The following is a 288,358-nucleotide window of genomic DNA, read 5'->3' on the forward strand; positions in this document are numbered from 1 at the left end:
TACTGAGTAGAAATCGTTTATTTGAAATCTAGAAAACTCATAATCTGCCTGTTTATGTCCACTCCATTCTTTCACAGGTTGAAGGCTCCCTCTTACTGTCAACCCAATTTCAGATTTGGATACTCAACTCCTTAGTATTAGTTAAAGAAGGCATTTCGATAGAGGAATATTTAAGGTTTACCTATACTTAAGTTCTTCTGAGTCTTCTATAAAGAAGGTAAAAATCTTCCCGATTTCCACAGTCCTTCCTTATCCAATACTTTTAAAGTCTCTGAGTTCCTGGTGCTCTGCATCTGTGCTCTTGAGCACAGTCTTTCATGCATACGGACATGTTTTCTTGGTCACCGATTATCTCCTGTATTGGTTTATAAGCTCTGCTAGACAGCATTGTGTCTGTGCTATGCACACCCGAACCTATTGCCCAGCAATGAGAAGGGCATTAACACATCATTGTTGAACAAATGAATATCTGAAGGAAAGAGTTCCTCAAGCACGTTAAACGTTGTCTCTATGTGTCGGGGGTGGTGGCCGGTGTGGAAGGTGGGAAGATGCCAGACTTAGACTCAAATGTAATTTCCCCAAGAGTCACCTGAATGCTGTGTCTTCCTTTCTGGCCAGTACAGAGTTGCTGTCTCCCACACCTTCCCTGTGGGCGAAGTGAAGCCAAACCTGAAATTCTCTTTTATGTTTAAAATTTCTCAAAATTAGCTTACCCTTGTTCTTCGCTCTCAAAGCGCTTTAGTCTCTAGAATTAAGCAGCTGTTTCTGTGTTGCTTACTTCTTCCTGTGTTGCATAATGTTCTTAAATATCTTTGCCCCCGTTCTTTCCAGCAGATAATCAAATATTTGTGTTCAGTTCTTTACTTGCTCTGGTCAAGTTTGTGACCCATAACAGCACATGTCCCCATACAGGGTTGGCCTGAGAGATGTGTTTTTGCAGAGGCATGCCTGAGGGAATTTCCCCAAGGGGATGAAGGCCTACAGGTGAAGGGGGAGGAAACACTGCAGGAAACTCTAAGCAGCAGAAACACAGTCCTTAGACTAGATAAGGCAGCCAGCCATTCTCAACCTGTGGCTCTCAACCCCTTTGTGAATAGAATGACCTTTTCACAAGGGTCACATTTCAAATATCCTGCAAATCAGATATCTACATTACAATTAATAACAGTAGTAAAACTGCAGTTATGAGTAGCAGTGAAAGTAATTTTATGGTTGGGGGGAACCTTATTAAAGGGTCACAGCATTAGGAAGGTTGAGAACCTCGGGGGTAGGGTTGGGTGTGGCCATATTGCTGTGACTGGTGTGAACTCTCCCACCTGGAAGGTGACAAGAGGATAAGGGTGCCAGGTCTGGGTGAGTCTGGAATCATGGAAAAGCTCCCAACAGCAGCACTCAGGCCCCAGCCTTACAAGTCACAGGACTGCTTAGCTGTGAAGCTTGAAATGCTGGGACTCAGCACTCAGCCTGGTGTCCTGAGGGGAGAGGGCCAGCTCCTGAGTTCAGTTGAAGCTTTCTGATTCTTATGTGGCCCCAGAGAAAAAAGAAGAGGATTCCATTCTCACAGTGACAAAAAATGAGATGTCTTGCTCTGTGAGAGAGATGAAGGCACAGGGATGAATTTGAGAACTAGTACACTTGATATAAGAACAAAAAAAAATGGAGAACAAGGAAAATAATCCACATATCACAGGAATGAGAAAGGAAAAGAAGGGAGCAGGCAATAAACGCAAAAGTGAGGAGAAATAAAGATGTATGCCTGCATTAATATAAATGGCTACAAAATCAGCACAAGCTAAGCAGCCCTATACAACAAACTTTCAGGCCTCTTCCTAACACAAACAAATGTTTTCTGAATGATAAAATTAGAAACTGTGCCCAGTGCTCTAGTTTTGCTTGACTGGTACCCAGCTAACTCCCCATAACGACCCAGTTTAATTACATTGTACATGTCTGCTTGTCTCCTTGATGGGCCAATGACGCTTGAAAGCTATAAAATAATTCCTATTAATTCACCAATACAGCCCACAAAATTTAATTTTCTTGCCTTTGTTTCAGCAACAGTAATTATGTTGTAATCAACATATTTGCATATTTTACATTCAATTGATAGCAATGTCAAAATAGGCATTTGTCCTCAGAGATCATTGTTGTGGAGGGTTTTTGTGTTATCATTATTTTGAGAGCACTTGCTCTGCTGATGCCATAACGAGTAGACCTGTCAATAAAATGATCTCACGTGCCACGTTCACACACTGTTTGTGGATTGTACATGGTCGACAACTTGATCATAGATAAAATTACACAGTTTCCACCCCGATGTAAATAGAGAGAGGTGCTTTTACCATCTCATAAAGAGCCGTGTATCGAGAGGTACAGCTTCTTACATCAGGTCCAGAGCTACAGACGCAGGAGAATTTATATTATTCAATAATGGAGACTGTTCCTCCGATTCCGTGCAGTTGTGCTCCAAATGGAAGGCGCTTTGTAAATTCCCATGCAGCCATAAACATACATAAGAAGATGGCGGCTTAACACAACTGGGGATAACCGTGGATCTCACAAGTCACCCTTGCATGCATGCTGCTCTCAGAGCAAAAACAGTTTTCTCTTACCTAAGCACTTCTGCCATTCAAGTCTTCACGTACTACAAAGTGCGTACACCTCTGATGTAATAGCCTGAGTACAGTTCCCAAGTCTTCAAGGCATTTGAGTGAAGAGTGAGGACTAAGAAGTACTCATCGGAACAGCGAAGTTGGTTATGAGGGTTGTGGCTTAAAGGTTCCTGGCCCCAGCTCTGAACACGGAGTCTCGAGTCACAGGAGGCCACATGTTCTTCAGTCAGTCCCTCTTGGTTTCCGTGGTAAGTAGAGCTCCCTAACGTATGAGGCCAGAAAAGTCAGCCGCGCCTAGTCTTGGCTTAGTGCTGAGAAGAAGCAGGCAAAGCAAAGGAAGGAGAATAGGTGCAAGAGAATAGGTGAGAAATAACTGAAACTACTTTCCATATGCCAAAATTAAAACTTCTGACTTTTGATATTGACCATCTACCCAGAGATCTCCAAGCACTAAAAGAATCATGAAAAACTATAGCTGGCCTGCATGCAAATAATTTCCATAATAGTTAATATCCATTTTATAAGACATCCTCATATGTATAGTCATGTTACACACATAGAGACACAGACACACACACACACACACACAGACACACACACACACACACACCACATACACACACTGGCTCCCTTCTGCTTGTTTGTTTGTTTGTTTGTTTGTTCTGCACCAAGTCATCATTTTCTTCTTTCTAGTCCCTTCTGGTTTTAAAATCCTGTAACCTCTTCACTAAGGAGTTAGGCAATACAGGTATAGGATGGTGAGATAGCAAACATTACACTTACAGTTGATCATTTGCACAGGAGGAGGGGAAATAGATCATTAAAACCAAACATTAACCATCTGCTGATATTTCTAACAGATATAGATATCATCTGATACACTAAAGATGCCTTCTTTGAATTAATTAGTTCAAAAACCTTATTGCCTTTTTGTAGTCTTTTGCTTGTTCATTTGTTGGTAACCACAACCTGGTGAAAACCTCCTCAGGCCATGCCCCTGTCCTTGATCTAACTTTAGGGATGGGGAGTTTGGGTGTGTTCAGCCACGTGGAACGAAGATTCTGAAAGACCATATATAACAATCTTATGACACAACACCCCCTCCCCATCTTTTAAGGCAAGTTATTGGGAGAGAAACAAAAATTGGCAGAAGACTAGAAATCACTGACTATTATTTCATCAGCTTCAAAACATCTCTCTGGCGATGGTCTTGAAACACTAAGCCATCAGGAAGTTTTTGGTTTATCTAGACATCAAGCATAAGATAAAACTCTGGTATGTCCCTCTAAGTTGAACCAGAGACTAGGAAGAAGAGAGGGGGAACACATTCCATTGCAGGGCTAGAGGAAAGGTATATGCTCTTGACCTTCAAGGGCCCAGGTGAAAGCTGTACAGCAAGCCCTGGAGGAATGTGAAAGGATGTTTTTGCTCCTGGAGACTAAAGGCTGACAAATGGGCTAGTAATTAATTCCTCTGTGATATGTAGCTACTTTATATGGTATCCAGAAAACTGCCAGAGGGTGGCAAGCCACTGTGGCTCCCTCTACCCAAGCCACCTGCAAAGGCTCACTAGTCTTCCCCCACAATAAGGATTCTGGTGTATAACTCAAAGTGGACTTTTCCTTATAGAAGGTGAAGGGAAAGCCATAGCCCTTAGCAGTGAAGTTGGGGAGATACACAACACAACGAGATTTATGCTGACTGCTTTGCTGTCCTAAACCTTGGTTTTCCCTAGTAACACTAACCACCCACCCAAAGTCAAATGTGGCTTCATGGTCACTGCATGTTTTAAGAGCCATCTGGTTTGGTGACTCTACCACTTAGTGAAGATCACAGAGTAGACCTGCAAAAGCCAAGGAGATACATTGTGTATGGTAGTACCTGTGTCAAGGTAGGAATTCAGTGAAAGGTTGTAGATACAGTAGCCTACTCAGCAAATGCTTGGGCTGACCTGGAACTCGCCTTGTAGACCAGACTGCCCTTGAACTCACTAACATCCACCTACCTCTGCTTTCCAAGTGCTAGGATTAAAGGTGTGCACCACTCTGGCACAATTTCATTTTATTCTTAAAAATTTTTATTCCATCATTTTGGTGTGTATGTGTATACGTGTGCACAGGTGCCATGTGTGAGAGCATATGAATGCATATTTGTGAATTTGTGGAAGCCAGAGGACAACATCAATTGTCCCTTGGGTGCCATTCACCCCTTTTTAAAAATAGCAGTCCTCCTTGGTCTAGAACTCACTGGTCAGCCACACTGGCTGGTCACTGAGCTCCAGGAATCTCCTTGTCTGCTCCTTATTCTTGAGGTGACAGTGCCTGCTCCCGGACATGGCCCTTTTCTGTTTGTTTTAGAGGTTAAACTTGGGTTTCCGTGCTTGTAATACGAGCACTTGACCAAGTGGGATGTCTTCTAACATCTTAAAAATTATTTTTATTTATGAATTAAAATGGCGATTTCTGGTGTACAACATGTTTTGATGCTAGTATACACTGTAGAATGGCTAAAAGAAACTCTAGCAACCTATGACTTACTTCACAGATTATTGGGGTTTGTGCTCAGAATACCTAATGGATGCTTTCTTACCATCTTTTTAAATCATGTGTCATTATAAAATAGATACCCTAAACTACTCTTTCTCCTTTTTGTTGACTTAGATTTCACCCACATCAGATCATATATTGAAACAAACAAACGAAAACAACAACAACAGCAGCGACAATAATCAAGGTCTTATATAGCCTGGGCTGGCCTCAAACTAGCTATGTAGCTGGTCTTGAACAACTGACCTTTCAGTCTCCACCTCCCACGTGCTCTGCCATGCCTGGCTCAGTTCATGCAATATTTGTCTTATTTCACCGTTGGTTCATCCTTGTTGTCACAAATGACAACAATTTCTTGTCTTTTTAGAGTTAACTAGTTTTCTATCGTTATTGTGAATATTATCACGTTTCTTCTATCAACACATCCACTGGCTGACACTTAGGTCAATTCCATGTCCAAATATTTCTTTGGAACAGACTTCATTTCCTCTGAGTACGGACACAGTTGTGGCATGACCTGGTCATGAGGCCCTGCTACTTTTCATATTGGGAAGAATGCATGTACTGTTTTCCATAATGACTGTATTATTTTCTCTTCTGTAAAGTTATTTTCCTACCTGAATATGATCATCCCCTCACATTTTATATCTGTAATACAAACCTCTCAAACTTCCTACCAGCCTGTCTCTTGTAAAATCACTACTACCTCTGCAAGATAGCTACAGGGCGCTTGCATAAGGCAGCCATGAGCATTTTTGCCTCTGTAAACATCCCAACTTCTCCATAGAGAATGCCAGAGCACGGCTATCCACTGGGCCCTTTCTTCCTTCTGTCACTACTTGTTGGCTCACAGAAGCCAAGCTGTCCCATAAAATACACGCTAGCTGCCCTCACACACATGCAAAACAATCAAACAGACACACACATCCCCATGGCATGAACCAAACTTCTTCTATTTATAAGCAGCAGCCCAACAGGCCCCCTCCATTCTGTAACTTGCAGCTCTCTGCAAGCTGTACCAGAATAGAGCTGTGTTCGTACTTTCCAGTCACCAAGATTGCCACTTCAGAGAGAGAGAGAGAGAAAGTGATAGACAAATAAGCTGCAATCCGTTTAGAACATTTCCCCATGTTTAACTTCCAAATTTGAGAGTCTAAGGCATGGTTGCCAGAGCAAGTTTTTCTAAATGCAGTTTTTTCTTTCTTTCTTTCTTGGTCTCTTTGTAAATGGTAACTGAATATTTTCCCCCTACTGTTTCTTTTCAGAGGCCAAGAGTTTTTCACTCCTAGTCTGCAATACCCTGTCTGGGCTGTCGCCCAAGTGGCTTTCACACCTAAAGTGAGAAAGAATTAAGTGCTTCTGCAATTCAGAAATGGTTCTGTCTGCCTAGGAGCTGCAAAGCTCTCTTGACTGAACTATTCCTTTTAGACTCCAAAGCTAAGTGTACGAAGGAGTCCACAACGGTGCCAAGAAAGAAGCTAGGGAAAGAAGCCCCATCCATTATCTTTCTCTCCGGAGCCTTTCAGTGAGCGCTCACAGCAGCCCACTGGTTTTCAGGCAGTATATCTTGTGCAACCTCTGTGCTTGTCATCTTTCCGTATAATCCACAGAATGAATGTCTAAGCTGTTTGCTGACACTATTTTCATATTAATTAGTTAGAAGATGTCATTCTGCCCCTAATTCAGTGTTGTGCTTGTATGATGGGAAGGGAAATGAGTTAGCACTTGCCTTTAATATTTTCATCGGGAGGTGTCTCTTTACCTCTCAGATGTGTATATTACCTTATAATCTGTGAAAATAGATCTCAGACAAAGCAAGCATGCCAAAGGTCAGAAATGGTGAATAAATATCCTTAAGACATCTAAACATCTTGCTATTTTTATAGGTAAGCTCTGCTATGTGGAGTGCCCATTGCACACACTGTAAACATTGTTTAAGGCCTGCTCTTCAGCTGTGAGTGACAGGCTGTACTGCTGGCCCAGGACTCTGCAGGCCTCAAAGACACCATAAATCACAATTTCTGTTATCATGTTTCCCTTTTTTTAAAAATTAAGTGTAAGTTTCCAACCATTCTTTCCTTTTAGTGTTTGTCCTTAGGTAACTTCAAAGCAAGGCTAACAATTTCTTTTACAGGCAATTTGAAAGATTGGACAAGGGAACAGTGGGTATACCAAAAACTGGGTAAAAAAAAAAAAAAAAAAAAAAAAAGTAGGGCAATCTATATTAAGCTGAGAAAGAGACTGCCCTGAAAATCACAGGGCAGTCAGTCCATTTTCATATCTGGAGAATACTAGAACAAATCATCAAAAAAAAAAAAAAAATCAATTTGTAAACACCCATAGGATCACAGAGTACCAGGTAATAATCAGTATTGCTTTGTAAAGAACAGTCTTGTCAGAACATCTAATTTCTTTCTAAAACAGAGTGGCAGGCCTGGTAGATCAGAGGGATGAAATAGATGCAACAGAGCTTGAATTTTACAAAGCTCTCGGTTTTCCCTTCCATGCCGTGCACATCAGCAGATGCCTTGAGAGCAGATGAACTCTTTTCAGAGATGGGTTTCTGAAAGGCACTGTTCTCATGTTTCTGTGCTGACTTGACAGGTGAGGAAGGGACTTAGTGTAGGTTTAGTATGCAAATGAATGGGTTCTAGGCCTCTTAGAGGCCTCCTGGCATCAAGCAGAGCCCTAGACCACACTCTGTGCTCAGCAGACAATGAACAGGGCAGTGGTGGCTGGACAAACTGTCACAACTTTATAATGAATGGCTGAGCAGAGACCCCACATTGGAAGAGAAACTTACCCCTCCTTTATAAAGAGCCAATTCTCCAGGGAGCTGAAACTGTATTAGGTAAAGGCTCCACATTGTCTGCTGTAGATTTAGTTACAGATTATATTGAGTGGTTTTATACATATGCAAATATAATGGTACACCATTTATGTGGGATTAGAAAGAAGCTACACAAGTTCAAGTTGTACAAATGCAAAAAGAATGTTCTATGAAGCAGTGGTTAAGTCAAAGACAGGCCATACCCTCAATACATCTTGGAACGAAACTTTTATGAAGGGCTCAGTGATACAAAGAAAGCCATGTTTTGAAGGCAAGCTGGCTTTGCTACTCATCAATATGATATTTTGTTGTGAAATATTTAACTGTTTAGCCTTCCATTCTGCAATATGTGTGCACTAGCTCTGCTAAATCTTATGGAGTTGAAACCAGAAATATGCCAGAACAGACATGCATACACAGACACACTCTCTCACACACACCACGAATATGTGTGATTATTAGGTGACCATGTATTAATAGGCACCTTCCCCAGTATCAGGTATGTTACAGGAAAATGAAAAACAATAGCTCCTGCTTTCATCCACACTCAGATACGTCTACTCAGGAAAGCACCTTATCATAGCTTCAGTGACACGTCTACAAAGTCCTTTTCTTATGGCACTACCTGTCAATCTCTATTGTCTATCCCACTTTTTGTTTGTCTGTGGTTTTTGTTTTTTCAAGAAAAGGTTTCTCTGTGTAGCCTTGGCTGTCCTGGACTTGCTTTGCAGACAAGGAGGCTGGCCTCGAACTCACAGAGATCCACCTGCCTCTGCTTCCATGAGTACTGGGATCAAAGGCATGCACCACTGCACCAGGCTTATAAGATTTTTTTTTTTTTAAATCTATTATTTCCACATTTTAGATACAAGCTTCATTTAGTAATTGGCTAACGACGAACAGGATATTCTCCACCGTTGAGTGGAGAGTGAGATCTGACTCTCACACGAACTCTGGTGCTCCTTTTCTGACCATGTCCCCTGGATGGGGAGGCCTGGCAGCACTCAGAGGAAGGATAGCAAGTTAACAAGAAGAGACTCGATATTCTAAGAGCATATATAGGGGGAGGAGGTCTCCCTCAATCACAGACATAGGAAAGGGGAGAAGGGGGGAAGTGGGAGGGAGGGAAGAATGGGAGGAAACAGGGGAAGGGCTAACTATCGAGATGTAATATGTAGTAATTGGCTAATCATGTGGTGGGGAGAATCAAATGTTTTGCTACAATCTTCTCTTCCTGTTTGTCTGCATGACTCCTGTTTTCCTCACCACACAGGCCACTCACTCACCTCTGAAGTGGGCACATGAGCCAAGACTGGACCATCACCATCATAGTGTACTTACTGTTCCTCATTGACTGCCTGACTCCATTTTATCTTGGCATAACAAAATATCTGAGATCAAGCAATTTATAAAGAATCCAAGTTTACTTTTCTTATGGTTCTACAGCTTGGAAATCCAAAAGCATGATCCAGGGATTTGGATGGTATTTGGGAGGGCAGCCTTCTGTAGCATAACACGGGAGAGGGCATTACATGAGAAGGCAAAGCCAGGTCCTCTTAGCAAGCCACTGAAGCCATCATGGGGAGCTTACCTTTATGACTTCAGCTAATGCTAAGTTCTTCTCAAAGGCCCCACTTTCAGAGGCCTTTGTATTATTTATTTGTTCATTGCTGGTTTTGAGGATTGTACCTAGGGCTCCACACATGCTAGCCAAGTGTTCTGCCACTGAGATATATTGCTAACCTTTTTTTACTTTTTATTTTTAGACAGAATTTCACTAAGTTGTTCATTCACTCTCTAGCCCAGGTAGGCCTTGGACTTGTGATCGGATCTTCCTGATTTCATTGTTTAGCATAGCTGGGATTTAAGGCATCTGGGAGGAAGCACGGTTCCCCAAATGTCATATACATCTGTATCAAGGTTTAGGCATTTGACTCAAGAGCTGTTTGGAGTGTATGTTCAACCTAAACAGTAGCCATCTGATCCAAACTTCCACCTTCAGACTCTTTTTAGCAAGTTGTTTTTTAACTAGACCTGAGAGGATTTGTGAGCCCACCTCTCTTTTGCTGATACTATCCACTAGAACAGTATTTCCCACCCTAAGAATAAACCAGTCTGTCTTAATGAAAGAGTTCTGAGAGAGCAGGGGAGAAGAAAAATGAGATAAGATTGATAATATTCAAATTCATATCTCAATTGTCCTGGAGACTCAACTTACATTCTTGCACTTTTTTAGCTTAGTTCTCCAAACTCTACAAACCCCAACCAGCTAACTGTGATCACTTATAACCAGGTTTCAATTTTTTAAGTCAAAACCTTTTTTCCTCCCCCTGAAAAAAATCATTAGTGGATGTGGTGGCATACACCCTTGATTCCAAAATTCTAGAAGAAGAGGTAAGAGGAACTGAGTGAGTTCAAGGCAATCCTGGTCTACGTAGGGATTTTTTTTTGGGGGGGGGGGTTGTTTAAGACAGGGTTTCTCTGTGTGTAGACTTGCCTGTCCTGGACTGGCTTTGTAGATCAGGGTGGCCTGGAAGTCACAGAGATTCACCTGCCTCTGCCTCCCGAGTGCTTGGATTAAAGGTGTGCGCCACCATTGCCTGGCTATGTAGAATTTTTTTAGGCCAGCTAGGGCTGCATAAATCTGTCTCTCAAAGCTCATGTATATTCTTGGGATTGAAATGCCTTCCCCCCACAAAAGCTCATGTAAACTCTTGGGATTGAAAATGCCTTTACAGGTTTACCCATTTAACTCTCAAACACAGTACTTGAGAATGTCTAATACTCGTTCCTTTGACAGTGCAAACATATTCCCGTGGTTTGTAGATGAAATGAATACATTCTTGAATTTGTGTTTGGTTACAAATTTTGAAAGAATTCTCCTCTCAATTCCCTTTGAATCCTTTTCCCAGTTCTCCATTGGAGCATTTTCCAACTGTTTTGCAAAAACTATTTAGGTATAAATTTATTTTAATCTTTTATCATATATTGCAAATAGTTCACACAAATTTGTTATTTGCTTGGCTGCTATGCCATTCTACAAAAACAAATTAGAGGTTGAATTAATAATTATATCTAACTCTGATTTTTAAAATGTATTTAGGTTGCCTTTAGGGAATTCTTCAAAGCTGTAATAGCCAGTAATTCTTAATTATCATTAAGTAATTTGATGGGTACACAATCGACATTTTAAAGCTTTTTTAACCATTGAAAACATCCAGAAATCATCTCTTTCCCACCCTTTGGAGGAAAAGTGATGTAGTCACCCACTGTGATGCTTCCTTTGTCACGGATGGAGGATGCAGAGCAAGCAACTTTGCTGTCTAGTCTTGAGGTCTTTCTTTGCTTTTGACAACTTTTCTTTCTTCTTTCTAGAAGGTCAGTTTTCTTGGCCCTTTCTTTTCTCCACTGTGAGTACAGTGTGCAGTATCCTCTGTGGGTGATACAAGCAATAGACTCCCAAGAAGTTAAAGTTATATGGCTACTAAGGAAATAGGTAAGAGTAAACATATGGCTAAAACTGACAAGTGACCCTGGTTTAACAAGTTGATGGAGCCGGGTGTGGTGGCACATGCCTCTAATCCCAGAACTAGGGAGGCAGAGGCAAAAGGATCACTGTGAGTTCAAGGCCAGCCTGGTCTATAAAATGAGTCCAGGACAGCCAAGGCTAACACGGAGAAACCCTGTCTCAAAAAACAAAACCAACCAACCAACCAAACAACAAACCAAAAACAACTTGATGGAAAACCAAAAATATGTAGACTACACATTGCTGTGTTACTGTTGGAGCAAGACACTGACGAGTCCCGAGTTTCAGGGAAGCTATATAACACCACTTCCAGGTGTAGTTGTTTCAGACAGCAATAATCCTAGTTCCTATGCAATCAGAGATCCACTGTCCACACTGCTCTACTGTAAGCTGTGCTCCAATCAGAAAAAGTGGTGAAGCATTTCTTATAGTATTCAATGGTTTTCCCAGACCCAAGTTCCAAAATCTTGCATATTCCTCAAAAATGAAAAAAAAAAATAAAATAAAATAAAATAAAAAAACAAACCAAAAATAACCCACTAAAATGGTGGGGATCATCCAGCATTTGACTGTTCCTCTCCAGCTGTGCTGTCCCGTATCATTCTACTTGCTTTGGTACCAAACTTTTCTGTTGTGATAAAATAGCATGACCAAAAGCCTTATCTATCATTCAAGAGGCAGAAAAAGCGTATCAGCATGCAGCATAGTATGGTGGCTGCACTCATCTGCTGGTACATGCACTTCATCAGACATGATGGTGTGGCCTTTCTTAATAAGCAGCAGACTGAAAATCAAATTTTCTCTTTAAACTTAAAAAAGTGCACTTTTAGCATAGTTGTCAACCTATGCCATCCCTACCATATTTACACATACATTTTTATTCACACCAAGCCAAATAGTTCTCAGAACAAATATCTGCTGAAGATGCTGTCTTATCTTACAGCTGGAGAGGAGTCCTTGGAACAGGGAAAGCAGGAACAGTCACTACTGGTTGGCATTTCAGCCGTTAGCACAGTTATCGCCAATGCAAAAATAAGGCTAGCCGTGGACCAGCACTCAGTTCTAGATACGACACCTTCCTAGATTTGGCAGAATTTATTTCAGAAAAGATATCCCAGGGACCACTGAGGAATAGGATTGTGGGCCTGCAACAGTCCTAAAAGATGGTGCCCAATTATCCTTTTGGGAGCCAGTTCTACATTTGTCTAAATAGCTGACTTCTTGCACCAGCCTCACTGTTCCTCACAGAAAAGCAACTCAGAGAGTAATTGAGTTGGTTCAGGCCAGTGATGACATCATAACTAAAACTGCAAAGTCATCTGCATTGCTGAAGGGTTCCTTTCGCGGTGGCATAGAATGTGCTGGCTTTATTTTATACATGTGTGGTGCTAAGCCCTAACTGAGTGTAAACTTGAACCACAGGTGAAAACTTTTGGGCACCCAGAATAGTGGCTCTCAGGTCTGCAAATAACTGTGTCATTTAACTTGAAGCTCATGAATCCTGAGAGTGCGGCCTCTGTTATCTCAGCAACATTTTAACATGACTACAAACAATTCTGTCTTAAGTGCAATGGTAGCTTATGAATCAAAAACCAACAGTCATCAATGAAAAGATTTGCTACGTAACCCATCTGTCAAATATGAGTATTGTACATGTGATAAAGTGCAAAATAAAATACCCACAGAAACAAAAACAACCAAAACATTAACAACAAAACAAAGCAGAATAGACATTTATCAAGACTAATAAAGTTTTAAAAGAAAATCTACCTCATTTTGAAATCTGAATGAGAAAAATATAAGGCACATTTACTACTAGAAAATTTGCAAGATATTTTTGATGTCATGTATTTTTAAATATCTTCATTAATATGAAAAGTATATGGCTTTTTAACAATACTACCTGCCTAGCTATAGGCTGTCACATACTTTGGTTTTAGTTGCAGGCTTCCAAACCTCTCAAGTGAAGTCTGTGTCCGTGGTAAAACTCAGACTTCACTTTTTTTTTTTTTAAAAAGAATTATTCTAGCATACCCGGTCACTGAGGCCTAAGACAGTGCACAGGGACTATAGCAGAGAGGCTAATAGGTCTTACACAAGCAAGATCAATGCACTTAACCCCTGTACATTTATTTGGTACCTTGTCAGCAAAATAATCTAAAATCCCTTCTCTTCAATTCCAACTCTGTAGCTGTAAGTTTCTACAGTCAGTGCACAACCTGCTGTGCAGGAACGGTTGGATGTCCTGTCTAGAACAGGAATGTGCTTGCCTGTAGAAGGCTGCTGGCTAGGAGGCAGCACATGATGATGCCCACTGTACTCCTATTCTAGTTTTGTTTGAGACAGGGTATCTCATTTAGCCCAGCCTGGCCTCGAACTCAGCTGACATGTGAGTGCACTCCTGGGTGTCCCACCTCAACCTCCCAGGGCCTACTACAGGTGTGTGGTTCTATCTTTTAAAAGACTTAATGTGTTCTGTACCTCTCACAGGATTAGACCAGAGACAGAAATGGGAGGGATTAAAATATCCTCAGTCGATGGGCACGTTGGTAAGTTAGTGCCTCTCGCTAAAACTGAAAATAGCAACAATAGCACAGCACAGGCACACAGCACAAAATCAGTTCATGACTCTTTGCTAAGGGGACATTTTGAATGTCTTTAAAAGGGAATTAGAGGCAGAAGACAGTTCAGTACAATTGGATTTTTTGGGGGGAGGGTCAAAGTTTAAGCTTTGGTTCTTCACGAAGTAAATGTTAATTATATGGAAGTTTTAATGCCATGTAGTTTTCTCACTCCTGCAAAAGCTAGGTAAAAGATAATAAAACACTCTTACCTAAAACAAGACTTAAAAAACCAAAGAACCCTCCAGAAGCTGAATTAAGGCACTTGCCTTACCTCATTTTCCTCTGCAGGCCTGTGATCAGGTTACACGTCTAATAGGATTTAATAAGGTACAAAAATTAGGTGTCTGCTAAGCTCGGGACACCCCAGACTCCTCAAACTTCATGTGAAAGTAAAGGTGATCCAACATGGTAGTCTGGCCTTTGGGGGCAGCAGCAAAGTCTGTTCACTCCTGCTCACCCAGCCCCCCACTAACACTCACTGTGGAACTATAGACACGCTATCAAAGAGCATTGCTCAGAACAGAGCCAGTGAAGCAAGACCCTGTTCAGCAAGCACTTCTCAACTTTGCTGCACTCACAACAATGTTGTGCACACAAACCATGGTGCCCAAAAATTGGCACGGAGAGGCACTATCACTGTGGAAACCATAACTAATTTTCCAGATTCAGCCATAAAGTTGGAAATCAGATTTCATTAAAATGATTGCCTAGAGGAAGCATGAAAAACTAGGAAAGCATGTTGGTTGTTTAACAAGAAGCTTGAACAGCTGATTGCTTCAACGAACCCACAGAGCTCTGTTTTTTTGAGAAGAGCAGGTGCCAAGGCTTCTCAGGAATGTGGTTTACTCACCGCTGTACCTGGCTTCTATGTATTAAGTTTAGGATTTTGCAGTTCTTTAGGTAATGTGAAGTAATAACCTATGGGACAATTTTCTGCTTGCAGGACTCCAGTTCTGCCATCTCTCTGTGTTCCTCATTTCCTGATGGAATCTCTCCTGGTCCCTGTTCTCGTAGCCTATGATGGAACAGCTCCAAACATCACAGGTCTCTCATGATGACTTCCTACCACTAACTTAGTTGAAGTACTAACTTCAAGATTTCCCAGGAGGACAAATATCAATCAATCAATCCTAGCTCAACTCATGGCTAAGTGTTCCCTTGGAGATACCAAAACATTTAACCTATGGAAGGGCAGCAGCAGAGGAACTGTAAAGGAATCTGCTTTTGATAGGACAAATTACATGACTTGGGAGAAACATCAACGTGCCATTAGGTGAAGGCATCACACATGTGACCTTCCATTTCTGTTGTACACGGGATGATTATAGACTGGACTGCAAAATAGGAAACCAGGGTTCTTTGTCAGCCAGTCCCCCAACTTCCCCCCTGGAGTTTGATAAATAGTTTCTCACTTCTGATCCTTTATTTTCTACGTAAACATGCTTGTAGTAGCCTTCCTCCCCACTCCTTTCTGGGCGCCTTTGCTCACAGTCTTCCAGGCTAACGTCAGTCCTGTGGGAATTAATTCTCTGCAGGCAAACTATGAAGGTCTCAGCTGAGAACTCTGTGCTTTAGAAGGACCAGTCAGCTGTCCTGCAAACTCCCAACAGGGATGTACAAAATCACATTGCCCACTATACCTATTGTTAAACACCCAATCAAAACACAACAGAAGTTGTAGTGTAACAGGGAAGTGTTCTTCCTGACCTTGGTTCAATACTGTTTCAAGACTCTCATAAGACCCTTTTCTGCTGTGTGCGGCCATTTCTATTGCCAATCTGTAATATACTAGAACCCCAAAGTAAATAAATGCAATTAGTTCAAAGAACGGAGGCAGCTGTTAGCTGCTGCTCTACGAAATGCCTCCAGAAGAACTTGAGAAGTGGCAGGATCCAGGTCACCACTGAAACTCAAGTTGCTCTGTAAAGTATCTGAATAATTAACTTTTTATTTTGCACTGATTTTTGTAATTGCATACTCAAAAGTTGGACAATGAATCTCAGGACTAATTTTCTCTTACTACTGCTAGAAATCAAATCAACAAATAGTCTAGTCAGAGTTTTTAGGGCAGCACCAGTCCATGAATGTCCACTGAGGCACCCCAAAAGCAACCAACCCACTGGCTGATGGTCAGGCTGCACATGAGGTTGGCATGTGCATCTCATCTGGCCAGAATGCCATCCTTTGACTGAGGACCTCAATTTCCCTTGTCCTTGGTTGCCAAGAAATTTGTGATTGTGGAATATAGTTTAAAGCTAGAGTTTAATTCCCAGCATGTCTAAAGCAACATTGCAGGTCTATCGCTCCATGAAGCCATTTTGCTAAGTATCAACTCAAAATGAGGTGTGCAGCTTTCCCATTTTGAAGTCTGTAACTCTACACTGGATCCACCAGTCTTAGAAGGTTTTTATGGCTGCTTTGATCTGGCTTTCCTTTTACTACTTTCATGGTTCCTTCACTATTATCCTTCCATTGTAATTAAGTCTTCATTGCCTTGGGGAGATGCATCTTCACTGTTCTTCAGACTATGCAAGAACTACAAATAAAGCAAACTCTAAGGTAAAAGCAACAACTCAGTTTAAGTAATTATCTCTCTTATTTTCTTTCTTTTCAGTGATAAGAGAACAGACCACCACCACTTGCCATACCATGAACCCACAGTCCTAGCACCTTAAAATTCTCTTTATAGTTCAATAGTTATGGCACAACTTCTATACACATTAAGGCAGGCCTCCAGTTTGTATAGAAATGCCCTCTATACCCAATTAGCAAATGACTTATGGCTTTACTCTGGAACGTCACCCACATGCTCTTGCTTTAGGAACGTATTGCCCTGATGGCATTATATTTAAGGAGACAGTGGAACATTGAAGAGTGAGGCCTAGCAGTCAGAAGTCACTAGGGCGGTCTTTTGATCTTATACAGTCCCTGGTTCCACCTATGTTCTGTGCTTCTCAGTCAGCAGCATGTGAGTACGTCTCTGCCTGCTGTGCCTACTGTCTATAACAGAGCCAATACTGACAGTCACAATGCCTTTTCTGCTGGGCTGAAACATCTCTGAGACAGTGAGAAGAAGGAAAAAAAAAAACAACCAAAAAACCTACCCTCTCTTAAACTGATTCCACCAGGAATTGTGTCACAGAGACAAGAAAAGTAAATTTATTCATATGTGCCTAGCATCAGACTGGGGAAGAGGTAAGCTCTCGGCTTTCTCTGGTGATATCAACTGCTACAAAAAGTCTGTTGACAAAGCCAGTTCTCTTTCTGGCTGACCCCACCAGACTTAAGAAGTGTGTTTTATGATATGCACAGACATGGTTTTTTGTTTGTTTTTCCTTTTGACTTTCTACATTCTCAGAGCCAAACTGGCAAGTAACTAACACAATAAAGGAGAAGTTCAAGGCCCTGAACAATCCAACATCCTTCCTTCTAACAAGTGTGACCCTGTCTAGAGTTACACCTCTGTAGACAGTCACCATTTTCTCAGCAACTTCAATGTATTTGCATACCATGCTACAACACAGTCAGATCATGGCACCTCACTGGACTCACTCAGTACCTAGCTGGGTCTCCTATGGCTGATCACTGCAGACTACCTTGGTGTTCCCAAATCCTGAACTGTAAATTGGGACTCTTTTAAGTTCTTCCTTTCCCAAGTCTTCACAAAACCATCTAGCTCAATATGCTTCCAGAATCTTCTGTGTTTTGGAGATTCCTCAAACCCCAACAGTTGGCAATGGCCCAATTTGCCAAATTCTGAATGCTGTGTTAGCTCCAGAGCATTCATTACAGAAGTTGTGAGGTCCAGTATAATAGTTGCTAGCCCTCATGGGGCTAATGAGCATTTGAATGTAGTCAATGTTACAATGTTTACAACAGCAAAGAAGATTTTCTAACATTTGTTCTAAGAATTAAGTTTAAATAGACACAAGTGGCTAGAATGGCAGCACAAATGTGAATAGTTCAAGTCTGAAAGGCTCAGTAAACATTTGGTAACCACCTGTCTTCTATAACTTTCATGCTTTCTGGGTTACCTCAAAGGAAGAGGAGGAAAAATTAGCAACAGTTCAAAACCTATACTACTTAACAATCTCACTTGAATTTAACTAATGATTTTAATATAGGGACTGGCACAGACAAAGAAATTAGTGAAATAATTAGAAAAATAAGCATTCTAGAAGTTATTTGTTTAATGCTTAAAAGTCTGAATGCACAAACAATCTACCATCATAGAAGTACTGGTGGCCAATACAATGCGTTAGAACTATGTACAATGCACAGTTTAGTATCAAAATCTTTCTACACTGTAGAGTTTTATGAAACTGTTAATGACATCAAACACTAAGCACTTAAGACACCATTTTTTTTGCTACCACACGAAAAACGTCAATGACAGTCCATTTCAACTTGCAGCATCCATCCATTTCTAGTATGAAATTAAGTGATTTTTCTACTTATACAATAAAGTTTATCTACACAGTTCTTTTGATTTTGATCCATAGCAGCAAAGGCACTGTACATCAGCAGATCCACAGACTTAAAAGATCTTTTTAAAGCATTCAAACAAAAATAATAATAAAAAAAGGAGTCACATGTTATAGTTTAGCAACAACAACAACAAAAAAGATAACACAATGTTTCTGGCACAATGGCACAGCCTGTGTCCATTTCAGGGACATCCAACTAAGACACGGAAAGAACCAGAGGTAAAGAAAGCAAGCCATCATCCCGGGAGAGTCTCTTCTTTGTGGCTTTCAGAGGGTGGGCTCTGTAAACCCTCCTCTGTTGTGTGCGTGTGCGTGTGTGTGCACGCGTGCATGTGTGTGTAAGACTTGCCTTGCATGGCGGGAGGCAGGCAGCACTCCTGTACCTGCAGCTCCTAAAGAGCATGACACAAAACAGCCACATGTCTCACAGCAACACAACTGCCCAGAGACACATGGCTTCCCCTTGCCAGTAAATTTGGCAAACATATTTAGAGGAAATTAAGTTCTCTCTTTGAGGCCCAATTTAATGTGTTTATCTGTCTATATTACAATAAAAAAGGGAATTAAAAACATATTACAAAGATACTTGTTAACAACTAAAAAAGAAAAAACACCCAATTGTTTTTGTTGAATGTAATCTAAAGTGATAGACATATTGGTTAAAGTTTCCAAACAGACTCAAAGGAATAGTAGTTGGCCTGTCATTTTCTACTTGTTCAGCCAAATTTCCAAATGGTTTTTAATATAAGTAGAAAACAAAACAATCTCATAATAACACAGCAACATATTGCTTCCATGTGTAATTATACATTTCATGTCTCTATACAGTCAATAGTCTACATTTAGTGACAGTTTTAATCAGTGACATTTTTAAACCTTCCTTCCCCCCCCCCTTACCAAAAGGGAGGGGGTAGAGCATCAAATACAATGCACCTTCATTATCAATGCAGGAGCGGACAGCTTTATTTAGTCAGTCATTGTTAGAAAGCCTTCTTTAAACAAAATAAATATATTACAGCTATAATACATAATTAAAGGTTCCATTCACTGTTGGGTATGCCATGTTCTTCCAAGTCAATAGCTGAGGATTTGGTATCACAGGTTCTTAATGAGTATTCACAATTCAACAGCAAGGAGAAGTGGGGCTATGTAAAGGGTCAGACTCCACAACTGCAATGAGTACTGGAAATCCTTGGTTTTAGATGTGAGAGGGGGTGAACAAAAAGTACAACAGCGCAAAGTGCTACAAGGAGGAGTCCGGTTTTCACGAAGATTTGTCCTTAATAAATAACTTCATAAACCGTAGCCTTCTTGTCCCCAGAGCCAGTGACAATGTACTTGTCATCCACAGAGATGTCACAGCTAAGCACCGATGAGGATTCTTTGGACTATGGAAGAAACATATCACGAATGTCACACACAGGTACTAAGAAGCAGGAGGAGTGGTAGGAGCAAGTGCACAGCCAAAATGCACCATGGAGGACCCAGAAGCCTTGCAGATATAGGGCAGTCCTAGCATTCCTAGACATGGCAGTGCTCACCACTAGCTTAGGGCAGTGGTTCTTGCCCTTGAGGCATCAAAGAGAGCTAACTAAATGGTCAGAGTACTCTTACCAATGAAGCAAGGTCCCGTTTTAAATTTTATTTCTGGGGTTGGAGAGACAGCTCAGTGGGTAAGAGAATTGGATGCTGTTCTAGAAAACACGAGTTCAATTCTCAGACTCCATATGGCAGTTTACAACCATAACTCCAGTTCTGGAGGGAGGCGGGGGAGGAGGAGGGGTGCCAACATTCTCTTCTGCTTCCCATGGGCACCAGGTACGTAACATGGCAAGCACACAAAACACACTTAAATAAAGGGGAAAAAAACCCTCTATTCTCTAGAAAGTACTAAGTAGGATACACAAGCCATGAAAGAACCCCAACTGCCCCGGGCAGAGGGCCTGGAGCTAGGTGGTGTCACAGAACAGCAGGCACAGCACAGGTCCTAACAAGTGATGGCAGATGCTAGTAAACATACCCGATATTACTAGCATAAAACATAAAAACATCATGATGAGTTCAACAGCTGTAAACTGAAACATGCTGCACTAAAGGGGGTGGAGGTGATGAAGAAACGAGGGCAGACCACACACAGGGTTTAAACGAGTACCCTTAATAATACTTGGAACATCTGGAACTAGAAATGTAAGACAAATATCTAGTACACTGCATGTCTCTCCATTTTTTTTTTTTTATAACAGTTAATTAAAATTCCCAAGCCAGCATATACTTAAGATGTAATATTTGTGTTTAATATAAAAGATGCAGTCTACTTATTTTTTCTTTCAGTTTGTGTACCTAAGATGTCATAAACCCATAGAATTAAGGCATAAGCTTCAGTGGGGCATGGAGTGTGTCTTTAATCCCAACATTTGGAGGAGAGGCAAGTAGATCTCTGTGAATTCTAGGACAGCCTGGTCTAGGACAGCTAGGGCTACACAGAGAAACCCTGTCTCAAAAAACAAGAAAGAAAAAAAGAAAGAAAGAAAGAAAGAAAGAAAGAAAGGAAGGAAGGAAGGAAGGAAGAAAGGGAAAGAGGGAGATATAGCCATCCTAACAATAACATCAGCTGGTTTGTCACACCAAAAACCTTGAATGACAGTCTAATTTTGGATTCAGGTAATTCATCAACTCTATGGCGACTTATTGCTCTTTTGCTAAGGGACTTGCAAGCTTGTTCTATTAGTCCCAAACATGAAACAAAGAACATTCTAACTACAAATTAAAAACAGAAGTCATTAAGGCCCCTATGAAATTCAACACATCTATAAGAAAACAAGAGAGATTTCATGTGCATGTCTAAATCTAGTGTTTTTACAAATAATTTCCCAAACAACTACACCAAATCCTACTTTGCTACTAAGAAAAATAAGTCTATACAATCAATCCAGTTTGACTGGACTTTTCTGAACATTCTTGGGAAAAAGAATTGACAAAAGAAAGTGAATAAAATAACTGGAAAAGAAAAGAGCCGATAGTACTCATGAGGGTATTTCAAAAATTTGTTAAAGATCTAAATAGAAAATGTGTACATAAACACAAAAATGTCAAAGACCTAAATTCCCCAATTGAAAGAGGACTGAGTCATGGGTAATTCAGGATTTACAGTGATGCAAGGATCAGAAATCATAGCAAAAGATCTTCGTGTGATTAATCCCCCTCCCTGCTTCAGCAGTATCTTGTTCCACTGGATAGACATGATATCAGATGCACCAACGTAATCTCTTAAGTAGGTACAGTACTCATAGGATGCTGCACAGATAGAGATGGCATAGTCAGCCACTACAGGTAGGACACCACTGGGTCACAGAGCAAGCTAGGTATTACCTGGAATATGCTGGCCCCATAAGGTGTCCTCCACGCATTCAGAAGGTTGTCCTTTCCAGTGCTTACAAACCATTTGCCTATAGGAAAAGGGATTTGTGTTACTTTGTCATTTGCTTCATAGAATGGTATTATACCAAGAAAGATATATTTGATCTTATATTATATATATTATATCAAAAGTAAAGCCCATAGTCTTCTGGATTTCATGAGTCACTGACTGTGAAGGAAAAAGTGGTTTAAGGCCAGCAATTTACATAGCTTATTAGGAAAGCATGCATGTTTAAGTACACTATATAGTTGTGAAGAGAGACACATTAACAAAATAAAAGTCTCAACGTTACTGAGTCAAGAGAAGAACCAATCCTTCTGATTGATAGCAACTGAACAAAAGGGGCTTGCTTACCACAGTGGGCAAACTTGAGTGACAGCACACAGCTCTCATGAAGATGCAACTGGTATTTATCTGGCTTGGTGACATGTAACACTTCCACATTGCTATTCTCCATCCCCACTGCAAGCCACTCTCCAGTTGGGCAATAGCCCAAAGAAAAGATCTGGAATTAAAACAAATGATGGTGGCTGCAGCAGACAAGGTCTTATTAACCAGGAGGTATGCTCCTAAGTATAGAGGAAATAACAAAATCCAAAGTGTACAGAAAGAATCAAGCCTAAAAGATGATCTCCAAGAGATCTACATTCAAGTGCACCACTTGTTCTTTTAGTAGGTCACATTACTCAACACAGTTCACACCTGCGAGGTGAAGTCATGCTGTTGAAGCTGCCGCCCTTCACGCAGGTCCCAGGACCTCACAGTGTTGTCCAAACCGCCTGTCCAGAGCTTGGTGCCATCATTAGAAATGTCAATACAACTGGCTCCATCTGTGTGACCCTGGAATTGCCTAAAAATATAAAATGTAGGGAAGGCCATTGAAAAGTTAGTTTTTGTTTGAATTCAATTGGGACCTCCTTGCTGATCAAATTCAATGCAGGGTTTATCTTCAGATCTCATTTGGTTTATGCTTTCTACTTATTGAAATCATTAGAAAAAAAATCAAAAAATAATAACAAAATATAACATATATCTGTTTTGGCTGCACAGGAGGGAAAGGCCCATCTCACAAGAACCATGTAATAGAAGCACACTCAGGGCGATCCACTGCCCAGGGACACTTCTAGTAAAATGTACACAGGTCATGAAGGAGAGAATTCAAAGTGGGTCCTCACTTTATAGTCGAGGATGATCTTGACTATCTGAACCTTACTTTAAAAGCCACAAAAACAAAACCCATTTGCTTTTGGAATTGCAGCCCTTCAAAATAGGAGTGTAGTGGGCTCTTCTCTTCCCACACAAGCCCCCTATATTACAGGTAATGTTCCTAATCTCCTCCCACCCTTTTCTTGAGCATACTGTTTGTTGTCATTTCTATAACCCTGTTGTCCACATGTCCTTAAATATGAGAACACAGCCGGTGTGGTGGCGCATGCCTTTAATTCCAGCACTCGGGAGGCAGAGGCAGGTAGATCACTGTGAGTTCAAGGCCAGCCTGGTCTAAAAAGCAAGTCCAGGCCAGCCAAGGCTAATACAGAAAGACCCTGTCCTAAAAACCAAAAAAGGCGGAAGGACACAGACAACTTAGGCCATGTGAGTAGAAACAGCAGCCCAGCAGCAACGGGCCCTTGGCAAGAGCCATATAACTGCTGCTGAAGCTGTGCCCCATGCAGCACCTAAACTGGAATCAAATACTACAGCTTCTCATCCAGGAGCTAGGGGCGATGACTGGGGTCAGCAAGCACAGACAACAAGCTATCAGACATCTAAGGAACCTACAAGGTGTAACAATATTCTTTGTATAAAAATGACCTTTACTTCTGAAAATCTGCATCAGTAACACTGTGTGTGTGTGTGTGTGTGTGTGTGTGTGTGTGTGTGTGTGTGTGTGTAATGAAACATTCATTTCATAAAATACAGTGTGGAAGCAAGATTTTACATATAAAATCTCTAAAATGCATCTGGTTCACAACACTTTTTAGAAAGTAGTTGCATTCCACCAAGACAGATACAGACAAATATGCAAACATATACATACAGGCAGACAGACAGACACACACAGAGCTTTGGGCACCATGTGGTAAATTAGCTTTCCATTACAACGTAGAAGTGTATTCAGCTGACGTACCTCACCAGGGTCTGGTTGTGCAGGTCCCACACTGCAATGTTGCCATCGCTGCAGCATGAGAAGCAGACCTTGGAGTCAGGGCTGATGGCCAGAGCATAGCAGGCGGGAGCTGAGGACGTCAGCTCTGCCTTGATGCGTGGGGTTGGAGCTGCCAGGTCCCAGATGGACAGTGTACTGGCTTCCCCTCCAACAATTAAGGTGCGACCGTCAGGGAGCAATCTGCAGGAGCGGATGTAGTTATCCCTGTTCTATGGAGACAAAAGCCATCACAGAATTACTCATGAGGAAAGGAAAACAGCATTAACGTGAGAGCAGAAATCCATAAAAGTATTGTCTTCCCTTCTGGTGTAATGAGCCATCTTTGCTTATGACAATGATAAAGTAGATTAATGCTACAAAATTACATAAAATTAAGGAAGTACTTAAACTTGATCTACAAAATTTAGTACCAAGATATTTAATCTTAATTAGCACCCAAATACAAAGATCTAGTCCTACTCCCACCACCAAATTAGGCAACAGATTCATCTGCCCTGTGTACACACCACTGCAGTTCTGTAAGCTCGGAAACCCTGGCATATTTTGCTGAGGACGAAGGATCCTGGTATTAAAACCACATCACATTTAAAGCTAACTGGCAGTTGGTTCTTTTGGATTAGCTTTGCTATGTATGACTAACAGGCATTGTGGATTCCATGAAGTACCATCAATAGGAAGCAGAACAGGAAAAGACAATGTCTCCCATGTTCATGAATTTATGAAAATTGTTTTTTGTGTGTACCTTAATTATGTTAGATTAAATAATGTACCAAGATTCTTCTGATACAAGAGAAGAAAACTAAGCTTCAATTTCTATGTAACTCAAAGACAAATGGTAACAGACCAGCTAAGGGCTTGGTAACCACATGAATAGTTGACTGGAGATCTCAAGTTCTCATGTATGCTCTGTAGAAGCAATGTGTGAACTCTTAGTATTCTTGAACCAAGTGATTTTCCTTTGACTCTGAGGACAGAGTGGATGCAGATTGTACAGGTGCACATACCACACAGGAAGAACAGGATCACACTGACAGAAATCCCTATTTATCCTCTTCGGACTGCTATGATTTTTCACCATCAGAGTCACTTACCAGGCAGTCTAGCTGGGAGACGGGGCTCTTGTTGCCAGGGTGGCTGATGTCCCAGACCTTTACACAGCCCTTGCCACCTGTGTACACGTGTCTTGTGGGGTTGCTGATCGTCACTGCACACACCACCTCCCCATGGTTGAGGGTATTGATCTGTCGGGCATGTCGGGGGATCCCAGGTCCAATGAGGGCATCAGGGGGAAAGGGTACAGGCTGCATCTGGCCATCAGCACTAACGTGAAAGGAGTATGCTCTAGGGTACAGGAAGGAAAAACAGTACAACAATTTAGAAAGCACTAATTTCTGCATGTTTCCTTGTAGGACAGGGTTTCATGTATTCATGGCTAGCCTCAAACTCATTATACAGTGGCGGATGACTCTGGTATCTGACCTACTGTCTCTCTGCCCCTGTGCTGTGATTACAGTTTGCCCTGTCACGCCTGGTTTAAACAGTGAAGAACGCAAGACCGAGGTTTCATACACACTAGACACATACTCCAGCAACTAAGCCATTTTCCTGAAAATGTTATTAAACCATCCAACATAGCAAAAGAGAGAAAATCCTTTATTTCAGTGTCACTTGAGATGTTCTTGAACAAACAAACAAGAAACAAATTCAAATGGATCTGGTATAGCACAGTAACATAAACTTCAAAGCCATGGGGAGGCATGCCCATAACAAAACACCAACTGGCTATTTAATAGTTGCTGTGTGATATTAGTAGTTACCTAGCCTTTCTGAATATAATTCTAACTTCAAAGCGAGAGGATGAGTCTACAGCTTACAGAGAACTAAGTAGGACAGCTAATGTCAAATATATATAGTACCTATTTTTTTCACTCTAAACGTTCATTGCTTTGTACTTTTCAGTGGTTCTATGTCCTGTAACAGATTTTTACCTATAGATGGATTCACTCCAACCAAATGAGTTAGTTATTAATGGAGATAAGTAAGCTAAAATTATGAAGCTCTAAAGAGTTCAGATTCTGTAGGTAAACACTGAAATGGCAGATGTGCACCCTGCCCCCTCCCCCCACCAGACAAAAAACAAAACAAAACAAAACAAAGGAATGAATGAGAACTTGAAAAAGTGTTCTGTTCTGTCTGAGAATCCCAAGACCTACCTTACTTGTGTATAGCACTTCCATTTTTTCAGTTCACACCCTTAAAGCCTTGTGGCGTGAAAATATTTGAAACTGGACCCTAAGTCTACTTTTAGTATGCAACTGTTAGCAAGAGGATAGGGAAACTACAGTGATGCAGATCAGCACAGGGAGAAGCAGATGCCAAGAGCCGCTGGAAAGGGGTTGAGCTTATCTTGGTAGCTCTAGGGACCGTAGCCCTTTTTGAGAACTGTGTACCATACCAAGAGAAAGCAGGAGCTTGGACTAAACCACACACAGGAACAGAACCAAAGCTGAGCGTGGAGTGGTGTGAATGACAAGTACTCATAGGCTGTCAGGCATTTGAACATGCTTGTTACCCAGTTGGTGGCACTATTTATGGTGGTGTGTCCTGTTTGGAAGGAGTACGGATGGCTTTGAGATAAAAAGCCTCCTGTCACTAGGTGTGCTCTCTTTTCCTGTTTGTATTTGAAGACATGTGCTCTTAGTTACCTGCTACACCCATCATTCCAGCCTCTTGCTGCTTCCCTGCTACCATGGACTCTTAGCTCTTTAGAATCATATGCCAAAATAAACACCTTCTTCCATAAGTTGCTTTTAGTCACCGTTTTATCACAACAATAGAAAAATACCAGAAATTGATAGTTTCCAGTTCTTACTGCAAAAGTCTAGGCTGGTTATGTTTACAAAAAGCCCAGCATTGAGGGCATGCCACAGCTCCTGAGGAAAGGGTTGGGAAACTTGGAAGTGAATAAACAGAGGATATTTTCCAAGTCAAACAAAGAACACGTGGAGCCACACTAATGTGTGACCTCAGACTAGCAAGCTTATGACGACTGCAAACATAGATGATGGAAATACTGGGAGCAGGGGCTGCAATTCACAGGACCTGGCTTGTGAAGCAGGTAAGGTCATCCTGGATAGGACACTTGGATTCTGGACACAGTATTTGGGGTGATGATGAGAACTTTTAATACAGGTAGAACAAAGTGAGTAAGGCAGATCTTTGCCATAGATAATCCTGGAAACAGACAAAGCCACCAGGGGCTTTATTTATAGTCGACATTAGGCACACTCTAAGCTTTCTGTCAGGTCTTTAGAGGAAACTCCAGCAAGGTAGGAGATGAGGTGGATTCAAACAGCAGACATCTAAAAGAAGCAGGATTTTCACAGAAGTCAGAAATTTAATTCATCAATAAACTGCACAGGGGGGCACTCAAGTAACACCATTGGAATGACGGCTACAGGTTTTGAGGAAAAGGAAAGGGCATCTTCCCTAGGGGGATGTAGAAGAAAGGGTGACATAAGGAGAGCCAGCTTCTAGTTCAGGCTTGTAAAGAAAGGCTGGTCCTCAGAGGGAGGACAATTAAAAAATGGCTAATCGACGTAGCAATTAAGAGGTCACAAAGATTAAATCTTACAAAAAGGAAGTTTTGAAGTTCAGATAGTGTTATACTTTTTTTTTGTACTTTTTGGTTTTTCAAGACAGGATTTTGCTTTGTAGCCCTGATTGTCTTGGAACTCATGCTGTAGACCAGACTGGCCTTGGACTCAAGAGATCTACCTGCATCTCCCTCCTGAGTGCTATGATTAAAGATATGTGCCACGATTGGCCAGCTAGTACTAAAAAAAAAAAAAAAACCCCAACAACAACAACAACAAAACAAACAAAAAACCTATCCAAGGCTCACTAAATGGCTTTTAATGAACCGTGAGACTTTAAATCTTTTTTTTTTTTTTAAAGCCAAATACTTTTCCTTCAAGGTTTTTAGTAAAATTTCCATCAAGGACCTACTACCATATGACCATGCCCAACTACATAAAGGATTGGAAAAAACAAAACAAAACAAAACCTCTCTTGCATATTTATGAATAGGAAAACTAGGTTTAGTTCAGGCTTCTGGGGAAAGCATGGCAGCTGCCCATTTGTGGTGGTAGTGGGAGCTTGTGGTGCTTAATGTCATTAAGACTGAAGAGAATCGAGGACAAGGCTCAGAAGCACGGTGAGCCAAACAGGCTGTAATTCTACAGTGGGCTAACAGACATGACCCTTAGACCAAGGTGGCCACTGCTTCTTTAAATATTCCAAACACACTTACACTCCTGCAGTTTCAAGGCTGTCCTGCGCTAAGAACCCTCAACATGTCCATTCTACTACTTTTGCTGGTTACCTACTTGGTAACTGTTAACAGCATCTGAAAAAAAGGACTGTATCTCTTTCTTAAAGGAGCCCTTCCATCTCCTCTCAGTCCATATGGAACTCAGAGCCATTTGAGTTATTATTTGATTAATCCCACGACCTTGCTATTTAGTCACTGCTTGAAATAGACCAATCTTTCTTTCACCTTCAGAGTTCTTGGTCAACAAAACTTATTAGGCAGTCAACCACTATTTGCAGAGCATACATAGATACACAGAAAATTTATGGAAATTGATATTTATATCTTCAACTCTCAGGGAACTCAAAGTCTAATTTGCCTTGTTTCCCTTATTAATAAACCAAATATTTATTGAACAACTTGGCTATAGAGGCAGCACTGTTTGGTGCAACTGGGTTAGAGCCTATGGTAAAATCAGTTATAGAAGGAAGAACCCTGAGTTTTACTCAGCAGATAGAAAATAAAGGCAAGTCAGGCAAGCTTGTCACTGGCGGGCAGATGAAACCGGGGGACGGACACACACACACACACACACACACACGCAGGGAGGGAGAATACAAGGAGACTCTATGGTGACAAGCAAGTACCTATGTACTACTGAAGTAACAAGCAAAGGAGGCCAGAGAAGAAAAACATTGACATATACTTATTTACTCTATGAACAAACGTGCATTGTGAGCATCAACTTTGTTTTTGTTGTTGTTGTTTTTGAGACAGGGTTTTTCTGTGTAGCCGGAGCTGTCCCGGAGCTTCTTCTATGGATTAGGTTGGCTTTGAACTCAGAGATCTGCCTGCCTCTGCCTCCTGAGTGCTGAACATGTGCCCCCACCACACGTGCCTCTGCCACACAGTTTTGGAAGTTACTTCTATAACTGAATATTCATTTTTGGAGAGAGCTCTAACTGGTACAACTGGTATGGAAATTAATGGGGGTAGGGAAGGGTGTTCCTCAAAAAGCTGATCTATACCACACTGAGGGGCTCTACTACATCTTACTACAGAGATACTTGCTCATCCATGTCCATTTCTGCTCTATTCCTAACAACCAGAAAATGGAAACAGCCTGGGTATCCAACAATGAGTGAATGGATAATGAAAATGTGATACATTTACATAATAGAATATTCATTCAGCTGTTGAGAAACTAGTATGAAATTTGCAGGTAAACAGATGGAATTAGAAACAATCATCCTGAATGAGGTAACTCGGAACTAAAAACACAAATATTGCAGGTTTTCTCTTATATATAAATATCAGATTTCAGCTTTAAATGTATGTGTTCCATTATGAATATATTGAGGCTAGGTAACTAGTAAGTGACTAAGGGTCTTCCGAGGAAGGAGAAACAGGGATGTAGTGTTACAAACGGATAACGGGGAAGCTAGGATAGGAGGATTAAATGGGAAGGGGAACAGGAAGGAACAGTGGAAAAGGCATACGGGAGGAATAAATAACATTAAAGTCCTTTGGAGAAACCATATGGAAACTTATTACTGTAGAAGCTTCCTAAAATATATGCATATACAAAAGAAATTTAAGCAGAATTAACCATATAATAGCTGAGACAATGTTCCAACTAGATATTATATACTGCCAAACAAAATCCTCAGGATCAGGAATGACTACAACTTCTTGACTAAAAGCGTCGACCAGCCAGCCCTGGTCACCATTATATGTTACTGTCCTTGCTATTAGCTAACCCTCCACAACCTGATGGTTAGACCCTATTGCTCAAGACACCATATACTTCTCATCCAAAATAGAAAAAAATGGAAAACTTGAGCTGCTACATAACTAGAGGTTTCACTTCCTACTGAATACATAGTGCTGGGTGGGAGGCACTCTAAGTGCAACTAGAGGAGACAAGTAATCATCAGTCTCATCCAGCTATGACCCCTGTGAGCCACAATAGTGACCTGCCTGGAAAATATATCCACTGATACAATGGAGGCACAGGTCTTATGAGAGTAACCAATTAATGTTTGGTTAAAGTTAAGGTCCACACCATGAAACGGAACTCATACCTAACACTTTTGATGAAGTCAAGAACCTAAGACTAGGTAGGTAATGGGCCTTAGAGGAAAACCTACCAGTTATCCCACTAAATGAACACAGCAACCAAACTCCTAATGACATACTGTTATACCCACAGATCAGTGCATTCCTGAGCCCTTATCAGAGAAGCTGTTTCTTGCAGCAGATGGTAATTAACATGAAGATCCACCTACTGAACAATGTACAGAAAGTGAAACTTTGGAGTACTCAATCCTAAATAGGATGTCAGTATTATACGCTTTCCCTTAAGATTCATATGGAAGAGAAAATGAAAAGTTTCTAAGAGCCAGAGGTAGTGGATGATTCCAAGGGAACAGCATTTTCCAACCCAACAGAGCTGATGAATATATGAACTTACAGCAACTGTGACAGCATGCACAAGATCCGCAAAAGTTCAAGCCAGATAAAATTCCAGAGTGGAAAAGGTGAAGTGGGCATAGAGTCCCACAACTAAACAAGAAACTACTTATAACTGATAGCTGGTGAGAGAGGGAAAATCTTCAATGGAGTGATACTGACTATATCAACCACTCTGCAGGGCAGGCGTCATGCTCAGGAGTAGTTGGCCAATACAATATAGAATCCATATATATTTATCTGTGTGTGTGTGTGTGTGGTTTTTGTTTGTTTGTTTGTTTGTTTGTCTGTTTTGTTAAGAGAGAAAGAACATAAAAGTTGGGTGGGTAAGGAGGCTCTGGGAGTGGGAGCAAAAATACGATCAAATTATCTTGTGTAAAAGGGAGGAGAGGGAGCACCAGATACCTCATCTTATTCCACCTGGACTTTTCAATTCCACAACTCTAAATCACATTTCTGAATGTTATATGTATGTGTGTAATATATATATATTGTGTGACACACACACACACACACACACACACACCAGCCCAGCACTTAGTAGGTAGAGACAGGAAGATCAGAAAATACACACACACACACACACACACACACACACACACACACACACACACACACACACCAGCCCAGCACTTAAGAGGTAGAGGCAGGAGGATCAGAATTGGGGTACACAGTGAAGTCTATCTCAGGAAAAGAACCATAGGAAAGAAGCCAGAGTGGGGCGTTATTTAAAGACAGAGTTATCAGGGCAGAATGCTTTGTTAAGAGGGTGCCTAACAGAGACCGGAAGTGACACAGTAAGTCACAGAAAACATTAATAGAGAAGAATCAGTAAGACTAAATGCCCAACAGGCAAGTGGACAGGAGAGCCTCTGGAGAGGGAGAGCTCTGTGGCTTCTCAATCAAGTCTGGATAGTGCAGGGGACTAAGGATGTAGCATATACATGGTAGGTTCAATCTCAGGAGAGATGCCAATCAAGACTAATGGGTGTGCGTGCGTGCGTGTGTGCGTGCGTGTCTCCCTGCACATCTGTGCATATGTGTAAAGACAAGAATGTTTCTTTCAGAGAAAGAAAAGTATTTTTTAAGAGCCAAAGCTACTTCAAAAGTTTTCTTTTTCAGTTTTTCTAATCCTATTAGAACTGTGTTTAGGTAGTGAGGGGGGAAAAAAAAAAAGAGTGTAAATATACCAAAAGCAAGGCTGTGGAATGGATGTGGTGAGACTAGAATATACAAAAGAGGCTGGAAGAGGTGTGTTGTACTTGGTCTGTTATCACTCCAGGGGAGTGTGAATAGACATTCCAAATGCTCAGCTCACAGTAAAGAAACCAAATGAGCAAAATACCTTTTCTAAAAATAGAACTGAGCAGAAGACTGTTCTGGTTTTTTTTTTTTTTTTTGAAATTTAGTGTGTCTGTTCTCTACATCTTCAAATTCTAATCATCTAAGTTTGCATATAAACATCACACTTTCTGAAGAACAGCTGCCTTAAAATCAGCAACAGACAGGGAGAAGCCGTGACTGCCAGAGCTACCTTCACAACTTCCACACAACTCTACACAACACACAATGGCTTGATTTTTAAACTGAACACACAAAACTTGACCTTATTATGTCTTGTCTTTTGCTAAGAGAAAATGATACTTCAAAGCCATGTTACTAATTAGCAATGCCCAAATTCTAAAATGCAAGCAAGGACTAGAGCTTGGTAGACAGTGAACGCAAAGAAACAAAAGGTACTCACGGTTTTCCTCCTGGAATGCCTGTCAAGTTTGGAGGTATTGCTGGCACACGCATGTGATGGTGTGGATCAAATCCCACCTAAAATTGTCCCGGTGCAAAACAAACCGTTAGGCTCATTTGCTATACCTTCCTAAAGCCTAGGAAAGCAGGTAACATAAAAGTAAGACTTAAAAGGCATTTTCACCAACTCTCTATTGATAAAATGAGAGGATGCTTAGTATTTAAAAGTTATTTATGTAGGAGTGGAATATATAGAAAATTATAGTGCTGATTATTGAGGCTTATGACAGAAACAAAGGCTTTATTCTATTTATTCTCCTCTGTAGTCTAATTTAGTAGTTTAAAATGTGAAAATAACTGCTAAATTTTAAGAAGTCATAAACTTTCTCACTTTCCCAAAGAAGAGATCAAGATATAATCACATATCTTAATTTATAAATATGCAGATCCTTTGTATTATATAAACTACATTAAAAAGAATGCTGCGTGTTCTGAAACTCTAATCTAGAAAAGCATGTAAACATACCACAGGTGATCTTCCATAGGCTGCTGCTGCTGCAGCTGCTGCAGCAGCAGCACTCATCTGGGGGGAGATGTTGTGTAGCCCAGCATAGGCGGCTCCAGGGCTGGTCAGCTCCCCATTCATCCCAGCATGGGGCACAATCCCAAAGGGGGTTGGATATGGACATGGTACAGCCATCGGGGTCCTCAGGCTGGATGCTGAAGAGAAAACCAAGGACTTAGAAAACAGTAGCAGTACATTCTTCAAGGTGGTTAACAATACTACCCATAGTTCAAATGAACTGATTTTAGATTGAAGTGCTTCAATGATTCATCCCATTTTTTTTTTTTTTTTAAAACACTATGTGTTAGATATGGGTGGGGACACATGCTTGATTGGGAAGACTTACCTTGTCTAACAGTCAGTCAATGCTGATCATTGCTATTTTTAACAGATTTCATTACTTAAGTTACTTATTTAAAAAAAACATAAGCACAAACAAACAACGTTTTATTTTCTCCTCACTAACCTAAGGGGTCCACACCTGGTGGCTTTCCAGGTACAGGCCTCAGTCCTGGAGTAGAGTTACTGCCAGGGGTCGGTGCGTCAGTTCGTGGAGTAGGGGTGCTGGACTTTGAAACAGGAGTAGTAGATTTTTCATTCTAACAAGAGAAGGAGAATATCAACCATGAGAACATAATTTTAAGAGTTACTTTAATATTAAAACACCAAACAAAACAATAAAAAAGAAATTCGAGAATTTATTTTGCTTGTCTTTTACCTCACATCAATTAAAAGTAGCTGGCAAAGAGCCAGGAAGGCACAGTTCAGGAAAATCTCAACAAAAGCTGACCTGTGGAAGTCATTTCTAGGAATCTGGTCTCAGTCGAAGGTCAAAGAAATTCATCAATCATGCATCCTTAACGTGGGCCACATGATGGTGGTCATGGTTAAATCAGGCTCCCAACTCAATGTTCACTTCCTAAGAAGTTCTTTATCTGAATCATTCCTCTCAGAAAAGACCCACACATCAATCACCTGGTACCCATAGTTGAATGGAGAGGCCATAAAAAGACAAACAGGCGTCCAGAAGAAAGGACAAGGACGTTGAACCCAATCCTTAATCTAGCCTTCTGTCCATCCTACACATGTATACTCTTTATCTGCACACAAACTGAAGAATCCTCCAATCCTTTAGCCATGAATTCAAAAGGTCACTAAAAACTACATATGGAAAGAAAAAAAGAAAGAAAGAAAGAAAGAAAAGAAAAGAAAAGAAGTGGTGAAGAGAAAGGGGATTTACTACGCACAAATGCAATCAACTCCACAGCCATGAGAGGAAGTGCAGGGAGTGTCTTGCTTGCTGGGCAGTTTAGTCTGGCATTTGTATTGAGTCAAAACAGACTGTTATTAGTGAGAGGACACTAGGCAGACCTAAAGTCATTGCAGCTGTGTACAGCCCAACAATTCAAATGAAGCTAGTAAGAAAATGACAGAGAAATCTCCAAACCAAGTTCATCAGAAACCACAGGCAATAAGCCCACTGCCCTCACTACAGTATGTATTTTTCAATTTTACTAAGATATTTTTCTTTCATTTTCATTCATTATCTCTCTCTTAAGCTTACAGAAAGACTCAGGAAGCAAACACCATCAGGTTAGCAAACCTTTCTGCTTCAAAAAAATTTTCTAACTAAACTTATATCTGAACCACCACACACAAACACACTCCAACAACTAGAATCCAAGCCCTAAGAAAAATATAAAATACACAAAAATTGAAAAGTCAAAATCCAAGAACTATTTTAGAAGTGAGAGCTCTGGACAGGGAGTGGCTTACAAGGCTAAGCTCTTTGGATTTGGAAGAAGGAGTACTGCTGGAAGATGCAACAGAAGCGGGGCTGATGGGGGCATCTTTCTTGAGGAGGCGTGTCTTGTCCAGGCCATTCTCCCTTGGGGAATGTGCTGGGCTTCCTCGAGGGGAAGATGGATCCTACAAATAAACAAAGGTAAGACTCACAAATGACTCACAGCACCGAGGGCCTTGACTGGGTACCATTCTAACTGAAAGCACTTAATAGCTTGCTCCGAAGTATAAAATGTCTAGAAAAGATAAAAATTAACTGAAATTGCTAAACTGATACTGGGTTGAAATCTCAAAATAAAAACGAAAATCAAAAAGTCTATTAATCTGCAAGGACCATCAATTAAATCAGAATGTGACACTGACATCTGTCATTTCTTATGGTGGAAAAGGACAGCGGTGTTTGAAAGGAAGAAGCGCACTTTTGAAAGGCCCAGCAGTGTATAAAGTTGGTAACAGTCTCTCAATAAGTACTGTGGACATTCACCTTTGTCACAGCTGCAGAGCAGCAGGAAGTGAAGCTAGCTGCAAACGTACCTCATTGGACACATCGACTACCAAGTTGTCATCACTTTTCTCACCATCACTGTCCTGCACAGAGAATTAAGAAGCATTATCTCTACTGCCCAGGAAAAAACAAGCAACATCAGTTTCAGCTACATTTATGTGCCCAAACAAGGTCCTTATGTACTCAACAGTTAAACACTTTATATAAAACACTCTTTTCTTTATTCTTCATGTTGATGTTAGGAGCTAGGTAATGATTACATTTCCCATCTTTGAAAAAAATGTAGTAAAATGGGCTCCTTACCACTCTAGAACACACCTAAACACAGCCTACAAGTGTGGAGTAGTTTGGTCTGGCAGCATTTGAAAGATCTGAATAAGTCACTGTATGGCTAAACTAAAGGGTAAAAATCCAAAGTTTGAGCTTCTTATCAAGCCTGCCATCCTGCAGGAAACCAGCTGGTGGGGAGCAGAACAACAAATAATTGCCTCCACACCTCCTACCCAGCATGCTCCTTCACTTGTGACCTACCCAGGCACAAGAGGAAAATGAGTTTTAATCATTAAAGACACCTTCTACAAAATTTTGTACTTGGGTCCATCCAAATTTCTTGGACTTTATGTTATTTCTGTATCTCTAAGCTAACCACATAAAGTTCTACCCACCCTAACAGAATAACCTAGTATACCCACAGGCTTACATTAGTTGCTCTAGGAAAGCACTGTGGTCTAACATATGTATATACAGACAGACAGACAGACAGACAGACAGACACACACACACACACACACACACACACACACACACACACACACAGCAAAGGTGACTGAACTTACATAGCGAGCGGCAATTTCTTTTTCTTCTGTTTTCTGCTTTTTGCTCTCTGAGGAATAGTCTGTAGAGTTCCTGTGTTTCTCAGAGCCTCGGAAACTGGCTGATGGAGATACAGAAGAGCTCTGGGATTAAAAATAGAAGCAGGATTGAAAAAGATCAATTCACTTAACAGAGCAATTAAACAAATCTATTTGTTCTATAAACTATGCCTGGGAGCTGAGAGGAGAACGACAGGCAGAGAGGGAAAGAAACACAGAAAGATGAGCAGAAGGAATAAAAGGACAGAGGGATGAGAACAAACTCCAAAGAGTAGATCTGGTCTCAAGCATGTTCACACTGCTTAATGCTTTCACAGAGTTGGGGAAGGGAGGAGACACAAGAACAGTAAAGACAGTAAGGTAAAGACAGGCTGGCTTTGTTGGTTTTGTTTTGTAAAGTTTACTGGCTGACAAAAAGTTGAATATTTGAAACTGCCACAGAGAAACTGAATACAGGTGAGGTTGAAAGATAACCAATAATTTTTCAATTAATAGCTAAAGCAAGAGGAAAACTGATCATTAAGGATTTGAACAACCAAACGCAGTGGCCGTGAGGTATATACAGATCATATGCTCAGTCGGCATCTACAGTTCAGGACATGCAGCAGTAGGGGCGGGGGAATGCCTGCAAACATGCTGTGGTCCTGCATATTCTTCATAACCCTACTCACTTTGCTTCCAGAAACCCCAAACTACCTGTGGCCAGAAGAGAGGAAGAGGGTTCATATACTTTGGAAGGCCATGGTAAGGGGCTATGAATGAAGCCGGGCCACAGACTTCATGCCTGTTCTTTCAACAGGTACTTAATCTGTCTGTGAGTGGCATGGGCCAGGGCCAGGGAGTGAGTACAGCACTAGGGATCTCTAGAACCGCATGTGAATCTGGAAGGAACATGCGCCTACAATCAAGCCCAGCCCCTCCACAAGAAGATGGGAGGTAGAGGTCAGAGAATCCCAGAAGCATATAAGCCAGCTGGCCTGGTGTACACAGCTGCAGACAGGAAGAGATCTTGTTTGAAAATGGTGAAAGGCAGGGCAAGGACCTCAAGTTGTTCACTAACCTCCATGTACACCCCACCACATTCACCACACACACTCACCAACACCAAACAACAGACCAACCAAACCAGCCAGTGTCGGTTACAGACTGACCAAAGAGAAAGTTCAAATGAATGTGAGGTCTGAAAGGGAGCATGCCCAGACTTGAACTGTCTTATTGAAGAGGATTTGTCCAAAGTAGCCATTTCCTTTAGAAGGACAAGACAGATTTCTAAGGGTGAAGTAAATGCAGCAGCTAGGTAAGAGCAGGCTTATTTTGGGAAGCAGGGGAAAAAAACAACCTGGAAATGAAATATCCAAGGAAAAAGTTCTGAGAAGAACAAAGAATCACCATAAAAATATTATTTTGCCTAAAATGTAAAATTCAATTCAGAAAACTATTCAGCAAAGCTCTCCTTATTTAGAACTTTACTTATCTCACAGAAACTAATTCAGTCAATCCTTTCTCCTTATCAAAGTCTGGTGATTAATAATTAGCCTTTACAGATATAGAAACTTGGCCAGTACCTTCAAACTACTAGAGGCCATATAATAGCCAGAACTTCTGGCTCTACATTTCATTTTGTTTCTGATGAGTCATGGTGTATGGCACACCTAAATTTCTAAGGATGCTCTGTGGGGTTGTGTTTAGTGGAAGAGTAATAAGGACTAGTGAGTGACACAGTTCCGATCGCTAAGCCCACCCTTGCTCTGGGCAGCCCAATGTAGGTTTCAGATGAATATTCATAAACCATATGTATGCACTAGTTCCTACTCAAACATTCAACAAAATATATAAAATTGCCAAAGAACAAATTATTTTAAAAACCACATGAGACACATTATAGAAGGTCACTGGATAAATTTCACAGGAAATCATTTGAGTAAAATAAAATGTGCTGGGGGTGCCTTGCAACTATAAAAGCAACGTTTCTCTTAATCTTGTTCCTTTACCAATAAGATGCTTTCTCCTACTAATGTGGTAATAGCTGTGTATGTGTGTGTGTGTATGTGTGTGTGTGTATGTGTATGTGTGTTGTGTGTATGTGTGTGTGTGTGGTGTGTGTGTATGTGTGTGTGTTTAATGTTGAGCCTTCTGACACTCCCAGTCATTTCCACTTTTTTCAAAAGAGGAAACAAAACAATTTCTAAACAATAGAACGTATTTTCAAAAATTAATGCTAAAAGTTAATACTGCCTTTTTATTTCCTGGGATACAGGGTAAAATCAAATGGTTTCTTTTTTCTTAAGGTGCTGTCTCTCACTGTATGGGCAGCTTTCTTTCTTCCTTCCTTCCTTCCTTCCTTTTGTGTGTATGTGTGTGGTATGCTTGCGTATTTGTATGTAAGTTTGCATGTGTGTGCGCACACAGCACACTGTTTAATGCTAGGTGTTTCCCTTGCTATCTTCCCAGTTTATTGAGGCAGTGTCTTTTACTGAATTCAGAGCCTACTATCTGTGCTAGTCTAGCTAGGCAGCTTGCTCTATAAACAGGGTGTCTTCCTCCTTAGTGCTGAGATTACAGAGGGGCCACCCATCATGCCCATCTTCATTTATATGTGGGTTTGGGGGAGCTGAACTCCACTGAGCAATCCATCTCTTCAGGCCCTTGCCATTTTATTGTAGATTTTGCTAGTAAAATGACAAAGTAGTAAATTGTCACTAACATTTAAAGGTTAAACCGCACAATGAGTACTGAGGTGACCAGTGATATCCTAGTAATGTAACAGCTCTGAGGTCAAACTGACTTGGCATAAGTTCTCATCGCACAACCTAGCATGCTGGCACTCTGCTATTGGATGGGCACTTGGTCTCCAGAGAATGGGAGTGGGAAGAATTAAATGACGATAAAGACACTAGAAAAGTTTATTTTCATATCTCTTTGATTACTTTAAGAGCATAGTTAGGTTGGTTATTTTTCACAGCTCATTACCTAAAGCACTTACTGGAACTCAATCATACCAGTGTATAAATGCAAACATTTAGACTCATCCAGAAAAATATTTTCGTTACAGTTTTGTCATACATATAAGCAAATATATATGGGTAATCATAGAAGCAGTGATCAATTTAGAAGTAAAAAAATACCCTGAATGTTAATGTTTTATAAAGCTTTGCATTTAAAAATAAAACATCCATTTTGACCAGGAAGGGGGAGTTGGCACAAAGAAAATCCAAGAGAAGAATGTACAAGCTTAAGTTTCTTATGAAAACCCCAAATGAACTGGCGACATAAACATACAGATAGCCCTAGTATTATAAAACAGGCATTTCCTAAAAGGAAATCTTCCAGATCTTATTTTGAAATCCATCTTAGATCTTACTGAGGCTGTTGGCCAAGTCAGCTATAGAACTAACACCTCCAGCAACTTGAAATGAGTGGCCCACACCTGTCTACCTCCAGATCAAAGATGGCCACCCATGGGAAAAAGTTCTATAAAGTACTCTCCAAAGTAGGCCATATTAAGATAATTAGCTAATTTTAATAACAGGGATACTGTGATAGCAGGCAAGAGCACTTTTCTGGAATCAGACAGTATGGAGTCTTCCATTTAACAGCTTTGTAGCCCCAGGTATGATGTTTACCAAAACACACCTTTCGACAACTAGAAAGTTTTGATTCTACATTGCACTGAAAGGATGATAAATACCATATTCACATGGGATTTTCTATTTTGATTTTAAATGTCTACCAAACTAATTCTCCTTCCCATTCATAAATGTGCTACTCTTAGACATCCCTGCCCACTTACAGATTACAAGCAGAAAGAATACGCTAAAATTTGAATGTTCATCCAAGATAAAGAAATAAAAATTTTTGCTGGCAAGATAGTTCAGTAGGTAAAGGTGCTTGCCTCGAAACCTGATAACCTGAGTTTGATGTCTGGTATCCACTTAGTAGACGATGAGCCGGGACTCCTCCAAGTTGTCCTCTGACCTTCATGTATTTTTCATGGCAACTTTGCAAACCCCACCGTCAAACAGACAGACAGATAATGAACAAACGAATGAATGAATGAATGTGGAAAAAAATTCCTAAAACTCACTGGCCATTGGTATTGCCTTCATATCTACTAGGTATAAAATATTAAGTCAGTTTTTAGACAGGTAAACAGGGATAATGAAGTGGCAAGGGCACCATGAAAATCTGATTAGAGTTTGCTTTGTTTCTCAGGCTTCTTTTATTCTTAACAATAATCATTTGGACGACAAATTACACACTGTTACTCTAATTGAAGTGTACTTCCAGAACTCTCAACCTTAGTATGAGTGGATCATGCTAAGATTATGTTAGAGAAGCCAGAGGACGAAGGTCAAGACAGACACCCACAGATCCTTTACTGATGCTACAACAAAAGCCTGAATCAGCATTTCTTCTGCAATCTCTTAGACAAGCTGAAGATTGATACCCACACCAAAACAAACAATGGTGATATACTTTTTAAAAAAGGATTCATTTTTATTTTACAAACATGAATGTTTTGCTGGAGGGTATGTATGCAAGCTCTAGAACTAGACTTAGGAATGATGGAAAGCTATCACAGGGGTGCTGGGGGCTGTCCTAAGTTTTTTGCAAGAGCAGTAAGTGCTCTTAACTACTGAGCCATCTCCTCCAGCCCCTGCATTCAAAAAAGCCATGGTTTGCTGTATCTCAACAATGAAGCACTGCACATTCTACAAATACTTCCAGGAAGTTTTGAGATAAAGGCAACAGCCCTAATAAATTTATGTACACCAAAATAACATGGTACCATATCCCAGGAGCATCTGCTTGAAATTTTTATTGAATACTAGCAAAATACTCATATTCTCATTCACAGAATAAATGAAGAAAATCTTCAGTTGTGAAAAACATAATACCTTAAAAATGAAAATCATTTGGTCAAAATACACCAAGTCTCACACACCAACTCATATCACATGCAGATTTATGTAAATTATCTAAAAATCAGAGCACACTGCTGTTAACTGCGGCAAAGCTCTGAATGAGTCACTGGTGTTGGTTTATTGCTTATTACACCAAGACTTTTATTTAAACAACCTGCTTGATTAAGGATGTCATAAAATACGCACTGCAGACAATCTCACAGAATTTGCTTTTACAAATTCACATAAATCAAAATTCACTTCCAAAATGACTGTAACTTTCTGAGTAGCTGCCATAGTTAAAAGAATGCATAACATAATCTCCATATAATAAAGCCCACTGTTACTACAATGTTTTATCTCTGAAATACTTCATGAAGGACATACTCTTAAAAACCATTTTTTAAAAAATTGTTGTCTTTCTACTTCTCTTCTGGTAAGAAAAAACGTGGGTCAAGACAAACTGTTGCATATAATTAAAATAACACCAAACCAGAGAGACTACCAGTAAGATATGTTTTTGAGTCAGAATCTCCAGTTTTCAGTGTAAACAAAGTCAGATAGACTTGGATTCAAGATCAGCCTGTATAATTTCTGTTATTACCTGGGAAAAGTTACTAACATTCTTGAAGTTTTCATTTTAGAGCGCATAGGACTGGGGTGGGGGCATTACTCTAAGACCTCTGTAAGAACTGAAGAGTTCATATTGTAAACACAGTACTTAGCCTGTATGAAGATCCAATCCTCTTTGGCAGTGGTGGAAACTACAGTACAATCTTCACTCACCTTTGGACTCACTCAACAAGGATTTACTGAGTATACTCTTAAATGAACAAATAAAAAGATAAATGAATTCCACAGCTTGTCCTTCCATTAGAAGTCAAAGAATTTATAATACAAAAGGCATATGTTTATTTTTTCCTTCATGGAATAGAAAAACGGTGCTTTGATATGGAGTCACTCATGCCTTGTTTCTGTGGTCTTGGTACTATGCATTACTTGGTCAGGATAAAATGCCTAATAATTTATAAGGTATCAATACAATTGATTTTAAATTAGAACATTATCTTAACATCCTCTTGAGGTTTCTTGACTGTTATTTCCTCTTCCTGGAATAAAGCTGTTGTCTTTGCACCAGAAACTTCATTAAATACATTCACTTTTTCTGGCAAGTTCATCTGCAAGAGCATGATATTCTGATGCCAAAGATATGGGCTTGATTCTTATACAAGTGACTTAGCTTCCCTTACTTGACTACTCTGCATGTGGTCTAATGGGTCACATGAGGAAGCAATGGTGCAGGCGTGTGCGTGTGTGTGTGTGTGTGTGTGTGTGTGTGTGTGAGAGAGAGAGAGAGAGAGAGAGAGAGAGAGAGAGAGAGAGAGAGAGAGAGAGAGAGCGCGAGTGAGTCTGAGTACTTCACCCTGGCTATCACAATTTTAACAGAAACTGTACTAAATATTTGTCAAGGGCATAGAACTTCTTATTATATTTCATACAACTGTTTAATCATACAGTCCATTAGGTGCCCTTCAATTCAATGGCTATCAGGTTTGCAAAGTTTAAGATCCCAGCACTCAGGAGGCAGAGGCGGGAGGATAGATGTGAGTTTGAGGCCAGCTGGGTCTACAAAGTGAGTCCAGGACAGGCGAGGCTACACAGAGAAATCTTGTCTTAGGAAAAAAATTCCCTGACTTCATCAACAAGCAACTAAAAATGTTTGTATGTGGACTCTTAGAATTACACATATTGGCCATTTTTTTCTGGAAGAAAAAATACATAAGATACAGGCTACATAATGTTCTGACCTAACTGTCGTGTTATGCTGCTAATTCCCTTCCAATGGGGTATGTAAATTTGAGTGTTCTAATAACCAAAGTCACAGAATTTCTTCTCTGAATTTTCTGGTAAGGTGAATTGGTTTAAGTCTTGTGCTGTATTCGTGTGTGTGTGTGTGTGTGTGTGTGTGTGTGTGTGTAAATATCAATATAATTCCAACAGCTGCCTTGAAAAAAATTAAAGTAGGGTAATGAGTGACCACTAAGCTTTGGCAAGCCATACCTTAATGTATTGGATCCTTACCTTGTCTTTCCATGTTACCACTTCTGCAGTTAACTACTTTAATCCATTAGAATGGTCAAACATACTTTTCTTCCAAGAGTGTTAACTCCACAGAACCTCATATATATTCTTCTGTGTTATGCATGAAAATGTCCTATACTATATCTGGTAGCATTTTTGCAAGAACACAGTAGGAAATAAGTCAACCAATAATAAAGAGAAATTGCCTACTAATGGTTGTTAATCTGAACCTCTCGTCTTCATGTTGGGACAGAACGGCTAGTTTTCAATAATTGCAGCTGACTAAATTTTCAACAAAAAGTGAGCTGCTTTTCACAATAAAATTTGTCAATATAAATATAAAATAGCCACATATATATTTTTATAGTAGCCACAGTATTACATGTAAAAGAAAACATAAAACTAATTTCAATTAACACATAATCCCAGACATAAAAATACCGTATCAATATATAAGCAATATAAAATGTTTTGAGATTTTACAATCTCTCTTTTTTAATACTAAATTTTCAACGGGTGGTTGGCAGTTTATATTTACAATTCATCTTATTTTGGATCAGCCATATTTATGTTGCTTGAAAGATATGTGTGGCTATCGTATTTGGTAATGTAAATCCAAGTTCTCAAAGCCACAGAGAATCAAACACCCACTAACACCTCATGTCCCCAGCACATGATAGTACAGATGAACAGACCCTGCCCACTTTCCCTGATTTCACATGGAAGTTTCTTCCTTAGAGCACACACCCAGTTCTTTTCACTCTAGTGTAGCAGTTCTCAACCCTTTTTGGGGTAGGGGTGGCTAGGAGTGAGGGTTTGAATGACTCTTTCAGAAATTGAATAACACCTTCCTGGGGGTTGTCCTCAATCTAGGTTGTAAAGTCTGGGCAAGGCTTGCCTCTGGCTGCATATGTGATGAGTGCTGCTCATTATTACTAAAAGAGAAACTCCTGGCAGAAAAGGGGCCATTTTCAACCAGTTATCTTCATCCCTGTTGATAATTCTGTGTTTAGCAGCTGTCTGTGACTAGGAAGAACCACCTTTTTACTCAAGACTGACTAGTGAAAGGTGAGATCTCAAGGAATCAGGTCTGAGACACACTACAGGAAAAATACAGCCACCAGTAGTTTTACTGTGGCAGTCATTTAGAAAATAACAATCCCTAGGGATTTGTTCCTAATGCTCACACCTGAAAGAAAAAAAAAAAAAAAAAATCCTCTGTATTTTTCCCCGGGCAGCTAAGTCATCACATACAAAAGAAAGAAAAGGCTATCTGTAAGACAGAAAGATGTAATACTTATGAGAAAAACCTTTCTATTGGTTGATTTTTAAGTTATAGACTACCCACTGTTCTATATAAAATTTTAGTATGTAAAACAGTAAAATGCATTAATATTAGCTGCGATTGCTGGTGGCTCCAATATGGAGGGAAGAAAGCAATTGAGATACAAATATTTATCTGTGTGTGTGTACATGCTTGCGCAAAGGTTTGAAGAGAAATTATTTGAAGCAATACCTTTCTATAACAGCTAGATCTGTTGTGCAGGGTTTGACCGAGAAAAAGGCAGATTCACCAAGCCTGAATCACTACTCTGGTAACCATTTTCACACAAATAACAGAAACCGTCTCGGGTGGCTGTATTTATAGCTGTGCATGTATACATATATGTAACAACAACAAACAGGGAAGAGGAGGCTGTTTTTTAAGAACTGGGGTATGGGTGCTCAGAAGGAACTGGAAGAAAGTGATTTGGGAGGAGAAAGAAAAGGGAAGAAAGAAAGTGATGTAATTATATATTTTAATTTTATTTCTAAAACAATCACTGTGGTTAAATGAAGAAAGAGCTTGGCACCAACCAGTGGTAAAAAGCTGTCAGGCCAAGTCAAACTTCAGCTTACTGTCTCACCCTCTTCCCAAACCTCAAGTAGAGAGCTAAATTACAATCTGATGAGAAAAATCTTAGTACCCCATTTTCTTGCCACAGCAGACAGGTGAGATACTGCCCTAGCCTCTTCCTCTCCATTTTTTCACCCCCCCCCCCCACCCCCCCCCCCCCGCCCTTCTCCAGCTCTACCAGAAACACCTCTGTCAATACTTAGTCTTGCTGTTGGCACTATGGGTTAAAGAGGCTGTTGACCTTTATCCTAGCATGTCCTTTCCGGGTTAATTACTTTTGTATACTTGGTGTACCCTATGACATTTAATCACTACAGGTCTATTCAGTAAACAAAACTGAATGGAACTAACTGCAATTTAGCATCAAGCTAAATGGTGCAGTGGTACCAGCATGCTGAGAATGGACTAGAAGAAAATACTCTTGCAATATGTAGAAATAAAATGAATACTATTTGATAAATCACCATTTTACTAAATAGAAAGAACACTAGGCCAGGGACACACTTTTGATATTAAAGACTAAAATGGCTCAATGGACACCTTTCACTTTGTAATGCAAGGACAATGCTGTGTTTGCTAAGCAAATGAATGAATATAAGTATTCTTCTGTGCTCTAGTTTCTCTTTGCATGTATGCACATGTGTATAAGCATCCCATCACAAGGCAGCCTTCTGCTAATAGGGCCAATGGCCTTTGATCTGGCATGTGGCTTTTAGTACTTCAGGAGCAGTGATCTGTTTCAGAAAATTCCAGTCTAGGGCATTTAAGAATGTCTCCAAGAACAAAAAACTAATCAAATGTTCCATCACATACATTTGTCCAAAACAGGTACTCCCTGACTTCTGTCCACTGGAACAAGACAGTGGCGTGGCGAGACCATTAGTTGTTAGAGCATGGGGACAAAGGGATTCAGTGCAGAGCTTCAGTCCTAGCTGGTAATGGGAAAAGATTGGATCAAGCAAGCACGTACTGAAATGTTGGCTACACCTTGAGCTGAATGTTGGCAACATGCAGATACTTGGGAAGTGAAGGTGAGCAAGGCACCGCCTTTGTATGGCACATAATCTTAAGGGATAAAAAGCAAAGAATGGAATAAGCATATGCTGTATTGTTTGACTTCTTGTTTCAGTCTTTAGCATGTGACTCAGGGTCAGGCAACCCTTCTAGGCTCCCACTTTCAAAGCTGCCCAAAAGAGATAGATAGGGTCTGCTCCGTACAAAGATTGCTTAGTTAGTCTACATGTCTATATTCCAATATGATTCCTGTGTTTGACACCTAAACTACAATGTGTTTGTACTTGGAAGTAGGGCCTGTGAAAGGGGATTAAGTCAAGAGCGGAGCCTGAAGAGTTGAATGAGTGATAACAGACAGCTAGAGGAAGCCTTTGCTCTCCTCGTATGAGTAACACAGCCAGGTGCTGTTTATGACTCAGGAAAATGGCCCTTAGTATATAGATAGACTCTTAATGAAGGTACCTTGGCCATGACTTCTGAGTCTGTGAGCGATACAGTTCTATCTTCTATTGTTTACTGTCCAGTTTACACATGAACTAAGGCAGCCAACGGCAATTACTTGAGATAACTACATGAAGAGGCAGGTATGCTGTCCTTCCTTCTCTGCTTACCTCCGGATCTTGCCCTAAAAGGCACACCCTAAGCCCTGGCCAAGAGACCAGCTGGAAACCAAGAGACCTGCTGTGAAATATAAAATGACAGTAAAGCACCTCTTTACTTCCTTTCCCAGATGTAATCAGAGGCATGCTCTCTGTACCTCTAGCTGCACACTTAGCTTAGTGCTTCCTACAGAAGTTCTGCCTTTTCCCTGTCTGGAGAATTTAAGTTAAATGTGCCTCTAGAACAACCCTGGCTCACAGCAACAGGCATGTGTCCTAACCCCCTGCACCTCCAGCTTCCTGCAACTTGACAAATGACTCCGACAAGAAATCAAGTACAATGGTAGGTGAGAGGCAGCTGTGCTACCGTTGCTAATTATGACTAGTGAAGCCTATGGGTTGCTATGGAGCCCTGTTCTGTGCCAGGCACTCTGCTGGGCCCAGGCCAACAACAACAACAACAACAACAACACAACAACAGGCAAAAGACCTTAATTATGGGACATAACCTAAGTTATTAATAAAATAAATTAAAAACTCAGACATTCTGTGCTATAAAAGGAGGTTCATCTGAGGACAGAACTGGAACACATGGACGGCAGAATGCGGAATGCCTTAGAGGACAGTATGAAAAGGAGAGTGGTGGGGCCTGTGTGTTACTCTACATGTGACTGATAGGCAGTGAAGATACTCATGTTTTAAAAATGAGTTTAAAATCTTGGAAAATATTTAAATTCGTAATCATTTTCATCTGTCCCTTTCTCAGTTAAACTAGAGTAAGAATATAGAAAGCTCAATAAACATCCAATTATAAATGCGTGTTAAGTATGGTAAATTAAAATAGCAAAGTTCTGAATGAGATCATAAAAGATGATCTTGGTGGCTTGAAGCAGGAACCTGTCAGCAACTACCAGTTAGTTATCCAGAGCTGAATCACAGGGCAAGCATGATGAGAAGAGGATGGATCAGAGAAAGTTGTCAGAGTTGTAGCTATATGGCTCCCTTTAGAAAAGGATGTATGTATTCACAGAATGGGAAACAGGTTGGTCAATAATGCCAGCTTCATACACCTTAACTAGAGAAAGAGTCTTTATATACTTCACGAGAATACTCCTAGCCTCACAGGGCTATGGGATCAAATAAGGCATGTGACAAATAGTGTCTTTACATTTATCAGAGAAGTATGAAAAAAAAAAAAATCAGCCAAATGGTTGACGACTACACTGATAAAGAAGATAAAGATAAAGAAGCTAAAATATAAATACTGATCTTGCATGTACACATGTACACTAACACACATACACACACCACCACCATTAAAAAACAGAATAGAAGGATGTATTTATTTAGTTAATAGAAAAATGATGCTAAGAGCACAGTACAACAGTAAGAAACAGAGTTCTCATGTTTCTGAAGGAATAAGGTTAGACTTTCTATGGGTAAGGCATATCTAGTCATGGGAGTAATCCTAGTACTCAGCCCTGGAATAAAGCTCTCTAGGCATACAAATCAGCTGGGCCAAGACTTAGAGGACTAGAACGAGAGGGGAAAGGTGTTCTTTTGTTTAGGATCAATAAGGCACACCAGTAAGGAATAGGCAACCTGAGGTCTCTGTAGTGGCTCTTAGCTACTGCTACACATAAGGAAGGCGGGAGGGACGGAGGGAGGGAGACGAAAGAGAGGTGGGAAGGAGCACCTGGCCCTATACCAGAGCAATTATATTTATAAAGCTCCTGGGTGATTCCACAGTTGACAACCTCTGACCTAAGGCAGAGTCGGCTAATGGCAGCCACTGCTGATTGCTATCAATTAGAATGCCTAATCAACTGGAACTGCATAACCATTGGCACGAGATCATCTTTGGGACCTCTGCAAGAACACAATTAGCTCAGGGAGATCCTAGACTTTCTCACCCTGCAGCCACTTGTGCCATAATGAACAACAGATAAGAAATTGCAAATTCCAAAATCATAGTTCAGAGCTGTAAGGAAGAAAAGCTTCAACCACAACCCTGTCCTGGGATACAGTGAGTTATTCTTAACCCATTTCTGATCGCCTGAATGTAATGTTTCTATTACATTGTGTGACTCTACAATGCTGGCAAAGAGATATATTTTGAATGTGATAATTAAAACAATAATCTCAACAAAGTGGGCATTATGAGATAATTGGTCATCTTCAGAATTTAAGCAAACTGTAATAAAAGCCAACTCATCATCAAAGTCAATTACAATAATTGCTCCAAATTACATTACTGCTATTGTAAACTCTTGTTGGGGGTGGGGGAGGAAGGAAGAAAGGAAGGAAGGAAGGAAAGAAGGAAGGAAGGAAGGAAGGAAGGAAGGAAGGAAGGAAGGAAGACAGCCATACTGGACTGGAATGACCTAGGAGGAGGAGTTGCTTGTTGCTTAAATACTGGTCACTCAGGAACTCTGACAATCAATTTTGCTGATCTCTTACTCACACTCAAGGTAAATGCAGGATTCCCTAGCTGAAAGGCTAAAAGACATGCTTACACAGAAAAATGAAGTGCCTCTAACTTGACAATACTGGAGAGTTCAGAAGAACAGAAGTTCACAGTGATCCAGAGATGAACTGACTCTATCCTTGTTCTTTGGCCACGAGTTATGTTGAAAGGTGGTGGGAACATCAGGAGATGAGGCTTAGCATAAGGTAAGAAGGCGACAGAGAGAGGGCTACCCTTAAAAGAGATTACTATATTTTGTGCAGCCCTTAAATCCTTCTAGTTTTCCATATGTTCATACAACTATCCTGTCATACAAGGCTCTCACCAGAGGATAACAAACGGACCCACTCCATTTCAGACAGTCACCTTCTAAAACTGTGAGCTAATGAAATTTTTTCTTTTTAAAAACATAGCCTCAGGTATTTTGTGACAAGAACAGAAAACAAAGAACTATAGCCCATTATGATATCTTAGCCTCTAAAACTGTGAGTCAAGCAAATTCTCTTCTCTTTAAAATAAAAAGGCCTGGTGAACCCTGGTGGTGCATGTCTTTTAATCCCAGCACTCAGGAGGCAGAGGCAGGCAGATCTCTGTGAGTTCAAGGCCAGTCTGCTTTACAGAGTGAGTTGCAGGACAGCCAGGGCTGTTACATAGAGAAACTGTGTCTCAAAAACAAAAACAAAACACCTAGCCTTGAGTATTTTAAGACAACAGAAAACAAGGCAATAAAACCCATTATTGTATGAGTTACACTTCTTTCCCTTTATTAATCAAAAGAATTCACAACTGCCTTTTGTCAAAACTGAGGCTCTCAATGATTATAGCTTGTAGGAAGATTATTTTTGTCTTCCACATGCCACTTTAGCTTGTATAGATTAACATTTAGACTCAAGTACCAACTGCTAACCAGAAAATAATCTGGAAATGTTTTGAAGATCAGAGAGGGGAAATAGAAGCCCTGACCTTCCCTCAACTAAGTGGAATGTGTTTGGCAATCAAAGAGTGTTAAGACTATAAAACTGTGACTAAACATCAAAACTTTGATGTTTTATATGGTATTCTTCTCCACTATACTAATGAAATTAATTAGTGGGGAAGAATGCCGTATAAAAGATCAAAGTCCTGGTGTTCAGTGTTGACATCAGTCCAACTAAACAGTAATAAAAACTTAACTCTGTAAAATGCATTATCTTAGAAGGGCTAATAACTTCTGCTTACAAGATCAAACTATAGAGGACATCTTTTTCAAAATAATCAAAGATACTATCCACACTACAGTTCAACTGTTCTTCAGCATAGAACATCATTTAATGTAATTTAATTAAGTTCCTCAAATGTCACATTGAGCAAAAGGACTGAAACATCCCATAACAGTTACATGGATGGCTGTAAGTCACCACTGCTGTGGGATAAAAGAACGTGGAAAATATACACCTAACTGCCATGAGAAGGATGCACTGGAAGGTGGAGTCTAATTATGCATTATTTTAAGTAGCAAGTTTAGTTTTAGCTTCAAAATATCAACACCAGAAGGGGGTAAACAATCAGACAAGTTATAAAACAAGAACGGTAAGCAAAAGATCCCAAGCCCAAATGCACATTGTTCTTGACCCTTCCTTTGATAGTCAATGGAAAGTGAGGGAGATACTAGAATATAAGGAGAACTGATTAGGCTCATTAGTCCCAATGTGCTCCACTAACTGGGATAAGGCAGGTCCCATCTTTATCTGAGAAACCGTCTAGTTTGTGGCTTAGAGTGTGGTCCAGGCCAGACATCAAGTTTAAGGCCAGCTTGAGCAACTTACTGAGACGCCCCCATTCCCCAGCTCACTTACACACACACACACACACACACACACACCTCATTTTATATAGAAGGAAACCCAAATTCCAGAAATAATACAAGTCATGTATTACTAAAAGTAGTTGATAACAGAAAACAATTCTTTAATTTTTAAGGATTTGATTATATTATTAAAGTGAAAGGAAAAGATGCTTAGCTACTATGTAAAAAACAAAACAAAAACAAACAAACAAAACAAGTATTTAGCAGCAAAGTATCAAGAAAAGGGGACAGAGATGAGATTGGGGGCAGGGGTGGAAGGCTGAGGGAATGTGATGGAAGCAAAAATATTTTTTAGGAAAAGTAGTTTTATAGCCAAGTCTACACAAGGAAACTCTGTCTCAAAGAACCAATAAATAAATAAAATAGGTAGGTAAATAAGCAAATAAATTTAAAAAGGAAAACATTTTAATTAGCATATACTAGTTGTAACAGATTAGTTTTGCTGGGCCACTCTGATATATGTGTAAAACTTTTGATCATATTGATCCTCCTTTATCCCATTCTATCCATTCTTCTGCTAATCCGTTTCTTCCTCTCAATTGCACCCCATCCCCAACCCCCAATAAGTCATACCTTTTTGGGTTTTGTAATCCAAACATTTCACTATGGTGACTTACAGGAGCGTGAATAAAGATTTGTTTATAAGACTATCTTAAGCCAAGACCTCTTAATAAACATGAAATGGAAGCTTGTACTTTCTGTAAGTACTGAAGATGCAAAAGATATGACAATGCTAACAAAAGAGAGGGAGCAGAGAAGGAGAAAGAATGACAGTAAAGCTCTGAGAATTTCCTCTTCCAAGATTTATTCGTTTATTTTATTTTTTTAAGTGACAGGAGGGAAGGGAGAAGCACTGGCATTCACAAGCCAGCCACAGATAACTGTCCAGGATGCACACTGCACAACTCAGTAAGTACCAATGGCATTGACAACTGTCTGTGGCAACAGTACCCAGTCCATGGAGACAGAAAGACCACAGGGAAGCTCACTTCATCACCTACAGCAGGAACCAACTGCTTCAGGAGAAATAATGAATGCAGTCTAAACAGCAAGCTGAGCTGACGCTGAATTCCTCATTGGACCGCTCACACTCTTTAGTGAAATGTGAGCGACTTGAGGCCTGACACTTCTTCACCTTTTTACCACTATATCTACGTTCAGTGCAGTTCCTGAACCTAGCTCAAAACTAAGCCACAACCTTAGAAGCTTCCAACATGTTATCATTTATGGTTTATTATTGAAAGCTAGCACCATATAGAAATTGCTATATTAATGCAGCAAAACTAACAGATACACATCACTCTTCCAGTGTGACCACCAAGAGCCTACATCCAAGTCACATTCACAGGTATCAGGGATCAGAACTGTATGCCATCTTTTTGATGGATGCAACTTAAGCCTTGACAGGAGTCAACATTGTATTTGTAATAAGCTCAAGGCTTTGGTAATCAGATATAAAGCATGTGTTCTTGACAACAAAGAAATACAACTGGAAAATGTTTTCATTTATATATGTATCTTTCCTAAGAGTGACATATGTCACATGTCTCAGCAACTACCTTTCTAGACTGTTAAACACACACATACACACATGTACCAGTTTCAGTGTCATGGCAGAAGCTAGGTCAAGGTTGATGGAGAAGTCCCGCCCTTCTCATTCCTATTTGCAGTCCTGCTGTTATGTCTTTCTGCTTTGGGGGAACTGACAGAATTTAATTTGTATTAGTTCTTCAAAAAATAAAATTTATATTGCAAAGTTAGAAATTAAAGTATCTAAAATATTCTGACTCCTGGATGAAGAAAGATAGCAGCAGACAGGATGTAACAGACCTGCTACAACAAAGTTTATCAATGTAAACAAACATAACAGGCTCCTTGAGAGATAAGCTATTAGGTCAATGATAAAGCACGCCTAAACGAGCATTTTCTTTTAAAAAAAAAAAAAATTAACAATATATCTAAATGGTATGATTGGTATTTACGTTCTTAATTAGTCAATTTCTGAATTCAATAATGTTTCAATCATAAGATTACCTTTGATTTGACAGAATTTTTAGGTCATAAGCAAACAAAACATATTTAATTCAAATAAAGCAGCTAAAAAAAATGCTCTCATAATCCCAATATGCTAGTAAGCAGTTAAGTACAATACCTGACATTCAGACATATGCCCTTCTATGTAATTTAAATGAGTTATCTTTAGATATTCTGTGATGACTATTCTTATGATTTAAGTACTGCATAATAAAATCCATTTTTCATTTTGCTTTGGTTCAGTAAAGGCTTAAAAAATCCCTCTTGAACAGTATTCTGGCAAACACTCTTAAATTACGTAATTCACCAGGTTCAGCTGTGCTGCTGCAATCACTTTCAAGGAAGATAGGTATAACACATTATCATTATAGCTATACAATCCATGCCGAATGCTCCTTGGCTGAATTCCTAACATTTTAATGCTGAAATTGATCTGTTTTAAAAACATCATGTGAAGGGTTTTTAAATACCATACAGGCCCAAGCTCTTTATTTTAAATGCCTTAGAAATAAGCTGGTATCAACAGGCGGGTGAGGGGAATGGAAACCCTTTTCTCTAATCTAGCATTAAGCATGCTTTAAAGAACAACAGGCATGTTTCCAAACAAACTGCCGTGGTATACAAATTGCTCAGCATGAATGAGTGTAACAATGCTTCTTGTATGAGTTTAACACCAGAGAAAGCTGACAATTCATCAAAGCTGTCTTGGAAACAATATTCTTTGTGTTATCTCAAACACGGGAGGTGCATATTTGGGCTCAAGCTATGTCTGTGAAGCAGCCAAGTGCTGATGCTGTCAATGTTCCCACACGACTATATGGGAAATGGGAGGCCATGGATGCTGCAACTGGATAAGGTGTCCACACAGATATAGGACTCACAAACACTGGGCTCCAAGTTGGTCCACTTAGGCAGATATCCCCTGCCTCCAAGATCACTGTAGCAGATGGGTTGCTGTGGCATCCCTGACTTCTGACATTTACTTAGAGTCCATAGCTGGTAGTGCCTTGTTACACTGATGCTTTGGTCAATGGTCCAGTAACAAAGTCTGAGGCCAATAGAGGCTCATCCAGACAACTGACAAAAAGAATAAGCCTCGGCTGGCTGGCTGCTAGGGCATGTAACAAAAGATACATCTAGGACATTCACGTTTTCAATGAAGACATTCTACTCCACCCAAAGGTGACTGGAGTTATATGGGCAAAGTCAATGGAGTTAAGCCTAATCTGGATAAAATCTATCACTCTCAGATAAAAGGAAGACTGTTGAGATTTTCCAGTACTAAGTTTTAGAAAGAATCTTTTCTTCAGAATTCAAACTGGCACACCCATTTAAGTTGCTGCATGCATTACAGGAATGTATGCTCCCTTTCTCTTTGTCAAAGATCCATATTAGGACCAGACAAAAAGATAAAACTATCATACACTCATTACTGTTTTGCGAACATCTTTTCTCCATGTTATCACCATACACGGCCTACACAAAGGTTAATTATTTGACTACTAGTGTAAGTATGTTAGTGGTTAAGCAAGTAAAACTAGTGAGATTAAGTGGCTGATAAGATGATAAAAGCTATCCAAGGATAGAGTGAGCTTTAGAAAACAGTGTTTGTGATTCTAGATCCCAAATGATTTTCACTAATACCTAGACAAAAAAAGATGGTAGCATGTTAAGGTCAGTGAGATTATCTACAAGTTTTACCTATTTATGGCCCATAAGATGAATTTTTTTAAAAGCTATGTCATGGAATAACTGACATAATTTAGAAAAATTACCTCCTTGTCTGATTTCTAGATTATTCCAGAATTATAATAATGTAGGCACATATCCCTGTTGTAAAAAAAACACCATTTCCTTAAAGAGTAATGAATTACTTGATATTTTAAAAATAATTCTTGGTATTTAAAATGCATACAATTTTGTGATTTAAAAGAACTCAGGAGGTAGCGTCACCAGAACAATGAGGGCTGGAAGTCATTGGGTCAGACATCACAGCAACCTCATCACTGGCTCTCTCTAGATCTGATAGTAAAATAACTCCTTGTTTATGTTCAATTGAATTCTGTATCTCACTTTCATTTAAGTTTCCCTTTGAGCACATTCTATATAAAGTTACCTTATGATAGGGTTATTATTTCATTAAAAAAAAAAAAAAGTAGGTCCTATCAGAATGACAAACCAATCCAAAGACTTGAAGAAAAAAAGAAGAAGCATGGAAAAAGAAAAAATTGCTTTGAAGGCAGAGGATTATATATAGATGGATATAAGTCAATAATCTACATCACAGGCTGACAGTTTTTCTGTAAGGGCCTGACAGCGCTAAATTTAAGGATTTGCAATGTGTAACATACTTGATGCATTTTCTTCCTGAACATGTATAAGAGTTTCAGGAGTGTAAATCCACTATGCCTTCATAGGCCATATGAAAAGCAGCAGCAGTAGATATGGTCCGAGGCCACCATTTGCCTGTCCCTTGTCTATACAACTGAAAGAGAATATCATGAATCGTTTAAAGAATCTGGAGTCAATCACTACAGCACTGATATCAAGAGTTATCAAGTTTGATGACCGGGAAACTCTTACACAACCCACTTCTAATGATGAAATGCATATTGTATGGGAAATGATGGTTAAACCTATGAAATTCTCAAGAGAAATGGACAGCTGTAATGATACCACATCTTAATAGTATTAGATCGTACAAGGCACCTTACATACACATTGTCTCAATGTTGACAGAACCCAACAAAATAGATATTCTACTGTCATTATAATTATTTTTTATTAATTTATTCTTGTTACATCTCAATGTTTATCCCATCCCTTGTATCCTCCCATTCCCCCCGCCCCATTTTCCCCTTATTCCCCTCCCCTATGACTGTTCCTGAGAGGGATTACCTCTCCCTGTATATGCTCATAGGGTATCAAGTCTCCTCTTGGAAACCTGCTGTTCTTCCTCTGAGTGCCACCAGGTCTCCCCCTCCAGGGGACATGGTCAAATGTGAGGCACCAGAGTACGTGTGAAAGTCATATCCCACTCTCCACTCAACTGTGGAGAATGTTCTGACCATTGGCTAGATCTGGGTAGGGGCTTAAAGTTTACCGCCTGTATTGTCCTTGGCTGGTGCCTTAGTTTGAGCGGGACCCCTGGGCCCAAATCTGCCTATCATAATGTTCTACTTGTAGGTTTCTAGGACCCTCTGGATCCTTCTTCTTTGCTATTAAAGCAACAGAATTGCAAGATTTTTAGTAATTTGCTAAGTACCCACTTATAGTTTATAAAAGATGTCAAATAGCCCCTTTCTACTCTGTATAATATTTTCTACTACATTGTGGGTAATTTATGGCTATAACTTGTTACTCTCACATGGATTTGGAGGAAGATGAGATGCATCTTCAAACACAGGAGGCAAACTGAAGTAAGCTTGTATGTCTGTAGTTCTCATTCATTCTAAACAGCCACATGAACAAGAGTAGTTTTTAGCTTAAGCCAAAACAACAGGGCTTTCGTATGTTTTACTACTGACTAAATGGATAAATGTGCAATAGGCTTCATCACCTAATCCACTCCAGAGTTCACAAAGTCAACTCCTCACCTATGGATAAGAACACTGACCTCAGAGAACTATGAACATGTGCAAGCTTAGACAGTGGTAGCAGACACTCTCCATCCCAGTCTAGTGATCTTCTCATTCTACCTGTGGCTCGCTTCTTTCATCATGTATTTCATTAAAGAATAATGTGTGTACTCAATCAAGGTATAAACAGTCAGTGGTAACAAAGGCAATAATCTATTTACTTTATTTTGGCCTCTGTCAAAAAGCCCTTATTAGGTAGCAAAATAGTGAAAAATTCTACTAAGTAAAGCTGTGTCTAAAATGAGTATCAGGGGGAATTAACAGACCATCAAATATAGGAGTTACAAAAGGACATAAAATAGCAATCCCTTTATATATGCTCAACTACGACATTCTAGCTTCAAGAGTCTTGCACTATGACTGCTATCCAGAAAGATCTAAGTGGTTGGTGTAGGATTCTATCATCTCTCACCTCATTTAGGGTACTATGTAATATAGCTGAAATTTTTTGTTAAAAGAGATGCAAATCCAATAATAAAAGTGGCCCAAACAGTGCTTAATGAATGAAAAAGAATCTTAAAGGAGATTAAGGCTCCAGTTACAAAGGATTGTTAATATTGTTAATGTATATTATTACATTCTTTCTTTTTTTTTTTTTTTGAGACAGGGTCTCTGTGTAGCCTTGGCTATCCTGGACTCACTTTATAGACCAGGCTGGCCTCAAACTCACAGCAATCCACCTGCCTCTGCCTCCCGAGTGCTGGGATTAAAGGCGTGTGCCAGCACATTCTTGCTTTTTTAAAAAAAGGCCAGGCCTGGAGAGATAGCTTAGTGTACACTGCTATGGCAGAGAGCCAGAACCAGAATTTGGTTCCCAGCATCCACATGGGCAACTCACTATCCTTTGTAACTCCAGCTCCAAGGGATCTGATGTCTCTGGCCTCCAGTTACCTGGACTTCTATGTACACAACACAACACAACACACACACACAACACACACACACACACACACACACACACAGAAACACACAGACACACAAAATTAAGCATAACGTTAAAGGGTTTGGAGAAATGGGTCAATGGTTAAGAATACTAGATGCTCTATCAGAGGACGCAGGTTCAGTTCTCAGAATCTACAAGGTGGCTCACAACCATCTATAACTGCAGTTGCAGATGCTCTGATGCCCACCAAGGACACCAGGCATACATGTGGTGCTTAGATATGTACGCAAGCAAAATATCTATACACAAGGTAAAATTAGAAAGAAAAAACTTTAAAAATATTTTTAAATGTCTTTTCTTATTATGTCCTTTGGGGGGGGGGAGGGGAGGAAGTCTGAAGGAAATTTTATTAATTAAATGGAAAATAAATGAGGGCCTCACATATCCTCGGCAGGCATTCTATAACTAAGTAGACCCAGAAATTTTTCATTTTGCTTTTAGACAGGGTCTTGCTAATTTGCCCAGGTGCTCTTGAATTGAATCTGTAGTCCAGGCAGTGCTTGAACTTGGAATTCTCTCTTTAGTCTTTTAAGCATCTAGGATTACAGCCTGGTGAAAGATTTAATTTCTGTCTTAATTCTTTGGGAATGGATGCAGAAACCCACCCAAAGGTGTTTCTCCAAGTTATGGGTCTCAAATTGGTATTTTCAAAACGTAACTCATCATAACATGGATCCTTTAACTTAATTCATCAAGGAATCCTCCATAAAATGATACAGCACTGGATCAAGCATTTCTCTGTGACTACCACTCAACTATGTATGAAGATTTTTTTTTTTTTTTGAGAGACAAGGAGGTAGCAGCAAGACAGACAGGAAGGGCTCTAAAGGAAAACTAGCAATAGTATTTTTCACAAGTGTTTGCTATTTCATCTGTGCCCTAAATCTCCACAAGTCAGATAGCAGAGAACTGGAGCCAAAATGCTGGTAGCGTAGTTATGTGCTCAGGATTTAAATAAGAGCTGAAAAGATGAACAGATTTTTAAATTATGAATTAGTATAGACACTTAAGCTATAAAGTATCACTGCTAAGTTCAGCTTGTGGCTATACTTAAGAAACAAAACAGCCAGCCATCTTTGCTTGTCCGTGAAATAAAAATGATACCAAACTATAAAACCCAAATCAGGTAATTCTGTTATACAAGCATTGCTTTTTAACCTCCAACAAATTGATAAAGCTACAAGTTAAATGCGGTCAGATTTTTTTTTTAGTCAGCATACATTTTAATTAATCAGATAACAGATTCTAAGATGTATCTGATGGAAATGAAAAATATAGCAAAACACACAAGGCTATGTGACGACATTCTAAAATGCTGTGAGGCAAAAATGGGTCTTCATTCACCAGTTTGAAAGGTTCTCAAACTGAACCACCCACAAGATGAGTTCACAGATCAGTCACATGGAAGGAACATAACTCAAGAGTACAACATAAATATACAAAAGCAGCATCCATTTAGTTTGCATTTTTGTTGGTTTGACAAGCAGCAACTGGAAGCAGCTCACATAGTAGTAAGTACTTTTCTAAATGGTAGCGCCCCCCCCCCACCCCGTATTTCTAACTTACACAAGCTAAGGCTATGGTTCATGCCAGATGAGAATTCAAACTAGGCAGAAGTAATGAGGACAGATGCTGGAGTCAGCAGATCAGTGACATCTTCCTGGGAAATGGTGAGCCAGTTACTTTAACTCACCGTACATCACTCTTATTTGCCATGTGTGCATCATGAAAGGAGATCGGCAATATAATTCATGCTATTTTGCCTAATAGAACAGAATTGTATTCAGTATTGTTTTACACTGACTATGGGTTGGGGTCTAGAAATTACTTACAATAGTATTTGTTATCATCAGATTTTATTCGCCTACCTCCCAAAATAAACATGACCACCATTTAAGATTTTCTAGATTTAAAGCCAAACAAAATGGATTTTTTAAAATTTTCATTCCTTAGAGGATCAATATACCAGACAATTCTGTTTGGTATTTATCCTGCCTATTTCAGGGATATAGCCTCCAGGTTCCTGAAGGTCAAAGTTTTCTATCGGCGGTGTCCTTTTCACTGGCTGCTGACATTTAAAGCATGCTTTCACACATGCTTGCAATGTTCTAAGACTATCTAAATTAGTTGGAGTTACATTTTTAAAACATTATGATATTTTTATTACATTATTTATTGTTTGTTGAAATGCACGCTTGTAATGGTCAGAGGCAACTTACAGGACTCATTCGTTCCTTCCGTCATGTGACTCCTAGGGATTGAACTCAGAGTGTCAAGTTTGGTAGCAGGTGACTGATTCTGCTGAGCCATTCCACCAACTTTGTGTTTTGTTTTGTTTTTACTGAGTCCCTGGGCTGAACATTTTCTCTAGCTACTCTCACTTGCACCTTGTTTGTATTTCAAACTATAAGGTTATATAAGACTTCCACTTCATCCAGTCCTTCCTCTTAGTGCTTTCTGAGCTAGCAAAGTTATCTTTTTACATAAAGCAAATCTCACAGAGACACAATGAATCCCCGAGGCCAGCCTGGTCTACAAAGCAAGTCCAGGACAGCCAAAGATACACAGAGAAACTCTGCCTCAAAAGACCAAATAAATAAACAAATAAAATTCTAAACTTGAGCTAAGCAGTAAACTAGCATGCCAGGTAGAGAGAAAGCTGAGCCACGACCAAACTCAAAAGATGTATTTTCCTCCGTGTTTTAATGGATCCATTTTTACCAAAAACAAAGGTCTAGTGGTTGGTAAAAATAGGCTACCCCAAATATGACCTGATGATTCCCAGAACCTTACACAGATTATCCAGGAAAATGGCTTTCCATGTCTAGATGAGGCAATTCTCCAGAAAACAGGTCTTTGGCAGAACAGTCCTGGCTGGTCCATGTGAGAAGCTGAAACCATCACAATTCAGAAGCCTCCGAGAACTTGACCTTAGCGGAAAATTCAGTTACACCAACCTGCTGTTCTACTTTTTCTATCTGCGAAAGGCAAGCATCACCCCACGCCCAAAATGTATTTTCCTTTCAAGAGTTTTAGCACATTTGGCACATCTATTAAGACACGTGGAATCAGCTGGACCCCTGTTGGTCTGATCAATATAATTTCACATTCTGATTCTCCTGTATGTGGTAGAAGGTCTCCCTCATCGTGCAGCTATGGTAACAACTGTATAGCACAACAGTGGTAACTAAAGGTATCACATGCCAAAATGAACCAACAAAACACTGACCCTCTCAAAACACACGAAACTCCCTCCCTAAACTCACATGCTCCTTTTTTCACATTGACTTGCAATAGAGAAAGTGAAGCTAGTTGCTATGGGGTTCCTGGGATAACACTCTGTGATGGAAGGATTCTGCATTCAGACAAGGATGGGGCACAGACTAGTTTCCCCTGTTGAACCCAGGTCTGCTGCCTCCTAGCACTGTAAATGCTGCAAAAGCCCCTTTCCCTGCACATGTGCCACATTAAAGCTGACTCTTAATGCCTCCAGAGGCTGCTATGTTAACTCAGCCCAAAGACAACGAGCTGCAAATCAATCAGCATTATAGTGCAGGGATATGTGTTCTTTCCCCAAACAGCCAACCTTGTTGACAGGGATTAGGTGTGTGAGTAGTAAAATAATGAGACGAGGCAAGAGTCTCTTCGGCTCAACAAGCCCTGCTGGGCATGCTCCCTCCCCACACAATTAGAGGAAGGCAGCACTGTGAAGCTTTAGAGCACTAGAGGGACAAGTCCATTTTACAGATAATCTGACATGAAAATAAAAGAGGCACTCTTCAAAACACAAGGTAAACCATAGTCCTCAGCTGCTCACTCAGCTCTTGAACAGGGAGTTGTTGGCCTCTCCTAGCAGAAGCAACACACAGTGCTAGCACAGAAGGTGAGGCCTTTTAAACCAAGAGTTAAGATGACCAGAAGCTACAAGGTTCTCCCAGTTTGATCTCTGATTTCATGTACTATGAGTAGCAGGTAGCCTTGCTCTCAAGCACATAAAAAGCATGATCTCGGCACAGGTTGAATGATCCTGAAACACAAAATACCTCTAGGAATTAAATAAGCATTCAGATTGTTACACTTAATTCTATACCATCAGCACTTACAAAATCCATTTCATAGATTTGTTGTAGCAAAAATTTAATCCCAGAAAAACTTCTTCCATAGCCTGGCACATTTCTAGTTTGTTTTCTTTCAATTGTCAGTTTGCCTGTGGAACACAAGCTAATGTAAATATTCCAAAGAATATAGAAAGCTCCATACTCCCTTTCTCTGTCATTTCGCTCTCACCTCTCTCCCTCTCTCTCTTCTCTGGAGTACCCTTGTCCCCTTTCCTTCTTTCCCCATGTTCATTTACTAATCCTCTACATAATAATAATAATAATAATACCAATTCACCATTTAATTATTCATATAGTATACTAATTATTTTAAAGGAGTAACAATAACCATGTGCTAAGTGCAGATACTTGCCACTTGGTTGTTACAGCAAACATCCCTCCACTGCCTTCTTTACAAGGGCTGGCTATATAGTTCGTACTGTGTCATGTGCACAGAAGTAGACAGGCCCCAACGTGTCAACCACCTAGCTTGCCAACCTTCAGAAACCAGGTTCAAACAGTATGCAAAGAACTTCCTCGATCACCTTGTACAAGGATGTTATTTTAGTTTTAAGAGCAAAGCAAGTATGAACACTTGCTCAAGTAATGGGAAAGGAGGAGGAGTATCAGGAAGATGAAGACTAAGACTACAGAGAAGGCTGTAAAGTCTCTGTGAAAATACACTTATCCTTGTAGTCCTGGTCATTGCCTTAGGGCACAGTGTCCCAATCTATTTGTCTTGGCTTAAGTGAACTCATTCTTTCACTTGTGTGTCTTTTATTGTGTTTTTGCCTAAGGTCTCTCATAATTTCAGAGTGTGGCTGAGACAAGTATGTGATGTTTGTATCCTCCTACCCTATATTTTAAAGCTTGTTAAGGGTGATAAAATTTCTTGTTTTGCTATTTTTTTTCCCCAAGATTCCTTGATTTCCTTACCTCCTCCTTTGAACACTACACTTGGAGGAATGTCAACTCCCCAATCTCAGAACAGTGTTCCTACTCAGTACAGAACTTCAGGATCTACATCCATTTGTTTCTCATTGCTGGAAGAAGAAACACATCACATGAGAACCAAAACTCTGCAAGCTTCATTTTACATCACCTTTTAGTAAACTAGTACATAATGTACACTCATATATGCACTCAAGTCTCCGACCCTCAGGTGCTACTGATCTCCAGGGTTACATAAAACACAAATATGAAAACCCCCATGGCCCACCTTGAAATGCCCAGTCAGTCACTACTTAAACTTTTTGACTATACAATTTTCTTAAAGATTTAATCCATGAAGTAGGTTAGCCGAAGCTTAATTATAAAAGACAGAAAAATACAGCCCTTGTCTTTCTTCACTGGCAGTGGGTGGGGAAATCAATATTTAAGGCTGGAGAACAGAACAGGGTAGAGAGTCCTAGGTTCCTCTCTGCTCTGGATTGAGTAAAGCAGCGCTAGCAAGAGGGACCCTGGGTAGGACGAGAGTACCCCGAACCAAAACACATCAAATATAAATTATGGCTTAATTTTTTTTTTACTAAAATATAATTTAGTCAATTTGACAAGCATTATATCACCAAAGTGTACTGCTCCAAAGGGCATTTTAATTCCCTAAACGCAGTTTCTGTTTATGTGTGCCAGTGTTTCATAAATACTTTTCTGGTCTCATTAGTTATTCCAGATGAAGAAAGATTCTGTGACAGTTTCCATTCGCTGCACTGTCGTATATTTTGCTGGCCAATGCTTTTAGAAAATGCTCATGGAATTTCTGAGAGGAACTTCTGGGTAGAGTCCTTTCTCTAAAGATGGTCTACCTCCAGCCACTGACCATCTGTACCCTGAAAGCAAACTCAATGGCCAAAAGGACACTGTGGCTTGTGATAGGGAAAAGACATATACAAAAGAAGCTGGAGAAGATTCATTCAAAGGGAAATCTTAGAGCAGAATGACAGTGGCTCCTGCAGCACTCCATCATGTTCAATCACACATGCTGTCTTGTAACGTGCATTGATAATTCCTCATGAATAAAATGCCAGCATTATCATCTGCAGCTATGTTGTTGACATGCTTTTGCTATTTCACTAAAAATACCATTAAATTTCTGGCTTTTTAACAGCTGAACTATTCCACATTTGAATATACAAAAGAGTATTTTGTTTCAACCAAATTAAAGGCGTTCCAGTAAATGACTTCCATTTTCCTAGCTGTACTTTTTTAGCATATATGGTTCTTACTAATTCCTCCATCATGACATCATGCCCGTCATGACTCAATCCAAAGTACCTTTGTTATAAAAAAAAAAAAAAAAGTGTTAATGTTTCTATTTTTCAAGGAGTCCAGAAACTATTTCTGCTGTATCATTACTGGTTAGCAACATACCTGACAGACAAGGTAAAATACAATGTGTGTTGTTTGTTTGTTTTAAAGGACTATGACACTTGTGGCCTCCTTCGTTCTGTGGTCTTTAAAAAAGTCAAAGACACACACACACACACACACACACACACACACACACACACACACACATCCTCACTTAAGTCAGGATGAAAACCACATCTCCTGCCAAGCCCTCCTGGCATCTCACCACTTTATTTGTTCCCATTTGTATCTAATGCTTTTGTCAACAGTTCAACAAAAGTCAAAGCAAACAACCCACTGCAAACACCAGGGTAACAGCAACAAGCAGGAATCTTTCACAATTACCCAGCCCAGCTGCTCAGAGATCGGCAGGGGCTGCTTTCATTTACAACAATGTCAACAAAAGGCTGAAACCCAATAACTAGATGGGTCAATACCGCCACTGTATGCCGTCTAGAGGAGGGAACAACGCTGCTCACCTTCTTTGCTGCTTCAGCAAACATGTAGAATAATTCAGTCAGACGGACAAGTTCTTGTCTCATCACGTGCGATGTGAATAATTCAACAGCTCCCCAGCAAACTACTAAACAAGGCTCTTCAACTATTCCTGTGGCACTTCTAGCTAGCCAACTAAAGCAGAGCATAAAGAACGGCAGAGGAAAACAGAAATCATGAGCCAGCTAGCTCTGAGTAACAATCTCTGTCCTAAGAAGCCCAAGGTTTCTTTGCATGGCATTCTGATTACTACCAGGTAGGGTTATTGGAGGTGGGGGTGGGGGGATGGGAGAGGTGGGACATATCACTGCAGAGTAGGGGTTGTTGGTGTGTGTGTGTGTGTGCGCATGTGTGCGTGCGTGTGTGTGTGTGTGCGCGTGCGCGCACGTGTGCATTTGTGGTAGGGGGGTATGCGGGTGTATTTGTGTTGTGGGGCTGGGGGGGATGTCGGGGGGGGGGAGGGGTTCTGTCATTGCAGAGCCCCAGGAAACTCCACTCAACTGCACTTCTACTGGGTACAGCATGAATTCAAGGTTCAAAAAAGAATACTTTTCAAGTATAGTTAGGCTCTATAAACAAGCTATAAATGTAGTTTAAAAGTACAGCAGTTTAGAATTCCCTGGCCTAGTCTTCATAAAAATGATGTTTATTCAACAAAACAGTATTTCACACAAAAGTTCCCCGTCCCCGTCCCCCTTTGCTGAACTGTATGACTTGAAAACTGACAGAAACCAAAAAACTTGGCAAAAAGGCTGACTTGAGGTAGAGCCCTCTGCCAACTGGGCACCTCCTGCTACCACCAAGAAAACATCTCCCAGCCTGTGTACACAACTACTGTGCCCTCCACACTATGAGCCTGGGTATCACTTCCAGGATTTACTCAGAGTTTGAAAGGGGAGAAGTTTGGCTACAGCTTCAGATGGCAACTTTTCTCTCTCTAAAAGTGAGCAACTTTAGCTATTGACTTGAAATCAGGCTGAAAAATAGAATAGTTACAGGAACCGCAAGACACCATAAGAAGGAGTAGAAATCTTAAATGTGGCTTTTTGTCCTGTACTACTTTTTTTAAAACGTAATTCTTTATGCCAAGAGCTCTAGATTTGTAGTCCCTCGGTAAGTAGTAAAACCTCCCCAGAATTAAATGGATCTGGAGCCTGTCAGTGAGGCAACAAGCTATTGGTATAGTGACAGTGATGACAGGAAATAAATTTGAATCTGAAGTATAGATGGAGAAGTAGAAAAGCTACAACAGCTTCTCCGCTTCCAAAATCAGAGAAATCACCTGAAAGTCAGTGAGAATGATCAAATGATGGCAAACAAGGCAATAATGTTTCTTTGAAGTCTCTACATTCGGCCTGTTTTGATGATTCTATCAAAAAAGCTTTAAGAATTTGAGTGAAAGGTATACATCAAGATTGGGCATGGACAGAACGTGGCCACTAACTTCACTGCCAGCATAACTCTTGCCTCAGATCTAGTTCTCCCATCATCAGAACTAGTTTTATATGCCCGTTTTAAAGGAGACTCAGGACTCACGCACGAAGACCCGGGGAATGAAGACACAATCCGTTAATATCCTTTGACCGCCTTTGAAAGCAGCATGTTATCTGTTCTACAGCTTCACCAAAAAATGCTTTGAGGAAGAGAGACCACGTCTAACTTTTACTGTGTAAACCAAAGATACATATAGTACAAGTCTGTCCGTCTTCTAGATGACAAAACAAACAAGAACCCAAACAAAACAAACCACTCAACAACAGCAACCAAACAATCAAACAAACAAAAAAAAATCAACCCCCAAAACCCAACCCTGAAGTACTTTACATGCTTAATTTATATCACTCAAGTTTATCTATTAATATCAGCAGGTTTCAAAGATCAGGAACCATTAAAATATCTTTTGGCCACTTGTCGAACAAAAATAAAAACCTTATCTTACTTATGCTTTTTTGAGTATAAAAGGAAAATATCTGACTGAGAGAATTAAGTCATTCTCTACTCAAATATCCTTCAATATAAAATGCTTAACAAGGCAAATGGACTGTGAAGATTCTTGTCTTCATATATTTACTAAATGTTTTACTTTAATAATAAGAAAGACTACCTCTATCATGAGAACCCAACCAAAGTACTGTTTCTCTTGTTTATGTCTGTAGTTATTGTTTGTTCACCAGAGGACAAAAGTGTCACTAGCCTATTTTGATATTCTTGAAATAAGGTCACACTATGTGACTACCAAATTTTATTATCAAAACAAATCCCAACCTCATCATCCAATTCAGAAAGCTGAGTCAGACCACGATAGTCCAATATGGGACAAAGGCTAAGCCAAGGACATGGGTATCTCAGAGCTTTCAAGTCATGATAACTAGTATAAACACAGTGATTATTTCAATTTTCTCTGCAGATTATTTTTTCAGGGCAGGGCAATAAACTCAATGATGTCCAGATTTACTAGAAAAAAATTTTTATTCAATTCCCTATGCCACCAGAAAGCAAGCTAATAACATTCCACTGAGAGTGCTGTCAGACTAAATCCTTCTACTCCTGCATGCACTACCCAGCTAGACCTCCCTTCACTTTTCATTCCACCACCCACTCAGGGCAAGGCCCTGGGGACAGCTCCCGATTACCCTTCACACTTAGTGTCACAGGCCCAAGCCCAAGTGGTCCAATCAGTGCCAAGAAAAGAACAAACCAAAAAAGATTAATTCGCAGATGTTCATGCATTTCACATACACTGTGCCCCATGGTCCGTTGCTAGGGCAACAGGAGACCACCAGTGCGAGCTTTATTGGCTTTATGAAGTGCATCTCAGGGACTATAGTCCAAGAAATGGTGCATAGTAATAGTGTTGCTTCTCCGAAGCCTTGTTTGTCTTTATCCATGGTTAACCTCATAAGTATTATAAAAAGCACCCTTCTATAACCTCTGACACTGCCCTCCTCCCAATAAATTTCTATATGGAAACCTCAAAATGCATCTCCTACTGTTCCGTTTTGGGAAGTATTCCTTTAAACTGATCATCTGATTTCCTGACCAATAAACAAATAAATAAAATCCTATACTAATTAGGAGATCACCGTATTAGTGCAGCCCACCCACACCAGCACTGGCCATCAAAGCCAATACATACATAGCCCTTTCCCATCCTCTGGTCTGCCTTTCGCCTACATGCCTGTCTGGCTTCCTATCCCACCCCCACCCTTACCCCCTGCCCCTCTCCTATCCTCTAAGGCTCAAGCTGCCATGCAAGTATTCTCTATCACTAAGGTCCAGCCCAGTCCTCCTTTTACTTTTTATTTTGTTATAGTCTCACTAAGTTAGTTACCCAGGCTGACCTTAAATGGTTGAGCCTCCTAAGTTTCCTCAGTAACTAGAATTTAAGACTTCCACTATCAGGCCTTGCATGGCCTTTATTTTCTATACATCCAAGGAGACCCTGACTTTAAATATAATATCAGCAATCTACTTCAGCCCAATGGAACAGAACAGCTGAACCAGTAAGCCTAAGTAGGCTACAATGATGAATATTCTGTCTCCCCGGTTATGGCAACTGGGCAGTTCAGATGTGACTAGTTAGTGCAACTAAAAAACTGGGTTTTATTTATTTATTTTTTAACTAATTTAGGTTTTTAAAAAAGCTTCATGTGGCTGCAATATTGGATAATGCAGCTTCAGATGCTTGCCTAAAAAAGCTATTCATAATTCAAATTTCGCTTAAGTCATGAAAATATAACTTCAAGTATACATACATAAAGACAGACTGTATGTTCACAACCAGTGATCAGTGCTGGTTCCAAATAGCTCAAAGCACTGAGTCCATCTAATTAGCCTGGCTCTTTGTAAAACAGGCCCAGGGAGCAAGCTGTACTTCCTCCTTCAGGTCTCTAAGCCTCCTCCTACCCCCACCCAGGTTGGGAGGTTAAATTCACAAATGTCACAACTCTCAGGGCAGTAGCACAGATCAAGTGTTAATCTAAAGGGAAGTGGTGGGGGAAGGGGAGAACATGGGCTGGCAGGGGCAGGAAAGATCTGTAATGAAGAGGAGAAAAACAAAGCCAGTGAACAGATCAACAGAACCAACAGCTTACATTCAAATTCAGAGTAGAAAAACACAAGCAGACAATCATTTCCTGGGAAAAGCTGGAGCCTAATGAGAGTTTACTCTGCTCCTTTATGTGACAAGCAGCCCTTTTGTGGCACAGGCTTCCTGACTGACAGGAACCCAGGGCCCCTTAATAGGATTTCCATATTATTTCCAACACCTGCCCAGAAGTTATTTGTTTACATTGAAGGAGGCAAGATTCTCAAATCAGACATCTGCTTCTAGTTCAGGCATATCTTAGGAAACCATCTAGAAAGCAGCTTTGTTACCATGGTGACATTTTTATTTTTCCTCCTTAGTTGGCTCAAAACATTAGCATTTCCAATTTTATTTTGTTTTTCAAAGGGCCAAATGTCACTCAAGAAAACAGAAGTTTTTCAAAAAGCTAAACAGAATTTTCACATATTTCCAGAAAAATTAAAATTACTCTAAGGAAGACTAAATACAAAGTGAATGTTACTAGATTGCCAGTGGCAGTTTTCTAAGGGTGAACATCACTAACTTGTTTATTCCTCCCACAACTGGCTCTTTTTCCCCTCAAGTCTGGACCACCAGAGGCTCAAAAAGTACCAATTTAAAGAAGAAAATTCAAGACTCCTTGAGGATCTGATGCAGTTATAAATGAGTCCACCTCCACATGAAAGGACTCTTCACACTCACCCTATCCACATTCTGAAATCTCACTTACAAGCACCCTGGAGAATTTTTATGTCCATCTCACTGCCTGCAGTTCAGTAAAGAGTGAGATAAGGAACATGTACGCACTTCAGGAACACTTGTTCGGTGCACAGGGGATGGAATATTAAACAATTCGAGGAAGGAAAAAAGAGGGATCGGTTGCCCTGGTCCCTAGTGACATAAACCTAGGCACACCACAACCTCGGAGTGGCACTGACCACCAGTGAAAGCTCAAGTGGATTTCTGGTACTATACCTTATTAAATGGGGAAACAGGAAACACATGGGTTAATTCTGATAAATGGCAAACTAAAATCACTGTCAGATGGTCTTTTAGTTTGTTTGGCTCATTGATTTGGTCTGATTTAGTTTGGCTTTTTAAGACAAGATTTCTCTGTATAGCCTTGGCTGTTTGGACTCACTGTGTAGACCAGACTAGCCTCAAACTCAGAGATCTGCCTGCCTCGGGGTTTCAGGTATGCAACACTGGGCCCAGCTTGGATGGTTTTTAATATTTTGAACATTAAGTGATGTAACATTTAGTTTGATTTGCATTGTCTGACTACCGAGTATTAATCCTGAAATGATTTCAGTTGCATGAACAGCAACCTTATTTAAAGGAACCAAACACTTGTTGAGAAGTATCACTTAGCCCTGAGCAAACTTTCCATCACTTCTTCATGAGCCTACTAACTAACTCTCCTCTGCTTCGTCTCAGGCCATTGCATGGAAGTGATTACACATGACCAACTCTTCATGTCCAAAGTTATGATGCTGATGATGCTTGTCACTGGTGGCCTCATAAGCAGATTAAGGTTCCTGAATTATTTCACACCACATCACAGACCAATATGCAAGATGAACAGAGGTGCGTGTACAGAAGCTCAAATGGGAGAGACAAGCACTAAGTTTCCTTCTAGGTGATTTTTGTGTTCCCTCTATTCTGAAATGGATGAGTATTTTAAGAACACAAAAAAAGTGGTGAACAATTCTTGGGAATAATTATTTTAGAAAAATTATGTATACTTTGAGAAACAAGTGCTTTTGAAATTCAAATGTCAAGTATAACACTTCAATCTCAGGCCCCTTTGAAATAATTTTAGGTGTTAAATATAAATGTATTTTATATTTTAAAGAGTCAAAATGCATTCTAATTAAGAAAATTAGAGATAATAAGCATCAAGATGAAAATGTCTAGTAACTGTTGGTTTAAGGAAGAAAAGAATTAAACTACCTTTGCAAAATCAGCTAGGGAAGGCAGATCTGACAATCAGCCTACCCTGTTAATTAATATTTGTTCTGCTTCAGCAGTCGGTGGAGGCAAGTGCAGCAAAACAAGCGTGACTCCCCCGTCACATCATTAATCCACTCATGCTCACCACCTGAGGACCAGCTGTGCCCTGAAGACACCCATTCATCTGTTCCACAAACAAACAATTACAACACATTTTCTGGAATTAGGGCACCTGTTACATTTCACACAGCTTACATGCCTGGAGGCAGGGATCAATTAATACTGCAGAAATTAGTGCATCATTAACCAACAGAACAAAAGTTCCTGGTGTTTCTTTGATAACGTAACTATTAACAGTAAAATTCATGGTTAAAAAATCTTTAAAAGAATTAAAAAGCAACAATAATGCTAAAATATCTCAAAATTACCATTATATTTCGGAAAACTGAAAGCACTACATTAAACCATGCTTATACCAAGCCATCCCCCAAAAGAATTACAATAACCAATGTGCATATTTGGTTAATAGCACGGTCAATTTCACTACTCAAACAATTATGGACTATGATCTATACTTAAGATTTCACTTCAAAATTTATTTCTAGGATGGAACTGAACAAAACACAACAACTACATTACAAATGTACTTGGATTTAGAGTTGAGACGGAGGAAGGTTAAGTGACTTGTTCACTGACACACAGCTTACCTAGTGTTAAAAAAGAAAGTAGTCAAGAACCTGGCTTTGGCTTCCAGTAAACTAGTTCACATTCTAGATGTTTCCCCATGTGCTTCTTTGTGGTTTCAGATATAACAGGAAGACCGTCTTACTTACAATGGGAGGACACAAAGAATAAAGTATACTATGTGCATGTACATGTTGGTGATGAACAAAAAAAAAAAAAAAAAAAAAAAAGAAAAAGAATGTTACAAAAATTAGAGTTAAAATTTGTACTGATCTCAGCAACATACATATATTAAAACTGAGGTAAAATGCAATGCTGGTTATCAATAAATAGTTCTATTTGTGTCTTTTACATATAGGCCATGATCTATTAGAAATGTAAATCTACTATCCAACTGAAGTATTGGTTAACTTGAAGTATTTTTTTATATTTAATGTAAATTTAATATAAATAAAAATCCAATTTAATAGAATTTTGAAAGTACATTAAATACATGCTTTCCCATAACACTAGGGTATTGAGACAAAGAATCTAATCTGTGAGGCAATGAGGAAAAAAAAAAAAAAAAAATCAAAGCTTGGTTTGAGAAGGGCATTATTAGTAAACCAGTTCCAGCAGGATTGATTAACAGTAAAGGCACCTGTCTCCAAGCCTGATTACCTGGTTCAATTCCTAGGACCCACATAGTAAGAAAAAACATACCTGAAATCTGAGCTCTGGTCTCCACACACATGCTATGAAACACATGTGAACATGCATATACTACATAAAGGCACCTAGTTGTGGTGAACACTGGTAGGATATGCTTAAGAGCAGGCACAGGAGGACCATGAGTTCAAAGCCAGCTCTGGCTATATGGGTGGAGATGAAGAGATAGCTCAGCTGTTAAGAGTCCTTCGTACTGTCCCAGAGGGCCTGGCTTTGGGTGCCAGCACCCACATCATGTGGTTCACAACTGCCTGTGAATCCAATTCCAGAGGATCTAATGCTCTCTTCTGACTGTCGTGGACAGCAGGCAAACAAACATTGGGCACACACAAAAACTCAGTCACTTATACATACACAGAAAAACCATCAACTAAAAAAAATTAGATAGTTACTAGAAAAAACATAAGAGAGAAATCCTTTTAGATGAAGAAAGAGCTAAGAGCTATCACAAAAAGAAATAATGAATCCTATTTGGATCCTATTTCAAGAAAATAAGTTTGTGAATACTCAGAGAAGTTAGATTACTGGCTATACATGAAAAATATTAGATAATTATTTTTAAGCAACAAAAGGCATCGTAGTTACCTTAAAAAATGTTCAGGTCAGTGGAGAGGGCTCAGTTAAGAGCACTGACCAGAGTTCCATTCCCAGCAGCCACATCAAATGGTTCACAACCATATGCAACTCCAGCTCAAGGGGACTGGACACCCTCTTCTCACCTACAAGGGTCTTGTGTATATGCAGCCCCCAACACAAAAATATGCATAAAAATAAAACAAGTATTTTAAAAAAATGATTATTTAGATGAATGTATATCTTTTCCCCAAGGGACAAATGCATGTTCTCTATTATCTGCCTCAAGTCACTTCAGTAAGGGAAAAACATGGCTAAATGCTACAGCTTTCGTACTTTGTAGTATACTTCATTTATTTACTTACTTACTCATTCATTCATTCATTCATTCATACACTTTACATTGTAGCCTTCCCTCTTCCCCCATATCCCTTCTCCCCTACTCATCAGAAAAGGGGAGTCTCCTCACCCCAGCCCACCCCAACACATCAAGCCAAACCAGGACTGCATGTGTCCTCTTCCCCTGTGGCCTGAAGAGGCAGCCCTGCCAGAGGGAAGTGATAAAAACGCAGGCAACAGAGTCCTTGTCAGAGACAGCCCCTGCTTGCCTTACTAGAGGACCCACATGAAGCCTGAGCTGTCCATTGGATACATATGTGTAGAGGGCCTAGGTTCCGTCTATGCATGGTCCTTAGTGGGTGCTTTAGTCTCCACAAGCTCCTTTGGGCCCTGGTTAGTTGGTTCTGTTTGTCTTCTTGTGAAGCTCCTGTCCCCTCCAGGTCCTTCTATCTTTCTCCCCACTTTTCTGCAAGACTCTCACACTTCACCCAATGTTTGGCTTTGAATATCAGCATCTGTTTTGATATACCGCTGGGTGGAGCCATTCAAAGAAGAGCTATGTTAGTCCTGTCTAAGAGCACAGCAGAATATCTTTAATAGTGTCAGGAGTTGGTTCTCTCCCATGGGGTGGGTCTCAGGTTGGGGCCAGGCATTGGTTGGACAGTCCCTCTATCTGTTCTATTTTTATCCCAACTTATCTTCTAGGGAGGTAAATTTTGTGTTAAGAGTTTTAATGGGTGGGTTGCTGTTCCCCTCCCTCTATTAGGAGTCCTGTCTAGTTACACCCATCAGAATGGCTAAGATCAAAAATTCAAGTGACACCACATGTTGGCGAGAATGTGGAGAGAGAGGAACACTCCTTCATTGCTGGTGGGAATGCAAACTAGTACAGCCACTTTGGAAATCTATCTTGCGCTATCTCAGAAAACTGGAAATAGGGCTTCCTCAAGACCCAGCTATTCCACTCCTTGGAATATACCCAGAAGATGCTCCAGCACACAACAAGAACATTTGCTCAACCATGTTCATAGCAGCTTTATTCATAGTAGCCAGAACATGGAAACAGCCTAAGTGTCCATCAGTAGAAAAATGGATAAAGAAACTGGTACATATACACTATGGAATACTACTCAGCTATTAAAAACAAGGAATTCCCGAAATTTGTGGACAAATGGACTGAGCTAGAAATGATCATAATGAGTGAGTTAACCCAGAAGCAGAAAGACTCAAATGGTTTATACTCACTTATATCTGCATATTAGCCCAAGGGGCATGTCCCACGAAAGCCTTCACTTACCAGGAAACTGGGACAGAGGGGAAGACATCCTATTGGGACTGCAGGTGAGAGCAGCATGGGAGAATAGCAAAGTAGAAGGATCCAAAGGGTCCTACAAACCTACAAGTAAAACATTATGATAGGCAGATTTGGGCCCAGGGGAACCGCTCAAACTAAGGCACCAGCCAAGGACAATACAGGCGGTAAACTTTAAACCCCTACCCAGATCTAGCCAATGGTCAGAACATTCTCCACAGTTGAGTGGAGAGTGGGATATGACTTTTTCACATACTCTGGTGCCTCACATTTGACCATGTCCCCTGGAGGGGGAGACCTGAAGGCACTCAGAGGAAGGACAGCAGGTTACCAAGAAGAGACTTGATACCCTATGAGCATATACGGGGGGGGGGGAATCCCCCTCAGGAACAGTCATAGTGGAGGGGAATAAGGGGAAAATGGGAGGGAGGGAAGAATGGGAGGATACAAGGGATGGGATAACCATTGAGATGTAACAAGAATAAATTAATTTTAAAAAATAGACTATATAAATAAATAAATAAATAAATAAATAAATAAATAAATAAATAAAGTATGCAAAGAGCTTCCCATTGAGGATGACACTGGCAATGTGACCTTGGGCAGGGCCTTCTCAACACTAACCCTTTCCAGCGCATGCAACAGGGTAAACATGGCATCTGCTTTTGTAAGTGACACCTAAACTAAGAGCTAAATGTGCAAGATGGAAGTGTCTTCAAAGAGATCAAAGAAGTTAACTGGAGAATCTAAGGATCCCTCCAAACAATTTTTTCCCCTAGGTTTGGAGAAACAGCTTTGTGGACAGTGTGGCTGTGAGTAAAGGGAAACCTGAAACCCAAATGACATTTCCTATTCTGATAGCTTTTCTTTAGATTACTGACTACTGAGGGAAAACAGGTCTTGGTTTTATTGTTGTTTTGCTTTCTTCGAAATAGGGTTTCTCTGTGTAGCTGTGGCTGCCCTAGACTTGCTTTGTAGACCAGGCTGGCCTCGAACTCAAGAGATCCACTGCCTCTGTCAGTAGAGTGCTGGGATAACAGGTGTGCCCAAGAGGAAAACAGTCTTAAGGCAAGCCTACCACTGTTCTTATTTAGTTCTTCTGATATTCTTTATAGTATTTTACTAGTGTCTTCTATTCCTTCCTTTCAAATTTCACCAGAGATGGTGGTGCACACCTTTAATCCTAGAACAATACCAGGCAAAGGTGGCCAGTAAGTTCCAGGACAGTAAAACCTACACAGAAAAATCCTATCTTAAAAAGAAAGAAGGAAGGAAGGAAGGAGGGAAATATGCCTTTCTAAAGTCTACAGTAATACAAGCTGACCTGTACTAATATGGTTTCCAGAAAAGCCTAATATCCTAATAGTACTCTAAAGAGCAAACCGAGGCATATGGTTAACCCTCTCCTGCAACTATTTCCTCTAGTGTCTTCTTCCGGGCTTTCTCTCACACAGGACATTTCAAAGGGTGGTGAATATGTTCAAAGCACATGCTTTTTAAACAGACAGTCCTTTGAAACAGGAAAAATAGGTGTGCTTATTTGGGGGAGGGGAATGTAGGCATATACAGGTCACAGATCCTGGAACAGAACTTTAGCCATTAAATATTAATGTGCGAAGTGAAGTAGCAAATAGAAGTAATCACTCTGCTTATTCAGGCTCAAAACCCACTCTCACCTGTAACACCCTGCTAATGAGGCAACAGTACACTCCTGGCCTGAATCATACATTTCAGTATGAACATAAAAACAACCTTATTCTAATTTTCCAGCGATAAACCTTTACTGCCAACAATGACTTACTGGGAAAGTAAACAGAAACATATGATGTTTTAGTCATCTGTGCAGAATAAGCACTAACATACAGATGAAGCAGAATAAATAAGTATTGCCTTAGACACAACTAAAGAGATCACCATAAAAGCCTTTAAGCCAAAGCAGAGAATTCTCATAGGGTAACAGCATAATATGCATACACACAGAAAAATATTTACTGTGAAAAAGCATATGTAAATCTTTATTAAGGGCAACATCTGTACTTATTCCAGTGGCAAAATATATTCAATATCGGTGGACTTTGTAAGAACACAGGCAAATGCTGCATTCAGCCTCTGAAGTAGGTACAGAGGTTCTGGAGGTAACAGAACAATGTGCAGCTTACTGAGAATGACTGTATCCTATGAAGGCATGCAGTATTTGGGGGAGGATATTTTGACAAAGTAACAAAAAGAAAATCTTCACCACTTATCAGGAAAAAAATGTTTGCACTTCTGCTGTATTTTGCAGGTTAAAAAACGACAAATCCTTCAATTATGATAGAGAAGGGTTGCTATATTCAAGACAAGTCACATGAGGATTATGTATATAAATAAAATGGATCTTCATGAAAATATGTTCAGTAATAGCATCTTGGAAGAATCAATACCCCCTATTTGTGAGTTTATCTGTTTCAATTAACCATAATTTTGGTGCCTGTTTTCTCCCTAGAATATTAGGACTTTGCAGACGCTGAATGTGGGAGACAGTAGTAGGAGTTGGGTTCCTAGCAAGTTTAGGCTGCGCAGTGGTGGTTGTTCTAAGCTACTGACCTCACTGAGTCTGCTGAAAACCAGGATGTAAGAGCTGAACCACTTGGAGTATTTGGACTCCTCCATACCAATGAACACCTCAAGCAACTGGAAGACACCTTCAATGTCCCCTATGATCGGTGCTCTGGAGCCCGCTACCTTTACCTCTCACCACTCAGCGGTTCAATACACAAATGTATTTCCTATCATTTCCTAGGGATGAAAACATGGAAGAGAATGGAGAGCAATGGAACAGTAGTTGGTGAACTACCCTACTCAGAAAACAGGGGTAGGAACCTTGTTTGGGGATCTTCGGGACTGTCTACACTACTAAGGGTAAGAGTAAACTAATAGTCTGAGTTTCTTGCTATTTTCAGGGCTCACATGTGGGCCTTACTACTACTGGTCACACAGAGTCAGCAGACAGCCAAGACAAACAAGGAAGGTGGCAGGTGCTAAGGCCCCTCATTTCAACAGCACTACTGTACACAATGTTTTCGTTTCTCATCACCAAGTAAATTGATTCTAGGACTCCCTGCAGTGCTTTCTCCTTTAGATCCGTATTTACATTCTCTATCAGTGTCCAGAAAAACTTCATATGGAAGTCTGCAAATAACAGGTTTAGGAATGGACCTGGCTACTGGAGCTAAAGAAAACTAGATCAATAAAGCCAACAGCCTGTGATTTAGTAGGACAGAACTTCCAAGAGGGAAAGGAAAAGGAAGGAAGGGCCTAACAATTCAGTAAGTGATTTTTTTCTGCTTTACTTGGCTTCTCAAGGAAAAGCAGCACCTTAGTTACTTGGATCTTTATAGTGAGCCTAAAATAAAAGTCTGTCTTATAAGCTGTTCTGAAATCTGTCCTGTTTAATAATCAGTAGCACCAAGAAAACATTTTTAACAGTGTCTCTCACAATTAAACCCATCCACAACTTTGTATAAATCAAAATTTTGCTACCATATCAAAATGCTACAATGAGGCTATGTAACACTGCCCACATTCTCATTACATGCAACACTAATTACTACCAGCAGATCCTGATTTTTTTCTGCACATTACAGGCTTTTAGAGGAGCTATAAAATTGTTCAGGCACCATTAATTTAAATTTGTATTGAAATTTCCTTTGACAGATGGCCAAAAATTACTTATTATTTAGAGTACAAGAGCTGCCTGTTTGGAGATTAGAAGAGGAAAGGGAAAATTTTAAAGCCAGAAGGAAATTTATGTCATTTTCATTACCTGTTAAATGTTAAGGAGAATTACTGTACATCAATGAATTATTTCATACTAGGCCAGCATGCAGACAACTGATCACTGGCTGCTATAAACCAGCCAACAATCGTAAAATGCCTATCTTAACCAGGAACTCCTTACAAGAGGATAAGGATGTTGAACGGAACAGGCAGCCACTTCTGTTAGCATCACAGGAAACACATAGGAAAATCAGGCAACTATTTCACCTTGTAAACCTACAGACAATGCCAGATCAGACACAGCAAACTTCAGCCATGAACTTGTAGCTGCCACTGATAATAAATCAGAGCAAACTGGATATATTCAATACTGAATTTTCATTAAGGACTCTGAAAACAATTTTAATTTTAAAAAGGTCAAAGAGTAAAGTACCATTCATTGTAAAAGCAAAAAATTGTGTCTAGGATTAGTTTTGTATATAATTCACAAAAAAACTGTAAAAGGTCTAACTAACCCAGTGGTTCCCAACCTGTGAGTCTTGACCCCTTTAGGGGTCAAACAACTCTTCAAAAGATCACCTAAGACCATCAGAAAGCAGAGGTGTTTATATTATGATTCATAACAGTAACAACAAAAATAATTTTGTGGTTGAAGGTCACCACTAAATGAGGAACTATAGTAAAGGGTTACAGCATTAAGAATATTAAAAACCACTGAGTTAACCTATGGGCCACAACATTTAATTATTTAAAACTAAAATTGACAAAATGACAGCATCTATACTTTGGGCTAGTATTTCAGAACTGGGTCACTTCTGGTGAGTGAGTGATACAATGGCATGTGCTTCACAACTGTGCAAAGCCAACACATTTCCAGTGTACCTGACACAAAGGTGATTGAAGCACTTTTATAGTTTATTCATTTCCTACATAGCAGCCTGTGTTTTTCATTTACATACTATGAAACTCAAGTGCTTTAACCCATTTCATTCTGGTATCACATAGGATAAGCATATAAAAATACTTTTTGTCTTTCTCTGTAGCTTGCATATAGACACAGAAGGCAGGTGATACATTAGAATCTTCAGAGAATTACTTGCCACACTACAAACTCAGTACTAGAAACAGAAAACTCAATGGCTCTAGTGAACAGAAATGTTCTTAAGGTTTTTGCCTCTTCCTTCATGCTGAGCATAAACCTAGGGCCTCACATATACCAAGCACAAGCTCTCCCACTGAGCTACTCATCCATGTCAAACAGATGTTTGATGCTCTGATGAACTGTTTTCTGAGAAGTATGTATTTCTTAGAATCAATACATTTACTTCACTGCATTATCTTAAAGCAGTTTTGCTGCATAGTAACACGAGCAATCTAGTTTATCAGTCAACCTCGTTCTGCAAATCCGATCCTCGGAAAAATATGGCCACTCTTTAAAAAGACCAATTACACAGCTAACTACTAAGCTGACCACAGTTTGCTAAACATCATCCACATTACTCTCAAAATCTCAAAGAATCCATCAGATTTACTCCTATCTTTTATAACCCCTTGCATCTGAATTTTTTTTTAATCCTACCTTGATGGAGTCTCTGTCTGTAGGCAAAACAGCAGCAAAACAAGCAGACAAGAGTAGCAAGAAAAAAAGAAAAGTGCTAGTTAGTTTACATAAAATCATGCAGTTATCCAACCTGAACCGGCTAAATAATAAAGGGAACAGATGTCAATTTTGCTGTAAAGTTAATTATTAATACTGTTCTAACAAGATTCACAAAGCACTGGTTCACCTTTGACACAATTTCAAATGAACCAAAGTTAGCTATTCTTATTTATGTACCTTATTGACTTTTCCACCTATGAAAGTGTTTATAATCATGAGTCAACTCTGTACCATCACATTAAGATAACTCAAAAATAAATATTACAGTATTCCTAGTATCACAGAAGGCAAATTTATGCCTATGTAATACGAACAATTTGCCCATGACTTAATCTCTGGTAATGATACTGAAAGAGCAGTAGATAGGACCTTTTTCTTACAAGCTACACACCCTTTCAAACTAATAAACCACTCATGTGTTATATAAATTATTATAAAGGAATAATGGAAATTTTTTTTCTCATTCTTGTGGTTAACTATTAAAAATTACCAGTAAGCAGTGCACAAACATAGAGAAACAATAAAACGCCTCTGTGCCATCATCTTCCCTTAGGAGAAAGGAGACTGACCTTGAAGACACAAGTGAACTTCCTAAGTGGTTATTAGTTAAAAAACAAAATAGGTAATCCCATGCTTCTGAACAGCAATGAGTAAAAGAGGTATTTGAAACAACAAATTTCGTCGGAATTGCGTCATCTCAATAAGACATTTGGAATTTTTCTTACTATGCTCTACAGATTCATCTTATTTACAAATAATAATGATTTGGTCAATTACCAAATTAAGTTTTCCTCCCCAAAAATCTGGTCAAAGCTGACTTTTAGTGGTATATGTAATTTTGAACAGAATTTCACTACTGAATTAGACTTGAGAGGCAAGGAATCAAAGGCAACAATCTGGAAGGCTGGAAAGTCAGCTCAGCGGTTGGCACTTGCCTAGTAGAGCTAGGGTAGGAATAGAGTGTGTGGGGTGGTAAAATCTGGAAATAGCTCTTTGCCTTTTGGGCGACCACTTAGGTCCCATGTGGACTCTTAAAAATACATTTGCCTTCCGGTGGAAATCCTTTTATTTAGACACTGGCAAAATGAAATTCAGAGACACAATGAGAAGACAGATGTCACACTGATCCCTAAACGACCACTCACCTCTTTGGTGATCATTGTCATGGTGCTTTTTTTCATCCTTAATTGGGAGGTGAGATTGACCTCCTAGTGCACTGGAGAGGGCCAGAAGTCCTGCGCTGCTGCCGATGGGTGGGATGGCTGGGGGCTGAAGCCCTGAAGGGTGCGGTGTCAGAGGCACAGGCAGACCATGTCCATGTGATAAATGCTGAGCCTGGAGTTGTTGCTGCTGTGAAAAATTAGACACAGATATTGAATTTGTTCTTTGACTACCTCACAGGGAAAACAGGAGGTACAGAGAGATAATGAAAACAATTGTGCACCCAAGGAGTTTTCCCTCATGGTGTATCTTTTATAAAGTTGGGAGAGAGAAAGGAGGAGATGTGTAACTGATGTATTACTTTTCTTCTAAAACTTGGGTTTTCTTTTCCTTCCTTCCTTCCTTTTTTCACAATCTAAATTTTAAAGTGGTAAAACTGCCTAAATAACATTTAAAGGCTGAATGTTGTTTTAACAAGCTTCTAGTTTGTTCTAGAACAAAAGCAAAAGGTCCAGCTATCATATATATATATATATATGTGAGTAACTGTTAAAGCAGTCATGTTGAACAAGAAAAGCTGAAAATTGAGAAAATTAGTGCTAAACAGTTGTCCCAGAACCACTGTACAGCATGCAGGGAGAGTTAATTTGAAAGAGAAAACCTGAATTAACAACCCAGAAAAGGAAGCTGGTTTCAGCCACAGTTTTTTAAGCCCTTTAAGTGTCCTCAGCGGCACTTGAGCAAATTACTAAAGAAAATCCAATGTAGCAAGGTTTGGGTTCTCCTGTAGGCTTGCTCAATAATGCTGAAATAATTGGGCACTCTGAGCACGTTTAGTGATGCTCGAATGAAAAGCTAGAGGCCTGCCCTTGTACTCCTCTCTAGCAGCTGACTGTGTGTTGTGACAGGTTTATTTGAGTGGGACTGTGAGGCATGCACCAGTAACTACGCTGACAAGAGTTTAAAGTCATTTTTACCAGCACACTGCAACACATAGAGAAAGCCCTTAAGAAGCTGGAATGGGAGTGCTTGACCTCAACAGAGACTGAATCAAGCCTGACTACGGGAGCCACTGTGGGTAGGTTTCTCAATGGGAAATAAGAGGAGAAGACAGGGGAGGATGTTGAGTTAAAGACACCCCTCAACAGGAATCTCTCCGACTCAAACCCTGCTAACTAAATCCTATCAGAACAACTGCTGGGCAATCATAACACTAGTAGTCATTAAATATTAATTACTGCTTTAAACAAATAACCTTTTAGACTAAGTCTATAATAGCCAAAGCACTCCTATAATTTTCCTTCTTAGTTAAGATTTCACTAAATCGTTTTCAAAAATTAAATTATTCTCTAAACAAAAACTTGAAATAGCTTTTTTTTTTTAAGTATTTCAAAGAATACTCAAATCATTTCCTTCTTCTTTTCCTATGCGACTTCCTGTGTGTGGCTACATATAGCATCAATTGGCTCTTTTCTCCTGCTGACCTGCATCTATCTTCTGGCTCATACACTTCACATGCATCAAGTAAAGCTGAAATATATACACACATACAATAGAAAATGAAAGGAGCACCCAGATCCTCCATTAACCTAATATACCCCATGTACATAAAAGCTGCCTCGTTTGTTTGTTTGTTTTCTAAGACCAGCCTGGGCTCGAACTCAAGTGATCTGCCCGCCTCTGCTTTCTTGACTGCTGGAATTACAGGTGTGTTCTTAAAAGCTTTTTCTAACTGCAGTTCTCAAATTAGATGTTTTCTCCCTGGGAGCATGAATCCCCTTATTGGTTGTTCAATGCAGAGGTAAAAATATATACACATAAACAACAGAAATGGATGCAGCATTTGAATATTTATATATGCATATGCACATACATATATAAATACATCTAGCTGATATTTATCTATATCTATATATGGAGATCTGTACCCCCATACACACACATATCTGTGATCATATATATACACACACACACACACACACACACACACACACACACACACACACATACACACACACATATACACACACACATATGTAGGGATGATGATGATGATGATGATGATGATGATGATGATGATGATAGAGGCTATCTACTTGAAAGTAGAAGGGCATGGGAGAAGTTTGAGGGGAGGTAGCTGGGAGAGGTGGGAAGGAGAGGGAAAGTAATGATATAATTCTATTCCAATTAAAAGCATATAAAAATTACATGGTTCTTCACTGAAGTGACCCAAATCATCTTCACAATCCTTTAATATTATTTAGTTGTGACCAAAAGTATGCATCCAAAATTATATTTTCTAAATACGTAGAAAGTTACTCACATGATGAATACAGGAATTTAAGTAAATACAAGTCAAATTCATCTTAAAATCTAGTTCAACTTGTTGACAGACTGTTCCAATTCTTTTTTCCTTTAAATTCCACTAGTATTTTATATGTACAGTTTGGGCCCATGACTGCTTATATGTCTAAGCTCAACTGGCAAGCACTGACAAGCACTTGAGTATGTATTTCTTCTTTGACTGCTAGAGTCTCATTAGGACTTCAACCCTTCAGACACAGAAACATTCACACATTATCTGATATACTGAAGAATATCTATGTCATAATAGGTGATAAAAAGGAAATATCAACCTAAATAAATACCTTCAGTGATTCTAGTGTTCTGTTCTTCTCTCCAAGGATAATAAAGATGATTAAAAGACAAAACAAAACAAACAAAAATCTTTAACTACTTTATTTTTCTACTCAACCAGGACCTTTTCAAAGGCAGAAAATATATCCCATTCTGTCTCGCTGTACATAAGCTTCTTGGGTCCCCAAATTGGTCTGTTCTCCCTCAGTATAACCCAAATGGGGCCTTATATCCATCCCCCCCCCAAGTAAAAACAGTTGAAATTTCTTAGCATTCAAGATCTTCCATAAAACTAGCATCAGTTTGACTATACACTACCATACAACAGCCAAGGAATTTTACCTGAAATACTAGTCAGTTTGAGTTAGTGCTTTAAACTTCTATATCTTATTATTAATAGCCATCAACACACACATATACTTGATAATTTGTCTCTGTACACTTAAATTCTCCTCGTCTTCTGTTCTCACACACTTGCGAAGCAGTGTCTCACCTTGATTACACTCAGTCACTCTGATGCTAAATGTCCTAACACTGCCTCGGAATTCTGAAGGTACTTGAGGCCAAAATCTTTTAAATAACACTCAATAACCCAAGGAAATGGAAGAGACTTGTATAGGGATAGCTAGATGTAAATGCATATGCTAACATTTACCATAACTTTTTGAACAGAGCTATTTTGTTTAAAACCTCAAAGTACTAGCTTTTTCTTACTTTTAGTGTGCACCAAATACATTATCAGCTAAGGTCAGCACCATCTTATAACCCAATGAAATTGGGCTTTATTTTCTCTTAGTGACTCAAACTTCAAAATTTAAAATACAATTAGAAGAAATTTAAAAGTTAGTTGATTCTACTGTATTTTTCATTTGTGACAATTGAAAAATAAACAGCTACAATCTAAAATAAACAAGATTCACAGTATAATGATGAAATTTAAGGTTTTGGTACCTCCTCACAGAAAAACTATGAGTTCATATTTATTGTTGGACTTCTAATTTTCAGTATAAATTTCAAATTTCTTTTTTAATTGATCGTAGTTTTTTACTAAGAACACTCCAAGAAATGAACTCATTTCCACTGCAAATATTAAGCAAAATTTCAAAATACATTTAGTAGAATTTGAACAAGATAAGGCATTAAAAATAAAATGCCAGTTTATATAACCTTACTTATTCATATTTGTATTGTGACTAATGATAGTTTTGTTTTGTTTTTCTTTTTAAAAATTTATTTACCTATTACATTTTATTCATATTCTCGATTGTTATCCTCTTGCCCACAGGCGGCCAAGGGCCAGTGCTCAAATCATGTCAGAGGCAGCCACCTCTCTCCCCTTCCCATACACATGAAGCATGAGCTGTCCATCAGCTACAGCTGAGCAAGGGGTCTACGTACTCAGCATGCATTGTTCTTCATTGATGCAAGGCCGCCTGGGTCCAGACCTGCTGGCCTTGGTAGTCTCCCTGTGAGCTCCTGATCCCTCCGGGTCCTCCCACTCCCTCATCCCTACTCTCCAGTATAACTCTCAGCTTTCCACCCAGGGCCTGGCTGCAAGTCCAAGTATCTATCCTAAACCCCAGCTGTGTGGAATTTCTCAGAGGACTTCTATGTTGGACTAATATGCACTTATAAGTGAGACTATACCATGTGTTTTTTTCTGGGTCTGGGTTACCAAACTTTCCTTAAACTGATGAACTCAAGATACCCAGTCATATGACTGTTATGTTTAAAGTTTTTTTTTTGGGGGGGGGGGGTGAAGGAGGGATGGGGTTTCTCTGTGTAGCCTTGGCTACCCTGGACTGGCTTTGTAGACCAGGCTGGCCTTGAATTCAGAAAGACCCACCTGTCTCTGCTCCCAAGTGTTAAGATTACAGGAATTCCTATTTACTCTTTGCCTAGCTTCCACTAATGGTAACATATATGCAGTGTTTAACAAAATATACCAAACTAAGAAAATTAACAAGAGCACATCATTGTTACCCAAGCTACCAATGATACTCAGATCTTCTTGGTTACCAGACATCAACGAACATGCTCTGCTCCAGAACTAAAACCATGATATCCTAGTCACATACAAAGAGGTTTTACGTTTTCATTTATTTTAAAAGGCTTTAAAGATTTTAGGAATGGTAACAACAAATTATAGTCCTACTGTTAAATAACATATGGCTTGAATAGGTTTAGAGACGAAATGGGCCACCATAAACTCACGTTACAAGTCCCTCATTACTATACAATGTCTGAACAATAAAACATATTCATCATGGTATTCTCCACAATGAAATACTTTTTATTAAGTGTTTTTGAAATACAAAACTACATATAAAATGGTATTTAACATGTCATCAAAAGGTCTATGATAAAATGCAGATACTGAAATATTCCAGTTGATTTTCACAGTAGTGTAATAGGCTCTAAACTGTTTTTAGTGGCCATTTTCTAAGTTTGTTTCCAAGTTCTCACCTTAGGAACTGTTCTAAAACTAAAACCAGCATTAGATACTATCTTCTTCTTTTAAAATCCAATTAAGCCATCAATGGTTAAACTTAACTCCGACACTTTCTTTCCTTTAAAAAGATGGTTTTAATGGATTAAATATCAAATGGCATTCGGGAGTTAAATTTTTAAAAGAATCTGTATTATGCCTCCTCAACAAGGCAACATTCACAGAAAGGAGTGGGCTTTCTGCTGCTACTACATATGACTGCCTCGCAAAATCATGAGTCCACACCCTCTCCTCTCCGCCCACCTATGCTCACTGCAAACCATTAACCTGCAAAGGTTTCCTATTTTATCCTCTCATAATAAATGAAATTCTTTCCTTTAAAAGATCAAAGAAATGGCAATGCATATACAGAATACTGACACAGATTTGTTATTAAAATAACTCAAGATAAATTACCACTCTGCAAAATACAAATCAAGTTTTTTAAAAAGTTAACTTTAGAAGAAGAAACTCTCCTATCAAAAACAAAAACAAAAAAGAGGAGGTTATAAACTGTAGTACCAATTTAACAAGAAATGTATTTTCTATTATCCTAACAAAAACCCGTAAGAAAACAACACAATAACATCAAAAGTCTTAGAAAAATTGTTTTCATTAATTGTTTTGGTAAGCCATACCTTTATTTGTTTGCCTTATTTCACTAAAATATACTGAAAACAAAACAAAACAAAATGACATGAAAAGGGGGATTTATTGGGAGGCAGAGGGGGATAAATGGGGCTAATGAGGTAGACCATGATTAAGGAATCGAGGGGTGAAACTATAAAAGAATAAATTATCTCAACAATAAAATATAAATTATGTCTGCTTCTCTCCTAACGGGCCATTCAAGGAAATAAACATTAAAATATAGCAAACTTTAAACTCAGGCAAGTTAGCACTCCATTCAGGTAATTTCACTCTGAAAAACAACCAGTAATTATCACTGAAAATATCTAGCAACAAGGGGGCACACCCAACCTTACTCTGTTTATTGCATTTTACTGGCTATTCTTAACAAAGAATTACTTCCTTATCATCTCAAGTTTGGAAAGGAGGACAGAAATCAATTTTACAGGAAATATCTTTTGAAATGTTGTCTATTAATAAAAAGGAAACTTTTCTTTTAATCAAAGGTCCCTGGTATATGATCACCAGGCAATAAGAAGCCAGACAAGGGTAGAACAGCTCCCACACACAGCCCAGGAATTCTGCCCATCCCCAACCCAAGCCACCAAAGGCTTCCTTACTCATTACTCCACCCTTTATTTCTAGCAAAATCTCACAGCAACCCCCCCAACACCATGCATCTTCATTAGAAACAACAGAATCCTAGATAGCAATTAGCATCCTTAGTGCCCAATCTGTTCCAGGCCTCTATCCCTCTCGTATCTTGGTTCTTTAAAAAAAAAAAAAAAAAAAAAAGGAGGAGTCTTTGCTAGAGAGCAAGAAATCTATGCAGGTATCAAAAGGACAATGAGACAACTTAAGGAGTCCCCACTGGCAATAAGGATACAGCTTCACAGCATCATAAAAGATACCTATAAAGGATTGTGACATAGTTTTTGTTTTGTTTATTTAGTACTCACAAGTTCTTGCTTGGTAACCTGAGAAAACAAGCAGAAGTACAGACATTCTTGCGTCAATGACTAGAGCATGGCTCCCAGGTGTACAAAATCTCAAATCCACAGCCTACCTGCTCCAAAACACATAGCCTTCCTTCTACCAGCCCGTGATCTGGCTGGAAGAACTATACGAGGAAAGAAAGGCAGACCAAAACACACCTCAAGGAGCCAGAAGAAGATGGCATGTCATGAACTTGTCAGAGGTAATGTAAGTGCTATCTGACTTGTGAAAAAAACAAAGCAAAAACCTGTTTGGGGGCTGGAGAGATGGCTCAGACGTTAAGAGCACTGGCTGCTCTTCCAAAGGTCCGGAGTACAATTCCCAGCAGCCACATGGTGGCTCACAACCATCTATGACGTGATCTGGTGCCTTCTTCTGGCCTGCAGGTGTACATGCAGGCAGAGCACTGTATACATAATAATAAATATTTTTTTAAAACCTGTTTTAATAAAGACAGCACTCAACTATGAGTCTGAGAACAAAGTCATTCAAGATGCATTACAAGGAAGTGGTACCAGAACCATTCAGCTGGATTCCTCGCCATCTATGAGCAAGAAACAGTCACCTATGCTTTCCAAGCTTATATGAAAAGTGGGAAAGTCATAACATCTACTTCCCATTGCATTACAATATCTTCTTGTTGCTGAAAAGGGCATCTGTCCCCTCTCACAATACACACTTACAAAAGAAAGGAGGGGTCTATCAGTTCTTTTCTATTGTTTATGATAAGGAGGGAAGGACATTAATTTAAAAGGAGAGTATTTCTTCATTCTGAATTAATTCAGAACACATAATAAAGTTATTGGGTACAAAGTGGTTAGGAAACAGGTTATTCAGTGTCAAGAATCACTCCATAGTTTACTTAACTTCCACATAATGTGATAATTAGAAATATATAACATCACTGTGGTAGTATTCCTACTTAGAAACAAAACAAACGCCTTAACCTGAGTCTAACCTTGAAAAAAATTACAAACCAAACAAATTCAAGATGTGGAAGATTCGACAAGGCTAGTCTAGAATCTTTAAAATGTAAATAAAACATACAGCAGAGTGGTTTGGGAACTATTTCAGAGTCAAGAAGGATGAAGAGAGATGAAAGAAAAATGGTTCTACATGAACTCTGACTTAGGCTACAAAGGAAAAAATGCTAACAAAAATGATAAAAGACATTCTGTGGGCAGCTGGGTATATATGATGTTAAAATCTACGACTGGACAAAGGAATGTTAAGTGCATTGTCCAAGTGACCGCTTTGCCCACAGAATGTACATAGTTAAGTATGAATGGTGAAATACAGTGACTGCCTCACTTTGGAGATGTTTAATACTTGAAGAAGTACTCGTGTACACATGCGCACAGGATTGAGAGCGCAAGTAACAGCATCACCTGGCACATTTCCTCATAAGCATCTGGTGCCTATCTCGCTATTTATTCAAATTCCCTGCAGCTGTGGGACACAGGGGACAAAGCTATGTCTTGTCTACTATAAAAAGTTCTTGCACCTATCAAACACCTTGGCAGAGGCTAACTACTAAACCAGTAGAAGAAGCAAAAGTAAAATGGACAAAGGAAGAAACTTTCAAGCTAAGCATTGCTGCTAATGACTTAAAGCATAGAACTCCCTATAGGAAAAAGGCATGTGTGTTGAACAAGCCAAGAAATAATGCTCACTTTAGAGCATGTGTCTCCTTCTGTATAAGCCACAGATCTCAAAATCCTAAAAGTCTACACACTGTTATAAGGGCAAGGCCAGTAACAAGCAAAGCTAGTAAATTTCATGAGATAATGTGTCAATGGTCCACTACTCCCTTGCAGTCAGGAAATAGGAAAAAGAAAAGGAAGGCTTCTGTTCTTCACCAAGGCTTATTACTACAGTGAACAATAGGGCTCTAAGGCACCATTTCTTCTAGCTATAGGCAGCAAAGATGGTAGGAAACCAATGTTTAAATCATAATGGAAGAGAGTCACTCTCACCTCAGGGACAGGAACAGCTTATTTTTTTAAGATTTCTTAACTCTACTGTGGCCAGGAGACCCTTCCCTACAGCCCTCCCTTTTAGCACCTTTCTTTGTTTCAACTTGAGAATTTTATACTCTTCATCCATCTCCTTGGCTGGCTATTCTACCACGTTCATGGCCCAACTTGGGTGCTCTGGCCTTTCCCCAAAGCCTTAGGGGGATTTTATCAACCTTCCAACTGGAAGTCCTGCTTCCCATCCGACCCCCCAATTAGTTTTGGGCTTTACTAGGGAATCTAATTCTAAGCAAATTAATAATGAAGTCTTAAGGTATTCAAAGAAATAATTTTAACACCTCAAGGTGACATTTCTATTTTGTAGTTTTAGTTACTGAAGCCATCAAATCGAAGGACTACAGTGAGAGAGCTTTCTGTGGTTACTTGGAACACTCTTAAAATGGCTACATTTAAAAAACTTAAATACTTCATGTTCTGAGAATCTGGATGGTAAATTGAACCTCAGATGCTATCTAAATAGGTTGCTTTCCAACAATTTGATAGCTTATGTTTGTTGCACATGTGTTTCGCACATATTTTATACATAAATGAAATAAAAACAATAAGTCTTTAAAGTACTCAGACATAGATCTACTAATATATAAGAGTAAGCATTCTCCTATATATAGAAGGTGGTAGAATACACACACACACACACACACACACACACACACACACACACACACACACACACGTTTTCTATTCTGTATCTTTAATAAAAATCCTAACAGAAAGACTGATAATAGGTACTGGATTAACTTTGCTTTTTACATATGTATGTGTGCATCTGCCTGCCACACTACATATGTTGGAGTCAAAGTTAGTTCTCTCCTACTCCCCATGTGGGCCATGGGGATTGAACTCAGGTCACTGTGTTAGTCAGAAAGCATCTTTAATTGATAAGCTATTACGACCACTCTGGTTCTCTGGTGTGTTGTTTGTTTGTTTGTTTGTTTGTTTTGAGAAAAGGTCTAAGATATAACTCTGGGGATTCTAGAACTTACTATGTAGACCAAGCCGGCCTTGGACTCAAGAGATCAACCTGACCATTCCCCAAATGCTAGGTTAAAGGTATGTGCTATCACACTTGGCTTTATTAGCTTTGTAACTGCTATGGATCAGATTCATACACTTTTGCTGGTTATGCATAACAAATGCCTTTTCCTGGTTGCAAGCTTGTCGTCTCATTTTTTCTTAAGCTGTCTTTTTGAAGAAATGGTTCTGTTTGTTGTAGCTGAGTAATAAACACTATTAATCTTTTTCTCATATTTTGAGCTTTCTTTGACCCATTTAAAAAATTAAACAAAATAGGATGAAAATTTTTTGAAATTTTAAGTTTTTTGCCTCTAGAATTGACTTCTGCTGATCAGGGGATACAAGAATCAAATTTCTATTTCCCCCCTAAGAACAATTTGCTACCCCTGTTACAAGCTGTTGGCATCCAGTAAGCTCTCGTAGCTACTTGCTCTTTTGATATAGAAGTATATCTATGTCTGAATATTTTAAAGATTTTTTATTTTTATTTTGTGTGAGTCTTAGGCTACATGTATGTATGTATACCATGAGCAGACAGAGGCCAGAAGAGGGTGGAGAATCCCCTGGAACTGGAGTTACAGAAACGTGTGAGCCCTGATGCAGGCACTAAGAACCAAACTCAGGCCCTCCACAAGATCAACAAGTGTTTTTTACCATCAGCCCATTTCTCTAGCCCCTACAACAGAGTACTTTAAATCTTAGATAATTTCTTAAATGAGCCACAGGAAACTCAAAGTATGAAAAAAGCAGAGTGATAGTATTTATTACTCAGTTGAAATGAGAAAAATGTTGTTTCTTAAATGATACATTACAGAAAATGAGAAGAAAAGCTTGAAGCTGGAAACAGGAGTTTGTAACATATAACCAACAGATGCTCATGATCCTGGTACCAGTTAAAAAGCAACCAGAATTTATTTTAAAAATAAATATTGCCTAAACATAGTCTAAAAAGCCTATTTTATTTGTTTATTTATTTTTGGTTTTCTGAGACAGGGTTTCTCTGTGTAGCCTTGGCTGTCCTGGACTCGCTTTGTAGACCAGGCTGGCCTCAAACTCACAGTGATCCGCCTGCCTCTGCCTCCCAAGTGCTGGGATTAAAGGCGTGCGCCACCACTCCCGGCTTAAAAAAGGGCTATTTTAAGATAGAACAAAAATGTACTTAATTATTTGAAGTTCAGAATACCATGCAGAGAATACAACAAGAATGGACAGCCAAGAAGATACCTAGAAAGAATTCAGAAGCTCAGATCAAAACAAAGTGGTGTTTGGATGAGGGCTGTGGCAGTGGGTCATGAAATGAAGAAGTGAGACATTTTTATGAAGAAAATTCCAGAAACATGGTTATGTGAGGAGAGTTTTAGGAATAACTTAGGGAACTCGGGATACCTTGTAAAACTAGACCGCATGTAACCAGGTAGATTGAACCAATTAAATAGGGCAGAAAATGAATGGAATTTTATCTTGTTTTTGCAACTAGGAATAAAGATATAAAGAATAGAAAGAAATTAAAAGTCGGGCTGGAGAGATGGCTCAGCAGATAAGAGCACTGTAAGCACTTCTAGGGGGGTCCTGAGTTCAATTTCCAGCAACCACATGGTGGCTTACAACCATCTATACTGGAATCTGATGCTCTCTTCTGGCCTGCAGGTGTATATCCAGATGGAGCACTCATACATAAAATAAATAATTTTTTGTTAAATTAAAAGTCAAGAATAATCCTACCAGCTAAAGAAAGCAATAATATCAGTAAATCTATGAACTGTATTTTCAATGCACATGTAAGCATTTTTAAATGAAAACAACATTAAGATTATCTTTTAGTCTGCTGTCTTCATTGGTAATAGCTAGGTGATTTGCCATTACTTAAAGAGGGGAGTGTTTACCTAAGTGATCCCAGTAACGAGATATTCAAGCTATTTCCACTATTTTATAGTCACATGGCTTTAAAATATTACAGTAGTTACTCTTCAAGTTGCAGAATGACCAATAAAAGTAGCCTAAATCATATTTTGATTATTCATGTAACAAGAAGAAAGGAAGCCAACATATTTTCCACAGAAGAGAAAAGATATTTTATTAAATAAGAAAACATTCTTCTTTATATCTCAATGATTTGGACAGGTCATTTGCCCACTTATCTGTAAGAAGGACAAGGCACACAGAATGTTAGCTTTCACGGTAGAAAGTGGAACCCACCTACAAAGGAAAGCCATAATCTCCTCTGCTCTTGGTCATTCTAGCACAATTGGTTAAGAAACAAAAAAACAAAAAAGGAAGGAAGGAAGGAAGGAAAGAAAGAAAGAAAGAAAGAAAGAAAAAAACCCTTGCCAGTTTTCAATCCAAGTAGCAACAACCAACTTAGACTGGACGTGTGTTTGCTTTGTTTATCCTCAATGGTTTCTTCTCCCAGGTATGAAATTTGTGCAGAGCTGTATCTACAAATTGCTTTGAGTTAACTCAGAAACACCCTGAGGAAACTAAAAGCGGAAAGCTGATAGGACTACCCCTTTGCTTTGGCACCTGAGGGGTACTGTCTTGCTTCTCAGAAGGCAAATCTGGGCCAAAATTGTCTCTCTCCCATTTTATGGCTCTGCTAAGAAAAAAAAAGTAAGAAACATAACAAACCTTTAAAAGGATTCAAGAATGATTCATTTTTAGTTTTTTTAAGAGAGTGGGGAGGTAGCTCTAACTCCTATTAGGTCAACACTGCTTTTTAAGTTTGAGTATATTACTCTCATCTCAGGAAGTATTTGCTACTTGTAAGCAATATGTAGACACAATTTAAAAAAAAAAAAAAAACAGAACCACAGAAAAGGAACAAAGTTTACAATAAAACAATGGCACAATTTCAAGAAAAGGATCATTCAAAACATAAGGCAGTTCCTATGAGTTCTAACTCAATTTCTCACTGAGTGGCTTCTTGTCCTCCCTCAATCACCTGCTTCCTCAGCCATTGCCTACAATTAGCTAACAACCATCAATCCTTAATAAACTCTTCTGCCTCTAACCGCCCTGACGATATTTAACAAAAACATCATTGTAAACTCCTGACGACCACATTTTGAATAACAGTTCTGCAATGCCATCTTAAACTTGACATACGCACTGTGTACATATATTTCACAATGTTTAACTATTTCATACTTGGTTTTGTTGTTATTGTTACACAGTCTTATTTAGAGAAGCACAGGTTTAATCTTCATTTCCAATGTGAGACCCTAGGTACCTAACAACAAGAAACATTTACCTTCTTAGTGGTAGCATTTATATTTATTACAATTTTTTAATTAGGCTACTTAAAACATTTAATAAAACTTAAGAGTGATATCAGCTGACAAGAAAAAGCACGGTAGGTATTAAGATGATGCAGCTAACCTTTGGAAGTGATAGAAATCAGGTAACTCATGCTATGCAACTAGCACGAGCGCCAGGCTCATTCACTCCACTTCCCTCCCAACACTGAGCTCTGAGCTACCCTAACAGCGTATTGGAGGCTAAAGACAGTGTGCTCTCACTGTAAAAGGGATGACAGCCAAGAGAACAAATGAAAGATGACAGCATTCTGACAAACAATAGAAGCAGAGAAACCATTTCTGTCACTTCCTCCTTGAATAACCTCTTACAGAATTTACTTCTCCATTCTAAGTTTTGTTTCACTACTGTAAAGTTATGAAACTATTTCTACATACGGCTAATCTAAAAATTAAACAAAACACATGTAAATATTTAGCATAGTGCTTGGAACAAAAAACAAATAACCAGTAAATATCTGTTCTTTTTATATTTACTGTTTCTGAAGTAAAGAATGAATACCTAAAAATGCAACAAATCTGGAGAAATAAGTAACATAAAGAGGGCCCTAACTTTAAATAAAATTTCTACAGTCATTAAAATAGGATTATAAAGTTAAATTAGACAGATTAATGGCTATCAACTCTGGCTTTGAATTTTATAGAAAAGAAAAATGAAATTAGTATGATCATCTGACATGGGAGTTTATATATTTCTTATTAGTCTGCATCTCTTCTCTCTATATGGGTTCGAGACTGTACAGAAAAAAAAAGTCAAATAACTTCAAAATATAGTATTTGTTTATAAGTTTACTAACCAATATTATAAGCTATTATTTACTTTTGGAAAATAGTGCTTAATATTTATTTTATAATCATTATTCAAACAATGAGCTACCCAATGCTTTGGCACTATGGCTAGAAAGTGAACAAAAGAGAAAGTGACACACACTCAATGCTAAGTGCCAGGAAGCAAATAAAAGCAGCTAATGGCTCAGAGAATAAAGGGGATGACACACCCACAAAAAGGGCTGCCAGCCAGGAAGGCCTTTCCTAAAGCAAAGCCATCTGAATGAACATTAGAAGAAAAACACTAAGAAAGCATCGTCAGGGCATGAAAAGGGCACAGCAGAGGACAGAAGAGCACGCTGGGGGTGCTGAGACGAGGGCTGCTTAACCACAGTTAAATGAAGGCCACTGTTTCTAAACCATGTGAGAAATTCAGATTTCTCTTAGAAATTTTCCTAAGCAAAAAGGCTGATAAGCAGAAAGTTTTAAACAAAGGAGTAATGAGGCCTGATTTATGTTTTAGATAAACATCACTGAAGCCTTGGTCTGCAAATTATAATACAGAAAACGTAATGCAAAAAAGAAAACAACAACAACAAAAACCATGTCATATCAGGAAGCAGCTTTAAAGGACCAGCTGGGAAAGTGTCCTGGATGAGGGACAAATGGAAGATGCACTGGCTGAAGCCAGAAACATTAAGAATTACAATAGACACTAGTTTCAACAAAAGGTTTGTATATTCACCAAGCAAAATAAAACCCACAGCTATAACAAAAATAAATAGGATCATAAGCCTAAATGTAAAACTTCTCAAAACATAAGTAGGAAAAACTATTTGTGATGTTAAGTAAATATTACTTAGAGGCAAGAATATTTTTTCTTTATTTTTAAGTACAGTCTACACAAGAAAAAAACAATTCTCTAACTGGAATTACCACACTGTTTAAAGAAAACAGTGTGCTCTTAAGCTTAGTGGCTCATGACTGTTATCTCAGCACGCTGAAGGCTGCAGCAGGAGGATGCACATTTGAGGCTAGTCTAGACTACACAGTAAGACCCTGTCTCAAAAACAAACAAAAGTGTGTCCTCTTCTAAAGACACAGTTAAAGTGAGTAGAGCTGCTGGGCAGGGGTGGTGCTCACACTTCCATGGCAGCCCTCAGGAGGCAAAGGCAGGAGGGACCTCTGTTGAGTTCAAGGCCAGCCTGGTCTACAGAGTAAGTTCCAAAACCGCCAAGGATACACAGAGAACTTAACACCAAAACAAGAATGAATAGAGCTACAGAATCAGTGAACATATGACAAATTCATAAAACTTTTATATCTAGAATATTAAAAGATAACCAAAACTTATAAATAACAAGAGAAAAAAAAAAGGTAGAAATTCCACCTAATACTTTTTGACGATAACAGGTAGCCACCAGCATAATAACACAGCATCATTAACTTTTATGGGAAAAAAAAAAAAAAACACGAAACAGAAGCACAGTGAACACGACCAACTGAGAAAGTGTTGGCGAGGATGAAAAGCAAAGGCTCTCTAGACCTATAAGCAAGACTGAAGAACAGCAGGGTCACTGTGAAAACCAGGTAGTACTTAACACTCAATATAGCATTTATTCAGCATTCTCACTTTTAGGTAATCACCCAGAAGAAACGAAAGATTTGCTTTCAAAAATGCGGATGTGAATATTTCTTGTAGTACTATTCTCAATCACCCAAAATTGAAGATAATCCCTTCGTCCTCTGAGAAGTGAGTGACTAGGCAGACTGGACTAGACTTACAATGTAGAATCACTCAGCAACACACAGGACCCTCGCTTTTGACAAGGCAATTATATGCCCAAGTCTCAAAGGCCTTATGTTAAGGAGCACGCATCCAAAGGGCTATATAATAACAAGTCCATTTGCAGTACATTGTCCAACAAGCTTTGAGAGAAAACTATCTTTATTCCAAAAAAGCTGCAACAAGAAAAGAAACTGTCTACGAAAGAGGAGGAGGAGGAAGAGGAAGAAGAGGAGGAAGAAGGGTGGTGAGAGCTTGCACCTAGACTATGGTATATAGCTGCACTGAACAGGACTACTTGTAGTTTAAACTCTAACCCAAAAAAAAAAATCTTGCTTTAATGAACATTAAATATCAGCAGTGGACATATATTTCTAAATTCTTAATTCCAGCCAGCCTTTTTTTTTTTTTTTTTTTTTTTTTTCCCGTTTAACAGCCTTCTAAACAATTTTTTATTGAAATTAAAATATGTGGGGCTGGAGAAATGGACCAGTAGTTAAGAGCACTCTTGCTGAAGACCCATGTTTAATTCCCAGCACCTACATGGTTGGGGCTCACTATCATCCATAAGTCGAACTGACCAGGATCTGATGCTCTCTTCTAAGCTCAGTGGGCACCAGGAATAGATGTGGTACAACAGACATGCATGCAGGCAAAATGTTCATATACATAAAATAAAATAAGCCTGAAAAATTAAAAACTACATCTTAAAAAGAAAAAGACATTAAGGTTGGTAGGTGGTGGTGGCACACACCTTTAATCTCAGCACTCTGGAGGCAAAGGCAGGAGGATCTCTGTGAGTTTGTAAGCCCTGCCAGGTCTAGAGAGTGAGTTCCAGGACAGCCTGGGCTATAAGGAGGATCCCAGTCTTGAAAAACCAAAAAAGAAAAGTAATTAAAATGTTAAACTATGTTAATGTAGATTTGTGCAGTAAAATAAGATAGATGTAATTTGAGGAGTCACTTCAAAGCATGTCAAGAAAGGTTTTATATTATTCAAAATGTGACGGCACCAGAACAATCGCTGCATTGACAAACAGGAATGTGTGGCAACTGACTTAATCCTTAGTATTCACTGAAGAGCTCTAATGTTACCACAAAGATCTTTAAGACAGCATTGATGACCACAAATGTACTTTGGGGTAGAAGAAACCTAAAATTGCTTTTTTAGGAACTCCAAAGTGTAGAGATTAGAAGTCCTTAAAACTTTCCCCAAGTCTTAACAGTCATGCACAATCAGTAACACTTGTTTCACATGAGTATGTCTCCCTCAGAGCTCGTGTTTGCTCTGCCCGTCATGAGGGATGCAAAAGCCAGGCTGAGACCAAAAGAAACAAGGCCTTTGAATGGCAGCTGATGATGCTGCATGGAAAAACACCACTGAGGAAAAGTCAGAGAAAAATTATATATACATTAGATAGATAGATAGATCGATAGATAGATAGACAGACAGACAAAAATTCTGAACTGCCAACTTACAAGCTAATTTGAGCAAACTTGCTTTCTCTGTGCATGTAGTGAGCCCAGTCTATGAACAGCTTGCCAAGCTCAGCCTAGCAAATCTGGCAGCCTTTCTCTCAATGGAATACCAGGGCCTACCTGTCCTCAAACGTCATCAGTTACCCCACTTATACATATTTTCTACAACTCTGGTGACACTCTGCCCACTTCAAATGAGCTACATATGTGTAGTTACTGGGGAAGGAGGGAAGGAAAGCTCCTTCTTACACAGAAAAAATATGAAGTACTTAAGGTTAGCAACAATTTGGGGGAGAAGATAAATTGACTGGCTTCTAGAAGTTTCTTCTAGAGGAGCTTTCTAATAGAAATTAATTGAATACACACCACAAGCAACAAATCAGAAATCATACCCCTAACCTAGAAATTTTGTAAGCTCTGAAGTGAAAATTGAGCTAAAAATTATTTAAATATATGAAAGTCTTTGTTATGAGAGAAGGGAAAGCACAGGCTCTTAAGAGTCTCTACAAACTGCAGCACAAAGATTGGATTATGACTACATCACTCAATCCTGCCGCTCCTTTTTCCAAGGGGTAAAAAGGAAGAAGAGAATCAACATAAAAAGGGAATTGATTCAAAACTGCTTTCGTTGTAAGCACCATCGCAGCCCTGTGAGCACATATAAACAGAGCCCTGTAAGTGCAAAAGGCCCAGGGATAGCTGCATAATGGCTTCTCCCCCACCATAATCCACAATTAAACTTCTTAAACCGTGGGTAAAGATGAAGTATAAAATGGGCACATAAAACATTTCTAAAAGCAATGACCAAAAATTAAAAGGCATTATGAACATTAGGTGTCTCTAACAGTGCTCACCTGTGTTGTGGCATGAACTGCACTGTAGCCTTGTTTTGAACACATTAAGTCATGCAACAACAGCAAAGACCACCTGAAGCACTTCAGCTCATAACTGAGATTACTGTATGCTACAAACTGCAGTGTTTACTACACATACAAAGTGTTCTGCTCTTATACAAACAATGGTCTAATTACAGAAAATAAAGATTTTAAATAGTTTCCTATTACTCTTTATAGAAAATATCTTTGGATTGTATTGTGTTAGAATGTTTGATTTTAATATTTGCTGCTTGAGTTGCTAACTTAAGGTCACAAATAATCACCAAGTAAATTATTAGAATTAAGACAGACTTCCTAACAGTTTCTGAACGTCCCCATATGCTAGTTATTTTGTTCAGTGCTTATATAAAGTGGGTTGTGAGCACTGAGTACTATAAAATCAGAATACTGATCAACCCTACATCTTCTCATATCAAATATTCAGCCAACATTCCTTTATGTAAAGATAAGCACATTTATCTTATTAGTATGCAAATTTACTTTAATCTTGTTACTAAACTATATACACATGTACATACATATGGATACATAGTCACATACACCACAGAATTGGCATATAATAAATTTCTTTATGACTTATTATCAGCAAATGCTTTATTTATGTATATATGTCCAAAGCTGCATAAATATGTTGTGGGTGAAAGGGGTTGCAAATAGAAAGAGTTTAATAAGTTTTGGTCTCTAGAGCCTCTAAGGCATTCTACTCAGGGAAGACAATAACTGAGTTGAAATAGCAATCTCCAAGAAAACACATATCTACTTTATAGCTCATTTTAAAGTTAACTTGGTATTATATACAATAAGTAACTATGACTTTAGCTAAGACTAAAGAAAAAATCAAAATGACTGACCATAGGTTTGCTTAGATTTTAAAGGAACTTAAATTGTAAACGCCGAACTGTTACATTTAGACCTAACATCAGAAACGAAGCCACAATTCTAACATGTCACCCCAATAAGCTCCCTACGTGACACAGGCCATTCACAAACTGACGCCAACAAAGCTAAATCCTGAGGATGCTACAAATTCTAGAAAGGGCTAGCACACAACTGTTGTGCTCTTTAAACAATCCTAACCAGGTGTTAGTGTTATGGAAAAATAAACTGGGAAAAGAAGGAGGTGCCCTTAAGTCTATAGCTGTGGTGGGCAACTCAGTGCTATCCTGCTGGGACCTTCGATGGATAATTTTTTACAAAGCACTAGGGGAAACCAGGCTGTCCTAACTTGACACTCTCAAGCTGTGGCACATGTTTTAGCAGCAACACCTAGAGAAACAGGGTAACGGAATGGGATGGGCTCTAGAAAGACAGCCTCAATAGTGTGTGATAGCCATAGTCAATACAGGACAACATCAGAGCCAACCAACAAGACCTCTGATGGCCTGCTACTGAACACAAAGGAATGGAGACGCTGCTCTTGGACACTGCTTTTGGCTTTTGTTTAAAAGTTAACTGCTTTTCATTTTTCTTCAAGGTTTATCCTACTAGAACTTATAGATCCACAGGGGTATATATTATACAACTCTTGTAAAATGTACCCCCCACCCACACAGTTTTTAAGATTTATTTTAATTTTTAATTATGTATATGCGAAGAAGCACATGTAAGTGTAGGTGCCCTTGAAGGCCAGAGGCATAAGATCATGCTGATCTGGCGGGCAGTTGTTAGCTACTGACTATGGGTGCTGCTAGGAAGCCGAGCTCAGATCTCCTGCAAGAACAGTGCCATTCTCAGCCAGCCACACACACCTATTTTACATGCCCTACACGTTTATGCCCTTAACGTGTGCTTGTCTAATGACTTATTTTAAAAGATCTATGAGAAATAATCACAATGTTTCACCACAATGCATTCAAAACTTAAACTGGTAGTTTTGAAATCTATAATGGAAAAGAGGAAACATATTTTCCAAACTGCCATACACTAAGACTCTCTCCAAGCATGTCAATCTGAAATAAACACATGCGTATTTGCACAACACACACACACACACACACACACACACACACACGCATGCATACACTTGTCCATGCACTATAAGGGTCAGTAGAAAAATAAGCACACACATTTTTATCTCAGTAAGGGTCAATCGTATGACAAGACAATAAAACAAAGTATTAAGGCAGAAAATAGCAACAGTAAATATTGTGTTTAAAAAAAATAATTCAAACACATAGGATAGTAAAAGGCAAAGGCATTTAAATCATTTCTTTAGTAATACAAGTAATATTTAAATAGATTTAATAGTGCTGCTCCAAACCAATGAATTATGGGTTTAAAACCTATTAAAATGTAATGTTTTTTTCCTGAGCTGAGAGGAAAGAGATTTAAATCCACTGAATTTTAATATTTCAGCTTGAGCTGCAGGAGGTAGAGAAAGTCCAAATGAACTATTCCATCAGCACCATTCAAGCATGAACATTTTAATCAGTTTTCCTTCCTTGGAGTACTCTAACACAGTTTACGCTGTCACTCTGAAAGCACTTAACACAGAAAGTGTGAAAAACCACCAAGGCTTGTTATTGCCTTCACAATTGATGGCAAATAATTTTGCAGACTTCCTATCATTAAAATGTCACTGCTAAAAATTGAGGTTCAGCGTTTCTAGTGCTAAACTGCATTTTCCTGCAACACCATGGCATACCTGTTCATAAAGGTTATTGGAATGAGGTATTTTAAGGCTTACATTTATATCATTTCCCCTTATAAAAAGTTAAGACAGAAAAGAGAAGGAGAGACTTTAAAAAATACATTTTCTATTTTCAGAAGCCAAATCTTTTTTTCCTAATGCTCACACTAACAAAGTTTTTCTTAACAGTAGTTTGTTAAAATTCTTGAGTCTAAAGTTAGTCTCCTTTATTAAGCATAACCACATTCACACAGCATGCACTGATTACATAGTGTAATGGATTTAAGAAGCATTTTAAGATAGTCAGATGACTCAATTTAATAATACAGGAAATGAAAACATCATTTCTAATTAGATCATATTACTGATTTAAAACTGCAATTTGTGTGTTGCTCCAACAGCGCAATCTCACAGAGATTCTAATTTAAAAACAGTGGCTAGTAGGACACATGACAGGATCAAACTACATACATAACATCCCCCCGCCTCCCCAGCCTATTTCGGGTAGCTCAAGGAAAGCTTCAGGGGAACAGAAAATCAAAATACAAGACAGTAACTGTAAACAAAAACAAAAAAGGAAATTTCCTGGTTTTCTTTCTTATAAATAAAAGATAAAATTATATTTACTCATGTCAATCTTTCAACACTTTTAGACTGAACATAACCTGTGAAAGAAATCATTATAACTGTGTTTCATTCCATTAAACACAACTAGCTTATTGTCAGGAGAACAGTCACCTCTCCAGGTTTCAGGCTCACTTCAGCATTTTGCATTTAAACTGCACGGATCACTGGTTTGGTTCATTTACCAATGAAGGTAGAATAATATTGCAGAGTTAAAAAGATGCTTCATCAGATTTCATTAAACTTGAGAACATTCCCTCTTGTCTGGATGGTGAGCATACATATAAAACAGGTGCGTATGCGGGATAAATAAATGAAGGTCTAGCAGTGGCAGAGCTGGGTCTTGTGCCTCTGAGATGAAATGTTGTCATTCTCCCTGCAGAAAATTACTGTCAATTCCATTCTAAAGTCTAAGTAAGAAGAATCTAAATTTGATCTGTCGTCATTTTGGTAAGAAATCAAAATGTTACCATTTTCTGGAAAGATGAGACAGCTCAGTGGATAAAGGCCCTTGTTACCAAGGCTTCGAAACTGGGGTCAATTCCCTAGGTTCCACATGGTAAAAGGAGAGAAATGACTCCCACAAGATGCCTTCTCGTCTCTAGAATGCACACGGCACAAGTATGCCATCAGCCCAACACAAATAAATAAATAAATAAATGTATTTTTAAAAAATTTTAATGCTACCACTTCTTAGCACAATGCCTAAGATGGCAGAAAACAAAGGGTGCATTTAAAATCCCACAAGCCTGTATGTACAGTCCCTGAAAGCTACTGGTTCAAGACTATCACTATGCTTCCAACAACCAAAGAGAGCGTCAGCAGCACAACTCTTCGGTTACATGTGTAACAAGGTCCCTTCTTTCTCAGTTTGTGGGTACCCAGAATGGCTGCATTCACTTTGTAAATCTGTTTTTCAGAACAGTTAGATTATGTGATTTATAACTGTACTCTCTGTCCATATGCAAATAGTTTGAAACTCCACAAGCTCCTTCAACATCAACACACACTGCTTTGATAGCATGCAACTTTACTGAATTGGTTTTTCAAGTAAGCTTTTAGGTTACAAGGTTAAACTGGCTTTATATTCGTAATTAAATGTATTTATTAGTAACAGTTTCAACTTATAAATGGTTTCTCTAAGAAAGGGCAATGTGTCCTCCCATTCAAAACAAAGTAATAAAAATGATATAACATAAAACAGCATTAAATATGTGTGTGTGTGTGTGTGTGTGTGTGAGAGAGAGAGAGAGAGAGAGAGAGAGAGAGAGAGAGAGAGAGAGAGAGAGAGAGAGAGAAATCCTAAAGGTATGGGAACTTATTTCATTTTCTTTTTGTTGTTGTTGTTGTTTTGTTTTGTTTTCAAGACGGAGTCTCTCTGTGTTGCCTTGGCTGTCCTGAATTCACTTTGTAGACCAGGCTGGCCTCGAACTCACATCGATCCACCAGCCTCTGCCTCCCAAGTGCTGGGATTATTGTAGTTTTAACTTAATTTCTCCACTGTACAACTTGACTGCTAGACAACTGAAAAGCGAAAACACACAGCAAAAATGCAGTTTTTCTAGAAACAGGTGCTAATCAGATGCAGGAATTGCTACATGTCTTTTAACTAACTACTCATAAAATGAGCCTGCAAGTTTCTCATTAACAGCACGCTTTACAGTGCCATTATCTACACTATATACCTCAGGGTAACAACTGTAGGTAAATTCTATGATGTTTGATCAGTAAGAGACACATACTATCCTAGCATGATCGTAACACTCATACTCATTCTCTCTCTCTCTACACACACACACACACACACACACACACACACACACACACACAGTTCATGCAATCAGAACTGCCAAATACACACAGATTAATTTAAAACTGAACTCTCTTAACTAAAAAAAAAATTATATACTTCTATTTTCTAGAATTTTAAGAAAGAACTAGTCATGAAATAAATGTTTTCTGTCCATTGCCTTCCTCTCCCCCACCTAGCATAAGAACTGTGTGACAAAGGTTCCTCCTGATTCTATAGGTCCTTGATTTGGCCTTTCCTTTCCAAGGGGCACTTTTCTTACTCTTTTCCATTTATGATGTCTGCTAATTTACTAGCATTTTTTTTTCCTCGTGGTCAGAGATACACAAAACAGACCTTCAAATAGCCCATTAAAGAACAAACTACAATCAGACCGCTGGTACCCACACCAGTGCAGTGAGTGAGTGATCCCTGAGACCTGATTTCCTTGTTAAAAGACAGTGGCATAATTGAAGCAGTGTCTTCACTTCAGATTGGTTATCAGGCGACCCTCATTCCTATCTTCACTCAGCAATTTGAATTTTAATGAAAGTAAATGGAATAATTAGCATTTCAAAGTGTGTTTGATACACTGAAAAGAAAAAAGAGAAAGACTTTTGTGTATAATTTATACACAAAAGAAAGCATTTGGGAGGGAGCAGAAAAGGAGGAAGTGGAGTCTTTAGAATGTGGCCAAGTGTTGCTGGCACGTGGGCATAAACTGTTAAGTCCGCACTGGACTGCTCACAAGCAAGCGGTCTCCCCCTTGGCACTGTTTCCAAGTTTATTAGCTGTTACATTTGGAGCTGGAAAGTATGTTTAAAGCTATGGATCCAGCATCATCAACTGCTAGCTAGGGTTTTCTAACTGGGAAAATGATTTTGTTTCCTTTTTCTTTTTTTAGTTCATCTACTATTTCTCCTACAAATTGGCACTATCCTATAAGAACCACTGATCACAAAGGAAAAAGGGTATGGGGGTAGGTAAAAAAACTACATATTTTCCTAAAAGGGATGTTAGGACAATCTAAATCATTTGTGGAAAGATAAAAAGAAATTAGATCATTTTAACACCAGAGCAATCTGTATCTCCCCACCCTCTTCGCCCATCTAGTTTAGCAACAGAAACTGATGGCACGGTAAAGAAACATGAGAAAGTGAGCTATCCAGTCTCCTCAGGGGAGTTTTCAGGAGCCAACGACATTAGTAAACTGTGGTCCAAAGTTTTTGAGAAGCTAGCAAATGCCTCAGGAGAATGAAGGGCTGTAACTTAATTCACTGAAGTCATCTACTATTTTTTTGCCCCTTCGGTGGAACAAAATTTAAAAAAGAGAAAACCAAGAAAGCTCAAGACAAACACTAAGATGAGAGCTGAAATGGAAAGGCCACGTACCCCAATGATGGCGTTCAGTTCTGCCATGGTCACCTGCTTGGCCCGTTCCACAGCCTGCACCACTTGTTGCTGGTGCTATAAATGAAGATCAGAAACAGAATACAATTATTTGTTTTCTACTCAGTCAGAACAACTTTTCCTAGTATGTCCTCTAACTTTACATGCAAAACAGCATTTAGGGGTCTCTAGATTTCCAAATAAAACTCCCAGGTGGTAAATGACTACATGTGATGTCCAGGGTCATTAGGTCCACGAGGCTTAGGAATAACCACGCATCAGCTGTATACATCCTCTCTGTGCTCCCAGAGGATGCTCCCTACATCTGTACTATCGGCACATTTTTATTCTCAGGTCAAAAGAGCACTCTAATAAACATCTGCCAGTACTGAAAACAAAGCTCAACTCGCTCCACCTATCTCTTTGTGCTACTCCCCTTTCTCTATGCCACCTACAGAGAGGAAAAAAAAATTCTTTAAGGATTCCCTATTAAGTACTTATTTTTATATTCATCTCTGGTGTTTATTAGCATAAACACCAAAAGGTTATTTCTAATTCCATGTTCTATCTCTCCTGAAAGTGTAAAAGGGTCTATATTTGTATTTTTGTCATGAAGGGTTGCAGGCTTAAACAAAAATATATGCAAATGAAATTGAAGTACTTCAGGTACTTCTTTTAAATACAATAAAAAACACAAAAACCTACAAATTTAAATTATTTTTCTTTAGAAAAATTAGAATCATTAATACTAGAAAATCAGAGAATGAGCAATACTAATAGTAATAAGTTTTATAATAGCAAAAACAGAAAATGGATAGAAATCACAGATCTGCATATACACAAGTGCTTGTGTAGGACTCTCAAAATGTAAACATCACTCCCAATTAAATACACATGAAGAGTCTAGTATCTACAGATCCTAATTTGGCCTTTGGAAATCTTTCAAGTAGCTTTAGCGAAAGAAGGACAAAAAGCTATGTTACAGGTATTTCTCTGTCAACGTTGGAAGAGGCTTGTGTTAGATGATTTTTGGTGGAAATTTTTAGCATATGTTCTTCACTAACTTTAAGAGAATACCAGCCCTTTAAGTTTTCACAGGAGACTAAACTTTGAACAATATACTTGAAAATTGTTTTTAGTTGTACGAAGTTTCCATTTCAAAACATGGCCTGAGAAGCAAGCTCAGTCCTTATGAATAGCTGTCTATTCACTTCTTCATATTTAGCCAAATGAAATAATTTATTTTTCTCTTTTTCTGAAGTAAAAATCTTATGTAAAGTTTGAAGGAAGGGAAGCTAAGATAGCTCAGGCTACCAGCAAGGCACTTGTCACAGAAGTATGAGATCTGAATCCTGATCCACCCCATAAAATGCTGGCAGCTGTGACAGCATGCACCTAATTCCGGCACTGGGGAGGCAGAGAAAGTACCTCTGCAGTTTTCTGGCCAGCCAATCTAACCAACTGGTTAAATCAAGATTAAGTGAGAGACTCTGAGGTAGAGACAGAATGAAGAGCACACCAGATTTCAATCTCTGGCTTCTATGAGCACATGTACACATGTGCACACAAAGAAGTATGTAGACACAAATACACATATCCACAAACCAAGAAGGACTACAGACTACAAGTTAATAAAATGGCCAATAACAACTTCAGCTTATCTTAAAGGAAGTCTGACCACAGGCCACATTTAATGACCAATTACTATGTGTCAAACGCAAAGCCCATTTTAAATTTACAGTAATTTTCAATGTAGTGAAAAGCAGCAGCACTTACAAAGTGGCGTCTGAGGTTTAATATTCCATATCTTTTAAAAATATGTGCATATATGTGTGTGTGCCTGGGTGTGTGCCCCAAGAGAACAGAGGTGTTGGATCCCCTGCAGCTAGAGTTACAGGCAGCTGGGAAGCTTTCCCGAGTGCTGGAAACCATTCTTAACCACTGATCCATCTCTCCAGCTCCTTCCATGCATGATCATGTACAGAAATTGTTATAAACTTTCAGTCTTTTACTTGTGACATTCAACAATGGCTGCTTAAAATTTTCAAGAAAGTGAAACAAAGAATAACATTGACACTTACCCACAATGCATAGCATTCGCTCTACTCATTCATTCATTTAGCAAAGTGTCCAAACTCTTACCACAGCATGTGTCTGAACATATGACACCTACTGATATAATAGCTCCTTCACACTAAGTATTGAGCATTCAAAAATCAATTACATGAGACAGAGATATTGATCATATTTACAGAAGGTCTCTCTAGCACCAAGGACTGTACATAAATTGTATCCCAACTTTGAAAGCAGGCAAAGATAACTCGGGCAGCAAGCAAGTCTCTAGGGCATTAAAATAAAGTGCTTTTTTTTTTTTTTTTTTTTTTTTTTTAAGAAAATTCAAGTAAGTTTTCTGTCATCAGACCTGACAGTAACCTGTTAGGAAGCTAACATAAAAATGAAGTCGTGACTCAACTTGTCTGCTTTGGTAGCAATGACTACAAGCTTATAGTGTTTTTGGACTTCAACTGCAGACTGGAATTCAACTTCCCTATTTCTGCTCACAGCCTCTGAAACATTCACTGTTTAAGGACCTTATAAAGAGGCACTTCCTAAAGGAAACAATGCTACCTCTCCTGCGTGGTCTGAAAGTACCAGTTACCATTAATCACTCCACAACATGGTAAACATGGCACCCTACAGACTAGACACATCCACTAGGCAATGTGAACACTAAAACTCAGACAGGAAGAGGAGGCAAAAAGCAAGAAAAAGTAACTCTTGAGGCAGAAGCCCACACTACTTCCCAAAGCTGGCCCAACAAGTATATATATTTATTTTTCTCATTCTTGGACTTTAGCAAATAAGCTCCTCGACTCAGTTTCTTAGAATACTGATGGATTTTCCCAGTATGCTGACATCTCTTCATTTTCTTCCCCTTCCTCACTCTCATTTTATTTCCAGTTCTACTTCTGGCTTATCCTTTCTCATACCACACCTCAAATGGTGACATAGGCACTTGAGCCCCAGAGAAGGGAAAAGTCCTTTCTTAAGTTTCACCAGTACTACCAAATAAAAGGCACTGAGGAAATCTAAAATGCCAAGAGGATGTCAGGGATTTAAAGGGGAAAAGAAAATATACCTATTGACTTCTTAAAATGTTGAAACATGTATGTGTGTATGTGCACTTTTGTTTTGTTTCGTTTTTTCAAGACAGGGTTTTTCTCTGTGTAGCCTTGGCTGTCCTGAACTTACTTTGTAGACCAAGCTGGCCTCAAACTCACAGAGATCCGCCTGCCTCTGCCTCCTGAGTGCTAGGACCAAAGGCATGTGCCACCATGCCCAGCTGAAACTTATATTCTTTTTTAAAAAAATTGTAGAAATAACTTTATGACTGCAGAGTTACTGAAAACCACTGAAGTACACATAAGTTAAAATGAACTTATGATATGTCTTTAAAATGCTGTGATTTAAAGAATACAGGTGCTTGGGGGGAGAGGCAAAAGTCTATATGCTAAATTACTTTTCTATTATTTTCATTGTTGTGAAATTATCTTTAATATTGGGTTAAGAAAAGCATTGAATTTTTCTTCCATGAAATTAAGATGATATAAGCCCATGTAGGTCCAATATAACTTACTGATGAGCAGACTTTATGAACCACTATGTATACTAGGTTTTTAAAGTACATTTTTTCCTAAGAAATAGCAATGCCAATATCTGTTATATCAGTATTTTGGGACAGACAAGAGATGTGGTGCTAAGGTGAAAACTAATAATAAAAATTGTTGTAATTTTAAAAAATTAAAAATTACTCCACGTCTATGCGAGGAAAAATACTGGCAGAAATGAAAAGATGGTCAGGATTGTTAGGATGAACAGCCCTAGATGAAGACACAGAACTAAAACTTCCCATGCCTATTCCACACACAAACCAAAGACAGAGCACAAGGAATGGAAGACAAAAAACCAGAAAAGCCATTGTTTTCCATTCATTCATTCAAATTTGTGTAAAGTACCAAATAAGCAGCCAATACTGACTGAAGTTAAGATATGTCCCTGTCTCACAGTCTAAATTCTACAAAGAGGATCTAGAGAGACAACTCAGACATTAAAAGCACTTCTTGCTCTTGCTGAGGAGCTGGGTTCGATTCCCAGAACCCACACCTCTAACCACAGTCATTTCTAACTCCTTTTCTGGCCTCCATGGCAATGCATGTGTGTGATACACATATATGCATGCAGACAGAACAGAACTCTCACAGATGAAAAAATAGTTAAATCTAAATTTTTAAAGCTCTATGAAGAAAGATGGAGAATTAGTACTCCAAAAGCTCTATAATTACTACTGGGGAATAATTTCCGAGAGAAAATTAGAGGATGTTATACAATCATTTATCAAGGAAATATCTTAATCTAATCTAAGTACAAGGGGAAGAGTCCCTAAGGAAACTGACCTGACAACTGAGCCTGGAAGGACTTCTGTGGATGAAGAATGAGGAGGAAAAACAAAACAAAACAGGCAAAAGGAAGAGCTTGACAAAGGTCTGTGAAGTGTTAAAAGGGTTGCCTTTCTCTAGAAAGAGAGCTAGCTATGGTGTCTGAGGAAGAGTGGGTTGTGGAACCCCACAAAGGATGGGCAGGGTAGAATGTGTAGGGCTTGGTGTCAGGAAAAAAATCTCTTTAAAATGGAAGAGGCATTCACAGCGATAGCAAAGGCAGATACACGAGTATTGACAGATGCATCTTCTACAGAAGGACCCATTGTAGAAATAAAAGCTGGAAAAATGGAAGGTGCCCAACAGTGTAGGGCACTGCATGACACATCATCCAGGTAGAAAGTGAAAGGTTACTTAAAACGTTTCTAGCAGCTGAATACTATCAGTTCTGGATTTTAGTACGATGAGTCTTACTGAAGTGAAGAGGTGGCAGGGAGTGAACCAAGGAGAACAGCTAGAGAGCCATGCAATATTCCAGATGAAAGATATTTAGGTCAGAACTTAGACCAAATGCCCTTCCTAATAAGAATCATTAGCCATGTGTAGATAAATAACGCTCATTTGCTGTAATTCAGACCTAGAAAGAACTCTTTATTTTATTTTATTTTAATAATTATTTCAGATTATATCCCGATTGCTATCCCCTCACTTGTTCCCCCTCCCTCCTTCTCTCACCCTATTCTCCTCCCCTAGACCTGTGGCAGAAGGGGACATCCTCCCCTACCATATGATCACAGCCTGTCAAACACCAGGTTTTGTTAATAAGCACCAAACAAGAGTCTGCATGCCGATTTCCAAATGCTGTCTGAGTTGGTCTGGTAGACCTGCAGTAGCAACCACAGGGCAAAACCCATTAGTATATTCAATAGTTGGCTCTCCTATGCAGCATTCTAGCCAGTTGTCAGTCACTCTCTGAAAAGAACTCATGATCCCTTATTAATAAGCTTTTTCTACTGGAGGATGAGCCCTAATATTGATAACTTAAAATCTACTTCCCACTGCCCTGAGTTTTTTCTCCAAATTTGCCTCTGCTTCAAGCATCAGAAAATAGGTTTTCAACTTACTTCCCTTTCAGGTTAAACATTCTTAGGCATTCAATGACTCTAAAGTCATTCATTTTTCAGGTCATACTACGTGTGGACAGAATCCAGAACACAACACTCTGGGTGTAACTGAGCAGATCAAGCTCAAGTGAAAATAGCACTCCATACTTAGTAAGTCTCATTGAAATCCTACTTTGAAAATAAACATCTATAGCCCAAGAAAGCAAGCTTGGACACAGACAAAGTCGACAGCCAAACTCTGCAAAGACAGAGTAAGCAAGTCCTCAATAGTTCCTGCTTCAAAAGTACATCTATCAGATATAATGGGCCAGAAGGCTGAAGATGATGCTCCAACGTTGTAAAGAGAGTTTTGGGTGATTTCAGGCAGCAAACTGTCTCTGTCACCTTCTCATTTGGGAAGCTGCTAACCTCCACCCCCTGTATACTCAGGTAATTAATTTTATTCCTTTTCAAGTCTCTGATGGGGTTGAAGACAAGATAGTTTAGTTTTACAATTAAGCTTAGTTGTTTAGGGGTTTGTTTGTAGGTCTAGATAGATGTTTTAAGTTGATAGAGAAGAGATATGATAAATACTGATTTACATTCAAAATCTTAGACTCACCAAGATAGGAAATATGTTTTCTTCAAGGTTGCCATATACAAATAGCCAAAACACTATGAACTAATTTATATACATTTATATAATTCCTGATTGTTTCATGGTTCTTCTTGCTGTGGGTAGTTTATTTATGTGTAATAATATAAATGAATATGTGAAAAATAAAAAATATTAAAATTTTAAAAAAGAAATACTACTTTGTCTACTAAAAAATTTTTACTAAGTTTACTGGCATATTTGCAATTTAAATATAAGCATATCCTCCAAATCAGCCCGTCCTAAACAGTATTCCAAAACAGTTTCACAAAAAAACATTAATTATAAAACATATAATCAGCATGAACATTTGGTGAAATAAAGAATTACTCAAAGCCACAGTTCAGATGGTGAATACATATACATAGCCTATCAAACAATTTTGGCTTGAAACATAGAATTAAATACTACAGATCTAAACAGATCAAGAGAAGAAATACAAATTGCCGAAATGTTCAATATCCTTAGTCATGAAGGAAATGCAAATTAAAGGTACTTTGAGGCTCCACATCACTCTGGCAAAGTGGCTATCATCAAGTAAACAACTGACAAAAATTCTGGCAAGGATGGAGTGAAAGAGTCAGTCTCAGTCTCTTTTAGTGAAAGAGTAAACTAGCAGCCACTGTGGAAAACAGTGTGAGGTTTCTCAAAAGCTACAAATAGATCTACCATCACACACACACACACACACACACACACACACACACACACACACACACACACGACTATATCTTATGACAGAGATACCAACACATCCATGGTCACTGCTGCTGTAGTCACAATACCAAATGGAATTAGACTACCTGTCCATCACTGGATGAACAGGTAATGAAACTGCACTAAATATATATACTAATGGAATTTTATTCATGTTGTAAAAACATGGATAGAACTGGAAAAAATACTGAGGTAACCCAGACTCAGAAAAATATTTCATTTTTTCTTCTCATATGCAGATCCCAGTCTCCTAGTTTTTAAAATTATTTTACTATGTTTCTTTTTTAACATATACATTTATATTATTACAAATGAATAAGATAAACTACATCTATCAGGTAGAACCATGAGACAATCTTGAGTTAATATAAATGTTACATTCATAGTGATTTGGCTATTTGTATTTGTCAAGCTTGAAGCAAACATCTTTCCTACCTTGTTGGGTCTAAATTTCTGAATGAAAGTCAGTATCTATCTATCATATCTCATCTCTATTAACTTAAATCATCTATCTTGATCTAAAAAGATCTTATCCCCTAACCAACTAACTTGATTGTAAGACTAAATTATCTGGTCTACAGATTCTTTGACAATTAGGCTGTTTCCATGTTCTGGCTATTATGAATAAGGCTGCTATGAACATGGTTGAGCAAATTTTCTTGTTGTGTGCTGGAGCATCTTCTGGGTATATTCCAAGGAGTGGAATAGCTGCGTCTTGAGGAAGCCCTATTCCCAGTTTTCTGAGATAGCACCAGATAGATTTCCAAAGTGGCTGTACTAGTTTGCATTCCCACCAACAATGAAGGAGTGTTCCTCTCTCCCCACATCCTCGCCAGCATGTGGTGTCACTTGAATTTTTGATCTTAGCCATTCTGATGGGTGTAAGATAGAATCTCAGAGTTGTTTTGATTTGCATTTCCCTGATGACTAAGGAGGTTGAGCATTTCTTTAAGTGTTTCTCAGCCATTTGATATTCCTCTGTTGATAATTCTCTGTTTAGTTCCAAGCCCCATTTCTCAATTGGGTTCTTTGGTTTGGTGGTGTTCAATTTCTTGAGTTCTTTATATATTTTGGATATTAGACCTTTGTCAGAACATTCTCCACAGTTGAGTGGAGAGTGGGATATGACTTTCTCAAGTACTCTGGGGTCTCACATTTGACCCTGTCCCCTGGAGGGGGAGACCTGGTGGCTCTCAGAGGAAGGACAGCAGGTTACCAAGAAGAGACTTGATACCCTATAAGCATATACAGGGGGAGGTAATCCCCTTCAGGAACAGTCTTAGGGGAGGGGAATAAGGGGAAAACGGGAGGGAGGGAAGAATGGGAGGATACAAGGGATGGGATAACCATTGAGATGTAACAAGAATAAATTAAATAAAAAAAAATTTTAAAAAAAGATTCTTTGACAACAAGACAGGTTAACTCCTGGCAACACCCAGCCTACCTCAAAGAGGATGATCAACATCAAAGAACCTCCTTAGGGAGTTGGCTTCAAATGTAGCAAACCAGCCACTTGGCAAAACGTCCTCGTTCCTGCCACAGACAGAATTCTGCCTAAAAATGGGCAAGCTTAGAAGATGGCAGAGTTGATGGCCAAAGTCTACCAAGACAGGGAAAGCAAGTCCTCAATAGTTCCTGTCTATCAAATATGTCTGGCAGAGATAATGGGATAGAAGGCCGAAGATGATGTTCCAACGTTATAGGTGACTGTTCAGACACTAAATTGTCTCAGTCATATTTTTTTTCCCATTTTGAAAGCTGCTAACCTGCACTTCTAGTTCATTAAGGCATTTAAGTTTTATTGCTTCTCAAGTCTCTGATGGGACTGAAGACCAGATAGTTTAGTCTAGTTTTATATAGTGTACGTACATGGAGTGTATGTAGAGACCAAGAAGCAAAAAGAGGACCATTAGAAGGTGGGAGAGGCTTTAATGTATGTAGTAGGGTGGGCAACAACACAGGTGATAGGAAGTGGAGGGGAGAACATTAGGAAGTGGAGGCTTTAAGGAGGAATGGGGTCAGAAAGATAGGAGAAAAGCAGAGATAAGAAGGGGGAGTTCAACCAAAACTGAGTGTGTGTGAAGATCCCATAAAGAAATCTGCTGCTCTGTAAAATAACTAAAAGGTAAAAATATATATATTTTTTAAATAGGCTCTTAGGAACACTTTAGAAAATCTGCCCAAGTCTTTCCCGCCTCATCATTTTGCTTTGCCTCCCTCCTCCCTTCTTCACACAAGGATACCGAATTCATTTTATTGGTATACCCAAGCTCTACAGTTCTCTGTTGTCCAACAGAACCTTCTACAATATTCACACTGTTCCATTTGTACTAATAATGTGTCAGCCACCAACCACAGATAAATAAGCACTGAGTTCTTGGAATGCGGCTAGCTAACTGAGAAAGCAGTGAATTTTTCTTAAGCTCTAATTATAATTTAAATTGCCATATATCTGCTCCTATATTAGAGAATGCAACCCTGCTTATACTCAGAGTACTTTGAAGTTTATCTGAACTCAAAGATAGTAGGTTTTTCTAATATACATCCATTTAGGAAATGTGCATACAAGGCTGCCAATTTGGCCTTTGGAGGGAAGCCCACATTTAATTAAACCTGCAGGAGAAAAAGAATTACCTTCTGAGAGTCATCTTTTATTTCCTGAGGCCAAACAGATTATAATGCCACCATTATGCTGCTCAGTTGTCATTAAGACACATGGTCAGGTGAAGCAAGATAATCAGTCAACCAAAAAACACAGAAAGATTTATGGTCTTTGATAGCACAGGGTTTTGAGGAGAAAGAAAATATTTTAAATGATGTTTACCCTGCATACACCCAAATGTAAAATTCACAGATATGACCAAATCTTCTGAAGAAGCTCCAATGCATGTATGTTACACACTTCAGGACATCTTCTCTATAGAATTTATTGGAATCCATTACCATGATTGACATACTGATTTATGTATTACAGGCTGCGGACACTCACAAATGTTCCCCTTCTATGGCCTTAGGGGTGACTCTGTGTGCCTGCTTACCAGAGGTTCTCTGGTGATTTCAGTCAAGCTCACCTACATCAAACCATGTTACTACAGGACATTGATTCCTTAAAAAGTGAACAAGCACTATGAGGAATTAACGTGGAGCCATACAAAGTGACAGCCCTGCCACCAGTGCGTGTAATCACTGTATATTGTTCTTTTCTTCCCTAAGGCACAGTAAGAAAGTGACTGGACACGTTTTTCAACTTTTATTTCTATATTTCTTATTCTATACATGCAAAATGTGATTCAAAAAGATTCAGTACGCACATGCTAAAATAAATGGCATGCACAGCACTCCTCTATCACATGCTGGGAAAGGTTGTTTTCCTGTCACATCAGAAGGAACAAATGTAGAGCTATCTGAGACAAAATATCATTTGGAATTATAATTCTATTGATTTCTTATGACCACTATTATGTAACTGTGTGTCATTGTCTACTTCTTAAATGCAATGTAGAAAGTCCAAATAAATCTACAAAATTCTAAGGAAACTAAGAAAATTCATAACATGATACAACTCATGAAAAAACCTAACAGGGAAACAGGGGAAGCAGAGCTATAATCTGGAATTAATTTGTACAAGAAAGCATTCAAAGTGAAAGGTACCTTTCCTCCAAGTAATTATTAGATGGAAGAAAAGGACGAAAACTTTTCACTCATAATTTAGCTTTTATGATCTGAAAAGCCTGATTATAACATTTCTGTTAAATGTTGTACAAAAAAGCAATTAATTATTTCATTTATTAAACCAATGTTTATTCAAAATAACAGATGCATAGAAAAATAAAAAGCTGTTCTGTTCCTCTGTAAATCCAGACTTCTACAAGTAATTTTCATGTTACTGTGAAGCCAGTCCAGCCTACATGATCCCTCTACCAGCTCCTACTCTGTTTGTTTTAAATAACTCCCCTAACTAGCCATGGAGTTCCAAGAGGAGGAAGGAAGCAAATGTCCACTCTCCTTTGCACAAGAATGACTAGAAACAAGCTGTTCGATTTACTGATGGCACAATTTAAAACTCGGACCATGAGTTTAAAAAATGGGAATTGAGCAGCCACTGCTTGTAAGGAAGTACTGTCCGCTTTCACTCTCCCAGGTTATTTCAGGCTGTAGTCTATCAATGGTTTACAGAGGTGCAGAGACTAGGTCAGTGAGTATTCGGACAGCAATATCACAACCACTTGAGGCTCAGAACTATCCCAACAGAGGGAGCAGAAAGTTTATGAAAGGCCAGCAAGAACTGGAGCAAAACAGTGTTTTCTGGACATGACAGGATCATGCACTTATGAACTCAAAGCAGCTGAATCCACATCCTGGCCTACAGGTGGGAAGGAGACTGAGTCCCAGGCCCTAGCTGAGCAGCTATGGACACATGACAGCTTCAGGGAAGGACGCCAGATTTCTCTAAGACTTTGGCCCCCTACTAGGCCAACCACACTTCAGTGGACAGCTCCTTACTAAGGAATAAACTTGGCCAGCACAAGTGGATTTCATTATTAAGTAACAAGCGATATGAACTTGGAGAGTAGAGACCTGAGAATAGATCTGAGAGGCATTAGGAAGGCTGAAATGTATGACCAAAGAATAAAACTATTATGTTAAAAATGGTCTGCAATACAAGACAGCAAAATGGATCAACTTAACTGAGCAAAACAATAAACTTGGGCAGATTTTTGTTTTGTTTCTTATTTTTCAAGAGAAGGTTTCTCTCTGTGTAGCCTTGGCTATCCTGGAACTTACTCTGTTGATGAGGCTGGCCTCAAACTCACAGAAATCACTGCCTCTCCCTCTCTGAGTGCTGGGATTACAGGCATGCACCACCAATGCCCAGCTGTATTTTGGTTTTTGGGTTTTTGTTTGTTTGTTTGTTTGTTTGTTTATTGAGACAGGGTTTGTAGCCCTGGCTGTCCTGGACCTTACTCTGCAGATCGGGCTTGCCTCAAGCTCACAGAAGCCCACCCACCTCTCCTTTCTGAGTACAGGGATTAAATGTGTGGGGTACAACTTCCCAGATTAAGCAGGTCTCTTTTTCAAAAGACACCTTAAAATTTCATAAAATCAATGACCTAAGGTATGATTCTTTCAGGATTTGGGCGAGAAAATCTGGATTTTTTTTCAAATCTCCCTGTCTCAAGATGTATGTGAGGTACTAAGGAAAAGACTTTTTCATCCAGCCAATCTACTACAAAATACAGCAGGCCAAGTATAAACTGCCCTTAACTGAGAAGCATATTTTAAAGTTCTAGGATTGTAATTAACAGGTACAGTTATAGACCCTACAAGTTATTCAGATGGTCTACACAGTTCGTAACTGTTCACATACACTGTATTACTTACTTTCTATTCTGTGTGGCTGTACCTGTAAACTACTTGATGAACTACTGTTCAGCAAGATCTGTACTATAGAAATATATGATTTTTATAGCAAAACTACATTACTTTATATATTGGGTTATCAATTAAAATATGGTCAGAGAGAATATTTACCATGTGAACACTTATCGCGGTTAGTAGCAATAATAGCCACTGCTTTCATCTAATGCACAGCACTGTATCTGGATGTGACTACTAGCTATTCTCCCATTCCTTTGCTTTTACCTTACTGTGAGTTTTTGGTGGCTGTAGAAGACTTCACTTCTAACTCTACTTACAGGTACATGGGGACAAGTCATCAGGTCTGGGACATTACAAAGAGGACAGTAAAAGTGAGTATCTTCCACATTCTGCCTTTTAAAGGAAAAATATTTCCCTTCTTTCCCATTTCTGTAGACAGGGCAGGACCCAATGGTCCTGAATGAAATAATGAACATGGAGACAAATGTTTACAATATCCCCTAGTTACCAAATTCATACGCTTCCTTCTGGACCAACTGTTACCTCAGAAAAATAAGCTTTTTTCAGGAATAAATCAGTTAGGTAAGCTGAGCTCTATTAAAATTGCCAAATATACAGCTAGGTCTTTACATTATCACCAGTCCTTACTAATAAGCCCTATTATGCAGGTAGCCCTGGAGCCTGTAAGAGAAGCCTGGGAAGTGTAGCCATGCAAACTAGCTCAACACCTTAAAGACTATAAAAGCTGCTGAGCCAAAATTTGGTCCTGAGTCTGGCTGGGCTCAGGTTACCACACTGCCACTTTTCACATAATCCATCTCTTCTGGTGACCTCTATTCTTTGTTATCAATACAAGTGTCTGGAAAATGCAATTGTTTATTGAGAAGAGAATTTCAGCCATAATGTTATAGACCTACAGCCTATGAGGAGCCTGAGTTTCTCAAAGTCTTAGAACACATGACCGATTACCATGAAGTATATGCTGTCTGACATAATGTAAAAGCAACCCTTACAAGGAAAGAAAAATGGCCAAAACCACAACTACTCTCCAAATTGGTTCCACACTTAGGTGCTCAATATTTAACACTTTAATAAGTCAAAATAATGAGATAAACATTCCTTTCTTCCTAAGAAGCTAGTCTTTGTAGAATTGTCAACTCTTCTGAAATACTGCCTTGAACTCTTCCCAGACTTTCTTCCTTCCTTTTCTTAGGAGCCAAACAGATGCCATTTCCCTGCAAGCTTACACTATAAGAAGGGCTGGGCACTTTCTATACCAGATGCTATTTCAATAATACAATATACAATTGAAACCAGAACTGTTCTCCTCATTGGATAGAACACTGAGTGAGGCTTACAGAGATAACATCCCCAACACAAATCAATGAAGAAGAGCTTTGATTTGATTCTACAGTAGCAGAAACGTTGCCCCTTATTCCCAAGATGCAACAGTGGTACATCAGAGTAGCCTTAAAAAATGCAAGCTCCAGGAAGAGGGAGTTGGGTGTGGGATGAAACAACACACACACCAAGACAGCATTGACTGGCATCATTCAATGTGACTAGGATCCAGAAGGACTGAGGGTCTATAGGTTCTATTCTGAAACTGCTAAAGAAAAATAAGCAGATGTGCAGCTAGTTCACTCTTTGAGCTCAGTCTTAACTTACAGGAAGGGCATTAGAAAGAAAGATAACCAATTCACATGCTTCCAAAATGCAATGACTCAAAAGGACGCAGAAGCAGTCCCAGGTCTTTCCAAAAAGAACTGACAGCCCCGTGTCTGCTGACATCACTATAGCCAGAGCTGCTATACCCACAGGGGAAGTGTGTCTGCCAACTGCCCAGTTATAGAATCTCCTCACCCCACAGATGAGGAAACTGAGGCTGAAAGAGGCCAAGTACTTGCTAAAAGTCACACATCTTGGGTTGGATTAGACAAAGCTATGTGATTTGTAACTAGGAAGCCAGAACTCGACCCAGGCCCAGGGCCAGCAGCTGGCGATTCTTCTTTATGAACTGCCAGCTTGAACACAGTTACTTGTAATTCATTGCCTGAAAATGAGATATGACACAAGAAAGAACCTCCCAAGTATTACTGGGAGACAAATCTTCTGAGACAAAAATATGAGAGTGAAGTACAGATCAGTATAACACCCAAAAGTGGGGGAAAGAAAAGGTTCAGACAGACAAGGATTCACAGTTTCTAAATTCTGGTATTAGGGAATCCTGTGAAATTCTAAAATCTAAGTAATGGTTATTCACATTTAATACCAAGAGATGGCACTACCTTTGTCTGATGCTTAGGACTTCAGTAGTAGCTGTATATATTTGCTCTAGTTTTTAATGCTGTAGTGAAATATATTTAAAAAAAACTATTTTCTATAATTTTAAAACTATATATCCTGTGAGTTTCAGGCCAGCCTGGTCTATATAGAGTCCAGGACAGCCAAGACTACACAGAGAAATCCTGTCTTGAAAAAAAAAAAAAAAAAAAAAAAAAGACAAAAAGACAAAAACAAAACCTATAGATCAACTTTACATATATTTGTGCTAAAACTTGGGTTTTTAAAGAAAAAGATTTTATAGTTAAAACCAATTAAATTTATTTAATAATTGTAATTCGCTTCTATATTCTATATTTTTTGTCAAGTTTTTAAAAAAATAATAAACTATACACAAGACCAATCAATCAACACACAAAGCTAAATTAAACATAGAAAACCTAGATGTCTATAAATATACCTCCTGTTTCCATCTGCCTTGACTTTCAGATGCTCAGACACCTCCCACTGCTGTCCTGGAGCTTGTGCTCTAGTCTCCATGGAACACCTCTTTCTTTCCCCAGATGAATCATTTAATTTTTAAATAAAAACACTTAAAAATAAATTCTAATGCCACAGCTGCCTTTCTGGCAGCCGACACCATCACACAGAGAGCTGGTGTTAAAAGATCAGATTAAAAGCCTTCAGTCCTGGCACTAAGTGATGCCCGTAGCCATGCAAGAGTGATTTTCCTGCCTCTGAAGAGACAGGAAATAGAATCCTTCTTTCTCTAATAACCTACCATCCCACCCCCATCCTCCAGATTAAGGTCCATCTGGCCTCAGGGGAAAAGTGAGGTATAATACTTACAGAATACCCCAAAGAGGAAACAAGGTAGACTGTATTCAACCTCAAATACAAACGAGACATACCCCATCTTAGAAAATTAGAAAGTAAAAGAAGAAGAGATACACACAGAATTAGGATTTAGGATACTATGATGAAGCGTCACTGTGTGTACTTAAAAACTGAAAATCAAGAACTGTCAAAGCCTTAGGAAAGCAAATAGTTAAAAGCTGAAAGAATGATGTCTACCTTCCTAGCCTAGGGGGAAAGAAAAGGAGTAGCTAATACCTCCCCCCGAGGCTTTCCTCTACAGGGTACAACACCCTCAACCAATTAATTCCAGTCCAGTCTTGCTTAGTCCAGCTAAAGAATTAACACATTCTGCTCCTACGAGACCTGCTCATGCAAACAATATGACTTACGTGGGAAAATAACTTACTAGTACCCCCAAGACCATCTTCTATTTCTGGAAGAATCCACAGACTCTGATGAAATGATATGGAGACAAACCTGTCCTAGTAATTGCATATAATGGTCTGTACCTGCTGAGACCCAAACACTGACACCACCCCTAAGGATAAGTCTAGATTTCCGCTGCTGCCTTTGGGTGCCGAATCCCAGAGCAGTTACAGCTTTGAGGGTCAAGTATTCTTCTCACTATTTCTACAAGTAGAACTTCTTAAAGGGCCACTCACCAGTCTAGGCAAGGCCAACAGCCCAAAGAAATGCAAATATGGGCTAGAGAGATGGATGAATATTATATTAAGTTCACTTGCTTCTCTGGTGGAGGATAGGTCCTGTTTTGAGCAGTCACCTGTTGGCTTATGACCATCTGTAACTCCATTTTAGGGATCTACTGCCCTCTGGCCTCTGCAGGCACCAAGCATATATGTAACACTCATACATACACTGAGACACACATAGATATTAATAAAGATAAATAAATCTTAAAATAAGAAGGAAAAAAGATAAGAAATGTAAATATACTCCTTGATACTCTTAGTCAAAATGCACCTAATCCAGTCATAGGCAAATATTAAGTTAAAATAGGTAAGTGAGGATAATGAGGATTAGTGGTCACAGCCAAATAAGGAAAAGCCTAGCATATGAATTAGTGTAGCACGGTCTGTGAGTAAGACTGTGCCCTTCTTCGACATAGTAAGTTACTTAAATCTAAACCTGGTTTGGACAAAACAGTCAGACAGAAATCCACACATATGTAATGCATGTACAAATTAAAATTACTGGTTTGTGAGCAACCCACAACATGCCATCGTTAGACAAGTGTGTGAACAGCTGTTTTGAAAAGCAGGGACTGACAGAACACAGTAGGAGAAAGGTGAAAACCAAAGGACTAAGTACTATGGCCACAAGACTTTAGAAATAGTTCTTTCCTCTTATAGCTCACCGCTCCATAGCAAATAAAGGATTCAATAACCCAAAAGCAAAACCAATCTTTTCTAGTAATCTCACTTAAACTTTCTACCTACCCAAAGCAAGCAAATAAGCAAAGGAGAGAGGAGGACACAAGGAAACCATCAAGCACTAGAAAGGCAGAGACCCTCCTTCCAATCTGCTTGAATTTTTGACAGTACGTACTTTCCCTGGCAGTGAGCAAAACAAAACTAGTGAGCCACATGACAGGCACTGGTCATATTAAAAAGGCCCCTATCAGCAAAGCCTAATGTGACTCAGAAATGAGAATGCTGGATTTACCTTGAATGTCTTTTCTAAATACACAGACAACATAAAGGATTAATCAGGTAATAAAAAGTAGCTTTCACAAAGCAGCAGCCAAAAGTCCCATTAATGTATTCACTAGGTGAAGCCTCTCTATCTGGATGTGTCTTTTGCGGAGCCTCAATGCTCAGTGACAGAGATGTACAGATCAAGCTCTTGCCTTCCTGGCAATTTTACAATCTCTATGATTAGATAGCATTATAACAAACAGGCATAATGCTAAGCAACACTACTTTGAATAATGACAAGAAAATATTTCAACAATTAAATTTTACTTAACACGGAAAATATTTCATTAATAAACACTTCAAATTACATTACACTAAATATTAATGAGGTTCAGAAGTTGAAGTGAGAACATTTGTATTTTAAAAATATGAAATATGAACATCAAGAAAATGACAAGGCCAGACTTAAGTCTAAAATCCCTTATCTGCAAAATCAATAACATGGCAACAACTTCTAGCCATGACATCAACTGTCTTACCTCTTGGGACAGGAAAGGAATGACCTGTGCACAGATAGCATTGAGTCGTTTAACAATCTCTGCCTGCAAAAAAGAGAGAAACACAAATTAAGAAAATAGTCAGGTGGCTATAGATTCTCAAAGTATTAACTGGCTGATATTAAAAGGCACTGTGTACTCTGGCTGGCAATGTCCAAGGAAAAGGAAAACTACCTTCTCAGCAAGCCCATTAAAAGAGAGCAGTGACAACTGAGTCATATTAGCAGCAGAATTTATTAAACTGCGTTCATTTTAAGATTTAATCTTCAAGCACCAGAGTAATAAGAAATGAATTTAATCTCTAGGACTAGAAACCAGTTTTCAGAAACCTTCATCAGGAGGGCCCTTGCCTAACCTAATGTTGATTTCATAAAATACGAAGTCTTTATTTAATGAGACAATACATTTTTCTCTACATATACCAACTGTTTCTATTACCAAATGATTGTACTTCTATAGTTGTGTAGAAATCTCTCCTCCCTACACTCTTTTAAGTTCAAGCAAACCTTGAACTTAACAACCTGAATGTCTCAGCCTCCAGAGTGCTTGAATGTTAGGCACATGCAGCTGCACCTGGCAGCCTTTGCCTGTAAAGCCCGATATTTTTTTCTTATACTTAGTTCCCAATCTCCTGAAATTAAAAAAAAAAAAAAAAAGGAGCAGCAATCAAGGAAATGTATGTCATTATTAACGGCTGAGTAGTAGGACATTTTCAAACAGTAAAGGTTTCCAAATCTATCAACTCAGGTTTTCAGTGTAGCCTCCAGAGCATGCTAAGGTCTACACTCAGCAGAGATCTGCAAAGGTTTTAACAAAGTTAGACTATAGAAGCTATTCTTTAATTTTTTAGAGATAAAGAAACAAAAATGAAACTTGTTTTCATATTGTCCCATGTATAATAATTGCTTTGTATTTTCTGTCTTTTAGCATGTCTTAACCTTCCCTTTTTACTATCTCATCATTAAAATATGAGCAATTTTGAAGCACGTTTGTGCATATATTAAAAACCGTGTCAGCTTATCACAAAAGTATATAGCATGCCATTTGAAGATGCATAGTAAAGCTCTGAACAGGCTTTAGAAAAAAACCATGTAACAGCACTTTTCTTTATTGTTTTAAAACCTTCAGTTCCAAGTTAGGTACATGTACTAGGCACATAAACAAATTTCATGTAGAATCAGTTCATTTCATCAAGTACACAGACATTTTTTTCTTGCTAAGTCATTATAGAACAGCAACGCTGCTTGTACAATCGAGGCTTACTTTTCGCAGCAACCCTTTTAATTTTGTAGCTATGCAATTTCTTAAATGCCAGCACCTTAAAAAACTTCATCAACCAACATAAAACAAAAATTCACCGTGAGGTTCCCAATGTAAGTTTTCCATTTCAGCCTGTACTCCTAATGAGACTAAGCCCCTGTACCAGTAAGCAGCAGTGACCAGGACTCCACTGTGCTGACCTGACTTAATTTACTGCCCTGGCCCCATGGATCATTTAGCCATCCTTTAAGAATGACTAAACCACCATGAAAGGCTGCAATGGGAACTACCAAACCCCTGTCCACCTGGGTGAACATTCCACAGTGGTGATGGTGTTAAATTCTAAGTTAAGTTAAGAAAGCAGAATAGCATTCAGGAGCCTGAATACTCCCTGTCTCAAAGGCATTTGGTGGTTAGGCTTTTTGTAGAGACAGAGATGGGGGTAGGAATAAAAGATAATGAGACTTTGGGGCAGACCAAACTGATGATTCGTATGCTTAGAACCATCTGCCAAGCATATTTTCCTCATTATGTTGTTTACATAAATAAAATAGTCCCTTGCTAGGAGGGTTGGGAAAAAAAAAGTATGTGGGCATGTAGGAAAACTAAGTTCCTTAATTTGCCTACATACTGTAGGCAGTAAAAACTACTGAGGAAACTCATTCATCTGGTAAATTTTTTTTTTAATTTTTTAAACAAGAGGTAATTGTTGCTTTAGTAAGCTATTTTAAGTCTGAGCACCTATTTAAGGCAAAAACAAAAAATGAAAAAAACACCAAAATAAAAAGAACAGAAGTCTTAACACTAAAAATTATGTATATTAACATAAACACCAACAGAAAAAGAAGGGTAAAATCTTCGAACTTTTTCTTTAAAGATCTCCCTTTGTTTAAAAGACTTCTTAATTTCTTTATGCTGTCATGCCAATAGATTTTTTTCATGAACAAGCTAATTGGCAGCAAGGGGGTGGGGTATGTCTGTGTGATTTCATACAATTAAGTAGGCCATTCCTCACTTTGAAAGCTAAAGTTGCCTCGGAAACACTGCTGCTTCCATGGTCATCTGATTTCACCTCTTTTGTCCCACAGGACCAGGCTTTGGGGAGGCATCATCTATTTTCAGGCCTTTGCACTGGGCTTCAGCGATCAACCAGTGACCCTGTGGGCACACACTTCTAATGCTCTGAAACTGAGTCTAATCCAATGGCGTGGGGCCCAAACTCCCTTTCTAGCACAGCCATTAAAGGATGTAGGTTATTGCTGTTGTCACCATTGATATTTGTCATTGTAATGTAATTAGGGTCCTAAAATGATGCATTACAGCCCTTGGCACAGCTTCTATTAAAATCTTTTCTTCTGCTCACTGAACTGCGACCTGCTTTCTGATGAATAACAGACAGACAGCTTTAGGGTAAGAAGCAGATTCATCAAAGAAGTATTTTTAAGCTTTGAGGAAAGAAGGAAAAATGCAGCCGAGGAAGAAAAGCCACAATACACATTTGAATTGCATTTGACCACTTGAAATTCTGATTGCATCTGATGAATCTGGCTTAGACAATATATTTCCAGTCTTCGAATCACATGGTTAATCAGGACTCTAATCTGCTATCCATCAGCCTATGCAGTTCTTTGGCTTCCAATCAAATTTATAGGTGATGTGGGTCACGCATCCCTGAGCAACGCAGTCACAGATAGCCCATTCAAACAGGCAAGGATGCTGAAATACTGTTCGTTGTTAGAATTACTTGGTGCTATTATAGCGTTTGATGTTTTACGGGCACTGCTAAACTACTGCCTTTAACACTTATGATACTCCAAATCAGTATTAATAGTCCTAATAAATGGAGAATTGTTCATGTCCAAAATTGACCAAAAAAATCTTCATACTTTGACAAATACATTAACTTTAGACACTTCTATTACACCTGTTCTATTCATAACGATATACATTTAAGGAAAGTAGTTGATGGGGTTGGAGAGATGGCTCAGCCCTTAAGATTGCTTGCTTCCTTTGCAGGGGAGCAGTTTCATTCCCAGCACCCATTATCTGGCAGGTGACGAAGGACTATTCAAAGTTTGTGCACTTCTAGTTCAAAGGGATCAGGTACCCAGGGCTGGAGAGATAGCTCAGTGGTTAAGAGCACTGTCAGTTCTTCCAAAGGACCTGGGTTCGATTCCCAGCACCTACATGGCAGCTCGCAGCTATAACTCCAAGATCTGATACCCTCACATCAATGCACATAGATTAAAATTTAAAAAGGGGGGGGGGGAGATCAGGTACCCTCTTCTGTACACCACTGGCGCATGCACACATATCAGCCCCCCCCACATACACACGAAAAACTTTTCTTCAAAATTTTAATAAGAGAAACGGGAACACATTTTCTTACACACAATTCACCATTGTTCTATTTTTTATTTTCTACCTTTATTTCATATTCCAATAAAAATGCCAATCATTCCTACTTTTTTTTAAAAAGCCAATTGGTTTTGGCAAAATATCTTAGAAAAAGATAACAACAACAAAAAGGGCGTTTTATAAAAATGACTTGACTATTCACTCAACACCGGATACTGAATGCCATCATGCTAGCTCTAAAGAAGAGAAGAAAGAAAGAGAGGTGTCACCAGCCACGAATGAAGAGGGAGAACACCAGGAAAAACCTCCAACTGTTCATGTTAACTCTGATACACAAAGCTTGTTGAAAACTTAACTATCTTACATCATATAAAAGAGAGAACTCACTATGTTGAACAAGCTGAATAAGACCTTTTTCGTTTTGTTTTGTTTTTTTGTTTTTCGAGACAGGGCTTCTCTGTGTATCCTGGCTGTCCTGGAACTAGCTCTGTAGGCCAGGCTGGCCTCAAACAAGACTATTTTTTAAAGCTGCCCATCCCATTTCCTCCTATAAGAGGAACTGTCTGTGGATACTCAATGTATATCATATTGAACAACTTTTTTTTTTTTTTTAACTTCTCCACACTTCCCTCAGTGAGTTACACTGAAACCTGATGGTATCACTAAAGCAATATTATCCTGGTTCCTCTTTTGAACTAACTTGTATGCCATTTACTGCATGATAAACTGTGCTATCAATTGCAACTGCATAAGTTGGTTAATTAAACACTTTCAAGTACCCCATTTGTTTGTCCTAACAAGATACATGGTACCATTGGTGGTGCTCATGCACCAATATGCAGGACAGCGTCATCAAGGGAGGCACTGTGTCCCTGCATCTCATGAAGCTGTTTGAATCTATGTCTACATGTCTTATGAAAACTTTCTACAAGGATTAAATTGTGCTCCTCCCTCTTACCTTTTAAATTTCTAGAAGTATTTCTTTAAAGGAAACCTTAGATGCTCACCTAGTACCATATTAGTTGAACTTTGATATTATATCTAATACTGTTCCAGCGTTAAGAGGGATCAGGAGAATGCTGTTCTAGACAGGGAAAGATTAATGATCCATGTGCCTGACATTCAGTCACTCATACAAGGTCAGACCACTGCAGATCTCAAGTCTGAAAAAGCTATGTAACTAATGTTATCAGTTATGCTCAGCCACTCAGAGAGGAAAGGCAAGAAACACAGAAGAAAGAACGAGCGGGGATAGTGGAGTGTCAGTAGGAGCAGGCGAGGAAAACCAACTTCTCTGAGTTCTCTGAGAACTTTAACCTTAGCTTTTAGGATGAAGCTTGTCCAGAACCAGATTTACCTGCGCTCACCAAGCTCTGAAATGCTTCTCTCAACACTTCTCTGCCATTGTCACAGCAAGTGGTGTCAGCTACTTTGTTTCTTTTCCTTACATAAATATACTGTGGCCTTTGAATGCTAACTTACAATTATACATTTTCTTACCTAGGTATAGAGACAAATATTCCTTGTGAGAGCAAATAGAAATAATTTACCTCAATTTTTTCCAACAAGATTGATATGACCAAAATGAGGTGAAAAATATCTAAAAGTGAAGAATTTTGGGTACATGAATAAAAACAAAACCAACTTGTGATCCTTTAACAAGGTCTCATCATGGATACCTATACTGTAAATCCATCAAAGCAACAAACCATCTCTTAGATAGGGAACACCACGCCAGATGGCTTGGTCATTTCTTCTGAGTCACATCCAAGCACGTCAAACCTGGAGGCCATAAGCCACACATGCCCTTAAGACAGCTATGAATACAGCCCAACACATTTGCAGATAAAATCATGTTTCAAAGTCAAAAGGTTGAACAATATCTGGTTAGATTAGTCCTTCTTTATCTGTTTTCTTCTTGCTGATCATTTTTATTTTTCAACAGATCTCCATCTATGGCTATATTCCTGAGCATTGATTTTCCTCTCTTCCTTCCAGCACTAGCACAGCCTTTTCTAACATCTTCAGCCACCCTCTAGTTACATTTAATTTCAACTATTTGAAGTCATCACTGAAAAAACATCCTTTCGAGTCCTTTGAATGTTTTCCCACAGTGATGAACACCTAGTCTGATCAAAATCAAAGTCGTGATTTCTTCCTATTTTCCCAGATACACAGCTCTCATAGATTCCTGCTATAGTGCTGAGTTAGACAGCCTAGCAGGTGAATCATAGCCCCGTCCAGCTAGTACAGAAGGTACTGCAAGGACAGGGTAGAGTCTCTTTCTTAAGTCTGTTCTTGCTGACCCTGCTACCTAAAATAGCCTTTACCAGGGTCCTCGGACTCAGTCCTCACCACCATGTTAAGTCTCAGTCCATAAAATGCCCTCTTACTCCAGTGATTTCACAGAAGAATCCCTCTTATACTCACTAACCCATTCCTGCCTTATGTCTTGACAGGATCTGAGATTAGCTAGAATTATCAGATTATCTTGTTATAAAGCACATGTAGTTGGGACTAAAAAAGTATACTCTGAACAAACTCCAAGGTGATGCTAAGAGACACTGCTGGTCCACAGAGCACACAAACCTTAAGCAGTATAGCAAACTTTTAAAGCACAGGATCTTAATAAGGGCAGCCATTTGGTCAGCAAGCACATTCCATGCGGCTAGAGTACAGAAGACATTTAATATATAATTTTGTAAATGAACTACAATCCAGGCCAAGTAGTTGGAATTTTATAATTTTAGTGGACATAAAAAAATTGTTATAGAAAAGCTAAAATATATCAATGTACCAACCATAAAGGACTACCTATCTAAAGAAGACCTACTCACATTCAAATTTGGTTTGGTTTTGACTTCCTGGCATATATCATTTCTGACATTTAGGAAGTCACATCACACAAAAAGAATAATATATATCCTCACTGGACAGCAAGAAAAAATGCAAATTCATTCTAGACAACTCCTGACTGGTGAGTCAGTGATTAAAGTTTCCATTCTGAATTCTTGGCAGGATATGTGATTTAAAAGATTATTTAGAAACAGAATGCAGATGCAGCTTAGCCTCCTGCTAATATTGCTTACAGCAGATTACTGATCATCTGAGCCTTTGGCATTCAGCACATCTGCTAGAGTACTACACCAGGAGAGCACTTGTACACAGAGTTCAAAATAAATTTTTAATAGTACCTGGAATAAATCAATTTGATTAGAGCAGCCCATTGAAAGGCCTTAACCACAGCACCGCAGGGCTCACAGGAGTAAAAGAACAGTTGGTAGTAACTCAGCGTGCAGTGGGCACGGGACGCACGCATACTACAGCGTATTCACACCCACCTCACATCTATTAAAGCCCTGTTCAAAATGGACCCTGAGAGCCAGGAGCAAGAAGCCATGGACACAGATGCAGTAACAATATCTCCAGAGAATGAGTGCCTTCTTAAGGTGGCCAAAAACTGCTTCTTTGTTGCCTCAGCCATAGGCATCAGATCAGGTAAACTAACTTGGAATTCTACTTTCTGGTAGCCAAACAAGCTCCTCAATGTATTTGGCAAGCCTGTTTGAATACACTTTTTTGTTTGTTTGTTTGTTTTTGTTTTGTTTTTTGAGACAACAAAGCTGTGCTGGACTGGCTTTGTAGACCAGGCCGGCCTCGAACTCACAGAAACCCACCTACCTTTGCCTCCCTGAGTGCTGCTATTAAAGGCATGCGCCACCACACCCAGCGTTAAATACACTCTTGTTCAATGTTTTAATAATCAGAAATTTTCTGCCAAGAGAAAACAAACATCTTGCTTAATTTTTGCTTCTTGCTGGAGTGGTATGTTCCACACAGAAGGGAGCCACCACCAATTGACTCCTCATCCAAGCTTCTTTCAACAGCTCACACTGAAGTGATCAATCCATTTTCCCTTGAGGGAAGCCATCTGGGACAGACTTGCCCAAAAATAAAGCAGCAAAAAGAAAGTTACATACCACAGACTGAGATCCACCTTGCCCCGATAACCATAAAAAGCACAAATGTTCCCTGTAGTCTGGCTTCTAGCTACTTTTACTTGTATTTTTTGTTTGTTTGGTCCTTTTTTTCTTTTTTCTTTTTTTTAATATTCCACAAAGGAAGTTGAGAAAAGTAAAGGTAAAGGGAACTACTGTTATCTATTTGTGTTTCTATAATCTAAGTTACTTTTAGAATGTACAATCATCCTCAGTGTCCATGAGAGATTTGTGCTGGGACCCTCCACAAACATCAAATCCATATTATTCATAAAATGACAAGGAATTTGAGAAGAACCTATACATCCCTTCTTGTCTGTTCTAAAAGCTATAACACCTAACAGAATGTAGATGCAATACAAATAGCTTTAATACACTTCATTGTTTAAAATGTAACAATGGACAAGCGTGTGCTCAATACAAGCACATTTCTTCCAAACTCACTCAATCTACAGTTGGCGAACACACATAATGGACCTATGGACATAGTAGCTGACTGTACTTCGTTACTTTTAAATTTCATCATGTATGCAACTTATGATATTTAAACACATGTACCTTAATAAAGGCCTAAACTATGAATATAGAACTGCCTGTTTATTCGTTCTTCAAGTATTTATTAACTTTCTACTTACTACTGTCAGGACTCTTTTAGGTACCGAGTAGAGAAATGGGTGAAGAGAACAAGATAATCCCTCCTGTCCTGAAGTTCAAAGCATAGGGGTAAAGAGACAAAGACAGTACATAGATATGCAAAAGGGAACTTCTGGTATTTGAAAGATATCTACAAAGAATATAATCTAGGGCTGGAGAGATGGCTCAGAGGATTGGAGTACTGGCTGCTCCTCCAAAGGTCCTGAGTTCAATTCCTAGCAACCACATGGTGGCTCACAACCATCTATAATGAGATCTAATGTCCTCTTCTGTCATACATGTGTACATACAGGCAAAACACTGTATACGTAATAAAGAAATAAATCTAAAAAAGATAATCTAAACCCTAATTCTAGGGTAAAGATGAGTCGGTTTGAATAGGATAAGCAGGAAAGGACAAAAAGTAATGATTTTAAAGTTGAAACGTGACTGAAAATATCATCTCCCAAAGCAGGTTCTGTACACCTTGCAGAAGTTATTACAAGTATATATGCAGCGTGCACTCTGACCAGACGGCCCCACTCTGCCTCAACATAATTAAACAGCTCTCTTCGCTATCAGACATCCCAATGCCTCTCACTTGATAGCACTAGTTTAATATCTTTGGAATGAAGTCCACAAAAAGCAACACTACTGAAAGTTCCTTGACTTTGAAACTCTTAAAGTTCTCAAACAATATTCTCAGGAAACAGCTGGTTAGTAGTTTCATATGCCAGACCTCACCCCACATACATTAACTCAGAATCTCCAAAAGTAGGAGTCAGGTATCAGTGCTCCACTTTAAAGTTCCATAAAGGCAGGACTACGAACATTCGCTAGAATACAGGATACATGCAGTAAAAGGCAATGCTGTGGCGGGCCTTGAATGCCACATTCCAGTGCTTGAACTTTACTTGCTGGGGGATCTACCAGGGACAATTTCTAGGAAAGCAGTGAGGAATTAAAGCATGTTAAGATATCTCAGTGTCTTCAGCACTCTAACCCTCTTCTTGCCACTGATTACATTTAATGGCTATAGAAAGAAGAGGTTATAAATATAAAACATACTACAAGAGAAAAGATGGAAGTTGAAAGATAATTTTAGAGTATGAACAAAATGAATTCTCAAATCATCTATAACTTAGGAAATTCAACAGTATGATTTCAGATACTGGCTTTCACTCTGAGCTAGGAGCTGTGGCACACAGTGTAGTGAATGCAGAATGCTCTGCCCCTATGAGTTGTTTACAGTTCAGCAAGGAAGATCAAATAGAAATAAACACAAGAAGCTAGGCCTTGTGGCAGAGGCCTGTAATCTCAGGTACTAATAAGGCTGAAGCCAGAGCATCACAAGTTCAAAGTCTGTCTAGGCAAGAGAGTGAGCTCAAGGGCAGCCTGGGCAATGTAATGAGACACAGTTCCAGCATATAAAGCAAAAAGAGAGTTATAGTTCAGTTAGTTGATTGGTAAGGTACTTGCCTCTCATAGGCAGAGCCTGGGTTTCCTTCACCCATTCTAGGGAAAGGGTTAAGAAAAATGGGGTTAAGAAAAATGGGGTTAAGAAAATGGGGAAAATCCCTTATATGAGGCATAGTTAAGTTCTCAATCTTTAATAAATGTCTACTACTATGCCAGGTTCCATGTCACATCTAAAACAGTAGAAGAACAGGTGGTATTTACAAAGCCTATAATACAGTAAATGAGATAGACAGTGTTCCTCAATGACTACGGCAAGAATATTATCCTGAGGGACCAGGATAAAGTGAGCCTAAAAGATGAAGATAGAGGGGCAGGACAAGAAAGCACCTGCCACACCAGCCTGGGACATTTACAGCACAAGAAAAGCAGTGGCAGCAGCAGATGTGCCTAGAAGTGATTCAGAGAGCCTAGTGGCCAGGACTGTTCCCACCAAGTGAGACTACTTAGACACTACCTTACAATGAGTGATTGTAAATATGGTGGCAAGGAGTGCTGTATTAGGTCACACCAACCAACCTAACAATTAAGGAGAGCCTGTTTTTTATGTGGGGTATATCACTTTAATTTAAGAGTGTTACTCTTGTCCCTAATTTTAAGATTAGAATGGTAAACTGTTAAAGAAAGCATCATAATCAGAAAGATAGCCAGAGAGAAAGCAAGCAAGCAGGCATAGCATAGAGCGGATTCTAGAAAACCTGTGGTCTGGCTATATTATGTAGCTAATTGAGTAAGAAGGAAGCACAGAGATCTTGTTCTCCCCTGAGGACTTCCTGCTTGGAGAAACTGGACAGACAGGTTAGCTGACTTCCTTCCATAGGATCACTAGAGACCACAAGCAGGCTTGTGGGGGAGGACAATGTTTGGAAACAAGTTGAGAAACTCAAAAGACAAAGAAAACAAAAGGGAGGCAAGGCTCATCTACTTAACAGTGAGTGAGAAAAGGCAGCCAGAAGAGAATAGACCATACTAAGAATATTGGCAGATTTTCACTGCCCCTAAACACAACCCAATACCAGAAATACAGAATCAGCAAAGGCTACCAGCAAAGAGAGCCAAGAAGCCAAGAGTCTCTAGAAGAAACATCTAATGGACGATACTTATAACCAGAGTGACAATAAAGCAAGGAGACACACGCTGCATGGAGAGAAGCATGTGTGCCTGAACTGAATTTGGACAACAGAAGGAGTGTATGAAAGAGAAAAGTCTGAATGCACAGATACGTATCAGGGTAGGCAAATCAAAGGTTTGCGTCAAGGTTTGGTTTTGGAGAACAGTTATTAGAAGGGATGGGACCAATTCAGCCTTGTGACTATAATTGGTCTGAAAACAAGGCAGATATAAATCATCAGCTACGAATTCCCAGATCTGCAGGTGATTTTCTAATTAGTAATCTAGTTTGCCATGACTAAGCAAAGCCTCAAATGATTCCAAATTCCATTTCCACAACCCTGAAATGTGAAGAGCTGCCCCAGATATGGATGGCAGAAGTATCTATTTGAACTAGTATATGAATAAACTTCTTTATGGTAAATTGTTCTCTAGAACAAAACTGAGATTAGATAGTACAACAAATTGAGTGGCTGCATTGTTAGGTACTGACTGAAGCTCAAGGCTCTACTATCTCTCAATTAAGAAAGTATCCCTCACTAATTTACACTACACAGAGGAAGGGCTGTAGGGCTCAAGAGGAGGCTAAAACAAAGATCTAAGGAGACTAATTGGTAAGTAACAAAGAACAGACAGATCTTCCTCAACTAGACTATGAGTGAAGTCTCAGCCTAGCCCCAGAAAATCTGCTGTCTCTCCACTTCGGTGCACTAGGCCCCGGAAAAGCCGCTCTTGGTTTTTACACTCTGCTACTGACAAAGGGTCTCTCTTCTGTTTTCTCAGTAAACAGATACTTGCCCTGAGTGCAGTAAAACTTATACATGGTAGTAAGGCGCAGAAGCAGCTTCCAGGAGCAGGAGGGACAGGTGAGATTGAGTTTAAAGCTTTTTTGATGATGACATGGTCCTAAAATTTAAGACTACAGAATAAAAGTTATGTGAGATTTATAGAAATGTTCTTTTCATTGAGTAGATGGTAAAAAGTGGAGGAAAGAAGAACCTTCTGAAAGAAGAACTTACAAGTACTTAGAAATTTAAACAAGTTTTATGTTCACAGAAGCACAACCTGCAATGCCCAGGAACTGCCAACCTACCAACCTGTCAAATGTATTAGCCATGCTGTCATGTCCATGACCTTTAGCTTAATCTGCTTTTATAAGTATTTAAGATCACACTTTACAAAAGGTAAATAAATAAATCACTTTATTTTATGAACTTCAATCTCAGTCTACACTCATAGCCCCGCCTTACAGATAACCTTGATGAATCTTTTGATTGACTGCATACTCTAACAAGTCGTCTACCCTCAGATTATCACCAGTTAGCTGGACAAGGAAGGGCCTCTGGCCAGGGTGTAAATCAATTACTGCTTAGTTCAGGTGGCTGGGCTTTTGTTTTCTGTTTTAAAGATAAGATGACACTGTCCACAAAAGAAGCTACATGCTGATTTATTTTCCAGTACAAGTTCCTTATCTTCTTACCCAATTTTATCAAATGTTCACAGAGCTGCCCCAGTCCATGGATCATGTTCTGGGTAACTTTACTCCACAACTAACTGTCTTAAGTCCCAAACTGTAGCTTCTTTTGCCTTAAGTTTTAGTTTATGTTTCTACAAGGCAGCATGCTTCTCCAACACAGCCCTAAGATATAAAACACTTACCTTCCCTTCCTGGCTTAAGAAAAGCTAAATAGCCAAAGCTGTAACACTACTTAGGAACTAGGTGGGTGAAGGTCTAAAGAAGTTCTCAATCTTCCTAATGTTGCAACCCTTTAAAACAGTTCCACATATTGTGGTGACCCCCGATCATAAAATTATTTTGCTACTTTATAATTGCTACTGTTATGAATCATAATGTATCTGATATGTGACCCACAGGTTGAGAACCACTGGCCTAGAGTCATTCAGAGGTCATCTTAGATGTTGTCTACTAGTCTGGGGCTGAACGACAAATTATAAACAATATTTTCTTACTGAATACTATGAGACATTGAAAATAACATGAAATTTAAGATTAGCATAGCCAATGAAGACTGTAACTAGCATGACCATATTTCTGTTTAAGTACATTTGAACTCCTGCAATAAAATGTACTTCTAAAGTGGTGGTTTTTGCTTTAACATATTTAATAAATTCTCCAAAAGGATTAGTTTTGATTACTTACTCCAAAATGATGCTAAGAATTTAGAGGTCAATCTAGAAAATATACCACAATGAAAATGGTGTTTGAAAATCATAGTTTAGTGTAGGGTTCTCAATGAACAAAAAGGAAGGTGGGGGAATGAAAAGCCACCATCTTCTCTGTAACAATGTAATGGCCCACCAGCTAGTTACTCAGCTGGGGCACTGGAGCAACAAGTCGTACAAAGCAAGAATCACCTAACCCTGTTCTATCCATAGAAAATTGTTGCCAGGACCTCTAGTGTACCTGTCCACAGTGAACTGCCTCTAGGTCCTGTGAGGCACCAACAATCCCAGGTGTTCAAGTCCCTTATATAAAAGGGTCTAGTACTTACATATATGCACAACCTCCTATATACTCTAACTCATTTCTAGACTACTTAAAATAGCTAGTGCAATGTAAGTGCTATGGGAGAAGCCAATTATTACTTCATTGTTTAGGGAACAGTGAAAAGATAAAGATATCTGTGCATTATCAGTACAGACAAGTCTTTTCTCAAATAATCAAGTTACTTTATCATATACTTTTTTGATAATTGAAATAAAAGCATACCACTTATTTCAAGTATTCACCCTGGAACCTGACTGGAGAATTCACAGAGGGACATAGCCTCATCAGCCAGAGTACAGAGGGAGACAACAAAGTCCCTGCCTTTGTTTTGCCTGGTCCACGGTAACTTTAACTTGCTGAAATTCTGTTAATATTTAATTTCCTTTAATATTACGTTTTGTAGTCTAACTTAGGCTGAAAAGAAACAGGACATTATTGTGTTTAGAGAAAGCATCCAGACATAATGAGCACACTCAGGAAAACATTTTTATCACCCCTTTGACCCTTTTGTTGATGATCATGCCATTACATTCAAATGGCCCAAAACTAGTATTAGCTATATAGGTGCATGATAGTAAATTTAAAGCTGTGGTCAGATTTGAAGAAAACATCTCACATTCTATTAGCACGATGTTTCTGATGGTTACAATGGGATGCAGGAGAAAGCAATGAAACCACACCTACCCCTCTTTGGACTAGATCTGTGGCTTCAGAAATATTTTGGTTTACCAAAGTGTTCTCTATGGGCTTCCTGCTTCATGTGTACTCAACTTTTCTTACTATCACTGCTATTCTCATTCAACTACAGAAGCTTATGAAGTATCTAAAGGGGTACCTTAATATATGTGCCATACTGGGGAGGGATTAAACATATATAAATAATTTATGTTTACTAAACCATCTATTTTAATTTCTGTGTTTAGCTCTTCAAAAACATAATGAAAACAGAAGTACTTGCTTCTTTTGAAACATAGTTCAAAAATTTAAACTCAGTTTCATATTTACTAAAGACTTCACAACACAACAAGGAATCTTAGCCAATTTTAGTCAAGAATATAAGAATAAAAAGATAAAATAATTCAAATTTCAATGGCTAATAAATAATTTAGAGGACTCTGGACCCATATTAACATTCAGAATCTTTCTAAACGGAAAAAGTTACAATTGCAATTACTTTCTATCAATAATAATTATGGCAACAATTACACAAAATGATTCACAGAAACTTATAGTCACCCAATAGCCAAATGCTTTCCTTTAAAAGGAAATGTTCCCGAAACCACTGCCCACAAAAGATTGCCTGGCTCACTCTCTTGTGGTCTGGCTATAGAATACAGGCACTAACAGTGGAATCCTAGAGGTCTTGAGAAGAGTATATATTCAGCACCAGGAGAAATGAACAAAACAAACTCCTTCTTTCCCTCCCTCCCGCTCACACCTTCTTCCCTAGACACTCACACCGCAATACACTCGACACCAGTTTTTCCTCAATGTCTCTCTGCTAATGTCCCCATATTTCTCCCACTTTGCAGTGTCTTGGGGCCTCTGCAAGCACTACCATAACCTTGACCCAATGGACTACTATACCAATGCTCCTCTAATTCAGACTCAACATTCTCAACGCTGCCTCTCTATTCACATGGTTATAAGCAATATTCACAGATATTTGTTCCAGGACCCAAGCTAGGTGCAGAGAGTGTACCAACTAAATAGATGCGATCCCGGGTTTTCACTGACCTCTTCATGCTTCAAGAGTCCAAGCACTCTCTCTACTACCTAACATGCAAGGCCTTCGAAACTGTGTCCTAAACCAACTCCTACTATTCTCTTGCCTACTACTAAACAAGGCTGAAAATGCTAACCACAGCCTGAACGGGCACAGAATGTTCTTGATTCTGTAGCTCCCACTCAGAACCTTCCCCATTCTGTTCTCCCTAAGTGGCTTCCCTCCTTAAAATACATCTGTCTCCTTCCATAACAGCAACCTTAACAGGCCCAGAGGCAGACAAACAAATGACCTACTCTCCAGTTCCTATCACAACAGTGTCTCCACTGTATTGTTTACACTGATCCAAGAGGAAATCTGGAGTTTTCTGAAGAGGCAAACCGTCTGCCTCTCATAACTCCATAGGTCTCAAAGCACCACCTATGTTGCAACATGAGGCTAAATAACTGTTGTTCCATAAAAATATAAAAGGCATCATAGGTTTGATGTGCCCAGGACTATAATCACTTACCAAATAACCCTTCTAGCAAAGGAATAATGTAATGCCACAATGCTACACTGTTTTTTAAGTTTGGAAGCTACAATTTTTTTTTCATTTTTTTTTATTAATTTATTCTTGTTACATCTCAATGTTTATCCCATCCCTTGTATCCTCCCATTCCCCCCCCCCATTTTCCCATTATTCCCCTCCCCTATGACTGTTCCTGAGGGGGATTACCTCCCCCTATATATTCTCATAGGGTATCAAGTCTCTTCTTGGCTACCTGCTGTCCTTCTTCTGAGTGCCACCACAATTATTTTTTTTAACTTTGAGGCAGGATTCCTCTGTGTAGCCTTGGCTGTCCTGGACTCACTCTATAGACCAGGCTGCCTGCCTTGCCTTCCTGAATGCTGACAAATTACAAGCTTAACTTTTACAAATTCAATCCTAGATACTTGGATTTAAGAAGCTAAGTATAAGCCTGGCTCAGTGGCACACACCTGTAATCCCAGCACTTGGGGAGGCAGAGGCAGGAGTGTCCCAGGCTAGCCTGGTCTACAAAGCACATCCAGCACAGTCAACTTATAAAGATGGTTTTGGAGTACTCCCTAAATACAATATAACAACTACTTACACAGCCCTTACATTGTATTACATATTTTAAGTAATCGAGAGCTCGTCTGAAGTATGCAGGAGGATGAGAACAGTCACATGGTAAGTAATAGTGGCCTCAAATAAAAAATAAGAAAACAGCAAAAGTATGGAATGTCAAATACCAAAGAAGGAAGAGAACTTAGAAGTGTAACTTGAAGGCAGGGATGTGCATTATCTTACCAAATCATGTCCACAACTAAAACAAAATAACCTTTAAGCTCTTAAAGTATAAACAATTCTACCCATTTCACTTTAATCTGGTTAGCAGAACCTTATCAGACCAGCTTTATCAAGCGTTTGGAAAGTAAGATTTTGTACAAAACTGTGGTATATCTGACCCAGCTGCATCCAAACGTTACCACTCCTCTTAGAGCTGCAGTGTTCGCTTTATACTCCACAATCTAGAAAAGCCCTTTTTACATGTGGTATTTTGGAATTTTTAGACTACAATTTCTCCATCAAGCACCCTAAATAAGCACCCTCCCCTCCCCTCTACCCCAGCCCCCTGCCCAAAAAATAAAATAATAAAGTAGCTGTGAAATTGTTACTTTTTACTGGCCATTTTTGGTTAAGTCCAATTTTTTTTCTTAATTTGTTTTTAAGGTTAATCAAGGTAGACACGCCACACTCTAAGCATATCCAAAGCCAAACTTTTCAGTCTCCCATATTCATAACACAATAGAGGAGGAAAAAAAGTTTGCCAGACAGTGGTGGCACACTCTTTTAACTAGCACTCTGGAGGCAGAGGCAGGCAGATCTCTGAGTTCAAGGACAGCCTGGTCTACAGAGCAAGTTCCAGGATAACCAGGGCTACATAGAGAAACCCTGTCTCAAAAACAAACAAAAACCTCACAAGCTCACTGATTGTGTATCTTCTAATTACAGTTACTACTGCCCTGATGAAACATCATGATCAAAAGCAACTTGGGGAAGAAAGGGTTTATTTCACTCACAACTCCATACAGCAGTTCATCATCAAAGCAGTGAGGACAGAAACTGGAGCAGGAAAGGTACTGGAGGCAGGAACTGATGCAGAGGCAACGAAGGGTGCTTCTTACTGGCTCGCTCAACATGGCTTGTTCAGCCTGCTTTCTTATAGAACCCAGGACCACCAGCCCAGGGACAGCACCACCGACAATGGGCTGAGCCTTCTCTTATCAATCACTTTTTTAAAAAAAATGCCCTATAGCCACATCTTATGAAAGCATTTCCTCAATTGAGGCTCCCTCCTTTTAGATAACTCTATTTCATGTCAAATTGACATTCACCATGTTTTACACTTATGCTACTTTATTTCATTAGGACTGGACAAAGTCAACCACAATATACTTTGTCCTAAGCAGAACCTAAGTAAAAGAACAGAAGGGCTATTTTGCAGGAAGATGTGTCCTGATCCCTCTGCTAAAGCAAATCGGGCAAAGGGGCCTACTGAATTCTCAGCTAACCCAATCTACAATATATATCTTGGTATTACCCAGACTGGTATCCCAGGGGGATTGTTGGAATAACTGGGGAAAAAAAAAATCCTTCTGAAAATTTCTAGGAAAGAGTAATATTTCTAGTGCCTTTCAAGGGCCTCACATAATACTGCCCATGCAGTACTGTTAATGAAAAAACATTGTCTTGCATTAATAACAAAATAACCAACTAGATGGTTTGGGTAGAAATCAAGAATCCAACAAGAAGCTGATGAGTAAAAGGTCTCCTCCACTCTTGGAAGGATTTTATTACTTTCCTTTCTTTAGAAAACAATGGTTACAAAAAGATCATGTAATATAATGTCACCATTAAGAACCTGATCAAACTCCCATCACCCCACTCTCTACCACCACAGGACACAGGCGGAGAAAAGACTCAAGACAAGTAGAGTTTGAAGGCCTCTTCAGTAGTCACTCAAAGCTGACTCTTGGCTTAACTCTCACTCAAAGAAGTCGTAGTGTGTCCAAGCATAAAAATCCAACAGAAGCTATTTCTTAACCCTGACACTACTGAAATTTTAGGGCGGATACTCTTTGCTGTAAGGACTGTCATATGCACTGCACGTAATCAACTTCCAACCACTAGAAGCCCATGGACAACTAAGTTGTGGCAACCTCAACTATCACCAGGTACCACCAAATGTCTCCTGGGAAAGGCCCTAGTTTGAGACCCAATTTGCTCTCTGGATCAGGAAATATTCACAGGGTGGGGAGGGGCATCCAATTGAAAATATAAGTGCACGTCCCCACTGCAGACAGAGATTCAAAAGTTCTGTCATCTAAGCATTCTCATGTGGTTTAAAAAAGGGAGTGGGCCTCTTTCTTCCAGTTCTCAATCATGGTGTAAGATCAAGGAGAAAAGGAGAACCCCATGCGGGAACTTTGCATCCGCAAGCTCTGCCTCAGGATCTGTGTGGGGGAGAGCAGAGACAGACTGACCCAGGCAGCCAAGGGGATGAAGCAGCTCACAGGCCAGACACCTGTATTTTCCAAAGCCAGGTACACCGTCAGATCCTTTGGCATCAGGAAAAATGAAAAGATCACTGTTCACTGCACAGTGTGTGGAGCCAAGCAGAAGCAACTCTGAAGAAAGGCCTGAGGGTGCGGAAGTTCACAGAATTACATAAAAATACCTTCTCAGACAGATACTGGAAACTTTCATTTTGTGATTCAAGAACACATTGATCTGGGCATCAAATCCGACCCAAGCACTGGCATCTACGGCCTGAACTTCTTTGTGGTGGTGGGTAGGCCAGGTTTCAGCATCTCAGACAAGAAGCGCAGGACAGGCTGCATTGAATCAGCAGAGGAAGCCATATGCTGATGCCAGCAGAAATACAATGGGATCATCCTTCCTGGCAAATAAATTTTATCCAAACGGCCAATAAAATTTTCTCAGAAATGAAAAAAAAAAAAAAAGTACTAGGCTTTCGTTAGAAATCTCAATTTTAAATGAATAAGAATATCCAGAGCCTGTGCTCATCAGGCAAACAACTAGCTATAGAATCTGCAATAAAATAAATAGTAATAGCTGGATGTGGTGGTACATGCCTTTAATCCCAGCCCTCAGAGAGGCAGAGGCACGTAGATCTTTTTGAGTTCAAGGCCAGCCTGGTCTACAAAGTGATTCCAGGTCAGCCAAGGCTACAAAGAGAAACCCTGCCTCAAAAAGGGGGGGTGGGGGTGGATAGATAGATAGATAGATAGATAGATAGATAGATAGATAGATAGATAGATAATTTAGCACATTTGTTTGAAAAAATAAAAAACATCTTGATCAGATTCTTTATCACTCACAATATTCAAGCTAGCTGTATACTTAGCACAGCCCCAGCCTACCAAAGTACATTTAAAAAGCAAACACTGGCCACATGGGAAGGCTCACCTAAGACACAGGCACGGCCAGTGGTTCAGAACTCAACTCTGAAGCCAGATGTCCTGGACCTGAGTACCGATCCTACAACCCACCAGGTACACACCCCTTTACTATATCTTGGTACAACCCACCAGCTACACATCCCTCACTATCCTGGTTTTGGCTCCTTTCTCAAAAAATGGGGGAATTAAATTACGACATCCAAATCAATCAACTCCTGCATCCTGGTATCATGCACAAGGTCAACCTGGACTTATGATCAATAATATGCATCAAAAACCTAACTGTACACAGTTAGTATATATAGAGCTCTTGCCCTAGAAAAAGGACTGTTATGATACATGGCCATAACTGTTCAACAAAGCTCAACAAAATACTCCATACCATAGTAGATGGTTCTAGACCATAAATCACTGGCAACAAATAACTGCCAGAACTGTCTACCACATCCTAACATTGTTCAGACAGACTTTCTGCCAAAAGCACAAGCAGACAAAAGCAAAAATTTAATTTCCTGTTACATAACATTCTTAAATCTTAACGCTCTGAAACGGCATCATACAATAGAGAATTAAAAGATAACTTAGAAGCTGGACAGATAGCTGAGTAACTAAGAGTAATGGCTACTCTTGCAGAGAACCCAGATTCAGTTCCTAGCACCCACTTGATGGCTCACAATCATCTGTAACTCCAACTCTAAGGAATGTAATGCCCTCATCACCCATGGCACTGCATGCATATGGTGCACAGGCATACATACAGGCAACACACTCACTCACATACAATGATCTTTAAAAATTAAAAAATTCATAAAAGAGCCCTGCATACTGGCTCATGCCTGTAATCCCAGCACTCTGTGAGGCAGAGGCAAGTGGATCTCTGTGAGTTCGACGGCAGCCTGGTCTACAAAGGGGAGTCCAGGCCAGCCAAAGCTACACAGAGAAATCTTGTCTTTTAAAAAAAAGACAAATAACCAATTCTACTTTTATTTTTGCTTATAGTAGTAAAAACTGAACCCCTGCCTTGCACATTAGGTAAACAAGTACTCCGTAACATCTAGCGTCGCACATCAAACCCTACATTTTAAAAACAGCCAGTAGACAGGCTCAGAGACTTCTGAAATAATTAGGATAACATATTCCAACCTCTGATTGACTATCAGAAGTCTTTGTGCTGATCACAAGGGTAAGTTTTCCCTAGGAGCTCGAAAACATAGAGAGAGTTGGTACTCAGAATAAGGGGTGCTGCAGAATATACACAAAAATACAAAAAGTTAAGGCACTCTTTTAGCTATTCCACCACTTGTTTATTTCCTTTGCTGGGTTTTGGGCATTATTTTAGGTGCTAGGACACAGCAGTAAATAAAACGTGTTCTTCCTTTTTTGGACTTTATACTGTCCATGAAAAGCTGACCTACTAAGTTTTTGAATCATAAAACCAAGATTAAACATTTCTCTGTTATTTTATTTACCACTGTCATTTGTTTACAATAATAAGCTCATTCTTAACTAAGTTGAATAGTCCAAAGTAAAGTCTCCTGGTGGGACACTGCACAAACGCTCCAAGGATCTGAGCTGTCAAGCTCACTATCAGTGACATCCTTCCCCCAAGTGCGCCAGATGAATCTCAGCTAGAGAACCCACATCTATACTGACTTCAGGAAGTAATCTCAGGGGCTAGTTATACAACAGATTAATAAAGTCCTACATATCCCTTTGCACACTTATCCTGGTAAGAAATTATTACAAATCACATTGTAATTCCTACAATTTTGAAATACAAACAGTAAACAGCAAAGAAAAAGTATAAAACCTGACCACTTTAAATCAGTTCTTGTTAGCCAGGTGTGGTGGCACACCCTTTAATCCCAGCACTTGAGAGGCAGAAGCAGATGGACTGCTCTGAGTTCATGTCCAACCTGGTCTACAAAGCAAGTCTAGCACAGTCAAAGCTATAGAGAAACCCTCTCTCAAAAAAAATAAACAGGGGCTGGAGAGAAGGCTCAGAGGTTAAGAGCATCGGCTGCTCTTCCAGAGGTTCTGAGTTCAATTCCCAACAACCACATGGTGGCTCACAACCATCTATAAAGCAATCTAATGTCCTCTTCTGGCATGCAGGTAGAGAATTGTATACATCTTAATAAATAAGTAAATCTTTAAAAAAATAAACAAAAAAATCAGCTCTTGTACATTTTATTCTACGTATTTGACAATAGTTGATCTAAACTCTGCCTGAACACTACTTTAGCCTGAACACTTCTAAGAGAATCAAAACACTCTGAACCATCTAATTAAATGTGGAACTTTGGTACCTAACATCTGTGTTTCAGTTTACTCATGGACAGGAGAGGGATAACTCTGACATTACTGAGGCTTAAAGAGAGAAGGGAAAAAACATCTTGCAAAATATGAAGTATTATATAAACAAATTATATATTTTAAAAACTGAAAGAAATTTTACAAGGAACTTTGTAGGCTGGATGCAGCTTAGTGGCAGAGCACTTGCCTACAATGTGCAAGGCCTGTTACATCCCCATAACCAAAACAAAATGGCTGGCAGATCCTACTGTAGGTACTTAAATTCTTTACATCTCTGCCTTATCACAGGTTGACAAGCTGAAGAATTAAATAGTAATTATGTAATTTCATAAGGTTACTAGGAAAAAGAGAAAAGGACACCTGCACAATATACTCTGGAAACTTGCTGAAGATTAGAACTAGAATTACTCTTGCAACACTACGCCACCTTACTACCTAAACTATCATCCTCTTGAAAGTTTCCCAGCCCTCTAAAAGAACTAGAAGACCTGAGAGAGAGTAAGCTAAACATACCACAGTAAAGACCGTTATCCCACACACACACATGCAAGCCACATGAACATTTATTAATAGTAGAACTCTTCATATATATACTAAGAAGGGTCTTCAGAGTGAATTTTAAGTTGAGTTAGCAATGATTCCTGTTTTCAACTTTAAAGGACTGAACACACCAAAATACATATACTCTACTTTAACTGTTCTCATTGCTGAGCCCCATGTTGAGCTGTTTTCACTTCCTCTTTCTACATGTCATTTTCTTACAATCCTCACTAAAAGAAACACCAAAGTTGAAGGTTCGGTATTGGTTGTCTATCCTGCAACCCAAATATACCCTGAGCAAAGACTAATCATACCGAAGCTTAGCTACTACCTGAACGCAAGTGTTCCTTCCTTTTCCATCTATCTATCCCATGAGCACCAACCAGCACGCGCTCAGTACCAGGTGTGCTGCAGAAAGCAATTCTAAAAGTGGAGCTTACATGGTAGCTGGGACAGGGAAACAGGCAATAAACACATATGTGTCTAGAACAGCCTGTTTGTGTGGCACGGTTCAGGACTGAGGGAGCAGCCAGTTTGAGTAAACACTTTGCTAAAAGTGGATCTCAGCTTTAGATTTCAATTTGCTGATCCCACACTCCTTCTGGGCAGGGAGGGCCCTGACACTGGAGGGTCAAGGGAAGGGGAACAGTTGAACTTCGGCACAAACACACAGATCAGCTCTCTCACTAAAGAGGACAGTGTAACACATGGGCTGCCACCTACAGTGCTTTCCTTCTCTTGTTGCAGAAAGCAAAGAACATGACAGAAACAAGCGCATTATTTGTTACTTTAAAATGTTTTGGCCAATAATGAGAATTCTAGAAAGGGAAGTTAAGTAGCTTTCTATTTCCCCTTCAGCCAATGACTCGCCTACGTGACCTCAGGCCTATGCACTGACCTTTGTGAACTCTGGTATCCCCACCCTGTGTTGATCCTTCCTGACTGTCACACTAGGCTAGTCTCTTAAGCTCTTAAGCTTTAGTGTTATCTGTTAAAAGAGGCCAGAGGAATGAACCTGCTTGGCAAACTGTAGGGCACATTACTGACAGAAGCTACTTAAATAAACACACAGATCTGAACTTGCTTTACAAGAACATCAGGAAAACTGAAGTGAACATGTAAAATGCCTTAAGCTCTCTGCAAAGAAAGGTGTCACACACTACTAGTGTTTTAAATTTCCAACAACACTCACAATTCTTTCCAATTGTGTTTCCAGGACTTTCTAAGATCAACAACAAAAAGAACTCACAGACTTTCAGAAGCAGAATATGGAGTTGGGAAATAAGAATAAAACCAGGTGTGGAGGCTCATACTTGTAATAGCAGTATTCAGAAGCCTGAGACAGGGGGATTAAGAATTCATGTCTGGTCAAAGCTACACAGTAAAATCCTGTCTGAAAAGAAACTAGCAGCAAAATTTAAAAAAAAAAAAAAAAAAAAAAAAATCACTGCTAATCTCCCTCCCAACTTCTCACTTGCCTAAGTGGCTAGAGTTAAGAGGGAGGACCATGCAGAGTTCTAAACACCCTGCAGCCAGCCAACACTGCGTGGAGAAATGTTATGCCTTTGTTCTGAGAAGCAGAAGCCCCTACACTACACAAATCCGGACATGTTTATGAGCATAAAACTCCCCAAAAGATAACAAGATAACTCATCTCCCTGAGGACAGAGTGTCTAAAAGGTGTCCTGGAGTTTTACCACTCTGCTTCTTTGACAAACCAGCAAAGAAAATCTATACTTTGCACATCTGTCCCCCTGGATGGAATACAGGTTACACACTGCAGCTCTCTGAAGATAAGTCTTGGCTCTGTGATATAGAAATAGCAAGAACCTGCCATCAGTGCTGTGGGTCAACTCCAATGAAAACAGAAAGGGTATATAGATTTGCAGTGATGAAGGCCAGCTAAATCCCTCTTTAGAGACAGAAAGCAACTCCCACTGACAGCTGTTACTAAGGCAAAGTCAAAACAGCTCTATCTTTCATTTTGGCTAAGACTTCTAAGGTCTTCCCCCTTAGTCTAATAATTTCATAAACTGTGTTCAGTGTACCAACTTTGAGCAAGTCCTAAGCCTTACAAACTGTCATCATCAGTGTAAATCAGTGTCTAAGCTTAAATGTGCTGTCTCCTGCTTCCCTCCAAGAGTCTTGGTTGCAAAAATGATATAACCTGGCCTCTGTGTAAGACCACTAGCATGTCTCCAGTACCAGAACGGAGCATAGTTTCTTTTTCTCTATATTTTTTAAAATTTTCAAGTGTGTGTGTGTGTGTGTGTGTGTGTGTGTGTGTGTGTGTGTGTGTGTGAGAGAGAGAGAGAGAGAGAGAGAGAGAGAGAGAGAGAGAGAGAGAGAGAGAGAGAGAGAGATCGTGCAGGTGCCTGCACCTAAGTGCAGATAAGCAGATAACCACAGGCCAGCAGAAGGGGTGAGATCCCCTGGAGCTTGAATTGCAGGCAATTATGAGCTGCCTGATGTGGGTGCTGAGCATCCAACTCCAATCCTCTGCAAAGCAGTAAGTATGCACTGTTAAGTACTGTGCCATCTCTCCAGCCCCCTTTGTATTTTTTATTTTTTAAGACAGTGTCCCACTCTGTAGCCGGGAGTGGAATCTACTATGTAGAACAGAGTGACCTTGAACTGATGAAGATTTGTCTCTGCATGCAGAACCTTTTAAAAAGCAGTATGAAGAATGATAAAGGAAGGCGCCTTTTAGAAATCACACCTCTTTGTCCTTTTCCAACCGGAAAAAGCATTATTATCCCAAAGTCACAACCCAGGCTATCAAATATGAAATGCAATAAAAAGTTTCCCATTAAAAGCAACTACAATCCAGCAGGCAGTGGTGGTGCACGCCTTTAATGCCAGCACCCAGGAGGCTGAGGCAAGTGGATCTCTGTGAGTTCAAGGCTAACCTAGTCTACAACGAGAGTCCAGAACAGTCAAGGCTACACAGAGAAACCCTGACTCAAAAAAACAAAACAAACAAAAATACAAGTATGTTTAGCATATAATTATTAACTCCCTTTAACTATTCTGTAGGGCAAGGAAAAAAAGTGAAACTCTAGGAAAAGAGTAAATGAAAAATGTAGCGAAGGCCAAGAAATTACCTAAGACACAGTTGTGTCTAGCTCATTAGCCCAACCCAGCCTAGAGCTGCACTGCCTAAAGACAAACAAATCTGTCAATCAAGATGATAAGTAAAATAAACAGTAGGTAGCAGAGATTGAGGGGCAGTGAGTAGAAAGTAAGTCTTTGGATGTTACAAAGAAATCCTCTCAACAGGGAAAGCAAAACATCTGCCTTCATTTAAAAGTTTGAGTTGTGTGTGATTTCCTGCATCTAAGAACTTCTTTTTGAACTACAAAGAGGCCACAAAACATCACATTTTCCCCTCCTAGATTCCCCCTTCAAAAACCCCAAGGTGATGATTAACAAACAGCCCCTCGTCCTCAGACAGTCTAAGAAGCCACAGGAAAAGATAAATTAAACAGAAGAACCCGTCCTAAATAAACAAGAAACAGGCTGCCTGGGGAGAAGACCAAACTTCCTCACAAGAAGCCCCAAGTAGGTTCCCTGATGAAAAGTGGGAGGCCAGGGGAAAGCTACCTAGGACCTCCCACCCACTGCGGCAGCCAAGACAGAGAGCCCATGAAAGCTTCTAGCCTTGGACTCCCGGCAGCTTCTGAGACTCTTCAGGGGGTTCTGGGTGGAAGTCCAAAGTTCAGGGGCTCAAGGGCAAAAGCGAAGACTACTCTACCAACCAACAGCTTCCTCATTCCAGCAACGAGGTCAGGCCTGAATCTCTAATTCATGGCCAATTCATTTCCTAACAGGGCAGCCTCCCAGGCAATCCATTCCAACCTACCACCTATTACTATATTACCATGTGCAGATCTGACCCTGTTTAATCACTCTTTGATTGGACATAATCCTTTTCTTGGGATCTTTATAAGAATTAAAGAATCTTGGCAGTATGCCCAGATCTGTGGTAAGCACATGCCAAATATATAATAAATGTCCGCTTCCATTGGAAGGAAACACTTAATTATATTCAACAATCACTGCTTAAGGAAAAAAAAAAAGAGTATTTTCCTATGGTACCTCAAAACTAAAAATCTTACACAAGACAGAAAAAAGGAGGACCCCAAAGAATTCAGAGACTAGTGCCCAAAACATACATACACACCCTAGTACATTAAATTTCACCGTCCGGATCCTCTTGCAGAGCAAAAAAAGCTCATTGGGTCATGCCCAAGAAGCTGCCACCTGGTATTAACTGTCAAAATTCTATATGCTTTGGCAGTCTTGGAAAGGAAGAAATCTTAATTTAAATTTACACACATTAGATTTACTAGATAGGAGTAGAGTTGGCCTCTACCCCAAAACATCCAAATCAAAAAGGTAAGTGAAAAAAAATAGTCAACCAAAAACCTCTATTCCAGTAATATTAACCAAAATACTATCAGTGATCAATAATCTTAAATTAGAAAAAGCTGCTTCAAGCCTCAATAAACAGCAAGAGCATAATAACAAACACGAGCTACCACTCTTCTCTTCCCTCCTCCTGGAGTTTATTAAGTACAAGCACTAGAATTTTACTTCTACACCTCTTTAAAATTGCCCCGGCCCAGCAGTATCCACCTTTGTTCAGTCTAAATTTTTTTGTTGTTGTATTTTGTGTGTTTGTTGTTTTTCAAGACAGGGTTTCTCTATGTAGCCCTGGCTGTCCTAGACCTTGCTTTGTAGACCAGGTGGGCCTCCAATTTAAAGATCTGCCAGCCTCTACCTCAGCTGTTGCCTCGAGAAGGCTGCTGTTAAAGCTGTCGCCTAGCAGTAGATTATTCCTTAATGGGTGTAAAAGTATAAGAAAATTAGTTCTGTAAGCAAAATTCTTCATTGGCTTATCATTTATTTTCTAAAAGAATACCTCACTTTTGATAATGCTTCCCTTTTGCACATATGCAAGAATTTAGCCATACTTGTTTCATAAAAGAAGCTACTATTTAAAAATTTTACTTTTATCTCCATACTCAGACACCTGCTTTTCCAGACATTTTTACAAGTCTAAACATATACAATATTAGGATGTATAAGAAATTGGTAATACCCCCACACACAAAGTCATCATAAGAGAAACCTGCTCTAATCAGAAGTTTAAATAAATTGACTTCCACTGCAAGCACTGTCCCCAAACAAACTGACTGCATCCTAGAATCAAGTGCACTCAAGGCTAGAACGTCCAGCCAGTCACATATTACTTCAACCTCACCAATCTCTCCTTCTCCAAAGCCTAGGCTTCTTTCTAAAACAGCTCACTGAAAAGCACCAACCTAATTAACAACTGCTTCCTCTGCAACAGTGGCCTTGATTTCACTTATTTACACATTAACTGCAGCCTCCTTTTGGCCAAGCCAGTCTATTCTCTGTACCATGCCGAGCCTTTTATCTGCCCTGGACAGCATTTTCTCCAGCAGATGAAGTAGATGCCGATTGATTTGCTGTCGAGCATGGTAAATTAATAGCAACAAATTGCTGAGGGCCCGTCTCGCTGCTCCACCATGCTTCGGCAGTTTTGCTTTATTTGCTCCATGATGGGCAGCAGTCGGCCTCTTCAAGTCAATTTCTTCTTAACAACCTGCAATACTTTTCAATGGTGAAAATAGAGCTGTTCCTTGTAAGTCAGAAATCAATATCCTATTGCCCTTAGAAAATGCTAAACAAGCAGTATTGGCAATCCACTTGGTACTAGAGGGTATCAGATATAATGCAAATCCATACTGCTTCCCTCCTTGAAGTTATTACAGTTTGCTAAAAGGTTCCTAATGTCATTTATCATCATTTACCATTGACCAAAGAGGCTATGATTATGATATCCTATCAGTTGGCAAGGCCTTTTATTTCTATTCAATTAATATTTTAGCAGCACTCAAATGGTTGTGGCCCAAGTCTTGTAATGAAATTTGCATGGCTTGGAATGAAATAGAAATTTTGTTGCTTTAAGGGGAAAAAATTACACACAAGGATATGCATACATATGACAAATTTCCATTTTCATATAATTGTGCAAGTTTCACCTTTAGATTTTCGGTGTCACAGATTCCAAAGGTTTTCTGATGATTTTTAAAATTCACGTACTAAGCAAATAAATTTTAGAAGAGATCTTCAGATTTTAAAACACAACAACGAGGAGTTCCTCTCATTGCCCCCTTCTCACATCACAGCACATTCACCGACTTCATTTCTACAGGTTGAGTTCACACATCAATGGCTCCTAATCTACATCCAATATCCGCACTTCAGAGTGGCAACAGCCAGAGTCTGATTCCATTAGGGAGGAATTCTTCAATTATAGTGTTGCAGGCAAAAGACTCAAACAAGCATCATCTAGCTGTGCTATCAACTGCACACACTGCCCCATCTGCCCAGGTCGCTGACCCAGCTGCAGCCACCCTGTATATCAGAAAGTAACAAGAACCATGGGCTACCTGTCCTATCTAGAGCAAAACCAAAACCCTGTAGACAGGGAAATCCTCAAGGTGTCAACACTTTCATTTTTAAAAATTCTCCTTTGAAGACATCACAATAAATTCCAGGTCATTTCTAACCCAGGTCCGAATTACCATTCCCATTGTCACACTAAAACTGAAGACAATGGAAAAGCACTAACTCCCACTGTGGCCTAGAACATTCTACTTGAACTTCTCCAGATTATTTTTTCCCCAGCTTCATCTGTTCAGCTCTATCAATCCTACTAAAATTTACTACTAAAAATTACATTCATATTTTATGCTCCAATTCCATGTCATGTCACTGAGTTCCCCTTTAAAAAAGAAATCCACTAATTTTACCAGACTAATGCTATTTACTCAGTTACCAAAATTTAAATTAATTATGTTCTCAAACATAATTGTTAAAAATTGGCAACATTACGCAGGCTTAATTAAGATTAAATCCAATTTACTAAATGTACTTTAATTGGTACTAATTACATTAGCTTTCATTTCAGAATGACAAATTCCCCATAGGTTTCATTTTATGGTTCTCTATCAGAATCAACCCGGGGCAACTGATGATGAGCATCACCAAAGAAAGGGGGAGAAGGGGACACCCCCCCACTCCCCCCCCCCCCCACCCCCGCTTACCCCTGCTTCACACTAGCACCCTTTTATCCATTTGCTAAGCCACAGAGTCATGGCTCCTTCAAAACCTTCATTTTCTGTCCCTGTGAAAAATATCTTTAAAAACACTCTGTGTGGCTGGCTACAGCCAAAAAGAATCAGAACACAGGAACATTAACAACAACAAAATACACAAAGGTTTTAAATATTGGGGCCACCAATTACTAGGGTACTTCTGAGGCCTCTGGGACTCCTACTCTTGAATCCTTTGAGACACAAACCTAGTAAGTGAATAAGCCTAAACTGGTCTTGAGAAATAGGCCCAATTATGCCTCGGGGCAACTTCCGTGCATTATTGCTGCTTTCCATTACAAGAGTACCCAGCGAGTGCATCTGGAAGAGAGGCGAGAAGCTAGGGCTGTCTGCCTAGGAAAACAAATAAAGACAGATATGCCTCTGTGCTTAAGGGGGGAAAGAAAGAAAATATAATAAGTAGGTGGTTTGCAGGACTGTCTGTATTTCATAATGCGATAAACTGCCCTCGGGATTCTTGATATGATTGAATTCAAAAGCAAGGGGGGGGGGAGGCAAAGTATACTCTTCTCAATTTTAAATGGATGGCATTTGAGGCCAGCTGGACAAGAAGATGACAAAATTTATAGTCTTTTAAAATGAGTGAAAGTAAAGGATCTCACATATGCCTCCATCACCAAAATAAGAAATACACACAGCTGAGACATATACAGGTGTAGATGGGAAAAGATCCACAAACTAAGCGGTCAGAGTAAGGCAAGGTATAGAAAAGGGAAAAAAAAAAAAAAACAAGGGGGCATTAACTAGTCCATTCTTTAAAGAGAAACTAGTCTTGGGAGGGTACATAAGAAAACAAACGGAAAGTATGTACAAGCACCAGACTATCTAAGCAGGTAACCGTATGCCTGTGAGGCAGAGCTAAAAGGAGTCCACCGGCACTCTGCACACATTTTGCTTAAGCAGTATTTGTAATTCTAACCTAAACAGACACGCCCAAGACACTAAAATAACAATGTAAATATATGCCATTCAACCTTCAACATGTACATATTAGGCACATAAGCATCTATAATGTTAACATCAGCATAAACAAATAGCAGCGTTAAGATCGAACGTGAAATAGTCTTCAGTAGAGATAATGTTGTAAATTTTCCCAACTTTATGTTTCCACATGCTATCTGGCTGCCTGTATTATCTTAAAGTGGTCTTTTAATCAACTACCAATGTGAGTACATTCTGATCATGTAGCAAGTAACCGTCAAAAAGAATTCTTACAGCCTGATGGCCCGCCTTCATCTCAGACTTTTTTAAAAATCTTAAAAAGGTACATACAACACCCTGACCACGTAAATAAGACATGAAAAGCAGAAAGTTGTCCATCGCCTCTTTCTCAGCAGGCAAACACACACATTCTGAGATAGTTGATGAGGCCTGAAGTCCTTCACAAGCAGATGACGTCAAAGAAACACTTCCTGGAGCAATTCTCATTCTCAAGTAGTATTTTAAATATAGCTATATATAAATGCTATTTTTTTTTTCTTCCCTGTTTAGGAAACTTAAACCAAATCTTTTTTTTTTTTTTTTTTTTTTGGTCGTTAGCCAAAAAACAAAACAAAACCCTGTGGGGTAGCTGTAGTAGTCACAAATATCTATCAATGCTTTCTTTCCTCCTAACCCCAAACTAATTGCTAGATTTCATGATCCAGGGCTTACCATTAATCACATCCTCCCATCAGGTTCATTTACTCTGTACAAATTTTGGAAGTTTAAGCTAGAGCCCCTGGTAAGACCCACCTAAGTAGGCTCTGGGGACCAGTACAAGGATTTTCCATCTATTTCTTTTACAGCTCTGCAGATTTCATTCGGATCCTCCCTCCCAGCTCACTTTTCTACCTATTTTTTCACAGTGATACAATGGGTTTCACACAACTTACAATTTTGTTTATTAGTATTTTTCAAGGAAGGTTCTTTTCTAAGAGATATTTGAAATATATAAGGCAACTCTTTACAAACTACACATTTTAAATTTTGCATACTGCTTCTGAAAGATGGCATTTTGATTTAAGAATAGCAATTTAAATTGTTAAAAGTTAGGATAATATGAAGTCTGAGGAACAACATGTAGAACACTGGCCTTCTCACTCTTCCCCAGTGTTTTAAAATAAGGGTAGACATGACAAATATATAAAAGAAAAATCACAAAATAGATATTTCTTTTCAAAGTGCATGAATATTACTGTCACTTAAAATCATTATAAAGAAGTGACTTACCTGCTTGTGCATTTCTATGTTCAACCCATAGGACATTTCATAATACTGTCAAAGAAGGAAAAGCAATTAAATCTGCACCTTTCAAAAAATCTCTCCAGTTTGTTCAAAATGCCCAAGTACACTGAAAACAAAGCAACTAACACACAGGCCTTACCTTAGCTGAAATAGCCACAATATCTAAGCCAATACATAAAAAGGATGCCCAAACTACGATCTTCAAAAAACTAGAAGCCACACTAAGACACACCCCATGAGGAAAACTAACAAAACTAACAAAATGTTAAAACTCAGCATTCTTAACATGTACAATTTTCTTCCAACATCATAAGCAAATGAATTTGAAAAGGCTGATGAAAACTTGGTTCCACATGACTCTTCATTCCTATGCACAGCGGAAGTATCACACATAAATGCTGATGTTTTGAAAGAACTACTGAAAAAGGTGATGCTACCTCGGAGTTCTTGTTTTTAGTGTACTACTCACATATGCGAAGCAGAAGAGCTTGATGGAAAATTAATTAATGAGCTACCCTGCAAGCTCTTTCAATACAGAATATACTTCTGAATCATAAAAATGCTTCATTATACTTCTGTAAACATAGATTTGATTTGTCTGAATGGAAGTATAACTACGGTACAGAAAATCTGGCAGCTCAAATCAACACTCCTAAGAATCAAAATAACACTATAGAAATTGAGAGCATACACACAAAAATATAAACAGATCAGCATGATGAACATGAAAATTTCTGCACAAGGGTCTACTGTTATTTCCTATCCAAATCATTAACTAAAAGGCTTAAGACACATTTAATTTTAAGAGTATAGAGAAAAGCTGTCTAGTTACAATTGGAGCAAGTGCAATAAAACAACAAAGAAAACCACTAAGAAAAACAGTTTGCTTGTGACTAAACAAAAACTAAATGAGTTTTTCCAATTTTTTTTTCAATCTGTAAAAACAAAGCACAGAAAAATTACATCCCATGCAACTGAACTTTTTGAAAATTTAAATCAAAGCTGGTGGTCAAAGCCAAGTTCTAACAACCTTGAATTACAGGTTGTTAATGGACACATGCCCACAACCTCAACACTGGCAGGGCCACTGTGATGTAGCCTGCAGCCTCCAGTGATTTAAACCTTATTCTTGCTTTCAGTCTCCCAGGCTAATGAGCACTTTGGATCCTTGACACGGCTTCCTTACCATGACATAATGCCGCTGCATCTCGGTCTTCTCGCTGGCCAGTTTCTCACATTCCAGCTTCAGACTATTCAAGACATAGAATCATGTTAAGTATGGTGCAGACCTTAACTTACATCCTCCAACTCCAACTCCACATCCTCCACATCCTCATCCCCTCCTATTGTCCAATCAGTGATGTTAAAACAGCGCTTTACTAATGAAAGGGAAGAGGGAGAAAAATGAGTAGCAAGAACCAGCCTGGACTTGCCTCTTCAATAAGGTTAAACGGTGAGGGGTTGGGAAAGAGGGGGTTAATGTTTTAAAGAAATGAACCCTCTAGCCAATTTAATTCTGCAACTTCGTCCAGAATTGAATATTCTTCACTAAATTCGCTTAATAAAACAAGGAAATAAACATTGATGATAATTATATTTTATATACATATATATATATACATATATATGCAAAACTAAGTACACAAAAATGTCACAGGGGAGGTTTTACCATGAGATTAGTGAAAAGCAGAATCAACAGTCTTATGAATTTTGTTTTTCTCCCTCCCCCAAGAAAAAAAAAAAGAAAAAAAAGCAGACAAGTTGAATACCATTGGGGGGGGAGGTGTTGATGTGGTCCAGCAGCTTGTTTGGCTTCTTACATTTATAAAAATTCTGCATCATTAAGGATGCAGTGAAGCAAATATGTTTCAAAAGCACGCTAAGAGCCTCGGAAGGCTAAAGCATTGTTTTCTTTTTTAAATAAAAGTAATGAAACGACTCGAGGCTTACTTGCCCTGGCTCTCAAACTATGCCATGGAATGGCAGAAGGAAGGAATCCAGCCCAGAGTAAGAAAGAACCAAGAAGTCAAAAGGCCCCAGAATCTTCCCAACCTTCCGTTCTCCTGACCCAATAAATCAATATCGAAAGTTTGGCCTCAGCGTTTTTTCCAAGTCTCCTCAGTTTCGATTGTTCTGCTTCCTTTTCTGTTTACAGGGAAGAAAATGCTTAATTTCTTTACACCTGCCTAAAGGAAGAAGAGGCCCTGACTTGACTTTTCTGCGCACAGTGGGGGGTGGGGGGAATGGTAATACCTTTGTGGTTGCTGGGGGGGGGGGCGGGTAAAGAGGGGGTGGTGTTTGTGTGTTGGGGGGGTAGACAAGAGCTAAAGCAAACAGAAGGATCAGCTAAAGTCAATATCGTTACCTGTGGTACTGAGCCTGTAAAAACTGAAACTCTTCCTTAATCCGATCACAAGACTCGGAAATTGTAAATTTGAAGGGTTGAGCAGGCTGATGCGGTGCCTAAAGAACAACAAAATATTTAATTAGCCCACATCGCGGGGGAGGGGGAGCACAGCCCGCGGTCGGAGGGGGGGCGCGCGGCGGGCGTCGCGCCGCTCTCGCCTCTCGTTTGCTCGCTGGGGTCCGGGTGCCTCCCGGCGGCCTCCATCAGCTCCCCAGCCCCTCTCCTCAGCCTGGTCCTCGGCCTCCCCCCCGACACACTGAAACCTCAAACAACCTCCCCTCGTCGCCCCGCGCCCCCATCCCTCCCTACCCGGAATCGAAAGTGGCCCGTCGGGGGCAGCCGCGCCATGGCGTCGGGCCGCCGTCAGCTAGCCGAGCGAGCGAGTCCGGCCTGCGGCCGCCGGCGCCTTCCACCCCGCAGACTCGCGCCGCCCGGCTCGCCCCCTCGGGAGGAGCGGCGCGGGCGGAGAGCGGCGGCGCGCGGCTTCCCGGGGCTTCAGAGACAACAATAAGAAAATGGCTACAAGTCGGTCGCCTCCCGCAACCCTCGGGCAGTCCGGGCGGCGGGCGCGTCGCCACTCACCGGGTGGCGCGTCTGCGGGTACATCTTGCTCAGGTCGCGAATCATCCACGCCGCTTTAGTAGGCTGCGCCGGGCAGAGGCGCACGGCTCATCCGCTTCGAGGGCCCCGCGGCGGCGTCCCGGGCCTGCGGGTCTCGCGTGACGCGGGCGGCAGGCAGGCGCGGCGGCTGGGCGCGGGCGGCCGGCTCCGCATTCCCCGCGGGCGTCACTGAGGGCGGCGGGCACCGTCCGTCCTGCGCCCGCCGAGCCCCGCGCCCGCCGAGCGCCCGCCCGCCCGCTCGCTCTCGCGCCCCACTCCAAACTTTTTTTTTTATTATTATTTGTCTTTTAATTGGCTGCTATTCCTCGGAATGAATGGTCGCTTCTTCCCAGAGAGCGAGCGCAAACTCCTTTTGGTTCGGTAGAGAGGTCTCGCGGCGCTTGGGGGTTCTCTGGAGATTTTTCACTTCACAGCAACGATCTTTTTAAAAGGCACCTTTTAGCTTCTTTTTACCACATTTCATTTCCTTTTCTTCCTTCCTGTTTTTTTTTTAAAGCCCCAAATTGAAGGGGATTATAAAAATAAAAGAGCGAAACGCTTGCGGCTTTTTAAAATTCTCTTTCAAACTCTGCGAACACCACCTCAAAATAATACACGAGTGTGTAAGAGGGGGGAAAAGAAGGCAGCCAACAGCCGAACGCCCGCTCGGAACGGCTCTAACAACGCGCTCTGTGTAGGTGACTTCTTTGACCAAATTTAGCAGCAGCTAATCATTAACATTCTGATACATATTCACGACCGTCCGCGGAGGGCCCGCGAAGCATCCCGGGAGATGTAGTCCTCGCGAGGCTACAGTGGCCGCGGATACCCACAGATTGACTACAGTCTCCGGCTAGCTCCGCGCGCTCCCCTCCGCGCTCTCCAGGCGCTCCGCCCTCCCGCGGCGCGAGGGCGCCGCACCAACCAATCGGAGATGGCTGAACATTAATCGCCGTTCTGTGTTACTGCCCATCATTTCACCGCTGACAAATGGCAAGCCTAGAGGGCGGGGCCGGACAGGCTGGACCCACGTGGGGACCCGGGCGAGACGAGAAGCTCTGACCAATGAGTGCAAAGGATTGTTGCTGGCGGGGGCGGGGCGGAGCGGCCCGCCCGGGGCGGAGCCTCGCCCTGGCCGCTGTTCCCTAGCGCGAGCGTTCGAACCGCGGAAACATTTGTTCAGCTGTCAATCAAAGTAACGTGGGGTGGCGAGCCGCGGCTGCTGCTGTCGCTGCTGCCCTGGCTGCATCTTTAGAAGCAGGTTTAGGCGGCGATGGCGGCGGTGGTGAGCTTGCCTGCCGGCCGGTCGGAAGACGCCCTCCGAGGCTCGTCTCCCGCTCGACGCGGAGCCCAGGCTAGGCGGCCGCGCCGGGGTGCGCACTAATTAGGGCCCGATGTCTCCGTAAAGAGACAAGCTCGGCCTTGTGCAACGCGCCGAAACCCCTGTTGAGACAAGAGAGGGAGGATCGCGCTGATCCCACTCCGCTCGGTTCACATCCATTTTACGCGCTGCTGGAGCCGGCATAATTTTCCGCGTGAGCGCGGATGCGGTCGGCCCGGTTTAGAGCCGCAGCCGGGAGGCGTGCACTGGGCCGGTCCCGGGGCCTCCCGGCAGGCCGACTCTCACATTCCCTTTTTTTAGAGACACAAGTCAAGTTAGTCCCGGGTTGAAAGAGGGCCGGAGCGTGGACGGTCGGCCTCTGAGCCCGCGACGGCCTGGAGAGGAGGGTCAGGACCCGTGAGCGACAGCCCGCAGCAGTTTTGAGGTTTAGCGGGTGGGTGTTCGGGAGTTTGCAGGCTGCGCTAAGGAACCTCTGACCTCTGGACAGTCAGAAATTGGGAAAAAGTCAAGCAGGATTATAGCCAACGTCGCTTCGTCTGGGACATTCATTTCTGAGTCCCACTCTAACTCGAAGTACCAGTTGATACGGTGCTGTTGGCTCAACAAAAGTGGGAAAACCGTTTTTTTTTTTTCCTAATGATAACGCTTTCCTCCTCCGCAGAGAAGTCAGTAGCTTAAAGCCCAACTCTAGGCGGCTTTTGGTCGTCCTGTGCACTGGCCCCTGAGGACACCCGGGCAAAGAAGGGGTGCAGTGGTCTTACTCAAAATCCAGAACTGAAGCTTACAGAACGCTTCTGCAAATACTTTTCTTCATTTCCTAAAGAGGATGAAGGACTTGGCTATGTCACATACCCAACTATTAAAATATGGGCAATCCAGAACAAAAGGAATTTACATAAAGATGGGATTTTTAACACCTAAGGGGAGTTTAAAGAAAGAAAGAAAGAAAACGCTCAACAATGGTTGCAGATTATATTAGTTAAGGAAAGTATGTTTCTATTTTTCCTGGTTTTTTTTTTTAAACTGGCTTCTTAGAAATTTTGAGAAATTTTACACACTTATTTAGTATGGGGAGAGAGAGTGTGACCCGTGTATTTACCTGTTGAGCTATCTTGCTGGCCCTAAATTACTTTCTGAAGCTCACAGATGTCTATTTTTACAATAGTGTTCTGAAATGTTCTCAGAAGGCTTGAGCGATAGGATGTCTTCGCTAAGACACTGAATCTCGGAACAAGGGGAACCACAGTTTTTCTGAGGTTGCTTCTTTGCTTTCCCTGGAACTTTTTAGTGGCTTATCACCACAGTGTCTCAATGGGAAGTCCCGTGTTCTTTCTCTGTGTCAGTCAAATGGTAGTGTGTTCCCTGGGAACAGTGACTTCAGTTAGCTGGGGCTGTGCCCCAGATGCCTTGGACGGTGCCTGGCATGTAGCTGGTGCTCAGAAAATGCTTGTTGGTGCCTTTGGCAAGCCTGTGTTCTCAGTATAGGAAGCTGCTGTACCACTAGGATCCAACTTACTGAAATTCTATGCAGTAACTTCCCCGAGACAGGAAACAAGAAGTTTAATGCTAGAGCCTTAAGGGTTTAGGGTTGGGGTCAGGATGGAAAGAAACTTGGCGGGCTGATGATAGCAGAGCCCTTTCTTTTAACCTCTCTCAACAGTTGATGTCAACAGAGACGTGGTGGCTGGAGAAAATAGGGTGTTTCTTATTTTTTAAGTACACTGTGTAGCCTTGGCCGTCCTGGACTCACTTTGTAGACCAGGCTGGCCTCGAACTCACAGCGATCCGCCTGCCTCTGCCTCCCGAGTGCTGGGATTAAAGGCGTGCTCCACCACGCCCGGCTTGAAATTTTAATTCTTTTTTTTTTTTTTTTTTTTTTTTGGTTTTTCGAGACAGGGTTTCTCTGTGTAGCCTTGGCCATCCTGGACTCACTTTGTAGACCAGGCTGGCCTCGAACTCACAGCGATCGGCCTGCCTCTGCCTCCCGAGTGCTGGGATTAAAGGCGTGCGCCACCATGCCCGGCTTTAAGTACACTCTTAAACTGTAGCCTGTGTATACGCATCACATTTTTGGCCTTGTGGCAGATCTACATAATTTGTAACATGTCTCTGAAAGATGTCAGAAGGGTGGACACATCTCTCAGCCCTGTCGCAGAGCACTGAGTAGAGTTCATGTTGATCTTGCCTCCTACTCTGCCCTTCCTGTGCTGCTCTTGCTCTTCTCAGACTGTTGAGCCAATCTGGGAAATGATGATGTAGGCGCGTTGTCTGCTCTACCACAGAGTGGGAGACAACAGACTTATCATATGAGATGACTTTGGTGGCAACGATGGTATATAAAAGCCGAGCCTAGAGGGTCCAATCTCAGAGTGACAGATGCCAGGCCAGGCCAAGCACACTTTTTACTAAGGTTAGGAGTTATAAATCATTTATTATTTTACCACAGACCAATAGAGCATATTAAGTGCCAAAATAAGAGAACTTAACAACGTGACTGCTGCTGATTTATTGCCCCTTGTTCTAAAGTTTACCTTCTTTGTCTGCTCAGTAAAAGTGAATCTGGGCCCTTTAAGTATTTTCCAGCTTAGAGAAAAGGTTCATCAATAGAGAGCCCTGGAGAGATTCCAAGACAAAGAAGTTTGCCTCCTCCTAGTCCAGTGTGTGTGCAGGGTCACTCCCCAAAGGGCAAGGAGCAGGAGGAAGCAGCAGCCAGCAGCTCCCTTCAATCCACAGTTAGGTGGCTTTGGATCAAGTGTCCAAACATGCGCCTCCCTCAATAGTCTCTCCTGACGCTGCACAAGATGCGTTTTCAGCAGATTCTGGCTTGCGGACTTCGGGTGAGTTCCAGGCAGCAGGTTGCCAGCTGCAGTCACCTGCTCATAGGCAGGTTTGACAGCATTCTCCAGCAAGTCCAGTTCTAAGCCCTTCTAAGTCTTCCCAGGCCCGGCAGGAGCAATTCCTTTTAGGTGGGGGTAGGAGGGTAGTGGGTGCTATCTCAGTCATAGGGGCAGTTGCTTCTCTTTATTACCTGTTTTGTACTAGGGCCCTCTCTCTCCCTCTCTCTCTCCTCTCCTCCTCCTCCTCTCTCCCTCCCTCTCTCTCTCCTCCTCCTCTCTCCCCTCTCTCTCCCTCTCCTCTCTCCTCTCCTCCTCTCCTCACTCCTCCCTCCCTCTCTCCTCTCTCCTCTCTCTCTCTCTCTCTCTCTCTCTCTCCTCTCTCTCTCTCACAACACACACACACACACACACACACACACACACACGCTAACTACAGTAAAATAATAACAATTCTGAACACAGAACCAAAACTTAATTCAAAGTCAAGTGTATAATGAATCGAAGGTACTTCTGGCCCAGGGTTCCACTGCAGGGCTGTAGCCTTGATTCTGAACACACAAGTACATGCTGCTTTGCTATGCAGCACCCCTGAAAGCTGCCTGGAACACCTTGGCTCCAAGGCTACACTACTATAAGTTATGAATTTCAGTGTTTTTGGTGTACGTACAAAGTTTTCCGCTCTTATGGAAAAATAATTTAATTATAGAAAACAGACTTTTAATATTTTCTTACCACTATTCTTCTGCATGTAAGTATCAAATTAGTATGTCTTTGGATAGGATTGTGTTAGAATGTTTGATTTTTAAAATTGCTGTTTGAATTGCTGACTTGAGCTTCATAAAAAAATCATTCAATGAATTTTGGCTTGAGATTAGGATAGAATCTCCAACAATTTCCGAAGTGGCCCTAAACATACTTCTTCCCTTTTACTCTATGTGTTTATGCAAAGTGGTACTCTCTGAATTGATGATTCGAATCATAATATCTATCTACTCTGAAAAAAATGTTGAAGTGTCCTGAAGCAGCATCAAATATTCAGCGGGGATTTAATTCTTTGTGCAAAGATAAATAAGCACTTCCATCTCATTAGGATGCAAATGTCCTTTCATCTTTAATGATTAGATTATATATACGTCAGTGAGTTATTTCAAAATAAATTTCCTTTTGATTTATCATCAGTAAATGTTTAATTTGTATACCTACTTAATGGACCCTTTGACCCAAGGTTACCCAAAATGTCCCTAGCAAAAAGGATTAGCAAGTGGGAACAGTTTGTCCTGTACCTCTTACCAATCATTTTTCTCTGATTCCTTCTGGTGGGTGATAACTTTTTATATTGAACTTCACCTGTTCAAAATACTTTACGCTTCTCTTCTAGTTGGAGCCAGGCTGATAGTAAGCAACAGAGGTCTCTTCTCTGATGGGTCTTACATTTCTCTGTTGGAGCCCGATGTGGGGCAGGGGGCAAACGCTATAAAGAGAAATGAAGTGGGAGGGAATCCCAAGGCCTGGGAGATGGGACCACGTCAGATGGGCAGGCTTCCTGGACAAAATGATGTTTTAAGCCCAGACCTGAACGTCAAGAACAAGGTGGCTGTTAGACTCATCGAGAAGTGAATCAGGTGAATGCAGAGGCTTCAATTATGAAAATTTTGGTGAAGGTGAGAGGAAAACAAAAAACAAAAGACAAGTTTGGGGCAGGTGGAGTAACTTAAGGTTAATTCATGAGTCCAAGTCAATAAAGACTCATCTATTGTTTTTATCTGTGTACAGTTGATTTTGGAGACTTGAGCTACAACCCTCTCTCTCTCTCTCCCTCCCTTCCTTTCCCCCCCTCTCCCCCCCCCCACACAAACATACACACAAGTATGCACTCGCGTGCATGCATGCGCGCACCTGTGGCTCTCCCATTGTCTCATTAATGACTGGCAGGCAAATCTTAGTTTGAGGCTGCATGCAATGCAGTCTTGCAAAGTCTGCTCTGTATGTACAACTGAAACAGCAAGGGTCGTGGAGACCATCCATGGTAAGACTGAGATAACACGGTAGGCTTACTATCTGAAAGAACTTAGTACATCGGTGTCTCTGAGAGTGCAAGAGTGCCAGACTTCCAGACGCTCTGGGGGAGGTAGAGCTTTGTCTTTGCCAGTCGCCTTTGTGTTGACTGATGGATGCAAAAGTTCCTTTTGGGTTGGGATGATGCTTCTAAGTTTGGTGGATAAAAGGCAGGTGGACATTGGTTGCCTTTTTCCTGGAAGGGAAATGGTGTAGAAATGGGATAGATAAATTTACGCAGGTGCTGAAGAGACTTCAGGGGTGGAAGGGGTGGGGGAGCGGAGGAGGGCGGAAGGTGGAGGGAAGAGCACTCTTTATTTGTTTGTTAGTGTGTTTGTTCATTGTTTTTGAGACAAGGCCTCTCAGCATAGTTTGGCTGTTTTGGAACTCACTCTGTATACCAGGCTGCCATCAAAACTCATAGAGATCTGCCCTCCTCTGCCTCCCCGCTGCTGGCAGACACCACTGCCCAGAGCATTCTTCTTTCTTCATTGAAGTTTTGGATTCTTGAACCTTGTAAGATCATTCTCAGCTTGTGGTTAACTAAGACCCTTCTCCCTCCTTTTAGGGCAGAGGTACTGACCAGGGTGTGTTTGTGTGATGGGGAAGGGCCATCTGGTGTGTGTGTGTGTGTGTGTGTGTGTGTGTGTGTGTGTTGTTTTGTTTGTTTGTTTGTTTGTTCTGAGACAGGGTTTCTCTGTGTAGCCTTGACTGTTCTGGGCTCACTTTGTGAACCAGGCTGGCCTTGAACTCATAGCAATCCACTTGTGTTGGCCTTCTGAGTGCTGGAATTAAAGGCGTACGCCACGATGTTGGGCCTGGCCATCTGGTTTTTAAAAGAGTGGAGAATATGAGATTATGAGAAAGAGAAGAAGTACTCGATAGTCTCAAATATAGGAAATACACTATCCAAAATGACCTCTTCCTGGAGAAAAACTCACATTATCCTTATTTTCCTTGAATCTAAAAACAACCTTGAGTAAATTGTTCTGTTTTGAACAGCAAACTTTAAGCCAACAGGGTATCATCATTTCTACTTAAACAAGTGAGACTCCAAACATGTTACTTCCCCAAAGCCACACAAATTAAAAACACTTACAAGGATACCAGAACTCCTGTCCCTGCCTTTCATCAGTCCAAATTCCACAAGTGGAAATTGAATTCAAGTAGGCAATTTAAATACTATTCGGCTCACCTGCCTAGCGTAAGCCTTTTTAAACATACGTTTTATTGCTGGAAAGTGGGTGGATGGTGAATCCCGGAAGACTGTTGATGGTGCCTCAGGGCAAAAGCAGAAACTGAGTATTCCCACAGCCACAGGAAGCACCGCCCCCTCTCTGTTGCCTGCTTCGAGTGTCTGAAGGCTTCATAAGTGACATTCAAGGGGGATGAATGGTGGTGAAGCTGTACCTTGGCTCTCAGAGGACAGTGGGGCTCACACGTGTGCAGCTGACCATGGCGCCGCCACCCAGGCTCCGGCTCTTGCTAACTATCACAACAATCTGCAGGGCAGATTTTACAGGAGAGATGCTGCATGTTTACTTCCAGAAATTGGCAGTTTGAGAGTGAGATAGGTGTAACAAAGAACAGCTAACATCACATCGTTCTATACAAGAAAGTAATTAATGGAAGTCCTCTGTACCTTTGCCTCTATTTCTTTCTCTCCTGTAATCTGCTTGGTTTAAGTCCTTCTGGTCTCATCTACATGGAGTCTTCTCATTCAGGAGATACAGCTGGTCTCAACACTCTTCCTACCTGGATACAGGTATTTGGCACTTCTAAAAACATCATCTTGAAGTGGAATTCCTAACATGGAGAGGAGTTGTAGACAAGATCATTTGCTAAGTGTGGTTAGGTTTTCTGCCTATCTTTTTAAGTTTCCAAAGGAATAAACTGCTGGAATGTAGTAGATTTGGGGGGCATGGCTTCAGAAACTTGTTGAAAAGTAATTGCTTCACAAAATAACTCTTAATCCGGTGATTCATAAAAATTAAAAAAAAAAAAAAAAGACTAACTCCACCATCTTGGACAAAATTCAAAGATGGACTTTGATCAGGACCATTCACAGGAGTTTCTCAGCTGCAATGATCCCAGCCACGTGTTCCAGGGGCTTATAAAGCCAAACTTATTGGCCGCCTTACTTTACCATGAGGCTCTGTTGTTTCCCAAGAACTACAATTCCCAGCATTCCAGGAAGTTACCTGGTTCCTGGGCAAGAAGGGACTAGAGGTTAATTTGGGGGGATTAAATAACGTATACTGTAAGGGTCTGTAATTCCAGTGTTAGTAGTCTGTGGGCTTCTACTTATGTTTAGTCCAGTCCTTGTTCTCAATATCATACTGCTTAGGACAGTTCTGAAAAAGTAACATGACTTCCTTTAACAGCAATCCATGGAAAAGAGTGACTGAGAATGAATACAGAAACAGTGTATCTCGTCCCAGTGCACTACTGCTTTCTTTGAGAAAAGGCTTTGACAGCCGAGGAAATTCTCACTCATAGAGCTGCCTTCTTCCTTCACTGCTGGGTTTTACATAGAACAAAAATTGTTAATGTTTTCATTCTAATTTTTAAAGCTTTATTTTTAATTAAATGTATATGAGTACGTATGGTAACTTGAGTACAGGTACCTACCCAGGCCAGAGGAAAGTGCCCGATACCTGAGAGCTGGAGTCACAGGCACTTGTGAATCGCTCAGCACAGGAGCCAAGAACAGAACTTGGGTTCTCTGAAAGAGCCTATGTGATCCTAACAGTTAAGTCATCTTCCCAGAGTCTATTAAGAGTACCTGTTAAACACAATTTCTTAAAGAGTGATGGGTATTGACTAGATCAGAAGTGTTTGCAGAGTTCCATCACTTACTATTATGTATCAATAAACACCAAGCACCAAGAGATAGATGAGTCTTAAAAATGCCCCTTGTACACCTAACAAACAGCTTCTGTAAAACCAATAGTCTCTTGTACCTTATACAACTGTAGTAAACAAACAAGTTGGAAATAAAGATCAGGCTTTTAGAATTTGCTTCTTTCCAATTTACTGAAGCTACCCTTTAATGCTGTGCAATAATTTTATTGCCACATGCTTGCCTTATAAAATTGCTAAGGAGAGAAAATGGCATTTGTTGTAACTGTCCTTCCAAAATGGTAGCCACAACTCAGAAGAGGGTGGCCCTCTTGGTTCATACACATGTCTAGAAACAAGAGCATGTAAACTCCACGAGTTAGGCTAGGAATGTATCTGGCAGCAGAACGCTTGTCTGGTGTTTGCAAGGCTCTGGGTTCAAACCCAGTACTACAGAGCACCAAAACAGACTTCACAATTTAAATTCATCTGTACAGCCACATAGAAGAATCAGGCTTTAATGACCTGGGTATTTACACTTAAAAGTATATGGGAAGGCATTATTTGCATAACGCATATGCTAGCTAATTGGGTGTCCTCATCTTCCAGCCTGCTGGGTTTCTTGCCTTTATAATTGTGCTCAAGATACTTTGCCATCAGTTAACTATGGTGTTGAATGGTCAGAAGTCTGGTGTCCTTCTGAGCATCTCCAGGGATCATTGGAGACTTCTGTTCCTTGGAATCAGTGGTCTTCATCCTGTGCTTATAGCTCATGTGTACGTTTTCATACCAGACGGCCACTTTGGACATTCTTGACTCTTCTGATGGACTCTGCCACAGGCTGTACATGATGAACATTCTTTCTTTTTTTTTTTAATGATGAACTGAAGATGCAGATGGAGTCACAAGCCAAAAGGGCAAGCAGGGAGAGTGCACTACTTACCGGCTTCTATCCTGTGATTGTCTCTACTCCTTTTCCCTGCTCAATGGCAGATGCCACTGCTCTGCTTCTTACCCTCCTCCAAGGAGATTCACTGACAGTGGAGCTGGCCTACGGTTCCTAATACAGTTGCTCCCATGCAGTGTATTTTATAGATTGGGGTAGATTTCTGAATTTGACTTTTTTGCAACATCTACACAAAAGAGATGAAGAAAACTCACTTATTCCCCGTTGTCAATTTGAAACTCAAAGCAAGGTGCCTTTTATAATCCATCAAGTGAGAATTTACAGAGAGAATTAAGGCTTTGAAAAGGAAAGGCAGGATGAAAATAATCACACAATTTCTAAGCATGACATTCATGAAGGACCTAAGTGCTATGTAGACAGTTTTTCCTTTACAAGCTTGAGAAAGCTGACACTTACATTTCTAGAAAGGAAACAGTTTGTTTTTAACTCCTCAGAGGATCATAGGTTCTTTACATTTTCTAGAATACAAATAATCACTTGGAAAATTATTTATTATGATAGAATTGTCATATATTAGTATACCTTAATAAGACAGTAGAAAGGTGAAAGAATGGTCAGCTTTTTGCTGCAAGTTCTATTTGGAGACTTTGTTTTTCTTTTTCTTTTTTTCTTTTTTTTTAACATTTAGACTGCTATATAGCAATCTATTCTACAGCAATTTTTTCTGAAAATACTAAATAAATGAATCATATTGGAAAGACCGGTCACATTCAGAGATCCATGCTAAGCTATAACTATACATTAAGTACCCTACTTGCAAAATGAATCTACTTCTACCTCTGATCAGTTTGAGGGTGGAATATGTACAATAATTTGATATAAACAACTGCATTTAACACTGATTTTGAAAGTGAGAGAAAACTAGATTTTTTTGTTGAATGATGTATGTTAGTCACATACATTTTTCTAATTATTTATGCAGTGCTCAGGAAAATTTATCAGCACTGTGTCAAATAATGCTAATTAAAACATTATTATCTGTAAAACTACTACATACACAAATAGAACTTTACTAATTATTAAAAAGTCATCAAGCCATCACATAAGAAAGAAGGGTTGCCAAATGAGATATTAACTAATCAATTCAATGGGCATTTAAATAGTAATAAAAGATGTGATTTGACTTTTGAGTATAAAAAGAAAGTGTTCAAAAGATCTGTTTTTTTTAGGATTTTGCCCTCACTGTGTTCTGCTCTCTCCTGTTATGTTATCACTAATCTTTACTGAGTCTGCAAGGCACTGTCACAGCAATGACTGAATGCGCAGAGGGCTGGAGGTCCAGGCCGATGGCAGGGAGTGGAAGAAGGTCTGAGCGAAGTTTGAGTTCATTTGTGTTGTTGATGTGGAGATAGCCATGTCAAGGAGCCCAGAACCGCAGACCCATGCCCAAATGACAAAGCCTCCCCATCCCTGCTCCCCTGTCATGATCCTCAGAGGGAACTGAGAGAGCCTTCCTCTGGTCCGTGTGTAGATATTGACTGAGTGTGCTGAAAATGTCCACTGTAGTCTTCTTCCCAAGGCATGATTACGCTCTGAAGACTACTGCCCTAACAGGAACTGCTCTACCTAAATGAGCTCAACCTGTCCCCTTGATCCAGCTGTACACCGTAAACCTTTATTTGTATGTAATAGCCCTGCCGTCTTGCCAGCTGCACTCAATAGCACACACTTCTCCCACCCCCACCCCCATTCAACTTTATAATAAACATGCTGAGATTCTAGGTCCTGCAGCTTCTCCATCAGAAAGCCCAGACCACCAGACCCCAGACTTCTGCAAGTGTGTTCATCTGTCTGTCTTTGCTTCATAGCCTCACCACCCCAGTCAGAGCCAAGGACTTGGCCACCAATAATCTCACCTACTTGAGAGGGCGACACAGGACAAATTGCAAGTTCAAGGCTTCTCTGGGCTACAAGTAAATTGAAACCCAACCTGAGTAACTAGGTGACACCCTGCCTCAAAATTTAAAAGAAAGAAAAACACAAAGAGAAGTAGGAATATAAATCAGTGGCAGAATGTTTGCCTATAGCATTTGAGACCCTGGTTCAATTTCTAGCATAAACAAAACACAAAGTAAAGAACTGAATGTAATACCTTATTTTCCCTCTCACTTTCCTTTTACAAGTAAACCAATTGGGTCTGGGACAGGATTTCTAACTTGCATAACTTCATCCAACTAGCAAATTACTGAGTCAGTTTCAAACCCAAGAAGATTTTTCTAGAAGCTTATTTTGTTGTTTTCCAAACCACTCTCTTTGGTGCCAGGAAGGAATAAGACATTTGTGTATATAATTTTTGGTTTTGAGACAGATTTTCACAATGCAGTCCTGACTGATCTAAAACTATGTACACCAGGCTGCTCTTGGACTCAGAGAACCTCAGCTGTCTCTGCCTCTAGAGTACTGGGATTTAAAGGTAAATACTATGTTACTCAGTTTCTGTTCATAATTTTGATTAGTTTTTTTTTTTTTTTTTTTTTAAAAGATCATTTTGGAGCAGGGCGACAGACGGCTCAGTGAATGAAATGCTTTGCCGCACAGCATGAGGGCCTATATAAGGAAGCTGGGCATGACAAACTTGCCTATAATTTCAGTGCTGGGTTAACCGGAGATAGGTGGATCCCATGATTGTTGGCCAGTTATCTTAGCCAGAAGTCAGTCTCTAGCTCCAGTAAGAGACTCTTGTTACATAAATTAGGATGGAAAATGATAAAGAGTTCGACATTGACCTCAGGACTCCACACATAAGCATGTGTGCACATACCCAAATCCTATATATACATGTGCACACAAGCCCACACACACCAGACACACCCATACATAAATCTTTTGGTTTATTTTTGCTTTAAAGGATTATGTTGTAATTAATAACACAGTTTTGTTTTACTTTTGGTGACTGGGTCTTGCTAGATAGCCTAGGCTGCCCTGAATATTGTTTGGTAGCCCTGGGTGACCTTGAAGTTATCAATCTCTGTCCCTAGTCTCCGAGATACTAGAATTTCAGGCAGGACTCACCACACCCAGCTTAATGCATTTTGGGTAATCATGCTGGAAGATCTTCTAGAATTGCCACATAAAGAGTGAATCAACAAATGACTGCTGAATTTATATTTTTTCTGTGGAACAAGATTAAATTCTAATTCATTCAGATTGTTTTCGTGTACTGAAGAATAATCATATGGCCCATTCTCTAAATCATCATTTTATGTTTTAATTCTCAGCAGAGGAATAATCACTAAAATTAGTGTTTAAAATACAGAAAGAACTAGGGTACATACCTAAGTAAGTACGCAAAGCTTAGAGTTTCCATGATAGCCCTTGGAATTTAGAAATGTTGTAAGTTTCTGGCATGGTAATATGCAAACAGTACAGCCATAAAGATGGAACCAAATAATGCGCACACACATACTCCTGAATGTGTTGAGCAGTCATTTCACGGGTAACTTCCTGCCCACTGATGACCGTTCTCAAATCTTAGTCAAAGAGGGGGAAAAAATACTTAGTACTTGAAAATATCATTGAGTTATCTATATTTCTTACATTGTCCTAATAAACAGTCTTCTGATATGCTTGTTTTGGTAAGATAAAAAGAAGACAAGGACAGCTAGAACAAGGCACTGCATTGTTGGACAAGAACCTTCAGACATTTTCTGTTGACTGTTTCTTTTATTTTCTCAGCAAGATTTACTTGAGAGAGTAATCTAGGATTTTGAAAAGGATATACTATCAGGAAGTGTTTTTGCTAACCAGCATAGATTTATGGGACACAAACAGAAACAGAGTCAAAATTTCATATCTGAGTTAAAGACCGATACGAGCTGAATTCAAGTGTTTGTTTTCTGGCGCGCTGCTGAATTCGCCCTCTGCATGTTACCACAGAAGGCTGCAAGCAAAACATGGGCGGGTCTAGCAAACAATCCTAGACTGTTTATAACAACTGAAGCTGTGCCTTTCATATCAAAGTCCCATCAGCAAGGGAAGTGGGGGGGGGGGGACAGCAGAGATAAGCCCATCAGTGAAACAGTACCCTTTAACAGCAGCCAGGCATTTCCTGCAATCAAAACCATGTTAGCATGTGGTTTGTTCAAATAAAAATTACTGGAGTGGAGCCAAATAAGAGAAAAAAAATAATTGATAATGTGGTTTTTAGAAACCATCCATCCATCAAATGTGTCAGTCCTTCATAATACTTTATTTCCTTCTGAACAAAGATCTTTAAAATTCATTGTGTGCACTTAAAAACAAAGTGGCCTTGTGCTGGTTTATAAAGATTCTCTTTTAGTTTGGGTTTGTTTTGTTATTTGATTACATTCCCTCCCATCCTGCATATTTTTTTTCCCCAGATAGTTGCTAGAAATTTCTGCCATTCTTAGACAAAGCACCTTTGTGCTACGTCAGCTTGCATTTTCCTTGGATTGTGTTTGGGTGGTGCCTTTTCCCTGACTTCAGCGTGCAGCATCAGACCCACAGCCTCAGTAAGTAGACTGTAACCAACAGATTCCCTGGCCCTTTTGTGCTTTGCATCCTATTAACCTGCTGTTGGAGTTGCAGGAACTCTTGAAACCAGAGGAGGGAAATGGATAAGGAAAGGCTATACTGCACTTGCAATCAGAGGAAGCCATTCAGAGTGACCAAAAAAGAAAGGACCCACTTCCATCACATGCGACTCTCATTTAACTAAAGATGGTCATTATTTTGGGATCGTCACTGACAGTGGGTTAGCTTACTATCAGGGTCCAAAAGTAATATCTCTGATGTGAATTTTACAAGTTGGCTCACCTCCATCCTTAACAACTTCAGTGTCGAAGTCAGGCTTACGAGAGGGCCAGTGCAACACCTTACACACACACAAATACACACACACACATACACAAACACACACACATACTATTTTGCCACCAATATGGTGCTGGTAAATATATGTCAAGAGGAATCACTAAAGGCACCTCGTCTTCCCAAGTATCTTTTTTTGGTTTTTCTGTTTTGTTTTGTCTTCACCTTATTTTTGCTGTTTTAAGACAGTATCTGGCTGTGTAGCTCAACCTGGCCATGAACTTGCCATCCTCCTGTTTCCACTGAAGCGTTGATACTGTATATATGCACCACTACACCCAGTTCCAGTTCTAAACATTCTATTTTAATGTGAAATGCATGAGTTAAGCTTTGCAGCTGAAACTATGATAGAAAGGCTTACAAACAGAAAAATTCCGTATCATCTTTGAAAGAATTTTTGTCCTTTACCCATCTACCCAATCCTATTCTGTTGTCTTCTGAAGTCTTCCACGATCGCATATTGACTAGCCAACTTAAGAATCAGGTTTAGATGTTGTTGTCAGTGTCCTAAAGGCTTGTAGGTGAGAATTGGACCTTTTCAGATATTCTTCCTATTATAAACAGCTGCTTCCAAGAAAGACAAACCCTATCTATTACTGCATCAGGAATCTCAGGAGAGATTGGGTTTTTTATTTTTTATTTTATTTTATTTTTTCTTGTTCATTTGGTTGATTATTTTCTGCTGCTGTTATTTGGGAGATTTAGCATAGGCTCTTCCACATACACTGCAAGCTGTCTAGCACTGAGCTGAACTCTATCTCCAAGCTGTTTTAGAAAAATAGTCCATTGAGTCTAATAGTGCTACCCATATGCACATGTGTGTAGAACCACCCACTGGAACATGGGCAAAAACATGGGTCATACCCCTAGAGAAAAATGACTCATTCTCTCTCCCCCTGGAAACCACACATTGCCACTAGCTCTTCAGGTAGTTATGGGGCCTCGTGATCTCCTTCCTTACTCATGCTTAATCGTTGACTGGCTTGATCTTATGTAGGTCTTAGGCAGGCAGCCACAAATGGCTGAAGGTTCCTGAGCGGACCAGCCATCTATGTCCAGAAGACACAGTTTTACAGAAGTCCTCCCCTCCAACCTCTTACACTCTTTCTTCTTTCCCCTCTGCTGAGATGTTCCCTGAGCCATAGAGACAGACTGTGATATAGATGTCCTGTTTCTAGCTGAGCACTCCACAGTCACTTATTCTTTATGCTTGAACCAGTTGTACTAACTGCATCTACTGAACAACAAAAAAGCTTCTTTGATGAGGGCTGAGTGCTACGCTAATCGATATATAGATAGGTATTTAGAAGGCCGCACCATCGTTTGGTTTTATGCCCACTTAGCAAAATAATAATAGTAGGTTCTTCCCAAGGACCTATGACAGCCCTAGTCAGGCATGAAATTCCTCCTATGCAATGTGCCTTAAATCCAACCAGAGAGCAATTGGTTATCCTTGTGATGATCACCAAGTCAACCAGCTTTTCACTAAGTTCCCAGACCAAACAAGATTTGAGCTTAAATCCAGTCTTCCTCCCTCATCCTCCAGAGTATGGAGGGGGCTCACAGGCCTGCATCTCCAGGCGCAGAGCCTCTTCAGGAAAACCAGAGAGAGCAAAAGGTTTCAGTAGCAGACAAAACTTCCATACTTTAAGGCCCGACCCTGGGCTCTCTCTTTTGGCCTGCCCTCAAAGCCTTCTAAAAAGTCATATTTGTGTATAATATCAATTTTCTTGTATAACTTCTTTCTCCCTATGAGATATAAATACTGGAATAGCAAGCAAAATCCTGGCTCCTGGGTTACATCTCATGAGAGAGATGTTATTAGTTTGAAAACAGTGACAAGGTCAACCACTAAACCACCATCCACCGTGGACACCTTGAAAACAAGAGCTGATTTTACTTTGTGGGAGATTACCAAGAAAGTCAATGATACAGTCTGATTTCCAACTTACAGACGAAAGTGAGAGGATATCCTTTGTTTCTCAGCTGGAACTTACTTGCTGTCCATTTAGCCCATTGCTTCAAGCTAGGCCTTGTGGTATGATTAAAAAAAAAAAAAAAAATCTACTGTGTTGGGGCTGGAGAGATGGCTCAGTAGTTAAGAGCACTCTTTGCTCTTACAAAGGGCCCAGGTCCAGTTCCCAACACTCACATGATGGTTCACAGCAATCTATAGCCCCAGTACCAGAGGATTCAACACCCTCTTCTGATACCATAGATACCAGGTATGCATGTGGTATACGTCAGACATACACACAGACAAACCACTTATACACATAAAATAAAATATAAATCTACTTCGTTAAACTTCAGTCCCTGAATGTTCATTCCCACTCCTGATACATATTTGTTTTTAAGCTGAATTCCTCCTCATTTTGTTAGGGATCCAAATTTTCATAAATTAAGGATGGTTATAGCAATAATTATACTCAAGTTTCAAGTACAAAAGAGGACTTTGTTGTGAGTTCTGGTACTCTTTGAAATGAGGCTTCTGAAATGAAGCACTTACTGGAATTATCACAAGGGGAACTGGATGCAAGTAACAGGATACTGGGCAAGCAGCTGGAAACTTCATGAGGACTGGATAACAAAAACCAAAACAAAAGTCAGTAGCCTGCTCCCCTTGCATCATTAGACCCAGAGTCTGTATGACCAGATGCAGAGATTGAGGGGAGAGGGAAGCCACTTGCAGATAAGCCACCATCTTTCCTCTTGGGGACAGCACTCCTTTGGGCACATGAGTCACTCGGCTAACTTCATAGGTACATATCTGCATACTTTCTCAAGTCTCACAGGAGGATGAGTCAGGGCTTCCTAATACAGAACCCTGACATAACTAACTAGTACCAAGAAATGTGTTAAGCTGGGGGAAAAAGAGAGAGTAGACTTCCACTCCAGACTAGAGGACCAGCCTCCTGATCTATCTGCAGCAGACGCTCCTAGGAGGAGGGCCACTAAGCCTCTTTGGTCATTATCTCCCCAGCCCAGGGATCTTCTGTAGTAGACCCCACATGCATCCATAGTAAACTCTGCTTCTCTGAGGCCTCTGTCTTCGCACTCTTGCCACAAAGCCTCATAGACCCCTCCCTTCCCACTGGCCCCATAGGTAATGTTGAACAGGAATTGGGAACAAAGACAGAAATCTAAGGCTGAGGATTCACCTAAGCAGACAGAGTGTTGCTCTAGAGAAACGGTAGAGAGGATGAAGTCTTCCAGACTGCTAAATCCAGTGATGTTCTTTTATCCCTGTTTCCCAGGTAGGTATTTATGAGTTCATAAAAAAGAAAAAAATGGAAGAAACTCCTTCTATCAATATCTCTTGGTAATATAAGTGAATATGAGGCTCCTGGCCTCAGAGAAGTGAAGGTTCTACCGTCAAGAAGGATAGAAACCGAAGACTGATAGTAAGAAAACCCACATCAAATATAATAAAATAAAATTAAAAATTAAAAAAAAAAAGAAAATCCACATCAATTAGGTATCCATTAACATGAAAGTCTGCGCAAGGCAGATCAACTTTCAATTATGCATAAGTCAACAAATTGTGATTCTGTGCACGTCGCTGTGATATTAATGGTGTTTTCATAGAATCTAAGGATAGTGCCATTATTAAGGTTGCTATGTGAGGTCTTAATGCTATTCCTTGATCCTGGTTTAGAAACAAGCAGGTACTTCAATGGATTATGAACTTTTAATCATAACTTCCAGATTCAGGTGACAACAGAAATTTCAGCACTGCAACAAATTAATATCTGCTTCTCAATGGGCTTTTTCAAAACATACTCTAAAGTGAGGGAAAAAAAAAAATCAGATGCCAGAGATACACAGAGAAGTGTGTTTAAGATCAGTATGCTGGCCTGCTGTGGAGGTGCACACCTTTAATCCCAGCACTTGGGAGGCAGAGACAGGTGGATCAATATGAGTTTGAGACTACAGAGTGAGTCCAGCCAGTGCTACACAGTGAAATGCTGTCCCGAAAAAAAAAAAACAAAAAACAAAAAACAAAACAAAACAAAACAAAATAAAAAATAAAAAACCTAACACAAGCTAAAAACATCCGTATGCTAAACAGAGAAGGACCAGAGAAGATTAGCACATTGGGAGAGAAATAGAAATGTAACTGTGGATTTTTTTTTCCGGAGGGAAGAGGGGCATGTCAGCACTATGGCCTACCCATGGCATCCTAACGGTCCACGTGGGTCTTCCTCCTGATAACACATGGTCTTCTGTCCTTGCTTTGCATCATCTGCTTGGTTTCTTCTTCAGCTCGGGACCAGGATTCCTCTAATTCCCCTCCTACTTCCGACTCTGTGTGTGTACGTGTGCGTGTGTAGGTACATACGTGTTGGGTAAGCAGAACAAGTGACATCAAATGGATAGACCATTGTGTCATGGTGACAGAGCACATTGGATGTTCCCTTTGAATTTGAATGATTCTCCTCTTTATGAAGCTGGGTGTATTGACTAAAGGCCATTACCATGGTGAGATGAATGAGAGGAAGTGGTTACACATGCTCTTTCCTCCTTTTGTGTTTATAGCTACCCAGAAGTGAACATCAATATTTAAATGTCTGGATTATCTGAGGCTTGTAAAAAACCAATTAGCTTCTCCTCAGGCCTAATGTTTGGGGCCTTCCTGGGGCAGGGCATGGAACTGTTTAGTTCTTGTGGTCAGAGGAAGTGGACTCAGAGAAAGGTTAGAGGGGTAAAGGTCACTGCTGGGTTACTGGGGCCTTATGGGAGAGTCCACACTGAAAGAACAGGCCAGATCCAGATTAGGAGCCCAGGGCAGCCCTTGGGAGGCAGTTAGTAGAGGACCCACCAAGAAGCCTGGCTATGTTGGGAATATGTGGGGAAATGCCTCCCAGACTTGATTCTGAACAGTTAGGACCATCTCTGCCAGACTCGAAAGGCTTAGTGAACTGCAGTGATTCTGGGTCCTTGCAATGAACATGTCTTGTCCCTTCAGAACTTACCCACTCATATCTAGACGTAGGCACTGATTCTCTAGCTGAGCTGATCCTCTGCAGGGACATGTGGTTTTGGTCTGGAGCAGAGCGCCTTGACCCTTGGGAATAGGGCTCATGTTTATTAGGCTGGGTTCCTATCTCTTAGTCCAGACTCCCAGGATGTCTGTTAGAAGACCAGAGATCTTGCCTCATTGGTATTCCTTTTTCTAGCTGAAGACCTCCTTAGCCATCTAGGCAATATCCATCCATCTACTTCTTCTTCTTCTTCAGTAATAGAACTTCTTTTCTGTTTCTAGATGATGATTACCAGGAAAGTTCTTTCCCTCCTTCATCAAGGAGAACAGGTTTAACCGGCAGAGCACTTCCTGTGAGACACATTGTCTGGAGCCATGGGATAAGCATGTGCTAATTAAAGTGCAGAGACCAAGGTCAGGTTTTTCCCGCAAGTATTTGTTGAATACCTGCTATGTTTTGTGTCCCATGGACAGGACAGCGTAATCATCATAGTCTCTACTAAGGTTGAGGCCAAATCTCCTGCCACAGCTAACTTCTGCCTATATTCAAGACTCCACCATCTGGGAGGGAACATCAGATTCTGTTAAGTCTTCTTACATGCCCATACACGGGTAGTTTCATAGAGTGAGAGTGAGGGGAAGGATAGGAGCCTCTTCCACCAGACTGTCTCCTCTTCATGGATGGAGTGCTGGAACCATCACTCTGCTAAAATGTGGTCTGACAGCTGGCACGGGAGATTAAAAGACTCTGGGAAGAAGAGTTCAATGCTAAGTCACCAAAAATACAAAAGTGCATAGTGGTAAATATAACATCCCCACCCATAACTAAGTTTTCAAAGCGTATTTCAAACCATTAAGTGTAACTTTCATCATGATTTTAATAGTTTCAAAGTGTAGCTGATCTTTATCAAACAGATTCAGACAGAGTATGTATTCCTGAGCTTCAAAACAGTAAGATTGCTTTTATGGAATATGACTAATATCTGAATTTTTATTTAAAAAGAAAAATATGCATGCCCATGTGACAATTTCTGCTGGGAATGCCTATGGCATATTTGAATACAAACAAACTCTGAACAGGACTGGCTTTTATATATATATCCAGAGTGAATTCATTCTCTGAAAAGTGAAGGTATTTTATTGGGAGGTTAAGGTGACTATTTTTCACTAGACTCTTTCTAGATTTTATTTCAAATGCTTATCACTGTTTAAATTATCCTACTGTAAAGACAAAGCCACATAACAGACCTGATCTTCAGTTAAATTTGTGTAGAACAAAAGTAGGAGAAAATGACCTGTAACATGTCACTGTGCTACATCTTGACCTCGGCAGATACAGCTGACTAATCAGGGCCTTCTCTTACATACTCCTGGATGCGGCCTGGGGTTACTCTCAATGCCACTCTGCATACGACCCAGCTGGCAGTTCTAGAGTGGTCTTCCCTATGGAGCTGTGTTCAGGGATTTGTTGTGTTTACCCAGAAAATGCATGTTCTGGAAAAAGCACCCTGCTTCTGGAAATGTATAGTTCAGAATGTATAGTTCAAATCTGGAGTGGTCCATCAGATGCTATTTGCTTAAACTCTAGCCTGTGGTATCTTGGAAGTTAAATCATCCATCAAGCTTAAGTTCTGAATGTGTGGTAGAAAAATGTCACAGTAGTGGCTTGTGGGGTCTTCCTCTTGGGACATTATGTATACAATGCTACAAGAGGTAATCGTCACCTGTTTGGAAAGCACGCCAGCATCAGAAGACAGATATCATGGTCAAACAGGCCCATGTCCATCTATCAGCAGGGGTTCTATACTGCTGAAGAGCTGGCCTTTTGGTCAAATTGCTGAGAAATGATTTCTCAGTCCAAGGTGAGATGGAATGCCAGAGAAAATCTGGGAAAGTCTCATCCGACTTGTTTGCCTCAGTCTTTAGCTAGGGTTAGAAGAGGGGTTGGTGTTAACTACTTTCCTTACCACTCTTGCAGCCACACGGCGGATACAAAGATGTAAGTCATTAAACTAAAACCCAAGGAAACAGAAGCTAAGAGCAAAAGAGTGTGGGTGACATTTAGCTGGACTACATTTCTGGCAATGATGACCAGTTAATTGTGATGTCGCAAGAGAAATCCCATACCAGAATACAGGAGCCAGGAACTGCTTAATCCCCAAGGAAATCCAGGGCCCTCTGAGTTTTTCCTGAATCGAGTGTAGTGAGCTAGAGGGCTGTGAAAATTCCCCAAGTCCCCTCTATCTTCTTCTTGTAGCTGAAGAAAACGAAAGAGTGAAACTGCCCAGCTGGCAGAAGCTGAGTTTCCAGATTGGCCAATTAAAGAGCTCAGTGTATTGCCAGGAAAATGATTCAACACACTGATGCCAATGACACCTACTAAAGCCATCGTTTATCTTATTATTCCCGTCAAGCTGGGTACTTTTTAGCGTGGATGGGAATAATGGGATGACCTTCTTGCCAAAGACACACACACACACACACACACACACACACACACACACACACACACACACACGGGATTGGGGGAGGGGCAGAGCAAGAAAGTGAGATGGGGGAGGGAGAAGGAGGGGGAGAGTGAGAGGGGAGTACAAATCAGTAGCATGGGTCCTGGACTTTCCCCCATTTCTAAGTTAGAAGTTGGCTGTGGGTGTAGTACTTTTCTACCAGCATTAACTGTTAGTGACAGAAGAATCACATTTGCATGCCATGGATGGGATCAGGCCACCCTCTGGTTCTGAGTATTACCCTAGTAGCACTGAGGTACAATGATTATATCTGTGGTTAAATGTGGGATTATTCTGTTTTGTGAATCCGTGGCTATATTGGTTATCTATTTCCACAAACATTCTGTTAACAAGCAACCACAAGATCCAGTAGCTTAAAACAACAATCTCTTTCTTTAGCTCTTCAGTTTGTGGCTTGGTTGGGCAGTTCTAGTCTTGGCCAGGCTCAGCTGATCTTGGCTGAGCTTACTCATAGGTCTGTGACTCAATTGGTGGTTTGGCTAGTGCCTGGCTGGTCTAGAATAGACTCATCTAGAACCATCTGGCTCTGCCTACGTTATCTTTCCTCCTCCACAGACCAGCTTGAGCTTGTTCTGATGATGGTGTCAGGGTTTGCAAAGGAGCAAAAGCACGTACGACCTCTCGAAATCAGATTCACTCTCCATTTAATCTCTTGTTTCCTATTCTGCCAACCATAGCAAGTCACAAAGGATGTGAGAAAATAGGCTCTGCCTACTTTTAAAAACTGTTTCTATACTTAGCTGAGGTGAGCTTTGAACTCTCAACCATCCTGTCTCAACTTCTTGAGTAGCTGATATTATAGGCACATGTAATGGTACCCAGCTTAGGCTCCACCTCTTGATGGAACTTGCTACAAGATCATACAGTAAATACTGTGGCTAGTGGGCAAAGTGGAGAATCACAAATATTTCTGCAATCAATTAACCACAAAAATCACTTGGGAAGTTATGCAAATAAAAGGAGAGAGTATTTGAAAGATGTGCTGGCTAAGAGATGGCAAGATCCCTTTATCGCTCAGATCTTCTCGATACTTGCTGTCTTATACACAGTACACACCTCTCTTCTAAGTTACTCTTTTAATCACAGATCTTACTAGAAGAAAACTTCCTGTAGATTCTATTTCCCTGGCCATAATCATTATCTAGAAAGGGGCACCTGTCCCAACCTAGGTTAATCAATTATCTTATGCCTTATCCCATATCTCCTCTTAGTGTTTTGTTGTTGTTGTTTTGTTGTTATTGTTTGTTTGTTTTGTTTTTGGTGTAGGGGGGATTGATCAGGAACTAACCAACCAAGGCCACTCAAAATGCTTCTGACAGTGAGAGGCACAAAAATCCATGAATGCAGGGATTGACATCAGCCATAGCCTCATGGACAAAGCAAGTCTATGACACTAAAATTGACAATGGGATAATAAAACCTCAGGTCAGATGCTCTGACAATAGTTCAAAAGCTTTGTCATACCCATTATCCCTGCACATTGGTTTTGGAAGGCAGTTCTTCCTCTCTTCTTCCCCAATGAAAGCTAGGAGCTGGCCCACCAAACCCACGTAGTGTAATATACAATGAAATTTGGGGACTAGCTCCATGCTTTTCAACATCTTTTCACTATTTTTATTTACTCTGTAAGAAAGATGTGTGAACATTTTGGAGTCCCTTTCCCGTCTTTTCTGCCACATCATTTTCTTCTATATGCGTCTAATGTACCTCAGACATATGTTAGAGTTCAAACCCCATATTGCTGACTGTTTACAATTCTATCTGCATCCATCTAGTTAAATTGTGATTCTTTCCTTTAGGCTAGACATTAAAAAAAAAATATCTTATTTACTTTTGTATTCTTGGATCATAGTATTGCATTGATTTTAATAAAAATGCAAGTATTCTAAAGATTAGTCTATTAAAACTTTAGCCATTAATATCTTAGCTTGAATTCATTGATAAACATTATTTAAGAATCTACTCATTCACCCATCAGTAACTCTAAATCTTGGCTGCATGGTTGAATCACCTAGGGAGCTTTATAAATATATTGGTGCTTGAGCTTCACCCCAGACCAATTAAATCTGAATTTCTGGGATTGAGGCCCAGGCATCAATATTTTTAATAGATTTCCAAGTGGTTCTAATATGCAGACAGGATTAAGAAGCACTGCCCTGAATATGGTTTCTGTCTGATACAAAGAGCCAGCGTCAAAGGAAAGATTGCATCTAGCTGGGAGTAAGGCATCACAAAGCAGTGAGTTTTGAATGAAATGTTAATGGATGGGTAGCTTTTCAGTCATGAAACATAAAGGAAGAAAAAAAGACCACATAGATATTGAAAGCACTGGGAATCTACCGGAAATGTGTATCCAGCTGATCCCAGTACAGGAACGTAGGGTAAGATGAAATAGCATATACTGAATGCTTTGTGCCAAGCACTGGGCATTCATTTGTCAATTAGTCCTCACAATTACATTCTGAGGAAAGAACTAGTTTGTGGATGAAAAGAACACAGAATATAAGCATTTGCTTAAGATCCTACAAGTAGTTACTGGTGGACTTAATGCTAGGTCTAAGTTGGTCTGTATGCCAAAGCATTCAATCCTAACCAGGTGTGGAAGGTGGGTGGCACCTCCTGACTGCTACCTTGTTCCCTGACTTCTGTCTCCTCCAGTGGAAACTAATGAAGAATTTGTGGGCTCAGCCTAAGACTGTCTTGTTTCCTTGAGTAAGTATCAGCAGGATTGCTGTGTTTGGCTGTGCCCTACATGCCCCCACCAGGTATGGCTTAGCCTGGTTGCTCTCAGATGTGAGCTCTGATGGCTTAATCCTATGGCTAGTCCTCTGTGTACCACCTACCAAGTTCAAGAGCCAAAAGATGGAGGGACAGTCACTTTTGAGCTGCCTTGATTTCCAAGAATTATGTCTGTAAAATATTTTCTATTTATTTTGCTTCAGATTTTGGAAATGATCGCCATATTCTATTCTTAGCCACTAAAATCTGCCTTTTCCCCAAGCAGACCACAACATCTTGACCACTTCCCATCCCATCTAAAGCTCCTTTCTTCTCTCAACTGGCTTCATGCTGCTACATTGCAAGTCAGATGCAGCCAAGTTAAGTCAGAGAACAGATCGTACCCTTCAAGCTAAATACCAGAGATTTATTGTTCAATTTTCTTTAACACAACAGTGCTGGACCAAAAGGGAAATCAATAGAGATATTTTTCTAGAACCAGAAAGTGACACTAGATGGAGTTAGGAAATGTATTATCTAGAACTTTCATATTGCAGATGGAAAAAAAATGAAACTACTTTAAACTAATCTAAGCAAATAGGAAAAAAAAAGACTAATGTCCTAAATATTTATTGCTTATATCTTTAGGGAAGGTTTGATCAGAATCTAAAATCAGATTCTCTGTTTTATATCCATTATATTCATGGACTTCATTCTTTAACTCTGTGTGAGTTCCCTTTAGTTCTAAGATTATTACATCATAGTTAGTGCCAGCCATATTATGAGCAAATATTCTTATATTTTTACACTTATGCAATACTTATAATCAACACTGTGATTAGATTATCTCGGCTTTATACCCATCTCCAGATCAATCAATGCATATAGACAGATGTAATTTTGTTGACGGGATGGCATAGCTCACATGCCTATATTTGAACAGTCAACATGACCAAGGAATTCCAGTGCTTTAGGAATATAAGCAAAGATCACATGAGCCATTTCAAAGAACCTGATCTGAGATTCGAATCAGATAACTCCACAAAGGAATTTGAAAATACTAAAACCCGAGGAGACAGCAGATGCCACAGAGGCAAATACTTCAGTGGCCACTACCGTGAGTTACTTCCAAAGTCTAAATCAGGAGCAAATGACATCTCTTGTAGCATGTAGCAAAGATGAGGGCCAGAACAAGATTAGCCTTATCGGGCTACAGTTCACACATGTATCCCCATGGAGATTGCCATCTTGCTGCCAGACAAATCACATGAACTGTGAGCCTGCACATTCTTCCTCATCCCTTCTGCTAGACACCGTGGTACAGCTTGTGTTTTAGGAAGTCTATAGCAACTTCTCCATCTTCACGCTGATGAGTATGATGGGTAACTGAGTCTTAACCGTTAACCCCAATGTGTCATTTGCATAAGTATTTTAATTTCATCAGCAACCTTTTTTGTCCAAGCTCTAAGGAATTATTCATTAACTGGTCAAAATGTTCTATTTTTACACATAATTTGGCTTATCAAATAAGTAGAAAAACAATCAGTCTGGAGCCAAGAGAAGCACCTTCTTCTGTTGGGGAGACTGGTTCCAATATAGTTGATATTCCAAAGAATATCCAAAGAATATAAATTGACATGTATATGTATGTATGTATGTATATATGTATATATTTGTGTTTGGCCATCATGCTCCATAAAAAACTACTTTAACTTATTAAAGTAACAGTCATAGTACACTGACTGATACACTGGCTAAAGTCACATCAGACAATTTCATCAGATTTCTTAGCATATTACTGAACAAAGCTGGCATAAAAGGATGTAAGGCCTATGACAATGCTGTTATGTTAGATGTTAGATCTTTGAATATGGTGCTTTAACACAGACACATCAAAATAGATTCTGTATTTTAAATATTTGCAACAATCACTAAGGGTAAGAAAGGACAGTGTCCAGTTCAAATGGAGAGACATAGAATAGAGAGCATTGGTGAGTGACAAGAGCTAAAAGTGTACTGAACTCAGTTTAGAATCTTGCATACCTACCATCTCTGCTCAGTTCATCTTCTTTATTGTGACTTTTCTCTTGTTTTTCCTTCATCATCAGCAGTTTTATATTTTATTGATTACCTTTCAAGAAAATGTTTGAAGGCTATCAACTGTCTTTCTCAGTGTTAAAATAAAATATATTTCGAGAGAGAAAGGCAACAAAGTATTTAAAATTCTGGTCTTTGTAGATTGACTAACTCCAAACCATCAATCATTTTTGGCAATATGATTTGCAGAAGTTAATGGACTTCCTTTCACCTTAGCTTTTTATCCACATAATGTTAAAATAGAGAAAATAATAGTGCATGCATCTTAGGAACTTCTACACAGAGTACACATTTAACATGTGACAGTTATGATCATTAACATCATCACACAAAAGAGAATTATGTGTGTGTGTGGGAAAGTTACCATGGAGACTAAGGATGATTGATTAATCATACATATAATCCATGTAAAATATGCCATAAGAAAATGTTATTGGGACAGATTCTTAAATCATAGTCTGATAAGATTCTTCTCATTTTTAAGACCCTTGGCCCTTGCTTCAATGCAGACATAAGTAGAGAGTGCTTTAGACCATTTTATTTTGGTCAAGCAAACACAGCATGGATACTTTTATACAGAAGGAGAATGAAACTGCAATAAACTGTTCTCTCTTCACATGTATTAGCCTCAAGTCCTTGGCAGGAGCCTCTTTGTGAGCCTGTGTGCAGAGATACAGCTCCCTGCTTGCACTGCTGTACACTCTGTTGAGCTCCTCATTACAAGTGTTCTACTCATCCATCCCACCCCTCTCTAGCCCTCTTCTGGGCAGGGAGGCTGACCTTCTCCCAAGCAATTGTGGGCTTTGGTTGGTTTCTAGAATTAGAGTTTAGCAGCGATGTGTGCTTGGAGTACCCATTCCTTAGGCGCTTCCTGCCCAGATACAAGTCATGAGCTACATCTTTCCCTTTGGGAGTTCTTTCCACTGACCATGCTAACCCAGGTGTCACCTTTTGCACCTTTTGTGTCAACAGCTTTCTACATCCAAGTCCCATTCCATTGGAACTGCATTGTCACTTGCTGGTTTCTCTAAATCCTTCTTCCTTTGTCCTGGGCGCGCCATCGGTTTTCTACTGTACTTATTATCTACTCCCTATGTATAGCTTACTTGTATGCATTATGACAATGTTTTGACCAATCAACCTTTCCTCTGTTATAATACATTAAACAAACAAAAACAACAAATCTTCCTAACTAAGCAAACATGGCATTGTTCCAGGTTCTGACAAAAACCAATACTATTTCTGAAGGCACATTAACAAGAACCATGATGTTAGACTTGAATAAATTTCTACCACTATTGGAAAAATATTAATAGAAGTGCGATTGGGGTGGAAATTCACTCTTGAATTTGTGACCCTCATGCTAAACACTACATTTAAAATTATAGAAAGATACAGTACTTTCATTTCTATTTCACATGCTATATTGTGAATTTTCCTAGATGCCTATAATTTTAAATATGGTATTTTCTCCATTAAGATCATGCAGGGTACCTTTGACATCTCTTCTCTATATGTCATAGAGGTTGCAAATTATTTTTGTTTAAGGATTGGTATGAAATTTTATTCTGGGACCAAATATGTTACTCTGGAAACAGGTTCAAAGAATTCATTATTGGACTCAGATCTCATAATTGGAAACAAATTCACACATCTCAAACTCCTTAATTAGCACATGCCAGACTTCCCTTCATTTTCATTGTTGGAAGTCACTGCGTTGATATTAAGTTTTTTATTCTTCTGGAAAGCTCATCTCCTTGTAAGCTTTTTGCATGATCGCATATGCCTTCTATTACACTGAAAACATTCTGCCACAGAGCAGTGAGAGCAGAGCAGGCAAGATGATCCGTGAAACGAGGGCCAAGGGAGTTCAAATCTAAGTTAGGAGAAAACAAAAGAAAAAAAATTTTTTTCTCTTCTGGCAAGAACAGCTTTTAGTCATTTTTAACTCTGAGAGTATAAGGAGCCATGTAAGTAGTGTCTCTGGTGGGCCGGCTTACAAACTGGTAGTAGTGTCATGCGCTTCCTGCTCTTCTCACAGGGAAGTGGGCTGCATGGGAGTGCAGAGTCCTACACTAAATCCATGCAGTTTCCTACTAAGTCAAAATGCCCCAGGATTCATTAAGTGGTACTGAAAAATAGAGATGTCTCTTTAAATGTATAACTAAAATGTGTTCCAGCAAAGTGTGATGGCTCATGCCTGCAACTCCAACACTCAGGAGGCATAGGCAGTACTTGCAGTAACATATCTTTGTCTAGGAATGTGTTAAATAGTTTTAAAGCATCATCAAGAGTGTAACTACTCTTTTTCTAGATCCTTTATTGTCAAGACCCTAATCTTGCTATTCAAAGAATGGTCTGTGGAGTAGGGTGTTGACATCACTTGGGAGTTAGATAGAAACACAGAATACTAGTCCCTGTGGAGAGCTTCTGAACCAGAATGTGCATTTTATCTAGATCACCAGATGACCTGGGTTTATCCATGTTTGTTTAAGAAGCTAACATGCCTTACATATTTCAGACATTTGAATCATAGAGGTATTTTCACATATCATCTGACCCTGCATCCTTCCTTCCCTTTGTACTGCACTGTTCTCATATCACAGTATGTCAGTTGGGTTACATTGAACAAGTTTAGAAACTGGTCTTCATGAGATAATGTAAACAGTTGACATCAGGGTTTTTTCTAGAATCATGAATACATTAATATACATTTTGATTCTAGGGAGACATAGTGATATTATGAAACAGGATTACAATACAGCTGAATGTGGTGCAAGATTTTCCCTACGTTATTTATAAATAGTGTGTCTGTCTGAGTCCATTCTGGGTAGTGCCTTGGACTGGATGCTTAACCAGCAGCAGGAACTTCTTTCTTGACATTGCAGAAGTTGAGAACTCCACAATGAAGGTGCTATAAGAGTCTATGTTTGGTGAGGACTCTGTGGAACAGGCTGTTGGCATCCCCTGGAGTGATGTTTGGTGAGGGCTCTCTGCTTCTAAGACATGTCTTCACCCGGCAGAAGAGTGAAGGAAAAGAGGCACAGCAGACTCCCTCGGTTCAATCCTAAGGTCACCATTCTCACTTATGAATTCTCAGGACTTAACTCATTTCTCAAATCGTCACCATTGCACTGAGGATAAATTAAATTTCAGCAACAGAGAGAAGAACAAGTATTCAAACCACAGCAGCACCCTTTGATTTGGGGGGTAGTGCTCAATTTTAATAATTTCATTTAAGAGACTAGTATTCTTTAACTTTTCACTTCTTTATTTGGCAGTCATTGGCATTTTACTCTAATATCCTATTGTTTGCTCTTTAAAACTGGAATGTAACTACTGCTGTGCTGCTTATAAAAGATGTCCAAAATACAATGACTCCTTCATTCCCTTCCTCGATGTTTTTCTGACATAGAAGAGTGAGCCAATACCAAGAACAGTGAGTGTTGGAGATGTTCTCTCACAGGTTAGCTGACTCTAGGCTCATAGAAGCTGGAAGAAGACACAACACTCTTGTGTGAGAGTCTAATGTCTTTATCACTCACTCTGTAGCAAGCGGCATCTTGTTGACCCTCAAGTCCTTTTGCTATGGCATATCTGTAGAAGGCTGCTCATGGAGTGAGTTTAAATTAGACCTGAGGATGCTTGAACATAGAGCACTCAAATCTGCCCTTGGCCCTGAAAGAAGACATTATCTTTATTTTACTGCAAATAAACAAATCTCTCCTTTACTTCTAAGGGAGATTTTTCTTTCAGGGTTGTTCACTATATAGATGTCCTTGGAGAGAGAGTCTTGGACCAAGGCATTTAATGTTTGTGCTCACAGAGTGTGCAGTAAAATGAGGAGCCAGCGGTGTTTGTATATTACTTTTGTGACATATCAGAAAGGTGTCCTTCTGCATGGCTGTTTGGGAAATTCAGGCTGATGAAGCTTTATTTTGTTCAACTCCGGGCTTCTAAAATAACTCTGAGTCTGTGGTGGTGAAGGGGTTGTCCTTTTAGACAGCAGGAAGGGCCAGAGTTTGGAGGAATGCATATGAGAGATTTTTATGAGCCACAGTGCACACACTCTTGCATCCCTTCCCCAAAGAGTGAACGTAAGTGTGCACTTTGATACAAAGCAAAACATAGCCCAGTTTATATGCATAGGAAGAAGAGAGTATAGCCTTTGGAGGAGACCCAGCAGTCACTACCACATTGCCAGTTGTGATAGTGTGAAGAGACAGCATGACCAAGGCAACTTACAGAGTGTTATTTGGGGGCTTGCTTGCAGGTTCAGAGGGTTAGTCCATTATCATCATGGCAGGGAGTATGGTGGCAGGCAGATGGGTATGATGCAGAAGATGTTGCTGAGAGCTACATCCTGATCTGCAAGCAACAGTTAGAAAGTAAGACTGGGCCTGGTCTGAGCTTTTGAAATCATATAGCCGACTCCCAGTGACACACCTCCTCCAAAAAGGTCAGACCTAATCCTTCCCAAACAGTTCCACTTACTGGGAATGAAGCATCCAAACATAAGCCTCCTGGGGCCATTTTCATTCAAATTGCCACATATGGGAAACACTATTATACTGTGAAATGCAGCTATGGATATTCCAGTCAAGTATTATCAAGGTAACAGTGGTGTAAGACTCCATGATATTTAGGTGATTGGCTTTTTATTGTGAGAGATGCCATGGCTAACTTACAATATAGCATTTACATATGGATTCTAGGCAGTTTACAAGTGTTGCCAACTTGAATCATATAGCACAGACTTTAACAGCTTTCAGATTCTTTACAATTAGCTTATGGCAAGTTTCTCCTTACAGTTTATCTAACTAACCTTTTAAAGTATGCCTTATGCGTTATTTCTCAAAAAAATTCTGTTTGATGCCTTTAGGTTAATAGGTTTTATTATGTTAAAGACTAAGCTTTATTTCAAGCCTCAAAACAGATTGGGACATTTTTAAGAATGTTTTGACTTATCAAAGCATTTTACATTTACTTTAAAAAATTCCATTCCCTAGAGAAGTCCATAATGTACTCAGTGCAAATTGAACATCAGAAATCTAATGCAGTCAAATGACAGAACAAAGCTCAAAGAAATTGTGGAGGCTTTGCTCTTTAAAAGAAAAATCTGTTTTTGTGTTACATTATGTGAAGGATTATAGAAATATCTGTAAGCTACACATCACCCATGTGCAAAATTATTGTTTGTGCAAAGACATATATAATAAAGTTTATTGAAAAAGGGTTCAGTTTAAAGTCATAGTGCATGGGAAACAAAAGCACAGTGTGGCATGTTGCTAAGAGGTTTAGATTGTGAGCCTCAAGACCCAGGATCTAACTGTGGTGGTACCTAAATTATACAGTCTAAAGATTTGAATTTCATTTTGTGCTCAACAAAGCATGTTTTAACAATGACATTTATTGAGCACGTACCAGATGCTTGACACAATGATGTCATTTCTGTTTCCAGTACCTCAAAGAAGTAATAGTTTATATCCTCTTCATCACCCCATGCCTCAAACCTATTCTCCATATTAAAGACAGGTCTATCTGGACATCCTGGAGACTCTCAGGTGTGGCCTGTCTCATTTCTATAACTCTCTCTAGCTTCAGTGCCAGTCCACAGTGCTGACCAGGTAGGCGCAGGAGCTGTGGAAGTACTACAAACACTCTGCTACATTACTTCTGAGAGTTTTTCTATCTTATAATGGCAACAAGAGACTATGCAGACCCGCAGTTTCCCTGTAGTTCACATGTGCTCAGCTTGACTTATTTTCTAAGCCTCTTATTTTTATCATCTCTTATGATTTCATTAAGATGCTGGCTTAGGATGATCTGTCCCTGAACCTACCTGAGAGGTCCCTGGTGCGTCTGGTGACATGCCTAACTTAAAACTGCACATCAGACACTTCCTATTACTGTGTCATTTTTAAGACGCAGAACAGCTTTCAGTTCTTGTTTGTGCTTCTTGACACCAGTGCAACCTCCCATGGAAACAATCTCAATGGTACTGTGCTTTGTTTTTAATTTACTTATAAGCATGTGCAAATTGTTTATGCTTCTATGGTCAAAACTGTGTAAAGATTGAAATATTTATTTCTCCATTGTATACTACTTTTTCTTCTCAACAATGTATAATTCTTAACTACTCAGCTATTAAAAACAAGGAATTCCCGAAATTTGTGGATAAATGGATTGAGCTAGAAATGATCATAATGAGTGAGTTAACCCAGAAGCAGAAAGAATCAAATGGTATATACTCACTTATATCTGCATACTAGCCCAAGGGACATGTCCCACGAAAGCCTTCACTTACCAGGAAACTGGGACAGAGGGGAAGGCATCCTATTGGGACTCTAAATGAGAGACGCATGGGATGTCTGATTTTTAAATTTTGTTTTATTTCTTAGTTACCATTAGATTCCCCCCCCCATGTGTGTGTGTGTGTGTGTGTGTGTGTGTGTGTCTGTGTGTATTTTTGTGTGTGTTTAACCCTTTGGTAAATGTCATTATATTACAAAAATACATGTTTTTTACTTTTTAACATCTTTGAAATTGGTATGTATCCCCAATTATAATTCTTAGAAATTATTAAAAGATAAAGTGCGCATTTTCAGCAGTCCATGGCTTATTGGAGTTACCCTGACAAAGCTAACACAATCCTAACCAATGAGGAGTCTGAGCACAAGAGAGCTGTTGGCATCTCCAAGACCCTGATTGCTACTGAATGACTTTGACAGGGCTCGTCTCTAGGAGAGCAGAACCCAGAACACTCTTGCCGTGAACACCACACCTCGTGGTAAGGAAAGATGAAGATGCTAAGGAAAGGTGTAAATTAGTTGAGATAGTCCTTGGCCCAAAGCCACTGTGCTGCTACCTGGCAGCCTGACAGCCTGAGATTCAAATCCCTCCCACCACCCTGGTATTCTTTCTTTTTCTTTTTTTCTTTTTCAGTTTTTCAAGACAGGGTTTCTCTGTGTGGCCTTGGTCCTGGACTTACTTTATAGATCAGGCTGGCCTTGAACTCTCCGTTTGCCTCTGTCTCCCTGAGTGCTGCGATTATGTGCACCACCACACCCAGATTCTCTTTGTATTCTAATACACTGCTTCACTTCTTCTTCTCCTCCTCTTCTTCCTCTTCTTCTTCTTCCTCTTCACCTCCTTCTCTTCCTTTTTCTCCATTTTTTGAGATACACAGGGTTTCTCTTTGTGTCCCTCACTGTCCTGGATCTCACTCTGTAGACCAGGCTGCCCTCAAATTCAAAATCCATCTACCTCTGTGAGTGTTAGAATTAAAACCACTTACAGCCATGCCTGGTTTGATAATGCACTACTTTATTCCATGACCTTGAGTAGTATTTGGCTATACCATCTTAAATACAGGAATTTGGCCTTAGGATTTTCTGAGATAGCTGATATCTCTAGTATTTTGATCAGAAACACAACCAAGTTGTATTTTTATTTGTTTAAATATTTCAAGTATTTACTTTCTTACATATGATGTGCAGGTAACATGAACATGTGGCAAAAACTGTAAAAGTAGCAAAGTAGATACACAGAAAAGTAATGCTTCCATCCTGTGTTCCAGCAGCTGCTCAATAGCATTGCCCGGAGGTAAGCACTGCTGATCCTTCTGCGTGTTCTAGAGAATTCTATGTACACTACAGTCGAACCCTTAACTATCTCCTACATGGAACATATATTAAAACATCACACTGTAACCATGAATATGCATAATTACTGTCAATCACTGTCAATTAAAAGTAAAAAGAGAGTTGGGCGTGGTGGTGCACACCTTTAATCCTAGCACTTGGGAGGCAAAGGCAGGTGGATCTGTGAGTTCAAGGCCAGCCGGATTTATAAAAAACGAGTCTAGGACATTCAAGGCTACACAGAGAGACTCTGTCTGAGGGGAGGGAGGGGGAAGTAAAAAGAGGAAGCCGGTGTGGTGGTGCATGCCTTTAATCCCAGCACTTGGGAGACAGAGGCATGGGGATCTCTATGAGTTCGAGGCCAGCTTGGTCTACAGAATGAGTTGAGGACAATCAAGGCTATACAGAGAAACCCTGTCTTGAAAAAACAAAACAAAACAAAAACAAAAAAGTAAAAAGAAAAATTCAACACACACACACACACACACACACACACACACACACACACACACACAAAGGAAGGTTCAGGAGGATTCTCTCCCTTTGTACATCTGAAAGTAGACAACATCAACAGCCATGTGATGACACTTAAAAGATGCAGAGTGAGAAGCAGGGCTGGACAGGACATTTTCAGCCTGTGGACATGTTTATGAAAAATTGCAAAGACTCAAGAACAGTGGAGTTGCTCCCTTGAACTAGCATGTGCCACCTGCGGCACATGTAAGTCTGGGAGGCTGAGTGGGGCTCACTGGAGAAGGCATTACAGGCAGATGGTGTGCCCAGGTCCCACCCTTTCCCGCCTTGTATTTCCTTCCAAACCCAGATTAGAGGAAGTACCAGAGCTAATGCCAATTCAGCGTCTGGACCTTCAGGGCCAGAACGAGAAACTGCAGCTCAAGGCATTGAAAGGATGAAAAGGTATTGGCAAAAAGGAAACCTGGAAGGCCAGGAAGGGCCAGTCAGCGCACATCACGCTTAGATGTTGCAGGCAGTTTGGGTGATGGAAAGAGCTAGCCAGCTTCAGCCACTTTAGATTGCTTGTCTCCGGGAAGTCTCGGCTGTGGAAAGAAGAGGAACTGTGGAGGAGATGGGCTTTCTCTCTGGACAGCAAGTGGAAGTCAGGCTGTTTCCGGTTTACTAGTTGCCATAGGGAAGAAAGAGAGCAGCTTGCTTAATTCTCTAATTTTTAGACAGTTTGCAGTTTTGTGGCAACCATACCATCCTGCCAGGTTACTGGGAGGATAAGGTGGACTATATTAGGGCAGTGGTTTTCAAAGGCTGAGCCAAGGACCAGCAGCATAGACTCCCAAGGGATCTTGTTAAAAATGCAAATTATTGGCCACATCCCTGGCCATCAGCACAATTGCAGCCACCCAGTCTGTGGATTGATAAGCCTCCCAGTGGGTAACTGCTGGATAAAATGGAGGAACTCAGCCACTGGACAGCCTCTGGCAGAGTCCATGTGTGCAGGTGGTAACTGCCTTTCTCAGAGAGCTCCTTCTTCTTTCAGGCTTTCAGTTCTGTCTCCATTCTCTAATCTCGTAAATTAGCATACTGCCTTCCTTTGACTTCTCTGTTGGGGAGGGAAAGGGACCGAGACAAAACCCTGGGGAGAAGCCAGGCTGTCACAGCCAGACTCATACTCCAGAGACCTTGACACTCATTTCCTGAGGCTTTCTCAGTTTCCAGGATTCCGGTTTTTAGAAAAGATTCTCTCTAGGTTCACCAGCTTCTGGTGACCCCAAAGAGACAGAGGAGAAGAGAACGCACAAGAAAATTCTTGCTCTGTCAGGCACATTCCGTTTGGCTCTGTAGCTCTGCTAGGCTCTCTAATTGGTTCTTACTGCAGCAGGCTGTCTTCCTAAATAAAAAATCTCAGACCTCCTCTCTTCTACGAAAATGCTCTCTAGCCTTTTAGACTGAGTCCAGTTTTGAGTATACCTCAGTGGTATAGTGTTTATCTGGCATGTTCAAAGCCTTGGGTTCAAACCTGGAAGGGAGGGAGGGAGGGAGGGAGGGAAGGAGGAAGGGAGAGAGGGAAGGAGGGACGGACGGACGGAGGGAGGGGATGAGATTAGGTTTAGTTCTTTAGCACAGCACTCTTGTCAAGCTGGTCCCAAAGGACTCCCTTAGCTTCATCTCCCATTTCCTGCTTAACTCCTGCTCTCCTTCAACCCTGACCTCCTCTTCTCACTGCTAATACACACAGGTCTAGAGGCTCACAGGCACATGCCAGTGGTGAGCAAGACCAAGCTTGCCAGATGTTATCCTGGAGCTGATCACCAGGGAAATAGTGTTTCAGCCAAAAGGAGCACTGGTGTAAAACAACGTGGTGGACAGTGAGGGCTGTGGACTTTTCCTTACAGTTTTATGTACCTGATGAAGTGTCAAGACATGTGTGGGGTAAGGTGCTAGCTCAGCTGGGTCTTTAATCCCTTGATCCCTAATGTAAAATGGCAGAGTGCTGCCAATAGACCAGGTGCCACCACCGGTGATTCTGCCTGTTCCCATCTGTGTCTTAGCTCTACGATGGAATCTTATGCCAAGTTTTTACCCAGACCTGAATCAAGGTAATCACAGTCAGGGACTTAGGGCTTCCACTCTAAGTCACCACAGCTGGAATCTAGAGCCATCACCCGGTTCCCATCTATACTATCCCAGACTCTTTACTGCCTCCATAAAGATCATAGCTAGCCTACAAACGTGGCTGACAGCTGTGACTGCAACCCAAACGGCCTTGATTAAGAAGAATTATTTACCTGACCTTAAGAGATTTTTTTTCCTTATAATTGTATCCTAATTGTTTGTTATTATTTATTCCTTAACTGCTCTGACTAGAGATATTCTGAGATTTGCAGTTGTTTATTTTGTAGCTCCTTTTGACAAATTCTTGGTGGAGAGCTTCCTCTGCACAGCTGGTATCAATATCCATAAAAGGCCATTTGAGCAATTTGTCAGCTCTCTAAGTATCAATTTCCTGGAGTGAGTGTCTTCAGTGGCCTCCACTTATGTCTGAAATATATTTATGAATGTTTTTGCTTCTGAATTATTTTTGGAAGATATGTAGGGAAAAGAAACTTGAAAAAATAGGATTTTTAAAAAAAGATAGAATAGTATCCTCTTTCAGGATCTGAGTCACAAACCTTAAATCCGGAAATCCTGGTGGCATACTATATACTAGACTTGTTTGGAATGACTACACAACAGCAAACGAGTGCTAATAGCAACACAAAGAGCTGTGTATTTGAGAATGCACCTACCTTTCAAGAGTTTCCACTTTTTAAAAGGAGGAAAAGGACCGCTACATTTTTTTTTAAACTTCCATTAAAACATTATCAGTGTTGAGATGTACTTTAAATTAGAAAACATGAATCTGTTCCAGCCTGTTTGATTTCTTAAACTTTCGTGTACCACTAAGGGAAATGTTACAGTTATTGTCCAGTCCAAGAGAAACCCAGGACAATTCTCACTCAATACCCGTGGCTCCTCCCAGCCCCTCTCACTCTGTCCCCTACCCTAAACCTCTCTAGCCCAGTGACTGGGCTTCGCTTCCCTTCCCCCGACCTTCTGATTTCTATATGAACTAGCCATTCTGACCACGCACTCTTTTGGTTTTGGCTCGATCTTGGCTCCTGGTTAGTGGTCCTCTCTCGGTCAGCTTGCTCTTGCTCCTCTTCCTCTCTTGCTCTCCCCACCTTACCTCTCATAGCCTGGTTCAGTCTGGACCCTTCCAGATACCTCTGGCTGAACTCTCCCTCATATCTACAATTAAAAAAAAAAAAACCCTTCTCCTCAACCCTACCTTGGAGCAGTCACATCCTCATTTTCAATCAGTTATATTCCCAGAATAAACAGAGTTTGCTATGGAGGAGTGAGAAAAAAAGAGTCAGTGGATGAATGACTTGAGATATTATTCAACCAGACCTATCATCCTAAAAATCTTGCCAGTGAATTTTACCCTGTCGCATTATGTGCTGCTTATCTTGGAACACACTCTCTTTCTCTTAATATTTTTACTGATATAGCAGAATAATAAAGACCAATATTTATAATTTACAAAAATGTATTGATTGATAGTTCTGGTGACTGGAAAGTCCAAAATCACATGATCGCAACTTGACCAGGGCCTAGATTGTGATCATTTAATGGTAGGGCAAAGAAGTAGAGAGGGAGACCTGCCCTTTTCCAAGGAAGCCACTCCTTTAATAAAGCACTAACTACCCAGGGAGGGCAGTGCCCTGTGACCCAGACATCTCACATTAGGCATGCCTTCCAACAGCTGCACTGAGAATCAACTTTCAACCTATGAACTTTAATGAATACATTCAAATCGCAGCAGTGTTTCACCAACAATCAGCTAACGTGATTCCTGTCTGTGAATACTTACCTTATAAAGCAGTACATGTGCAAAAATAGCTCAAGGTTCTAGAGATCCATTGCTACTCAGGTTATAAGAACGCAAGGCCTCACATTTGACCATGTCCCCTGGAGGGGGAGACCTGGTGGCACTCAGAGGAAGGACAGCAGGTTACCGAGAAGAGAAGAGACTTGATACCCTATGAGCATATACGGGGGAGGTAATCCCCCTCAGGAACAGTCATAGGGGAGGGGAATAAGGGGAAAAGGGGAGGGAGGGAAGAATGGGAGGACACAGGGATGTGATAACCATTGAGATTTAACAAGAATAAATTAATAATAACAAAAAAAAGAACGCAAGGCTGAGAGCAACCAAATGCCAACCATAAAACTAGTTACTCCCACACAGCAGAATTTTATTCAGAATGGGCATTGCTGCCTATCAGGTGAATGGTAGAAGAATATATTTTAGTTTGTTTGTTTTGGAATGGTCTCAAGCTCATGGGAAATTTTCAAACGCAATGAAAAGCACATTTCCCCCCTTGAGTTACTTGAGAGCACATTCCTGCTACAGTGTTCTCTCACCTCCGAATACTTTGGTGTGTATTTTCTTTCAAAAAGGCATCTCCTATAAAACACCGGGACACACACATGAATATCACCCTCAGGAAATTGTACCAGCACATTCTTCCCATATAATCTCTCAACCCCTGGCGAGTTTTGTTATTTTGCTACTGTTTTTTCTTAGGGCAGGCGAGGCATGCAGCTGCCATTGAGTTTCAAGCTCCTTGCTCAGGCTTGTTGCCAAGCCTGTCTTCCTAACCTGGATGACCTTCACACTTAAGAGGACCGAGACCCGGCAATTTGTGGCTTGCCCCTCATTTAGGCTTGATTAGATGCAGGCTATTCACATTTGGCAAATCGTCTTCTCTTTGCAGTCTACCCAGCAGCACATGACTTCAATTTGTCTCGTTACTGGTGAGGTTAACCATGACCCCATGATTAAGGTGGTATCTGCTAAGTGTCTATGCTTTGAGGTTGTTCTTGTCTTCTTTGTAATTGGCAAATATTACTAGAAGGAAACTAAGTAACATTGCAGAGTTGCCTGAGGAAGGTCCCCTTCAATACCACAGATACATGTATATACACACTTCCACTTACATATACACACACATATATATATTATGTGACCTATCCTTTGTGCTTTTTGGGATCCTGGTTTTCTTAATTTCACATATAGTATTAAAGACATTATTCACCATATTTCTTCTTTCTTTTTTTAAAGATTTATTTATTTATTACATATATAGTGTTCTGCCTGCACACCAGAAGAGGGCACTATATCTCATTATAGATAGTTGTGAGCCAACATGTAGTTGCTGGGAATTGAACTCAGGATGTCTGGAAGAGCAGACAGTGCTCTTAACTGCTGAGCCATCTTTCCATCCCCTTACCCCATTTCTTAATTTTCTTATTTCATGTAATTTTTCCACTTAATGTTTTAATATCTATGACCTTAAAAGTACTTATTTAAACAAAAGTACATGGTATGTTTTGGATAAAGTCCCACATGTTGGTTCCCAACCCATGTGTTATTAGGAAGCCATGGAAACTTTACAAAGTGAGGCCACCGATTAGTCCCTGGGCCGAGAAGAGAGTGCGCTGTAGAAGATCCTTGGGGACCCAGTCCTTCTGCACTTTTGATCCCAGGATGCCACAGGGTGAGCAGTGGGGGCCGCCACCACAATCCTTATTGCAACATGCCTCACCTCAGAGCCAAAGCACCATGGCCCCCTCAGCATGCAGTAGAACCCCCGAAGCTGTAGCCAGAGTGACTGCCTCCTCCTGACTTCACTGGAGGAGGTCAAACCATGTGTTTGTTAAGAGTGGAGAAAGCTGGCTAAAACACTAACTAATTGAACAGTAGTGTGGGTTGTAAGAAGAGATACATACTGCAGCTAGCACAACTCTGAGTTCTCACAGAGTACAAACTGCTAGCAGTGGATACAGGAAACACAGTTCTCCAGGGGGTTTTAGGTGCTGTTGGCTGACACCCATATAGTAATTACTTCGGATTTCTTCCCTCCTGAAGGAATCTTGTTTGGCTCCAGGAGTGGAGGTCAAAGACCCCTGGGTCTCTTGGAGGGTGAGACTTACCTTAAGCACCTGGGACTGATTGGCTTAGAATCTGTCATGCGATGCAGTGTAACAGGAGGAATGACAAGAAGGGCTTTCTCTCCTGAATAATGATGGAGAAATGCTGAAGAAATAGATCTTTTCACCCATCCACACCCCTTCCTAGGTAGATAGTACCTAAAATTGCAGTAGTGATTTTATAGAGGTGACTGCAGAAAGCTCTCCTACTTATTGTTATTGTTGTTATTGTTATTATTATTATTATTATTATTATTATTATTATTATTATTATTATTATTATTATTATTATTTACTTTTCATCCTGGTTATAGCCCCCCTCATCTTCTCATCCCTTTCTCCTTCCCCCTTCCCCTAGTCCTCAGAAAGGGGAAACACTTCTCCCCTAACATCTGACCTCAGCATATCAAATCTCAGTATACTCTTCATCTGTGGCCTGGCAAGGCCTCCTCTCCAGGAGGAAGTGATCAATGAGTGGGCACCGGAGTCTATGTCAGAGGTAGCTCCTACTTCCTATATTATGGGACCCACAAGAGAACTGTGCTGCCTATGGACTACATCTGAGCAGGGCGTCTAGGTCCTCACCATGCCTGGTCCTGTTTGGTGCATCAGTCCCTGAAGCACTCCCCGACCCTTGTTCAGATTTGTTGGCACCACTGGTCTCATTGTGGAGTTCCTGTCCCCTCCAGGTCCTTCTATGCCCCCAACTCTTCCATAAGACTCCATGTGGTCCACCCCAAAGTTTGGCTGTGAGACTTAACTTCTGCTTTGATCCCCTGTTGGGTGGAGTCTTTCAGAAGACCTCTATGGTAGGCTCCAGTCCTGTTCCTTCTCTTCAACTGCTTCCAATGTCTATTCTATTTGCCCTTCTGAATGAGAGTTAAGCATTCTTCCTAGTGTCCTCCTTGGTACTTAGCTTCTTTAAGTCTGTGTATTGTAGTGTGGTTATTCTGTCTTATGTGGCTAACATTCATTTATAAGTGAATATATCCCATGCATGTCTTTCTAGGTCTGGGTTACCTCACAGGTTGATCATTTCTACTTATGTCCATTTGCCTGCAAATTTCAAGATTTCTTTGTTTTTGATAGCTGAATAGTATTCCATTGTATAAATGTACCACAGTTTCTTTATCCATTCTTCGGTTGAGGGACATCTAGGTTGTTTCCAGATTCTGGCTATTATGAACAAGGCTGCTATGAACATGTCCTTGTTGTATGGTGGAGCCTCTTTTGGGTATATGCCCAGGAGTGGAATAGCTGAGCCTTGAGGTAGAACTATTCCCAATTTTCTGAGAAAGTGCCACTTTGATTTCCAAAGTGGTTATACAAGTTGCACTCCCACCAGCAATGGAGGAGTTTTCCCCTTTCTCCATACTTGTCACTTGAAGTTTTGATCTTAGCCATTTTGAAAGGTGTAAGGTTTCCACCTTTCAAAGTTGTTTTGATTTGCATTTCTCTGATGACTAGGGATGTTGAACAATTTTTTTAAGTGTTTCCCAGCCATTCCATATTTTCTGTTGAGAATTCTGTTTGGTTCTGTACCATGTTTTTAATTAAATTATTTGGTTTGGTAGTATTTAATTTCTTCAGTTCTTTATATATTTTGGATATTACCCCTTTGTCAGATGTAAGGTTGGTGAAGGAAGATCTTTTCTGTCTGTAGGCTGTTGCTTTGTTCTGTTGACAGTGTCCTTTGCCTTACAAAAGCTTTTCAGTTTAATGAAATCCCATTTATTAATTGTTGATCTTAGAGTCTGAGCTGTTGGTGTTCTGTTCAGGACGTTGTCTCCTGTGCCAATGAGCTCAAGGCTCTTCCCCATTATTTTTCTAACAGATTTAGTGTGTCTGGTTTTATGTTGAGGTCTTTAATCCACTTGAACTTTAGTTTTGTGCTGGTTGATAAATAAGAGTCTATTTGCATTTTTCTCCAAGTAGACATCCAGTTAGACCAGTACCAATTGTTGAAGATACTAGACTTGTATGAAAAAACTTCAAGTCTCTGAAGAAAGACATTGCAAAAGGTATCAGAAGATGGGAAGATCTCCCATGCTCATGGGTCAGTAGGATTAATAGTAAAAATGGCCAAACACAGTCTACAGGTTCAATGCAATTCCCATTAAGATGCCAACACAATTCTTAACAGACCTTTAAAGAACAAGTCTCAACCTCAAATGGAAAAGCAAAACAACTCTGAATAACTAAGATAACCCTATACAATAAAAGATTGTCTAGAAGTATCTCCATCCCTGATCTCAAGCTGTACTATAGAGCAACAGTAATAAAAACTGTATGGTACTGGCATAGAAACACACAAGTGGATCAATGGAATTGAAAATGCAGAAATAAACCCACATACTGATGAACACTTGATTTTTGACAAAGAAGCCAAAATCATACAATGGAAAAAAGATGGCTCTCCTACTTTGGACAATGACAGCAAGAGAAATCCAGACCCAGGTTTCCAAGTCACTATGGACTACAGAATCAGAGGCAGAAAATGCCCACCTCAGGACTACTAAGGTGAGAATAAAGTGCCTATTTCTTTGAATCTGTAAGTCAGATTTTTTTTATCTGCAGTCCAAAAGAGCCAGGAAAACATAAACAGAAGGAACATTGTACAGACCAATCAGGTTATATTTAAGAATATCTATGCATATAAACATTATATTAGTAACAACAATTAATGGAAACAAAGGCCATGAATCTGAAAGAGAGAGAGTAAAGAGGAGCTCATGGGGAAGCTTTGGAGTTAAAAGTGCAACTTTTTTAGCTGAAAGTCCAACCAAAGGAAGGACCAGATTCTACAGTGCCAGTCTCCAAAAGGGAGATCACTGTGATTGTCACATCCATCACTGCAGGGCGAGGATGGAGGAGTGTCTTCTAAGCAAGGCCTTTCTCCTGAATGTCAACCAGGTAAGTGAAAGAATAGAACAGTGTTTGCAGGTGACAGTTTCTTACTTGCAAAACAAAACAAAACAAAACAAAACAAAAAAACCCTAAGAACACACACACACACACACACATACAAACACACACACACACACACACACACACGCGCGTGCGCGCTCGCACGCACATGCATGCCTAAATACCAGAGGAGCAAGGCAGGGAAGGGCACAAAGGTTGGGCAACAGTATAGGAAGGAGGAATGAGAACCAAATAGTAAACAGAAAAGCCAACTTGTTATAGAAATTAAAATTTTTGTTTGCAAAATAATTTTTGATACAACTGTTTCAGTTCTCCTCATGCCATTTTGTAATTTGGAGTTTGATCACTTAAATCTTAAGTCTTAATTCCTTTACCCAGGGGAGGAGTTTTCTTATGAAACTTTTCCTCTTTTAGAACTTCAGAGTTCTCTAATGCAGAGCTCAGTTGTATCATCAAATGCAAGGTTATATGATCCAATTCATAATCTAAATCATTGCAGTTAAATTATTCCCACTTGAAAATTTCTTCTACACAGTTTATGTGACTTATTGGTAGTGCACTTGGAAGCAGGCTGGGAACAGGTTAGATGTTAGGATTTGAACTGATTCCCTCGACAAAACCCTAAAGCTGCCCTCCCCTCACTTCCTGCCATTGCTGACACCCTTCACTCTTCTATTCTCTGTAGAAAATAAATAGGTAACTTATTAGGCTCCTGCTCCACCTGCACTGATCTCCATGAGAATGGGGGATCTTTGCTTAAAAAAAAAAAAAAAAAAAAAAGGCTTCTGAATAGTTTTCGTTAGCTTTAAAGAAGTAGCTTTCATTATGTTGTCTTCTTCCTCTCCTCCTCCTCCTCTGGTTTTTTTTGAGATAGGATTTCTCTGTGTATCCTTGGCTGTTTTGGACTTGCCTTGTAGACCAGGCTGGCCTCGAACTCACAGAGACCCGTCTGCCTCTGCCTCCCTGGGTGCTGGGATCACAGGCCTGATCACTGTGACATTTTCAAGCAATTCCTATCTGTTGTTTCTCTCCCTGTTCCCCTTCCTGCCTGGTGACATTCTACTCCCAGTAGCCTCCTTTCTACTTTCACATGGGACCTTCCCCAATGCCAGGTCTTGCTCCCTTCTCATGGTTTCCTAGTCTAACCCTAGAGTGGGACTCTTTGCCGACTTCACAGCATATTCATGAAGGACTTGGCACAAAGAACGCCTTCTATAAATGTTTGCTGAGTGAGTGAGTACAGTAATGGTAGTGCACCGGACCTGTTCAAACACCTGAACAAGCTTCTATCGACGTGTGCGAGAAGAGTGGGGTGAATGACAGCAGCTTGTCAATATAACATTTGAAATCTTGTGTGGTCAGGAAAACGCACGTAATCGTAGTTTGTTTTCCCCCCGGCTCATCTTTTATTGCAGAAACGGACAGAGTAAAAGTAGAGCATCTTAAAAATGCAATAGTAGAAAGCAAATAGATACTTATTAGAAACACATTTGCATCTTCACTGGAGCTAATTCAAGTGCCCCTGTGCGCCTAGGACATGTGGCTCTGAAAATGTGTAACTTAAAGGTTTTATGTTTAAACCGAAGGCCTCCAGAGCTTCCACTCCTTGAACAGAGGTGGGAAATCTAAAGGATTTATGAAAGGTGAAGAAACTGTCGGGGGGGGGGGGGTTAGGTGGGGGGCGGGGGTAAGTCTGGTAGTCTGTAAGCCCTGTTGGTGTAAGAGGGACATACTGGCCTGGATTTGGAACTCACCTTTTGGAGCTCACCTTTTATTTATTCTGTGGCCTTTGATAACTGACTGGTCTTGCTGAAACCCAGGTCTCCCACTTAGTAAAATGAACATAATTATAGTACCTACTTCATAGAGTTACTTATGGTGAGATACACTGTGAGCCACCAGCACACTGCCTCACCCCACTCTCAGCAGTCTTGGTTTCTACCTAGATTCCTAGATTCAATTGCTTTATCTTCCCAACTCCGTATTTAGTTTATTTCAGGAGAAACTACTTAAATTCCTCAAACACAGCTGTTTTGAAGAGAAGGCTATGACAGAACTGCTTATTCCAATTCATAACTCAGATAAATATTGAGACCAAGATTTCTTTCTTTGCTTTTTTCTTTTTTTGTTTTTTGTTTTTGTTTTTGTTTTTCAAGACAAAGTTTCTTTGTGTAGCCTTGGCTGTCCTGGACTTCTTCTGTAGACCAGGCTGGTCTTGAACTCAGTGATCAGCCTGCCTCTGCCTCACTGACTGCTAGGATTAAAGGCATGCACCACCATGCCTAGGTAAGATTTATTTTCTTAATAAGAGGGTTAGGAAATAGCTTCACAGTTAAACCATGAAACATAATAAGAATTGGAGAAGATTATAGAGGAAGATGTTAGTTTGCATATTAAATCTTGCCCCTTCTGGAGAACCACTTCTAACAATGCTGTTCTTCTCTTCCACATTTAAACCCAGATGCTAGTGGGAGGGAAAAATCTCATCCACAATATCTCAAGCTAGTACTAGGTCTTGTCTAAGAATTTTCTAGAAATTTGAAAATCTCTCATTTTATCACACAGGGAAGATATATGTGCCACACTGGGAAGGTTTATAAAACCTCAGGCAGAGCATTTAGAAGGTGGCCTCACTAAGAAATATTAGAAAAGGACGCATCTGCCAAAATAATTCTCTGAGGAACTAGGAATCAATACACTGAAATAGAGAAAAGTGCATATAAATTTGCAACTCAAAATTTGAGATTCATCTCTTGGGAGATAAAGCAGTGTGAAATAGACAAGTATTTTTTTTATCTTGTTTTAGTTTTCTATAACCCTGAATTATTTTTTGGTCAACTCTCTGAGCCATTGTTTCTCATGTGTGTTCACATCTTTTAAAATCATGTTTTCTTGCTCTTTTATTCAGTACTGGCAAAAAATTAAGGTTATGCACCCATTCTTACTTTGAAATGATTTTTAACTTTAAAACTTGATTTTAAAACGAATGGAACCACAGACCACTGGCATAACATATGTCTTTGTTTTCTGTTGCTATAACCGAGTATTGAATTTGAGGTAATTTATAAAGCTTAGACATTTATGGACCTAGACATGGTAAGCCCAACATTACATAGCGACATCTGTATGTATACTCTATGCCACACCATAATGGCAGAAAAAACCAGAAGGACAAGCAAGTGTGGAGGGAAGACGCAGGCATGAGAGGCACCTAGCTTTATGGCTCCTTTCCCTAGCAGCAAATAATCCAGCCCAGGGAGAAAAGTTTTAACCCTCTTAAGGACATAGTCACCTCCTAAGGCTCCTACTTCTCAACACTACCACAAAGGCAGTTGTGTGTGCACGTCCATGGCAGGACCTCATCTATCTCATGTGGTTGCACAGCTGAGGATGACCTTGAATTTGTGACCTTCTTGCTTCCCCTCCCAAGTGCTGGGATTACAGTTGTTCATCACCCTCCCCACTTTACACAGCCTCACTCATGCCCGGGAAAGCACTGTACCAACTGAGCCACATCCCTAGCCCAGGAATGTTTTATAACGTTGTTGCTGTTTTTTTTTTCTTATATGCATATATGACACTCAGACGTGTACCTATTGCTGTTTTTCTGAAGATAAAGAAACTAAATTTCAGAGGTGCTATCTCATTACCACCAAATACTTACTATTTTCTAAATCCAAGGTCACTCACTTACAAAATCCCAGATAATCTTTTAAAGCCAGGAAATATTACCATTTAGCACATTTTCGATTTTATAACTTTCCCAATACAGAGGTTTTGTAGATCTCCGGATCCTATAGCAGCCCACAGGGAAGTCCCACAGTTTTTTCTTGGCCTTGTGATCTTGATATTCTTGAAAATTACAGGCTACTTGTTCTGCAGAACATCTCTAAATTTATATTAAACCTCATGTTTTACTTGATACTTTTGCATTTTGGCAAAAATAGATCAACTTACTATGTGTTCCTCGGTACATATTTTCTGGAAGAACGGGATTGTTACTATGGTTCAGGTCGATGCTGTGTGATCCTCAGCAGTCAGTTTAGAAAGCTACTTTCCAGGTTTCCACACAAGTTATTTACAATATATTTTGCAGCTTTTTTGGAGGGAAGGGGGGAGGGGGTTGAAAGAGGGATTTTTTGTAACCGCCCTTGGCTGTCCTGGAACTCACTATGTAGACCAGGCTGGCCTTGAACTCACAAAGATCTGCCTGCCTCTGCCTCTTAAGTGCTGAGAGTAAAGGTATACTCCACCACACTTGACCCTTTGTTAATTAATAAGCAATTAAGTAATTTCTAGGAATTGTTAATACTGTGTAAATAACCTATCAGTTTTATCATCTTTAAATAGATCTTTAATATATTTCTTTCTTTTTTCTTTCTTTCTTTTTTTTTTTCTTTTTTTGGCAAGGTTTCACTATATATCCCTGGCTGTCTGGGACTGTCAGATCTGCCTGCCTCTGAATACAGAGTGCTGGGATTAAAGGTGTGTGTCACCAGGACTGACACTTCAGTAGGTGGAGTTAGATCTTACTTATTTCTCTACCATCTATATATTATCTATTTTTATCTATATATCAATTATCTACTATCAATACATCCATCATCTCTTTACACAAATGTCATCTCCAATGAGTTACAACCTGTAGTGGCATGATTGAAAATATTCTCATAAACAGGGTTGTAGTGCTCTTTCGGTAGGTTAAATAGGTGTGGTCTTGTGGGAGGAAAGTGTTACTAGGTGTAGGGGAGGGCAGCTTTGAGGTTTCTAAACCTTGAGCTGTTCCTGGTTTGTTCCCTCTGCTTTCTGCTTGAGGCTCAAGATGTGAGCCTTCAGCATTCTGGGTAAGCCTGCTGCCTGCTGCCATGCTTCCCTCCCGTGTCATGCTCTTACCTCCTGGAACCACAAGGCCAAATAGACCCTTCCTTCTATGCGTTGCCTACATGGTGTTTTATCATTGCTACAGAAAAGAAAATAACACAATCTATTTTTATTGTTGTTGTTGCATATATGTGTGTGTGTGTGTGTGTGTTTATATATATATATATATATATATATATATATATATATATTATATATATATATATATATATATGTATTTCAAAGTTCAAATTATCCCATACATACTTAGCCAATGAAAGTGTCTTCAAACTAATATTATGCTCTTTTGGCTTCTGTTAACAACTTCTCAAATATTGTCTTACTTTCTGGCATTTGTTGTTCCAAGATCATCTAGTTTCTGTATACTCACTCTGGATTTGGTGGCTTCCTTCCCCAAGGCACTTGGCTTCCTTTATTTAGACATCAAGGACTGAGCTGGGTGAGGTGGCACAGGGCTCTGATCCCAGCACTCAGGGAGGCAGAGGCAGGCGGATCTTAGTAAGTTCCGGGCCAGCCTGGTCTACAGAGTAAGTCTGTACACTGCAAGAGAGAGCTGTTGTACTGAGGTCGTCCTTAGTCTTTGCGGCTAGAACTAGTGGAGACCTGTGTGGCCACACTTTTTAAATCATGACTCAATACCAACAGTTCTCATTTCAGTTCAGTACTCCAGGATACGCCGCTGGTAACTCTTGTACCCTTTCTGTATGTGTAACTCCTACAACAGTGAGAAGCCCACTCTCTATTATTCTCAACCTATTTTATTTACTCTAAGAAATCATTATTCTTACCTCATGGGCTCTTTCCTCAGGCTGAATTCTACCAATGACTTCTGTCCAGTGAATATGCCAATTGATTTTCTTAGCTTCAAACAAACAGAATAGGTGAGGGTCGGCTGTTATGTGCCCTGGCATTGTCCTAGCAACATTTTCAACAGATAGGATGGAGAAGAGTCCTGAAATACTAGTGGACAATGTTCACCTTTATCAAATGTTAAATATTATACTCCAAATATTTTGCCGGGTTTGTGGTAAATAAACATGTCCTAAGGGCTCGCTCCTGTGTTTACTCGAGAGTTATAAAACTCCATTATTATTACAAAGAACAACTTAAATACATGTAGCTATGTCCTAATAAATTAATAATCAAGTTTATCATGTTTCATTGACAGATGATTTTATCTGGAGCGGAACTATGATTTCACTGTTGTAAGAAATCATAGAAGGTGGACGGTTTTCAGCAGGCCATGTGATATGTTTCTGTTGTTAAAATTCTTTCCCAAGGGAGTTGAAAATAATATCTACTTCTTCTAACGTCTCAATGACAAACTAATGAATGAATCTGCCAAAGTTTACTTTGCGACACCAATGAGTTTACCGAGATTCCTTACAGCTGGTAAGTGAGGGGTTGGTTACATGGAAGATGCTCCCCACCCCCAGCAGGCCATAACTGGAAAGCCTTTACCCAGCAAGGATCCAGGTTTCTCCATAATTTCCCTCTCGCAGCACAGATGAAGCTCCCCCATCCATCTAAGGCACAGTAGCGTACAACAGGTGGGAGAGGGCAGCTGGATGCTCAGGTAAGGGTCACTGACTCTCCCTACACCTCCATGGGGCAGCGTAACAGTCAAGAAGCCAGCCTGGCATGATCCTTTTGCCCTGAGCTCCTAAGATGGTAGTTGCTTGGATCTGAGCACAGTCAGTCACTCACAGCAGCTTCCCAGGGTCTGCAGGCTGTTACAAACAGCCTGATTCTTTTATAGGACAAAGGTACTTCAGAGAAAAAAGAAGTGACACTTGAAATTCCAGCCTTACCTAACTCGTTTCCACAGAACAGTGTCTTTCTTTCAAAGCATGAGGTACTTAAGCATAGAAAATACGACCCCAGGACATCTGTGTCCCTAATGTATACTAATTACCTCTCCTTCCTCTTCTTTCCTCTTCTTCCCAGGGGTGATCTTCTAAGGAAGTGCTTGCTCATGATGTCAGAATAGGTTAGAAGTATTATGCATCTTGACCTTTCCCGTCTTTATTTTGTAATAATACTGTCAGGAATTGAGACATCTAGAATTACATAACATAACTAAGAGTGATGATACATAATTTTGATTCTAGCCCTTGGGAGATAGAAGCAATGTTTGTAAGTTTGAGGTTGGCCAGGCTAGCCAAGGTTGCAAAGTGAGATCCTGTCTCAAAAAATATATTTATATAAAGGTACTATATATATTATATAAAGACATATATGTGTGTATAGATACACACACACACAAGTGTGTGTGTGTGCCTAACCCTAAGGAACACACATACACACACACACACACACACACACACCAAGCATACAAGCACACTGATGTAGATATTTCCACATTTCTAAATCATAGTTATGCTGAAAAGTTTAGGAAAATTTACATGATATGGTCAAGAACCTCCATGTACATGATCACTTTATGGATGGCTTTACAAAATTCTGTTAACAAAATATGAGTTTATGTGTTTTGTTCTTTTTTCACACAGTATCATAATGTTGTTCCCATTGTTAGCAACCTGCTGGAAGGTAATATAGTAATGAAATAGTGATCTGACATGCTTATATTCTTTGAATATTACTTTTCCAGTCAAATCTTCTAGGCATCACCAGAACAAAACGTAAAAACACAGTGAGTTTGTTACTCCATTGTGCGGATTCTCCATTTTCCTTATTTCCTGACACCCCTCCCACCCCCAGGAGCTGCAGGGTGGCTGAACTGGAAAGCTTGGGTCTGCAGTGTGCATCACTGCATCAGAGACACTGGTGTAAAGAATGCATCCTGGGCACGGGCGGCCCCTTACCTATGAACGGCTGTTGTGTCAGTGTTCACATAGGTAAGCACGCACGCTCGAGAACATCCCTGTAGAGATCTTTCCAAAATGGATTAACTAGGACAACTCAGAGGCCTATAACCAAAGGATGCTACAGATTGGTTGCTTGTGGCATGTGTCCTTGAAAGGGTCGATCTAGAAATGTCTCATTAATCAAAAAAAGGGGGCTGCAGATTCAGTAAGAAGCTGTTACAGATGGGTGAAGGAGGGCTAAGGAAGGAATACTTTCAGGAGTTTTTTTTATTTGGAGAGTACATTTTCTTTTTAAAAAGAGATTTTATTTCTGTATGTGTGTATGTATGTATGTATGTATGTATGTATGTATGTATGTATGTATGTTTATGTATGTGGGCATAAAAGCAGGTGTACATTCCCCTGGAGTTGGCATGACAGGTGGTTGGTCTTGAACCACCTGCCTTGGGTGCTGGGAACAGAACTCTGGTCCTCTGCAGGAGCAGCAAGTACTCAATTCCCAAGTAGCTTCTCCAGCTCCCCTTGTTGCTTTTCTTTTTTAAAGTATAGTAATAGTATTAGTACATGATGGTACAGGAAAAAGCAATTTCCTATACATTACCTTGTTTACCTCTGCACTAGCATATCTCCAACAGGAAAAGCGGGCTCAAACTTTGCAAAAGGTTTGATTCAAACAGAAAAAGTCTCAGAGTAATAGGATAATAACTGCTTGAAAAATATAGTAGAAACACAAATATTTCCTGGGCATAGCACATTAGGGCCAGAAAAATATTTGTAAAACATTTCTAATTTAAAATATCATTTTGTTTTTAGTGAGAATCTTATTGTTCTTACTTTGATCTAATTGGACGAGCTAGTTTAGTTTTTGACTGATCTGTGTGGTCTGACTGAAGGGAATTTCTTTTGGAACGAGAAAAGAATGGAGTTCTATTTTGTTGTTGTTATCATTCTTTTTTCCATGTATATAATAAACTTTTATTCCATTAAGGCCCATTTATGGTTGGCAGTATCATCACCTTTACTTTTGTCAAAGGGGCCAAAATCACTTTACAATGTGATGGAGAGACTGTGGCCCTTGGTTTTGGATTGCAGGCTGAGGAATGGAATTATTGAACATTTGGTGGAGTCTGGTTCAAGGGTGATCACTGTGGATAGTGGCTAGATAGACCCTGTGCAGAGTAGCTGGATGGAGAGGCCTATAGGCAACATTTCCAGGGAAACATTGCAGAAGTTAAAATTGAGGAGTTGCTCCTATTTTTATTTCACATAAGCATGCCTGGTTTCCTATCCCTTGTGCTATAAGCAAGAAGCTGCAAACGTTTCCAATTAAAATGGAAAATGCCTAGGCAGAGTCTATGGGCACTGGTAATTGGATGAGAATTTCATCATGGATCTTGCCCCTGCTCATCCAAATATCCAGAGTGTTTTCGCCACAACCTGCTAACCACTGGGGCTGGGGGAGCATTAGAAATGCTTGATTGAATGTGTCAGTTCCCAGGCAGGTGCTTTTCATTTTTGCCTTAAGTTAGAGGATCCTTAAGCAAGATCATTTGTAAATAATTATCTTGTGTATTTGATTCCCCCAAGAACAGATTTTTTTCTTATGATTTTACTTCTGACGGCTTAACCAATGATTCTCAAACATTCATTCCCAGGACCTGTTTATGTTGCTAAATCCTTTTGTTCCTGTAGTCTTTTATCTATCAATATTTATCATTGTAGAAATTATGGGACTGGAAATTGCTTAAAGCATTTATTAAATTATTATAAACTGCAGCCCTTACATGTTAATGTGAACAGCTCATTTTATTCACGTGACCATGATTTAGGTCAAAGCAGTGAGTGTAAAGAATGGTACTGTTAAGTATTTGCAACTCTCTCTAGTGTCAGAGTCAATAAATGACTGTTACTGCATGCAACATCATATCCTGTGTAGTTCCTGGAACTCGCTTCCATGCTCTCATGAAATAATGAGAGTAAAAGAGGCAAGATAATCTTTGAGTTGCCATCTTAGTATTATAGTTTTGACCTCACAGCCCCATTGAAATGAGGAACCCCTACTGATCCGCAGACTACACTTATTACCGAACCGCTGAGATAGACAAACATGAACAGAATTACAATCTGGTTAAGTGCCCCGGTTTAGAACTATGGGAGGGTCAGTGTCTTGACTGGCTGCTTCTTCTCCAGAAGTCAGCAGGTAGCCAGCACCACAGAGCAGCCGCCATGATGACTCTAACCAAGACACCTCTGCCCCACTGCTCTGTGCTTTGCTGACAAGTACAGGTTTCCATGTTTAGAACTTATTAACACGGAGCTAATAGTTCTGAATGGAATATGCAAATTAAATGCTGAAATATGTAACAGGAATAATAGAGCCAGGCCTGATGGCATAGGCCTGTAATAACCGGCCACTCAGGAGGCTAAGACAAAGAGGCTCATAAATTCAAAAATTGACTTATCTCCAGAGTGAGTTCAAGGCCATTCTAGGCAATTTAGTGAGATCCTATCTCACAGGAAAAAAATAGGATGGAATCTGTAGCTTGCTGGTAGAGTATTTACCTAGCATTTGAGAGACTCTATGTTAAATTCCTAGTGTTGAAAATTTAAAAAAAAAAAAAAAAAAAAAAAAAAAAAGAACAAGAGGAGGAAGGAAAGGAGAAGGAGGGGAAGAAAGACGATGAGGAGGAGGGGAAGGAAAGTGGTTAGAATTTTCCTGATATGAAAGATTGATTTAACAATTGACAAGACAGCATGCTGGCATTGTGGCCCACACCTTCACTCAGGAGGCAGACGCAGGTGGATCTCTGAGTTCGAGGCCAGACTGATCTGCAAAGTGAGTTTCAGGATAACCAGGCTACACAGAGGAACCTTGTTTCAAAAAAACAAAAACAAACAAACAAAAAAAATTAGTAATATAATCAATGAAATTCCCTTTGTTGATAGAATAAAGGAGAAAAATCATATGCTCACTTTCACAGACATGTTGCTGTTTTATAAAAACAACATTTATTCATAATTAAAGCTCATAAAATTGGGATAGAAGGGAATGTGTACAATCTGATAATACATATCTTGAGAAACATACAAAAATATCCAACTTTTTTCCTTTATCATATAAAATACTTGTGATTATTAAAAATTGTATAAAATATCTGCACAGAAAAATGCAAAAGAAAAATTACTGAGATAAAATTCAAAGTGCCTACATAAAAGGGTAAGCATAAGTATTTGAAGACCCATTACCATTAAGAGAAGAATTCTAACTTCATCAGAATTCAGTAATACCTCAATCCAATGCCAAGATAAATTTTATTTTACTATATTGTAGAGATTGCCAATCTGACCTTAAAATCTGTTTGGAGGTGAAGAAAAGGCCAGTGGAAGACAAGGAAGACAAGGAAGAGTCTACAGACATTTATTACAGGCTAGTGTCTCACACCTGTTATCTCAGAACTCAGAAGGCTGAGGCAGGAGAATGACTGTACATGGACTATAGTTCAAAGAATGTAAAGCAAACGTGTTAGTGTTTAGCTAGAACAAGGCATGGATCTAGAACTGCCTTCTATACTACTCACTGCCACAAAATGCAAAAACCAAGGAAACCAAACAAAAAAAAAATCCTGTATTAATTAAGGGTGTATTCATGCACCTCAGACAAACAGATAACTAGAAAAAAATTGAATACTATTTACAACAAATGTGCAGTTCTCTTATAAGGTAGAATGAAGTACATTATGAAAATGGTGCTGGATTCATTCATTATTCTAAACCTAAAAACATCCTGCAATTCCCGCAAGATTAAAAAAAAGTCCTGGAAAGATCATATAACTAAATTGAAAAGTTAAAGTGATATGGCTTCTAAGGAGGTCATGGAGAGATGGTTTTCCACTTGGGCAACTAGAAGCTTCTTTTAAATGGCTTGCCAAGAAGCCTAGCCATAAAGGAAAAACGGACAAGCTTGAATTACATTAAAATGAAGAACTTGAGCACATCAGATAACCATCCAGGTAGTGATAAGACTAGTGAGATAATTTATTTGTACTATGTCTCCACCAAAGATCTCCGTGTGTGTGTGTGTGTGTGTGTGTGTGTGTGTGTGTGTGTGTGTGTGTGTATGAGCTAATAGGCAGATAGTCCCATCTTAATATGTAAACAATAGTCAAGGATAAAGTGGCCAATAACTCACAAAAGCATTTTGTGAAAATGACTTCAATCATCTTGAATATGTTCAGTGTCAGTGGTGTTTGGGAAGTAGAAAGCAGAGCCACATTGATGCTTCTGGACATCCGCAGAATGACGGGGGAAAAAAACAAAACAAAACAAAACAAAAAACCCAAGCCACAACAAAAACTAAACAGAGAGAACAGACAAAAACCTTACCAGACCATAGCAAGATTTAATGGAGGCAGAGTTGCTTGAGTTTTCATACATTTTGGCAAAAAAATTTTTGTGTTACCTTCTATAAATTAAAAATATGCTTTTCCAGGATGGGAATAAAGTCAATAATGTATGTGTTTGCCTTGCAAGCAGGAGGACAAATTTGACTTCCAGAATATTTTTTTTAAGTCAGGTATGATAGTACACACTTATAATCCTAGCATAGGGGTTGTGTAGAGGGGACGAGGAAGTGAGGGGGAAGGTGGAGGGGTAGGGGACAGAAGGAGAGAACAGAGACAGGTGGATCTCTAGGACTCAGGGATTACAGACCAGTTAGCCTGGCCTACTGTGCAAGTGCCAAGGCAATGTGAGACACTGTCATTAAAAAACAAAACAAAACAAATAAACAAATACCCACCCCCAGATAACCAACAGTGCATGAGGATTCACACCTGAGCTTGTCCTCTCCTTATACATGTATTCACAAGCGTGCGTGCACACACCCCCACCCACCATATACTTTTCTTATAAGCAATACTTTTTCTCATAGGTATCTATCAGCATAAGTGCTATATAGCAACACTAAAAATGTACTACAATATTGAAGACAGCATTATTTGTAACAGTCCCAAGTCAGGGGAAAAAGACTATTATTTATTCATTTTGGCTTTTTAAAAATTTGTTTTAGAGATTTATTTATCTTATGTGTATGAGTGTGCTGTTTGCATGTATGACTGTGTATTACACGTCTGCTTGGTGTCCATGGAGGTCAGAAAAAAGTATGGAATCTCCTGGAACTGGAGTTGTGGGTGATTATGAGACATCGTGTGGATCCTGAGAGTCAAACCTGTCTCCTCTGCAAGAAAAGAACAACTGCTTTTAAATACTAAGCCATTTTTCAAACCCCATGTTTTAAGACAGGATCTTGTGATGTAGCCCTGGTTGGCCTCAAACTCACAGCCATCCTTCTGCCTCAGCCTCTTGCTTCCTGGGATTACAGATCAGAACAAGCATGCCCAACCCTAGACAGACGGTGCTGTAGTGGTGCAGTGACGGTGCTGTAGTGGTGCAGTGGGCCACACCTGAGCAAGGATGACTCACAGCTACCTGTACGAATCCACAGGAGTCACTCAGATAAAAGAGTTGGATAAGAGACAATGGGTGAGTTTATATTGCCTTAGGAGTTTGTACTGGATATAGCATTTGTAGTAAGTAAGATGAGCAAAGGGTGAGTAACAGCTGCAGGCTGTGAGTGAGACTTCTGGCTTGTTAACAATCATCTGTATCTGCACTGTGTGGCGATTTCATCATTTCTGCCAAAATCAGCAAAATGTATTCTTTAGATTTGTATACTTTCTGATAAGCATGCTACATTTTTAAAAAACTTTAAAGCAAATCTCTTACTCTCTACTAGACTATAGGTGTATAGTCTTCTCACTGACTTAAACACCTTTGTGTTAAAGTTCAAGATATTGGGCATAGGAATAAACTCACCGCTCCCCTGTGACACTGGACGCAGTCTGGGATGTCCTCAACTAGGAATGGGTTTGTCATCTTGTTGCCTCTCTTGAATCTCTAGTTCTGCTGTTCCTTTGTGTTCACTCAAGCAAGGTTGGTGGCTACCAACTGATAAAAAGTGCATCAGAAAACATGGCAGAGGTGGGGCCACAGCGTCAGAAGCCTATCAATAGGCATTTTAACAGGTGAGGGTGACTTGATGCACCCTAGGAGAAATCACACTGTGGAGAAAGCGAATGCAAAGATCAGATAGGCATTTCTGCTGACAGAAGGACTGGCTCCAAACATGTGGCCACTATACAGAACAGATAATGTCCAAAGGCATGCAAGGACTTCAGGGGGGTTGAAGTGAATGGATCATCTATTCTTTTAAGTATTTATTGAGTGTCTGTTCTTTTTTTTTTTTTTTTATCTTTTTTTTTTATTATTAATTTATTCTTGTTACATCTCAATGTTTATCCCATCCCTTGTATCCTCCCATTCCTCCCCCCCACCCCGAGTGTCTGTTCTTGAACAGGCATTATTAGGCACTGTTAGCAAACATCTCAGGGACAGAGCTTCATAAGGGCTATGCCACAATGAACAGGGTTTTTTTTTTTTTTTTTTTTAATTTCCTGGGAATGCATTTCCTGTGTTAATGACTGTATGCCTATATTTACCTTATTCAAAAAAACACAGTCTTTATTTGTAAATATTGTATTATGCTGACACAAGGCCTGGTAAGAGAGTAAGGAAGTCTTGACAGATTCATCCACATTTGCATTCCCTTCCTCTATAAGCAACATTATACATTTGTAAGAAATTTGGCCAATAAATAGCAACCAGGAGTACATAAGCTTATACGTGACTTGTACCAATGCCAACTGCATGCAAGCTTTGCCCATATAGTGCAGCATGAATTATTCAACACTTCTATGTTAAATGGCCATTTTTGGAATCTAGTCTGTATATTTGAAGTTTTTGCATTTTAAGTGGTAGATTTAATTTGTGCTTATCCTGAAATTATAATTGCTATTCTGACATGCTGCCTTTAGCAGAGTATGTATTCTTATGCATGGCAAGTACATTTTAGAATGATGGCATGACTTTTAAATACACACACACACACACACACACACACACAAAACATATAGTCATAATGTGACAATCCTGTGCACATGCCATACTCAGAAATTTTATGCAAACCTGAAGATCCAGAGATCTTTCAAGTAAAATACAGGCTGTATTTAAGCAAATTACAATATAAATTAAGGGTGCAAAAAAAAATGGGTAGAAATTACATCCAGCCAAAAGAGTCATACATTTAGGAATATACAGTGGTGACCACAGGCTGGGCTTGTAGTCAGACAAGCTGAATGCACAGCGAGTTCAGCTGCTCATTAGCTGTGTGGTCTTGGACAATGGACCCCTATCAGTTGGGCTCTGTGTCTTTCTTTGTAAAACATGACTTATTATATTTCTTGTCTCCTAGAGATATTGTGGAATTCAATGAGGAAAACATACAAAGTTCCAGTCTCATTATGAGATTAAAAAGAGGACTATTAAAATTTTAGTAAAAAGTTGTATAGCAACCAGTCTTTCAATACTGTCTGCTGATTCTTGGCGTCTCTTCCTAAGATGTGGTTATGACACAACGCTTTGGCAACACTGGAGGGCATGTTCATCTTGCCCAGTGGAGGTGGAAGGTACTGCTGACACAGCCCCACGTCCAGCCTGTCATCGTGGGTGTCGGAATGAAGAACGAGAGAAGACCGTCTGCATCAGCACACATTTGGTGAATCACTGAATGAATTAATGATATAAATTGAAGGGGTTATAGGCACTGACAACTAAGTTATTCGAATCTATCTCCCATGGATGCCTTTGGGAATCAAGGCTTGAGCTTCTTAGGAGCAAGTTTTTTTTTTTTTTTTTTATATGCTTTACAATTCATTCCTCTGCCAGGGCCTGTAGTTGAACAAATGTGCAAATGTGCAAAATTTAGTTAAAAATTTTCTAGGGCATAATCACATAGCCCGATGCCCAACCCCACCCTATGCCATCCCACCCCCCTAATCTATTCGGCAAGCATCACGTGGACTGTGCACTGAAGGTGGATATGTCAGTGCTGAATGAAAGGGTTATGGAGGTCTGCCTTTAAAGTGAGTTCTTACACGTTTTGGAGAAGGCTTTTTATCTGTATGCTTTCTTTCCCTCATCCGTTCCTGTTCCTTTTTCATCCTTGCTGTAGGAATTTAGACAGGGTTTCCTCTCCCAAGATGAAGATTGCTCTTCATTAAGGAGTGTAAGTGGCCTGAGTAGTTGGTTGAGGTCTGAAAATATTACAGCCTTTTTTTTTTTTTTTTTACCCAATCAAAGAAGACAAAGAGGCACAACCCTCTGTAACCTGCTGGCATCTGAGAGCCCATCTGGGGCACTGATCACTGCCTCACTGTTTATTTTCCTCATGGTTCTGCCTCTTTCTGTAAACTAATTAAAGAGTTCTAAGCAACCTGGATGTTTCTACCACCTAGTACAAAAACAAATACAAATACAATTCTTAGGAGCACTTGCTTGCTCTCTGCTGTTCGGCTTGTTGGAAATCGAGGCAAGCAGAAAGGGACACAGATAAGAGAGTAGTGTTTGAAAGATCTGACTGCCGCCCAGCTGAGCCTTGTCACACCTGTCTTACTCTTCCTCATGCTCCTACTCACCTCAAGTTTTTTTTGCAACCTGAGGATTTCCATTTGAAATGCTCTTTGAATGACAGGCAGTGAACCCCAGGAACCAAAGTAGCTTTGATGTTTGCCAGGAGTTCTAGAAGAAGGTGGTTTTCACAGAGCTAACTAGTCCAGCGCAGAGGATCTATCAGAAAACTTGGATTGAATATAAAGAACCGGCTTTGATAAAACAAAAAGAATTAGTATCTTTCTGGAGGGCTCACCTGGAAGAGTCTTCAAGCCTTTTTCCTTAAGATGTCTGTAGGCATGAAACTCACTTCTTATTTCAATAGAACATTTATATGTCAGTTGCAAGAAATATGTCGAGGGGTGCAGTTGACTTTAATATCTTACTGAGCAATGTGACAAGAATTTGAAAATGTACAAACTAACCATAGGATGACCTTTCAAAACCGAAATGCAAAAGTGGGGATGACATTTTCTCATTCAATTACGTATTTTGAAGTCTAAATTAAAGCACACACAACACCAAATTAAGCATCTCCTCCCCGGGGTGAATGCCCCAATCATTTATAACTAAGCAACTGAAGTGTCTGGTAATCAACAAACATTAACATGTAAATACTTCGTTTTAATAAGCCACGAGCATTAATATGCACGTGGCTGAAACTAATTCTACTGAAATTCTTCATCTGCAACCCAAAATATCAGATATGGGCTGCAGAGAAAGAAAACTGTTAAATTTAATTCTGAAAACATTCATGTGAGTTTGCATAAATCCTCTTTATTTTCTAGTGGATTTTTTTTTCTTCAGGATTTTTTTCCCCTGCCCCTGCTAGGAGCCTTATGAAACTGAAATGTCAAGTGAGGGTTGCTTTATATCGTGTTCTGTCAATCAAAGGAAGGGAGGCTTTCTGCATCTGTTGCTAGTATATTGGCACTTTTTGAAGAGTGTTTCGGCGGGAGCGAGAATAAATAAAGATCCTTCAGGCACTTTCTCATTTATGGATGAGGAATCAAACAGTCTGAAACTTCATTTTCAGACTGATACCCTGAAGATTGTTGGCTGATAATTCTGGATGGAACAGCTTATCTTGGAGGATTAGGGAGAACATGGCCTTCCTATTACTTCTGGCTTCAGCCTATTCAGCTGGGTAGGCTTTGTCACACAGTATCTGGGCCTTTACATATGTCACTAATCTTATCTATATCTTTTCAGCTCCTTCTGTTGGAGCTGTGGTTTCCCGCGCCTAAACCTCCATTTCTTCATTACACCATCTGTATAGGCATTAGCCTGCCCTAACAGCCTCTACACCGTGTGGTTCAGTAATGGCAAGTTTTGCAGACATTCGGCTTTTCTGAGCAGGCCAGGGCAGGATTTTTATCCCAAATCTTAAGACTTTCACATCAATTATATTAAAAAGCTTCCTATGGTTCCCAAACAAACTCATTTCCCCTCTTTATCAAATCCGCTTAACAAAATGAAATAATCTCTGCAACGCATTATCTTTGCAACCATTAATGATAAAATGAATGTCTCCCTTCCATGACTGTGCACATATGCCACACTGTCACACTTTTATGTCCCTTAGCAGGAGGCAGTGGTTCACTCATGGGACAAATGTTAAGTATGTAGCCTATGTAAAAATGGGAGCCCACGCGCATGATTTCAAAACTGCCTCTGTCCACATGATGTCTCCAGCTTAATGGAGAAAATATGAACAGACCAAAATTCAACATCACGCAGGATACAGATGATGGCTCAGGAAGGACAGGTCTGTGTGCCAGAAAACCCAAGAAAGGTGGTAAAATGAGAGACTTTTGCAAACAAATGACAAAGATTTGAACAGTGTAATGTTCAGGAATTTCTCCAGTGCTGTTGCCAGTTTTAGAAGTTGCACATGCCATAAGCAGCCCTGAACTTAAGGAGTGGTTTTGGAGGAGCTCTGGGTCAAAGCTGTTTTGTCTCTCATCAAGTACCCATGCCTTCCAGCAGGGAACCTCACACTGAGCTGGTCTGCTTCTCTCCTGAATACAGGCCGTGTGTGTTAGCCAACCGTGCAGCTCCATAGAGCTAGTCAGCTGTTCTGCAAAAGGAAGCTCTTTAAGATAGAGGGGAACTTTTATTTTCTTGTGTTTTCTTTGTTTATGGAAAGTGGACAAGAGAGCCAGGTTTTGACCCAGCAGCCACTTGGAGCACGGGGATGACATCTACTCTGGGGAAGGAAGAGGAAGCATGGATCTCTGGCTATGGAGACTCTACACAAGGCTGCCCTGTTGTCCTTCAGCCTGTTTTCACACAAGAACAAGTCAACGTGTCTGTGTTAGAGGTAATGCTATTTTCCTTTTAGGCACCTTCGTCATCAGTGTTTCTCACAATCACGGTTTAGGAATGCCTGTTGGGCCTGACAGAGTTTCTAGTTTCCCAGCATAGCCCAATGTTATATGAAACACTGTCCACCAAATATTTATTGGGTTCTTAAAGTGTTTAGGATATTTTTTTTTTCTCTGCAAAAGTCACTCCTCAAAGCTATGGGATCCACACACACTCCCACTTAGATTTCACTTGCTTGGCTAAAACATACTCATGGATAGAAAATTATCATATATACTTATTAAAAATGAGTGAAGAATATAGAATTTAAGTCATAATGTCATAGAATTTGAAAACAAATAATAAACATTTAAAGTTGAGGAAAATATTTTCCAGACAAAATCTAGGGTCTCTAATTAAAATCAAGAATAGTTTTGGGTTTAACTATTTTTCAAGTATCCCATAGAATATACTTATATTTAAAATTAATATTGCAGCCTGGCATGGTGACACACATCTTCAATTCCAACACTTGGGAGGCACAGGCAGAGAGATGTCTGTGAGTTCAAAGCTAGCCTGCCCTATGTAGCAAGTTCCAGGACAGCCAGGGCTGTCTCAACACTCTGCGAATCTCCAATAAAAAAAAAACCAAATTCTAAATGTTAGTTGTCTCAAATTTTACATGATGTACTTGTTCAAGAAGTATTTACCAATTTTCTGAAATGCATATTTGATAATGCCTCTGAGTTTTATTTGATAATACCTTCCCAGGCCTCCGTGATGAGCTCCTGGGATGTCTCCATGGGAGGTTGCATCCAGCATGGGGAGGTTCCTTCCCAGCATGGGGAGCAGAGCTGGGGCCATGCCCGAGCTGGAGCACCTAGTAAATGTGGCTTTTAAAAAATAATGTCAGCTGTACTTAATGAAAAGAAAGATATGTAAAGCAACAGTACACCCAACATAGCGTGGGATAAAAAGTTTGTGGGGATGTTAACATAGAGTGGAAGTTGGCACATTTTGAGCTGATCACATTCTTTTTTGCTGGGGCCATACTGTGCATGACAGGCTGGTAAGGGACACTCCAGCCTCTATCTCCTCTGTGTCAGCTTTCAACTGGTACAGACAAAAATGTTTACAGCATTTCCATATGTTCCCTGGAAGTAAGGGAGACAGAATCACCCATGCTTTAAGACACGAGACATTAAAAACAATATTTCTTCGGAAGGCAGAGGCAGGCAGATTGCTGTGAGTTCGAGGCCAACCTGGTCTACAAAGTTAGTCCAGGATAGCTAAAGCTACACAGAGAAACCCTCTCTCAAAAACAACAACAACAACAACAACAACAACAACAACAAAACAACAAAACAACCCACCAATATTTCTGGACTACAGTGGACCATAGGCATTCATTTTCCTCATCACAGAGATTCCTTTGTGGACTTTTCAAATTAAAAAAAAAATTTTTTTTTTTTACTTTTAAGACATTCAAAAAATTCTTGGGGATGGAGAGATGGCTTAGTGGTTAAGAGCACTACCTGCTTTTCCAAAGGACCTGGGTTCAATTCCCAGCACCCACATGGCAGCTCACAACTGTCTGTAACTCCAAGATCTGACACCCTCACACCAATGAACATAAATTAAAATTAAATAAAATTCTTTTTAAAAAATCCTTAAAACATTTTAATTAATTAATTAGCTTTACAGCTCAATTTGGTTTCTCCTCCCTCCTTTTTTCCCAGTCTCCACACCCTGACCCCCTGCTCCAACCTCCCAGCCCCACCCCATCTACTCCTCTCTTCTTTCTCTTCAGAAAAGGAGAGGCCTCCCATGGGTATCAACCAGCTTTGGCATATCAAGAAAGACTAGGAGCATCTTCTCTTATGTAGGGTAGAAGAGGCAGCCCAGCGGGGGAACCGGTCCCAAAGGTAGGTAACAGAGTCAGAGACAAGCCCTGCTCCTGCTGTTAGGAGTCTCACATGAAGACCAAGCTCCACAACTGTAACATGTGCACAGGGCCTGAGTCGGTCCCAGGGCAAGGTTTTTGTTTTGTTTTTAAAGATTTTTTAAAGAAGACATGTGAATCTGAATGTGTCTGTTTGGCAGTATGTGCACTATGAAAGCAGGTACCTTTGGCATCCAGAAGATGGTCTCAGATTTCCTGGAGCTCAATAGCAGGTGGGTGTGAGCTGCCTGATTAGGCACTGGGTCATCTCTCCAGCCCTAAGAGGCTGTCTTCTCATGGAGATAGCAATTAGCACTTTAATACTAATTTGAGCAAGGATGTGGTTTGTCTTTCTAACTTATTACCCCCTTTCATTATTTTTTTAAGACTGTAAACGCCTCACTTCTTCAACAGCTAGCCCTAGCACTTGACACATAAGCTATGAGCTTTGAAGGGAATTGTGGGATAAAACCTTCAGCTTCTGTTTTGAGAATCCCAGAATCAATGGACAAGGCATTTGTGTGAGAATGGGAGGAAGGTAGGGGAGGTGGTAGCCCTTAAGGTGACCCCGGGTAAATTGCTAGAACGGGTAAGATTGATCCCTAGAGGAAGGCTTTAACCTGCGCGCAGTCTGGCCGATAGATTACCCCAGGGACTTTACGTGTGCTGCTGTGTAGCCTCAGTGAGCATTGTCTGAGTTTCCTATTTCCACCAGTGAATTATCACTCTCCTACCCCTAACCAGCGGTAGCCTTGCCTGGAAGCTGTGTGCCACTCTGGTTACCCAGCCCTCAATCACAGATGATTGAGCCACTGTATGTAACCTGCTGCTCACTCGGCTCTCTTGGCAACAACCCCTTAAAGAAAAAAAAAATCAGTAGGCCTGCACAATATACCAATCAACAAACTGCCAAAATTTCTCTTGGGGCTGTAATATCTCATGAAGATGGGGATCCTGGGGAAGGATGAAATGTTTCAGAAGGGTGAAGAAACTTGAATAGTGTAAAAGATAAGATGGAGTTTCTCTGTCTCTCTGTCTCTGTCTCTCTGTCTCTGTCTCTGTGTCTCTCTGTCTCTCTGTCTCTCTCTCTCTCTATATATACACATACATACATATATACACACACACATATAAGTGTGTGTATGTATGTGTGTATATATATGTATATATACATCCATGCATGCATGTGGGTATTTTTTAATGCATAGTTTAGGTTTTGCTCCCATTCACCATTCACATCTTGGGCATAAGGAAATGGTTTCACTGGATGCCAGATGTCATGACTGACAAGAGTTCCTCTGGCTCAATGGTTCCCCATTCATCCCTTGGGTGGCTTTTTTCTCAAGTCCCAGTTTTTTTTCAACTGTTTTGTGCTCTGTGTCCATACTTGAGTTCAGTGCATCTTTTGTTCCTTTCTCTTTCCCACCTCCCAAGACTGAAAAGATGCCCTGTTGGCAAGAGTTACTGATATTCCAGGCTCTCACTTCTTGCTATCCGATGTCCTTCAGTGGCTGTGACAATAACGGCTGTATGGTGGTTTGAATAAGAATGGCCCCCATATGTTCATATATTGGAATGCTTAGTCACTGGGGAGTGGCACTGCTGGAGAAAGATGGCCTTGTTGGAGAAAGTGTATTACTGGGGGCTGAAGAGTGGGTTTTGAGATTTCAGAAGCCCAAGCCAGGCCCGGTGGCGGTGGCTTTCTCTTCCTGCTGCCTGTGGATCCCAATGTAGCTCTCAGCTATTTCTCCATCACCGAGGCTGCCTGTGTGCCTCCATGCTTCCCATGATGGTGATAACGGACTAAACCTCTGAAGCTGTAAGCAAGCCCCAACTAAATGCTTTCTTTTAGAAGCGCTGTTGTGGTCATGGCTTCTCTTCCCAGCAATAGAACGGTGGCTAGGACAGGCTGATGTTCTGTAGGTCTTAGGAAAGTGAAGCAACACCTTCAGAGAACCAGCAGCTCCCTTTACATCCAAGGCTGTCAGTAGACATTGCTCACAAATGTTCTCAATACGTCTCCCCAGGTGACTAGTGCAGTGGGGTAATGGGACATGGGAAGGAGTGGGAAGAGCAGAAGAAATAAACAAGGAGGTAAGAGGTAAGTGCAACAAAGAGGCTAAGAGGACGAGACAAAGGAAACTGTCAGTGAAGGAGGCAGACCTCAGAAACTGGTCTGGAATGAACCTGTGATTCTTATAAGAACTGTGCTGCTCATGTACCTGAGTCCATATGAGGGAAGAACTGAAACCATACAAGATATTATGGAAGGTAATGAGCACTGACATGGCTACAAAAAGCAGTAAAGTAATAAAGACAAATTATCAAGTGTGCGCTTCCCTACATGATTAATAATTACAGCCATGTATATGAGCTACATCTCTTTCTGTCTCTTTACCATGCAGCATGACAAATAACGAGCATATTATTAATGATGTAACCGTTAAATATTTTATTTGATGACAACAGAACTCATAATACATGATTGCAAAAATTTAGACACAAAAGACTTCCATAGTTCTTTTTATTGCTACTGACATAGCTTCCCTTACCTTACTCACTGGGTGTTGGCACCAGTGCAGAGTTCAAGGCCACAGTTTATTAGGGAGAAAACACTGCAATACACTCTTACCCGTATGTCTCATAAAACAAGGGAACAGAAAATGAAACTTTGGTAGTTGGGAACCTAGCTCGGAAGGTAGGTTTTGAACTTTTCCAAACCTACTTAATTTGGAGTTCCGTCCCTTCCAACCCACCTACCTTAAATAGGAGAGAAAAGAGGTTATTGGAAACAAGAGAGGTAGACATTTTTAGACTCAGTTTATTGGAACGATTCCAACCATCGTAATCAGGATTTCAGCAAACCCTTTAAACAGCAGTCCAGCAATTCGGCTAAGGTGACCTGCAACCACAGCCCCTGGAACCTCGAAGTGTTCTCTAGAGCTGTTCTCTCTAGGAGGTCTCAAAGTGGGAACAATGAACAGAAAAAAAAAAAAAAAAAAGAAGAAGAAGAAGAAGAAAAAGAAGAAGAAGAAGAAGCCCATTCTCTTGTGTGTGTGTGTGTGTGTGTGTGTGTGTGTGTGTATCCTCTCAGAGTCCATACTAGGATTGGCAAAGATCATGTCCCTGCAAGAGGCGGTTCCTTTTTCAGTGGACAAACATCATCTGTTCTCTCACAAGTTTGTTTCCAGCAGAAAAACACTGCACACCCTCATACAAGTCTGTTTCACATCCCACACTTGGGATCAAAACAAAAACATGTCTATATCCACTATATCCACTCTGCTTTTGTGTGTGTGCATGTGTGCATATTCTAGTGCACGTACATAGGAATGTGTGCGAATATGCCTATGGAGGTGGGAAACACCCTGTGTCATTTCTCGATGCCGTCTACCTTTTTCTTTTCTTTCTTTCTTTGTTTGTTTCTTGTGTTATGTTTTGTTTTGAGGCAAGATCTCTTACTGGTGTGGACTCATCAAGTAGGCAAGGCGGGCTGAGCAGGGAGCCCCAGGGGTCTGCTTGTCTCAGCCTCCCCAGGGCTAGCATCATAAACACATCGTTATGCCATGTGTCCTTTCAGTGTGCTTTCTGGAGATCAAGTTCATGTCCTCAGGTCAGACTCTCACTTTACCAAACTGCGCTATCTACTGCTGACTGATGAAGTATCTCAAATATAAGCCTTTCTTCTCATTTTTTCAAAAACTGGCATTTCTTTCAAATATCCTATCATCATTTATAGTATGGACAGAGCTATTTTGTTGTTATTAACTTACTATGATGCAGAAGACTACACACGATCTTCCCATTCCCCAGAGCGTGCAGGACACCTGGCGATCTGGGCGTGGAGCAGACACTGCTGGCAGGAGGGCTTTGGCCCCACCCCCAGGGAAAGCTGAAGGTCTCCTGTGTTCACAGTTCATAGACCATGCCCATTCTTTTTTCCTTTCAGTTTTTCTCTTCTTCTATGTCATTTTGTAACTGGAAGATTTGTCTAACACTATAAGTCCTAATGTTCCATTTTCTTAAGTATTCACTATGCCTCAAGAACTACATATCAAGATATGTGATAGACAGAGGCACCATGAGTAAGACTTAGACATAAATCCTATTTTTTTGTTTTTTATTTTGTTTTGTTTTGGTCATTTTACAAGATAGAAGCATTTTTTTCCATACTGTTGGTAAGTGGTAACATAAAGGAACCTATAAGAATATAAACTTTCATCTTACCTGAACTTGGCCTCTGGCTCAAGTTTCCCTAATGCCTTGCTCCTTTAAGGCAGATCCTGTCTGTGACTGTGGCAAAAGCTATTGCTCCCATCTTGTGTCTGGAATTCCAGTTTTGTTTGGGTCAACTGGTGAGTGATCTGAGTCAATTGGAGATAACTTTGTACTAGTCTGCAATGCAAAAATGTGCCCACATCACCCACTTTTAACAGAGAGATGATCTGAAGTGGGGTCTCTGAGAAAGCATTTACTTTCTGACAGAAGAAACTAAGATGGCAGAGAGTGAGTTGGTGAAGAGTGTTCTCTGTCTTCTGAGTGAAAATGCTCAGGTGAGGACACAAGGCTTGGACCGGTGGCTGAAATCTTCAGGATATGCATAAATATGAAAGTCCTCATGCTGAGCATAGGTGGGGCCACTGATGGAAAGAATTTGGGTTTCCAGTGGCATTTAAATCTCTAAACGAAGCCTGATGTATCTATGTTCAGCTGTTCTGCTAAATATATTATAAATTTTTTAATAGTCCATTGAAGTTCCTTGTGATCCAAAGCACCCCAGACCAATATAGGGTGTGTGTGTTTCTATGTGGTGTGTGTGTGTGTGAGTGTGTGTGTGAGCACGTGCATATTTTTTTGGGGGTGGGGTGTATGGGTGTGGTTTTTTGAGACTAGGTTTCTCTGTGCAGTCTTGGCTATCCTGGAACTCACTCTATAGACTAGGCCGGCCTCGAACTCATAGAGATTCATCTGCTTATGCCTCCTGAGTACTGGAATTAAAGACATTCACTACCACAGCCTGACTCTAATATAGTTTTGCTATCTTCTTCATAATTAATTTTAGTGACATTGTATTTCCTGTCAAATAGTATTTGCACAAGTCAGCCATTTTATCATTTCCTTTGTTTTATATCAGAGATCTGAGAACTATGTCCTGTGAGCCAAATGCCACTGCTTGGGGATCCTCTGCAATTTAAAACTGTCTCTCAGAGCATCTTGAAATGATTAAAATGAAAACCTAAAGAAAAATAATGTTTTATAAACATGAAAATGATATGAAATTCAAATGTCCGTGTTCACAAATATTGGAAGCCAACCATACTCATTTATTTAAGGATTGCTACAGGCTGATTCTATTACAAAGTTGAACACATGAAATAAAATAAATGGGTTACAAAATCTGTAATATTTACTTTCTGGTCCTTTATAGAAAATAGTTTCTCCTTCTGGTATACCACATGATGCTCCATGTGATCACACCCATGTGATCTTGACTGTGTTTCAGGTGTGATGTTTTCTCTGTTTTTGACCGTGTGTTTTCTACCATGATAACTCACTGTTATGGTTGGAAACCTCAGCCCCAGCTGGTGGTGCTATTTGGGGCAGAGCTGAATGCTCTAGTATGTAAGCCAGGACTGGAGGCAGTTGGTCACTATCTTGTCCCTGACCCTTTTCTGTCTGCCAGGAGTTGAGCAGTTCTCTTCTGCAACATGCTCCTGTTGCCATGATGTGCTTCCCAAGCCAATGGGAAGAAGTGACCATCACTGAACCCTTGAAATAATGGCCCATGGTAAGTCTTCCTGCTTCTAAGTTTGTTCTCTCAAGTATTTGTCATAGCAGGAAGAACAGTAACCAATACCTGACCTTCTTTGAGCCTCAGTAACACATTTGCTTACAGTTATGTTGAATTTATGATTTATTCATGAATATTAATGTATTTGACCATTTCAAAATATAAGTGAGAAAAAAAAGGCAGAGATAAGAACAAAGATGATTTTTAAAAAGAGGAAATAGATGACAGGACGCAGCCTTTGATTCAGGGTTTTCTCAAATATTCTAATCCTCATTTTAGGTAAGTTTCATAATTTTTTTGAGTCTCAAATTGCTAGTTTTATCTGTCAATTGTGATCCACCTTCTCCTTCTCTCTACTGAAAAAGGTTGGACCCAGACAGACCTTTGCCCACTGTACTGCAGGGCTGTATCTTCATCAATGTTTATAATTCTTGATGCAAGTTCACAGAAAGAGCTAAGGCTAGATGTGGCTTGAAACTGATAATCCCCGTCTGTGTGCAAATTTATGGTTAGCGCTGAGAAATTGCAAATGGATGATAAATACATGTTTAATAAGGAATCAGAAAACATCTTGATGTGTTTAAATTTCAGAATATAAGTGGTAAAGAAGTCAAGAAGTACTTAAAAATTAGTGCCTTATAAAGAGAGAGGAGGTGATAAGGGGAAAGAAAGGAGGAAGGAGAGAGAAGAGAGAGGAGGGAGGGAGGTAAAGAGAGAGAGAGAGAGAGAGAAAGACAGAAAGTGAGGAAGTGAGAGAGAGAACCATATATGCCTAGGATGACTGTATGCAAACCCTCCAAGGTTTCTAAAATTTTTCCTTTTGTAATTATTTTAGGTAAAATACAGTAACCTTTTTTGAAAGTAAAGCTGACTCTTTCACTGACCTTCTTGTTCTACCCGCCCCCCCCAAATCCCTATCCCCCCTCAGCCTCTGGCTCTCCACGAACTCCCATAGCATATTTTGAGATTGCATATTTCAGTCACCTGTACTAAGTAATGAGTGTCTGGAAGGTTTGCACAAGGTTATTAAAAGTTTCTTAATCTGCCACCAACTTCTCTTTTAATATTGTTTGTGGATTTCCTGAAGCACAGGAATAAATTCCCTTGACCCTCTTCCTCATTAAGTTGGAGAGTATGGCAGAAAATCAAAAGTACAGGGCTGTTAGGGTATTTGGTGCCTTTTAATAACCTATTGACTATAGCGTGGAGGAGATAAGGCTATCACTACTGTTGATCAAAAAGACCAAAGGAGGCAACTCCAGCCACAGATACCTCATTATGCAAATAGTTCCTTTAAAGCCGTGGCCTCTCAATTTATGGTCCCGATAGGATCTGTTAACTAGGGGACATTTTAATAAAAACTGAGAGGGGGGAAAATGACAGCTTTGTAATGTTTTTATAAGGAGGACCCTCTGCAGATCCTTTTTAGTGGGGATGTTAGGGCCTCAAGGAGACGACATTCTCCCCTCCATGTTTTCCTATGAAGAAAAGAGAAAGTGAACATTAAACAAGAGCAGGGCTGGTCTCTAGCTATACCTTATCATGTGTCAATCTCTGAATAGCTGAACTGGTATTTTTTTTCCTTAGAGTCCAGTTTCCTCATTTATAAGTTGAAATAACACCACAAGTAAAAAAAATCATATCCAATTTTTTCTTTAACACCTACATAAATGAGACCAGGCTTTTACCTCCATTTTATGTGTAAGTGAGAACAGAGTTTAGCTATTGTGCCCAATGATACATGACCATACAGTGCTAGATTTCAGACAGATTCTCCCAAGTTTAAAGCTCAGAGACAGGCAAGGGCATAGTGATGTCCTTTATGTATGGAAAATGTCCACGTGTTAACCCACTTTCAGAAGCACCCTTACTAGGATTTTGCCTCACGTGTGAGAAGAGAGGGTGATTTAAGAAGAATGTCCTAAACATTCGTCTTTGAGGGCATGAGGAAAGGAGAGCCTTTGTGTTCCTTTAAATGTGCGAGTAATAAAAAATAAATAGAACATGCCCTTGTGGTTTGTTTAGTTTTGAAATCATTCCAGTACAATTTGCAATAAAAGGGCTTTCATTTTTAAGTGATCAAAGCAGTCCATGATCCATCCAGGTCAGCAACTGCAACAAGCTGGAGCCGTGCAAACATGCTCAAGAGTCGCCCTGCATACTCAAGATGTTCCAAAGATCCCACGACAATTAAAGAAAAATAAACACATACAGAGGCCGTGGGTCAGAAGATGGCTACCAGGCAAACAAGTCTCTAAAATTCTCTGCTGTCCTTTACTGCCCTTGTTTTGATTATAATTGAAATGTGTTGCTTCGTTTTCTCTTCTCTCCTCTGGAATTTCTCTCTCTCTCTCTCTCTCTCTCTCTCTCTCTCTCTCTCTCTCTCTCTCTCTCTCTCTCTTTCCCCTAAAGGGCAGTTTGCTGCTGAGGAACCTAATTTTCTTTGAGTCATGGAGGCCTTTTGTGGCCCTCAGAGGAAAGTCCTGCATATTCACAAAGCTCTCTGGCTTCTCTTGAGTCCATTTAGGTGTCAGCAGGGCAACTGGACTCAGCCAAAAGGTTAAGCAGGCCACCAAGAGCTCAGCTCTAAGCATTTTCTTTCTTAGTCACACCAAACCCATTGGTTGCTGCCCCAGAGCAGGGATAATGGCCACAGTGTGTATGCTTGCCAAGTGCAAACACACAGTCCTGCGAAGAAGAAAAGGAGACTGACCTTCTGTATTACTCAGAATTTTTAATCAGCCTTTCAGCTGGTTGCATTTTTGTGTTATGTGCCCCTTTCCAAAACACATTCATAGCCAGTTGGTAACCACGAAAAGTTTGGATCTAACGAGGCAGTAGCGATTGTTTGAGGTAGATGGATATGAAGGGCCAGCTTAAATGCACATAGCAGGGATCCTGATAATCATTGCTATCACTTCATTTCACTCCTTCTCCTATTTGCAGAAGTAAAAACAGGTCTGGAGACCACAGATTGGTAGCTGGGAGTCATTGCACCTGCATCTTTTTGTGGGCATTATCACTGGTATATTTTCATTTGCAAACTTTTAAATCTTAAAATGATACCCTGTCAATGCTATCAAGGAATCACTTTATGGATGGATCTCCTTGGAAAGATGAGTAAGTGTGCCTAGCCTTGATTTCCACCATTTTACTGCTAAGGAAATTTGCTTTGAAGAGATTTACACTGACTGAGTGCTCTTGTGAGATGAGAGAGGGGAATGAAGGCCACAGAATCTGGAGTACTGCCACTTCCTGTTAGGTTCCTGACCCTTAGTATCTTGCTGAGTGATCCCTGCTTTGTCTCAGATTCCTCCCCTGTAAAATAGAAAAATAAAGTCACATTGTGGGTGAAGGCTCGAGTGCTGTATTCAGAAAGCAACTATCATAACCCTTTCTACCTCTGTATATGCAGGGTCTGGTTTTGTGGGACTCAATCGAGCTTGGATCAACAACGGCAAGAATGTGCAGTATGACCTATCCAAAGGTTTTCTTTATATCATCATTCTTTAAACAATATATCATTGCAAAAACTGGCATAATATTTACATCTAGAGATAATCCAAAGCACGGGGAGACATGCGTAGCTATATGGAAAAGGCGTACTATCTTATAAAAAGGACCTGGGCATCCTTAGAGTTTTGGCATTCACAGGCGACCTGGAGCTGAACCCAATGTACTATGGCTATATGTGGTAATCAGCAAAGCACTAATCAAAGTTAGGGTCTATTGGCAAAATTCTGTTCTTATTTTTAGTCATTTCTATGGAATCGTATTCAGTTACGGTGAGCCTTTCTAAGGATTTGGTCAGGTAAGTGTGGAAATCATTTTTTTTCACATGAGGATGGTTCACTTAGGATCAATCTTGGTTGTAACCTTGCTTTGCCATGACATTTTGTCCATGACAAACAGGAAATGCTTTCAGTGCAAACAAGGAAGCTGAACAAATTAGATCAAAAGTGTATACTTTGGGAAGGAAAACGAGGACTGCGCTAAGTTTCCAGAACTCAGAGGGATTGTTTTATTTAGGGATAGATTGAGAGGACGAGTCCAGGTTGATGTCTTCATTTACTGTTGTAAGAGGGTGGCGGTGGTGAAATGTATTGTCTCATGTAACCGAAAATTCTAAAACTTAAGCATGATCAAATGATTCCATTATGATCTGGTTGTCCTTTACATCTCTTGGTGTTCAGAATTGTAAATGTTGATTGTGTGTGAGTGTGAGAGTGTGTGTCTGTGAGTCTGTCTCTGTGCATGCACACAGACCAGAGGTGAACAGAGTGTGCTGCTTCATAGCACTCTATCGTTTTCCTTGAAACAGGCTCTCCCACTGAGCCTAGGCTCACCATTTCAGCTAGGCTGACTGACTGGCCAGTGAGCCTCTCAGATGTTCCTGACTCTACCCCCAACTCCAGTGTTGGGATTACAGGTACATGTAGCCACACCCAGATTTTATGTGAGTGGTGGGGATCCAAACTCAGGTCCTCATTCTTGTATAGATAAGAAGTACTCTTACCCACAATTCTGTCTCTGCAGCTTAGTCTATTGGTTTCTCTTATGTGTATCATGTTTTTGTCAGCTCAGGCTAATTATCCCAGAGCCTCAAATCTGGTAGCAATAAAAACATCCTCTTTCTGGTTTATTCCACCAAAATCCCACTATTGAGCTGCCCTTATACTTGTGTCTTACGGTGAGCCATGCAGAGGCATAGAGGAGTCGCAGATGTTATGCACAGGGCCTCTGCTTCATTCCTGGCTCTATGGAGTTGGGCCACATGGACAAAGGGTTTAAGAAAAATGGTTTCATGGGGAAAAGGTGGGTTCTGTTAGGGGAAAAAAGGCACATGTCTACTCTTGCCTTCAAATCGAAATAGATATACCAGGCACATGAGTTGAGTATGCTTTGTTGCCATTTAAAAGCATTCTTCTTTTTTTTTTTTTTTTGTTTTGTTGTTGTTGTTTGTTTTTTGAGACAGAATTTCTCTGCATAGCCTTGGCTATCCTGGACTGGCTTTGTAGACCAGGCTGGCCTTGAACTCACAGAGATCTGTCTGCCTCTGCCTCCCTGGGATTGCAAGCGCGCACCACCATGCTCAGCTCATTCTTTCATTTTTAAGTAAACCAGTTCTCCCATTTCTCTGCCTCTGCGGGCCTTAGTGTTCCCAACTGTCTGACCACTAGTATCCACTGTTATTTCCGCCTGTTTCAACTGTTCAACTGCAGAGCTAGTGTGAAAAGGAACATGTTAGGAAGTCAGTAAAGCAGCTGGCCACACAGCACTCCTATCTTCGTTACACATAATCCTGCAGCTTGAAGAAACAGAAAAATAGTAACCTTTTTTGCTTATGCCTAAATGAACTGAGAGGGGAGTAGAGAGAAAGAGAAAGAGGGGGAGGGAGGGGGGGGGAAGAAAGAGATTAAAATGTCTGTTGTTGTTTTTTCCATTTAATCAATAAGGCTTAGTGAGTATAAGCATATGGGTTTCTTGCCACTCTTGTGAACTGAAGATACATCTGCAGATTGCAGGACTTCTTTATGGATGATAGGTCCTGCCTCATTAGACTTAATCTGTGAAATAGTAAAATAAATAAATAAATAAATAAATAAATAAATAAATAAATAAATGGAGTTTGTAGACAGGAAAGTCTGAGTGAGATAAGAAGGGACAAGAGACTGGCTTAAGACTCTTCAACTATTCCTGAGTTCAGTATTATTCTGATTCTCTCTGAATTAGGTCTTCTCATACTTTGTCCTGTTGCGATTCAAGGTCACATGATTCTTTGTTTTCAGGATGCTGCTCATCGTCTGATGCTGAGAGGCATCAGCCGCTTCTGCACACTAAGTGAAATAGTCTGCTCCAGTGCCCAGGTGTGCAGTGTCTTTACATGCTGCTGCGTAAATGCTGGGAGAAGCCCAAGTGTGTTCTTTTCTTTGGATTGTCCTCATAGGGGAAAACATTAGACACAGCGGTAACATACAGTAAGATGTCATGTAACATGTGAAACAAAACAAACAAACCCATTTCATTTCTCTGTAAAACATTCCCTTGCCTCTAAAGCCAACTGATAGTGCTAGTGTGGGAGTGAAGAAATGCCAGACACATGGAAATATTTACATGCTATCACTCAAAGCTGTCAAGATAAGAAGAGATGGAGAGAAAAAGGAAGGGAGAGAGATGGAAGATGAGAGAGGGATGGCTGGAGAGAGGAGGGAAGAGAGGGGCAAACACCATAGTCGGGCAGGTTGAAAGGGGAGGGGCTGCACGGGTATATAGCCAGTATAGCTGACGAGAAACTTTAGACGGCCATTGTGCTACACAGTGCTATAACTGGTAACACGTTCTTAAGATTCTGTTCAGAGAGCCAGGCGTGGTGGCACACAGCTTTAATCCTAACATTCAGGGAGACAGAGACAAACAGATTGCTGTGAGTTCAAGGCCATCCTGGTCAGGATAGCCAAGGCTTCACAGAGAAACCCTGTCTCGAAACACCAAAGGGGGGGAAAAGAAACAAAGGAAAAAACAAAAATCCAATTCTGTTCAGAGGGTAAATGTTATAATTGTTATTACCAAAACGGGTACCACAAACTTTTAGAAATGAAAGACATGCTTTTTTTTTTCTTGTTTCTTTGACTGTGGTGATAATGAGTGCTATTATGGGTGTATGAACATGCCCAAACCTCTCAAGTTGTATGTAATAAATATGTGCAACTTTTGTATATGTGTTATACCTCAGCAAAACTGGAAAATAAATGATGATTCTTGGATAACAACTGAGAGTTTGGGAAGCAGTGGGCATATCTGTATGCAGGTAATTCAATGATATCCAGAAGGCAGGGGCTCTCAGCAAAAATACCATGCTCCTGTTTCTGGACTCACAGATTTGGAAATTCCAAAGGCTTTTGTATGTAGGTCTCATGAAAGCTATGTGTCTACTCTAAATACATATAATTACCTCTGCTTTGTCATTTACTTATTATTAGGTCTACCGCAGTGCTGTTATTCCCCCCTCACCTTTATTCATGTTGCCTTTAAATTAAACTTCAAAGCATTTCTTAAAATCATGTTGATTAAAACCCAATAAAACTAGTATTACCAAAAAGTCTAGGATAAAAGAGATACTATATAATTCCAGGAGTCAACAAGAAAATTACTCTGAAGTTTGTGCTTCTAACAACTTCTAAAGAGTATGAAAACCTAGCAAGTGGGGAGACCTTTGTTTTTCACCACATGCTGGTGCTATCTCCAGTCTTGATCTCCAAGGCGAAATGAATGCCTGTGGCCTCCATTACCTTTGTTTTCACACCTAAGTGCCCCACTCCATCCTCTAGCTTTACCCACTGGCCAAGATGGTCACTGGGACATCTGTGAAAGCAACAGTAATTAGGATTTGCTTTTTCACTATGGCACTGACTTTTCTATTTCTTCACCCCCTCACCCCCCCCCCCCCCCCCCCCCCACCCCAGACAGGGTTTCTCTGTGTAGCCTTAGCTGTCTGGACTGGCTTTGTAGGCCAGGCTGGCCTCGAACTCACAGAGATTGGCCTGCTTCTGCCTCTTTGAGTGTGCACTGGCATGCCCAGCAAGGTGCACTTTCTTGAGCACTAACTCACTATGCAAGACCAGAATTAACCAGAAAGGCATAGCATCTAATTACCTCCTCAACACTGTCACACTGGCTACTGAGCTTCTAGTGCATGACACCTTGGAAACAGACTTAAATGAAGAGCAACACATGACATTTACTGATGCTCACAAAGTCCTTAAATCTCACAAAGATACACCTTAGGAAGATAATGTGCCTAGCATAGTGTGAAAATAGTGTTGCTGACTGGTAATTGATTGGTTTTCTCATTTGCATTAAAATCCAAGAGCAGCAGGAATTGTCTGCAATATCACATTGTCTCTGGAATGGCATTGTGTTTGTTGTATGGGTATCTCTACACCAATGAATCAGTTCGAAGCAAATTGGTGATATTGGTGATTAGTAAAACCTTAAAATCACACGAAAGATTCCACTTATGATATTTTGTTTTAATTTCTAAGAACTTAACCTCAAGAAATGAGTCTCACTATGGAAAAGATCTATTTTCACATGGCCTTATAGTCTTTCTTGTTTTTGTTAAAAATGTTCTTATAACTTAGGTATCAAAAAAAAAAAAAAAAAAAAAAAAAAAAAAAAAAAAGACAATAGTTAAATAGCTCCTTTCCAGAACACCCCCTGTACTTTACAGTCCATAATATCTTAGGAGAGTTGTAGTTTTAAAATAACATTGTTATTTTTTCCAAGTAGCTATACTCTAATTTATTTATTTTTAAACTTAAAAAAAAAATAGTGCATTGATGGCTTATAAAATTAATGTCAAGATAAGCAAGTTGTATCCTGCTTGGAAGTACAATGTAATCATTAAGCTTTATTTTATTTTTGACTGTCTCTACATATGTGTGTATTGTATGTATGGCACATGAATATATGGATGTGCACGTGGACACGTATCTGTGGGGATGTTCATCTGTGTGGGAGATGTAGAGGTTGATGTCAGAGTGTCTTTCTCAATTACTTTTTGCCTTATTTTTCTGAGACAATGTCTCTTACTGAACCCAGAGCTTGCCATTTTGACTAGACTAGCTGGCCAGGGAGACCCCAGGATCTGCCTGTCTCTACTCTTTTGTGCTGGGGTTACAGACATGTGCTGCACTCAGCTTTTGCATAAGGGCTGGTGATCCAAACTCAGGTCCTCTGGTTGGAAGCAAGCACTTTACTGCTGACCTGTATGTCTGGCTGGGGAGAGCAGAGGAAGACCAGAGTGAGTCTGTACTGTTTGGCTTTGGGTATGGTTATGCCAAGGACCCAATGGAAGTGGCAAAGCCCTCCAAGGTGAGGTTCAGAGGGGTAGCAGAAACTTTCCCTGGTGTGAGTGGGAATGTTGGCAGTGTGTATAGTAATAAACATGCTAGATGCGGTGATACGGGCTAATGCAAGACAAGTTAAAGTATATACATGCAGGGTTATTTGGAGTAGCTCTCTGCAGGGAGAGGAGCAGAGAGTGGGGGAGATGCAGGAAGAGAAAAAAAGGAGAGAGGGAGGGAGAGGAAGGGGGAGGGAGGGGCAGGAGGAGGGGGAGGGAGAGGGAAGGGGAAAGGGGGCATAAAGAGAGGGGGAGAGATGGGAGAGAGGGGAGAGAGGGAGAGAGGGAGAGAGGGAGAGAGGGAGAGAGGGAGAGAGGGAGAGAGGGGAACCAAAAATATCTTGATTATATAGTGAAGAGGGAGGGAGAATCCCTGCTCCTGGGCCGGAAAGTTCAGGATAGAGGGTTGGGGTATGCTAGCTATGCTCTGCAGCAGGTACGGACTGATGGATACTGGGAGAAACACAACATACAGAAATTATCAACCACAGTTTCCTCCTCCAGGATGACTTCAATCTGAGACTGCTCCCATGCAGAGACATCTTGTTGAGATTAGCTAACCCTGCCTCTTTGTCAGCTGTACACCCTCAATGTGCCTCCTTATTCAGCTGTTTATAATAGATCTACCTCCTTGGGTCATATGTATAAAATAACAGGTTGAGGTTCTGGGTTGTTGCAGTTAGTGTCCTTCCTCACAATGAATACAACCCACCGGATCCCAGGTGTTTGTATGTGTGTTTGTGGGTCTCTCCTTTCTTCTCCTTACACCCAACCTCCACCCCCAGTTAGGTCAATCCCTAAAACCATGCAGAGCACAGTACTTAACCTCATATACCTATTTTTTTTTAAAATAGTAGACAAGGATGATAAAAATATAATGCTATACAACATAAGTAAGATAGACAATTTAAATAGGTAATGGCTATTTTAATTTTAATTTTCATTTTTCGAGGCAGGGTTTCTCCAACCTCGGCTGTCCTGGACTTGCTTTGTAGACCAGGCTGGCCTCAAACTCACAGAGATCCACCTGGCTCTGCCTCCCAGAGTGCAGGGATTACCAGTGTGCACCACGGGGTGTCTGGCTTGTAATGTTTACTTTTAATTATCAATTTTTTACAGGCCAGAATCAGCTGTGAGGAGCTTCAATTGAGTAATTATTTAGAGCAGGTTGGCCTGTGGAAATGCCTGTTGGGGATTGTTAATTGATGACCTAGACACCATTTCCCTAGAAAGTTAGATGAAGAATGCAGGCTGTGTGCATTTGTTTCTCTCTGTTCTTGACTAGACCTTTGCTTTTCTTCAGTGATGGACTGTATATGAATCACTTATCTATTCCTGTGACAAAATACTATGACTAAGGCAACTATAGAAGAGTTTACTTGGGCTTAAGTTTGCAGAGAGCTACAGTCCATGATGGTGGAGCAGAGACAGTAGGAATGAGACACTGCTCTGTAGACCAGGCTGGCCTCGAACTCACAGAGCTCCACCTGCCTCTGCCTCCCTGGATTAAAGGTGGGCACCACCACTGCCCAGCTAGGGAACTCTTATATAAGGGCGTATTTAATTGTGGGCTTGCTTACAATTTCCATTATCATCATGGCAGGGTAGCGTGTCTACCGGACCGGTAGCTGAGGACTACATCCTGACCTGCAGACCAAGACACAAAGTAAGCTTGGGCCTGGTACTGGCTTGTGAAACATCAAAGCCCACCCCCCACACCCCCCAGTGACACACTTCCTCTATGAGGCCACACCTACTTTAACAAGGGCATACTTCCTACCTAATCCTTCTTGTCAAATAGTGCCACTTTATATGAGCCTATAGGGGTCATTCTTATTCAAACCGCCACACTACCCAAACAGCACCACCCACTGGGGGACCAACTGTGCAAGCACCTAAGCCTATGGGGAACATTTTCATTCAAACCACCCCAGATTGTAACAAATAAACCCTTTCATTTCAAGTTACTTTTTGTCCTGGTAATTTATCACAGCAACAGAAATGAAAGTAGAGTAATATGCCAATGAGTATGGTTATGTAGAAATGCAGTGTAAAACAAGTATAGCAAAATAGGCAAGAGGCAAGCTAGGCATGGTGGCGCAGGCTTGTAATCCCAGCACACAGGAAGACAGGAGGATTATGAGTTTGAGGCCCATCTGGGGTACATAGTGACACCCTGTCATAAACATAAAAGGCAAGAGGCATATTGCAACATTTTTATTCAATTCATGGATTATATTATAGATACAATTGTTCTTATTTTCTAAGTCATCCCTTTATGACTATAATGACCAAAAAAAAAAAAAAAAAAAATGTTCTTTTCTGGAATAAAAAGAAAAGCTGCAAAAATATGTTTGCCAAGCTCTAAATATGATTTTGTGATGTCGTACTTTAATGCGTATAGGTAATAAATCAAAACACTAAAAAGTTAAATGTTCATATATGTATAATGCATCATTTCTTCTTAGTAGTGGCTCAAGGCCAGCTGCTTTCAACAGAGCATTTAGGTACACTGGGTGGGGACAGCAGAATGACACACACTGTGACACACTGCAAGTTGGTCTGAGTGACGCTTTCTTCATCCCCCTCAGTTGCTGCCCCCTTGATACAATGCAGCCTCTGTCCCCTCTCCATGTTTCCTCCTGATCTTCCTTATCTGTTTACTTCTTCTATCTCTTTCAGAAACAGCAAGCATTCATGACCCAATGCCCGTACCATAGCATTCCTGAGGACCCACCTGGCTGTCTGTACTTACCCAGCTCTTTGGAAATGCTCAGGCTTTGTTTCAATGTGGCACGCACTTAGCACTTACAATAGAAGGAGATTGGAACCAAGATGTTTGCTTTTCCTGGTGAGAGAAAATAAAACAAGATGACAATCCAAAGGAAGCCATATGAGATCATCAGTAGATAAACATTTCACAGGAGAAACGATCACCACTGTTATGAGAAGCAAAAGCAGCTTTCACTCTTGGCCGTAGAACTTTAAAACAGTCTCTGAAAACATCCCGTTATCCCTCAGCTAGCAGACACACATCTTCCAATATTTGACAAATACCATCTTGAATCTTTCTTAGTGCAGGTGGTGCTAACCATCTCGAGCTGTTCCTCTCTTCTCAGTTAAAGCCGCCTTTCGGCTTCGAGTTCCTTCTGCACTGCCGAAGGAAACCTTAGCAGATGGATTGGTGCAGAGGAAATGGCACATAAGGAATCAGCATGCAGATCAGTACATAAATCTATATCGTCCTCCCCTTCATCTGTGTTCAGTGAAAATGAGAGCTTTGGAGATGCAAGATCCTGCCTGGTGCTGAGAAAGCTCACTGCCGCTCTGTGTGCTTGTTTCCCAGGCTGCTACCATGCCAGGGATACACTAGGACCTCCTGGCCTGGACACCTCTGAGCCCCATGTAGAAGCCACGACACCATTGTCACTTTTTGGAACTATAGGGAAAATTCCCAATGAAGTATTATTTCGCTCTGTCCATAGTTGTGAAAGGGCATCAAAGCAACTTGCCAAAGTCAGAGAATTTACCTGCAGCCTAAAGCCAGACTCCAGAATGGACACTGCTCATTCAAATAAATAGAACCACTAAAGCACTATTATTATTATTATTATTATTATTATTATTATTATTATTATTATTATTATTATTATTATTTTCATCCTAAAAGTTTATAGCATATAATCACAATTTAAAGAGAAATTTCAGTTTAACCCAAGGTAAGTGAACTGGAATATTCTTTTGAAAACGGTGGTGGAGGGCAAATCTTCATGCATTCAGTCCCTTTGTTCTTAGCTTCCCCTCACCCAACCAGAATCTTGACATATTGGGCTGAAATAGCAGGTGAGATTACTACTGCCCAACCTCTGAAGTCTAGCTTTGCACTTTCATGTCAACAGGGCAATCATTTTGGCTGAAGCAGTTGCTGAATGGTTCGACTTGTAGAATCCCACAGCTTTTCATGTCAGCTGATGAGTTTGTGTTTCCACACACCTAGTAAGTGCACAACCTTTCATGCTGTATTGAACTGAGGAAGCAAATGAAGACCTGAATAGGAAATCAGCCATGTCCTGCATTTCTGTTGTAAGAGGTTAAAAAGAGAACCTAATAATTAACCAAAGTTGCCGTCAGCTGTCTTCAGTTCTTTGGGGAGTTTTTATAGTTAGCTGAGTTGTCTTTCCTTGATATTGCTTTTGAGCAGAAGTACCTGTTCACAGCATTTGCTGGTTTTGCTTGTCATTGGTTTTGTTTTCATTTTTGTTTTTCAAGGCTTCTTGGAAAGAGTATGATTTGTACTTAACTTCAATGTACCACATGATCTCCAAAGCAGGGGTAAGTGGAAACATGCTGGTCGTTTTCCATCATAAGCTAGCTGCCCAGAAGGTCAGAGTGTTGACGGATGAAGGAACACACTAGGAATGTGTTTGCTGTGACTAATGGTTCCGAGAAAACAATCTTCGGACCATGACAGTTAAACCTGTGAGAAAGCAGTGACCACCAGGGCCAGTAGTAAAGCTGAAGGTATTTCTTGGTGCAGATGGTAATGAGCAAAAAAGTTGAAATATTTCAGAAAGTTAGCCTTTTGACTTATCATATAAGAACTTTGGGATGTGTGGGGGTAAAATAATGCATTCAAGATGTACTGAATGACATGAAGCTGGTAGATGCTTAAACTCGCGTGCGCCCATACACACACATACACACACATACACACACACACACACACACACACACACACACACACACACACACACAGTGACTTTACTCTCCAGGTTTTTTAGTATCCTTACAAAGAATGGTCTAGGTACCAGAGACAGCCAAGTACAATTTTATCAGACTGGTAGTTCCTGTTTCCCAGATGCTGAATCACATATCCCCTGAATCCCACAGCAGTAATTGCTGCACGTTTCCTGTAGATGTAGAAGGTCAATATGCATGGCATAGGAAGAAGATAGTATGGAGAGTCCAGGCCCTAGTGCTCTGCAAGCCTTTGGTGGGTGACAGGGCCCCTGGTCTGGTGCACCCTGCATGCCTACAGAACTGTCGCTTCTTCACATCCTGGTTGTAGAACATTCATGTTATATGTTTTAAAGACAAAGTGAGTGCATGGGGAGGGGGTGTCAGAAAGCAAAAGCTGGTGACTTGAAGAATAGTTGAAAAAGATTAGAGATCTAGCAATTTGTAAATTATACTTATTGGGATGTTTTAATGAGACTATCCTTCCAGGAAGAACCTTTTAGTGTGTCCTGGGGAGAGATCATGGGATGGAAGTGGGCAGTTGGGACAAGGGAACCACAGCAGCTGTGCTGCACAGGAACCAAACACCAGTTAATGCCATCAAGAGTTGTTGGTGTATATGTGTATGTGACACCCTGGCAAGAAAGGCCACTAAAAAGTAAGCATAAAACACAAGACTTAAAGAACAGATTTTGAAGTCTGAGGACTAAACTGGCCAAGCCATTCCCTATACTTTTGAGGCTGAAAGTTCTGGTAAGCAAATAAAATAGTCCTTTAGTGTCCATAGGGATTGGTTCTGGCACAGCCCACAGATGCTCTCGTCTCTTGGGAAAAAATGGCAGATGATTCACATATAATTCACGCACATATCCCTGCAGACTTTAAATTGTCTCAAGGTTACTCATCATATCTAACACAATGCAAAGTCTGTGTGGGAGCCGTTACATTGTGTTGTTAGGGGTGATGACAGGAACAGGATCAGTTTGTGATGAATACAGGCAAAAACACTGTGAACATAGCTATGCAGTGCATGCTGATGGTTGGTTGTGTTTGTGGATGTGGAATGAGCCCCATGAAGGGCCAACTGAATGTGCCACCTGCGTAAGAAATGCAAAACAACGTGAGTGGTAAAACTTACCGTCTCTACCAGGCAAATCCATCAAGGCTGATCTCAGACTACCCATAGGACGTCAGTGAGTACACACCTCAGGAGATACACGCAACATGTCAGTGAGTACACACCTCAGGAGATGCACAGAGCATGTCAAAGAGTACACACCTCAGGAGATGCATGCAGCGTGTCAGAGAGTACACACCTCAGGAGATGCACAGAGCATGTCAGTGAGTACATACCTCAGGAGATGCACAGAGCATGTCAGTGAGTACACACCTCAGGAGATGCACGCAGCATGTCAGTGAGTACACACCTCAGGAGATGCTCAGAGCATGTCAGTGAGTACACACCTCAGGAGATGCACACAGCATGTTAGTGAGTACACACCTCAGGAGATGCTCAGAGCATGTCAGAGAGTACACACCTCAGAAGATGCACACAGCATGTCAGAGAGTACACACCTCAGGAGATGCACGCAGCATGTCAGAGAGTACACACCTCAGGAGATACACGCAGCATATCAGTGAGTACATACCTCAGGAGATACACGCAGCATGTCAGTGAGTACACACCTCAGGAGATGCATGCAGCATGTCAGTGAGTACACACCTCAGGAGATGCACACAGCATGTTAGTGAGTACACACCTCAGGAGATGCTCAGAGCATGTCAGAGAGTACACACCTCAGAAGATGCACACAGCATGTCAGAGAGTACACACCTCAGGAGATGCACGCAGCATGTCAGAGAGTACACACCTCAGGAGATACACGCAGCATATCAGTGAGTACACACCTCAGGAGATACACGCAGCATGTCAGTGAGTACACACCTCAGGAGATGCATGCAGCATGTCAGTGAGTACACACCTCAGGAGATGCACGCAGCATGTCAGTGAGTACACACCTCAGGAGATGCACAGAGCATGTCAGTGAGTACACACCTCAGGAGATGCACACAGCATGTCAGTGAGTACACACCTCAGGAGATGCACACAGCATGTCAGAGAGTACACACCTCAGGAGATGCACGCAGCATGTCAGAGAGTACACACCTCAGGAGATGCACGCAGCATGTCAGAGAGTACACACCTCAGGAGATACACGCAGCATATCAGTGAGTACATACCTCAGGAGATACACGCAGCATGTCAGTGAGTACACACCTCAGGAGATGCATGCAGCATGTCAGTGAGTACACACCTCAGGAGATGCACACAGCATGTTAGTGAGTACACACCTCAGGAGATGCTCAGAGCATGTCAGAGAGTACACACCTCAGAAGATGCACACAGCATGTCAGAGAGTACACACCTCAGGAGATGCACGCAGCATGTCAGAGAGTACACACCTCAGGAGATACACGCAGCATATCAGTGAGTACACACCTCAGGAGATACACGCAGCATGTCAGTGAGTACACACCTCAGGAGATGCATGCAGCATGTCAGTGAGTACACACCTCAGGAGATGCACGCAGCATGTCAGTGAGTACACACCTCAGGAGATGCACAGAGCATGTCAGTGAGTACACACCTCAGGAGATGCACACAGCATGTCAGTGAGTACACACCTCAGGAGATGCACAGAGCATGTCAATGAGTACACACCTCAGGAGATGCATGCAGCATGCCATTTTGCAATATTCCATGAAGCTACACTGGCGTCAATAGTAGAGACACTACAGTATTTGAAAAGTGCTGAGTTTGAGTACTTAGTATCTTTTTAAAAGTTTAACTTAGCCAGGCAGCAGCAGCACATGCCTTTAATCCTAGAACTTGAGAGGCAGAGACAGACAGATCTCTCTGAGTTCAAGACCAGCCTGGTCTAAGTGAGTTTTAGGCCAGTCAAAGCTGCACAGAGAAACTCTGCCTCAAAAACAAGACAAAACAACAACAACAACAAAAAGAAAAATGTATAACTTAATTAAATGTTTACATGCATTGATACTTTTGTGTTTAAATGATACAAATTTTCACAACTATCTGGTAAGAGACTTGAAAACCAACAACAGCATTCCGGGAACCAAGGACAAGCTCCTGTGTGCAGCAGTTCTAGTTAAATGTACATATCCATTTTCTCTTTTCTCTCTCTCTCCCTTCCCCATCCTTCGCCAGGAATCTTGAGTTAGCAGGGGCATCATTGTTGGCTGCTCAGGAACAAGGCCTATTAGGCCTGACGCACATATGTTAACACTTACACAATTAGCTTCTTCAGTTTAAAAACAACAATCCACCAAACTCCCCCAGGCTGTTCTAAAACCCAAGGCCTGCTGAACCCAAGCCTATCCAGATGCCAACAGCCAATAATTTATGATGGGATTAGGCATGAGCGCAAAGAAAGGTTTCTTGTCAATTATGAGTGTGAAGACCACACACACTGAAAAGAAGTACTCTCTACAAATCAAAGGACCCCATCAGCCTACCTTGGCAGTAAGTGGTCAGTCAGTGTTTCCTCTGCTGTACAGTGCCCTCTCAGGGCTTCCTATTTACTTCTTTGTACTCAAAAGCTCATCAATGAAATATTTGATCAAATGCTAGCAACTGTGGGGCTCTTGGGAGAAGCAGTTGACAAAGGCTTTACAGTACCACGTCACCCAGGCTGTTGAAGAAATCCAGCCCTGGTGATAATGTGTATATTCATTCTCTGTAAATGATTAAGATCAAAACCATGCAATGAATCATGGTAGCAAGGCCAGACTTGCTTTGATTAACTATACTGGTATAATGAAACCCAACAGAGCAATCATTGAAACATTTAACTTCAAATGTAAATCTTCTTGAACTCTGAAAAAAAAAAAAAAAAAAAAAAAAAAGAAAGAAAGAAAGCATGTTAGGCAAGGAGAGGTGGTGTATAATACAGCCGTATTCACATAATGAAAGTGGAGGCAGCTGTAAAGAGAAGGGAATGTTAAAAAGTTGTTATGCTGTGTTTGGCAAGAATGAGTCATTTTAAAAGTGTCAATCATGATAATCCAACATATTTTTAATCTAAAGGTCAACAGAAGCAGCTTCCAAGGTGGTGCAATATGCGAAAGCAAGTGGTTATAAGATGATTTCAAGTGTTAATACTGTACCACAGTATGTCTTGGAAAATTAATCTCAGCTCTAAATTGAAGAGCATGGATTGATCAAGGTGGAAAAATTTTTTATTAAAAATGTACTGAAATAGCTGGTGCCACTGTCTTTCTAACCAAAGGGCTCTGTGACAATTTTATCTTCCTGACATGGCTTTCTGTACAGGCCCTATCTACATGACAGTTATTCAGTGGAGGGTCAAGAGACTCACCTACTGGCACCAGTGTCCATAGACTGGAAACTCTTTCTTTACAATGCCCTTGATTCATCTGTGAAGGTGGGACACATACACCAGTAGAACGCAAGCCCGCAGGACATAGTCTTCTGAAGAGGAATAGCCTGTCTCCAGGAGCTGGCTAAAGTAGTTTGCATCCTCACTCACCTTTCCTGTTTTCCTTGAACAACTTTCAAATGTTCCACAAACATGGGTGGGTCACACTGTACACTTAAGTAATAGAAATAGCCCACATGGAGTGACAATAGTAAAATTATGTTCTGTCTGTAACATTTATAGGAACATGAGGGCTCCCTCACAAAGAAAGCAACTGTTACTCAGGCAGTGTTGGACTTTCATCTCAGGAGCTTGCTATGTACACTGCAAACATATGATGAGTTTTATAAGGCTATAGAAACTGTGCTAGAAAAAACAATCTGTAAGAGGTCTTTAACATATAAAAATCACTGGGCACATTCAATTTCATGGTCAAGCCCCTCCCAAAGCCACTAGGTTACATAATCCAATCTATGTTACTATGGGAGAACTTGGTTCGAACCATTATTATAGGTCATAGCAATAATCTCACTTACAGTTCTTGAGAACTGGCTATGGTTAGCACTGAAATATTCTTTTCTGGATCCTTTGTAAATCTAATCAATGATTTGTTTCTTCTCTGAATTAAAGACACCTTAAGATTTAAAATAGTCTGTGTGTTTGTGTGCATGTGTATGTGTATTACTCTTTCTGGTGATTTCTAACACAGTTTCTTTCTTTCTTTTTCTTTTCTTTTCTTTTCTTTCTTTCTTTCTTTTTTTTTTTAGATGAGGTTTCTCTGCATAGCCTTGGGTGTCTTGAATTCATTTTCGTAGACCAGGCTGGCCTTGAATTTACAGAGATATGCGGGCTTCTGCCTCTCCCAGTGCTGGGATTACAGGCATATGCCACTGTGCCCAGTTAATACAATTTATGTAATTTGTCAGTTAAACCTTTTTAGGAAGGTTTGATTGTGTTTTTAGAAAGCTCTGGAGTGGCCGGGTGTGGTGGCATATGCCTGTAATCCCAGAACTCTGGAAGGCAGAGGCAGGTGGATCTCTGTGAGTTAAAGGCCAGACTGGTCTGCAAAGTGAGTCCAGGACAGCCAAGGCTAACAGAGAAACCATGTCTCAAAACAACAACAACAACAACAACAACAGACAAAACAAAACCAAAAACCAAAAAAAGTTCTGAATAGTTTAAAGAAAAACTAATAAAAAATGAATAAAAATAAATAAACAGCAGTAAAATGAAGAAGCCACTTTGTCACACAGTGTTTTTTCCCAGGATATATGCCTATGGAAAAGGACTATAAAGAAGCTGTGTCACAGGCAACAGGCATTTGGATTCTGATATTTGTCATTACTCTTCTTTCCTTCCTACATTTTAAAAATATGCTGCTTGTCTTCAAAGCATGAACTGTACAGCCACTATTCTAAATAGCTAAATGTGTTTATGGCATAATTTACCTAGTAATAGTCTTTATAATAGAGTATACATATAGATCCTATTAGATTTGAAGTTTTGTCTCAACACAGAATACACATGTCTCTCTGAAAAATCATGGGAAAAAAAGAAAAAAAAATGATATAAAATTTCACCCCATAGAAGAAAAATAACTGCTCTGCGAATTTTGCTATATTTTTCTGGTGTTTTAAATATGCACATGTCATGATATGTTAAAAATAAGTTTAGGTTACTATTGTGTGAGGTGTCCATAAAAATAAGTGGAAAAGATTGTATCTCTTTCAGTATTACTACTGCTACTAGATGTGCTGACAGTTCAAAGATGTGTTAATAGTGTCTTGCATTTGATTTTTCTTCCAGTTTTGAGATGTCATGCATGGCATTATACACAGACCTTCTAGACCTTTCCAGATGCCCTGTGTTTTGAAAATTGTATATATCTTGACAGCTTTTGTTCCACCATCATAAGTTCCAGGCTTGGCATGATCATGACATCCTTAAATAGGCAATGGTCACAAATGCAGAAATATTCATACTTGCTTTGCCAGAAAAGACACATTTCACAAATGTCCTAGATTGTTTTTTCCAAAAGGCTGATTCACAGGCTTTCTGAAGATTTCTCAGTTTCAGGCTCAGTGACCACAATATAGAAACATATTTGGCAAATATTCAAGATCTAAAGACCTCTAAAAGAAGCATATTTTCTTAACTTGCTCATCTTTCACAGACACCATCTGTAGTGGAATTGGACTGGGACAGAGGGTGGGGAAGGAGAAGGTAATGAAAAACATGAACCTTATCTTTAACTATTCATCACACAGCCAACACAGGAGCAAGGAAAAGAGCTGGGAAAGCAGCCGGGAATGCAATCCTTTGACAGGTAGGAGCCCAGTTAAACTGACATGTGACATACCTACACTGTTACAACAATGAAGTTATTGACATTAAAAGAATGCAGAATAAAAACACTGCACTATTTTCTTGGGCAAGCCCTCACTTCTATGGAGGTCCATTGAATCTCCAAGATCAGCTCATTAAGCAGAGCAATTACTGATCTAAAACAGGGGCTCTGGAGAGCCACATCTCTCCCAAAGTTTCTCTTTTCTAGATGCTTGTCTTTCAGAAAATGTTGCTTCAGTTGGACTCCTGGAAGTTTATGCAATGTTCCTATTGGATATTGGGGAAAATGTTACTTTGAAATGGATTCTTTGGTAGATATCATTCTGATTGTCTCAGGAATAAATTTTACATACACGGACTTGTTTTTATCTGTTATTCCAGAGTCAAAGACCTAACACAATGACAAAAGTAATTTACATACAGGCTGATGATATGAAATATGAACAAGATGAAGACTTGATCCAAGTCCCAGCCAGGTGTGGTGGCGCACGCCTTTAATCCCAGCACTTGGGAGGCAGAGGCAGGAGGATCGCTGTGAGTTTAAGGCCAGCCTGGCCTACAAAGTGAGTCCAGGACAGTCAAGGGTACACAGAGAGGCCCTGTCTTGGGAAAAAAAAAACCCAAGTGCCTCTGTACTGATAGAAAAGCAAATTTCAGGACTTAAAAGTTGAGCATGTAAACTTTCTGCTTTGGTTTCATAGTTTGAAAATAGATGTAATATTTTTGAATGATCTCTTAATTTATATGCCTTGATAGGTAAATAATTATCTTCTACTATATCTCATAAGCACATGTTTCTGAAAAATAGGGAGATGAATTCTCTTTGTAAAATGGAAGAATATGATGGGTGTGGTAATATATCCTGAATTCCTAGCTCTTGGGATGTGAAAGAAGGATCAGAAATGTAGGGCTACCCTTAGCTACATAGTGAGTTTGAAGTTAGCCTGGACTATATGAAACTCAGCCTGGACTATATGAGACTCTTCAGACAAACAAACAAAGATCAGCTCAGATAAGAGTTTTTCTCCTACCCTGGTAAACTGAGAAGGCAGTGAAAGGACAAGTCAAAATGCTTCCAGTCCTCCCACCTTTATGAGTATGGCTTGAGAAGGTTGGTTTTCATATTGAATAGAAGGAAGATACTGAATTAAAAGTAAAAAATCCTGTGTCATAGACTAAGTGGATTCCACATGAGAGAAAAGGGGGGAAATGGAGAAGGGAAGAACATTCTGGAAGACTAACTAATGATCACAAGGAGCCTGGGTCAAATCCAAGATGGCTGCTTACATACTGGATTGGACTGGTTTTAAACAGGAGTATACCACAGCTAATCTTTTCTCTCCTTAATATGCATAAAGATCACAGCAGTATGTGGTAACAAAGAGTTGCCTCTTCTATGCATATCTGTATGTTAACCCACAACTTCTGTGCAACTTTCACAGTAAAATAAGAAAAACATTTCACCTTCTTCCTTTTGTTCTTGCTTTCTCAGTACCTACAATGTCATTTCTTCTTCCTCTTCCTCCTGCCTTGCTATGCCTCCTTTCATCAATGAAGCCTACCTGCTACACTAGTTTCTTGGGAACATTCCACACTTTCGTTATCTTCAAGAGAGGGAATCCTCCTGCCTGGATTCTGTTTTAGGTTTTAAATTACAACTAATATTAAATTTATCTGTTAGCTTTAGAGATACTCAGAAATGTTTCTTGCAGGCTAGAGAGTAACTTTGACAACAGGGACCATGACATGAGAGCCTTTTCCTCTCAACAAAAGCCAGTGTCCCCTCTACCTAGATACATGCCCTATGTTTTAAGATATAAAGGAGATGGCATAGAGTCCTATAAAGACAAAATTCTTATATATTATAGAAATCACCAGGTTTCATTTTCAGCTACTTAATTCTGTTAAAAATGAAAAACGCATTCTTGGCTTTCCTGATAATTACTTGAAGAATGAAAGAGGTAGGAATAAAGGAATAAAAAGCCATCAGGGTCTTATATATGTGTTATCTTATTTAATACTCTATCCTGTGGAGCAAATCCTGTTGTTCTCATGTCACAGAGAACCAAACGGGATAGAAGAAGTTAAGTAAATGAAGATCACACAGAGAGTAAAAGAAGAAATGGTGTCATGGGTACCCTGATGTTTTCTGTCCTTTGGACGGTGGTTCCTGAGACTAGAAGCAAGTTGAGCTCTTCGGCCTTTGAATATAAAGTTCCCCCACTGACTTACCGATATATGACTGAAGAAACTGCTTCTCTGGGCTGCAAAGCCATGTAACTACATCAAATAAAAATGAGTTGGTAGCAAGTGTGCTTTGCTTTGGTGAACACATCTACAACTTCCCTTCTTGCTGTGGTGACAGTTTTCATCTTCCAACATTTTTCAGATTTGATGACTTACTTGAATGTATTGCATGACATAAATAAACAAATAATAAGTAAATAAAGCTTCTCTTGTTCCCAAGGACCATAAGTATGGGCTGGTGAAAGCTTGCATGGCAAAGAAGTTGTCCTCACAGGACAAGGAGGTGAGTGTTTGTTCCAGTTTGTTCCCCTGGAGACAGAAAGCTGCACATTGGTATTTTATGCAGGGGGATGACATGAGGAGTGACATTTTTTCATCAGTAGACCACACGGGCCACGAAACTTGCTGAGTTATCTAAACAAAAGTTATGTTCAGAAGGTGGCCTTCTAAACAAAAACTGGTGCCAGGTTTCCCTTTTGCATAATTAAAAACTTCAGATGGAAATATGCATTCAGTAAGCAAGCTACACTGAGCCTGAGAGGACTCCCAAGAGGCCATGAAGACTGAACTGTAGAGAGACTAACAGAGACCTCTGCTGGCTGAGTTTTGGGCTTCCTGACTGGTAGTTACTGACACAGGACTGAGCAGCCTTTCCATGCCTAACAAGCTTATAGATATAGTTATGCATTTCTTAAGGGTCATATACAAGTTGAAAAGTGAATCCTTTGCTGGTTTCATCATCATGTGAATTTTGCCGAGCACATATACAGACTAAGTTGGCTATGACATCATTAGGTTGTATAAACTGCTATGAATACATGTAGTTGTTGACCAAGAGGTCATTATGTGGCATATGAGCTTAAACGTAAATAATAATAATTCTTATGTTTGTCATACAGAGTTACTTATTGCTCTTTGGTGCGTCAAAGGTGAAAATTCAGAGCCACTTGCATGTTTACATTAAAATTTTCCTAACCACATCTGACCAAGGAATGGTAAGCAGGTTTCGATTTTGTTAAAACATTGAGACAGGAGCTCACATTATAGTGTAGAGCAGTGGCTCTCAACCTGCGCATTGCATACCAGACATCCTGAATATCAGATATTTATATTATGATTCATAACAATAGTAAAGTTACAGTTATGAAGTAGCAACAAAATAATTTTATGGTCGGGCATCACTACAACACAAATAACTGTATTAAAGGGTCACAGTATTAGGAAGGTTGAGAACCACTCATGTAAATGATGATGGGCAGTTGTATTTCTTATTAGTAGATTATATTATTGAAGCATATTTGAAAAATATGAATTCTGGCAACTAAATCCTGCAATGCTTCAACAATGTTTTAATAAAACTTGAAGAACAATGGTAGTAATGTATTTTTATGTTAAACACTAAATTTATAGAGTATTCTTCAACTCACCACATGACTGCATTCTGGTGTATCTGTTTCTTTTCTCCCCAATTAAAATCCAGCCAATATCATCAACAGTATCATAATTTACCCATATTTATCAACATGAAGGGCCTCTCAGTCTTTCCTGGGAGGAATCATGTATTTCAGGGCTAAATATAGGCAAATAAATCCAATCTCCAAATCCTCACAGGCAATGCAAAGCTCACTTGTACCATTATGATGTACATCAGCCTATCTGTGAACACAGTCATTTTCCCAGCTAAATAAATTACTACTATAATTATATGTCCTTGAGGTCATCTCCTATAGGAGATGGTCAGCACTTCCGTTAACATTCCACTCTGGCCTCAGCCAATCAATGCCAGGTAATGATGTTGAATACACATTTAATTAGCTCAACTCTTCATTTCGTTACTGTGTTAGCCTAGGGATGAAGAAGAAAGCAAAGCATTGTGTGCAGTCTCAGACAGGGTTCCAGAAGGGAAAGTCTCTCGTCTCTAGCCACAGTCTTCACTTCCTCTTTAGTTTGGCCAAGACAGAACATTCCTTACATGTTAGTGGAATAATACATCTACCCGAAGAAAGGAACTTCGCGTGTGAGATTCTACACAGAAAGGAACAACTCTCCATTCTCTAGTCAGGCCTTTGACACTGGTAGTTCAACCCCTCTCAGACCAAGAGAGATATTTTATGGTTTGTTCATACTCACATAGATACAATGGCAATTAATTTATTAACTCATGGACTGATAGAACTCTGTATTAGTTCAGGATATGGAGTTATTGGGTCTGGTTCTTGAAAGGTTCCACTCTCTCTCCCTATATGATACAAATAATCCTGGCAGTAGCCACAAATAGGTACATGGCATGGATTTTACTGATATACTTTTTTGACTTTGGTATTGCTTTTTTTTTTTTTTTTTTTTTTTTTTTTTTTTTTTTGGTTTTTTGAGACAGGGTCTCTCTATGTATCCTTGGCTGTCCTGGATTTGCTTTGTAGATCAGGCTGGCCTCAAACTCACAGCGATCGCCTGCCTCTGCCTCCCAAGTGCTGGGATTAAAGGTGTGTGCCACCACACCCGGCTGGTATTGCTGTTGTAGACAACTTATTAGTGATGGAGAAGGACATATCTGCTTTCTAATATGTCCACTCTGTTATTCAGACTATATGGCCCTGGACTTTCAGTACTTATGTGTATGTCGCCGAAGACATAAACTTTTGAAAGCTAATACACAACCTGCTGCTTTTCTTGTGCCTTGGTGCTTCCATGAGTTGAGGTGGAAGAGGCACTGCTTACTGAGTCCCTGGGAGGGGGGGGGGGCAGAGCAGCTCTGAGGATGATGCCACACCTAAAAAGAAGCCAAAGAGTTCTCAACATTTGTTTGTCACAACACAATCTTAGCCATGCTAACAAATACAAATGGCGTCTATGGTAATAAAGAAGTCTATAATCTGTACCACTAAGTAGCCACCTAAAGTGTGGTAATTTGGATCTAATTTGCATGAATATTAGTTCTTTTAAACAAGAAAAGAAAATCAGGATATTTCACAGACTTCCTTCAATATGAGCCACTTGTTCATTAATTTTTAATGAGAAACATTCATTATTATGAATTCTCTGACAAGACTTTTTTTGGGGGGGTAAATGATGACCATAATTAAGGTCCTCATAATGAATACAGCAATTTTTAAACAATACAATTTATATGATACTTCTCCTCTATGAGGTTTTGTTTTGTTAATAAAAAGCAACAGAGAATTTATGACTATATTTTCATAACGTATGTGGGTTTGTAGTTATAGCTGTCTTTATGTCTGCTTTCTACTCACTCATCCCTTCTTTGGTGCACACCCAATGGAGTTTTACTCACCACAGAGTTAACTTTACTTGAAAAATAAGATTTGGCATAGATTATAGGATACTGGGTTACTGGCAATCTAACTTTTTTTTTTTTCCCTCAAGGGCTTTGCTGTTATTACTGTCTTTGGCTTCAGTTACCTCTGGAGCTCAAAATCCTATCATTTACTTTTACAACACACAAATGTATTCACACATATAAAACAGCCATTAATTGAAATATTAAATCTGTTTTTCCCCCCCCCCCCAGGAGCATTAATTTCAGGGAAAAAGAATAAAACCGGAGAGGACTTACCTGTCTGCTCCTCTAGGGGAGCCCTGTTGGGTTGCTTGTGGCCCCAGACTGTAGTAGACAGACGTTGAAGCAATGCTTTTTTGCAGCAGTTTCTTCATAATTGTGACAAAATACAGAACAGAGCGAAACTCTTGTGTTAGCTCACAGTTTCTAAGGCTTCAGCCTGGTCCTTGGCTACTTTGCTTCTGAGCTGTGGTGCAGCACATGTCAAGAACACGTGACAGAAACTGGTTCCCTCATGCTCACTACCTTCGCTTCTGCTTCCCACTCTTTCGTCCTCTCCATTGAAGCACACCCTTTCTGCGCTCAGGGACGAGGTAGGACCTTCAGAGCACACACAGTGACTTGCTTCCTCCCCTGGCTCCACCTCCTGAACACTTCAGAACTGCGCAGGGTAGCAACTTCAGGTGGGAGCCACATGTTCATCGTGTGAGCCGGTGGCAGGCAGATTGCATTCAAGCCGCATTATTTACCCACACAAAACTTCTTGGTAGCCTCTTTTCATGTTGTTATGCACCATCTGTGTTAGTACTGTCTGAAGCCGACACAGAAAGAGACAAACCTGAAATTAAAGAGGCCAATAGTGGATTCTCCAGATATTAGGCTGCTGCCCCCTTTTGTTTTACCAGGTCTCCAGGCCAGATGCCAAATAGCATTCTAAGTCTCAGTCCAAAAGTGTTCTACAGGAAATCTTTGTCTCTCTGCAAGAGCTTTGGGAAGTTGGATCCTTTCACTGTTTTGCAATTTAAGATTGCCAATCCTTTTTCAACCCACCTTTACTCGAATAGTTTTTTAAAAAACTATTCTTATTTTACATATATGTATATTTTCCCTGCATGTTTGTCTGTGCATGACATGAATGTTTGGTGCCTACAGAGGTCAGGCAAGATCCCCTAGAACTGGAGTCACTGATTGTTGTAAGCCCCTATGTGGATGATGGGTATCAAACCTGGGTCCTCTGGCTCTCCAGGCCCCTGGCTCGAAATCTTAGGCCTCAAAACCGACTGTATTTCAAAGCATCTCTTAGAACTTGGCACTTTTTATACTTGTCCTACAACTCCTTCATTCTTCAGCATAATCTATCACTCATCACATGGCCAAGATGTTTCACTTTACTTCTCAGACCCTGACTCTGTTTCCCTTTTTGGCATGCTGTCTTTTTTGGATAGATGAAGGTGATTTCCTTTCCATGTCATTCCTGTGGTCAGCCTTCAGTAGAATTTGGTGATATTCCATCAAGTCCTTTTGGTGAATATAATAAAAGTTTTTAACTGAAATGATTTGAAATTTAGTAAGATTGTGGTTTCTTTCTTGGCCAAGATCATGATTTTTACAATCTATGTGCAGTGTGATTTATAAAAGAACAAATACCCCAGAACTCTACTGTAAAATAAATCCACCATTAATATGTTTTTGAGTATCATTATTTTTCCTTTGAAGTGGCTGCTTAGTTAAAAACCAAAGTAATTCAAAAAGCAGAGTGTTGACATTTTATAAAATATTTCTAAACTTACCAATGGATGTACAAAAAGGGATAAAAATAGAATGCTGGGAATTAGGACTCAGAGAATGTTTCATAGATAAGTGACATACGTGCAAAGAGTGCAGTGACCTCACGTCATCATTAAACAGTCTGAAATTGTTTAATTCAGAGGCCATACTTATAAAAGGACCTCTGTGTGAACATGGCCTCAGAGAAAGTTAGGTTCCCAAAGAGTGAGAATTTAGACCACATGAACTTCACTGTTCATTAGTGCTAAAGCGAACAACTACCTTAACTTGCTTGGAATGATGGGCTTAGATTTTGGCCTGTCAGTGTCACAATGAAGTGATATTGCATAGTTTCAATCTGCATTGCTCTCCAAAATTCCATGAGTTGAAGGTTTTATTTCCAGATGGCAACACTGTTGGAAGGTGCTGGAAATGCGAGATGAGGCTCACTTGGAGAGAGTGGGACACTGGGAATGTGCATTAGAAAAATCTAACTGGACCACAGCAACTCCCTCTGCTTCCTGGATGCTGTGCCTGTGCCTGCATGTCCATGGTAATGCACTTTCTCCTTTGTAGTGTTCCTGTCAGGGAGTTTGTCACAGTGATGGAAAGCTACCAGAGCTTCAAGCTAGGTAAGACAAATCACTGACCAGAGCAGACCTTAGGCTGCTTGGGCATTTGGAAAATTCTACATGTCTCTTTATATAGTAGGCTTGTGTTAAATAATTCTTTACATTTGGCTAATAAAAATGCTGTTAAATTATTTTGTTTTTCCATTGAGACAGGGTTTCTTTGTGTAGTCTTGGTTGTCCTGGACTCGATTTGTAGACCAGGCTGGCCTCGAACTCACAGAGATCTGCCTGACTCTGCCTCCCTGAGTGCTAGGACTACAGGTGTGTGCCATCAATGCCTGGCTTTACTGTTAAATTTTTGACAATTGAAAATTTTAAAGGAAAATGAACAACAAAAGAATGGGCATCAGGCCAGACAGTTCATCAGTATGGAGTGGACCCAGCTTCTGACAAGACTGCAGAAACGCATTCATGTCATTTAACTGTGGGGCATTAGTCCTAACCGGCATCTTTGCATCTGCCTGGCAGAGGTCAGGTTCAGCAGTGGCACAAAGAGTGTGACACAAGTGAATTTGATGAACTGAGAAGTAGGGAAAACCCTTGTCCTTAAGACCCTGATAGGAACAGGATGATCTCCTGTGGTATCCAAAGCAGGCTCAGGCAATTAAACAAGCAAACATTAGATTAAACAATTAAGAAGCAAATAAACAATTAGATGCTTTCTCCTGAAATATCTTTAGCAACTATCTGCTGTAGGGTAGGCTGCAGCAGGAAGTCGCTCTCAAGGTTCTGAGTGGCAAGGTTGCTGCCCCACTTGTTTTAAATTGCTATCAAGAGTTTCAGAATGAGCCAGGTAAGATGGCACATGTAAGGAGGCAGAAGCAGGTAGATCTCTGTGAGTCTAAGGCTAGCCTGCTCTAAAAAGTGAGTCCAAGGCATCCAAACATTTAAGGCTACACGGAGAAACTCTGTCTCGGGGGTGGCGGGGTGGAGGGTATCTCAGAATGTCTGTCTATGGAACCAAACTACAACCAACTAAGGTAAAAGGAAATCTAAAAATTATGCCACGGGAGATAAAACGATATGCCTGAAAATCAGAATTTGAATACAGATTTTTTTTTTTTAAATTTCAAGAACAAATTCTTTTTAATACTATGGTAATGTTATTACTGAAACCATGACATGAATTTTGGAGTATTTGTAGGAATCAACACCAGGTTTTTGTTACACATTGCGAGGAACTAAAGTGTACCTGTAAAGGATGAGCACATGTGCATGTTAATTTTATGTTTCTATGAGTAAATCGACGAGAAAAATCAGTTAAAGGTGGGAGGTTTAATTTTGGATCACAGTTTTGGGGGTTTCAAGTTGACAGTCAAAATTAACCATTTGTGTTAAGGAAGCATTAATTAAAACCTTTGGCAGAAGCACCTTACAAGTGTAAAAACTCTCTGTTGAGATCAGGTTGTGCCCCATTCTACAGTACTTCTGTTGTAAGAAGGTGGGTTTCAGGCTGTGGCTTGCCCTGTAAGACTCTATTTCACAAGCAGCTTTCGACTCTATTGGGAAGGCAAACACATAAGATGATTGTGTCCTTGGCGGGCATGCAAATACCTTCTGTCCAGCACCACCCATGAAGGCAAGACTGATAATTTACTCCTAAGTGTAGAAAGGGTTCCACCATACACATTCATCAGAGTAAACTGGCACCACACGAGAGCATTGGCATATTAAAATCATGTCAGTAAGGCCAATCCCAAGAATTTATCAAACACACTAGACTGGAGACATAGCCTGAATCTCAGAGAGAGGACACTTTGACACGGACATAGCCATGTGTTCACTGACTCATCTGATAACTCAGTGTGTGTCAGGGGACAAACAGAGAACTCTGGACTGGCTCAGGGACTTCAGTTTAGAGCCTGTCATTGAAAGGACCTACTAGAATTGCCATCTGTCTGTCTGTCCATAAACCCATCTGGACCCGTTGTCTACTCTTCAGTGCATTTGTTTACCTGGGGCCTGGCCCTGCCCTTCACCTTTGCAACCTCCTTGTTTCCTCTAGTAGAGCTTATTAGCTTATCCCCACAGTGACTCTTTATACTGCTAAGCAGTGTCCTGCTTCTGCCTCTTTGTGAGGCCTCTTTGAACTCTGTTGTGGTCCCTTTAACTCTTTGTAGCCATTTTATAAGCTACATATGTTCACACAGATCTGTGCATTTAGATCTGTATTCTCTATAATGTATGCTTTGTGAGTTTTAGCAGTAGTTAACAATTGGAGGAAAATAACTTCTGTTTGCTTCAGCTTGGTATCAAGAGAATCAGGATGACTTGGCAAATTGCTACCAATAAAATTGCCATTATCTTGTGAATTTACCTTTATTTAATCCATTCTGATACTATGGAAAGGCAAAAACAACTGCATGTATGGTTCTGTCCTAGTGTGCTCACAGATTAGACAATAAAAATGGCAAAACCGTAGATCTCACGAACCATAATTCAAAATTATTCCACCAGTTTTTCCATTATGCAACTGCTGTTACTAATTAGAGCATCACTTTAAATTTAGTCTGCCGTCTCCTGTGATTTAGGTCATAATATTATTTCCACTTTATACACTGAAACTGAGAACAAATATATTTGCAACTCACTCAAACCTTACTGCTAAATACAAAGACTAAAACAGTATTTAAGTCTTTTGAATTTATATGTTACTTCTCAAACAGAAAGCAAGCTCCTAGCTTAATCTTATGATCAATGACTATTAAGAAGACAGCATCCTTCCCAAGATTGTTTCAGAATTTGGCCACTCACTTCAATGGCTGCAGTGGCTAGAGACTTATTACTCCCTTCATGTTGAGACACTCCTCAAACCCCAGGGGCTGCAGTTGAAAACTCCGTGCCAGATGGCTGTAGAGGAGAGACTCCCGAAGATGCGTCTACTGTCAAGTCACCCAACAGAAATGTCCTCAGTGCCAATAGAGATGAAGATAACACATGCAGGCCATCTGTTCCCGCCACATGGCTTTTAACAAGGAAAGTCTCTTAGGATATAATGAAGACTAGATGTAGGCAAAGAAACATCTAGGACACACTCTGATTTATCTGTTGGTCATTAGTTAATTACGGATGAAGATAATTAAGAGATGTCCTCAAAAGTTGCTTCATAGTTCAGCTACTATTGCTGATCATGTAGAGATATGTCAAGTGATAAAAGAATCAGTTTTGTTAATGAAATGATTTCAAGGAAGACCAAACATGCTTCATTCTAACTTTTTTAAAAATCAGAATATATTACTCTACTTTAAACATATATTTGAAGAGCTTATGGGGGAAAATACATTAATAAAGTTGAACTATAAAAGCAAAGCCAGTGTGGCAAGAATGATTACTGTGTACAGCCTATGCACTGTAACCAATCCTGACAGAAAGGCAACTGCTACAGTAGAATTCAGGGCACCTTTAGAGTCCCTCAAACACTGCAGTCTATGTTAGGATCAAGAGAATGCTTAATAAGGTTATACACAAAGGCCCAAATCACACACCTTTATTGCTTATGGTAATACAGGAAACCCACATAGGACTCCTCTCCATAGTTTGACCTTGATGGTGTCATCTTACTTGGGACCTGGAAAGCCAAATGTATGATATAAGAAAAAAACCCTTTCTTTCTTTCTTTCTTTCTTTCTTTCTTTCTTTCTTTCTTTCTTTCTTTTTAAATATTTATTTATTTATGTTTTTTATGTATATTGGTATGTTGTCTGCATGTACATCTGCCCAAGAGAAGACAGCATTGGACAGTTGTGAACTGCCATGTGGGTGCTGGGAATTGAACTCAGGACCTTTGGAAGAGCAGTGAGTGCTTTTAACCACTGAACCATCTCTGAAGCCCCGAGGAAAACCTCTTTCTAATTAATCTTTGCTTTTGAATCAAGATGTAATAATTGTATCAACTTATGGAGATCACGTGATAGTTCAATACTTGCACACAATGAATGCTGATCAAATCAGGACAATTAGTTTTCATTTCCTTCTCCCTAAAGGATTGTCAATTCTTCTTCTTCTTTTATTACTTTTTCTTAGAGCTTCTGAGCTCCTTTCTTTCAGTTCTTCATAAAATACAGAACAGCTTGTTGGGAACTATTCTACTGCACTGTGGAGTACCAGAATGTATTTTCTGTAGCTAACTTTTTCCATACTTGTTATTCAACCTCCCGTATGTTCTCCCCTTCTTTCCTCCCTAGATGGTGATCACTATTTGATTCCCCTTTTCTTTGATATCAGCTGATAAAGAAGTTCCTACCTGAAGCTACCTACTTGGAAACAACCTCCCTCTGGGAATATCAACTGCTGCAAGTGCCTGGGCCAGGTCAGGTATGCCAAAGCCAAAGGGGAACTAGCGTAAGGGCTCCTGTCTTTTGTTCCCAAAAAAGGATTAGAATTTCTCAGTGTATGTTTTTCATTTTTCTTTCTCTTTTTCTTTTTTAAGGAAGAAAAGAGAATTGACTTTTCAATGTGCCTTATATCATTTAAACAAGGAATTCAGTCGGTTTTCAATTTGAAGCCTTATTCAATCGCCTAACAGTGGTTTTCAGAATATATTTTCATTTCCTGCTGCTCAGCTTTATGTTGTTGTTTTTTGGTAATAGGATTCCTCCTTGGCATTGCTGTTAGAGAGTGTGTTGGAGCATCAGTAATATGGCACAAAACAAGTGGGCATTCTGTAATGGTTCGTTGCAGGAACTCAATTCACTTTAAATATGACAACTCTCAGACTCTTCCTAGGGCAGAAATTTCAAAACTTCATCACTTCCAGGTAAAAATGTTTTCAAATTATTCATAGGATATAGGGGAGCCATGGAAGTTATCTTATAATACCCAATAATAATGTCTAAATCCAAACAGGTCAATATACATTTATGTCTAACATCTGTACAAAATATCTTAAAAAACCATATTGAAAGGGGAAAATGATGCAGATGTTTTATTTATAAGTGACTACAGTTACTGATGGCATGCATGTATCTGTTGTGCACTGTACAATGTTATACACTTTGCAATCAAACTGAACACTGTTATCCTTATTTTTTGGTCCTTGCTAATTTTTGCACTGCAATTGACAAAAACATTGAAAAAAATACATGCTAGGTGGTAGTGGCACAGGCCTTTAATCCCAGGATTTATCAGGCAAGCAGATGTCTGTGAGTTGATTGCCAGCCTGGTCTACAGAGTAAGTTCCAGGACAGCTAAGGATACACAGAGAAATCTTGTCTCAGAAAAACAAAAAAAACCGTACCAAACCAACCAACCAACCAACCAACCAACCAACCAACCTACAAAACAAACAAAAACCCAAGAGACACAAAAATCTGATGCCATGGAAGAAATGTATCATTATTTAATATTGAATCTAGCAATTTCTGGAAGTGGCAGTTTGTATGGGAACTGAGCTTCCTTGAGTAAGTATTAGAATGTTAATTCTCTCAATGATTTACATGTGCTGTGACGAACTGATCTCTGAGGACACTGAATGCCAAGTTTTTGTTCAGTAGCTAAACTTCTAAGAAGTGGCATCAAATACACTTGTGAGCAAACACGGTGTCCCAGAGATATTGCAGTCAAGAGACTGATGAAATTAAAAGAAAAAACACTTTGAGCATCTTCCGAGATGTCAAAATCTTCTCTGGAATAGAAGGAGTATGCAAGTGAGCAGCAATGGTCTTGGATATTAGGAGGACAAAAGGATTAGAGTTGGTTTGTAGGATGCTGAGCGAGTCTGGCTTTGCTGAGGCAGCAGTAGTGTAGCAGAGTCTGGAGGCAGCATATTAACAGTCTAAATGTTGGCCTGGAGAGGACTGGGTGCTCTTACAGAGGACCTGGGTTCAGTCCCCAGGACACACTTGGAGGCTGACAACTCTCTGTAACTCCCGTTCCAGAAGAACTGATGCCTTCTTCTAGCTTCTGTAGTGCTAGCTTGGTGCACAGGCTTACATGCAGGCAAAAGACATACATGCGTAAAATAAAAATAAAGGAATCTTTTATAAAAAATACAGTTATCTTCCACATATTTAAAATGAAAATTCTCATGTCGATGGAGTTCTCCTGGAATGGGCCATTTCCTCATCTCTACACTTGTATTTTGCTCTGCCTTCTATAAAGAGGAATCCTATACCCATGATTAAGGTTTAAAAATGTGAGCCTTTGAATGTGCTTAGCCACAGCATCTCACATGCTGGATTTCTTTGCATTAATAAGTTCCAGTCATTCCTATTAGTGTGGAAGGAAAACATAGAAACAGAAAAGTCTGAACATTCAGACTGTTCAGAAAAAACAACAGTCTAATGTAATCAGGTGATAAAAATGACTTTGACAATGATCGACACCTACTACTTTCTTGTTTGGTTTAACAAAGTATTTCATTGTACATTATCTAGGATGATTTTTCTGGGTCACAGGAAAGAGATGTATAAAAACAATGTACAGTTCCATGGTTCTCAGGCACGACCAGTCATTGGCCTACTGGGTTGCTTTGTCCAGCCTTAATATGAGGGGAGGTACCTAGTCTGATGGCAACTTGGTATGTCATGGTTGGTTGATAGCTCTGAAAGGCCTGCCCTCTTCTGAAGGGAAATGGAGGGATGGAGATGAGAGGGAGGGGAGAGCCTGAGAAGAAAGAGGAATTGTGGTTGGGATGTAGTACATGAAACAAAAAGAAATTTTAAAAATTTTAAAAGAAGAACAGTGTACAGTGGGTGAAGGGATTCAATTTCACGCCCATTTTCTTGTTTACAGGCTGCTTACAATCTCTGGCACATGATTCTGACACTATGATGTGTATTCCCTTACCATGTGTCAATAGAAATCATTCTTTTCTTTCTTTCTTTCTTTCTTTCTTCCGTTCTTTCTTTCTTTTGTGGTTTTTCAAGACAGAGTTTCTTTGTGTGTAGCCCTGGCTGCCCTGGACTCATTTTGTAGACCAGTCTGTCCTTGAACTCACAGAGATCTGCCTGCTTCTGCCTCCCTGAGTGCTGAGATTACAGGCATGGGCCACTGTACCTGGCTCATTCCTTCTATTTCTATTAGGTGTTTTGTGAGTGATAATAAGTCTAACACAAGCCTCACTGAGCTTCATTACACTTAAGCTTATGAGGTGAATGTCAAGGCCCTAGATCAGTAGTCCATGAATAGTCCTGCCAATGTGGATTTTTGCATCTTCCAAACAACAGAGGTATCAGTGGTGAAAATAGCCAAGTAGTCAAATTAAAGGAGGGAAGAAGTAACTTTTGGAATTGGGGGTTTGGTTTTATTTTTACAGGTGTAAAAAAATGTGTTTAAAATGCATAACATAAAAATTTCTATCTCTGCTATTTTCAAGTATGCAAGAGTATCAGTGTCCAACTGTCCAAGAGCAGTGTTCAAGTACACAAAGCAGAGTCTAAGCCCACCGAAGTAGTGTCCAATTGTCCAAGAGCAGTGTCCAAGCACACAAAAGCAGAGTCTAAGCCCACCGGAGTAGTGTCCAATTGTCCAAGAGCAGTGTCCAAGCACACATGAGAAGTGTATACGCAAATAAGAGCAGAGCCCAAGTATTTAAGAACAGTTTAAGTGAACTCGCATTATTGTACAACTGATTTCAAGAAAAAATTAATCGTGCAAAAATGAAATTCCTTCTCTATTTTCTGGCAAGCAAAATTTCAGTTCTGTCTCTGTGGCTATGACTAGCTTGCTACATCCTGTAAGAAGAGTTGTATAGTATATGCCTTTCTGTGTCTGGATGTTTCATGGGGCATGGTGTTCTCAAGGTTCACAAACATATGTACCGTGTCAAAATCCCCCCTCCGTCTCTTTCTGTCTGCCTCACTGTCTGTCTCTGTCTCTCTGTCTGTCTCTGTCTGTCTGTCTGTCTGTGTCTGTCTGTCTGTCTCTCCGCCCCCCCCCCCCCCCCGCGCCCCTCTCGTTTTCTCTTTGCTTTTGCGGCAATGTAGCCTTGGCTACCCTGGAACTCACTATTCAGAGCAGGCTGTCCTCTAATTTACAATTTCCCAAGTACTGAGATAAAAAGTATGCCCTTTCAAACCCTACCCAAAATTTGTTTCTACTTAGAATAATAGTGTTCAGTTATGTGTTTAATATTGTTTTTATCTGGACATTTGGGTTGCTTCTGCTTCTTGGGTAATGTGAACAGTGCTGCTGTGATATAGCTAGAAACACTGCTAAGCTTTAAAGGAAAGGGGTGGCTATTTCCCCAAGAACCCAAAGAAATCACAATGTTGTCAACAACCCTCTGATTCCACTCGCGTTTCTGAGGAAAAAAAGCAGGTCAGCAGGGTACATGAACTCCATTCGGGGAGACCCAAAGGAGGATTAGATCCAGTCTCCCTTCCAGGTGTGAGGCTGAGATGTGTTTCCTTCTGTGCTGTTGCTAGCCATGAAAGGAAAGAATAGAAAAGAAAAATAAATAAATAAAAAGAACTTTCATCTTCCAAAACACCTCCTCCACCGAGACAACTTCACAGGAAGCTGGACTCTCCATCATGGCTTGTGTTTAATTAGCTACTGATTCAAACCTTTGGGGAAAAAAATGTTTCTTGGGGATTTAAAATTCTTACCACCACATCTCATCATACCTGCCCTCCTCTTTGAAATAGCTACACAAGAAATATGAATACCCTTGAATAATTTATGTGTCCAAGTCAAGGCAGACCATGTTAAAAACAATAAGCTCAGAACTTTTCAAGAATTTTTTTCCCCGAATGAAAGTCTCTTTAAGCCATATTAGAACTCCTTCCTCCAGGCACTCAATCATTAATTAAATACATAGCTGGGTGCGTGCGGCTTGAGTCAGCAAAGCATCTCCAGTAACTGAAGCCCTGTGCATCTCTCGGATTTGCATTTTGTTTGTTTATCTTTCGTATTTTCTGCTACCTCAAGCACTTTTCTTTCAGAGCATGTTATAGAAAGCTCATGTTGAGAATAGCTAGAAAACCTTTTAATGAAGAAAGGCTTTCAGCATCACTGGCAATACTTTTATCTTATTCATGTGTAAATGTGGGGGGTGTCACTAAGAGACTCCTTTCCAAATTAGACGCTTGGTTTAGAATAGGAACAAAACTAATTAAATAAGAAAATAAATAATCTAGAATTTATAATTTCTGTCTTCCCATACCTGTGATTGATGAATACTTCAGTAGGGATCCAACACACGTGCTAGCCCAGGTAGAACTCCATATTTAAGGTTGTTAGATGCATCTCCAGGAACCATGGGAATAAGTAGCAGTTACTTTTCTCATTGCTTCAGCAAAATACCAAACAAGGGAAACTTAAATAAAAAGAGTTAGTTTTGGCTTCAGTTCAAAGGCGTGGTGGCAAGGACCTGAGGCCGCTGGTCATTGAATCTGCAGGCAGTAGAAGGACGTGAGTACTGGAGCTGTGTCCATTTTCTCCCTTTTATTCAGAGTGAGACCTCATCCCATAGAGTAGTGTTTTTTTTTTTTTTTTTTTCACATTTAGGGGAGTTTTCCTATCTCAGTTAGCCCAGTCTAAAAGTTCCCTCACAGACTTGCCCACAGCATCATCCCTAAGTGATCCTAGATCCTGCCAAGCTGGTGTTCCACATTATCCATCACAGAATAGAAGGAAGCCACATGTGCAACTAACATCTTTTCTAACAGTCATACTAGAACAGAGAGAGACAGAGATGCAATGAAATTTTGTGATACATATTTTACAAACAATAGCTAGGAAGTTGGCTCAGCCAATAAAGTGCCTGCTATGAAAGCATGGGGACATGACCCAACCTCCAGCATCCATGCCAAGTGGGGGTGGTGGGATGTCTGCCTGTAATCCCAGCACTGGGGAAACAGGACATGACTTCAACCTCCAGCATCCATGTCAAGTCTGGGTGGGGTGTGCATCTGTAATCCAGGTACTGGGGAAATGGAGTCCAAAGGATCCTTGGGGCTTGCTTGAGAGCCAATCACAATTGGAAAGTTCTGGGTTTGGTGAGGGACTCTGACTCAAAAACTATGCTGGAGATACTTGACGTCGACCATTGGCCTCCACTTGTAAACACTTTTGTGCACACACACGAATATAAGCACACACACACACACACACACACACACACACACACACACACACACACACACACACATCATTTAAAGTCGAGTGAGATGAGTGCTGGAACTAAGTCTGTTTTCTCCCCTTTACTCTGTCTGGGTTCTAACATATGGAATAGTGCTGTCGAGATTTGGGGTGCCTCTCTTGTCAGCTAAACCTTTCTGGAAAGACTGCTGTGGGCATATTCAGAGCTGTGGTCTCATAGTGATTATAAATCCAGTTAATTTGGCAGTGAAGATTGGCCATCACAGCCCGATTCCTTGTCAGCTTGACACTCAAACATGTCAGTTTATATGATGCTATTTTATTCCTACCCCTAACATCTCATTTTCACCTCATAATTCGAGATGCATTTAGTTCATCTGTAAAAGTACTAGTAGTCTTTAAACAGTCCCAATATGATACAAAAGTTGAATACCTTTTCTGAATAAAATAAAAAAGCAAAGTCAGTGTCATGTGGACTGTGTTGCCAAAATCTGCTGCCAGCTCTACATGTAGTATGTGATAGCATGTTACCTTAGACTACAATTTAAACCTGGACAGTAGACAACACTTTCCTAAGCAGTTCTTTCCAACCAGAGAACCCATCCATGGCATTCTCAATTCAAGCTCTCTCCTTTCAAATTAAGGTACACATGTTCACAAATCGGAACCTCTGACAGGTGTGGTCCTGTATTCTGAGCATGAAAAACACTAGGTTTGTTTCCAATGGTGTTAGTTAATAATTACAACTGCTTTCCCATGATTCCCCTGTGCAACTTTAATTTCACCCTCACTCCTTTTGTCACCACAGTGCACATTTCTCATAGCTTTCTGCTCCAGTTCTTGCTTTCTCTCTATAGACCTGGATAGCAGCAACGGTCAGTGTCCATGATACAATCTGGATGCTCTCCTGTCTTGAGATTTCTTCTACCCAACAACTCAGCCCTACCTACTCAAATTCTCAGCAGCTGCTTAGTACTTCTCCAGCCCGTAGCTCCAAACTATCTCCCATTCCTTCCACAATCTCTTTCCAGAGTCTGAAGAACCACACGCTCAAGTTTATCGTAGCAAATGGCCTACTTCTGGTCCCAATGTCCTTTATTAGTTTTACGTTTTTTTCGTTGCTGTGACAAAATACCTGGCCAAAATAACTTGAACAAAGAAGGATTTGTTTCAGCTGAAATTGATGTATTTTAGGTTTATTTGAGTTTTAATGGCATGTGGCTCACATTGGTGGGGAAGGCATGGTGACAGAAGTGTGAGGTGTCTACTTCCATTCCATCTAGAGTCAGAAAGTAGAGAGAGATTAATGCTTACGTACATATTGCTTTATCCTCTGCTTCTTTTCATTCTGTCCGGGATCCATAGCATAGTGATGGCCTCTCTCAGGGTAGGTCTTCTCTTTTCAGTCAAGCCATTCTGGAAATGCCTTCTACACGGGCCCAGAGTGTGTCTCCTAGGTGAGTATAAGTCCAGTCAAGTTGATAATAAAGATTAATCACCATCCTGTGCACATACTATACATAATATTCATCTCCACTTGGAAAAGCCATGTTCAACTGCCTAGCAGCTGCATGTGGCTGGGAGCTACCATATTGGTAGCACAGGCAGCTTTAGCTATCTAAGTTGTTACGCCGTTCCTCACAGCAGATACATGTTTTTATGTGTTATGTGCAAATTATATACTTATCATTTATACATTCATTTCAGCTGTTCTAAATTTTGACAAATCTTGCTGCTCAGACATGGATGCTTCTATTTACTTTGTGGAAAATGCCTTGCTTCATGCAAGCTGGAGGGATGGCTCAGTTGGTAAAGGAATTGCTGTGTAAGCACGAGGTCCTGAGTCAAATCTGCGGTACCTTATTAACAGCCGGGTATAACAAGGGTATTTTTCTGTTACTCCAGTGCTAGGTGAGGGTAGTAGGCAAAGACAGGGGCATTCCTGGCAAGCCAGTCTGGCTGAATCAGTATATATATATATATATATATATATATATATATATATATATATATATATATATATATATATATATCACAAAGAAAAAGAAATTTTATTGTATGTTTCCTTTACAGAGTGAGACTTTTTATTTATTTCAGTGATTTACTTTTGAGAGGTATTTTCTAAGCAACTTAAGCACTATCTAAGTCAGGAAACACCTATATATCCTGCCAATATAGAAATTTAGTTGGGACTCAAACTGTAGTCCTCCTGGGTAATAAACAACAGGTGAATGGTGAATTGGGATAATGTTGGGTCTGGAATATCAATTTCTTTCGTTATAGGAAGGACAATGGATTTACCTTCACTCATATGTTTTATTGGAATGTATTTTATTTATTAGAGTAATTTCCTTGTGTCAGATCGCATTTCATTTTAATTTCAGGATTAAACACATACATACACACATGTTCTAGCTTAAAGCTGGAAAACATAAATATAAACTTACATATTTTATAGGTTGTGTCCTTGAAGAACATGAAGTGATGTTAAAATTTGGATCTCATATACTTTTAAAATTTAGCGTCCATGGCTGTAAAGAAGAGGAAGAACCAGGAACCATGAATGACTTGTAGATCATCACAGACCTAATATATTTGACTCATATTCTCCAATCATTTGACTTTAGTGTTTCCTCCTGTCTGTCTTATTTTTTCCTACTGTCCCCCTCTTCCCTTTAATCCTAGCTCTGGCTTTGTCTGGTTTCCACAGTGAATACCAAGCCCTTTGGCTAGTGCTCATATAAACTTTGGCGGTTTTAGACTTGATAATTTCTCAGTTAAATTTTATAGAATGTATTTTTCTTAGTGGTCATTTTTATGTCTGCCAAGATATCCCAACCATATTCCATAAGGCTATTGAGACATCAGCAAGCACAAACAGGAGAACTTTGTTAAATGGAAAGAGCAGAGGGACTGAAATCCTGAAGGAGCTAATCAAGGAGATAGTCCCTCCTGAGACAGTGAGGAGAAGAACGTACCCAACCTAACAGATGGTGAACACCAATAAGTGAGGACACTGTAGCTAGGGAATGTGGGAAGGGTCCCTCTGTGAGCAGTCTCAACTACTGGGCTGTGCATGGGTTTGTTCTGTAGAGAGAGGACTCAAGCACTGGTCTATGTGTATATGTGCAAATGTGTGTATGAACAAGTACACTTATCTGAATGATGACATGATTAGACTGTGCTGTTTGTGCATAGCCATTTTAACAAAATCAGTATAGCTGGAAATAGAGAGATGGTTCAGTGGTTTAAGAGCACCAGCTGTTCTTACAGGGGACCTGGCTTTTTGACCCCCAGTGCCTACATGGTGGCTAACAGCCATCTGTAATCTGCAGCAGCAGTTTGATGGGATCCAGTGCTCTTTTCTGGACTCCACTAACATGAGGCATGAACACACACACACACACACACACACACACACACACACACACACAAACACACACACAAAAAACATATTAATGCTAGCAAAATACTCGTACACATAAAATAAAAAAATAATGAATCTTAAAAAACAGATAACTACAGCAGAGAGATTTAGGCCAGGAAGGCCAGTTGAGAAATGGTTCCAACAGTCTACTTACCTAGGTCTGATAGGAAAGATAATTTGGGTATTAACTCAGCTGCTTAGATGCACTGCTGGACCTTTCAGAAGTTCTAAGGTCAAGCTCCCACTTGTAGGGCTTCTGAGTTGTCATCTAGGCTGTGCAACCAGGCAATCAGGTCTAAACGAATCAGAGGTGATTCTAACATCAGCCAGGGCTCAGATCTCAAAGAACGACACAAATTTAATGCCCGCCTCAGAGCAAATAGGAGCAACACATGGCTATAAATAGCAGGCCTGAAATTGTTGTGAAATTGGTTTTGAGCCAGATCACACAGATAAAAGACACATGTGATACAGATGATTTGAGGACTATGACTCAAAAGACTGACTTGCTAGATTCACATCTAATCTTGCACTTTGTCATCAAAAAACTCAAACATATAATTTAAGAATGACCATGAAACCTATAAAAGTCAGCACCCTCTAGGCTTTTAAAACAACACAAGTTTAAACCACTTAGTGACAAGTCTAAGAGCTAGAAGGAATCGGCAAGAAAGACATCAACAAAACTTTCCTAACAGACATTAAAGATGACTCTAGTAAAGGAACATAGTATGTTCCTGTGTATAAATAGGCAATGCCTTATAGAGTAACAGTTGTTCCAAACTTAAGCATGGAATCCAAATTAAATTGGAAAATGTCCAATTTATTTTAAAGTTAATAAACATACAAGGATCACATAAACCTTACGATGTGTAGGAAAAGAACTAAAGTTATTAAAAAAAACATTTCATAGTTCATTACAACAATGAGTACTTTTGCAAGAACCAAACACAGTCATGGTCCCTTCTATATAGACACAAAACCATACTCTAGAGCCTAGAGTCATGGGAGAAAGAAAATATTATTTTATTATAGAAATTGGAAGAAAATCCCATCATATACAATACATGTTAAACCAAAAAAGCTGCAGAAGTACCGAAAATGGAAATCTCCCCTCCCCCATGTATATGTGTGTGAGAGTGTGTGTGTGTAAGATGGTTAGAAAAGTGATAGTATAAACCTGATATTTGTAAATATATAGGCTTTTTTTGAGACAGTGTTTCTCTTTGTGCAGTTCTGGCTGACCTAGAACTCATCATGTAGACCAGGTTGGCCTTGAACTGAGAGATCTACTGGCCTCTGCCTCCCAAGTGCTGGGATTAAAGGTGTGCATCACCACTGCCTGGCCACAGGTATTTCTGAATGTAAATGGAAGGTAGAAAATAATTGTGAGTACATGAGGTATAAAAACTTATGTATATTAAAAATATACCAAAAATGAAATTGAGAAAGCATAGACAACATAGGGAAAATATTTGCAATCAGATGCCATAACAAATATAAAGAGGTTTTATAAATCAGTGAGTAAAAGCTGTACTGGCTGACTTTGTGTCAACTTGAAATAAGCTAGAGTAATCAGAGAGAAAGGAGTCTCAGTTGAGGAAACGCTTCCATGAGATCCATTTGTAGGGCATTTTCTCAATTAGTGATCAAGAAGGGAGGGCATAGCCTATGTTGGGTGGTGCCATCCCTAGGCTGGTGGCCCTGGCTTCTGTAAGAAATCAGGCTGAGCAAGTCAGGGGAAGCAAGCCAATAAGCAGCTCCCCTCCAAAGCCTCTGCATCAGCTCCTGCCTCCAGGTTCCTGCTCTGTTTGAGTTCCTATCCTGACCACTTTTGATGATGAGCAGCAAAATATGCAAGTGTAAGCCAAATAAATCCTTTTCTCTCTACCTTGCATTTTTGTCATGGTGTCTTGTTGCAGCAATAGAAACCCTAAAACAAAAGCTAAATATATTAATAGAAAAACTGGCAACAGACAATAAATAACCTACAATTCTCAGGTGAAAGATACCAATGAGTAGACGAGACAGTCATAAATACAAATAATATATATCTCATAAGCAATCACTTCAATAATTAAATGTATAAAATAACTAACTAGATACTATGTTTATGAACTACATCATTGCCTAAAATAAATAAAGTATTTTTAATTAGGAAGAGAGAGATTCAAGTTAGAAAGGACATTACAATCTCTTGTTCTTTTTTTTAATTGATTATTTGTGAATCTCAGATCATGCACCTCAATAGCATTCACCTTCCAGTTTTTCCATGTGTGCCCACCGTCACCCATGATCTACTCCCTACCCTCCAAAAAGAAGAAAAGGAGGCAAGCAAGTAAGCAAGCAAAGTCCATATTGCGTTTTCCATAGACTCACTGGAACATGGGGAATTCCTAGTGGTTAGCCCCAGAGGGGCTCTACCCTTGACAAAAGCCAACGACTGTGGAAAGCCGTGCCCAGGGAGGGATGGCATGGTGGACGACGGAAGGGACCAGCTCTCCCATGTGCCAAGGCCATGCTAGTGTGGAGTATACCCACTGACATCAACATAGTTTCAGTAGGCATTCTGACATCACATAACCTTCAGTGGTAACACAGGCCACAAACATCAACATAGGCCCCTGGCCATATCAGGGCCACCGACCCACTCACGACACTCAACAGCTTCACATACCATGTGTCTCCATGTAGCCTGAGGTGGCTACACATGCTACTCATGTCCAGATGGTCCCCGAGGACAGCAGCGCCCAAGGCATCAGTCAGTGGTACAGACTGCATGCGTCCACTTGGATCTCAGGCTTCATCGTGGTGTGGGGCCATAGCATCAACCACAAATACCAACATGACCATGGTGCTCCTTCGCGGAGACCCAATCCAGAAAGTGAAACTTTCCTCATCTTGGGCATCCATTATTGCTCAGAGCCAGAGCGATTGCAAGGCCAGGCAGCCTGTTCATGGGATGAGACTGCCCAGCCCGTGGCTCACCTCTCCACTGATCCTATGCTCTGTTCTTCTATCTTTCCAGTCTCTCCTCCATCACATATTTGTTCATTGTAGTGGTGCTCACTGCCTGGGCCACAAAGGTGGGGCGGCCCCCAATCCTTTGTTCTCGAGGGGTTAACTGGTCCAATACATACTATTGAAGAGTACTTTACCAACTTGAATGAAAAAATGTGAGAAGTCTCTTTGATCCATATTTTCTAAGTCTAAGAATATGTATCAAAGAAATATCAAAGGGGATGAAAATTACACTTTTTATAAGTCTACTCTAATTATAATGCTGTTTCTAATAGTAAGTCTGAGAAAATCTAACATTCAATAAACTAAGGACTGGTTTTATAAATTTTGGTAAGCTAATACATTATCATAAGCAATCCTAAGGAATCATTTTCAAATGTAAAATCAAGAACAGAAAAATTAAAAGTGAAAATATAAAAAAAGTATTCCATCTTACTTTTTAATGTCTAAATCAGTAAAATGTTACATCTGACTCAAAGAGTGTTTGTGAAGTTGGTGTTTATGACCTGCTTAATGAATGAGCCAGTTTAATAGTGCTGGTTCACTTACAAAACTGGCTAACATCCTAAAGAGCAGCAAACCCCAAAATGTGCAGCAGTGTTTCTCCTTAGGAAACATCAGCAACTCAGACTGGGGAGCTACCTGGAAATCAGCATGTGTCCTCAGCGTCCTATAAACCTTAACAAATAAAAAAATGAATCGAGCAAATGTCATTCTTATAAATAACTCCACTAGGGACACTAAACTTGTTTAGTCTGAGATGTGCTCTTCAACTTTTTGTAGGATGTCCAGATTTTGGGCATTCTTTCTGAACAAACCACATGATGAAATCTCTGGGCTTGATAGCAGATCAAGAGAAACAAATTAAAAGGAGACCTAAGAACTGTGAAGTCAATTCCATGAGTATGTGAAACATCCATCAGAATATCAGAGAAAGAAGGTAAGATCAGAAAAAAAAAAAGGAAATGTTGAAGCAATTATTTCTCTAAATTAATGGGATGGAAATTCAGCCACGGGTCCAGGAAGTCCTAGGAATTCCCAGTGCCTATGTACTAAAGACACCACACATAAAATTACTTCAAATGTACGAAACTGGAGACAAAGTGAAATTCTGAAAAAAACAAAACAAAAAACCTGAGGGGGGGGGGAGAAAAAGCACTTAATCCTCAGCAAAACAAGGATAAAAATTGTAACAGATATTTTATCAAAAAACAGGAAAAGAAGTGAGTGGAATGAGACTTTGAGTGTCAAAAGAAATCAAAACAAGTGAATAAACACACGCCCCCTCTATTTTTACACTCATAGAAATTATCCTCCAAAAGTGAAGAGATAATAAATCGATGAAGCTGGGAAGTGAAATTAATAAACAACATCCAGAGTGAAAGTCAGTAAGCAAAACCATTTCTCTCTGCAGAGGACATGACAGTCTATGTAGATGGCATGGCAGGTAAAATGATGAGAACTGAGAAGACACAGAAAGTGAAAGAGCAAATATCTAAAATAACCAGGACAGCACAGACTTAAGGCAAACACAGAGAACAATGAGACAGAATTAATAGTTCAGAAATCAACTTGTATGTCCATGGCTAACTCGTTGGAACAAAGATTCCAAGAGTATTTAATTGGGACAATACTAAAGGGTCATGTTCAGTCACCAGAACATGGTTCTTATAATGTACCAAATATAAAAACTCAAAATCTGGCCCACACTGTGTTCCTGATGGATCTCACCAACTTTTCAGGAAGTAATAACATTAATTTTGCACATTTCTTTTCAGAAAATAGAAGAGGAAAATTTGACAGACCCATTTTACTAGACACTTATACAGTGTAGGAACATGTCTGTGAATGAAGCCATGTGAGGGTACTTTCTGAGACAAAGGACTGCCAATCTCTGTTTCTCCTTAACATGGGTTGTTCTTGAAGTGTGCTTTCCTGCCTCTCCCAGGTGTAGTAAATGGGACTGGGTTTACTTAGATTACCCATTATCTTCCCATTATTATTTAGAACGTGTCCAAGCTCATGGTCTCCTCATAGGTCGTACACAACCTAAGGCCATGAGACCTTGCCCTTGTGGCCTTACGCAGCTGGAACTCAAATGAACTTTGCCAAACCCTCGGAATATAAATTGTCTGATGCCCCGAATAAAGATGGCTATTGCATGAGACTTTAGTTTGCCTCATTTTTAGGCGCCACTCTCTCAGGTGCATGCTGTCAACTAGAGCAATAATAATACACTAATGTCAAACCTAGATGAAGGCAACAGAAATAAGTAAGTGATCAAAGGCATCCTGTAGACTAATAACTTTTCAGTTAAGATGAAAAAAATCCCTAACAAACATTACGAAATCAGCATAAGACTATGTATAAGAACTCTGTATACAGCCACACGAGACTGATTATGAATATACAAGGTGGGGTTAACAAGAAAACATTTAGTCGATGTGACTTACCCCAAGAGGAAAAAAAAAACCCATGTGATAATATGAATAGATGCAGGAAAAGCATTTGACAAAATGCAACATTAATTCTTCATAAAATTTCTCAGCAAACTAGGAATAGAGTGGAGTTTCCCTCACTTGATATACACATTCACAAAATACTCTAGATCACATGTTTCTTAAAGGTTGAAAACTTAATGATTCCTCTCTAAGATCAGGAAGAAGGAAAGCAAACTCCTCTCACCAGCATCATCACTGGTATCAGTCAGTGCAAGAAGACAAGAAAATATAAGAAATAAAGATGGAGAGGAAAGGTGTAAAGAAGTAGCTTTCATTTTCAGATGGCATGCCTATCTATAAAGAACATGCCAAGGAAGAGACAGAAACAAAACAAAGCGCAACTATCATTGAACTAAGGAGCAACAATACCAAGCTCATGGGTTACAGACTTAATAGAAATATCAATTGTTTTCCTATGTACCAGCAATAATCAAAAAGATGATAGTCACCAACACAGTGAGAGCAATGAAATACATTGTTATTGGAGAGATAGTTCAGTGGCTACTGCCACTGGCTGCTTTCCCAAAAGATCCAGGCTAATTCCCTGCCCCCACATTGTGGTTCATAATGATCTGTAACCCCAGTTCTTTTTCTAGCCTCTGTGTGTATCAGACATTCAAGTGACACACAGACATAGATGCATTCAAAACACCCATATATAAAAAAATAAAATAAATATTTAAAAATTTAAAATGACACATGCTGGTATAAATCTAATTATATATGTACCAAATCCTTATGCAGAAAACTAAACACTTGATGAAAGAAATCTTAAAAATTGACGAAGTGGAGACTTTTCTATGTTTATGGGTTGGTATATTAAGCATTAAGGTGTTCATCACTCCCTTCCCCCAGATTTGGTCTATACTTCACAAAATAAACTCATAACAACAAACTAGCTTCATAGTTTACATAAAATGGCAACACCTCTACCAATAACTGGAATAATATTAAAGAAAAATATCAAAGAAAATATGAGGATATTAAGGTGTTCAACATCATTTAGTATTAGAAAATTACAAATGAAAACAACAACTGAACAGGCATTAGAATGACTGAAAGGGCTGGAAGATGGCCCAGTTGCTAACGTGGTAGCCATGCAAGCATAGGGAACTGAATTCCAAACCCCAATACCCAAATAGAAACCAGGTATAGCCATGTGTGCTGAGATCTAAGTGTTGAAGATCTGGAGGAGGGTTGTTTGGTGCTTGTTGGCCAACCATCCTCTCCAAATTGGTGATCTCCAAGTTTAGAGAGACCCTGTCTCAAAAAATAAGGTGAAATAGCCAGGTGTGGCAAATGTCTCTAAACCCTGCACTTGGGGGGCAGAGGCAGGTAGATCTCTGTGAGTTTGAGGCCAGCCTGGTCCACAAAGAGCGTTCCAGGACATCTAGCGTGGTTACATAGAGAAATACTGTCTCGAAAAACCTAATTAATTAATTAAAAAATAAATAATAATGATAATAATGATGAGGATGATGATACTACTACTACTAATATAATAATAATAATAATAATAATAATAATTATTATTATTATTATTATTACTATTATTATTATTATTGTAGTAGTAGCAGTAAAATAAGGCAGAGTGTGATAGAGGGAGATACTCCCCCCCCCCACACATACACATACACAGACACAAAAACAGATAAAGCAAAACAAAATGGCTTAGATCCAAAACACTGGTAATGATGTGATGTGGAATAACGAGGCAGACATTGCTGAGAGTTCGAATGATCAGAGCCTGTTCATTTTTCAGCTGTTTATCACTCATTGGTAAGGACAGAAACTAGTACAGCCCTGTTGGAAACAAGATTGGCAGCTTCTTTTTATCTGTCTGTCTGTCTGTCTACCTATCTATTTTTAAATTTCATGTGCATTAGTGTTTTGCCTGCGTGTATGTCTTATAAAGGTGTTGGAACTGGAGCTCCCTGAAACTGGAGTTACAGACAGAGGTGAGCTGACATATGGGTGCTAGGAATTGAATCCAGGTTCACTGGAAGAACAGCCAGTGCTCTTAACTGTGGAATCCTCTCTTCAACCACAAGACTGGCAGCTTCTTACAAAGGCAAACATAATCTTGCCACAGGATAAGATGATCTGAGTACTTATTCATGCAGTTTGACAGGCTTAAAATCTGTATGTGCCTGTGTGTGGTAGTATTTTTCACATTTGCCAAACACAGGATCAACCTGTTGATTGAGTGAATTCATTGGGAGGATGGGCAGTTGAACTGGGATACTTTCAGACCACAGAATAACTTGTAGTGATAAAAAGACATTAATCAACATCTTCAGAAAACAGACAAATATCTACTTATGCACTGCTTAGTGAAATAGGCCAATATGAAAGGGCTACACATTGTATAAGTATAATTATAAGGTTTTTAAAATGGCAAAACTATAAAGACAGTAAAATGTCAACGCTACATGCGCACAAGGAGAGAGGGAGAGTTGCATAGAGGATTTGTGCTAACGTGGTACCCACCATCTTTGTGATTCTAATGGTGTGTATATAAGAACTACGAATGCCTCAGAATCTAGAATTTTTTATAGCACAAAGAGTAAAATTATCTCATGTAGATAAAAAGTAAAATTATGTCTCATGTAGCTAAAGATGGCCTTGAACTCACTATATAGCCAAGAATGACTGAACCTCTGGTTCCTGCTTTTGTCTTCTGAGTTCTGGGATTATAGGCACGAATCATTAAACCTAGTTCTACACAGTGCTGGGGGATTGGACCTAGCGATCCATGTACAATAGGCAGGAACACTGCCAATGGAGTCACAGGCCCATTCCCAAATGAATGCAAACAAACAAAAAAAAATCATTCTAAGAGTTTAGTAATCTAAGACGAAATGCCTAATATCACAAAAAACAAAAAAACAAAAAACAAAAAAAACAAAACCAACTGAATGTTGGTGATATAATACATTCAGTGGAAGAAATATTGATAGAAATAAGTGAAAATGAGTAATTTCTGTAAAGCCAAGTCCCAAAGTGGCTGTGTATAAGCATTCTTTCCAAGGGAGTGTGAGTTATTCTGGTAGCACTATCTGTGTTCACCACAACCAAGTTCATGGAATCCAGCTGTTTTTCCTCCATTGTAGTGGGATGTTGTGATAATCAAGTTCAAGAGGTTAGAATCACCTATGTGGAAGTACGTTCAAATTGGACACATCATAATGAGTGGGTGTTTAACTTATGTCGATACAGGCATGTGTAGCAGTATTAAGAAACATGCACATGTTCAGATGAGAGCATTTTGGAGTCAGAAGTTGGTCTTGCTCCCAGCACCATGCTCCTGCCAGAGGAGCCAGGGTTTCCTGGCTGAAGGACCACGTGAGGACTGGGCTGGAAGTATACAAGGAATGCATAAAGTTTAAAGTAAGACTGTTACTCAGAAAACTAAAACACATTTTACAAAGACAAGAGTAACTGAAGCAGTATAAGATATAACAGAAGTAGCTCCTAGTGGCTATAGCTAGGACAATTTGAGCCAGTGGGAAATCAGCACAGGACTACCCAAAACCATCAGTGGAAATCCTGAATCCGTTCAGATATAATTTATAGGATAAATTAAAAACACTTTACTTGAAATCACTCAAATGAAATTTGAACACGCTAATTTCTCACACATAATAATTTCAAATAATTTATTGGGCACCTTGTCTTTAAGAAGAAGTAGCAAACACAACTTCCCATCCCTTATTTGCAAGCTGCATATGGTAACTTTACTGCAAAGAGGACCTTAGCCATTGTAAACATGCATATAAGCATCCTGCTGTAGTTAAAGAAGTCCTTTCCAAGGTCATGCATCTACATGATGCTTATATATACAAGAAAGAGTCAGTTAGTAGTGGAGAAATGGATGAACACAGCCTTAACTGATAAGTTTCCATCAAGAGTGATGTGTTGGCCACCTTGCCGTCACTGTGGTGAGTGCCTGAGAATCTCAAAAGGCAATGAAGTTTATTTTGGCTCACTGTTGGAACTTTCAAGAGTTCATGGCAGGCTGCTTGTGGCCAGGTAGCATGTCGTGGTGGAAGAGGGTACATAGGAGGCTGCTCATCTCACAGTAGCTGGAAGCAGAGAAGAACAGGAAAAGGAGGGTGCTGAGTCTCCATATCTCCTTCTAGACCATATTACCATGACTTGACTCCATTTCACTGGAGCTTTACCTCTTAAAGATTCTACAACCACACAGCAGCACACTTGGAAATGACCAAGCCCTTAGGACATGGGCCTGTGAGGGCCACTCCAGATCCAAACGATGGCAAACGGTTCAGATTGATGACAGGCACCTCTGATGCCATACAATGAAAATCATGTTTAGCTCTGTGCTCTTTCTCAGCTTAGAGCTGAGAAAAACTTCAAAACATTGAAACCAAGGGCATTGCACCTGAAAGATTGAGAGAGACAAAAAACAGCTCAGCTTTGAGGTTCCTGTGGACATCATTAAATGTTAGAGGGACTCTTGGACAATATCCTGGAACAGAAAATAGTTACCACGTCAAAACTAAAAACTTGGATAAAGCCGGCTTTAGTCAACAATAATGTAATGGCTTTATTAGTTAATCATACCTCATTTATCATACTAATCTAAGTGTCAATAAGAAGAGATGCTGACTGTGGGTCACATGGGAATGTTCAGGACCATCCTGAACATTTTAAAGTTTAAAACAAACTTTAAAAATATGTCATTTTCTCCAGGTTGTAGAGCACTTTGATTTCCCCCCTCTTTGTATATATTTAGCTACTCCAAATTATTTATAATGAACTTACACTACCTTCAAAGGCAGAAAAAGTTTTCTTTATTAATTGTGGGGGGTGAGGTGTGCATGTGTGTACATGCATGTATTGTGTTGGAGATCAAACTGAGACCCTTGGGAATTCTAGGTAAGTGCTTTACCAGCGAGCCATGCCCTCAGTAATATATTGGTTTCCTCAGGGTCAGAGGAATATTCTCTTGGTCTTTGCTCCTTTATCTCTTGCAGTGTTGCTCTTTCAGTACTAAACTAATAAATCTTGCTGATTACCCAACTTGAAGTTATACAGACTCAAATCTTCATAGTGAAAATTGATAGCTTGATACTTTTATTCTGACTTAATGAGATCATCTGCAGGCTCAAAATAAGCATCGGAAAAAAAAACCTTAAAAGACTGAACAAGTCCAAAAATAGTGAAATATTGGATGCCTACAGGCCTAGCGTTTGTGGAAGGGGAACACCCAGTTGAGCATTCACATCTATGTCAGTTGATTTGGCCACATTCAGCTGTCTGGTGTATTATGTGAGAAGTCATAAGGACCCTAAACAATACTGCTATTTTAGCAAGAGTTAGCTATATTGTCTTATTTACTGAAGAATACAAACTTGGGTTATGTGTGAGTCTGAGAAACTGTCTCAGAAACTTGATCTAGGAGCCTGGATCTTTTTTGCTCCAGCCCACTGCTAACGTTTTTGCTTCCTTTCAATGAGATATCAGGTCAAGCCAAGCCATCAGAGCTGTAGTAGTTTTATGAAGATTTAAGGCAGCATTTCCCTTATGTCCTACATCAGAGTCTACAGCCAACGGCAGCCAATAGGGAGCATAGGAAGGCCACCCGAGTGATGAGCACATGCACATTTCAGCCCCTGTAGATTTCCTTCCCACCCAGGAGCACAGCCGGAAATGTTCAGGGCCAGGCTTCGTGTGTGGATATGTAAAACAACATAGGCCTCTTTGCCCCAGAAGTGACCCTCTGCAGCATCCTTTTGTTTGTAGAAACAACATGCAAATGGAGAGCCTGCCCTCCGCTGGAAGCAGCTTGGTGTTTATGGGAGTCGGATGACTGTTCACACCTGTTCTTACACATCCCTAGGTGTTTGGGGGTAAGGGGGGGCTCCCACCTCCGGTCTCCTTTGGTCTTTGCATCTCTAATTTTGATGTTTGGAGATAACAGTTGCTAATGGCCCCACTGTTTTCGACTCCTTTTTGGTGGGGATGTTGATAAAACTGAATTTAGTTGAGAAAGCATCCCCTCCTTTCCCAAGTGAGGAGGAAAGGAAAGGTACCGAATGTCTATCTTGTTATGTCATCTGTAGACAAGGACTGAGATTGCAAACTGACTTTCTGTTAAGATACTTTAAGTAACTGTTTGTGATGGATTCAAAGAACTCTTAGCACCAAGCTGTCCACAGACTCTCCAGACCGTAGCCCATGTAGCTCGCAATGCAACTTGTATGAGACGTAGTCTTCTGTTAATTTAGCATTGGAATCAAGTTGTCAAATTAATCTCATCTTCATTTACTTTACAGTGTCTTCGTGGTTAGTGCTGGTTTTATGAACATCTGTTTCCCTCACAGTTGTGGACCCATTACTTTTATGAGCTGTACATATTTTAGAGAGATTTACTGCTGACCTTTGTTGGTGAGTTGAATGTTTTTGTTGTCAGTAACATTTCCGTAATTGATGCCATAGTTACTGCCACCCGGCTCGCTCTTTCAAATGAGAAATGTTTGGGGGAGGGGGAGGGGATCTTTTTACTTAAACACATTAAATCAGGCAGACATCACTTTAACATTGTGTGGCTTTGGGAAAAAAGAGAAAAGAAAAGAAGGGTGCTAACTTTTGCAGCATTAAGATGGAAGTAAACCACCACTCAATTTTCCTCTGCTTTTGAACAGTTTGGAAGCTTTGTATGCTTCAGTGATGATTTTTTTTTCTTGCCATCTCATAACATAGTTGGGGAAACTGCACTCCTCAAATGACTGCGTTGTGACCATTGATAATTCTAATCAATCAAAGATCAGTTGTACACTCAACTTTTCTCTGTGTTAGGAAAAAAAGAAAATAATTAAAAACACAAAACAAAAACTTGGGCTATGGAGTCAGATGGTAAAGTAAAATACCACCCAAGACTTCCACCTCCCTCCTCTCCTCGAGGGAGACAGTTTTGTCTGTTGGAGTTATAGTGCAAAGTGGTGGAGATACAGTCTCTCATTTTAAGTTGATAAAAGTGGCAGGGCATTCAAGGCTGCTCTTAGTGAATCTTACTTTTACTGCATAGAAGGTTAAGGAGTTAAGGTGTTTGGAGAGACAGGGTGAAAAGCCTTTACCACTTGGGAGAAAGTGCTGTTTTTAGACCAGTTTTAGAGGGTACTGTCCTTTAATTGGGATGCTCTTTCCATCTGAGAACACAATGATGTGGTCCAAGTTCTCAGTTGTAAGAACTTGGTTTGTTTTAAAAATTATTCATAATTACATATTTTTATTAACTTTGCTTATTTTGTAATTTATTCATTTTGCATATCAATTGTACCTCCCTCCCTCCTCCCCTCCCAGTCCCACCCTCTGTCCCTTTTCTTTCTTCCCCACCTTCCCCTAGTCCTCAGAAAGGGGGAACCCTCCTCCCCTACCATCTTTCCCCAGCTGAGCAAGTCTCATCAGGATTACTTGGATCCTCTTCCTCTTTGGCCTGGTATGGCTGTACTGCCAGGGGAAGTGATCAACGAATGGGCAACAGGATCCAAAAAATATTACATACGCTTCCAACCCGTATTTGAATGAGTGAGAATGCAGACTCTGCTACTGTTTCTATCTGAGTGGTTCTTTAACCCTCAGAAGGGAAGGGTCTGAGCAGAATACAAAAGGCAGTGGACACAGAGCTTCGTATTACGAATAATGTCATCAAGGTCCACAACCACATAGTATGTGATCCAAAGTTATTCAAGTTTACATATACTGAATTTTTTTTGTCTTTATGCCTCAAAATCCAAAATATAGCATGATACTGATCTCATCTTTTCTACCTCAGGAAGCATTGTGAATCGCAGCTATGATAATGTCTGCTAGACATGGCTTTTAGGATCTGCATTGTGTACTAAGGGAGGAAAAACAAGAATGCCTTGCCCTTGCCCTTCTATCAAAGTGGTCTTCTGCTTTCCACACCTTGGTTGAAAATAGCACTTTCTTACTGTAAGTATGTTGGAAGTCATAAAAAAAAAAAAAAGTAGCCAAAATCAGTTTAAAAATTACCTGCCATGAAATGTGCCTACTTCTATCATTGAAAATTATTTCCATTTTTAAATATTTATATGTGTGAACTTGATATTGTAAGTACAAATATGCTTGTGTAGAAGCTAGAAGCTGACACAGGCTCATTCCTCAGATGCCATCCTCTTGTCTTCTGGAATTTTGTCTCTCATTGACCTTGAACTCTCCATAGTCTGGGCTAGTGAGCCCCAGGGAATCCATCCCCTGGGTGCTGGTATTATAATAGTGCATCAGCATTCCTGGCTTTTAGAGTGGATGCTGGGGCTGAACTTACCTCCTCATGCTTACATAGCAAGCACTCTACCAATTGGACCATCTCCTTAAGCCTAAAATATTTCATTTTGACAATGGTTATGTCCTAGTATTACTGTAGGGTCAACACAAAGTCTCTGATGCTTAATGCCCTGGCAGAACAGAAGGCTTCCAGTAGCAGATCCAATATCACTTGCTCCTAGCCATTAAAGTTGATTCTGATTTTAAAAACTATAACAACTAACATTGTGATACATATTTGCATACACATTTTTTTTGCATGTAGTCAAGTTTTCATTGATGAGAAGGTTCCTGAAAGAGTTTATGAAGCAATGGTGTAATTCTGCCAAAGAAGAGAGTATATTTGAAAAGTCTCTCAATTATCTTTGAGGAAAGGCTCATCAATTTACAGTTCTGTGGCACAATATGAAGTATTTGTTTTATTTGCTCGCTTACTGTATTTTAGAAAAAGACAGAAGATCCAAAATGGCAGTGCTGATCACATACTGCTTCTGATCAAAAGAACAACCAGAACGGCACAGCAACTTAAAGACCAAACTGAGATCTACTTAACACCTGTGCTGTTGATTCCCAGCACCAAGTGCTTCAGTTGCCTTTTCTCATCAGAACAAGATAGCTCTCAGAACATCTTTGAAGAAAGCTTCCAATCCCAATTGCTCCAGCATTTCAGACTGTCCCACCTGGACTCTAATTAAGCCTGGAATTTCTCAACACTTAGAAACTGGACCACAAATGCTACTCCTAGCTTGTTTAAACAATTTCCCCAATTTTATTTGTGCCCCTGCAAAGGTATTATTCCTCCCAAATCAGCCTGAAGAAACCTTAAGAGAATGACACCCCATTTCCTTTAGGGGGGTCGAGTAGTCTTTTGGTTGCTCTCTTGGGCTAGAGAGGGTTATTTTCAATGGGGGTTGGTTATAAGTTATTATTGATCTTATTTAGAGGGAAAATAAGATTGGTCGCAGGAATGTGTCTCTTTTCCTTTATCTTCAATTCTTGGGTTTGGATGTAGGGGTTGAAAAGAAAGAAGGAGGGATATAGAAATATATATAGGGAAGAAAAAACAAAAAGTAGATTAGTGTAACTACTACTCAACTTAATGCCTTAATTGTTATTCACAAGGTTGTTTTTAATTCACTGGTATAAAATTTTGTATATAGATGCTAAATAAGTTTAATTTGAGATACAGTGGTATAGAATTCAAATGTAAGATTATTCTTCACACACATTATATATACTTCTACTCTCGTATGCAGTATTGTACCCATATAACTCAATTATTATATAAGGTTTACTTTCAATACTTTGAAAGCACTATTGCGGGCTGTTTAAGATACGTAATTGTTAGTTGATCAAATCATGGTCATATTAATTACTAGTCTATTTTTATCACAAGAATATACATCTTAGGTGTGGCAGATAGATATGATTCTATATAAAGATAAGGTAAAATAGATAAGATCTTTAAAAACCTCAGACATACAGAATATGGTATTTGAAACATTTTTATTATTTTAAATATACACTGACAATGAGACAGGTTAACTCTTGGAAACACCCAGCCTACCTCAAAGAGGATGATGAGCATCAAAGAACCTTCTTATGGAGATAGCTTCAAATATGGCAAACAAGCCACTGGGAAAAGTTTCTACCACAGACAGAATTCTGCCTAAAAAAGTACGAGCTTGGATGCAGGCTAAACTCTGCCAAGACAGGGTAAGCAAGTCCTCAATAGTTCCTGCCTTACAAATATGTTTGTCAGATATAATAGGCCAGAAGGCTGAAGATGATGCTCCAACATTATGGAGAGTTTTGAGTGACTGTTCATGCAGCAAACTGTCTCTGTCATCTTCTCATTTGGAAAGCTGCTAACCTGCACTCCTGGTATACTCAGATAATCAATTCTATTCCTTTCCAAGTCTCTGATGGGGTTGAAGACCAGATAGTTTAGTTTTACAATTAAGCTTAGTTGTTTAGAGGTTAAGATGTTTTTAGGTCTAGATGGATGTTTTAAGTTGATGATGATGAGATATAATAGATATTGATTCACATTCAGAATTTTAGTTGCACTAAGATAGAAGAGATGTTTTCTTCAAGGATGTCAAGTACAAATGGCCCAAAACACTAAGAATGTAGCATTTATATAATTTCTGATTTTGTCATGGTTCTTGCTGTAGGTAGTTTATTGTGTATATGTATAATAATGTAAATGTATATGTAAGATATTTAATTAAAGAAAGGAAAAAGAAGAAAGCTGGAGCTACCTTAAAAAAGAAAAGACAAAACTTTGTTGAGTAAAAAAATGTTGTAATTTAAATATTAAATTTTGAGAGTCAATGTTTTTTGTTGATTACTATTAGTACTCTTCCTTTGAGAATTTGCTACTTATATGTTTTGTCTGCATTGCTATGAGTTATTAGTTCTTATTAAATTATTATAAATCTTTATGTATTAAAATTTTAATTTAATGTACATTTATATGTCAAATGTTCCTCATTGGTTACTTCCCTTTTACTGTGAGTACAAGTACTTCAATTTTAAATTATTTTTACTAAAGTTTTCCAATTTCATACATGAATGAAATGCATTGTGACCATATCTACCCCATTACTCTCTCTTATTTATTCTCCATTTCTACAGGTCCTACCAGCAGGTTAGTTGCATGGTTATTTGGGGGAAAGGGAGGAACCAACCACTTTCTTTAAAAAATATTATGTTTATATTAATTCTTTAAGAACTTCATAAAATGTATTTTGATCATATTCATTTCATGCCCTAATTCTCCCCAAATACTCCCAGTTCTCTCCCCAACATCTCCAGAAGCATTCAATGTTTTTATTCAGAATTTTTTTTTAACTTCTTTTTCTGGAGGTGAATCTTCTGGTACATATTGACAACCTGTTATTTCACATTTTTTCATATAACCATTTAATCCACTAGGAATTTAACTTAGTATGGTAGGAAATGAAAATCATATTTTTTCCCTAAACACTAAACTAATTCCTGCTTAGTCTGTCCTCTGTTCTTTCTGCATAATTACACTTAGTTCTTAAGCATTATTGGATTGGTTTGGGGCTTCCACGCTGTTTCATTGGTAATTTTTCCTCATTGTTATTGGGATTAAATAGTCATAATATCATATTATTAGGGAAATACTTAGGTATACTAAATCAAGGTAGTCAATTTATAGTATTATTTGGCATAATACTTTTTATATTTTTTCTCAGAAATGTATTTCTTTAGTCATCAGATATGCTCACTTTAAATCTTAGCTGTGAAGTTGGAATGTGTCCTATGATTACTGTTAGATGCAATGATGGAAGGTATGTGCCCATGTACTAAGCTTGCTATAGAAGGTATATGCAGCAATTGTCTCAGACAGTCTTATTTTGTCATGTCAGTTCACTTGTGAATTCCTGGCACATGCTGCATGTGTATAAATTAATAGTACTCAACATTATAGTGTAGTTTAAAATTAAATATAAAGTAAAATTGTGTTTGTAAAGTTATGTGAATACTGGCTAAGACAGCATATTTGTTTTTGGACAAGGGATTCAATTTTATGACTCTTAGCAAAAACAAAACTTTTTTTTTCATCTGACTCTAGCAACAAAGGCGTCTACAAGTTGTTACTAAGCTAGAAGTAAGGAATGCCTCTCAAAGACAGGAGAAATTACCCACCTTCTTGGAACAGATCAAAAACATTTCAAATCACTAAGGGGTACAAATGAGCTGGCTCATGCACTGTGCAGTAGACCCCACATTATATGATCAGAATGTTTTTCTAACTTTGAGCGAGTTGTTTTCCTTTGTCATAAGACTAAGCTCAGTAAAAATGTGCTGGCATTAAAGTTTGCAAAGTGGGTATAAGTGATGGCAGAACACATCAGCAATGACAGCAGAATGCATCTCCTGCGTCATCAGTTTTTGTGATATTACCACTTACAGGGTGCAGTCTGTCTAGATAAGTCTGATACAGTTCTGTCTATCAGTCGGTCTTCCTATTATCTATCAACCTACCTATTATCT

At 40.0% G+C, this 288,358-nt stretch overlaps 1 protein-coding gene and 1 pseudogene across 4 annotated transcripts; one reads left to right on the plus strand and one right to left on the minus strand.

Moving 5' to 3' along the window:
- Window positions 1–17,641: 17,641 nt before the first annotated feature.
- Tle4 (TLE family member 4, transcriptional corepressor) lies at window positions 17,642–158,171 on the minus strand. Of its 4 annotated transcripts, none has more exons than XM_051146203.1 (20): window positions 158,020–158,171; window positions 157,396–157,493; window positions 156,217–156,280; window positions 155,016–155,060; window positions 123,162–123,224; window positions 105,540–105,614; window positions 81,050–81,254; window positions 79,824–79,840; window positions 36,450–36,569; window positions 35,643–35,696; window positions 35,082–35,234; window positions 33,787–33,904; window positions 33,267–33,460; window positions 32,742–32,818; window positions 25,305–25,554; window positions 24,175–24,422; window positions 22,749–22,896; window positions 22,401–22,551; window positions 21,998–22,074; window positions 17,642–20,016 (listed from the first exon to the last, which is right to left on the minus strand). In XM_051146203.1, exons 1-20 carry the CDS (start codon window positions 158,062–158,064, stop codon window positions 19,909–19,911), a joined length of 2,310 nt encoding a protein of 769 aa, XP_051002160.1. In that variant the 5' UTR covers window positions 158,065–158,171; the 3' UTR covers window positions 17,642–19,908. The 4 variants fall into 4 exon arrangements, with proteins under 4 accessions (XP_051002160.1, XP_051002161.1, XP_051002158.1 ...); XM_051146201.1 differs by having other exon boundaries at window positions 17,646–20,016; window positions 33,772–33,904; XM_051146202.1 differs by having other exon boundaries at window positions 17,647–20,016; window positions 33,772–33,904; window positions 81,050–81,251.
- On the plus strand, window positions 141,701–142,228 carry LOC127189398 (60S ribosomal protein L11-like; annotated as a pseudogene).
- Window positions 158,172–288,358: the final 130,187 nt, after the last annotated feature.

This window comes from Acomys russatus, chromosome 5 (genome assembly GCF_903995435.1).
Source record: "Acomys russatus chromosome 5, mAcoRus1.1, whole genome shotgun sequence".
Lineage (NCBI taxonomy): Eukaryota > Metazoa > Chordata > Mammalia > Rodentia > Muridae > Acomys > Acomys russatus.

What these genes read in the sequence shown, in the direction of transcription:
- Tle4 (XM_051146201.1), bottom strand. Translation starts at nt 158,064, where the DNA reads ATGATTCGCGACCTGAGCAAGATGTACCCGCAGACGCGCCACCCG. An exon ending in TTACAGGCTCAGTACCACAG is followed by an intron (nt 156,281 to 157,395) that starts GTAACGATATTG and finishes TGTCTTGAATAG; the next exon opens with TCTGAAGCTGGAATGTGAGA. An exon ending in TAGTCGATGTGTCCAATGAG is followed by an intron (nt 35,235 to 35,642) that starts GTACGTTTGCAG and finishes GTTTATTTGTAG; the next exon opens with GATCCATCTTCCCCTCGAGG.